This window comes from Rana temporaria, chromosome 3, assembly GCF_905171775.1.
Source record: "Rana temporaria chromosome 3, aRanTem1.1, whole genome shotgun sequence".
Lineage (NCBI taxonomy): Eukaryota > Metazoa > Chordata > Amphibia > Anura > Ranidae > Rana > Rana temporaria.
Window position 1 is genome coordinate 359,744,326 of NC_053491.1, and position 288,358 is coordinate 360,032,683.

The 288,358-nt window shown below is 44.9% G+C and overlaps 5 protein-coding genes and 1 pseudogene across 15 annotated transcripts in view; 4 read left to right on the forward strand and 2 right to left on the reverse strand.

Annotated features, from left to right (window-relative positions):
• CCDC77 (coiled-coil domain containing 77) overlaps positions 1–3,586 on the forward strand; it is a 34,305-nt gene extending 30,719 nt beyond the window's left edge. The window contains exons 11-12 of the mRNA XM_040345265.1: positions 1,497–1,649; positions 3,081–3,586. Coding sequence (XP_040201199.1) covers positions 1,497–1,649; positions 3,081–3,227 — 300 coding nt within the window. The 3' untranslated portion in view covers positions 3,228–3,586. The remainder of the gene's footprint in view (positions 1–1,496; positions 1,650–3,080) is intronic.
• Positions 3,587–20,926: 17,340 nt separating this feature from the next.
• Positions 20,927–21,112, forward strand: LOC120933899 (annotated as a pseudogene).
• An 8,201-nt stretch (positions 21,113–29,313) lies between these two features.
• Positions 29,314–30,767, reverse strand: LOC120932698 (extensin-like). The gene is made up of 2 exons (XM_040345267.1): positions 30,511–30,767; positions 29,314–30,433 (listed from the first exon to the last, which is right to left on the reverse strand). Exon 2 carries the CDS (start codon positions 30,304–30,306, stop codon positions 29,380–29,382), a length of 927 nt encoding a protein of 308 aa, XP_040201201.1. The 5' UTR covers positions 30,307–30,433; positions 30,511–30,767; the 3' UTR covers positions 29,314–29,379.
• Positions 30,768–33,647: 2,880 nt separating this feature from the next.
• Positions 33,648–132,082, forward strand: B4GALNT3 (beta-1,4-N-acetyl-galactosaminyltransferase 3). Its single transcript, XM_040345266.1, has 20 exons — positions 33,648–34,332; positions 57,359–57,462; positions 67,641–67,688; positions 83,891–83,986; positions 89,730–89,820; positions 97,579–97,679; positions 102,612–102,679; positions 104,255–104,333; positions 104,950–105,016; positions 106,188–106,316; positions 110,389–110,498; positions 113,844–113,944; positions 114,516–114,583; positions 114,827–116,576; positions 117,562–117,863; positions 120,778–120,931; positions 122,905–122,977; positions 128,138–128,291; positions 129,752–129,878; positions 130,595–132,082. Exons 1-20 carry the CDS (start codon positions 34,155–34,157, stop codon positions 130,710–130,712), a joined length of 3,918 nt encoding a protein of 1,305 aa, XP_040201200.1. The 5' UTR covers positions 33,648–34,154; the 3' UTR covers positions 130,713–132,082.
• An 11,761-nt stretch (positions 132,083–143,843) lies between these two features.
• On the reverse strand, positions 143,844–216,376 carry NINJ2 (ninjurin 2). The gene is made up of 4 exons (XM_040345269.1): positions 216,250–216,376; positions 159,606–159,843; positions 146,772–146,950; positions 143,844–143,960 (listed from the first exon to the last, which is right to left on the reverse strand). The coding sequence occupies exons 1-3, from the start codon at positions 216,355–216,357 to the stop codon at positions 146,784–146,786; spliced, it is 513 nt and encodes a 170-aa protein (XP_040201203.1). The 5' UTR covers positions 216,358–216,376; the 3' UTR covers positions 143,844–143,960; positions 146,772–146,783.
• A 66,288-nt stretch (positions 216,377–282,664) lies between these two features.
• Positions 282,665–288,358, forward strand: part of WNK1 (WNK lysine deficient protein kinase 1) — a 199,295-nt gene continuing 193,601 nt past the window's right edge. For 5 of the 11 annotated variants that reach the window (XM_040345275.1, XM_040345276.1, XM_040345278.1 and 2 more), the window contains exon 1: positions 282,666–283,375. In XM_040345275.1, coding sequence (XP_040201209.1) covers positions 282,875–283,375 — 501 coding nt within the window. In that variant the 5' untranslated portion in view covers positions 282,666–282,874. Of the gene's footprint in view, positions 283,376–288,358 lie in introns of all 11 variants that reach the window. The other 6 variants (XM_040345270.1, XM_040345272.1, XM_040345273.1 and 3 more) reach the window with 2 other exon arrangements.

Below are 288,358 nucleotides of genomic sequence, written 5' to 3' on the forward strand. Positions count from 1 at the left end.
TTAAGACCTACCCCGAAAATGAGCCCTACTGGGTCTTTTGTTGCCAAAATTAATATAAGACCCGGGCTTATTTTCGGGGAAACATGGTAGATATGTAAAACAAGCATGTAATCATATGATGCAGAGGTTCAGTGGTTCAGGCTGGCTGATGCAAGCACGCTGAGAGCCACAGAGTTTTTATGAGTTATGATGTCCTTTTTTACCTGTAAGTAGATTACCAATAAACCTTGTGTTTTTACCTTACGGGCTTCACTATTGTTTGCTTTCCTCTTCATATTGGTTTTATGCCCTGTTGATGACTGCACTAAAATCCATTTGTTTTATGTGAGTTTTGATGATCTTCCGATACCGGTGTTTTTGGATCAACCCAATCCTGCATATCAAGTTTTGAAGTGTTTGGCTTTTACCACTGGACCTCTGCATCATATAATTGCATGCTTGTTTTACATATTCATCTGGTAAGCAGATTGATTGCACTGGGTGTTGGTGTGATTTTGTCTTTGTACACCCTAAAGCTTGGTGGAAGTTTTCTCATCTTCACTTTCCATTGGAATCTGTTATCTGTTATGGACTTTTACGTATTTATCATCATTTTCAAGCGCTGCACTTTGGACTTTTAAAATTACAGTATTCAAAAGATTTGCTGTAAGGCTTCTTCAGGACGATCAAGGTTCAGAAAAGCAACAAGAAAGGAGAACGAGCCTCGCTGTCTGGAATGAGATATATTCAAATTTTTAATTTGATTTATAATTTGAATATATCTCATTACAGACGGTGAGACTCGCTCTCCTTTCTTGTTACTTTTCTGAACCTTTATTGTACTGAAGAAGCCTCACAGCAAAACGCGTAGACGCACAAGGGCTCACTGTACAAACCATAATTTTATATGATTTTTAATTTTTTAATACTGTCATTATACCATGTATGTTTTTCAATAAATAGAATTTTTTGCTATTTCACCATTGTTTACATGCCTTCAAAGTCCGACTTATGGTTACTGAAAGTAACCCTTTATGTTTTTAAGTGTCAACAAACCACACAGTACAGTAACCAATGGATATTGTCTTCTCCACTCAAAACATGGAGCTCAGCTGATCTTCTAATAAGTTGACCTTTGGTTAATAATTGCTTGTTCCTGGTTGACTTAAGTTGTATAGAAAGTTCTGGACTTATTGGTATAGTATTGCATTGAGATTTACCAGTTAACACTTCATAAACATGTAGTCAGTGAAGGATATTGAAGTGATCGGTCCAGCTCCGAACAAAGCTCTTAGAGAAGACTTCTGTACATTCCAGAAGTAAAAGACAAACATAACTTTCATACCTCACATTCCAGCTGTTCCCATCACAGCCCGCTTTTAGTTCTGTCTTAAAATAAATTGGCAGAATTATATTCTAGGCTTTGTATTTAAAGTGGAACTCCCAGGATTTTCATACTATTCAAAAGCCCTATGGTTTCTCATCCAGCCCATTGTTAATCTCCTTTTATATTTCAGGAACGTTCTGACAAGGTCGCCAAACGTCTTCAGCTTATGACCCAGCGCTATGAAGCTCTGGAGAAACGTCGCAACATGGAAGTGGAGGGATTCAAAACAGACATTAAACTTCTCCGCCAGCGGCTGCGAGATGTGGAAAAGCAGCTTTTCAAGGTGAGCGTGAGGGTAAAGAAAAGACATGTTTCCCCACAAGTGATGCAGATGGCAATGATGTGAGGGCTCACTCAGTGTCTGCTGCATTGCCTCTGTTCCTCTAATGGTAAACTGTTTCTACTCATGGCTTATTGCAGGGCTTGATCTCTCAGCTGCCCAGGTCACAGGCAGCAACGCATGAATTGACATCTCCAATTTGCTCAGCCTGGGAAAGAGCCTTGTCACACTCGCCTATCTAGGCTATGTAAAGCGAGGAGAAAAAAAGGTGGTCTGCAGATAAAGAATTATGAAAAAGTACCTTAAAACTTCAGCTTAAAGCTGAGCTCCAGGCTCCCACAGAAAAAAAAGTCAGCAGCTATAAATAGCTGAGGCTACAGAGAAAGGGACTGTGGAATCTGTCCTCGGTCCCTTTCCCTGTCTCAAAGGGGGGATGTCAAGGATCCCCTGATATTGCATCAAAGCCCCCCCCCCCCCCCTCAACAGGGCTAATTAGAAAAAAAAATTGTGATAAATATTTAAAGGTTAAATTGTAAAAATATGTTAAAATACATTTTAAAAAAAATAAGTAAACTACTGACACCATCCACTGTCCTACTGATGCAATCCACTGCCACCCCCCCTCCAAAAAAAGAATTGTCAAAAATATAAGATGACATTAAATTGTAAAAAGAATAAATAAATTTGTACCAAATATGTAAAAAAATGACAATGTTCAGCCATAACAGTCCGCAGTAGGGTGGGGCTGTATGGGACCCCATGATTTCTTTTAGCAGCCCTGCCTGTGAGCAGCAATCTCCAGGGTACAGATTACCAGGTGACTTCACTCACAGGATGCTGTACAGGTCCTGGGCTGTAATTTTCTGGATTATAAATCCCTGAGGACCCTGCAGGGTGCACCTGACATAATGGTTAAAGAATGTCTGCAAGTTGGACTAGTGAGTTCCTCTACTGGTGGGTCTACTTCCATAGGTATGAACCACTGGAAAATCCACACTTGGTGTTGGTTTCATTGTGGACTTTACTTTTACTTGTGTGACATTGTTTAAAAAAGTTTCTAGAACAGTAGGGTCCCATTTACAAACAAGTCCCTAATGGTAGCACCGATATCTAGACCAACATGCTCAGCTTAAATGAGCGCTGTATACAAAATAAAATCCTTACAAAACCATTAATGGCGTTCATAATCACATACATACCTGTGCTAAATGTTATATATTTGGCATTGTATAACTCCCATTAAGCCCTTTAGTCTGTTTACAGCTATGATAGGCTAAAATAAGTAATTCATAGTGTTATGCTGAGCCAAAGAAACAACATGATTCTTTTCATCCAGTTTGTGATTGGTAGAAATATCGGTTGGGAGTTGTAGACTTTTTGGGGTTTGTAGAACCGTAACACTTCTTCATCCTGCAATTTTCCAAATATCTGCAGGTCACTCTGAACATTGGACCTGACCAGGATCTGGCCATTCTTGGTGCAGTACGCCAGGGAAACAAGCGTACGCACAGACTCCAGGGAGAACTGCGCAACTTGAAGGCAAAGATCTATGGCCTGGAGAACGAGCTTCGGATTGGTTAAATAGAGTGGTCCGGCAAAACAAAGGATTTTCACAAAAACTGTTCAAATAAGCCACTGCTTTACAACATTCACTGTGGTTTGTTCAGAAGAGGTTTCTTTCATGAAGAGTTTGCAGTTATGAGTTGTTTGAGTTGCCTATCATTCTGAAAATGCAAAGGGCCACCTAATGGGCAAGATAACTTTTCAGCCCAGCATTTTGATATGCAGTGTGTCTTTGGGTTGTCGGCTGGTCCACCAAACAGTTTTGAAGAAGACCTAAACTCTATAAAACTGTGTTTAAATAGAAAAGAAAACCATTAAAGTGGTTGTAAGCCCAGAAAAAAATCCTTATAAAAGGATTATTAATTTGTCTAACAAGATGTGCCCTTTATTTTCTAGTGTTTTTTCATTATAGATATAATTTAATCATGCAAGTTACTTTCAGTTCTGGATTTAATCTGACAACCATCTGCAGGCTGATCAGTGTTGCTGCCTCAGTGCCTCAGTGTGTATGCTCCTATTCTTTGTTCCGTCTCTTTCAGCTTCTAGCTGCCCACATCACAGGCAGCAATGCCTGCAACAGGGCTGTTCAGTCTACATGATTGACAGCTTTTTCTCTACTCTGTTTTGCAAAGCCCAGGGAGAGGACCTGGGCCATTCAGAGCAGAGAAGAAGCATAGTAGGCATGTTGCCTGCACAGATGAAATAGACAGATGAAATACCTTTTTTCCTCTATTTTAGCGTCTGATGTATTATGTTGATGGTGTGCCCTACTAATGACCTGTACAGAGAATCTGAGTTTAAACAGGAAATTCTCTATATTGCATTGTTGAAGGATGGTAAAATCTTGTAGCTCTGCAGTTCGGGCCCAGAACCTTATGCAGCAGCAAAGGATGCTGAGAATTATGGACAAGGATAGCTGTGAAGTCCAAGTAAATCTGAACCTAAAGCTCCATGCACACTGGCATAAAAAAAATCGCTTCTACAGGAGTTTTGTGTTCTGCCTGTAGAAGCAGCTCAATGTTGTTCTATGTTGTCCATGCACATTAGGATGATTACAGGCATATTTTGAGCTCAACGTTTAGAGGCAGGGAAAAAAAACACCTGGTTTGCGTTTCTGATTGGAGCTTACTGGCAGAAATAAGTTAAAACTCTCCCAAACTTGCTTTTAGTCTCTGCCAGGAAAGCAGAGACAGATTGTCCACGCAGGAGCACTTGGTAGACAATTGGCACCCAATAACCGGAAGTACTTGAACAATAATCTCTGTGGCAGGATTACCAGGTAGTATTTTGAGTGCTGAAGATTTAACAAAATATTCATTACAACTTCTGCACTGTGAGGAGTGTATCTACTGGTGTCATGTAGGCTTTACGTGGTCGTGTGACACTTTAGTATCCTTCAGTTTGGAGTTCTAGCTTTAACCCGCAGCTCTAAATTCTCTAGTTTTGTATAGTTTTTAAAAAACACTTGCAGCTCTCCTATCCATTGTTGTCCTATTCATGCAGAATATATATATATATATATATATATATATAAATATACATTTTTTTTTTTTTTTGAGGGTTTAGATCTGCTTTTACCAATGGACAAAAAAATGTTTGCCGCCTCTTTAAATGTTTTTGTTTTTTTTATCAGATGTTTTTTTTTTTATCTTGGCATATTTATTAAGGTTTAATAAAGAAACTATCAAATCACAAATATAAGTTATTGCAAAAAAAAATTAATAAAAATCAGTTGTCTAGTTTGAGTCATGTTTTACTTACTGTTTCTCTTCAGTGGAATTTGTTATTCCACGTGACCTTCAACACCATATTGCCTGAACTCCAATTCCAGTGTGGATCCCTCAGCAGTAATTACAAATAATAATTACAGGACCCACCCCTCAGACATACATTTTTGCCAGTAGATGTTGCCAGTCTTCTAGGTTGCATGACAGCCAGTCTCATTCAAACTTCCTTCTGCTGAGTCTTCCTGGGCTCAGAATTGTACTGCTCTGAAGGGAACTGACATGTCGCTTTGTGTGTGATGTTCAATGCAGGAGTAAGGACCGCCCACCACTGCCAAATGAGGACTAGTTATGCCATATGATTGGTCACAAGTTCTTTGGAAAAAGGTATGAGGGATGTCTTTGGCCAGGGGCAGACTGACCATTTGGGACTCTCGGCACTGTCCCATGCCACTAGGGGGCCCCTTCAGGGTTGCCAGGCTCAATAAAACCAGGGACAGTATGTAAAAATCTGTGTTGTGTGTTTTTTTTTTTTGTTTTTTTACATTTGTCCCTGATATGTCCAAAACCGACATGCTTTTGATGTGAAAATCCTGAGATTTTAGCTGCACTGCCTCCTGGCGTGGTGGCCATCTGTAAGCCTGGGGGCCCCATAATCTTCTATTGCCCATGGGCCCCATAAGTTGTCAGTCCACCCCTGTCTTTGGCACACATTTTTATTGGGAAAGTAAGTACAATCATGTGAAAGTACATACACCCTATGGAGATTGACCCTTTTCCCCCCCAATGTATTTGAACAGGCAAGCGTTAGCGCTTGAATAAAATAGTTTCCACAGATAAAGATGATGATGATATACTTGAACAAATGACAAACAAAATGTACATAGAGTAGGGAAAATTAACAAAGTTGCACAGCTCTTCTAAAATTAGAAAATGGAGCAGAAGTTTCTCATTAACAATGGTCACAATCACTTCTCTATTCTGTGGTTGTAATAGGCTGACGGCTCACACCCCATATGACAGGGTCACATCAGTTTTCTATATGGGAAAACCGCTGCACTTCCTCCGGTAATAAGGTGTACACCTGCACTCGTTTTTAGTTCACTCTGAAAAAAGCAGGTCTATCTGCTTGGGGAATTAACACCCCGTGCCACATTACCAAAAGTGTATTTATTCTCATATTAAATAATAATGCAGATTTATCTTGTAGTGAAAATGTAAGCACACATCTACATTTACTGTCACTTCATATTCATGAAATTGGAATCGGGTTTTCCACATTCAAGGTCAATGATTAAAACCTCCTTTGGTATTATGCAAGTGGGAACTGTCCTAAACTTCAGATATCGAGGGTGGTGGAGGTGTGTGGTATCCTAATGCTAAGATTAATAGAGCGCCTTAAGCTGCTTAGACAACAAGGGAAGAGGCGCCTCTGGGTGTAGTAGTTTTAAAACACAATTTATTGTATGCATAGGTATATTGGTCACTCACATTTTAGAAGCGACAGGCATGTAACAAATTCCCAGGGAGGGAAGGATATCGTCCGGTCCGTCGCTCACTTCCTGGTCCTGCTGGAGCGCTGTGTTGTGAGGTAATCTTGGCAGCCCTGAGAGTGTGTACCCCCATGAAATTTTACCACCTTGCAGACTTTTAACCCCTCTTGTCAGATCTCGTAATTCATTGCTTGCTGACACTGTCCATCTCGTGTGTACCTATTGTGTGCTGATTGATGCCTGATGCATTGGTTTTACTGCGCATTTTGTACTTTTTTTTTTCTAAGCTTCTTGGAGTTTGTGGATGCCTGGCACAATATGTAAAACGACTGACAAATTATTTCAAATTAATCGTTTCACTGTAAGGCACATACAAAGTGGTAATGTCTATTGTTTCGGCTTGCTTCATATATAGCACCCTATGTAAATATTGGTTGATGTGTAGTGATGCTGGCAACGCACAGATCGCTGTCCCAGTACTCTTTTGAGTCTAAGTCTATGGTAACTGTAAGGGCAGGTTTGCCAAAGAGGGAAGGTGACAAGTGCACCCCGTTGGGGTCAGTGGTGCACCACAGGTTAGTGAACCCTATAGCCGACTGATGCTAGCAGAGAGGAAGCGTGAACCCAAGATCACCCAGGGTGCGGAGTCTAAGACCCAGCTTTGTGTTCACCAGAGCCTCTAGTGGTGAGGATGGCCTTGGCCGCAACTGGATCCAGGTCGCGACCCCCGGGATCCCCTAGGTCACACTTCGCAGGGAGCGAGGGAAAGCAGCCAGCAGGACAAACGGTGGTGATGGGTATGCCAAGGTCAGGAAAACAGGCAGTCAAGGGTAACCGTGGGACAGGCAAATGGTCAGGGGCACAGGATAAGTCAGGGACAAGCCAAAAACGGTACACAGGAAGATGGTCGTAGCACACAGCAGACAGGAACTTTACAAACTACACTGTTGAACAGCGCTGCAGACCTGTAGTGCAACAGTTTATAGACTTCCTGGGTGGGGCCATACAGGAAGAGGGAGTGATAAAAAAGGGAGCCAGAACAGGGTCAGGCCCCTAATGAAGAGATGGAAAAACAGGTAAGCTGCCAGACTATTGCATATCCATGACACCTCTGCAGTTTTTATTTTTTGCACTATAAACAAAAAAAAAATGACAATTTAAAAAATGATCTATATTTTTTACTTTCTGCTCTAAAACATATGCTTTAAAAAAAAAGAAAAAAATATTCATCGATTTAGGCCAATATCTATTCTGCTACATATTTTTGGTAAAAACAAATAAGCATATACCGATTGATTGGTTTGAGCAAAAGTTATAGCATCTACAAACTATGGGATATATTCTTTTTTATTTTTTTATTATATACTAGCAATGGCGTTGATCAGCAACTTGTAGTGGGACTGCGACATGGCCGTAGACAAATTGAACACTAGTGTACACTTTTTTTTTTTTTTTAAACATCAGGGGCAATCAAAAGGTTAACTGTGCCTAGCTGACCTTTTACTGTAGGAGGTGCTTTTAAAGAAAGGCATGCTTTGCAGAAACGCAGGATCCATGCCTTTACTGACAGAACGGTGATCTGCCTTATCTACATGGGCAGATCATTGTTCTGCCTGTATACTGAATGATCAGTGGGTGCTGGCTGACATTGGGTCCGTGGGACCCGCTAATTAGCTCCCACTGTGTTGAATTACAGCAAGAGTGAGCTGCTGGCGGTACGCACTTATGCCCGATACCCGGAAGTGAAAGATCACACACACGTGTGAGCCTGCGCAGCATGACCATCCTGTGGCAGCAAAACTGCTATAGGGCGGTTGGCAAGTAGATAGACATAACTACATTTTTAAAATGTTCTGTCGGGCAAAGATCGGGTCAGTATGTTATACACTATATTACCAAAAGTATTGGGACACCTGCCTTTACATGAACTTATTGGCATCCCAGTCTTAGTCTGTAGGGTTCAATATTGAGTTGGTCCACCCTTTGCAGCTACAACCGCTTCAACTCTTCTGGGAAGGCTGTGCACAAGGTTTAGGAGTGTGTCTATGGGAATGTTTGTCCATTCTTCCAGAAGCACATTTGTGAGGTCAGGCACTGATGTTGGATGAGAAGGCTTGGCTCGCAGTCTCCGCTCTAATTCATCTCAAAGGTGCTCTAGCGGGGGGCGTATCCAAGATGGTAACCGGTGCAGAGGCATAGTGTGAGTGCTCCGTTACTCTGCCTGGTATTTATCCTGTTTCCCTGCAGACTTGAAACTTTATGGACCCACATTTATAATAAATATCCACAAAAAATATATAAAAAAAAAAAAAAAATGTTCCTCAGTTTAGGCCGATAAGTATTCTACATATTTTTGTAAAAAAAATCGCGATTAGCGTTTATTGATTGGTTTGGGCAAAAGTTATAGCGTTCACAAAATAGGGGATAGTTTTATGGTATTTTAATTAATATTTTTTTTTTTTTTTTTTTTTTTTACTAGTAATGGTGGCGATCAGCGATTTTTTTTTTTTTTTTATCTTGACTGCAACATTATGGTGGACACATCAGACACTTTTGGTGCTATTTTGGGATCATTCACATTTTTACAGCGATCAGTGCTTTAAAAATGCACTGATTACTGTGTAAATGTGACTGGCAGTGCAGGGGTTAAGTGTGTCCTAGGGAGTGATTCTAACTGGGGAATGGGCTAGCAGTGACACAACACACATCGGGCGCGATCACGGAGCTTGCGGCAGGGGCGCACGCAGCGGCAAATTACCCGTACGCCCATATGCCTGTCCGTGCCACTCTGCCGACCTAAATGTTCGTGCAGCGGTCGGCAAGTGGTTAAAGCGCAAAAAATAAAAACGGCTGATCAAAGTGATCAAATGCCACCAAAATAAAGCTCTATTTATGGGGGGAAAAAAAGGACATACATTTTATGTACAACGTCGCATGACTGTGCAATTGTCAGTTAAAGCGACGCAGTGCCGTATCGCAAAAAATGGCTTGATCATTAAGGGGACAAATCCTTCCAGGGCTGAAATGGTTAACATGTACAAATGCAGCAATTTAGAAATTAGATGTACATCATAAAGGACACAACATACAGGGATATGGGAAAGCATTATAGGCACTGATACACATGCACCCACACAGGTTGTGCACTAGTAGAATTGCAACCGAAAATTTGTATAAACATTCTAAGGTACATTTGAATGTTGTTCAAAAGTAGTTTAAGATCTTATTTGCGTTTAGCAAACTCTGTTAGAAATTCGTACATGATGGTCGATTTGACAACATAACAAAAAATGTTGAACAAAATTCTACTAGGGTATAGCTGGTTTTAGAGAAGTGCTGTGGTCTCTGTATAATTGCTTGGAAAAAATGAAGTTTATGTATCATTATATCTATTGAAGAAAAATCCTGGTTAACGAGGCTGCTTTTACTTTTACAGCCCTGTGCTCTCAAGGAACGTGCTGATGGGAGGAAGGGGCAGAGAGATGAGCTCATCAGTCTGCTGCTTCTTATTCACTGTCCATTCACAGGCTAGGGCAGGTAAATGACCTGTAACTGCAGCAGAGAAAAATCAGGTCTCCTGCCCAGCCAGACAAGGTTATGCTGTGTGGAAAAGCTGTGTAAAGCTAATGACTGGATAGACAGAAATATAAAACTTTAGGAGTTAAAATGGTTCCTTCATCTGTGTATTTAGCTGTGCACCAGGAGTTCAACTTTCCCTTGTCATGCCAAGGCCTTATGCCCAGACAATGATGTGTTTCCGACCTGTCTTGTACTCTCGGTGCAGATTTGTAGGCAGGGGGCGCTATACATCAGCTGGTCTGTGTTATCTGATATTGGCAGGAATTGCCAACAGATGTCACAGGGTTGAATAGCAGGGACATGAGGTATTGTGTACAATTAAACACAAAGAACTGGATTAATGGTAGGAACAGCTGGTTAATATATGTGCTTTCATTTTGACATTTGCCCTGCACATAATAATCTCAGCTGCACCCACATTAATGTATAATAGAGATGGGGGACACCTAGTAAAGGGAAAAATAATATCATGCCTCGTACACACCATCAGTTTTCCAGACGGGAAAACTGTGAGGAGAGCCTTTGTCCGGAATTCCCGGCTGTGTGTATGTTCCTCAAAGTTTTTCCGACGAGAAAAACTGCCTGAAAACTGCCTTTTACCCAGCGTTTTTTGGCAGTTTTTCTGTCGGGAAAACCGGTCGTGTGTAGGGGAAAGACTGAATAGAGCAGGTTCTCGGCTTTCCCCTCGGGATTTCCGAAGGGAACTTTTCCCATCCGAAATACCGCACATGTGTACAGGGCATCAGTGTTTCCTGCAGGAGCTAAGGCAGCCCATAGATGGGTCAGTTTCTTATTCAACCAAACTAACCAGATTCCCTCATACACACATTCGAGATGGAGGGGGGAATTCCCACTGCTGTGTCATTGTATTGTGACAGTGGGGAGACTTTCTCTTACCACACCCCATAACCTCCCCCAGTGCCGATCCTGACCTCCCTGGGGCCCTAAGCAAAATGACATGTCACATTAAAGTTGAGAGTCGAGAAGCGGTGGAGGGGCTGCCGAAAAATGACATGTCACACTAAAGTAGAGAAGCAGGGGGGGGAAGGGGTGACATTAAAGAAAGATTAAAGTTGGGAAGCGGGGGGAGGGTGTGTTTTGCTGTCGGAAATTACATCTTACATTAAAGCGGGAGTTCACCGATAAATGCTGTTTTTTACTCTTTTACCCTTAGTCTGATGCTCATTTAGTCTAGGGGAAATCGGCTAGTTGTTTTAAAATCCGAGCAGTACTTACCGTTGTAGAGGGCGATCTTCTCCGCCACTTCCGGGTATGGGTCTTCGGGAGTGGGCGTTCCTTCTTGATTGACAGTCTTCCGAAAGGCTTCCGACAGTCGCATCCATCGCGTCACGAGTAGCCGAAAGAAGCCGAACGTTGGTGCGGCTCTATACTGCGCCTGTGCACCGACGTTCGGCTACTTTCGGAAAACCGTGACGCGATGGATGCGACCGTCGGAAGCCTGTCGGAAGACTGTCAATCAAGAAGGAACGCCCAGTCCTGAAGACCCATACCCGGAAGTGGCGGAGAAGATCGCCCTCTACAACGGTAAGTACTGCTCGGATTTTAAAACAACTAGCCGATTCCCCTAGACTAAATGAGCATCAGACTAAGGGTAAAAACAGGATTTTACCGGTGAACCTCCGCTTTAAAGTCAGAAGTGGGGGGTGCTGACTTCTTACCTCTTCTCCCATGCAGCCAGCGAGTTGAGAAGCGGGGTGAGGAGCCGAAAATAACTTCTCACCAGGCGGAGCCTCTAGTAATTTGGGGGGCCCTCTGCAGCTTTGTGGGGCCCTAAGCGGCTTGCATAGTGAGCCTATAGAGCGGATCGGCCCTGACCTCCCCTATCTGAATATATAGATCAGTGTTGCAGGCCATAGCCTGTAGCACTGACTGAGCAGGGAAAATCAGACAGGGCGGTTGTATGAAAGTCGACCAGTAGATTGACTTATGTACAATCACTGTGCCTATACATGGATCGAAATTCATCTAGTCCCTGCTGAACTGCCCAATGTATCCATGATCCATGTATGGGCCGGCTTAAGAATTGGATATAGAGGCAGGTACACACTAAGGATATGGATAATTCTTTTTATGTGGATTTTTAACCGATGGTTGTGCCTACTAACGATCGTTTTTTTCCCATCGGTTAGGAATCCACCGGTTAAATTTAAAGCAAGTTGGCTTTTTTTTAACCGATGGTTAAATAACCTATGCGGCCCACACACGATCGGTTTTGACCGATGAAAACGGTCCATCAGATTGTTTTCATCAGTCCAAACCGATCGTGTGTAGGCCCCATAGGTTATTTAATCTTGGGTTAAAAAAATGAGAACTTGCTTTAAAATTTAACCTATGGACTGATAACCGATAGGTCAAAACCGATCGTTAGTATGCAAAAGCATCGGTTAAAAACCCACGCATGCTCAGAATCAAGTCGACGCATGCTTGGAAGCATTGAACTTTATTTTTTTTTTCAGCACGTCGTTGTGTTTTACGTCGCCGCGTTCTGACACGATCGTTTTTTTAACTGATGGTGTGTACGCACGACGGACCATCAGTCAGCTTCATAGGTTAACCTAGGACAACGTTCCTTCAGACCGTTGTCCTCTGGTTAACCTATCGTGTGTACAAGGCCTTAGAATTACTATGGGGCATCAGTTGTCGGCTGCCTCCTCTGCACCCACCTCCACAGCGAAGCCGCGGCTGACAGCTCAGCGTGGGAATCGGATTCAGAAAAAGTATTTGTACTGATTTCTTCTTTACAGGGTTAGTGTTAGATCGCCTGTATAGGCAGGGATGTTGGTATTAGGTTGGACTTCTACTTTAAGGCAGAACTCTGACTAAGCAGCTAAACTCACACTTGCAATATATACATATAACAGTTTTAACTGAAAACATTTGTCATTCTTTTTTGCTAGTCTTGTGGTCCAGACATACCTGCCATGCTGTAGCATTGGAGCGTGACACATTTGCTACTGCTGCTTGTGTCACCAATAAGTTATTACCCTTATCACACTGCCGTGCCCCTCCCTGTGCTCACCTCTCCCTGTATGCTGCACTCTCTCTTCCCTTGGTGCTTGAAACATGTTATATTGGCAGCATTGTTTTGTTCTGAGATTGTGCTTAGCTCACAGTGCAGAACCTCTCATGCTCAGATAAGCTAGCAGTAGTTAGATATTTTAATTACATGTGTAACTATTTATATTTTTGGCCTAAATGTAGCTTTAAATTAACATAGTGGTGTGGCAGCAGGCAGGGCAGGACTTGGGGTGGAGGGGGCCCCTGGGCTTGAGTCACGTTTGAGCCCTACGTTCTATACATTACTTTAAATAGAACAAAATGATACATACACAAGCTATGTATTAGAGCTACACAATTCTGGATAAACTGAGAATAAAAATAGAGATCACGATTCTGAAGTAAACCCTGGACAATTTTTGCAGTTTTTTAATTATTAAGTTATAACAGCTCATAGCAATGCGATACATATACATATATATCCCCCAAAAACAAGGCCTGCAAATACCGTTTTTAGAATGGTTTTGTTCTCTGTATTTCCGGGTATCTCAAGTGCCATTCGTACTGCTGTTATATGATTAAAATTATGACGTTGCTTCTGCCCTTACTGTGTCCCTGTCGGCTGCTGTTTTCTTTCACTCCCCTTTTGTGACATATTCTTTAGTCACACAGGGGAGTATCAGGAAGAGTGGAAAGAGCTAAACACCGGAAGACTTCTCCTCTGTGCTGGACAGAGGGGAAGTTCTCAAAGACTGCATTCCGGCAAACTTTAAAGGCCAGTTTAGAGGGGCTAATGTGCGCAAGCGCGGTGACATCATGCAAATGATCAGCTGCCTGTGTTATGTGCTTTTTTTTTAAGACAATGTTGTGTCCAAGGGTTTAAATTACAACCACTTTAAATGACTGGCATATTATTGAAAAACTTAACGTAAACGTAAAAACTTAAGGGGCCCCCTATTGGGCGGGGCCCATGGGCTTGAGCCCAGTCAAGCCCAATGGTAAGAGCCCTGGCAGCAGGATATAATCATTGGACCATTGTCATACCCTCAACTACACCCAAGTGTTCTATACTTAAAAGAGAAGTATGGGGTTTGGGGTTTCTGCAGATTCATACTTACTTAGGTGGATGCAGCATCTGTCCCCTGCCTGCTCTAACGCTGAGAACCGAGTGATCTAACATCGCAGGTCGCTCGGTACTCACAGCTCCCCGAGCAGAGCGCTGGTGTCCATCAGTCACTGCTCTCTGCTCTTTCCCCTCCTCGCTCACTGGAGCGCTGGGCTGTGGAGGGGATGAGAGCACCCTGCTCAGGCTCTCAGCGGCTCACTGAGAGGCTGAGCCAGGGGCCGGTCAAGGCATGTGGGCGGATCCCGACTCCAGTTTAACGATCTTGCCTTCAGCCCGCTGTCTGCTGAAAATTGGTCACAGGAGTGCTAAATAAATTGCCCTCCTGTGATCCACAGGAGAAGTACAGCCAAATTGGCCACTCCACGTTGTCACTCCTGGGGTATCCAATGTGCATTGTTCGGAAATGATCAATGTCTCTTTTTCCAGCCCTTCTTTCAGGTCTGGCCAACATAAACAGACCAGGGACATGGGACAAAGCAAGTTCCTTAGATAAGCTATTGTTCATTGTTTTCTGCTAGTGACTTCTTAAAGCCTCGTACACACGGTCGGACATCAAACAAACTTTCCCTTGGATTTTTGTCCGAAGGAAGTTGTACTTTTTCGGCAACAAACACGAACGTAGTGACGTTTCAACGTACTGACGACAGTTTAAAAGAGGAAGTTCAATTCCCCCGGCGTCACCCTTTGGGCTCCTTCTGCTAATTGAGAGTTATTAGAGGTTTCGTCTGTGTGCATTCGCGATTTTCAGTTTTGTGTAATTTTGTTCGTTTCTGAACGTCCGTTCATCAAGCAGACATGTTGCGCAATGGGGTTGTGCTAACTTGACCCACAAAAAAATAAATACAAATATGTTTGATTCATATAACCAAAATACACTAATCCAAAGTAAAGACATTTGTTTTTACTCCGTCAGTATCACCAGCAAAGCAGCTTTTAGTATTATCACATTATAAAGAAGAAGAGAATGTGCGCTGCTTTTCTTGATTTCAGAACTTGCCGCGTCATGAATGTGCTCTTTCAAATACGAACGCTAGTTCTACCAGACAGAACGCTTCCGGCTGGTCTTTGCTTCTGAGCATCAGCGTTTGTACTTTGTACAAAAGTCTGATTGCTTGCTGTACACACGGTCGGACTAGGCACCATCGGACTTTTGTTGACGTAAAGTTTGTACGTTTGTCGACCAAACTTTTTGTCCAATGAAACCCGAAAAAGTTGGTCCGATACACACGATTGGACAAATTTAAAAACTTGCAGATTTTGAAGTTTGTTGGCAAAAAGTCCGACCGTGTATACGGGCCTTAAGACAGTAGAATCTGATCTGGGATGCAGTCATCTGTCTCATCCAACTAATGCCTGGTACACACTATTGCCCTGTACACACGATTGGTTCGTCTGATGAAAACGAACCGATGGATTTTTTGATCAGATATCCGATGAAGCTGAGTTTCATCAGTCTTGCCCACACACCATCGGTTAAAAATCCGATCGCGTCCAACGCGGTGATGTAAAACACAGCGACGTGCAGAGAAAAATTAAGTTCAATGCTTCCGAGCATGCGTCGACTTGATTCTAAGCATGCGTGGATTTTTGACCGATGGATTTCCCCACAGACGATCGTTTTTCTTCTATTCTTCTATCGTTTTTTTAACCATACGAAAAGTTTAAAACAGGTTCTATTTTTTTTTCACCGATGGGGAAAAAACTGATCGGAAAACGGTCCATGTGCTCTGACAGGGAGATGCCCCCCCCAGTACACTTCAGTCAACACTCTTGGCTATTGATTGAAAGCGCTGATCAGGAGCCAGTCAGCTGCTGGTTTTTCAGCATGCTTGTCTGACAGAAGCCGGCTGACATACATAGGGGTTGAATGTTGGACAGCTTTCATTGAATCGGCCAATGTCTCCCGACATTCCGTTCCGCCAGCCATACACTAAGCACATTTTTTTTTCCTGCAACCACAGGTTTGGTTTTTGCTACCAGACAGTGTTGATTCGGGAATCCCTCCTGCCAGGCCATTGTTTTCGCACGAGAATCTGCCAGGCTGGTTTTACCCAAGTTGATCAATGGATCAACTTGCTACATTCAGCCTGCCCATTAATGGTTTGAAACTTTGAATTTCAGCCGGTTCCTGCTGAACCGGCTGAGATTCGCACTGCGTATGACCAGCCTAAGTCTAAAGCTAAACATGCACAGTTTATTTTCTGATCCTAACACTTATTATATTGATGAATTTAGAAAGCAAATTTGAAATGTTACATTTATGTTGTTTAGAGGCTACCCATTCTCTGGTCCTGCTGTATGCTGACAGAACATGCTTTAAAAAAAAAAAAAAAACTTTCTAAAATAAAAGAAATCCTTTAATACTACTGATTTAAACATAAAGTTCAGTTGGCCATAAATATATTGCAGCTTACCAGACCTTAGATGTGGAGGTTCCTGATAAAGCTGGTCAGAGTTGATGGCAAGATGGGTGGAGCCAAATACAGTGAAACCTTGGATTGCGAGTAACCCGATTAACGAGCGTTTTCACAATACGAGCACTGTATTTTAAAAAATCCTGACTCGGTTTGCAAGTGTTGTCTCGCAAAACTAGCCGGATTCAAGCCAGAGCGGTGTGAAGTACCGTCTTTGCCCTGAGGTGGGGGGCACTGGAGCCATTCAGAAATGCCTGGAAAACCTCAGAAATACTCAGTTTCTGAGGTTTTCCGAGTTCAGCCGAGCTGTCCTCTGGCCTTTCCTGGTGTTTGAGGCTCTCCGGCACCCCCCACCTCTGGTCACATGCAGTATTGCATGCCATTGAAGACAATGCGTAACAAATTATTTTCGTTTCCATTGACTTCTATGGGGAAACTCGCTTTGATATGCGAGTACTTTTGGATTACAAGCATTCTCCTGGAATGGATTATGCTCGTAATCCGAGGTTCCACTGTACTGGGAAATCTTAGAAGAAAACCTGTTATGCCGCGTACACATGATCGGTTTGTCTGATGGAAACGGTCTGATGGACCGTTTTCATCAGACGAACCGATCGTGTGTGGGCCCCATCGGTTTTTTTATCCATCGGTGAAAAAACTAGGAGCTTGTTTTAAAATTATCTGATGGTTAAAAAACCGATAGAAAAAAAAACGATCGTCTGTGGGCACGTCCATCGGTTAAAAATCCATGCATGCTCAGAATCAAGTTGACACATGCTCGGAAGCATTGAACTTAATTTTTCTCAGCACAACGTTGTGTTTTACGTCACCGCGTTCTGACACGATCGGTTTTTTAAATGATGGTGTGTAGGCAAGACTGATGAAAGTCAGCTTCATTCGATATCTGATGAAAAAATCCATCAGACCGTTTTCATCGGATGAACCGATCGTGTGTACAGGGCATCAGAGTCTGCAAAAGACATGAGACTGGGGCGGAGGTTCACATTCCAGCGGGACAACGACCCTAAATATACAGCCAGAGTTACATTTGAATGGTTTTGATCAAATCATATTCATGTGTTAGAATGGCCCAGTCAAAGTCCAGACTTAAATCCAATTAAGAATCTGTGGCAAGACTTGAAAATTGCTGTTCAAAGACGCTCTCCATCCAATCTGACAGATGCTTGAGTTATTTTTTTTTTTATCAATAACAATTTTATTGGTCAATGGTTCAAATGTACATAACATACAGCCATACAGAGCCCTAGGCCCGCAGGGGGAACATAAAGAATAAACACCTTAACAGTAGCCTAGGGCGTGCATGTTATCTCTGCCTAGCAATTGCAAGTATGCCAGCTTGCATATTAAAACCAGTGACGCCAACATGGCGAAGTGCAAGCTGGCCATTGTCCTTCCGGACTAACCACATGTTATGGCTAAACTGAGCAGTAGACTTAACTTCTAAGTATCAAAGCAACCGGAGACACTAGGGGTCTCCAAAGAGAAAAAGGAAAGAAAAGAGGGTAAAAGAAAGGGAGAGTGATGGAGAGAGGGAGTGTCGTCATTTCGGCCCATGTACCTTCTCAGGGTGGATCCTCCCGGCGGTGCCACAGTTCCCAGACCTTGTCGTGAGCCTCCTGCCGATCCCGTAACCTGGCCGTCATCCCCTCCATGATCTCCACGTCTTTAATCCTGGCGTATAGGGCTTCAGGGGGAGGGGGAGACCGGCGCTTCCAGATGCTTGAGTTATTTTAAAGAAGAATGGGCAAAAAATGTCACTTTCTAGATGTGCAAAACTGGTGAAGACATCCCCAAAAAGACTTGCAGCTGTAATTGCAGCGAAAGGGGGTTCTACAAAGTATTGACTCAGGGGGCTGAATACAAATGCACGCCACACTTTTTAAATATTTATATCATTTATCATTTTCCTTCCACTTCACAATTATGTGCCACTTTGTGTTGGTCTATCTCATAAAATACATTTACGTTTTTGGTTGTAACATGACAAAATGTGGACAATTTCAATGGGTATGAATACTTTTTTAAGGCACTGTATACAAATGTATTAGGGCCCATTTACAATTTTACATTGCAGTAACAAATTACATGCTTTGCTTCGACGTGATGTCTAAATTCTAAATAGCATCCCATCATACCTTGCAGATGGATGTGTATTATGGTGCACCATTACACATTGCATCCACATAAAACGGCAAGTGGTATTGTATTAAGCAAATATTTAAAATTATGGTGATAAATGTTTTATAGGTGTTGCTAGTCTAATTGTGTAAGTGTATGATTGTTTTATGATCTCCTCTTTTGGCTTCGCACAACAGATTAATAACTGTTTATACAGCTACACATGGGTCCTGGGCGTGTCAGAGCAGTGCCTCCTGGGAGAGATGCAGATCAATAGGTGTGCAGGTGTTCAACGTCTAAAAACCAGTTTTTCCTCTATGTGTACAGAAAAAAATTGTCACACCTTGTATACACAGAGCTGGGAAAGACTGAACACCACATTACACAGAGGATAGGGGAGGTCATACACATGGGTGTAGGAACCCTTACAAATCTGGGGGGGACAGCATTTTTACTCGCCAGGTAAATTCTTATTCAGTAAACTCGGACTCCCACATGCCATGTGGGTTAATTTTTACTTATGCCATGTGGGTTGATTTTTACTAATGCCATGTGGGCCACAAGGCATTAGTAAAAATAAACCCACATGGCATAAGTAAAAATTAACCCACATGGCATAAGTAAAGATTAACCCACATGGCATAAGTAAAAATTAACCCACATGGCATAAGTAAAAGTTAACCCACATGGCATTAGTAAAAATCAACCCACATGGCATTAGTAAAAAACAACCCACATGGCATCAGTAAAAATCAACCCACATGGCATTAGTAAAAACCAACCCACATGGCATAAGTAAAAATTAATCCACACGGCATAAGTAAAAATGAACCCACACGGCATAAGCAAAAATTAACCCACATGGCATAAGTAAAAATTAACCCACATGGCATTAGTAAAAACCAACCCACATGGCATAAGTAAAAATTAACCCACATGGCATTAGCAAAAATTAACTGGTTAGCTGGTAGTGGCAGGTTAGGTGATTGACAATAGTTCCAGGTTAGGTAGTAGTGGCAGGCTAGGTGGCAGTGCCAGGTTAGGTGGCAGTGCCAGGTGAGGTGGCATACAGTAGTGCCAGGTTAGGTGGTAGTGCCAGGTTAGGTGGCATACAGTAGTACCTGGTTAGGTGGTAGTGTCAGGTTAGGTGGCAGTGCCAGGTTAGGTGGTATACAGTAGTGCCAGGTTAGGTGGTATACAGTAGTGCCTGGTTAGGTGGTAGTGGCAGGTTAGGTGGTAGTGGTAGGTTAGGTGGTATACAGTAGTGCCAGGTTAGGTGGTATACAGTAGTGCCTGGTTAGGTGGTAGTGCCAGGTTAGGTGGTATACAGTAGTGCCAGGTTAGGTGGTAGTGCCAGGTTAGGTGGTATAGGGTAGTGCCTGGTTAGGTGGTAGTGGCAGGGTAGGTGGTATACAGTAGTGCCTGGATAGGTGGTAGTGCCAGGTTAGGTAGTATTGCCAGGTTAGGTGGTATACAGCAGTGCCAGGTTAGGTGGTATACAGTAGTGTCTGGTTAGGTGGTAGTGGCAGGTTAGGTGGTATACAGTAGTGCCTGGATAGGTGGTAGTGGCAGGTTAGGTGGTAGTGCCAGGTTAGGTGGTATACAGTAGTGCCAGGTTAGGTGGTAGTGCCAGGTTAGAGTGGTAGTGCCAGAGTAAATACATGACATGAATAGATAAGAGTCCTGTTCCCCATTTCCATCAGCTGCACTAAAAGCATGAATCTATCCAGTGCCAGGTTAGTACCTGTATACCATACCCCACCCCCTCTCTGAATACTATACCTGCTCCTTTCTCCCATTCAGCAGAGCGGCCAGCACAGCTATGCATGTCTGTGTGCAATCAGCTGTGCGCCCCTCGGGAGGGGAGGGGTCGGGGCTGGATCGGCACTACATCAGCACTGAAGGGGGAGAAAAGCAGTGACCGCAGCTGGACTCGGCAGCCCCTGCCTGCGATCCGGGGACGATCTCCCTATCCTAACCTGGGGGGGATTTTACCATACTTGTCCCCCCCGCATTATTTCCTGGGGGGGATGCGTCCCCCCCGTCCCCCCCGGTTCCTACGCCCATGGTCATACAGCAGGTTTATAAGTGAGGATTAATCCACATCACCACCAAGTTCTGGAAGGAGTGGAAAGATAGGCTTAGATGTAAACCTAACCATTAAATCTCATAATAGCTTTAATATGTTATCGGCATTTTCAATATTTTTAAATCTACAACTACTATACTTACCTGGCAGGGGAGACACCATGATCATGAAGGTGGTTCTCTCAGGGCGAGGCTCGGCTGTTGCACACTCTAGGCCGTGCTGATCGTGGTTGTCTTCCCTGCCGCTTCTTGACCTTTTGGCTAAGATCAAGTGTAGTATCTGTTCTTATCAGTTGCCAATAGGTGGTGCTAAGCTGACTGTCCCCGGTACCCTGTGGCAGGGGGAAAGGGATGGCAGTCGGCGGACGCTAAGCCTGTTGGTGTGGAGGTGGAAGCAGGGGTGGACTGGGACAAAAATTTGGCCCTGGACTTCATCCAGACCGGCCCACTTAATTTTTGAAAACACACACACAAACACAGTAAACTATACGCAATTGTCGGCGGTAAAAATAGCGGCGTTTTACCGCCGAGGCTAGGGCGCGATCTCTGGAGCAGTCTCAATAGTGAGACTTCAGGGGTCCGTTTAGACCCCTGATATCTCACTAAAGAAACCAAAAGGGGGACGGAGTGTATGGAGGTGGGAGGTATGTACATGAGAGGGGTGCGGAGTGTATAAAGTGGGTGGTATGTACACGAGAGGGGGTGCGGAGTGTATGAAGTGGGTGGTATGTACATGAGAGGGGGTGCGGAGTGTATGGGGTGGGTGGTATGTACATGAGAGGGGGTGCGGAGTGTATGGGGTGGGTGGTATGTACATGAGAGGGGGTGCGGAGTGTATGGGGTAGGTGGCATGTACAGGAGAGGGGTGTGGAGTGCATGGGGTGGGTGGTATGTACAGGAGAGGGGTGCGGGGTGTATGGCGGTGGGTGGTATGTACAGGAGAGGGGTGCGGAGTGTATGGCGGTGGGTGGTATGTACAGGAGAGGGGTGCGGAGTGTATGGCAGTGGGTGGTATGTACAGGAGAGGGGTGCGGAGTGTATGGCAGTGGGTGGTATGTACAGGAGAGGGGTGCGGAGTGAATGGGGTGGGTGGTATGTACAGGAGAGGGGTGCGGAGTGAATGGGGTGGGTGGTATGTACAGGAGAGGGGTGCGGAGTGAATGGGGTGGGTGGTATGTACAGGAGAGGGGTGCGGAGTGAATGGGGTGGGTGGTATGTACAGGAGAGGGGTGCGGAGTGAATGGGGTGGGTGGTATGTACAGGAGAGGGGTGCGGAGTGAATGGGGTGGGTGGTATGTACAGGAGAGGGGTGCGGAGTGAATGGGGTGGGTGGTATGTACAGGAGAGGGGTGCGGAGTGTATGGGGTGGGCAGTATCAAATACACCACTGGTCACTGATGCATTGGTGACCAGTGGCAGTCAATTAACCCCTTTTTCCTGCATTAGTGACACCAGTGTCAGTGTTCATCAACCCTTTCATGCTGCACCATATAGGGGTTAATTAACACTGACACTGGTGTCAATAATGCAGCACAAAGGGGTTAATTAACTGCCACTGGTCACCAATGCATCAGTGACCAGTGGCAGTACATTAACCCCCTCCATGCTGCATATTAAAATTACCATTGTAAATTAACCCCCCCCCCCCCACAAACAGTTAATCAAAGTCACTGTGACAACAGTGAAAGGTCTGTAGCCTCTAAAAACGTACTAACCTCTAAAAAAAAGCGGTTTTGCATGAGGCTTCACTGGCTCCTCGGGCTTGCAGGTCTTTTGCAGCAGCACTCACCTCTGCTCTTTCATCTCGCCTCCCGGCCTGCCGCTCGGACACTTCTTCTCTCCTGCCATCGGCTCCATACAGCGTTCGTGGGGCCTCCTCCGCGGTACCTTCCTCTACCCCTCCACGGCATGCCAGATTCCTCCTCCTGGTGTGTGGGGACCGATTCGCTGAGCACTCCAGCGGTGGGGGCGAAGGCTGGGGGGGTCGCGATCTTCGGAGCAGCGGGAATTGTGCTTTGGCTGCTAGAATCTCCTCCCCTTCTTCTCCCCCGGACTGCACAGCGCTGGCCCCGCCTCCTCCTTAACACTCAGCCACGCTCCGACCCCTCTCTCCACTGCTTGGCCGCGGAGTTTACAGGCATGCTAACCCGCACAACACCGGAGCTTAACGCCGCGGCGACATTGTTGTCAGCAGAGGCGGCTCTTCAATTAGGCGATCGCCTTATTTGCCTAATTTGAGAGCCGCCTCTCCCCGACATCAGTGCGACGCCCCTGAGTGACAACTGGCCCACTGAGCCATCGGCCCACCGGGAAACTCCCGGTAGTCCCGATGGCCAGTCCAACCCTGGGTGGAAGCCTTCTGATGTGGACAGAGAGGCATGAGGTCGAAGCCAAGAGGCCGGGTCCCTGGCCGTTGGCCTGGATTTGGTGGTATCTGCCCCAGTCAGTTGTGGGAGAGATAGGGGTTGTGGGTAGAGTCTGCGTCAGTAGGCTCTCCCCAACCTCTTCTCCCACCTTCCTGGCTGGGAAGGGTGCTGCCGGTCCGGACCGGGGGCTAGGGACCGTTGAAAAGCCCGTGGAGATTGTGCCCCTGGAGTGGCAGTCCAGGGGTGCCATACATTGCATGAGTGTTTGAGGGGCACTCATCGTGTGGCACCTTCAGGTCACTGATCTCCACAACACACTTTTTACACCTGCCGCTTGGGCCGGGCCTTTTTGCTAGGACCAGTGGAATTTTTATCCTGGCCGGAGGGCCGGCCAATGTATTTCACATTGGTCACTTTCCTCACTTTCCCATCTTCCTTTTCCCCACTTTCTTTTATTATCTTCCCCGTGTTTGTCTGTTTTGTCACTTTTTTGTTTGGTGCACTGCACTTTATGTGTGATGAGTAGGGTGCTGGTCCTCGGACCCGCTCTGAAAGTCTTGGGAGTTGGTGGACCCGGCCTTCTGGCTAAGTTCGCCGGCTCTCATGGGGTCTCCCTTCGGGGGAGCCTCACCGAGGAGGGTTCTGTTTCGGCAGTCCCTCTGAGGATGTTGGGTCCTTGTGGCTTCGGCTGCTTGGACCAAGATGGGTCCATATGGCTTCGGCTGTATGGACCACAGTTTACTCTTTTCCCTGCCAGGAGCCTAATGCCCCGGGGGATCAGAGCTGGGTCCTTTACGGAGGACCACTTGACGATGCACCCGTCACAGTTTTTTGTTGCACCTCTTTATGTGTGTGCACATTTTTCCTGCACCGGGTGGAGTTTTTGGGTTGTGTTTTGCACGCCACAGGCTTTTCAACAGAAACATTTTTTTTTTTAAATCTACAACTTTATTTAACCACTTCAATACAGGTCATTTTCACCCCCTTCCTGCTCAGGCCAATTTTTCGTTTTCAGCGCTGTCGCACTTTGAATGACAATTGCGCAGTCATGCAACACTGTACCCAAATTAAATATTTTTTTTTTCCTCCACAAATAGATCTTTCTTTTGGTGGCATTTGATCACCACTATTTTCCCCTCAGTTTAGGCCGATATGTATTCTTCGACATATTTTTGGTAAAAAAAAAATTGCAATAAGTGTATATTGATTGGTTTGCGCAAAACTTATAGCGTCTACAAAATAGGGATAGATTTATGAATTTTTTTTTATTTTTTACTAGTAATGGCGGAGAGATGCGTTTTTTTTTTTTTTAATCGTGACTGTGACATTGTGAAGGACATATATGACACTTTTGATACATTTTTGGGACCATTTACATTTAAACAGTGATCAATGCTATAAAATGCACTGATTACTGTGTAAATGTGACTGGCAGGGAAGGGGTTAACACTAGATCGGCGATCAAGGGGTTAATTGTGTGTCCTAGGGAGTGATTCTAACTGTAGGGGGTGGGGACTCACAAGGGGAGGAGACCGATCAGTGTTCCTCTGTACTGGGAACACACCATCGGTCTCTTCTCACCTGACAGGATGTGGATCTGTGTGTTTACACACACAGATCCACGACCCTGCTGTGTTAACGAGCAATCGTGGGTGCCCCCGGCGGACATCGCGGGCGTAGGGAATGCGCACTAGCTCCCGAGCGGCGCGCACGCCTAGGACGTCATATGACGCTCCCGCCCAGAATGGGAGATCCCTCCTGCGGACGTCATATGACTATGGGTGAGATGGGAAGTGGTTAAAAATAATACCTGGTAATCCTGACATAAATGTCCTTGTTCAGGTGCATCCTGATAGGTGGTGACAATGCTCTGTTCCTATTGTGCTTTTGCATTGTCACACAGACTTTTGTTTGTTGCTGTTTAACACAGGCACAGGTCCACAGTTGTTACCATCAGGAAATCTGCCTCGAGAAATGCTCTGCAGTCGTCACTTGAGTGCTTTAGACAGGAAGTATCTAGGGGTGACCAGCAGCACAGAGATACAACAAAGGATGTAAAAAAGGTGAAAACAAGTATTTTATTTGAAGTGATTGTAAAGGCAAAAGTTTTTTTTTTATCTTAACCACTTGAGCCCCGGAAGAATTGGCTGCCCAATGACCGGGCCATTTTTTTGTGATACGACACTGCGCCGCTTTTACTGACAATTGCGCGGTCGTACACCCAAATAAAATTGTCCTTTTTTAATAGGGCTTTCTTTGGTGGTATTTGATCACCTTTGCGGTTTTTATTTTTTGCGCTATAAACAAAAAAAGAGCAACAATTTTGAAAAAAAAAGCAATATTTTTGCTATAATAAATATCCCCAAAAAATATATAAAACATATTTTTTTTCTTTAGGCCGATATGTATTCTTCTACATATTTTTGGTAAAGAAAATCGCAATAAGCATTTATTGATTGGTTTGCGTAAAAGTTATAGCGTCTACAAAATAGGGGATAGATTTATGGCATTTTTTTTATTAGTAATGATGGCGATCTGTGATTTTTATCGTGACTGCGACATTATGGCGGATACATCAGACACTTTTGACGCTATTTTTTGACCATTGTCATTTATACAGCGATCAGTGCTATAAAAATGCACTGATTACTATGTAAATGACACTGGCATGGAAGGGGTTAAAAACTAGGGGGCGATGAAGGGGTTAAGTGTGTGATAGGGAGTGATTCTAACTGTGTGGGGGCTGGGCTACAAGTGACAAGTCACTGATCGCTGCTCCCGATGACAGGGAGCAATAGATCACTGTCCTGTCACTAGGCAGAACAGGGAAATGCCTTGTTTACATAGGCATCACCCCGTTCTTCCGCTCCGTGAGATGATCGTGGGCACCCAACAGACATCGAGTCCACAGGCACGCTCACCAAGCACCCATGCCGTTTTTTTATTTAAAATTTGGCGTGGAGTTCCCCTGTGGGAGGGAGGTGTTTGCCTTAGAACAGGTTGACACTGGGACGACTTCCTGTAAAGTTGCCTCACTGTGAACAGGGATCCGACTTGGAGGCGACTACCATTGAAATCAATGGCCCGGATTCAGGTAGATTTGCCCCTTAGTTACGGAGGCGCAGGGCATCGTTTTTGCCCTGCGCCCCCACAAATTTCCTGCGCTACCCGCGATTCACGGAGCAGTAGTTCCGTAAATTGCGTGTGCGCTGTGTAAACTTGCCCTGCGTAAGGGCGCCTAATGTAAATGATCCCGTAGGGGGCGGGAATCATTTAAATTAGGCGCGCTCCCGCGCCGAGCGTAGAGCGCATGCTCCGTCTGGAAACTTTCCTGACGTGCATTGCGGCAAATGACGTCGCAAGGACGTCATTTGCTTCAAAGTGAACGTGAATGGCGTCCAGCGCCATTCATGAATCACTTACGCAAATTACGTAAAATTCGAACGTCGCAACGTGGGAACGACGGGTATACTTTAGCATTGGCTGCCCCTGCTATTAGAAGGGGCAGCCTTACGCTAAACACAACGTAAATTGCGTGCGCAGGGCTCGCCCAAGATTGTGAATCGGTGTTAGTATGCAATTTGCATACTATACACTGAGCACAATGGGAGCGCCCCCTAGCGGCCATCGCAAGAATGCAGCCTAAGATATGCGTGGCATAAGAGCCTTATGCCACGCATATTTTAGGCTGCAGTTGGCGTTACGATGTTCCTGAATCAGGAGCATACGTAACGCCGGGGCAAGTAAGCAATTGCGCTGTGTAACCTATGGTTACACAGGCACAATTGCTTCTTGAATCCGGGCCAATGGGTACAAATTGGATTAGTACAGGAACCTTTTTTCAAGTCGGAGCAACTGCAGTAGTGTGCATTAAGACGGCTCCATTCACTTACATTGATTTCTTTATGCAGCGCGACTTGAGGCGACTAGGGGCAACCTGAAGTCGGATCCAAAGTCGGACCTGTGTGAAAGGGCTCTTAGGCTGCATTCACATCTAGACGGACGAAATCGCGGCGTTTTGTCGCCGCAAATCGCGGTAAAAATAGCGGCGTTTTGTACCGCGATTTGCGGCGACAAAACGCCGGTATTGTCCGCCTAGATGTGCCCCAAGATGACCCTCTCTAGGGAGATGATTCCCATCTCCTAGCCGAACGCTCGAAGACGCCTGAAAAAAAGGTCCGGGACCTTTTTTCACGCGGCAGGCGACAGGCGTCCGGCGTTCGGCGTGGAGATGTGAACCATCTCCATAGAGGGACATCTGTTTTCAGCCCTCTGGCGGCAGCGGCGTAGCGCTACAGGCGTAAAAACGCCTAGGTGTGAATGCAGCCTTAGGGTTTAAGGTTAGGGGTTATATATTTATTATTGCATACTATTATTTTTTTGTATTTATCTAGGATTATTATTATTAATTTGTGTATTTATTTTACATGTATTGATTAATTAATTATTATTAGTAGTAGTAGTTTTAGGCTGCATTCACACCTAGGCGTTGGCGTTACCAGGCGTTTTTACGCGCGTTTTTTTCGCGCGTTTTGGTGCGCGTTTGCGCGCGTTTGTGCGCGTTTGCGCGCGTTTGAGCAGAGCGACGTCCAGCGTTTTTTTTTTTTTTTTTGACCAATAGTAAAATAGATCACCTCTGTCATCATTTGTTGCTATGTGAAAGGTTTTTTTTTCCTCTTCCTGGGTGATAATTCCTCTTCCGGGTCATCCTTGTGCTTCTGACTCAATTGTGAAAATGAGTGATGACGAGATGGCTTTGTTCATGGCAGCAGCCACTGCTAGCCAATATCTTGTAAACGAGAGGCAGAGAAAAAGGAAGAGGCAACGCAGATTTTGGATACACCCCGTCATTGCTGATCGGGAAGAAAGAGGGCAATTTTGGGTGATGTACCAAGACCTCCGTGACCATGAAGACAAATTTCTGGACTACACCAGAATGTCCATAAAAAGGTTAGTAAAAAATGATCTGGAATCATTTATTTTTTACATTGTACCATTTGGGTTGCCACCTTTTCTTCAAGTCAAACATGTACACTTCTGCGGTGCACAACTATTTTTTTTAATACTATGAACTATACATATATTTTGTTAGTATTTTACATTTCTAATCATATGAATATAATAAAAATAGTCCCCTTTCCATTGCAGTGCACAGAGTTCCCCCTTTACATTAGAGTCCACAGAGTTCCCCCTTTACATTAGAGTCCACAAAGTTCCCCCTTTACATTACAGTGCACAGAGTCCCCCTTTACATTACAGTGCACAGAGTCCCCCTTTACATTACAGTGCACAGAATCCCCCTTTACATTACAGTGCACAGAGTCCCCCTTTACATTACAGTGCACAGAATCCCCCTTTACATTACAGTGCACAGAGTCCCCCTTTACATCACAGTCACCCTTTTGCATCTCAACTCCCAGATTTCCCTTTCACTGTATGGGTTAACCAACATAATCTGATTGAAGCGAGACCTCAAGATACTCAGACATAAGGGATGCTCTGTGAACCATGATCTAAGTGGGAAACCGAGATCTCTGATGTACGGAGAGGACTCCAATGTGAGAACTCTGATTTTTCCTAGTGTACTCACCAAGAGGCAGGATAGAGAAAGGGGGTGGGTGCTTCTGTTAGACAGCGATGGAGGGTGAGCTCACTCACCCCTTGGCAGATAGCACATCTCATCCTGGTATATCTGTGGCTGCTGGGTTGTAAGTTTTCATCCCCTGCAGCCATTAACCCTGCCGGAAATCCATATTCTGGTCAGAAAAATTTGTCAGAGTGTCAGGCAGTCTGAAACCCGGACACATGATTCCAAACCCGAACTGTTCTGGTGAATCCCGGAAAGGTGGCAACCCTAGTACCAATCCATTGCCAATTTTAAATTTCATTTTCCTTTACAGCTTTGATGAGTTGCTGGAATTGTTGATCAACAGATTGCAGAGGATGGACACCTACTTCCGCAACTGTATCCCCCCTGTGGAGCGACTTATCATAACACTGAGGTAATTTTTATTTAGCGCTTTGAATGTAATACACTCTATTATATATATATATATATATATATATATGTGTAATAAAAACCAAACAAAAATTCTGTAGGAACAAAATTATTTTAATATTTTAATCAACCAAAACATTGGGTCTTTTTTTTTTTATTATGAAAATATACACAAAGTGCACAAATACACAAAATATACAAAAATGTTTTATACATAATCCTTATTTACAATTGCTGTAAATTTGGGGAGGAGTCCTCTTCCCCGTGCGGTGACATGGCGACCGACAGTGCGTGGGCAAAAGGGGGCCAAGTGGAGGTGGTGCTGTCTTCCCCTGACCAATTGGAAGGTGGTGTTGCTTGTGGTGGTGGTGGTGTTCGTGTTGGGGCATTCCTGAAAGTCGATTGTCTCGGTCGATGTGGGTAATGTGATGTAGGTGTAGTCGTTAACGCAGGGTAAGTAGAAGGTGGTGGGTGGTAAGAAGAAAGTGTTGTAGGAGGCAGAGTACTGTATGTGACAGGTGGTGTTGAGAGATGAGGAAAAGGAGAATGAGGGTGGTAAGAAGAAGGTTGTGTATAAGGAAAAGGATTCAGAGAAGTGTGAGTGGAAGGTGTTGGCACAGGAGGTAAATGAGATAGAGTGGTGGTGAAAGGATGGTGCGCAGAAGTCGGTGGTGGTGTTGGTCGAGGAGGTTGGTCGGAAAGCTGTGGTCCTGTCCAAAGGGTAACGGGTGGTGGGGAGAAATGGGTCGTGGGTGGTGTTGGGACATGCTCGGTCCGTTTATTGGCATATGGGCCATAGGGTGGTGGTGGTTCGGATAAATCGTCAGCTTCTGTCGGGGGTATAAATGTCGAGATGTATCTAGCCGTACAGGACAGCACCACCGCTTGCAGATTTGGGGGAACTTTGTCGATTAGTTCCCCCAGACATTTTGCTACATTTTGGCCATACGATCTGTTGCTCATCCGGTCAGACATGTTGGTCATAATGTCCAACATACGATCCAGGGCTGGATCCGGAGCAGGAGCCCTCCTACGCAGAGCACGCGGAGGTCCAATATGCGCAATGTTAACTGGGGGCTGCTCTGCAAGTGGTCTTGTTGCATTAGAAGTTGATGCCTCGGAGTGCTGCGGTTCCGGCTCCAGAGTAGCCATCGCTTGATCCCCCGATGCCACGCTCTCTCTGTCCCCTCTCTCTGCCACGCTCTCTCTGTCCCCTCTCTCTGCCACGCTCTCTCTGTCTACTACAGCTGTGGCAGCCTCGTCCCAGCAGCTTTCAGTACTGAAAAAAGAAATCATGTATTCAAAAATAATTTTAAAACATTTGGTTTACCGAGCAAAGTACAGATAATGGTTTACCTCCCCAAATCCAGCACCGGTCTCAGAAACTCCAATTCCTTTGCATGAACGTATTCTCTCACCGAACATGCTCCACTCCCACTTCGCCGCTGCTCCCGCTGTGCCTTCAGCTGGCGAGCGTAGGCGTCCCTTATACTCTTCCATCTGAGTTTTAGAATTTTCACTGTAAAAAATAAAATAAAATAATATATATTATTTTCTTTGTAGGTATCTATCAACTGGACAATCGATTGCAAGTCTGCATTACTCGTTTCGTATTGGAAGATCTACTGCCAGTTATATAATTCGGGACACCTGCAGTGCCATTTGGGAAGTCCTGAAACCCATTGTGTTTAAAAAACCGGCAGCAGAGGACTGGGAAAAAATTTCCCAAGTATTCTGGGAACGCTGTAACTTTCCGAATTGTCTAGGAGCGATCGATGGGAAACACATCAGAATTGTTAAGCCCATGGCTAGTGGGAGCCAGTATTTCAATTATAAGAAATACTTTTCATTCGTCTTAATGGCTGTGGCTGATGCCAATTATTGCTTTACCTATATTGACATTGGTTCCTATGGAAGTAGTGCAGACTCTGCGATTTTTGGGAACTCCTCTTTTGGGCAATTACTTCGAACAGATGGTCTGGACCTTCCACAAAATAGTCCACTCCCGGGCACAAACGGCCCTCCCCTACCAAGTGTCTTTGTGGGTGATGAGGCTTTTGCTCTGAACACACACCTACTTCGGCCTTATTCAGGACATAATCTGAACGAAGACAAACGCATATTCAACTACCGGCTTAGCAGAGCACGCCGCGTAGTTGAGTGTGCTTTTGGAATTTTGGCGAACAAGTGGAGGGTTCTCCACACACCGATTGTGCTCAACATGCAAAATGCCATTAGTGCTGTAGAAGCGGCGTGTGCCTTGCACAATTTTGTCAGGCAGCGCGATGGTCTAGATTACGAGGAGCCAGTCCATGAGACTCTGGAAAGAGCTCATTGGACTGGTGTACGTGGGAACACACAGGGGACACATGTCCGTGAACAGTATGCGGCATACTTTGTCTCTCCTGAAGGGCAGGTCCCTTGGCAGCTCAATTCCATTTAATTTATTGAACTTTTCAGCTTTTGACACGCTTATTTTGTGAAATATAATCTTTACTATGCTGTTTTGTGGAAAAAAAATAAAAAATGATTCATGTTTTAAGAAGTCTCATTCTAATTTTATTTTGATACAGTTTTATCATTGGGTTCAATAGCCCTATGATATTGTGTGCCATTTTATATTAGTGACATTCTATCTATTGTAAACTTAGTTTATGTATTTATTCTGTGGTCTAATAAAGGGCCTGTAAGTGACCGCCTAGACGTGGGTTGGGGGTCCGATCAGGACCCCCAGGGTACATCCGGGGGTTAAGTGGCTCTATATGTGTCCCCCTGCGTGTCACTTTCTCCTCCTGTGTAAACACAGGAAGAGGGAAGTGATGACACTGACACCAGTACACGTAGGCACAATCCCCTTTTGGATCTCCAATCCACTCCCCCATCCCCTTGTCACAGTATCAATGAATGCAGTGAACATATATTTACTGATCACTGCAGGCAGAGTGTAGGTCCTGTGTAGCCCCCGTCCCCACCTGACGCTGTAGTCGCTAGGTCGATTGAATTTTTTAATTTTTTTAGATTAAAGATGTGTAAAATAATATTTTTTTTGAAAAATGTCACTAAATTTTTGGATTATTAAAAATCACAGAGGGGATCAAATATCACCATTAATAAGCTCTATTTGTGGGAAGAAGAGAACGCAATTTATGTTTATAAGCCATGTCGCATGACCGCACAATAGTCATATTTGTAAAGACACATTTTTAAACTTAACAGCATATTGGTACGGTAATAAATGCCTACTGTAACGACAAACAATCATTCCATTATTTCATTAGTGGCATTTTGTATTTCTGTTATGTTTTTTGATAGAGTTTACCTTTGCTATCATGGGACTTATTTATCCGTGCCCAGTTCTCATAGATTTGGCTCCCAATAGAACACCAAGCGTCCCAACGGGTGGTCCTCATTTTGTAGCCCGGTGCCCTGCTGTCATAAAGACAGGGGTGCTCCTTCACCATCCTGATGAAATTTTCAGGCTCCAGCATCGAAAGGGTTCTATCAAATTCGGCCTCCATTGATAAAAATGTGACTTTTCTTTATTGTAAGTAAAGTAAAATGGTGATTTCACAAGTTCCTGTTAAAAAATATGTCATTTCCTGTTTTGTTTTGGAGCTGTATGGGCGTCAAAACGCGCGTAAAAACGCGCATAAAAACGCTTGCTGTCGCGCGATACGCTCAATTCGCGCGTTTCCCATTACTTTCTATGGTAAAAAAAAACGCGCGGAAACGCCTATGTCGCGCGCTTCGCGCGACAAAAAAAGGTCCGGGACTAGTTTGAGCTTCGCGCGACAGGCGTTCAGGCGTTCAGGTGTGAACAGGCACCATAGGAAACAATGTTAAATCTGCCCTCCCGCGTTCGTGAGCAGTGCGTTTCAGGCGTAAAAACGCCTAGGTGTGAATGGGGCCTTAGCAGAAAAAATCATAACAAAAATAAATTACCCTAAACCTTAATCCTAACCCTAATCTAACCTTAACTCTAACCTCTTATCATAACAAAAAATAATAATAATAACAAATGAATAATAATAAAAAAGAAAAATAAAAGCTGGTAGAAACGCTGAAAAACCTAGCAACAAATTAAACAACAGATGATAATTTTATCGGCTAATAAAAAAAAATGCCAATGCTCAAAAATGCTGTATAAAAACTCGCAAATTGCACATAAAAACGTGCCAAAGTCGCACATAACATAAAAGAAAAAAAAACACCGGAAAAACACTCAAAGACACTACGCTCAGGTGTGAATGCAGACTTATTCTCCTGTGGCTGATTGATAAAAATGTTTTTAGTGTTACTTTAATTGTTGAAAACTGAAACATTGCGATGACTTGTAGCAAGTGGCAGACCCGAACGGCCGACCCCAAGGCGCAGGTGACTCCTTGTGCTTATGTTTGACCTCCCCTCCAGGTATCTTAGCCGTCAGCCATCACCAGGTATGACTGTCTTACAAAGCCTGTTACAGCAGTGTCATTAAGCAGTAGCCTGACGGAAAGAGCCAGGGAGGGGCCACAACTATGAGAGAGTCACCCCTCCCTAGGAGCAAAGTGCCTGAGCCCCAGGGGGCTGAAAAGGCGAGAAGAGAATGGAAGTAGGAGGAGAAAAGGACAGGCGAGTGACAGCAAGACGAGAGTGACAGAGGACGGGTGCTATAAACAAGGGCTGAGTCTCACAGGTGGGGGCGTACAGGTGACACCAGGAAGAAACACTGCAGAAGAGCACAAAGCTGTCTGTCTCTTTTACCTTTCAACTTGCATTTAAAATTAACCAGTATTTCATAACCTCTCAGCCAAGCATCCTGAAAACCGACACTAACCGAACGCCCTCCGCCTTTACTGCAAGGTAACAGGACACCTGCCTGTGGGGACACGGCCACTTTCACCATAGTAGTACCTGTTGCACACATTCCAGAGAGGCTGGTTTGAGATCCACGCTGGTCATGGTGGGACACAGGCGATGACCTCTGCTTTGATGCAGTGGTGTGCCAGAAAAGGAGCACCATGCTGTACAGACGGGCGCAAGGCAAGCGGGCACCCAATGTATGGGTGCGCCCGCTCCCAGTAAGGATGCTACAGAAGCATTTTTGGCTGCTGCTGCTGCTTTCCATCCTCCTCCTGGGACTATGGACGGTTTACCTGCAGCTGGCAACCTACCCGGATGGGAACCCAGTAAATCGCAGTAAGTTTGCATTTTCTATCCCTGTGGCTTCTTCAGGCAGGTTACAACTTGATAGCAAAAGCAAGGATTTTTGTAACTTTTCTCTTTTTTTTATTTATTTCTCTTTTTTGATTTATTAGATCTAAATCTAATCATTAAAATACCCTATAAAATTTTAAACTTGTTAATGAAATTTCAAAATTTGTTTCAGTCTTTTTTAAATTTGCTGTCTTTATTAAATTAATACTCAGTAATCCTGACATGAAGGTCCTGGTTCAGGCATTTCCTTTTATAGTGTGACAACTGTCTACCAAATTCTCTTTTGTGTTGTCACCCTCTCACAAAGGAGACTACTGTGGGCCCTGACTACACACAAATTGCACTGACACAGCCCACTGTTGTCACTTTTAGTGATGTAAAGCCAGGGCAAGGATGAGCAGCTGATGCTAAAGTGAGTGCATGTAGACAGGAAGGTACAGAAAGAGACAGGAGGTGATCAGATGCTAGTTCAGCAGGGACTGGCCTAATTTCCATCCATGTATGGCCCCTGTGGTTGTACAGAAGTCAATCTACCTATCAACCACCCTATTGAATTTTTGTCGCTTGATCAGCGCTGCAGGATGTAGCCTGCAATTCTGATAGGTGTATTCTGTTAGCAGGGAAGTCTGTCAGAATACAATAGCTCAGCAGGGAGTATTCCTCCATATCAAAAAAGGACAACAAAATGTAGCACGGCCCCCTAGGTTCTTCTTGGATGTACCTACTCATCTGCATTGCCATGACCCTCTGAACCTTCCAACCCACCTGACACTCTGGGTTCAGACATTATTGCAATACCTTTGAGTAATAAGACAACACTCAATGTGTTTATATTCTATTAACATTTACTGGAATACTTCAGTTAAGGTGTGGTTATACAAAGAGGTAAGCCTTGTACACACGAACGGTTTTCCCGGCAGGAAAACTGCCAGGAGAGCATTTGGCCGAAAATCCCAGCCGTGTGTATGCTCCCTAGCAGTTTTCCCGACAGAGAACCTGCTCTCTATTTTCCCATCGGGATTCCCGGCAGAGTGTTTCCTGCCAAGAAAACAACCTGCCTGGTCGTCTGTATGCTTACCTGTTCCATTGGAAACCCGCGCATGCTCGATAAGAGTTTGACGCATGCGCGGTAGCATACAAGTTTAGTGTGGGGTGTAGCAAGATGGCGGCAACAGCATCGAATGTGACGAGCACTGGCTCGTCATAGTCGATGACATCACCGTGTTCTTGCCATTCAAAAGAATGGCCGTCTGTATGCACAGCAAGCTTGCCAGGAATCCCGTCAGGAAAACCAACGTTTTTTTCCTGACAGGATTCCTGGCCGTGTGTACAGGGCTTTAATGGTTCAACTGAGTTTGGAATAGCAGCTCAAACTCCGCCAAATGATTACTTAAAGGGGTTGTAAAGGTTTGTCTTTTATTTTCTAAATAGGTTCCTTTAAGCTAGTGGATTGTTGATTCACTTACCTTTTCCTTCCATTTCCCTTCTAAATGTTTTTTTTTCTTTGTTTGAATTTCTCACTTCCTGTTTGTCCTCAGTAAGCTTTCCACCATCATCCGAGCGGTGGAAAGTCATTTAGAACAGCTTACTGAGGAGGAACAGGAAGTGAGAAATTCAGACAAAGAAAAAAAAACATTTAGAAGGGAAATTAAAGGAAAAGGTGAACCAACAATGCACTAGCTTAAAGGAACCTATTTAGAAAATAAAAAACGAGCCTTTACAACCCCTTTAAGAAATGTCAGTTGAAACAGAAGGTAACAACAGAATATTATATACACCTATGTACAGAAGAATACCACTTGAACATAACTATTGACTTGAATAAACTGGAATAAATATTGACAGTACTTCTAGAAATTGAAACCCAGGCTGGCCTGTTTAACCTCTGATCCTAATAAGAGATGCAGCTAAACATGGATGGTGTAAGGGCCCTTTAAAGAGGAAGTAACCCCTGATGGGTTTTACTTCCTCCTTGTTCCCTGCAAAGGTAAAGCATAATGGGCTACTATGCATCGCCATAGACATCAGTGCCCGTCTCATTTGTAAAGAGATATTGGGAGATATTTCGAGCACCTACAGGTAAGCCTTTATCTAGGCTTACCTGTTGGTAAAAGTGGTTATAACAGGTTTACAAGTTACAACCACTTTAAGTAGCAATGACAAAATGTCCCTGTTGCAGATCTGATAGTCTTCCCCAGCAGTCAAAGCTCATTAATTGTATCCAATAGGGAGTAGTAACAGAGTGGTAGTATATCTTGTGATGAGAATTATGTACAGTGTTCAAATGAAGGTGCAGTGAAGTGTTCCCAAGGTAAAGCTGTCTCTGTCCCTATGAAACAAAGGAAAGGTTTGCAAAGATGGGCAATCGCCCTCTCACCAACGACCAGACCAATTCAACGCCTTCAGCTAGCGACTCCCAAATGGACGTTCTGGCTACAGATCCACTTGTAATGATCCCCAGTTACGGAGCATGAAGTGTGGGTAGCTGCACTGTAGAGATGGTGCTAATCAGAAATCCGATAAACAGCAGGCATCGCTGGATCCCTTCTCGGTCAGGTAGGAATGCTGTGGACCGCCTGTTAGGCCGCAACCTCACTCTCCATGCGTGGAGAGGTCCTTCACACACAAGGCCCTGGAGGAAGAGAGCGCAAGGTGGGTCTCTGGATTCTTTTATAGTTCTTTCTAGCAATCTCCCTGGTGGTAGCCAAGATCCCTGGGATATGAAGTTCGGATGCATAGTCATGCAGGGGAACAGCCGTCACTTGGAACTACCAATCCCTTAGTGGGCTAGCAAAAAAGTGGGTCTTCCTCTTGCCATGGAAAGTCAGTCTTAACATAGAAGTCCTGCGAATCGCGCTTCCCACATTTTCACACGGCCGGATTAGTTTTTCTCATCAGGGGACCTGTTCACTGATCCCCTACTGAGCTGAGCTGACAGGTCCGTGTCTGCTCCCCTTATGTAGAGCCGACACGGACACAGCCCACTCTACTCTATGGGCAGTCGGATGGAAACGGACTGGCTTTCCACTTACAACCAACTGCCCTCAGATTCCCTTCCATTTGTTTTTGCCAGATTAGGTCAGATTGGAGGTAGGCGAGTGTAAACGGACACAAGTCTGGCCCAGCTATCCCAGTGTGCTTATCTCAATTTATTCAGCTTATGTAAATAGGGCAGATTGCAGTTCTGACATGAGGCAAGGCATGGATCCTGTGTCTCTGCAAAGCAGGGACTAGGTTCCATGTCTTTCCCAGTAAAAACACCTCCCATACTAAGTAAAACGCTGGCTAGGCATAGTTAACCCTTTGATCGCCCCTGATGTCTAACCCCTTCCCAGCCAGATTAGTACAAGCATATTTTAAAAACTGCTTTCCAAAAAGTGTCAGTTAGTGCCCGATTTGTCCAGTGCAATATCACAGTCCTGCTATACAGTGGGGATCGGAAGTTTGGGCACCCCTGGTAAAAATTTGTATTAATGTGCATAACGAAGCCAAGGAAAGATGGAAAAATCTCCAAAAGGCATCAAATTACAGATTAGACATTCTTATAATATGTCAAAAAAAGTTAGATTTTATTTCCATCATTTACACTTTCAAAATTACAGAAAACAAAAAAATGGCGTTTGCAAAAGTTTGGGCACCCTGCAGAATTTATAGCATGCACTGCCCCTTTGCAAAGCTGAGACCTGCCAGTGTCATGAATTGTTCTCAATCATCGTCTGGGAAGACCAGGTGATGTCAATCTCAAAGGTTTTAAATGCCCAGGCTCATCTGACCTTGCCCCAACAATCAGCACCATGGGTTCTTCTAAGCAGTTGTCTAGAAAACAGAAACTGAATATAGTTGACGCTCACAAAGCTGGAGAAGGCTATAAGAAGATAGCAAAGCGTTTTCAGATGTCAATATCCTCTGTTCGGAATGTAATTAAGGAATGGCAGTCATCAGGAACAGTGGAAGTTAAAGCAAGATCTGGAAGACCAAGAAAAATATCAGAACAGCTCGCAGGATTGTGAGAAAAGCAATTCAAAACCCACGTTTGACTGCACGATCCCTCCAGAAAGATCTGTCAGACACTGGAGTTGTGGTACACTATTCCACTATAAAGAGATACTTGTACAAATATGGTCTTCATGGAAGAGTCATCAGAACCAACCACTTCTACGTCCTCACCACAAAAATCAGCGTTTGAACTTCGCAAATGAACATATAGACAAGCCTGATGCATTTTGGAAACAAGTTCTGTGGACCGATGAGGTTAAAATATAACTTTTTGGCCGGAATGAGCAAAGTTACGCTTGGAGAAGAAAGGGCACAGAATTTAATGAAAAGAACCTCTGTCCAACTGTTAAGCATGGGGGTGGATCAATCATGCTTTGGGGTTGTATTGCAGCCAGTGGCATAGGGAACATTTCACGAGAAGGAAAAATGGATTCAATAAAATTTCAGCAAATTTTGGATGGTAACTTGATGCCATCTGTGAAAAAGCTGAAGTTAAAGAGAGGATGGCTTCTACAAATGGTTAATGATCCTAAACACACCTCAAAATCCACGGGGGATTACATCAAGAGGCGTAAACTGAAGGTTTTGCCATGGCCTTCACAATCTCCTGGCCTCAACATAATTGGAAATTTATGGATATACCTTAAAGAGCAGTGCGTGACAGACAGCCCAGAAATCTCAAAGAACTGGAAGACTTTTGTAAGGAAGAATGGGCAAAGATACCTCACACAAGAATTGAAAGACTCTTGGCTGGCTACAAAAAAACGTTTACAAGCTGTGATACTTGCCAAAGGGGGCAGTACAAGATATTAACTCTGCAGGGTGCCCAAACTTTTGCAGACACCTGTAATTTGATGCCTTTTGGAGATTTCTCCATCTTTCCTTGGCTTCGTTATGCACATTAATACAATTTTTTACCTAGGGTGCCCAAACTCTCAATCCCCACTGTAAGTCGCTGATCACCGTCATTACTAGTAAAACATTAATAGATACAAATAAATGCAAATATCCCATCGTTTTTAGACACTATAACTTTTTCCCAAACCAATCAATATATGCTTACTGGGATTTTTTAACCAGAAATATGTAGCAGAATATTGGCCTAAATTGATGAAGAAATTTGATTTTTTCAATTTTTTTTTTTTAATATATAACATTTTTTTGTTTTTTTTGTTTAGAGTGCAAAAAATGAGAAAGAAAGCTTTATCAAAGTAATATAGTGCCATATCGCAAAAAAAGGCCTGGTCAGGAAGGGGGGTACATCTTCCAAAGATTAAGTGGATAATCAAGGAAAATCCTGACTCTTACTTTGACAAAAGTTCACATCAGCATACTGCTTTGCATGCAGATTGTGAAATAATCAAACAGACCTTTCCTTTAAAAAAGTTGTTTTTGTTTTTACTTACCTTTATTTTTTTGGCAACATCACCAACTTGTTCCTAAACTGAGAATTCTTGCAGTATAATCATACTAGCAAAACGGTGTCGAAGTGCATGAAGTCACAGGTGCTGGATACAACATTAAGTTCACGTGACCTTGCGGAAAAGTTTTTCTTTTCCCTTCAGCAGATCAATGTAATATCATACAGCAAATTCGTGAAATGGAACGCATGACGTCATGCACTTCATATAACACATGTGCAGCCAACCACCAATGATGTTATTTATTTAAATGGCAGCATGGGAGTAGGGTTGCCTCCTGTTCAGGATTCACCTGGACAGTCTGGGTTTTGAATCACGTGTTCGGGTTTCAGGCAGACTGAAACCCGGACACATTATTCAGACCGGCTGTGGCTCCCCAAGTAAGCAAGATAGTCACACACAAATCTGCTGTCCAGGAGCTGCGGAGAAGCGGGGCAGCAGTCTGGGGGGGCAATGATGTCAGCAAGAGCAATTTGGCAAAAAGGAAGAAACAGCTGCACTCCAAGATGATGAATATGAGTCCATTATTGATCCATCCAAGTGACACACTACAGGAAAAACGACAATCAAGACATCAATGCAGATATGTTTTATACAGTATCATGTGCTTAATCATTGCCATGGCATCTTGGAGTGCAGTCGTTTCTTCCTTTTTGCAGTTTGTACAGCAGGTGAGCCGTGGCTAGCACCCTTGAGAGGAGTCCTTCAATTCCCTTTACTCACCTATTTATCTGGTGTCCTTATTTTAAAAGTCAGCAGCTACAGTATTTGTAGCTGCTGACTTTAAAAAAAAAATTGTCGGAACTTTGCTTTAACCACTTCCCGACGGCCGTACGACTTTATACGGCCGCAGGGTGGTTCTAAATCTCTGAGCCGCCGTGTTTTTACGGCATTCGCTCCTCCTGGCCACTGGGGGGCGCGCGAGAGCGCCGGCGGCGCGTGCGCCCACCGCATCACTGGAATGCCGATGCGCCATGTCCGCCAGGCTCCCGCGATCGGCGGTTACATTGACAAGGACGTGGATCTGTGTGTGTAAACACACAGATCCACGTCCTGTCAGGGAGAGAGGAGACCGATCTGTGTCTCTATTACATAGGGACACAGATCGGTCACCTCCCCCAGTCACCCCCCTTCCCCCACAGTTAGTAACTCACTAAGGTACACATTTAACCCCTCCCTCACCCCCTAGTGTTAACCCCTTCAATGCCAGTCACATTTATACAGTAATTAGTGCATATTTATAGCACTGATCGCAGCATAAATGTGAATGGTGCCAAAAATGTGTCAAAAGTGTCCGATGTGTCCGCCATAATGTCGCAGTACCGATAAAAATCGCAGATCGCCGCCATTACTAGTAAAAAAATAATAATTCTGTCCCCTATTTTGTAGGCGCTAAAACTTTTGCGCAAACCAGTCGCTTATTGCGATTTTTTTTTTTTTTTTTACCAAAAATATGTAGAATACGTATCGGCCTAGACTGAGAAAAAAATTAGCTATTTATTACAGCAACAAGTAAAAAATATATATATTTTTTTTCAAAATTGTCGCTCTATTTTTGTTTATAGCGCAAAAAATCAAAACCGCAGAGGTGATCAAATACCACCAAAAGAAAGCTCTATTTGTGGGGAAAAAAGGACGCCAATTTTGTTTGGGAGCCACGTTGCATGACCGCGCAATTGTCAGTTAAATCGACGCAGTGCCGAATCGCAAAAAGTCCTCTGGTCAGGAAGGGGGTATATGTGCCCAGTAAGCAAGTGGTTAAAGGATCACTAAAGGAAAATATTTTTTTTAGCTAAATAGCTTTCTTTACCTTACTGCAGTCCTGGTTTCATGTCCTCATTGTTAGTTTTTGCTTTGAAGAAGCTGTGATTCTGCTCTGATCTCCACACTTCCTGCTTGTCTGGCTCCTTATGAAAAATCTCATGGCAGCTTTTCACTGTGGTCCAAGCTGTGTGTCTAAAACTCCTCAGAACCAATCAGATTCATTTTAAAAACAAAACACTGCCCTGGATTTGTTTGTTTTTGTTCTGTGTCTCTCTCTACTTCACAGAAACATGAAACCAGTTTAAAAGTGAAAGTGAAACTAGAGGCACATTATATGATTGAATTTAATCTATTTTAATCATTTTTAAAAGGAATCAGTTAACTTTTATGTCTCTATACCCTGTAAACAATTTAATTTCATTTCATCAAAAAAAATTTTTTCCTTTAGTGACCCTTTAAGTATGCCCATGAGAGCCCAGTAAGCACTAAATTGTTTTGTAAAAATACTAATTTTTTATTTAAAAATATACATTCACCACTTTCCATCCGCGCTATAGCCGAATGACGGCTACAGCCCGGACCTGAATTGCCGGGAGGCCTTCAATAGACATCCTCCCGTGCTCGAGCGGCCCGCGCGCCCCCTGTAGGGCGCGTGCCTCACTCTGTGATCAGCGAGTCTATGAGACTCGGGGGAGCACAGATCGGAGTAAGCTGATCATGTGATGTAAACAGAGCCGGTAATCGGCTATTTAGCGTGAGGGGGGAAAAAAAGCTGATCACCGGCAGAAGACAGCGGGACATCGGTCCCAATCAGGGAGAGCTGCAGACAGCTCATCTGTGTAAATGTGTGCCACCTGTCAGTGCCACCTACCAGTGCCCACCAGCGCCGCCTATCAGTACCCACAGTGCCACCTATCAATGCCCACAGTGCAACATCTAATCAGTGCCTCAAACAGTGCTGCCCATCATTGTCACCTACCAGTGCCTGTCATTGTCACCTACCAGTGCCCGTCAGTTCCCATCAGTGCAACCTATCTGTGCCCATCAGTGCCGCCTTATCTGTCCCCATCAGTACCGCCTTTTTTTCCTAAATAGCTTCCTTTACCTTAGTGCAGTCCTCCTTCACTTACCGCATTGTTAGATTTTGCTTTTAAATGTCCTTATGTCTTCTGAGAAATCCTCACTTCCTGTTCTTCTTTCTGTAACTCCACACAGTGATGCAAGGCTTTCTCCCTGGTGTTGAGTGTCATGCTCGCCCCCTCCCTTAGACTACTGGAGAGTCAGGACGCTCTCTACGTTGCAGATAGAGAAATGAGCTGTGTGTTAGTGGGCGTCCTGACTCTCCTGTAGTCCAAGGGAGCGGGCGAGCACGACACTCCACACCAGGGAGAAAGCCTTGCATTACTGTGTGGAGTTACAGACAGAAGAACAGGAAGTGAGGATTTCTCAGAAGAAATAAGGACATTTATAAGCAAAAGCGAAGGATGAGGTAAGTGAAGGATGACTGCACTAAGGTAAAGGAAGCTATTTAGGAGAAAAAAAATTGTACCTTTACAACCCCTTTAAACTTTAGTTTAGTGGCTCTTCATTCATGTCTCCGCACAGTAGTGCAGTGAACTGCGGTGCAATCCAGTGCGCTGTTGAAAGATAAAGCATGTCAGCTTTTTTTCAGCACTACAACGCACTGCACATGACACCAGCGTTGTGGTATGAACAGGGCACAGTGTGGAAAAATGCCAGTCATTACACATAGTGTAAACAGGCCCTAAAAAAAACAAAACAAAACGCTCTGTTGTGAAACATTCGGGTGGATGGTCGGTTTGGTGGTTGTTTATGGGTGAGGTTTGGTTTGCTGGCAGCAGCTGTGAAAGGTGTACACACTCATTACACATCCTGCCCTTTCCTCCTATGTACAACTGCTCGCGAAAATTGGTCCCTCCGGGGCCCCACGTGTTTTAACGCTTCCAAATCGTTGCATTATGGTTATAATACTGAGCCCCGGAGCAGTCAGTGACAATTCTGAAAAAACACCCACAATTAAGCAAACTGGAAAAGTGACAATCCGGAGCTACCAATCAGATAATATTTTCATGAAGACTTTCCATTGTGGTACAAAAGTGCACTTTGCACAGTGTTTGCTGAATAAAAGCCAGGGAATGACAGGTAAGGAGTTATGTACAAAGGGCAGTGTATATGTCCAGCTTGGGGATAGCCTAGAGTCAGGGAACATACTTGTCATTTATTTAGTAGACATATAGCTAGATTCAGAGACGTTTACGCCGGCGTATCAGTAGATATGCCGTCGTAACTCTGAATCTACGCCGTCGTAAATTTAAGCGTATTCTGGAAACCAGATACGCTTAAATTAGGCTAAGATACGAGCGGCGTAAGTCTCCTACGCGGTTGTATCTTAGGGTGCATATTTACGCTGGCCGCTAGGTGGCGCTTCCGTTGTTTTCCGCGTCGAATATGCAAATTAGCAAGATACGCCGATTCACGAACGTACGTGCGCCCGTCGCAATTAGATACGCCGCGTAAGTGCAAATATGCGCCGTCGTATCTGTGCGCCGAGGCCCACATACTAAGATACGCCTAAAAACAGGCTTCATCCCACCGACGTGACTTGCCTACGCTGGCGTAGAGTGGGCGCATATTTACGCTGGAAGCATTTGGCGCTCCCATTGATTTTTCATTCAAATATGCAAATGAGGGAGATACGGCGATTAACGTACGTGCGCCCGACGCAAGTGCGCGTGAGTTATACGTACATCGTAAAGTTATGCCCCATAAAGGAGATGTAACTCAGGTTACGTTCACGCCGTAGGCAGTGATCCGACGTATCTTAGGGAGTAGTTCCGACGTGATTCTGAGCATGCGCACTGGGATGCGTCCACGGGACAGCGCATGCACCGTTCGTTATACGTATCAGTCTGGCGCTCGGCCCATCATTTGCATGGGGTAACGTCTCGTTTGCATGGCTCACGCCCACTTCATCCTACGCCGGCTTACGCCTAGGAAACCCAGCCCAGTTTTGGGAGCACTGGCTTTGTGAATTCAGTGCTTGCCTCTCTGTGCTGCGTCGGCGTAGCGTACAGGAGATACGCTACGGTGGCATAAATGTGCGCCGCTGTCTGTGAATCTGGGCCTTAGTGTATTTTTCAATAGTTACAAAGGTTATAAATCTACTTTGTGTGCACCAAATACCTTTGCAAACCCCAAAATGACAGAAATCAACTTGTGTAAAAAACTACTTTGCCGTACATAGACGCTGCAGACAACAAAGGTGTGGGGGGGGGGGGGGCTTAGCAGGCTCCACCCACTACAGGCTGCCTGCAGAAAACTACAAGAGGGGGCGGAGACAAGACCAGCCACCCTGCACAAGGAGAGAGAGCAGCAGTGACCAGTCTTTATTACAGGAAGCTCCTACACAGAGGCAATGTTTCACAATGGATTACTGCACAGATCTGGAGGAAATACACAGAGCACGCCAAGTTTCAAATAAGAATACACATGACACTTGTAATTAGACAATATTTGGTTAAGCCAGCGTTTACTTTAAAGCTATTGAGTGTGTTGCCAGGAAATTGATTTATTTTTTGTTTACAGAACGGCTTTCCTCTTATTTGTGTTTAACAACAAAGCCTGCCTTATAACTTATGCCATGTATGAGTTTATACTGGCACTAGTTGCCCAGTGCTGGCTGTCAGTTACCTGTCTTTGTGTTGTCTGTCCCAACCTTATCCTGATACACGTAACTCAGCAAACACTAAGGCTCCATTCACATCTAGGCAGACAAATTTGCGGCGTTTTGTCCCACGAATTGCGGCGGCAAATAGCGGCGTTTTGTACCACGATTTACGGCGACAAAACGCCGCGATTGTCCGCCTAGATGTGCCCCTAGATGTGCCCCTCTATGGAGATGGTTCCCGAACGCCGAAAGCCGCCTGAAAAAAAGGTCCGGGACCTTTTTTCAGGCGGCAGGCAACAGGCGGCAGGCGTTCGGCGTGGAGATGTGAACCATCTCCATAGAGGGCAATGTCTTTTCATCCCTCTGGCGGCAGCGGCAGCGGCGTCGCACTACAGGCGACAAAACGCCTAGATGTGAATGGGCTCTAAGATCAAAACCACAAAGAAAACAAACATCCCATCAACCCCAGACAAGGGAGGCAAATTGACCAGGAATTAAAGTGTGTACTTTAAACCATAACTTTGTTTACATTTTAGGTTCTGTAAAGGCCCATACACACGGTCGGACTTTTTGCCAACAAACTTCAAAATCAGCAAGTTTTCAAATTTGTCCGATCGTGTGTACGCTCCAATCGGACAAACTTTTTCGGGTTTCATGGGACAAAAAGTTTGATCTGCAAACAGACAAACTTTACGTCAACAAAAGTCCGATGGTGCCTAGTCCGACCGTGTGTACAGCAAGCAATCAGACTTTTGTACAAAGTACAAACGCGCATGCTCAGAAGCAAAGACCAGCCGGAAGCGTTCTGTCTGGTAAAACTAGCGTTCGTATTTGAAAGTGCACATTCGTGACGCGGCAAGTTCTGAAATCAAGAAAAGCAGCGCACATTCTCTTCTTCTTTATAATGTGATAATACTAAAAGCGGCTTTGCTGGTGATACTGACGGAGTAAAAACAAATGTCTTTACTTTGGATTAGTGTATTTTGGTTATATGAATCAAACATATTTCTATATTTTTTGGTGGGTCAAGTTAGCACAACCCCATTGCGCAACATGTCTGCTTGACGAACGGATGCTCAGAAACGAAGAAAATTGCACGAAACTGAAAATCGCGAATGCACACAGACGAAACCTCTACTAAATCTCAATTAGCAGAAGGAGCCCAAAGGGTGACGCCGGGGGAATTGAACTTCCTCTTTTAAACTCTCATCAGTACGTTGAAACGTCACTACGTTCGTGTTTGCTGCCAAAAAAGTCTGAGTGTGTGTATGCTATGGGTGTGACCGGACAACTCCCTTCAGACAAAGATCCAAGGGAAAGTTTGTTTGATGTCCGATCGTGTGTACGAGGCTTTAGGATTAGAAGTCCTGTCAAGATTTTATTGCTAAAATAAATAGCCAGCACTCCTGTTAGGCCCCTTTCACACGGTCGGACCGTTCAGGTCCGCCTGTCAGTTTTGTCGGCGCACCAGAACGACCGCTCCATACATCTCTATGGAGCGTCGGATGTCAGCGGTGACATGTCCGCTGACATCTGACCCGATCCGCTAAAATCAGACGTATGGGAACACGTCGCCATCTGTCCATGGCGGATCGGCTCGGGTGAGATCTGATGAAAACGGACATGCTGTCTGTTTTCGTCTGATCTCTCCATTGGAGACAGCTGGTAGGCTGAACAAAAAAATAAAATAAACCTGATTTCCCCATCCACACAAGCGAGGTGGATGCAAGAATCCTCCCCGCTGTGCTATTGTATTCTGACAGCGAACGCCGATGCCAGAATACACTGATCAGCTTTGCAGCCGATTGGCTGCAGAGGCTGATCAAATAAAATGTTTCCAACGATCCCATTTGACTTCTATCAAACAGGGCGCCACACACAGATTTGAATTTCGATCCGTATGTAACCAAGCTGGTACTAATTTCAGCTCAGCAGGGGGGCCCTGTTGGTTGCCTCTCGCCCAACATCCCTCAATTAAAAAATCTAAAAAACCAGGAAGAAAATCGTCGACGAAACAGCGGCTACATTCAATCAGATGCAGCCACTGTTATATATTTGACATATAATTGTTATATATTTGTTATATATTTGACAGTCGGTTTTAGAATACAAAAGCAATATTGGGAGATTCATTCATCAGCGCTGTATAACATGGATGGAGGAATCGATTCATTATTTTTTTGTTCGGTCTGCAGGCTGGAAAAAAAAGAAACTATCAGTGTATGGCCAGCTTAACAAAGCACCCATCCTGGCGCACAAAGCAATAGATAGATTAAAGGCAGATATGGTAACTACTTCCTCCTCAAAGGTGCAGACACACACCAAAAGCACTAGCAGTGACTAACTTTTTAAAGCAAGTTACACTTACCAGCCAGTCAAACCGAAAGAAAAACTCTAGGACAACATGCACACCACCCACCATCCTTGGACAAACCATCACCCCAGGCACCAAAGTCAAAAGCCTCGGAGTCATCTTTGACTCAGACATGACTATGGACGCACAAATAGGATCAGTAGTCAGTGGATCTCACTACCTTCTCCGCCTGCTGCGTAGACTCATCCCCTTCATCCCGGAAGGAGACACAGCCGTAGTAGTTGGAACAATCATCAATTCCCAACTCGACTACGCAATATCCCTCTACCTCAGGCTTCCCAAATACCAAATTTTGCTTCTACAAGTCGTCCAGAACACAGCAGCCAGACTGGTAACGGGAAAAAAACCCTGGGAATCAATCACCGCGTCCCTGAGGACCCTCCATTGGCTAGCCATGAAGGATCGGGTTACATTCAAGACCCTCTGCCTCACTCACGAAGGCACACAAGGAAACGCTCCTCAATACCTATGCGAGAAAATACACCGCTATTCGTGCCCTCCGGTCAACTAACCAAAACCTTCTCCACATCCCCAAGACCCGCTACAAATCTAAAGGAGAATGAAGATTCACAGACCAAGGACCACGGCTATGGAACACGCATCCGTATGGAAGAAAACCATCGGGCCTTCAGGAAAAAACCTAAGACCCACGTCTTCTGAAGACACAGGACGACACTGGATGCAAAAAGCGATTTGAGGCGATTTAGTTCACATTTGTAGCGCTATACAAGTTACTCACTCAGTCAGCAAGCAAATTAAACATGGTTAGGTGGAGGTTTTTATTGCTTCCTGTGTCTCCGTTGAGTATATACACCCTCTCTGTCCTAAATACTACTGTTCTTGGTCGGAAATTGATGGCAAATCCAACATTTTGAGCTTGTTATCGGAATAGGAGGGAAATCTTCTAATGGGGAAATTCTAATGAATTTGCTAGTATGCAATTCATACTAGCACATTATGCTCTTGGAGATTTATAATTTATTTTCTGTGGTTTACCACTACGTTAATAAAGTTGGGATTTCTAGAAGTATTGAGTCCCATCATTGAAGTGAGATTGAAATATCATCAAAAAACGTTTTCTTTTTTTTTTTTACTTAAAGGGGTGGTTCCCCCTTAAAACACATTTCTAACAATACATTTGGAAGACTGCTTACACTGCGGGTAGGCTGGCTTTTTTTTTTGTACATACCTCGATATCGCCGTTTCATCCCTCGACTTCCGGGTATGAGTCTTGTGGCGGTGGGCGTTCCTAGTTGATTGACGTTCCTCCGACCGACGCATACTTGACGTCACGACTTTCCGAAAGAAGCCGAACGTCGCTGCGCTGGCGCCGTATAGAGCCGACTCTATACGGCGCCTGCGCAATGATGTTCGGCTTCTGTCGGAAAGTCGTGATGCGCAGTATGCGCCGGTCGGAGGAACGTCAATCAACTAGGTCCAGCAAGACTCATACCCGGAAGCCGAGGGATGAAACGGCGATATGCGATATGATCGAGGTATGTACGAAAAAAAAAAAAAAAAGCCAGCCTACCCGCAGTGTAAGCAGTCTTCCGAATGTATTGTTAGAAATTTGTTTTAGGGGGAACCACCCCTTTAATGAACAAATGTGCCATTTGTGACCATTTAAAGGGCTCCACGCTTAATGGTGAAACAGATCGGCCTTCATCTCTGAATCTACGTCTAATCATGCCAAGGTCATTCTATGAGCACAGAGTGCAGTTTTCATGTATGTTACATGAGTCTACTGATGGAGATCCCTATACTAAAAACAAGGGGAACCCAATACCCCCATCTACTTAGCAGAATGTATTTGTGTATCTGCTTTACAGACTGCCATTGTCAGGCCGCCATGTCCCTGGGGAGCTACGCGGAATTTCTCTGTGATTCTGTACATCAGATAGAGACAAAGGCCTCAATTTACCTCGGGACTTCAAAAAAAGCGAACTTCTCATTGAGACTTCAGTGTGTCTGATGGCAAACACAGCACTTTGCCGCTGTTCAGGTTCAAAAGTAACTAAATACAAAACTATTCATGTGTAAATGATGGCGAGAAATTCACAGGTGACAAAATTCATTGAGTGCATCAGAAACGAAACCCCCTTCTTGTAAACTCAATTGCATATGAACTTTGACATGTGCATTTAAAAGGTTATTTTTCAATCTTTTTAAATTTGCAGCTTTAATTAAGGGCCACACATGCGTTCTTTTCGAAGTGCATTAAAGCCAGGGCTGGACTGGGACAAAAATTTGGCCCTGGACTTCATCCAGACTGGCCCACTTTGACAGGTCTCTCCCATGGCGGCCAGACAAGTCCCGCACCCCCCCCCCCCCTCCCCGGGCCACCCAAGCCCCCTCTCCCCCTTCACTAGCCACTAGCCGTTCTACTTCATTAGAGTAGAACGGCTGTTACTGGTATTCTTATAGGCAGTACCAGTGGGGAAGCTAGACATTATTTCACCCGGGGCAAGGAATCAGTTCGGTGCTCTCCCTTTATGGGACAAGATTAGGCAGAAGTGAGAAACTCCCAGGCCATAGCTGTTGAGTCAGCTGTCTATCCCCTCCCCCATGCTCCTCTGTCGTCAACCCTGCTCCTCTGGTCCTCCCCCTGCTTCTCTGTTCCCCCCAGGTGAGCGCTGCGGGGAGGGAGAGGAGGTGAGCGCTGCGGGAAGGGAGAGACAGAGGAGTGGAGGGGGCAGCGGCTGCTGTCACTGAAGCCGGCCCACTGAGCCATCGGCCCACCGGGAAACTCCCTGTAGTCCCAATGGCCAGTCCATCCCTGATTAAAGCACATGCCTATTGTGGTTCCTTGTTAACATGCATTGCGTTAGGCAGCCTTTCTTTATAAATGGGCTGTCAACTAGGGTTCCCACCTTTTCTTCAAGCCAAACCCAAACACTTTAGCAGCCTGGGACACCTTTGGGTGCCCCAAGGAGAATAGTAATGCGGTGCGCATAGCGTGCCGCAGCGAACAGCAATTGTGGCCTATTTGCTATTGACATCATCACCTTGCTCCCCAGTGATGCCGAACCTTCCCCCAAACAGCCGCCCACAGCTGCCGGATTTGTGTGAAACTCGTTACTTGAGGAACCACAGCCCGGTCTAAATAACGTGTCTGGGTTTCAGTCCGCCTGAAACCCAGACACATGATTCAAAACTCGGACTGTCCAGGTGAATCATGGACAGGTGGCAACCCTGCTGTCAACACACCTCAATGAATGAAAAAACATGCATGACACTTTTATAGCAGTGCAGCGCATACCATGCGATAGAGCATGTAGCAACGTGTCAACACAGGAGTTTCCATAATGCGCTAGAATGAATTGCCCCATAAATAATCCTTAGTGATCTTGTCATGCCGGTCTTTGTTCAGGCATTGCGTGCCGAAGAGTGCCAACTGTCACGCAGTTGTGCTTCTGCATGGTCCACTGTTGTGAATATTCAGGAAGCCAGGCCAGGGCAATAATGTTCATCTGCCACTGGCACGAGTATGTGTAAACAGGAAGGGGCTAAAAGAGAAAGGAGGCAGCACTGGGATGGGAAGAGGGATGAAAAACTGTCATAACAGGATTTTCTTAAAACAAAACTTGGCAATTGATTATGATACACTTTAACATTAGATTGATGCTCATTTTGTCAAGGGGAATCGGGTAGTTTTTTTAAAATCTAAGCAGTACTTACTGTTTTAGAGAGCGATCTTCTCCGCCGCTTCCGGGTATGGTCTTCGGGACTAGGCGTTCTTATTTGATTGACAGGCTTCCGACGGTCGCATACATCCGCGTCACGAGTAGCCGAAAGAGGCCGAACGTCGGTGCGGCTCTATACGGCGCCTGCGCACCGACGTTCGGCTACTTTCGGAAAATCGTGACGCGATGTATGCGACCGTCGGAAGCCTGTCAATCAAATAGGAACGCCCAGTCCCGCAGCCCATACCCGGAAGCGGCGGAGAAGATCTCTCTCTAAAACGGTAAGTACTGCTTCGATTTAAAAAAAAATACCCGATTCCCCTTGACAAAATGAGCATCAATCTAATGTTAAAAATTAAGTTTTCGGGTGAACCTCCACTTTAAGTAAGACCCCATACACACTATTCAGATTTACCAAAGCCTGACTGCATACAAATTAAAACTCCTAAGGTTTGACCTCATATTATATGGTTTTGGTAAATCTGAAGACAAAATTTGCAAAAAATCTAATAGTGTGTATGGGGTCTGATTTATTTCTGTCTATTGTTTTGATTTGGCATGCATCTCCAGAAATACTGCTTGTTGCTGGAAAAGCCACCCCTGTCTATATGAACACTGCGCAGAACCACTTCTCGTTTCCTGTAAATTGGGTGTAATTCCCCATGTCTGTTCCTAAGCTGTCCATAGATTGATCAAACCTCAACCGGTTCAGCAGACACAACTGAATTTTGATCCATCTATGGCTGCTCCTGTTCATGAGAAGTCAACGATGATCGACTTCTCACGAACAGGCTTGTTGGAAAATGTATGTTTGATCATCACTGCACCCAGTCGCCTGCAGCATTGTTTAGTGCATTCTGACAGCAGAGGAGTCCGTGTTGTCAGAATACAATGTTCACCTCAATTGTGTGGCTGATTGAAAAAAAAAACAGATCCATTTTTGACCAGCTTTAAAAAAGTGGATGTAAACCCGAAATGTATTTTTTTTTTTTTGATGTTGTAAGGTAGAGTAAAAGATTTCCTATCATCTGTGCCCAGTCTTGCCACACAGAGTTAATCCAGCTCTGAGCAATCCTCTTTTATTGTTCAGTGAAATAAAACGGATTTACAGAGAAAAACCTTAGTCCGTTCCGCCCCCTTGCTGTGAGTGACAGGTTATTTACATATCTAAAATACGAAGGGAACTTGGACAGCCGCACTCCTTTTATTGAAATAGATCACAAAATAAACATGCCACAGCAAAAATTGGAACAAAACGCGTTTCGCACTGTAGCTTCAGTGCTTAGTCATAGCTAGCTTATTTACATATCTCATGCACTAGCCTGGAGACAGGCATTATTTTTAATTCCCACCCCCATTCTTATTCTGAAGTCATGTGGTTACTTATTTGGATTTTAACTGGATGTTAGTGATCATAGCAGAATTTAGTGTAAGGAATACATAGGAAAAAATGCATGCTGATAAGGGGAGTGTCGAGGAGGGCGGGGAGTCTACTGACATCATGACTCCACCCACCGAGCTCCAGACAATAGACCCACCCACAGAATCTGCAGTTTTTCAGTTCTTATAACAGACAGAGGGGAAACATTTGACAGGTAAGGATACATGCAGGAGGCATCTATATCCTTATAGATCAGCACTATGGCAGTAGTTTAGAAAGGATGAGAGTGTGTTTACATCCAGTAAGCCTAGTACACACTGGGGGCCAGATCCACGAAGCGTGGCGCTTCTTTACGGCCGGCGTAGTGTATCTCAGATACACTACGCCGCCGTAACTTACAGCGTATTTCCCGTATTCTCAAAGAATTTGCACCGTAAGTTACGGCGGCGTAGTGTAACTGTGTCGGCGTAAGGATGCGCAATTCAAATGGATGAGATGGGGGCGTGTTTTATGGTAATACGTCTTAACCCAACGCCGTCCGTGGGGGTATCCCAGTGCGCATGCTCGAAATAAACCTGCAACAAGCCAATTCTTACGACGTGAACGTCATTCTACTCAAAGCGAACGACTTACGCAAACGACGTAAAATGTTCAAAATTCGACGCGGGAACGACGTCCATACTTAACATAGGATACGCAGCGGTAACTATACGCCGAAAAAAGCCTTACGGAAACGACGTAAAAAAATGCGCCGGCCGGACGTACGTTCGTGGATCGCCGTGTATAGTTAATTTGCATACTCGACGCGGAAATTGACGGAAACGCCACCTATCGGCCAGCGTAAATATGCACCTTAGATCCGACGGCGTACTAAGACGTACGCCAGTCGGATGTAGCCCAGCTTCAGGCGTATCTTGTTTTGTGGATACAAAACAAAGATACGCCGGAGCAAACTAGAAGTTCCGCGGCGTATCAATAGATACGCCAGCGTAACTTCTTTGTGGATCTGGACCTAGAAGTTTTTTTTTGTTCAACCCAGCGGGCTGACAGAAAAAGGACTGAAACGCTCGGGAGGAGCCGCAGTACTAACTATCCGATGTTTGTACAAAAATCTCCCCCACTGAGCTATTGCTTTCTGGCATGGTGAAAATCTTTTAAAGCGCTCCTTGGCTAAGAGCGCTGATCGGGCGCTGATTGGCAGACCTTTTCCGGTCATGCCTCTTTGACAAAAGACGGTTTCTGTCAAATCTGATGCTGTACACACAGTCCGAATGTCGGCCGGTTTCTATTGAACCGGCCCATGCTGTCCGATATTCGGCCCTATACTCTGAGGCCCCGTACACACGACCAGTTTCCTCGGCAGAATTCAGCTTCCGACCGAGTTTCTGGCTGAATTCTGCCGAGAAACCCGGCCGTGTGTACACTTTCGGCCGAGGAAGCCGACGAGGAGCTCGGCGAGGAAATAGAGAACATGTTCTCTATTTCCTCGTTGTTCTATGGGAGCTCTCGCCCCGCCGAGTTTTTTTTTTTTCTTTGTTTTATAATCTCTTATCGTTTTTTTGTTGTTGTCCCCATTGGGGTATTAACCCTCAGTTCCTATCATGGTGACACCCAGTTTGTTAAGTTGTGATAGCATATCAATGGGAACTGAGGCAGGGACACAAACAGCATTGAAATCTCACAGAAGTTCTAATCCTTCTGGGGCAGATCCTCAAAGAAATTACGCCGGCGTATCTCTTGATACGCCGCGTAATTTCAAATTTTGTGCGTCATATCTTTGTTTTGGTATCCACAAAACAAGATACGACAGCATCTCGGCTAGATCCGACAGGCGTACGTCTTCGTAAACCGTCGGATCTAAGCTGCAATTTTTCGGCGGCCGCTAGGTGGCGTTCCCGTCGAATTCTGCGTTGAGTATGCAAATGAGCTAGTTACGGCGATCCACGAACGTACGTCCAGCCGGCGCATTTTTTTATGTTGTTTGCGTTCGGCTTTTTCCGGCGTACAGTGAAAGCTGTTATTATGAGGCGTACTCAATGTTAAGTATGGCCGTCGTTCCCGCGTACAATTTTGAATTTTTTACGTCTTTTGCGTAAGTCGTTCACGAATAGGAATTTGCGTAGAATGACGTCACCGTCGTAAGCATTGGCTGGTTCCGGTTTAATTTCGAGCATGCGCACTGGGATACTCCCAGGGACGGCGCATGCGCAGTTAAAAAAAACGCAGTTTACGTCGGGTCACAATGTATTTACATAAAACACGCCCCCATGACATCCATTTGAATTCCGCGCCCTTACGCTGCGAGAGATACACTACGCCGCCGTAACTTACGGCGCGGATTCTTTCAGGATTCGAAAAAAAAAAAGATAAGTTACGGCGGCGTAGTGTATCTTAGATACGCTGCGCCCGGCTGAAACGGAACGTGGATCTGCCCCTCTCTATCCTGTCCTGACTCCTGGGCTAAAAATGTTTTGGTTTGAGTTGGGCTTTACTTTATCATCCCAATGCTACAAGTGTATGTACATCCTAACATAATACATTTGTGCGTGTATTTTTATTTTGCCTTGACATACGCTTGAAGCACCTGTATTACAAAGGAAGGGGGCTCTAATTGTTAGTGGACGCACCCTCTGTGTTGCGCTATCGGGGATAAGCTGTCACTGCAGGATAAGGTCAGAAGATGAAGGAGAGAGAAAGAAAAAGAGAGATCCTGGATTCTTACATGAAAGTTCCTACCTGTGGAGCTCCACGAGGGAGCTGCCATCTGTCCCTTTAACTCCTCCTGTTTGTAGCTCATGGAAAACGCCATCAAAGCCATCAGATGATCGGGAAAAAAAAAACGATTTTCAAGGGGCCCTTCACACTAAACTGTCCCGTTGCGGTATGTTAATGCACACTTTAACATGCATTGATGTAAGGCAGCCCCAATTATGAATGGGCTGTCAGTGCACAACAGATAAAAAAAAAAACATGTATGTCCTTTAAAAAAAAAAAAAAAGAAACACAACACACAACACGTGGTATATGTGTTGTGATGTGTTTCAGTGTGTTGTGCTCAACTGTGCAACACCACAATGCACCGTACATAAAGCAGGTGCATTGCCATGCAATGTAGATACACGTGTTAACGTGCGTTTTAGCCGACACCGCTAGCAAGCGTAAATGAGCCCCTACTATTTTCACACTGTAATTCACTCCAAGTAGCTATTGTAGTTTAGGACAACTAGCTGTCTGTTTATCTAACAGTTTTTAGGGTACAGTTCAGTCCAAGGCTGGACTGGGACAAAAATTTGGCCCTGGACTTCATCCAGACTGGCCCACTTTGACAGGTCTCTCCCACGGTGGCCAGACAGCTCCCACATGCCCCAGCCACCCAAGCCCCCTCTCCCCCTTCACTAGCCAGTAGCCACTACTTTATTAGAGTAGAACGGCTGGTACTGGTACTCTTATAGGCAGTACCAGTGGGGAAGCTAGACATTATTTCACCCGGGGGCAAAGAATCAGTTCCGTGCCCCCCCTTATGGGACAAGATTAGGCAGAAGTGAGAAACTCAAAGGCCACAGCTGTTGAGTCAGCTGTCTGTCCCCTCCCCCCATGCTTCTCTGTCGTCCCTCCTGCTCCTCTGGTCCCCCCCCTGCTTCTTTGTTCCCCCCAGGTGAGCGCTACGGGGAGGGAGAGGAGGTGAGCGCTGCAGGAAGGGAGAGACAGAGGAGCGGAGGGGGGCGGCGGTCCACTGTCACTGAAGCCGGCCCACTGAGCCATCGGCCCACCGGGAAACTCCCTGTAGTCCCAATGGCCAGTCCATCCCTGGTTCAGTCTAGAATTTAAAAACTAGAAAATTTAAGAACAAGAAATAAATTTATTTATAAACGTAGAGAGCTTAACCACTTAAGACCCGGACCATTTTGCTGGCCAAAGACCAGGTCACTTTTTGCGATTCGCCACTGCGTCGCTTTAACTGACAATTGCACGGTCGTGCGACGTGGCTCCCAAACAAAATTGACATTCTTTTTTTCCCCACAAATAGAGCTTTTGTTTGGTCGTATCCTCTACGGTTTTTATTTTTTGCGCTATAAACAAAAATAGAGCGGCAATTTTGAAAAAAAAAAAAAAGATTTTAAACTTTTTGCTATAATAAATATCCCCAAAAAATATCAGTGCTATAAAAATGCACTGATTACTGTGAAAATGACACTGGCAGTGAAGGGGTTAACCACTAGGTTGCACTGAAGGGGTTAGGTGTGCCCTAGGGAGTGCTTCTAACTGTAGGGGGGCTGAGCCATGTGTGACACAACAGTGATCTCCGCTTCCGATTACAGGAAGCGGTGGTCACTGTCCTGTCACTAGGAAGACTGGAGAATTGCTTGTTTACATAAGCATTTCCCCCTTCATACGCTACACAACAGAGAGCTAAGTGTAATCTGAGACCTGAGTGTATGGAGAGGACACACCCTCCCTCTATACAGTCTCGTAAAGAAACATGCAGAGCCAATCAACTGCTGCGTGCTGCAGGGGGATTGCGTTGGGCCATCTCCTGATGTGTTCAATTAAACTACCAGAAGCGACTCATGCAGATTTAATTTTAGGAAACACAACTTTGTGAATGGAGCCCACTATTTCTTATGATATGAAAAACTTTAAAAACCGTATTCTCCTGGTACAAACCATAACGCTCATCCTTTTCTCTTCTCTGCTGATCAGGATACAACAGTTGGAGCGAATTGGGCAAAGCATTGGCACACAATAATATCCCACCGGTGGATCCAAATTTGGAGTTCTACAAACCTGAACAGCGGCAGCGCTCGGTGAGTATGCATTTCATTGCCCCAGGATGTTAGGAAGTTCCTAAATGTGAAGTTCTCCTTCAGACCAAAAATAATAAATTTGCTGTAAACCCTGTAAACAGTCCCCTGAAAAGGTAAGTCCACCTAAAAGTCATTTTTCTTTTTTAGATCTCTGACATGCAATGGTGCTAATATTTCTGACTTTGAGTTCCCAGCTCAGCCTATCTGCGGTAGACACATGGGCATTACTGTCCCTGCTGGATGTATCAGGTTTATTTACAGTACATTATGGAGGATGCAGCTGGAAGAGTGAGACTCCTTGACCTGGTTTTCTAATGGATGTAGTGTGAAGGCATTTCTATAAGGAAACATTGCTATTGCAGTATCTCTGAGATAAAAATCAGTTTTTAACCACTTGCTTACTGGGCACATATACCCCCCTCCTGCCCAGGTGAAATTTCAGCTTTCGGCACTGCGTCGCTTTAACTAACAATTGCGCGGTCGTGCGACGTGGCTCCCAAACAAAATTGACGTCCTTTTTTCCCCACAAGTAGAGCTTTCTTTTGGTGGTATCGCCTGTGCCGTGCGGTTTTAATTTTTTGCGCTATAAACAAAAAAGAGCGTCAATTTTGAAAAAAATACAATATTTTTGACTTGTTGCTATAATAAATATCCCAATTAAAAAAAAAATAAAACACATTTTTTTCCTCAGTTTAGGCCGATACTTATTCTTCTACATATTTTTGGTAAAAAAAAAAAAAATCGCAATAAGCGATTGGTTTGCGCAAAAGTTATAGCGCCTACAAAATAGGGGACGGAATTATTATTATTATTTTTTTTTTTTTTTTTTTACTAGAAATGGCGCAGATCTGCGATTTTTATTGGGACTGCGACGTTATGGCGGACACATCGGACACTTTTGACACATTTTTGGCGCCATTCACATTTATACTGCGATCAGTGCTATAAATATGCACTAATTACAGTATAAATGTGACTGGCATTGAAGGGGTTAACACTAGGGGGTGAGGAAGGGGTTAAATGTGTGTCCTATATAGTGTTCTAACTGTAGGTGGAGGGGGGGTGACTGGGGGGGGTGACCGATCTGTGTCCCTATGTACAAAGGACACAGATCGGTCTCCTCTCCAGAGACAGCACCGCTGTCTCTGTGTAAAACGGCAATGAGAGATGATCCCATATGTTTACATATGAGATCATCTCTCATTGGCCGCACAGATCGCCTAGCAAACGGCCACTCTGATTGGCCGTTCGCGGCGATCTGTAATTGGCTGTGTCCAAGGGACACGGCCAGCACAGAAGTTCCCCGCTGCGCGCTCAGGAGCGCGCGCGGAGAACGCGCAAAGGGGCGGACGTCAATTGACGTCCACTTGGCTTTTCAGGTCCGCGCTGTAGCCGTCATTCGACTATAGCGCGGACCCCTAGTGGTTAAGGTACTAGTCCAATGTTGGCAGCCCCACCCAGTTCTCACCTGCTGAACTACAGAACACCTCTCCTCTCTTCGTCTACATAAGAGGGGTGTGTTCTGTTGTCCACCAGGGGAGAACTGGGCAGGACTGACAACACTTGGCATTTAAGTGCGGTAGAGGCAGAATTGGCATCTCACAACAAGCCTTTTCTGAAGCATTTTAAAGGGATAAAACAATTTTTTGTCCAAATACTTTAGGAAGCTACAGATTAGTCCTCTGTGTCAGAAGGCCCATGTTAAAAATGAATACAGCGTGGACAAACCTTTAATAATATTCTCTCTGCAACAGGTTCAAGGAGAGAAAAATATGTTTGCCTTCAATGAAACCGATGCTTGTGCTGCAGGTGTCAGAAAACCGGATGTCTTACCTTTCACATAATCCAGTCATGTCATGTCACCATGTTCTCAGTTCCAAGGTTACCTCTACACCCACTATTTCCTAATCCGCTCATATTCCACATTACTTGCCAGATATAAAGACCACTTCTCCCAAAATGGACATTTCAGTTTCTGGTGGATGCTGGCTAAAATTGTAAATCATTTATTAGTTCCTTAGATCTCCTAGGTCACCTCCCTACATAGGGGTAGATTCAGATAGAAGATACGACGGCGTATCTCCTGATACGCCGTCGTATCTATGCGCCTGATTCATAGAATCAGATATGCCTAGATTTGACTAAGATCCGACCGACGTAAGTCTCTTACGCCGTCGGATCTTAACTGCATATTTCTGCTGGCCTCTAGGGACGTGTACGCTGATTTACGCTTAGAATATGTAAATCAGCTACATACGCAAATTCACGAACGTACGCCCGGCCGACGCAGTACATTTACGCCGTTTCCGTTAGGCTTTTCCCGGCGTATAGTTACCCCTGCTATATGAGGCGTATCCTATGTTAAGTATGGCCGTCGTTCCCGCGTCGAATTTTGAAAATGTTACGTCGTTTGCGTAAGTAGTCCGTGAATGGGGCTGGACGTCATTTACGTTCACGTCGAATCCAATGACGTCCTTGCGGCGTACTTTGGAGCAATGCACACTGGGAAATTCCACGGACGGCGCATGCGCCGTTCGGGAAAAACGTCAATCACGTCAGGTCAAGCCTGATTAACATAACACACGCCCACCTCTTCAGAATTTGAATTAGGCAGGTTTACGCCGGGCTATTTACGCTACGCCGCCGCAACTTTCTTTTAAGAATACGGCACTTGCCTGTAAAAGTTGCGGAGGCGTAACGTAAATAGGATACGTTACGCCCGCACAAAGAAGCGCCATTCTACCTGAATCTACCCCATTGTCTTTTTTTTTTGTAGCTTCCAGGGAGGAGTGGAGAGTAATACTACAGAGGCAACATTTGAGAGGTGGCAATCTACCTGAACATGGGTGATCAAAGGTCCCTGGGATGTGGGCACCCATTATTTAAAAAATAAATTAACTAGCATGGCGCCAATAAAGAATTAGTGCCGGTTCACACTACAGCGACTTGGGATCCGTCCTGTGTCGGCCCAAGTCGCGCGACATGAGAAATTCCATTGAAGTGAATGAGAGCCGTCTTAATGTACACTACTGAAGTCACTCCGACTTCAGAAAAGGTTCCTGTACTACTTCAAGGCAACTTGTAGGCAACTTGTAGGCAACTTGTACCGATTGATTTGAATTGAAGTCGCCTCCAAAGTCGGATCCCTGTCTTAACCACTTAACCCCCGGACCATATTGCTGCCCAAAGACCAGAGTACTTTTTGTGATTCTGGACTGCGTCGCTTTAACTGACAATTGCGCGGTCGTGCGACGTGGCTCCCAAACAAAATTGGCGTCCTTTTTTTCCCACAAATAGAGCTTTCTTTTGGTGGTATTTGATCACCTCTGCGGTTTTTATTTTTTGCGCTATAAACAAAAATAGAGCGACAATTTTGAAAAAAATATATATTTTTTACTTTTTGCTGTAATAAATATCCCCCAAAAATATATAAAAAAACATTTTTTTTCCTCAGTTTAGGCCGATACGTATTCTTCTACCTATTTTTCGTAAAAAAAAATCGCAATAAGCGTTTATTGATTGGTTTGCGCAAAAGTTATAGCGTTTACAAAATAGGGGGTATTTTTATGTAATTTTTCTTAATATATTTTTTTTACTAGTAATGGCGGCGATCAGCGATTTTTTTTCGGTACTGCGACATTATGGCGGACACTTCGGACACTTTTGACACATGTTTGGGGCCATTGGCATTTTTATAGCGATCAGTGCTATAAAAATGCATTGGATTACTATAAAAATGCCACTGGCAGGGAAGGGGTTAACACTAGGGGGCGGGGAAGGGGTTAAGAATGTTCCCTCTGTGTGTTCTTACTGTGGGGGGGGGGGTGGCCTCACTAGGGGGAACACTGATCTTCTGTTCATACATTGTATGAACGGAAGATCAGCATTTCCCCTGCTGACAGGACCGGGAGCTGTGTGTTTACACACACAGCTCCCGTTCCCTGCTCTGTACCGAGCGATCGCGTGTGCCCGGCGGCGATCGCGCCCGCCGGGCACACGCACGGGAGTCGGGGGCGAGCGGGGGGCGCGCGCGCCTCCGGCGGCGCGCACGCGCCCCCTAGTGGCGGCTAAAAGAGAGGACGTATAGCTACGGGCTCTCGCCTATGAGAGCCGACCTGCCGCCGTATAATGACGGTGGCTGGTCGGCTAGTAGTTAACTGAAGCAACTTTACAGGAAGTGAAAATAGTTTTCTCAGGCAAACCCCTCCCTCCCACAGAGCTATTGTTTGATTGGCCACAGCCAAAGTCGCCTGTCCTGGAGGCAACTTGAAGTCGCGTAGTAAGTCGCTCCAAGTTGCGCTGAAGTCGTCTCGCAAAGTCGCACTGGAAGTCGTTTTGCCCCTGTGTGAACCGGCACTAAGGATAGCATGGAGAAAACTTCGAAAATTCTAATAAAACAAATGTCACTGTAAAAATATAAACATAGGCAGGCCATGCATGATTCTTTTTTTTTTTTCATTAAGACAGTGGGTTGAATAAAAAAAAATGAATTTGGGTTGGGGAATCACTTCCACTGAGCTTTTCTATTCTGCAGGCGTGGAGCCTTCCTTGCCAGCAGAATACAATGAGCAGTGTTGCCAGCTATAGCTGATGGCACTGATTGTTCAGGAAAAACCTGACAAGCTAGTTGTACACAGGTCAATCGATAGATCGACTTGTGTCCAATCAGCTAGCCCATACATTGAAATTGGTCTGGTTCCTACTGAACCTGCCGAATTTCGCTTCATGTATTGGTGAATTTGGCCTATCTTAAAAGTTAGCTTCAGTGAGAAACTTCACTTTCGTTCATAATTTGTTTCATGCAAAGGAGTAATTGGTCACCTCAAGTCTGATACAGCAGTCCATCATGAAGGCAAGACAACTGGTACTGCAGGCTGACTTGCTTGGCTTATTTCAGGCCTGGCTGGACTCAGTTCTGGCCTGGCTTTCTGATCAGAGTTCTGGCCTGACTGGTTGATTCAAGTTCTGGCCAGAGTAAGACGCCTTTCACACTAAGGAGCTTTTCAGGTGCTTTTGCAGGGCGGTGAAAAACTAATGCAAGCGGCATCTTTTGAGCATGTTTGGAGCGCTGAAAAAAAGCACCTCAAAAGCGGCCCTCTCCATTGAAATAAATGGGAAACGCCTCAAAAGCACCTTAAAAGCCCACGAAAAGCGCTTTAAAAGCGCCACAAATGGTTCTTTTGAATCACGTGACCTTCGAAAAAGCGCACCGCTAATGCCTCAAAAGCACCCAGTGTTTTATGGCCAGTTTTCAAGCGCCTCAGTCTGAAAGGCTCCAAGTAATATGTAGCACAGTGTACAGAGGTGAGTAGTAAATAGGGCAGTGTACAGAGGTCAGAAGGATGTATGGCAGTTTACAGATGTTGGTAGTATGCAGAGGAGTGTACAGAGGTCAGTAGTATGTAGGGCAGTGTACAGAGAGCAATAGTTTGTTGGGGAGTGTACAGAGGTAAGTAGTATGTATGACAGTTTATGGAGCTCAATAGTATGTAGGGCAGTGTTCAGAGGTCATTAGCATATAGGGCAATTTACAGAGGTCAGTAGTATGTAGGGGAATGTGCAGAGGTCATTAGTATGTAGGACAGTGTACAGACGTCGTTATTATGTAGGGCAGTGTACAGGGGTCAGCAGGGCAGAGGTTAGCAGAGCAGTGCAAAGGGGTCATCAGGGCAGTGTACAAGGGTCAGCAGGGTGGAGGTTGGTAGGGCAGTTTACAAGAGTCAACAGGGTGGAGGTCGGTAGGGCAGTGTACAGGGGTCAGAAGGGTGGAGGTTAGTAAGGCAGTGTACAGGGGTCAGCAGGGCAGTCTACAGGGGTCAACAGGGCGGACGTCAGCAGGGAGCAGTGCACAGGGGTCAACAGGGTGGGAAACAGCAGGGCAATGTAAAGGGTTCAGCAAAGCAGATGTCAAGTGGGTCAGCATGGTGGAGGTCAGGTAGTTTAGCAGGACAGAGGACAGTAGGGCAGTAATTTCACAGAGCAAGGATGCACTGCTTTAAAATACTTGAACCAGAAGCTTCACCGCAGTGATTGTTTAGTGAAGATTAGATTTATTGCTATTTTGATAAGCACTGTGCAAACTGTTGATGCTGTACAAGTCATGTATCCTGAATAATAATAATAATAACAGCAATAACAAGAGGACATATGGGGCCAGATCCACATAGAAATGGATCGGCGCAGCTTATCAGAGATACGCTACGCCGCTGTATCTTACCTGGCTTTAAGTCGAATCCAGGAAGATTTTGCGCCGTAAGTTATGGCGGCAAAGTGTATTTCTGGCGGCGGAATTCAAATCGGCGATTAGGGGGCGTGATTCATTTAAATGAAGCGCGTCCCCGCGCCGATTGAACTGCGCATGCTCCGTTTCTAAATTTCCCGCCGTGCTTTGCGCGAAATGACGTCGCAACGACGTCATTTTTTTAACTTAGACGTGACTTACGTCCATCCCTATTCACGGACGACTTACGCAAAAAATAAAAAAAATGTAAATTTCGACGCGGGAACGACGGCCATACTTAACATGGCAAGTCTATCTATACGCCGCAAAATAGCAGCTTTAACTATACGCCGGAAAAAGCCGACTAGAGACGACGTAAGAGAATGCGACGGCCACGCGTACGTTCGTGGATCGTCGGAAAAAGCTCATTTGCATACCCGACGCGGAAAACGACGCAAACTCCACCCAGTGGACGCCGAAGTATTGCATCTACGATCTGAAGGCGTACGAAGCTTCATACGCCTGTCGGATCGAACATATGCTTGCTATTTAACTTGCACTTCTGATTTTATGCATGTTACCATAATGCACAGGTTCCATCCTTAGAAGTTAAAGCAGCATTTTTACATGCTGAAGTTATCCGTGGATTAAATTTGCAAAGCTTTGACCCTACAGTAGGGGTCTTTATACTCTACCATGTGACTGAACTTTTTAAACCTCATCGGACTCAGCAGTTGAATAGAACTTTTCTTGAATAGTGACCCTTATCTTTTTTTATTAGCTTTGTAAATATACCTTATATTCTTTAATTGCACATTTTGTAGGAAAGGCGGCTGATTAAATACGATTTGTTACAAACAGAGATTTAGAACACAATTCTATAGCGCTCTAGTATGCAGTAGTGGCATCAATCTATAGTATAAGACAACAAGGCAGCTGTACTTCCTACCTCAAACTGTATGATACGTACATTTTTAGTACACAGAACATAAAAATTTAATAGTTTTAGTAAACTTTTCATTCTCTCCTGATTCTCCTATGGGGCTGCAGGACCCCTGATCCTCTGTCTTGACAGTTCTGTGTCACACTGTTCTGATCACATTCACTTTCCCAAGAAAATAAAAAAACTCCTTAGCAATACACACCAAACTGAGCATGTGCAGCTTTCCCCCAAGGCTCTGTCAGCAGATAGATTGGGGACAGTGTAAGAAGGGGAGGGTAAGAGAAAACAGGATCAAACAGTCTTTTTACACAATACAGAGGATTCCAGCCTGTGTGAAAGAGGCCTTGTAAAAAACTTCCTCCCGGCGCATAAGGCACGTCACCATTTTTCCAAAAGTAGCCGGCTCTATACGGCGCCTGCGCAGTCAGCTCTACACGGCAGGCGCCGTATATAGCCGACTAGCAGTTCGGCTACTTTCGGAAAATTGGGGACTCGCCTTTTTCGCCGGGAGGAAGTTTTTCATAAGGCGTCAATCATCTAGCCTCTGCATAGGAACGCCTACTCCCGCAGGAGTGAGAACCCGGAAGCCGGGTGGAAAATAACAATAAGACGGTATGTACAGCAAAAAAACAAAAAAAGGGCATAGTGTAAATGTTGGAATTATGCTGAATGGAATGTTAAATACATGTTTTTAGGGTGAAACTCCGCTTTAAATGCTGAAACACTACATCACAATCAACATATAACAGATTCTGCAAGAGTAATGGGCAGATATGACTGTCCCTTGAGCTTTCAGTTTAGGTCAGTTAAACATATTTCAGTTACATTAAAACAAAATATGTGCAAAGTCTTTACAGTTCATCTGATTTAGAAAGTAGCTACAACCTGAGTAGAAAAGCCTGCCCTCTGCCACTGTGCCAAAGAGAAGAACCCTTGCTCTCTGTGTGGGTGCAGTGGTGTCTGTGCATAGGTCGACACGCACCTTGCCCTCCAGCTATGAAAATACCCAAACGGTGCTTACATCTGATTTCGTGTTGACCTCTGTGCACGCACCTTGCTAATGCACTACACTATATGAAAAATCGGCCAAAACACGATCATTTAGGCTCTCTACACACGATCGGTCCATCCGATGAGAACGGTCTGATGGACTGTTTTCATCGGTTAACCGATGAAGCTGACTGATGGTCAGTTGTGCCTACACACCATCGGTTAAAAAGCCGATCGTGTCAGAACGCGGTGACGTAAAACACAATGACGTGCTGAGAAAAACTAAGTTCAATGCTTCCAAGCATGCGTCGACTTGATTCTGAGCATGCATAGATTTTTAACCGATGGACGGGCCTACAAACGATCGTTTTTTTTTCTATTGGTTAGGTATCCATCGGTTAAATTTGAAACAAGTTTGCTTTTTTTAAACTTATTGATAATTACCGATGGGGCACACACGATCGGTTTGGTCCAATGAAAACGGTCCATCAGACCGTTCTCATCGGTTTGACCGATCGTGTGTACGCGGCATTAGACGGTTTGTTTGTTTTTAGGACAGTTATCGGGCACAAGTCGGTAATCGGTTGTGATGTTTTTGAGCCCAAAAAAAAAAGACAAGTTTGGAAATTTTCTGAACGATAAATTGAAACGTTAATATGTTTCCCGTCCAAACTTTTTAGGTTTATGTGAACAACAAACAAAAAATGTATAAATTTATGTCCATTGAACGTTTTATCTGTCGTTACATTATGGCACCATCGTTTGCTGTCACGGCCGAATGTTCGTTTTTTGAAAATGGCTTTGAATGATTTTTCGTATAGTGAATGGCCAGCATAAGTCAGGTAAAGTTCTCCAATCAGAAGGGAGCATGAAATTAGCTGATTAGACAATTTTGGCTCTGACTCAGCAGGGGGGGCCTCTGCAGAGGGACAACTGCCTTCACGTACAGAGCACAGGTCCTGCTCTGCAGCACAGAGGCAGGGGACAGACTTTCCTACTCAGGCTGTGGCTTTAATCACTTTAAACTGTTTGTAAAAAAATGAATAACAATATGCAAGATGCAGTTAGCATATCAGTCATCAGCAATCATTGATCATTGTTTTGATTCCTCTGCACTGATAAAGGTGAAAGCTGATCAGTATGTTATGTTACTGTTATTTTATAGTGCGTTAAACACAATGGGCCAGATTCAGGTAGATTCGCGCAATATTTGCGTGGGCAAAGGGCAACGATTTTTGCTCTGCGCCCACGCAAATATTTTGATATGCCCGCGATTCACGGAGCAGTAGCTCCGTAAATTGCGCGGGCGCTATGCTAAATAGCCCGGCGTAAGGGCGCCTAATGTAAATGATCCCGCCGGGGGCGGGAATCATTTAAATTAGGCGCGCTCCCGCACCGAGCGAACAGCGCATGCTCCGTCGGGGAACTTTCCAGACGTGCATTGCGGCAAATGACGTCGCAAGGACGTCATTTGCTTCTAAGTGAACGTGAATGGCGTCCAGCGCCATTCATGAATCACTTACGTAAACGACGTGAAATTTAAATTTCACGAGCGGGAAGGGCGGCTATACTTTAGCATTGGCTGCCCCTGCTATAGCAGGAGCAACCTTGCGCTAAAGTCGCCGTACGGAAACTCCGTACTTTCCGTGCGCAGGGCCCGCGCAACTTTTGTGAATCGGTGGTAGTATGCAATTTGCATACTATACGCCGATCACAATGGCCGCGCCCCCTAGCGGACAACGCAAGAATGCAGCCTGAGATATGAAGGCATAAGGAGGCTTATGCCTGTCATATCCTAGGCTGCAGTCCGCGTAGCGATGTTCCTGAATCAGGGGCATTTGCTACGCGGGAGCAAAACAGCTATTGCGCCGCGCAACCTATGGTTGCGCGGGCGCAATAGCTTCTTGAATCTGGCCCAATGTTTGCTTTTGTATTTTGGCATGAAAGGGATGAAGAAGTGTAAAAAATATTTTCAAATTGCTGATTAGTACAGAAGATTGTAATGTTTCCTCCTTATCCCCACAGATGCGTGAAAAGGCTTCCTGGAACCTGTCTGTTCCCTGGAGATCAGAGGTACTGGCAAATCTGTCCGTTTCACTGTACAATTAAACATTGAAAGACTATAATACGTGGTGTGATATTATGTGCTATAACATGATGAAAGATGGATAAACTGTAATGTATTACCGTTGCTGTATTGAGTAACAAAGGCATTATACCTTATACCAAATATTGCTAAATGGTGTTGATTGTTTGTATTTGGACACCCGTTGAGAGTTCACGAGTTTCCATTGAAGGGTTCTGTTAATTCTTCAGCATACAAAGACATTTTACACAATGGTGTGCTTTCAGCTTTGTCGTAACAGTTCGGGGAAGGCCCTTTTCTGTGACTACGCTTCCGTGTGCAAATTTGGCTCGCTATAGACATGACTTGACCAGTATGCTGTGGAGGAACTCAAGGCGCCTGCACAGAGCCCTGATCCTAACCCTACTGAACATCTCTGGGATGAACTGTCTGGAACACCAATTGTGAGCCAGGTCTTCTCATCCAACATCAATCACCAAAGCCCCACCTCCAAAATCTTGTAGAAAGACTTCCAAGAAGATTGGAGGAGTCTCCCTTAGAGCAGTGCTAGTCCCATTTTACTTACTCTAGGTCCCTTTTCCCAATTTTATGCCCATGGGGTTTTCTAACCCATATATCATTTTAACCACTTAAAGCGGGGGTTCACCCAAAACATTTTTTTTAACATTACATTCAGGCGAGTTGACATAATGACATTAGGCTGTTTTTTTTTTAAATCCTTGCCGTACATACCGTATTACCTATATTTTCACGGCGGCTTCCGGGTATGTAATCTGCGGGACTGGGCGTTCCTAATTGATTGACATGCTTCCGACCGTCGCATACAGCGCGTCACGAGTTGCCGAAAGAAGCCGAACGTCGGAGCGCAGGCGCCGTATAGAGCCGACTCGCAGTCCGGCTTCTTTCGGCAACTCGTGACGCGCTGTATGCGACGGTCGGAAGCATGTCAATCAATTAGGAACGCCCAGTCCCGCAGATTACATACCCAGAAGCCGCCGTGAAAATATAGGTAATACGGTATGTACGGCAAGGATTTAAAAAAAAACAGCCTAATGTCATTATGTCAACTCGCCTGAATGTAATGTTAAATATTTTTTTTTGGGTGAACCCCCGCTTTAAGCCCCGGACCATTTTTGCTGGTCAAAGACCTGGCCACTTTTTGTGATTCGGCACTGCGTCGCTTTAACTGACAATTGCGCAGTAGTGCGACGTGGCTCCCAAAATTGAACAAAAATAGAGTGACAATTTTGAAAAATGTTTTTTACTTTTTGCTATAATAAATATCACCAAAAAATATATTAAAAAAACATTTTTTTACCTCAGTTTAAGCCGATATGTATGCTTCTACATAATTTTGGTAAAATAGATAGAATTATGAAATTTTATTTTTTTTACTAGTAATGGCGGCGATGTGCGATCCGTGCTATACAAATGCACTGATTACTGTGAAAATGACACTGGCAGTAAAGGGGTTAACCACTAGGTGGTGCTGAAGGGGTTAAGTGTGCCCTAGGGAGTGCTTCTAACTGTAGGGGGAATGGGCTGTGTGTGACAGGACAGTGATCACAGCTTCTGATTACAGGAAGCTGTGTACACTGTCCTGTCACTAGGAAGACAGGGCAAATGCTTGTTTACATCATCATTTCCCCCTTCTTCCTCAACGTGACACGATCGCGGGTATGCCTGCGGACATCGAGTCCACGGGACCCGGTCAGAGTCACGGAGCTTGCGGCGGGCACGTGCCATCCACAATGCCACGAGGTTGCAGGAAAAAAATTTGCACGATTCCCCCATCAACACAGACAGTGCTGACAGGGGACTCAGCAATCCTCTTCATGCGGTGGGGGCGGGCAGGAAAAGCCGTCTCCAACGGGAGAAGACAATGACTGCTATAGCTGCTAGTGATAATCTTAAGAAAATTCGGCAGGCTGGTTCCACCCAAGTCGATCAATCAGCCTGCCCATTAATGGTTTGTAGCATTACCCCCATTGGAGCTGCTGGATTTTTGGGCGGCGTGTTACCTCATGGCTCCTCCGAATTCTCTAGGGGTGAGTGATGCGTATGTGCATAAACAGAAGTGGAGGAATGTCCACGACAGGTGCTCTTTTGCTGTACTCTTTTCTACCCAGCCGGGTAAAAACAATAAAACTTGTGGTAAGGAAAGTAAAGTTGAAAGGAGGAAGAATAGCAGATTCAGGCGTAATGATAGGAAACAGTCCTGCTCCCAAACGTAACACTTCTCTTCGCCACTCCTGCCGGAGTGGGTTCAGTGTACCCGGACAGGCCTCTCTCACTGACCTGGCAGCCAGAGTATCACTCGAACATTTATAGGAATACATAAGTCTCTGCCACAGACCCTCCTTGGTGAACTTGGGAGAAAGTCTCTGCCACAGACCCCTCTCAAAAAGCCTCAGAAGATACCTCTGCCACAGGTCCCCTCTTGGTTGAGTTACGTCTGGATCTCCTTCAACTTGTCACCCAGGTACTGACTGACAGGTGATCAGTCCCGCAGTGTCCGGCTACCTGTGATCCCTGGTGGTTTTGTACAAGCCCTATTGGCCTGCCAGCCTCTCAATGGCGCTCCTTAGACCGACTCCCCACCGAACAGCACCCAGCTTGGGATCTTCAAAAAGAGGGAACCCAGTCGCTCACTGGATCCCCATCGCTGGTTCAGATGCTCCGGGCCAACATGGTCCCAGAACCAGAAACACTGCGTGGCACGCACTCCCCGGCCAGGTAGGCCATAGCACCGTGGTGCCGTGATGTGGCCACCCTAAAGGTGGGTGCCACACTCAACTAAGAAGAACCCAGAACCAATGACGTCCGTCCCACAAATACCCCTCCCCAGCATGCACAGCGAGGACAAACCCTCGTGATTGGCTGCTGGGAAGAGCACCCAAACCTCGACTCCACTGCTGCCACCTGCATTACCGGGGTTGGAAGAACACCCCGATACAGCAGAATGACCCACAGCACAGCCAAGCTGAGACAGAGGCCCTATTCTCACACCTAACAATCAGGATCAGAGTCTAACTATACTCTGATTGTCCGGTTCTTGCTGAGCTGGCTGATGCCGCGTACACACGGTCGTTTTTTGTGATGAAAAAAAACATAATTTTTTGGCATGAAAAAAAACGACGTTTTTCAAACTTCATTTTAAAAAACGACGTTGCATACACACCATCGTTTTTTTAAAAAGCTCTAGCAAAGCGCGGTTACGTTCAGCACGTACGGCGGCACTCTGTTCCATTCAAGCTCGCGTCCTAACTTGCTTCTGAGCATGCGTGGGTTTAAAAACGTTGTTTTAAACGTCGTTTTAGCTACACACGGTCATTTTTTATGACACAAAAAACGACGTTTTGAAAAACTACATAAAAAATTAAAGCATGCTCAAAATTTTTTTTTTTTCGTTTTTCAGAAGACATAAAACAACGTTTTCCCCACACACGGTCATTTTAATTGACGTTTTTAAAAATGTCGGTTTTTTTTCATCACAAAAAACGACCATGTGTACGCGGCATTATATTCAAACCATGTATGGCCAACCTTAGTCAATTATGACCAGATCATGTTACCCTGTTATCTGCTTTCTTGACTTTTCCTGCACTGCTGGGAATCTCATCTGTTATGGTTCTTCCTTTATGTTACGTGAATGAGGACTGCTTTATCTTGCTCTGGTGGAACTCTTAAAGCGGGGGTTCACCCTTACATAACACTTTTTACCCTTAGCTTCATGCTCATTTTGTCTAGGGGAATCGGCTAGTTGTTTTAAAATATGAGCTGTACTTACCGTTTACGAGATGCATCTTCTCCGTCGCTTCCGGGTATGGGCTGCGGGACTGGGCGTTCCTATTTTGATTGACAGTCTTCCGAGAGGCTTCCGTCGGTCGCATCCATCGCATCACGATTTTCCGAAAGAAGCCGAACGTCGGTGCGCAGGCGCAGTATAGAGCTGCACCGACGTTCGGCTACTAGTGACGCGATGGATGCGACCGTCGGAAGCCTCTCGGAAGACTGTCAATCAAGAAGGAACGCCCAGTCCCGCAGCCCATACCCGGAAGCGGCGGAGAAGATGCATCTCGTAAACGGTAAGTACAGCTCATATTTTAAAACAACTAGCCGATTCCCCTAGACAAAATGAGCATCCATCTAAGGGGATTGTTTGAAAAAATTGTTTTATGGGTGAACTCCCGCTTTAAAGTGGAACAACACTGCATCTGACCACCACAAACTAAAAACACAATCAAATTAAGCTTTAATATTCAAAACAAACTTTCCCATCCACCCATATTGCCTTGCTTTATTTTGCCAAGAAATCACTTTGAAAAACACCCCCTAGCATTTCTGGTTGTGGCCATCTTTAGTAAGAGCAGATGATTCATGTAGGAATTCATCTGCCCTTCGCTTGGGCATCCAGGTGTTTCGTCAGAATCCGTGACCTGTCAGATTAGTTAACAGAAGTGACGTTTCGTCGGCTGCGCATGCGTTCCACCGCTACCAGGTTTACTAATCTGAAAGAACACCTGCAGACAGAAGAAGGCAGCGGACATTTTACTACACCCAGAAATGTCTTGAATGTCACAGTAATTTTAGCAATAAAGTGAGCGTATATAAATAAATATAGTATATTGACATCTGTGATTCTGGTTGGATGTTTAATTTTGAAAGCCTAATGCCGGCATCCTCTTCTCTGCTCAGTCTGGCTGTTGATTGGCTAGAGTGGATGGATTGATAGCAGCACAGCCATTGGCTCGCGCTGCTGTCAATCACATTCAATGACGCGGCGCGCTGGAGCCAATTGATACAATGAGCGGCTATGGCCACCAGCTGTATCACGGTAGCACGCCCGCAAGAACTTAACCCCATGGGAGAGAGCTCCCATGAAGGGGGTTAGTTCTTGCGGAGAGGAGCCAAGACAGCTGCTGAGGGACCCCAGAAAACCAGGTTCGGAGGCCACTCTGTGCAAAACGAGCTGCACAGTGGAGGTAAGTGTAGCGCCTATGTACTTTATAGTGCTGGTGCTAGTTAAATTTAAGGGTAGATCAGAGTTAAACTCTGATCCAGATTGTTAGTTGCAAAATGCGGTCTCTGTCTCAGCTTGTACTGGGGTGTTCTTCCAGCCCCGGTGCTGCAGGTGGCAGCAGTGGAGTCAAGGTTTGGGTGCTCTTTCCCAGCAGCCAATCACGAGAGTTTGTCCTTGCGGTGCATGCTGGGAAGGGGTATTTATGGGGGAGACGCCATTGGTTCTGGGTCTTCTTCGTCCAGTGTGGCACCCACCTTTAAGGTGGCCACATTGCCGCGCCCTGGCGTTATGGCCTACCTGGCCAGGGCGTGCGTGCCACGCGGTGTTCCTGGTTCCGGTGTCTTGTCGAGCTGGTTCCTCTATCGATATGGTTCCTGCCTTGACTGCGCAGGCGCAGAGGGAGGCCACGGAAATATCCAAGGCTCAACAGCTGATTGTCAGCTTAGATGCGCTCGCTCCCGATGCCTGCTTATACACAGCGCTTTATAGTACACGCCGCTCTACACAGCAAGGGGCGGACGTAATATTGAGCAGTGCTTTTTTCATTTGTTATCCGCGGCGTGGATAACCAATCAAAAAAACACTGGTCAATATCACATCCGCCCCTTGCTGGCCCTTGCTGTGTACTATAGAGCAGTGGTCTCCAAACTACGGCCCGAGGGCCGAATGCGGCCCTTTGCGTGCCTTTATTCGGCCCTTGGGGCACTATCCCTCCCACTGATACAGGACACTATTCTACCCTCTGACACCGACATTGGAGCCCCATTTCTCCCACTGACACAACTAATAGAGCACTATTCCTCCCTATGATACCAGTAATGGGGCACTATTCCTCCCCCTAATACCAGATGTTTACTAACAATGATGCCAGGTAAATTTCCAATCCTGCTGGCCAAAGTCCGGCCCTCCAAGAGCTCTGAAGGACAATATACCGGCCCTTTGTTTAGAATGTTTGGAGACCCCTGCTATAGAGTGTATATTCAGCCATCGGGAGCGAGCGCGTCTACAGCTGACGAACAGCTGTTCCCGCTCTGAGTTTTCCGTCTGCTCGGAACCATATCGATGGTAGGAACCAGCTTGTTAGAACACCGGGACCATGCTGGCCCGGAGCATCTGAACAGCGACGGGGACCCAGTGAGTAACTGGATTCCCACCTTTTAGGATCCCAAGCTGTACTGCTGTTCGGTGGGGAGTCAGTCTGAGGAGCGCTATTGAGAGGCTGGCGGTCCAAAAGGGCCTGGACAAACTACCGGGGATCGAGGTAACCGGACACCGAGGGATTGATCACCTGTCAGTCGGTACCAGGGCGACAAGTTGAAGGAGATCCAGACGTAACTTATCTAAGGAGGCATATCTCCAAGAATTCAATCCAGAGGGGACCTGTGGCAGACGTATCTTTCTGAGGCTCTTTGAGAGGGGTCTGTGGCAGAGACTTTCTCCCAAGTTCAAGTTCACCAAGGAGGGTCTGTGACAGACACTTTATCCTACAATTGTCCGAGTGATACTCTGGCTGCCAGGTCAGTGAGAGAGGCCTGTCCGGGTACACTAAGCCCACTTTGGCGGGAGTGGTGCAAAGAAGTGTTACGTTTGGGAGCAGGACTGTTTCCTATCATTACGCTTGAATCTGCTATTCTCCATTCTTCTTCAACTTTACCTTCCTCACCACAAGTTTACTGTTTTTACCCGGCTGGGTAATAAAGAGCACTGCAAAGAGCACCTGTCGTGGACATTCCTATACTTCTACTATATGCAATACGCATCATTCACCCCTAGGAATTTCGGAGGAGCCACAAGGTAACACGCCTCCCAAAAATCCAGCAGCTCCACTGGGGGTAATGCTACATAAGTATAACATGTTTGTTATTTAAAAAATAAATAAAAAAAATCATAATAATGCCAATGTCCAACAAGCTCATATAGGTGTGATGTTCAGTTATCCACAGACTTTTGGCCCTATGGTTTATAATATGTATAATATATTCAAATATAAAGTACATGTAATGCCTATATAATTTATGTTTTTTTTTTTTTTAAATGAAAGCTGCAAAACAAAAAAACAGTTGATAACCGCCTTTGAAATGACATGAACATGTTAAAGCTTCTCGATGATAAAATGTATTTGCCGTCCATAATGTCAGGTCACCCTCCGTGCAGTAAGGGTGCCAAAACCCTGGCAGGGGCTTGTTCTATACCCTGAACTGCCAGTAAATCCAGGAAGAAAATGCAGATGGCACTCATTAGGTGTAACTTCACTCTTATGGACAAGCGAACACAGGGCCAGATTCAGGTAGATCTGCGGCGGCGTAACGTATCGCATTTACGTTACACCGCCGCAAGTTTTACGGGCAAGTACTTGATTCACAAAGCACTTGCCTGTAAAGTTGTGGCGGCGTAGCGTAAATCCCTCCGGCACAAGCCCGCCTAATTCAAATGTATGAATAGAACATCTATTATGGTTTGGTCTCAAATAGTTGCCGACACCCCTGATGAACAGAAAAAAATGGAGGATCCCCCAGGGTGGGGCTTTTTAGGCAACAGTAGTACAAGTAGTCATGGTAGATACAAAATATATAATAGTTTAATAATAACAGGACGGTATCAAACAATGTTCAGTAAACGTATATAGTACAAAGGTTTAAAAACAACACATTAATGGGGTGTATTGGAAAAAAGGTGAAGAGTCCACAATATAAATACTGGGCCCAACGCGTTTCGGGTTTCCTTCTTCAGGGACCGAAGTATGTGTGGAGTCAGAAAGTGTAACAGACAACTTTTCTAGAAAACAAATAAATGACAATGTGTTGAAAATAATAACATACAGATGAAAAACATTAAACTGGTACAGATAAAAAAAAAAAAATAATTCAAATGATCCGGGTAGGGGGCGTGGATCATTTAAATTAGGCGCGTTCCCGCGCCGAACGTACTGCGCATGCTCCGTTTTGAAATTTCCCGCCGTGCTTTGCGCGAAATGACGTCGCACCGACGTCATGTTTTGAACTTCGACGTTACGTCTGTTCCTATTCACGGACAACTTACGCAAAAAAAAAAAAATTAAAATTCGACGCGGGAACGACGGCCATACTTTACATTGCAAGTCTATCTATACGCCACATAATAGCAGCTTTAACTATACGCCGGGAAAAGCCGACTAGCGACGACGTAAGAGAATGCGACGGCCACGCATACCTTCGTGGATCGCCGGAAAAAGCTAATTTGCATACCCGACGCGGAAAACGACGCAAACTCCAGCCAGCGGGCGCCGAACTATTGCACCTACGATCCGAAGGCGTACGAAGCCGTACGCCTGTCGGATCGAAGCCAGAAGCCGTCGTATCTTGGTTTGAGGATTCAAACTAAAGATACGACGCGGCAAATTTGAAAGTATCAGTAGATACGCCGGCGTACTTCTTCTGTGAATCTGGCCCACAACCTGGGACCTCCTGCACTGATGCATTTCACCAATAAAACTGGGTTTAATCATAGGGAGCTTGTATGGAACAATAAAGTTACATTTGCATTGAACTGTCACCTTTTTTTCCCCTGGAATCTGGATTAAATGTTAAAGTGTATTTTGGATTTTAATAAATAGCTTTAGATCTGGGCTGTAGGCAGACCTTCTCTCATCACTTGTGTCAGGCCCTTCCTCTGCCATCTATGCAATGTATTGTCACATTGAGTTGTCCTAGGAGTGGGGTGGGGAGGGGGCAGAGGAGAAGGTATTATTTGCAGTCTATCAGGTGGATATAGATAGGAGGGGAAGCATTATCTCTTCTACACAATACTTTCTCTATGAGGCCGTATTAATCCCCTTTATGGGAACAGATCTCAGGATTGGCTACTACGGGGCCCCAATTTAGTCTCCAATTACAGCCCTTTCCCAGCATGCCATTTTTTCCTATCGCCACAAAATCTCCACCTATCCTTTTAAGGGAAATGCATTTACACTACACAATACAAAGTGGCCCATGTTACCTCTTTGTCATGTATATTTTTCTCATCAAATTGAGTTGTAAGGTTCCTTTCACAAGCATGCTCCACTCCGTTCTGCATGGGATCCGTGAACAGATCACCTGCTGATTCGAGGCAGAATGAGATGGATGTCACTTTTGTGACATCCATGCCAGTTCCATTTTTGACAGCGGACATTTGCGGTCCTAAGGTCCATTTACATCAGACTACAGCCGATCCATCACATTTAGCTCCGGAAAAACGAAACTAAAAAAGGATTCTGATGTCGGCAGATGTAAGCGTACATACATCTGTTTACATCTACCTGCCCATAGACTTGAATGGAGCTTTTGATCAGGTGTTAAAAAACTGACAATGGCATTTTTATTTTTTTACTAGTAAGATCAGTGATTTATATCGTGACTGCGATATTGTGGCGGACACATTGAACACTTTTGACACTATTTTGGGACCATTGTCATTTATACAGCGATCAGTGCTATAAAAATGCACTGATTACTGTGTAAATGACACTGGAAGGGAAGGGGGGCGAGGAAGGAGTTAAGTGTATCCTAGGGAGTGATTCTAATGCCGCGTACAGACGATCGAAATTTCCGACAACAAATGTTCAATGGTAGATTTTGGTCGGAAATTCCAACAACAAAATACGTTCTCGTAAATTCTGAGCGTGTGTAGACAATTCCGACGCACAAAATTCCATGCATGCTCTGAATCAAGTACGAGATGGAAGGGCTTGGTCTGGTAAAACTAGTTTTCTTAATGGAGATAGCACATTTGTCACGCTGTAACGGACTAAAAAGCATGAGGCTGAAAAGCGTGAATCGTCTCTGACCAAACTTCTACTAACACGACTGGTATTGAACTTCCCTTTTCTAGTGCCGTCGTATGTGTTGTACGTGACCGCGTTCTTGGCGATTGGAATTTCCAACAACATTTGTGCGACCGTGTGTGTGCAAGACAAGATTGAGCCAACATCCGTCGGAAAAAAAAATCTGCGGTTTTGTTGTCGAAATGTCCGATCGTCTATACGCGGCATCTTTTTCTCCCGATGACAGGGAGCAGTAGATCACTGTCCTGTCACTAGGCAGAACAGGGAAATGCCTTGTGCCGCTCCGTGACATGATCGCGGGACACCGGCGGACATCGAGTCCCGAGTCCCGCGAGCACGGTCACAGAGCTTCTATTAGGGCGCACGCGTGCCCGCTGGGCGGCAGATTCAAAGGAATGTACACGTTACTTTGCCTGCCCGTGCCATTCTGCCAACGTAAATCTTACGTTAGGCAGTCGGCAAGTGGTTAATGCTGTCTGTATTTCTGCACTCAGTGTGCGTCCATCAACAATCACTACAGCTAATTGCTGGCTGTGCAGAGAGCCGTAAATATCTATAGATGCCAGCAACCGGTCAATATAGTGAATAAGGCTGACGGCTGCAGCTTGCCACTCTCATCTGAAGCTATACACAAAGGATTTCTGCTGCTACAGTTCCAGCCAGCCTGATGTATGCCAGCCGGTCAGATGAGCTTGCTGGAAAACAAGCAACTGACCAAATGGCTGAGAGTTCTGATCGGAGTGTTTTGATGGGGGTGGGGGCCATCGCATGCCTGATTTCAACATTTCGGAGTCACACAGTTTCCGAAATGTTGAACTCTCTTGCTGGTGATGTGATTGTGCTAAAATAAAAACAGTTTGGACTGAAGATTAATGGTGTGCTGGAAAATATATTCATTCTGGTGGGGAGGGGGGGGGGGGGGGGCGTCCCCCTGTCAGAACACAACAGCTCAGCGGGGGAGATCACTGTACTAACTTCATATTGTTAGTACAGCAGTTCTATTTGGAGCCGCTGGGTTGAATGGAAGAAAAATAATAGTGTGCACCAGGCTTTAATCGCCAGTGTGAATGTAGCCTAAGGTTTTACAACCACAAAAAAAAATTATCAGTGCATGGCCAGCTTTATTCAGAGACACGCAATTCGTATCTCCGAAAGGAGGTCACCAATGACAGCCCACAAATTTCAATTATAATAATTTTTTTTTTTATATGTATCTCTTCAATATGTTATTTAATAATTGGTAGTTTTTTTTTATATATTCCATTCACATACCTGCATAGGTCTGCAGTTATTATTTCTTTTAATACAAAAGCTGTAGAAGTTTATTACTATTATTCCGTTTTTTAAATATACCATTACAAGCATTTTATATCTGTTCCGTAATTGCAAAAAACATTGGGGCAGATCCACCGAGATCTGCACCCGCACAGCGTATCAGAGATACGCTACGCCGCCGTACCTTACCTGGCTTTAGTTCGAATCCAGGAAGATTTTGCGCCGTAAGTTACGGCGGTGTAGTCTATCTCTGGCGGCGGAATTCAAATCGGCGATTAGGGGGCGTGTTTCATTTAAATTAAGCGCGTTCCCGCGCCGAATGAACTGCGCATGCGTCGTCCCGAAATTTTCCGCCGTGCATTGCGCTAAATGACGTCGCTAGGACGTCATTTTTTTTAACATAGACGTGAGTTACGTCCATCCCGATTCACGGACGACTTACACAAAAAAATAAAATAAATTCAAATGAAACGTGGGAACGACGGCCATACTTAACATGGCAAGTCTAACTATACGCCGCAAAACACCAGCTTTAACTATACGCGTAAGAGAATGCGACGGCCGCGCGTACGTTCGTGGATCGTCGGAAATAGCTAATTTGCATACCCGACACGGAAAACGACGCAAACTCCACCCAGCGGACGCCGAAGTATTGCATCTAAGATCCGAAGGCGTACGAAGCCGTACGCCTGTCGGATCTAACCCAGATGCCGTCGTATCTTGGTTTGAGGATTCAAACTAAAGATACAACGCGGGAAATTTGAAAGTACGCCGGCGTATCAGTAGATACGCCGGCGTACTCTCTCTGTGGATCTGCCCCATTAACGGTTGATCCTACCAGAAATCTAGTGCTGTTCTGTCTTCTGTGCAGTGTTTTTAGCCTTGCCCATCTTAAAGTGTATGTATAGCTCAAACTTTTTTATTTTTATTTGTTTTTGATAGAGTAGGGAAGGGTTTAATTAAAGCGGATATTCAGTGATTTTTTTTTTCAACTTTCCATCTATTAAATCTTCTGCCCTTGTTGTTTTAACTTTGGATAGTAAAACTTTTTTTTATTTTTTTGCCAGTAAATACTGTACCTAATACAGCCCACTTCCTGTTTCTTATCTGGGAAAAAAGCCTAGGCTTATGACATCAGGCACAGCTCTCTCTATCGCTCTTGTGAGAATTTTCCAGGTAGGGAAGGGGGTGAGTCATAAGAGGGCCAATGAGAGCTGCAGAGCTGGAGGTGTGCCTATGCGTGTCCAGGAAGTGAACAGACAGTTTCAGCTGCCCACAGTTAAAATGGTTGCAGCCAGACTCAGTGGAGGGAGATTTCTGCAGCATATTTGGCAAGTGCAGAATCACAGTATATATAAAATAATATGCAAAGTAGTTGGAGGGAAGCTTCAGAATGGCAAAGATGTTTTTTTTATAAATTATGTGAGCAGACTGCAGTTCCTCTTTAATCCTTTGGCAGGAATTTATTTTGTACTGTTGGGGAAATTTTCCTCCACTTCCTGTCCCAGAAATGCAACAAGAAGTTATAGACAATCTCCAAACATAAGGACAATTCCCCTTTTAGATAAGTATCCCCAGAAGAGGTGCCAACTCTAATGCCGCGTACACACAATCATTTTTCGGCATGAAAAAAAATGTCCGCCCAGATTCTCAAAGGACTTACGAAGGCATAGCGCCATGTACGCCGTCGTAAGTCCGATTGAGAGCCGTCGTATCTATGCGGCTGATTCTTAGAATCAGTTACACATAAATTCGGCTAAGATACGAGCGGCGTAAGTCTCTTACACCGTTGTATCTTAGTTGCATATTTACGCTGGCCGCTAGGTGGGGTTTCCGTAGATTTCCGTGTCAAATATGCTAATGAGCTAGATACGCCGATTCACAAACGTACGTGCGCCCGGCGTAGCAAGATACGTTGTTTACGTAAGACATACGCCGGTGTAAAGTTACCCCTCATAAAGCAGGGGTAAGTCATGTTAGCTATAGACGTCGGAAACGTATGAACAGCGTAGTGTTTTACATCGTTTGCATAAGTCGCCCGTGAATGGGGCTGGACGTAAGTTACGTTCACGTCGACTAGGCATTGAGCGGGCGTAATTTAATTTGAAGATTCGACGTGATACTGAGCATGCGCCGTTTGAAAAAAGCGTCATTTACGTGGGGTCATAATTATTTTACATAAAACACGCCCCCCTGTTCCTCATTTGATTTAGGCGCGCTTACGCCGGCACATATACGCTACGTCGCCGTAACTTTAGACTCAAGTGCTTTGTGAATACAGCACTTGCCTCTCTAAGTTGCGGCGGCGTAGCGTAACTACAATATGCTACGCCCGCCTACATTTACGCCGCCCTACGAGAATCTGGGCCGTCGTTTTTAAAAACATCATTTAAAATGATCGTGTGTGGGCTGCACATCGTTTTTCAGTTTCTGAAAAACGACAAAAAAAAATTCAAACATGCTGCATTTTTTAACGTCGTTTTAAAAAATGTAGTTTTTCGGGTAGTAAAAAATGATCGTGTGTGGGCTAAAACGACGTTTTAAACCCGCGCATGCTCAGAAGCAAGTTATGAAACGGGAGCGCTCGTTCTGGTAAAACTACCATTCATAATGGAGTAAGCACATTCATCACGCTGTAACAGACTGAAAAGCGTGAATCGTCTTTTACTAACAAGGAATCAGCTAAAGCAGCCCAAAGGCGAATAGAACTTCCCTTTTAGAGTGCCGTCGTACGTGTTGTACGTCACCGCACTTTGTTCATCATTTTTTTTAAACGATGGTGTGTGGGCAACAACGTTTTTAATGATGAAGTTGGAAAAACGTAGTTTTTTGGACATGCTGAAAAACAACCTTTTCTTTCATGCCGAAAAATGATTGTGTGTACGCGGCATTTCACATTTAGTATTTCTGTTTTCTAATTTTATTGTTGATAAAACACAAGACAAGGGGAAAGAGACCCTACAAAATAAAAAGTGGGTACTGAATGCGACCTCAAGATTTATGTATAGTAGAAAAAAAATCTTTATTGGGGACTACAAAACATTCAAACATCATTAGCGAAAAAACTAAATTGACACCTCCACCCACCACTTAAAAATGACATCATTGTCAGTTAGAAATATGTAAAAGGAGTCTGGACTCAGGCAATATAAAAGTCTCTCACTTCTAATCTAATCTCCTGTAGCAAGGAGCGTAGTAAAGCGGAGGTCCGCCCCACCCAGCAAAAGATTAAAAGTCAGCAGCTACACATACTGTAGCTGCTGACTTTTAATATTAGAACATCTACCTGTCCTTCACAGCCAGTTCCCTATTCCGCTTTAAATGGAGCAAACTGAAATACAGTGGAACCTTGGATTACAAGCATAATCCGTTCCAGAAGAATGCTTGTGTTTCAAAGCACTTGCATATCAAAGAAAGTTTCCCCATATAAGTCAATGGAAACTAAGATAATTTGTTCCGCATTGACTTCTGCAATACCGCATGTGGCCAGAGATGAGGGGGGACACCGGAGAGTCTCGGAAATACTGAGGGACAGCTCAACTGATTTTAGAAACCCTCGGAAGGTTTCGGAAACGCTTGGGAATGGGGAAGTATTTCCGAGTATTTCTGAACGGCTCCAAACCATTCCGAGTGTCACCGGCGCCCCTGCACCTCTTAGCTTGAATTCTGCTTGTTTTGCGAGACAACACTTGCAAACAAAGTCAGAATAAAAAAAAAAGAAAAGTTGCTAGTTATTCAAAACGCTTGTTGACCGCGTTACTCGTAAACCAAGGTTCCACTGTAGTTGCCAATAAGTGTCTTGTTAGGTGAGAAGGCTTTGAGTGACTGCATCCACTGGCTTAATACTCCAAAATGCACAAAATATGCCATCAAAATATCTAATCAGTGATGATATATAGTGGAAGAGCAAGGGTGCTTGGGCCGCTGGATGGGGAATTAAATAGCTATAAAGTCCGCCTCACTTGAGAATATAGATGGGCTGATAATGAATCCACATCAATAGGAAAAACGATCCTTCATCTCAAAAAGCAAGTGAAAGTCACCTTTGTTCCATTGCAGTATTAGTAGACAGTCGGCTAAACACTCTGTTGCAACAATGTTAATAGTGAAGACACACTTTCCCCTTGCCTCGTGTTTTGCAGCACTTTGGGGTACATTGACCCACACCCAGATGGTGTTTATATATTATGATTTTTTCTACATTTTCCCTTTATAGTGTCTCCTGTATATTGACACACAATATAGCCTTTCTTGTTGATAATGGTCACCAGAACAACTAAAGGGAGTAATCTCCCCAAAACAGACAACAATAAAAACTTCACAGAGGGTCTAACCTTTCCCTTTCCCATTATCTCCTATTGCCCGGGGGCCCCATGAGTTGTCAGTCCGCCCCTGCCTGCACTACGTTCCCAGGTCTGCACACCTGTTGTGCCCTTTATAAAGGGGTTCTCACCATCCCTGCGCTATGTTCCCAGGTCTGCAAACTGTTGTGCCCTTTATGAGGGGTTCTCAACACCCCTGCGCTACGTTCCCAGGTCTGCACACCTGTTGTGCCCTTCATGAGAGGTTCTCACCATCCCTGTGTTGAGTTCCTAGGTTTATAATCTGCTGCGTCTAATTTAAAGGGCTCCTGCCATCCCAAAGCCGAGTTCCCAGTTCTGCAAACCTGCTGTGCCCATTATCAGGGGATCCCACCATCCCTGCTGGATTTGTATTTATGTTGTACCTTTAATTTAATTTCTTATTGTTATATGTTTTGGTTACATGTTTCAGAAATGTTCATCTTTTGTATTTTAAATGTGAGATGTCCCACTTTTTGTTGGGTCTCAAGACAAAAAATGAATGGAAATCTCACTGAAACAAAAAAAAAACACTTGACGCGTTTTTAGCCATTTTCCACCCTATTCTAAAAGAAAAAAAAAGTAGGTTATTTGTACACTCAGAAGACAAGTAGTAAACAAAATAATGTAAAAACACAGGGGCGATATTGGCAGAGTGTTCTCCGACACTGCCCCCTGCAGGATGAATTGGAGTGCACATGCAGTTCCACCTATGTAGATTATAATCACTAACGCATGATTGTTCTGCAGTTTTCTGGTCAGGTGAATCTCCATGTGTTCGAGGATTGGTGTGGAAGCAGCGTCAATCAACTACGCCGCAACGTACACTTCCCCCTGTACCCCCACGTGAGTACCATTGCACTGAAGATACGCACTTAAGACATAAGACAGAGCTCACCGGACTTAAAAAAATATTTTAAAAAACTGTTTTTGAAAAAGTAACAATTTTGTTTGCCAAAAAGAATAAAAAGCATACAAGTGCACTGCAAGTTCACTTGGAAGTATAGTCGCTGTAGATCTGAGGGGGGACATGCAAGGAAAATACAAAACAGCATTTTAGTTTGCACATGATTGGATGATAAAGTCAGCAGAGCTTCCCCCTATCTACAGCGACTGCATTTACAAGTGCACTGCAAGTGTGCAGTGTAGTGCAGAGTGGATTTGCCCTTAGTAAATCAACCCCTCTGTCTAATATGCCAACCTAGATAATAATTTTATATTGCTTTTTTTTTTTTTACTGTATAAGGCTTTAATTTGGTACACTGTTTTAATAAATACCATGTTTAGCTTTTGTGTCATAAACTGAAATAGAAAAAAAAAATGTAATACATTTTTTAATTAATTTTTTATTTAATTTGGGTTAACCTATTTGCCTTAAATCAGTTGAAGCCTGCCAGCCTCAGCTGTCACAGTGCCTTTCTGTGCCATGTAAAGTGATACAGAAAATGGTAAGCAATAAGGGAAAAAAGGGGGCGCATGAGTTTGATATATGAGGATTTCTGCTTTGCGTAGGGATTATTTTTTTTCCTCCAGTCTCTCTCGCTGTGCAGCACGAGACTTGGGGTTTGTTTGTAAACAAACTCACAAGATCATCATGTCATATATGTTGTGGAGATCACATGGTCGGGCACCACACTGATTGCTAGAAGAGATCCGGTGTTCTGTCGAGAAGTGCCCCCCCATCGAATAGTGCCCGGGACAAACGGCGCATGCGCCATACGTCATAGCACAACAGCTGATTTGCCGATCAGCTGGGCTGACGTAACCATGGCTCATGGCTCGAAGGGAGATACCATTTCAATGGCACATTTTAAACCTGTACAAACAGTGGGGGGGAGACCGTAGTTCTCAGATTGTGTAACTATGCTGTGGGTGGGCGGCTAGTGGTTGTGTTTAAGGGCTGGATTTGTCTGTGTTGCAACCCACCCTTTCACACAGGCAAGACCGGCCATTCAACACAGCAAACCCGCCCTGCAACACAGACAAAACCGGACCATCAGCATCAGGGGTCAAGTCCTGGGGAAAAAAGTGTGGGAACTCCCGCCCAAGATCCACTCCCCCACCAAAAAAAAACTAAATTAAAGCTCATATGCATAATTACTAAACCGCATTTTTTTTTTTCTATCCACTGTAGCTTAGTAATCCTTTATGTTACTGGCCGCTTCCTGTATATGGATTCATCAGGTAGTGTGTGGGTATTCCGTCACTTCCTCGATGCCGCAATGTCTCCTGGGAGCTTTTGTCATTGTTCCCAGGAGACATTGCGGAGGTCTGCCGCGAGTTATCACGGGATTTAGAAAGAAGCACGTTTTTTCTAAATCCCGCGATAACTCGTGGCAGACCTCCGCAATGTCTCCTGGGAACAATGACAAAAGCTCCCAGGAGACATTGCGGCATCGAGGAAGTGACGGAATACCCGCACACTACCCGATGAATCCATATACAGGAAGCGGCCAGTAACATAAAGGATTACTAAGGTTCCCCTGACAGTGACTCGAGCTGGGCATCGCCGCTTAGTGAAGGATTGGCTGGGGCGGCTCGGCTGCTCTAGTCCTGCAAAGGGAACTGCGTTCCTGCTGTGAAAAAAGTGCAGGAACTCCATTCCCACGCGTTCCCGCAGGACTTGAGCCCTGATCAACATACTGTACAGCGAGGCACAATGTGAGAGCTATGGTCTCCCCCCGCTGTTTGTATAGGTTTCAATTGCCTGTAAAATGGTATCTCCCATCGAGAAATACCTCCTACGATGTGCGCTAGCACCCTGGCACGTCACTCCAGCTGATCGGCAACTCAGCTGGAGTGCGGCTCTGTCCTGCGCGGGCACTATTCGATGGGGGGTACTTCTTGACAGGACACCGGAGCTGTCAATTGAGAGAATAAGGCTTGGATCACATCTATGCATTTTTTCCTGTACTGCAAGCGCACCACCCCAGTGTGAAAGCACTCAGGCTTTCACACTGGGGTGGATTGAGAGGTGCTTTTTAAGCGCTTTACAGGTGCTATTTTTAGCGCAAAAACGCCTGAAAAGCACCCCAGTGTGAGAGGGGTCTTACTGAACTACGCATGCGCAGCTCAGTTTACGTTTCCTATATAGTGCCAGTGGCATTATCCCATGCCGGACAATCAAAGAAGCTGAAAACCAGCACCCGAAAGAAGCCAGGGAGAAGATGCAAGGCCTCGGGCCATTTGAGCAGAGGTGAGTAATCCTGACTTTAGTTGTTCTTTAACCTTCTTTTCCAAATGCAAAAAAAATTAATTTTGCTGCAACAGCCTAAAAAAGTGTTAGGCTGGGTTCACATATATGGAATTGCGTTTTTAACCACATCCAATTTGCATAACACGTGAATATGACCAGTTTTCAAGGAAGCCGATTTACGCATGTGTGAGCAATTTAAAAAAAGAGTCCTGTGTGTTTTGGGGTCTAGTTCAGGTGCTATTTTAGGTAAAAATGTACACCTAAACTGGTAAACAGAGACGCACTGGACTGCCGCACTGAAACCGCAGCCGCATTTGTGTGACCCCAGCCTTAGCTGGAGCTGGACTTTAATTTGTCTCCCACTAAAAGGTCCATTTAAAGCTACATGTCCATCCAAGACTAGCCTGTCTACAGGTTGACAACGCTACTGTGCAATTTAACTGGAGAACAAACGGTGTTGTCATCTGTAACGGTCACCACCATTTACGATTTCCCTTCCATCAGTCACGACAGCTTATCTGACACTCCACAATCTAGCAGACATCATCCATATCAATTCCCCAGAAATAACGAGACAAGCTCCATTCTCTGAGTAAAAATGTATGAACACTTTTAATGGTAACTCTCAGTCTTATATACAGTACAACATATTACAGTAATCAAAGGAACAAATAACTCTCCACCCACACATCACTTCAATACACACTCTCTTAGGCCCTGTACACACGACCGAACATGTCCGCTGAAACTGGTCCGCGGACCAGTTTCAGCAGACATGTTCGGTCGTGTGTACGGCCGACCGGACAGGCTTCCAGCGGACATTTGTCTAGCCGACCGTTTTCCAGCGGACAAAAATTTCTTAGCATGCTAAGAAACATGTCCGCTGGAAGCCTGTCCGTCGGACATGTTCGGTCGTCTGTACAGACTCACCGTACATGTCCGCTCGGCCGAAAGCCCTCGCATGCGTCGAAGTGATTCGACGCATGCGTGGAAGCATTGACCTTCCAGGGCCGCGCACGTTGCCGCGTAATCGTCGCAGCGACGGCGCAGCCACGTCACCACGTATCGTGTCCGCCCGGATCTCTGTCTGATGGTGTGTACAACCATCAGACAGAAATCTCGAGCGGACATGTCCGCTGAAGACATTCTGTCTCCGACAATAAGTGATTCACCTGCAGAATTCACATTTCTATGACAGACGTTTTGGGCACCGATTTAACATGACTTAATTACTACAGCTGAGAAGTCACATTCCACACATGAAACAGTATTAGCATACCTAATGAAAGCTCTTTGAGGAGCCAGGCTGTCTGCCAAGCTCAAATCCACCTCACCCCAGTACAGACTCAATTACCATCTCAACAGCCTGTGCTACACAGAGGAATAAGTCATTATTGACCGTTAGGGTTAGCATATTAGTTCTTTGCAGACATTAAGGAATGTATTGTGGATTACTGTCCATGCTAAAACAATCCAACATATGTCCCTTATTTCCTGGCTCAATACATGAATTAACAGTAATGTCCAAGCTCATGTAATTTCTAATTAATATTTCTCAGTCACCCTATGCCCAATAGGGACACAGGGTGACCTAGACCCAAGAGTTATTAGTGACGCTGGCACAGGAGTACCCCTCATCTTTCAAAGGTTTCTGGGTGTCACAGGTCATTCCGTTACATCATCCTATTGCAAGTGTAAAAAAAATAAAAACTACTGGTAGGATCACCAGATAATAAAACTATGATACAAAAAGTCTTATGTTAAAAACAGTGACAGACTGCATCCTATTTATGATTTCAAATTTTTCATATACTTTTAATTCACCAGTGTCCAGTTAAGCATCTGCTGCAGTTGTTATCATTTGACAGGTTACACAGTGGTGGTAAACTTTTCCTGTCTTTGGATTAACTGCAGATCTTTGTTGAGCGCAGGGTGTAACTTTCCACAGCCAGGTGGATCATCACAGCATGCGCTTGGTCATCGTTGTTCCGCCCAGTGCTGTGTGCTGCCATTCTAGAACAAAGAGAATGTACACTTGTTTATCAGCAATAAATCCATCTTCACTATTAATGATTAACACTTTATTATTTTTAAACCAACCTAAAATGTGAGCTGTGGTACTGTTCAAACAAATCAAAGATAAGAAGTATGGTATTACTATCTCTATTGGTATATTTCTGCCTTTGTTGGAAGATGTGCACCTGCACAGAATTTGGGGGATTTTATTACAATGGCAGCTGAGTGTTAGCTCTTGACAAGCTGAGGAAAGGCCAGCTGTTGACATGTCATCAGTCTGCTACAGGCAGAAGGCAGCATTTTCTCAGTCTCCATCTCCTAGTGATCAGACTACAATATTTTAACTTTGTAGTATAAGAGGCTGTAGCAGGGGTTGATCTGTGTCAGAAATTTGAGAACACCAAAATCCACACAATGGGCCATATTCTTAGATATCTCCGGCGGCGTAACGTATGTCCTTTATGTTACTCCGCCGCAAGTTTAACTGGCAAGTGCCTGATTCCCAAACCACTTACCTGTAAACTTGCGGCGGCGTAGCGTAAAGTCCACCCGCGCAAGCACTCCTAATTCAAATGATCCTGGTAGGGGGCGTGGATCATTTAAATTAGGCGCGCTCCCGCGCCGATCGTAATGCACATGCTCCGTCGGGTAAATTACCCGACGTGCATTACGCTAAATGACGTCTCACGGACGTCATTTGTTTTGACGGTAACGTAAATGGCGTCCAATTCACGTCCATTCACGGACGACTTACGCAAACAACGTTAAATTTTCAAATTTCGACGCGGGAACGACGGCCATACTTAACATTGAGTACGCCACCTAGAGGGCATCTTTATCTTTACGCCGCGTATCTCTTACGGAAACGACGTAAAATCACTACGACGGGCAAGCGTACGTTAGAGAATCGGCGTGACTAGTCATTTGCATATTCTACGCTGACCGCAAAGGAAACGCCACCTAGCGGTCAGCGTATATATTGCAGCCTAAGATACAACGGTGCAGGCCGTCGTATCTTAGGCATGTTTAAGTGTATCTCAGTTTGAGAATATAAACATAGGACGGCCTTAGAATCGGACTTACGTCGGCGTATCTGCTGATACGCCGGCGTAAATTCTTTAAGAATATGGCCCAGGATCAGGATTTTACATGATACTGGTGTTTTAGTCCAGGAAAAATATGCTAACCCCGGATAAAGACTGAACAAAGATGGCACTGTATCTCTGGAGGGAAAAACAGATTAAACCATTGTTAGGGAGAGTTTTGTGTTTTTTTCTAAAGGTAATTAACAGTACCAATCATACTGCACATGTAAAATATATCCGATAACAGGTCCACTTTAAAAAAATTAATAAGCTTTTGTTTTTGCTGCGTCAGATTCGTACTACAATCAACAAGCTTGCTGTCACTCCGCAATGGACCAACTACGGGCTGCGCATGTTTGGATACCTGCACCCTGCTATAGCCGGTAAGGACAATAAACCGCCAACAATGGCAATCTGTAGCTTTATCTGGTGTTTTAACATTACACCCAGGGTACCCTAAAGGGTTGAATGAAAAAAACTAGTAGTGTGTATAAGGCTTAAAGTGAATGTAAAACCAGCAAAAAAAAATAATAATTAAGGCTTGCATCTTGTACAATATAGGATTTCATGTCATCTGTGCCAAATCTTGCCACGAAGAGTTAATCCAGCTCTGAGCAATCCTCTTATCTTTTTATCCGTAAGATAAAAACTGACACACAGAGAAATGGGAGTCTGTTTCTCCCCCTTTCTGTGAGGCCCCATACACACCATAGAATCTATCCGCAGATAAATCCCATCAAATGGGTTTCTGCGGATAGATCCTATGGTGTGTACACGCCAACGGATATTTATCCGCAAATAAATCTCCCCTGGAATGGATTTCCAGCAGATAAATATTTGTCGACATGCACAGAATATCTATCTGCTGGAATCCATTCCAACGGATGGATCCGCTCGTCTGTACAGACTTACCGGATCCATCCGTCCAAAGGGATTCCCCGCACGCGCCGTAATGAATAGACGCATGCGTGGAATTCCTTATATGACAGCGTCGCGCCCGTCGCCGCGTCATAATAGCGGCGACGGCGCGACACGTCATCGGCAGAGGATTTCAGCGCGGATTTCAATGCGATGGTGTGTACACGCCATCGCATTGAAATCCTCTGAAATCTTAGAGAGGATTTATCCGCGGATACGGTCCGCTGAACCGTATCTGCGGATAAATTCTATCATGTGTATGGGGCCTAGGTGACAGATGATTTACATATCTCATGCACCAGCCTGAGAGAGGCATTCTGTGTACTTCAGATCCCCTCTTTTTTTCTTCTCCAGCTTTCCCAGGGGAGTGTAGAGCTGGGCGGGGAGTCTACTGACATCACAATTCCACCCACCGAGCTCCGGACAACAGACCAGAGTCTAGTCTCGGGAGGGGCACTGCCAGAAAAGTTTTCGGGCAATTTGTCGGGGCAATGGCTGGTGTAGGCGCTTCAATCATCACGGCGTCATGGTTGTTATGGTGTCAGGATGATTGAAGCTCATTATTTGTATTATTACATTGTAATATAAAATTTAATAGTTCAACTCATCATAATGCAGAATCATTGGGAGCACTGAGCGTGTGACTTGCTACTGTTGCCTGCCACGAGATGCAGATTGTCACTTGCCATGTCACTTGCCACATCCCCTGCCACCAGATGTGAATTGTCACTTGCCAGTGGCTGTGTCCCAGAGTGAGGGCAGGAGGTGAGAGATAATGTCAGGAAGCTGCTACACATCAGAATATGCAACCAAAGTGATGTTGCATTGTGGCCATCTTGGTACACCCGCATGCAGTTATAACAGCTCTGGTGAACGGAGTGAACCACAACTGCGGTTAGCAAGGATTTTAATGCACTTCTCTATGTGAGAACTCTGTATTGGACCCCAGGCGTCACTCCAGACAGACAGGAGTTTGGGGTTCTCTACATCATCTCTCTCTCACATAAAAGAATGCGTTGAGCTTCTAGGGGTGGACTTATTACAACATGCGACCAACCCCTATCATTTAAAAGTACGATTCACTAGGAGATTCCAATGCACAACTGTATGCAAGAGATTATCAGTTAAACATACAGTAGTGTATTAGGCCACTAAGGGTTCAAGTATGAAAATAGCTTCAACCCTTAGCATAGAAAAGTTTAGAGCAAACATGTTCAGTAACTTAGGGCATGGGCCCTTTAACAAGTAAGAACTTATGTCAGGCACGTAGTAATTAAGCAAGGTGTAGGCAACTGGTAGCTGCGTAAGAGAGGCAAATATAGTACAGGTAATTTGAGAGTGTATGTCCCTTTAAGATACTCCACAGCCAGTAAACGAGAATACAACAGACAATCTTAAGGTGTATGGTAGTACATAGTAAGCCAGAGTTGATTACAACAATTTGATTAGAATCAATACATGTAGCAGATTATTGTGAAGTACTACAAGTGAAACAATGGCTACTTATCTGTTTGCAGGGCTTGAGTGTAGTCCAGAGTATTGCAGCAATGGTTTTCTTTGATGCAGGGTCTCCTGGTGGGGGATAGCTTTGGGTCTCCGCAACAACTCCTGCAAGGTTGGCAGCGCAACTCCAGGTGTGGGATAAGTCCCAAGATAGGGATGGATAGTGCCTGTGGGTCCTTGCAGCCAGGGCGGCTACGGCCGACAATAATAGAACAACGTTTCTTTGTAAAGTCAATGCCTTTATAGGCAAGAAACAGGTGTATGGTAGCTGTGCCAAATCCAGCGCTGAGTGCGCTCGGCACTTCCGCGTTCCACGATGACGTCATCGTGCGGTCGCCGCAATGCGTTCCAGCGTGGAACGCATTACAGGTGACGGCGCGAGGAGCGCCTGTTACAGCAGTAAACCTAGAGTTAGAAGTCGGTAAGCGGACATCTTTATACACCCACCCGGAGTCTTGCTTTTCAGTTATTTTTAACAGTAAACTCAGCTTATATAGGGAAATATAAGTTGGGTTTACTGTTAAAACTATCTGTGAAAAGCAAGACTCTGGTGGGTGTATAAAGATGTCCGCTTGCCGACTTCTAACTCTAGGCTTACTGCGTGCGGGTGTACCAAAATGGCCACGATGCAACGTCACTGCATATTTAGTTGCATATTTAGATGGGGGAGCGGCTTTCTGACATAATAACTGCCCGCTCAACAGGCCTGACTGGCTGCCGGCACAGCGGCATGATTGCTTACTCGCCGGCCTGCCCGTACGCTCGCTCGCTCACTCAACCGCCGGCCTGCTCAGTCACCTGCCGGTTCACCCACTCCTTATTTTGTCGGGGGGGAGCAATTGCCCCGTTGCCCCCCCTGGAGACGCAGCTGCAACAGACCCACCCACAGAATCTGCAGTTTTTCGGGTCTCATAACAGACAGAGGGGAGACATTTGACAGGTAAGAATATATGCAGGAGGCATGTATATCCTTATAGATAACCACTATTGGCAGTAGTTTAGAAAGGATGAGAGTGGGTTTACATCCACTTTAAGCCAATCTGGCATTGCATAGTGTTGTCAGCTCACTTGTTAGGAGGAGAGAGGATTGACCTCATCAGTGAAAAGCTGCTCCTTTATTATTCAGTCACAAGGTGGGGTGACACATCTGTATAGCATTAGCTTTGGAGGAGAAAAGTAAAGTTAAAGCGGAGGTTCACCCTAAAACAATTATATACCATTACATCCAGCATACTAACGACAGCTACAGTATGCTGGTATTTTTTTTTTCCCCCGTACATACCGTTTTATAGTTCTTTTGACACTCCTGCGGGGAATAGGCGTTCCTATGAAGAGGCGTAGATGATTGACGTGCGAATAAGACCTGTCACGCGTTCCAAAAATAGCCGGACTAGGACTCCGCTCTATATGGCGCTATACGGCACCCGCAGACTAGGAGCCGTGGAGCGCTGACTGCGCAGGCGCCGTATATAGCCGAGTCCCAGTTCGGCTATTTTCGGAACGCGTGACGCGCCTTATCCGCACGTCAATCATCTACGCCTCTTCATAGGAACGCCTATTCCCCGCGGGAGTGTGAAAAGAAAAAGAACTATAAATTGGTATGTACGGGGGAAAAAAAAAAAATTCCAGCATACTGTAGCTGTCGTTAGTATGCTGGATGTAATGGTATATAATTGTTTTAGGGTGAACCTCCGCTTTAAAGTGGTTGTAAAGGATTTTTTTTTTTTTCATAATAAGCATCCTTTACCTGCAGACATTCCTCTTTTCGCTTCCTCATTGTTCGTTTTTGCTCAGAAGTTGCTCTATTTCTTCTCTGTTCTGTTCACTTCCTGCTTGTCTGATTGTTACTCACCACAGTGAAGGGAGGCTTTACTGCAGTGGTCAGTGACGTGCTCGCCCCCTCCTGGGAACTACATCTGTGCGGCAGCACGCTCTCTACGTGTTAGAGACTTCAAGGAGGTGTGAATTACTGGGCGTGCCACAATGCATACTGGGAAACGTAGTTCTTACATGAACGAGCGCCGCAAACCAGGAAGTGAATGAGAGAACAGAACCTAGAATGCCGGAGGTGATATAGATAAAGGAATTCATTAGGTATTTACTCGTTTTTTAACAGAATCATTACACTATTCTGTCTGTCTACCTTGCAGTTGCAGACATTAATTTTAGCCCAATTTTTTTTTTCCTTTACAACTTCTTTAAGGACCTGGGTATGCGCATGCTGTCTTGAAATAATTTCAAGACTGGCTGATAGATATTTTGAAAGGTAGAACTATCCACATTTGTATTACTACTATGTATGGGTTTATAACTCATCGGTGTGATGTAGTATTTAAAGTGTATAGAAATCCAATCACTAAAAACCTTATAAAATCTTTAACAAGGTAATGCCATTTCAAATGTAATTTTCAATATTTTAAAATATGCCAGGTTCATTAAAATAATTGCAATGCTACCATCAGGGTCCTTGTTCAGGCGCTTCCTCTTATAGGGTGACAACACTCTGTCCCTATCTACCAGCTATACCTCTGTGTTGCCACCCTGTCACATGGGCTTCTGATGGAAGCAGCTACCAGTGACTGTTTCAATAAACATTATGGGCCCGGATTCACATACATCGGCCCATATTTATGCCGGCGTATCGTATGTAATATACGCTACGCCGATGCAGTGCAGAGAGGCAAGCACTGGATTCACAAAGCACTTGCTCCCACTCGCTCTTAAAGATACGCTGGGTTTCCTCGGCGCAAGCCGGCGTAGGTGGAAGTGGGCGTGAGCCATGCTAATGAGGCGTGACCCCATGCAAATGATGGCCCAAGCGTCATAGAAGTACTTAAAACGAACGGCGCATGCGCCGTCCCGTGGATGCATCCCAGTGCGCATGCTCAGAATCACGTCGGAACTACTCCCTAAGATACGACGGATCACTACCTACGACGTGAACGTAACCTACGCCCAGCCCTATTCAAGTACTACGTAAACGACGCAAAATACGACAGCTGTGCTCCCTGGTCCATACCTTAGCATGAGTTGCGCCACATATATGGGGAATAACTTTACGCCGGACGTACGACTTACGCAAACCGCGTATATTATGCGCCGGGGCGCAAGTACGGTCGTGAATCGAGTATCTCCCTCATTTGCATATGTGCATAGAAAATCAATGGGAGCGGCAAATGCGCCCAGCTTAAATATGCGCCCACGATACGACGGCGTAGGCAAGTTACGTCGGTCGTAGGAAGCCTATTTTTAGGCGTATCTCAGATTGTGGGCATGGCGCACAGATACGACGGCGCATAGTGCTTTGAGATACGTCGGCGTAAGTGCTTTGTGAATCCGGGCCTATGTAGGCATGGTCCACTGTTCTCACCATCAGGGAACCTGTTCTGAGAAAAGCTGAGCGGTCATCGCTGGATTGCATATACACAGGAAGCGGTAGCGCTGAGATCCAACAAGGATGAGCAAAATATAAAAATAAATATTTACTGAAAAACAAAATGGTAAGTGTTTATGAAATGCTGCACTTAGAATGTGTGATTTATTTAGGGTTTACATCTACTAAAAAATTATTTTTAGCCCCACAGTTTTTTTGACCTAACTTACTTGTAATGAAGTACATCTCACGTTGTGCAGACAGCTGGATCCTGTAGAAATCTTCACTGCACAGATGCTCTGTCCTCTTCCTGCCTCTGAAATTCTGGCATACAAGGGGTTTATAGCCTCAGGTCTCCTGGCTAGGGGAAGGAATACTGAGACTTATCAGACTCTATCCCATTCGCAGATCGTACTATAGGTATTAAAAAGCAACAAAAAAAATTACCATAATGGGGTAGAAGAGAGCGCGGGTTCCCATCGGGAACTGGAGTGAAGATTTCTACAAGATCCAGCTGCCTGCTCAACTTGGGACTTCCTTTTATTAAAAATATGTTAGGACAAAAATGCCTTGTGGGTAAAAATAGTTTTTAGTTAAACGTCAGCTTTAACCACTTAAGGACCGGAAGAATTTCCCCCTTAATCACCAGGCCATTTTTTGCGATACGGAAATGCGTTGCTTTAACTGAAAATTGCGCGGTTGTATGACGCTGTGCTCAAACAAAATTGACTTACTTTTTTTCCCACAAATAGAACTTTCTTTTGGTGGCATTTGATCACCTCTTCGGTTTTTATTTTTTGCGCTATAAATAAAAAAAGAGTGTTTTAAAAAAAAAAAAACTATATTTTATACTTTTTGCTATAATATATATCCCCAAAAAAATGTAATCAGTTTAGACCAATATATATTCTTCTACATATCGCAATAAGCATATATTAATTGGTTTGCGCAAAAGTTATAGCGTCTACAAAATAGGGAATATATTTATGGAATTTTTTTTACCAGTAATGGCGGCTATCTGTGATTTTTAGTGAAACTGCGACATGGTGACGGACAGATCGGACACTTTTGACACATTTTTGGAACCATTGACATTTATTCAACAATCAGTGCTGTAAAAATGCACTGATTACTGTGTAAATGTCACTGGTAAGGAAGGGGTTAACACTAGGGGGCGAACAAGGGGTTAAATGTGTTCCCTCATGTGTGTTTCTAACTCAATGGGGGTGGGACTGACTAGAGGAGGAGACATATTGCTGTTCTGAATAGTAGCAACAGACAATCTGTTTCTCCTCTCCTGATAGAATGGGATTTGTGTGTTTACACACACACCCCCGTTCTGGCTCTCGTGCCTGCGAACGCCCATGGCCGCCGGCCACGCGCATTGGGTCCCCCGCCGTGCAGCGGGCTCGCCTGCTAGAGCTGTTTAAAGGGCCGACATACAGCTAGGACGATTCGCTGGAACAAGTCGACCTGCTGCAGTATAATGACCGAGGCTGGTTGGCAAGTGACATGAAATATGAGCAAAGCATATCCCTCTATGATGTGTATAGTTTTCTCAATCCAAAGCACTGAAGTGTCATTTCTGTTTGCTGCCCCGTTCCTCTGCTATCTGCATTAGTCACTTCTGATAAGTTTCCCTGAAAATAATTCAGCCAATCACAAAAGCAGGAAACCTTTCTGGGGAAGTTCCATACACCGTCTATGTACAGAACACCACCAGGTTGCCATATTGCATTACATTTTCCAGAAAATTAGAGGCTGCAGTGTGTAAAGGAAATGTATTTTTTATCAACATTAAATTACAATATGGTTTGTGTAGAAAATGCTAATGATTTTTTTTTTTTATTATTATTTGCTGGTTTGTTTCCCACAAAAGTGGAGTTACCCTTTAAAAAATATGGTTTACTCAAGGATCTCCAAACGATGGCCCTCCATCTGTTGCGGAACTACATGTCCCATGAGGCATTATGAAACCCTGACATTCACACACATAACGATGCATGATGGGAATTGTAGTTTCTGAACAACTGAAGGGCCGTAGTTTGGAGACCCCTAGCTTGAACACATAGGACTAAATAAATCATTAAAAAAAAAATTGTGATTCAAAGGATATTGTCTGTATGTTTGTATAAATTATTCTGTTTAACTATTAATAATCTGTGTTTTTTTGAATAATTGAGTGATGTGAAAAAAAAAGTGAAACCCTTAACAAACATGAAAAAGGGAAAACAAATTTCTATAAGATTTGTAATTTTATGTAACTCTGCAAGCTCAGAGCTGCTGTTTGCCCCATCACTTTTATATTTTCCTCAGAGTGATGCTCGTTTCCTGTTCCTTGTTGCAGGAAATTTCCAATTTGCCGTGTCTTCAGATGACAACTCAGAGTTCTGGCTGAGTGAGGACCATTCGGTGGGAAACCTGCAGCTGCTGTGTAGAGTGGGCCCGGTATGATGGTAGCTCCACCAAGAACAGTACATTTAGTTCAATGCTTCCACGCATGCATCGAATCAATTTGACGCATGCGCGGGATTTCGGGACGCTGGTTATACGTCATAACCAGCGGACATGTCCCATGAGTCATACTGACCATCGGACATGTCCGACGGACATGGTTCCAGCGGACAAGTCTCTTAGCATGCTAAGAAACTTTTATTTGCTTGAAACCTGTCCGCTAGACATGTCCGATGAAAGTGAAAGTGACGGGTGACGTATACGACACTGACGTTCTCTGACGCGGAAGTTCAATGCTTCCACGCATGCATCGAATCAATTTGACGCATGCGCGGGATTTCGGGCTGCTGGTTATACGTCATAACCCTTTTTGAAGACATTGCTGATAGCCACAGGGCTAAATGTATGAAATACACGAAAAGCACTGGGTGGCGTTGTCACTTCAAGAGATGGTACAGGATGAGTTTGGATAAAAGTGGGGATCAGCTCAACATGTTTCGCGACGTTGTCGCTTCTTCGGGAGCTTCTAATTAATTAAAAGACAAAACAATATTGCCATTAGAAATATGTATATATCTGAGTACAATACAATATAGTTTCACATTAAGGCATATTATACATAAATGCAGAAAGCCTCTAAGCATATTGAGAGAAGTGTTTAACTATGGTCATAATACTCACCGAAAAATCGGTGTTTAATAACTTTGATGAATGCTCAGCAGCGTCCAAACCTGGATATATGATCAGACCATCTACCTTAGACAGATGAAATAAATTACCATGGGTCGGAACCACATTGACCATGCACCGCCGGGCAGATAAGAACCAGTTTTGTCTTTTAATTAATTAGAAGCTCCCGAAGAAGCGACAACGTCGCGAAACATGTTGAGCTGATCCCCACTTTTATCCAAACTCATCCTGTACCATCTCTTGAAGTGACAACGCCACCCAGTGCTTTTCGTGTATTTCATACATTTAGCCCTGTGGCTATCAGCAATGTCTTCAAAAAGGGATAGGAATTGAGTTATTTGTGTATCTCATTGTATTGTTTTGTTTTCTTTCTTAATTATCAAATTGAGCAATTGTTCAGTGTTTTTTGTGCTAGTGTATTGTTTAAATTAAAATTATTTATATTTTTTCAAAAATCTGGTGCCTACAAAGTCCACTTTCTTCTAGTCTCAGACTTCACAGTCTTTTTCTATTTTCTCTACATAATCCAGGATGTGGCACCTTATACTAAGGGGTGTTTGATTACCACCCCAGGGCAATCGTAATTCTAAACATAACTATACGTCATAACCAGCGGACATGTCCCATGAGTCATACTGACCATCGGACATGTCCGACGGACATGGTTCCAGTGGACAAGTCTCTTAGCATGCTAAGAAACTTTTATTTGCTTGAAACCTGTCCGCTAGCCCAAGAATCCGGTCCGGTAGGCCCTACACACGGTCGGACATGTCCGTGGAAACTGGTCCGCGAACCAGTTTCAGCAGACATGTTCGGTCGTGTGTACGAGGCCTAAAGGGGAAGTTCAAATCCAATGGCACCACCCTTGGGGCTGCTTTAGCTGATTTTGTGTAAGTAAAAGACGATTCGCGCTTTTCTGTCTGTTACAGCGTGATGAATGTGCTATCTCCATAACGAACGCTAGTTTTACCAGAACGAGCGTTCCCGTCCCCTAATTTAGTCTGAGCATGCATGGATTTTTAACCGATAGACGTGCCTACAGACGATCGTTTTTTTCCTATCGGTTAGTTAACCATCAGATAATTTTAAAACAAGTTCCTAGTTTTTTAACCGATGGATAAAAAACCGATGGGGCCCACACACGATCGGTTAGTCTGATGAAAAAGGTCCATCAGACCGTTTTCATCAGACAAACCGATCGTGTGTACGCGGCATATAAACATCACGTTTATAATATACAGGTTGTTAAAGTGTTACTAAACCCAGGACCCTGCATTCACTATATCTGGTCTCCCACAGTACACAAAACATGGAAATGCAATTCATTTGGTAATCATAAACTGCTAAATACCTTTCTCATCAGCAGTATATAGCAGTCTTGTGACTTCTCTCAGTGTCTGGTTAAAGCTTGTAGGAGGAGTTTTCATTCTACTCTGACTGTCCTATGAGGCTGCAGGACCCTCTGTCTGGACAGTGCTGATTGGCCCTGTGCCGATCACATGCACCCTCCCAGGAAGAAAAAAAAGTCTCTAGGAATACACACCAAACTGAGCATGTGCAGAGTGCCCCCAAGGCTCTGTTCTATCAGCAGATGGATTGTGGACAGTAAAAGAAGGGGAGGATCAGAGAAGACAGGTTCAAACAGCCTTTTTGCACAATGTGCAGGATTAACCGCTTAGGTTCTACAGTGAGTAAAACAAGCATGCTTTACTGCATATAAAGACTGGATTATTGCTGTGGGTTTCGTAAAACACTTTAACCACTTGCCGACCAGCTGCCGTCATTATACTGCAGCAGGTTGGCTCTATCGCGAATATCGCCGTAGGTATATGTCGCTTTGCGCAATAGATACAGTGAGTGTGCGCACGGCGCCGGAGCCAATGCACGTGGCTGGCGGCCGCGGTGTCTGCCAGCCACCTGCGACGGCTCCACAAAGAGCCAGAACGGGGATCTGTCAATGTAAACAAACAGATCCCAGTTCTGTCAGGGGAGTATGGTGATAAGGAACAGCGATCTCTCTGTACTCCCAGACAGTACACTCCCTCCACAGTTAGAAACACCTCCCTAGGGAACACATTTAACCCCTTCCCTGCCAGTAACCAGTACATTTTTATAGCACTGATAACTGTATACATTTCAATGGTCCCAAAAGAGTGTCCTAAAAATCGCTGATCACCTCCATAAAATAATAATAAAAATGCCATAAATCTATTCCCTATTTTGTAGACGCTATAACTTTTGCGCAAACCAATCAATATACATTTTATTTTTATTTTTTACCAAAAATATGTATAAGAATACATATTGGCCTAAACTAATGAAGAATTTTTTTTTTTTTTTTTGGGAGGATATTTATTATGGCAATAAGTAAAAAATATATATTTTTTTTCAAAATTTTTGGTCTTTGTTTTATAGCGGAAAAAATAAAAATCGCAGAGTTGATCAAATACCACCAAAGGAAATCTCTATTTGTGGGATAAAAAGGACATATATTTTGTTTGGGTACAATGTCGCAATTGTCAGTTAAAGCGACAGTGCCGTATAGCAAAAAGTGGCCTGGTCATTAAGGGGGGCAATAAGCATTAAGGGGGTCCTTAAAGAGGTTGTAAAGGTAAATGTTTTTGGTGAAAAACATCCGAGGATTAGAGGCCCCCCTAACCTCCCGTTACTTACCTGACCCCTCGAAAGTCCCGTGCCGTGAACGCGCAGGCTTTTAGGCTGTCTTCCTGGCTCATTCATTGGTTGATTGAAAGCAGCACCCGCAAGCACTCAACACCATGCAAGCTCGCGGGGGGGGGGGGAGCCGAGACAGTCGCCGAGGGACCCCAGAAGACCAAGTTAGGGACCACTCTGCGCAAAATGATCTGCACAGTGGAGGTACTGTAAGTATAACATGTTTGTTATTTAAAAAAAAAAAAACTTTAGTGATCCTTTAACCACTTGCTTACTGGGCACATATACCCCCCTCCTGCCCAGGTGAAATTTCAGCTTTCGGCACTGCATCGCTTTAACTAACAATTGCGCGGTCGTGCGACGTGGCTCCCAAACAAAATTGACGTCCTTTTTTCCCCACAAGTAGAGCTTTCTTTTGGTGGTATTTGATCGCCTGTGCGGTTTTTATTTTTTGCGCTATAAACAAAGAAGTGAGACAATTTTGAAAAAAATACAATATTTTTTACTTCTTGCTATAATAAATATCCCAATTTAAAAAAAAAAAAACATTTTTTTTTCTCAGTTTAGGCCGATACGTATTCTTCTACATATTTTTGGTAAAAAAAAAAAAAAAATCGCAATAAGCGACTGGTTTGCGCAAAAGTTATAGCGCTTACAAAATAGGGGACAGAATTATTATTTTTTAATTATTTTTTTTTACTAGAAATGGCGGCGATCTGCGATTTTTAATGGGACTGCGACGTTATGGCGGACACATCGGACACATTTTTGGCGCCATTCACATTTATACTGCGATCAGTGCTATAAATATGCACTAATTACAGTATAAATGTGACTGGCATTGAAGGGGTTAACACTAGGGGGTGAGGAAGGGGTTAAATGTATCCCTGCTTAGTGTTCTAACTGTAGGTGGAGGGGGGGGTGACTGGGGGGGTGACCGATCTATGTCTCTATGTACAAGAGACACAGATCGGTCTCCTCTCCAGAGACAGCACCGCTGTCTCTGTGTAAAACGGCAATGAGAGATGATCTCATATGTTTACATATGAGATCCTCTCTCATTGGCCGCACAGATCGCCTCGCGAACGGCCACTCTGATTGGCCGTTCGCGGCGATCTGTAATTGGCTGTGTCCGAGGGACACGGCCAACACAGATTTTCCCCGCAGCGCGCTCTGGAGCGCGCGCGGGGAACGCCCAAAGGGGCGGCCGTCAATTGACGGCAGTTTGGAAATTGGGATCCGCACTGTAGCCGTCAATTGACGGCAGGCGGATCCCAAGTGGTTAAGTGGTAAATAAAATAAACTATGGTGACTTTTCTGTACAGACCAGGGGGCTATTTGTATTGTTGTCTGCAGGCTTAGAACTGTGCCTGGCTACATTGTCCCACGCTGCTCACATTGTATTATTTGTACAGCAGTATGAAATATATAAAAGCTTCATAAGTTACCTTGATTTTCACTGTTAGATCAGAAACCAACATTTCTAAGTTTTTGTTTGATCAGCAGTTGTAAAATCTGATTTCCCTTGTTTTATGAGTGACTCTGAAAGTGCTCTTTCTCTAGTCAGGAAAAGAGTGGACAGCTCCGGGAGAGTTTGGAAAATATCAGGATCAGGTCTCCAAGCCTGTCAGGTGAGAATTAGACAGGTCCTCTTCATGCTTTGCTAGCATTTGTATAGTTGAAGGGACATTGTCAGTAGTGAATGCAAAATATGAATGTAGGGCAGAGCTAGGACTGGTCTGGCTGTTTGGTCCCAGGTTCCATATTCCTGATAGGCACACAGCAGCCAGGCACACCGGGCCAGATTCACAGACGAGATACGCCGGAGTATCTACTGATACTCCGGCGTATTTTCAAATTTGCCGCGTCGTATCTTAATTTGTGATTCACAAACAAGATACGACGGCTTTTGGCTAAGATCCGACAGGCTTACGGCTTCGTACGCCTTCGGATCTTAGGCTGCAATACTTCGGCCACCGATGGGTGGAGTTTGCGTCGTTTTCCTGCGTCGGGTATGCAAATGAGCATTTACAGCCATCCACGAAGGTTTTCGCATTCGTTACGTCGTCGCTAGTAATTTTTTCCCGTCGCAAAGTTACGGCTGCTTTAACATTGCTTAAATTTAGACGAGCCATGTTAAAGTATGGCCGTCGTTCCCGCGTCGAATTTAAATTTTTTTTTTTTTTGCGTAAGACGTCCGGGAATACGAAAGTACGTTACGCACGTCGCCTTTCAAAAAAATTACGTCACTTCAAGCAAAGCACGGCGGGAACTTCAAAACGGAGCATGCGCAGTACGTCCGGCACGGGAGCGCGCCTAATTTAAATGGTACACGCCCCATTTGACGCCTTTACGTTACACCACCGTAAGTTTACAGGCAAGTGCTTTGAGAATCAGGCACTTACGCTGAAAACTTGCGGCGGTGTAACGTAAACGGGATACGTTACGCCGCGGTGCAGGTACCTGAATCTGGCCTACCGTATTTACCAATCACTTGAGTCAGAGAACAGGCTGTGCATGTCTTTTTTTTTTTAGGGCTGTTACTGATTAAAATTTTCGTGTTCGATTAATCGATTTTTTTTCAGAGGGATGGGAGTCCACCTGACTCCCAGGAACAGACTTCCTGTCTGTTTGGTGGGGCCCTGAGCCATAGTCAGGTCAGAACTAAATAGCCAAAACACACAGCTGTGCAATCAACGTGTCTTTCTCTCCAAAATCTGGCGTAAACCAGCAATCTTCAAGGTCGCACAGAGTCCCACTACCACAGCTGTTAAACGCAACTGCCTAAAAACGTCAATAAACGAGACTGTGTACATGGTCACATAGGATAACATTAAATTAGTTCAGGGGCAGTTGAAAAAAGCGTCCAACCGCCTTTGAACGTACGTTTAGCAGCGTCCCGTGTACATGGGGCCTAAATCCTGTTCTTTGGATCAGGAAATTGGCAAATATACTAATGTGAATTGCAGTTACCTCTTGCTCTTTGTCTAAAGATCTACTGTAAAGTCTAGATGTTAGTACATGTGTACGTTCTGCGTTCTGTTCTTTAGATGCCAAGGGGACCATTTGCGCCTGGAGACTAAACTTTAAGAAGGAATATTTCAGGGTGGAGGATAAATGCTAATTCATATAAGTACATTTAGCTATCTTAAATCCGGTGCCTTTGAAGAGCCCACATTAATTTAAATATTGTGCCTCCTTTACAGGCTGTCATCTTCTAGGCGGTATTACTTTGAACTTTTACACAAGCAAGATGACTCTGGCACAGACCACGTGGAACTAGCGGTAAGAGGTGTATGTGGATCCTTTGTGATATTCTGCTTGGTGAAGTCCAGTACATGACAAAAGGCAATAGGTTTAAGGACCAAAAACAGCACTTACCAAATTTTCAGATAATGTCCAGGGTTATATCTGTGCGTTCAGTTCCCGGCTCTGCCCCCATGCTGTGCCCAATATGAGGGATTCTCACCACCCGTGGTCTACCCTCATGCTATGTCTATTATATAAAGGTTCCCAACATTCTTGCACTGAGTTCTTGGGTCTGCACACTGGTTGTTTCGATTATGAGGGATTCTCACCATCCCTGCACTGGGTTCCTGGGTCCTTATACCTGCTGTGCACATTATGAGGGAGCTGCACCATTCCTGCACTGAGTTCCTAGGTCTGCACACCTGCTGTGCCCATTATGAGAGTCTCCTACCATCTTTTCACTGTGTTTTGGGGTCTGCACATCTGCAGTGTCCTTTTTAAGGGGTTCTTGACAGCTTTTAGGGCTCAATGATCCTACTAGGATATGAAATAGGACTTAGAAATCAATCTGTGCAGCTGGAAGAATTATTTTACATTATATCCTTAAGAAGTAGTATATTTTTTTCTTATTCCTCTTCTTCATCTCACACAGTGGCGTCAAGCAGTTCCTGGATCCCACTTTACACTAATAGAATCAAAATTCCTGTCCCTTTTCTCAAGTAAGTGCCATGTGTCATGTGTATGGTATGTATTTCAGGAGAGGAGAGTTAGGCCTCGTACACACGACCGAGTTTCTCGGCAAAAACCAGCAAGAAACATTTTCGTCGAGGAAACTGTCGAGAAATTCGACGAGCCAAAAAGTAAGCAAGTTCTCTATTTCCTCGACGGGAATGGAGAAACTTGCCTTGTCGAGTTCCTCGACAGCCTGACAAGGAACTCGATGAGGAAAACGATGTGTTTCGCCCGTCGAGTTCCTCGGTTGTGTGTACGAGGCTTCAGAGGAAGAAACAATCATCCAGCATGGTCAGTTGAGGAGATAAGGTGTTTCCTCTCCTGTTGGCTGCTGCGGGGGATGTGCCAGCATGGAGAGCAGGCAAGGGGCTGGTAAATATGTAATTTACTGGCCCCTTCCTTTTGCGAATGCCCCGAGTCAGTGATCGGTTGTGATCACTAACACTGTTCTTTTATAAGTGAAGCATATGCTTCCGTTTGTAAATCAACAGGATGGTTTGTACAGAGCAGCAGAGATGGAGATTAAGCTGTGTGTCCTCAATCTTCTTTCTCTGTCTCAGAAGTTTATTTAGATCCCTGATATTTCACCAAAGACCCCCTATGGGCTCCTTTACAAAATATAATGTAAGGCCCCAAGACGTCAGTAAAGGAGACAGCTGCAAAACATGTGAAAGGGTCCCACGATCAGTTGAAAGGGCCCCCGTAGATTGGATACATATATATTGTATGTAAATTTAATATTTTTAGCAGATTAGCATTAGGTCGGCCCAAGAAAGCTAGATGTTTCCCCCACCAAAACAGCAGGTGGGAGACATGCCAACAGTGGTAAAGCTGAAGTTTCGTCACAAAAACTTTAATTTAAATATGTTCCTCAACAGCCACAAAGGACATGATTCCACTTTGTATACCCCAAATGCTTTTACAATTCCAGATATTATCTATAATCATACAGCCTGTCCAAAAACTTAAAAAAGAAGGGGGGCATGTGTCAATTACTCACTATCTCCCCTTTCAACCCTGTATTGACCTAATCCTTCTATTCATGGCCAGCTTTGTAAAACTAGCTCATCTATCTTTTATATAATGAAATCTTTCTCAATCTTGTTTCTCACCATCTTGGATGCAAAGTTATTCCTCCCTCTGACCTTTTGTCCACAGATGAATCTAACCTTCCCTTGGGGGACACATCCCAGACCCCAGTGAGCATAGCGAGTCACCACAGCCAGAGCTCTGACCAACACCCAGCGGATGTACTGAAACCCGACCCAAGAGACACATTCTACAAAGGTGACTATGTTAGGACTTTCTCCAAAGGCTCCGGTTCTACCGTAGAGGAATGAGTTTTTTAGTATTTATTGGGCTAGATTCAGAAAGAATTTACGCCGTATCTTCTTGTGGAGCTGCCTGTTTTATTTTAGGGAGCCCTGGCCAATCCTCAACCTGGATTGGCAGGGTGCAGGCCTTCTTAAATACCTGAGGTCAGCCCAGCTGGGGAGGAGTTGTCGGGTGGAAGAGCTGGAGTGAGAAAGTGTGGAGGCTGTCGGGAACCACTGGGAGCTCCCCAGTCTTGGGGGGTGTCCCTGGGCTGGGGCTCAGGTTTGGGTGCATCAAGGAGGAGTGAAGAGATCCTGGAAATAGAGGCACATGAGAGAGTGAGGAGAGGACAGCGGGGAGAACACTTCTAAGAGTCTCCAGGGAGGAAAACTGGTCACGGCCTGGAGGGCTGGTGAGTGAGCATGCCGGGAGTACTGGGGAGGCATGCGTGAGAGAACTGGGAGATTGCAGTTTGAGATGGGTGCAAAACCAGAAGAGAGGACTGTGGCAAGGGCAGTGGAAAGAGGTCTTTGTAGCCATGCTGGTTGGCAGAGCCTGAGGAGAGCTATCTGGGAGTGGTAGCTGAATAGAGGACAGCTAGCACCCAAACGTCTTCTACACCACAAGGACCTGAGGTCCTTGTCTGCAAAAGGCAATTCATTGAGGCCTGGCTGAAGTAGTGTCAGGCCTACCCATGCTAGATATTCTGGAGGAGTAACAGTCTGCAGCAAGGGAAGTGCTGGAGGAGAAATCATGTGCAGCAAGTATTTGTGCTGGAGAGAAGTCTGGAGTGTATATACTGGAGTGTATATAGAAGTCCCAAGCAAGTTTGCACTGAATATTCATGGGCATTCCTAAATTACCCTTTTCCCATCCAAGTTCAATACCCTCAATAAAAAAACAAAAAAAACAAAGCTATAGACTGTTCTATGTCTCTGAGTGACTGACAGATTGATGTCTGGCTGGGCAGGGTGACACATGAACCACTATATTCAGCAACCCCTACAGAGGCATGGCTACAATAACTTAGAGTGATATTAACCCTTCATATTTTTTAACTAAAATAACAAACATGTCATACTTACAGTACCAATGGCTTTGTACAGAGCAGCCCCTATCCCCCTTTTTGGGTTCCCCCGCCGGCACTCCAAGCTCCTGCTCTTCAGTGAATGCCCGTGCATGCTCGTTCCAGAGCCACCCAGTCTATGTCTATTAACCACTTGCCGACTGCCTCACGTACCTGTGTATATATACATCGGCAGAATGGCACGGGCAGACAAAGCAATGTACCTGTAAGTTGCTTTGAATCTGCCACCTATGACTGCCATTTTATTCTCTAGGGTGTCACAAAAAATATATATACAATGTTTGGGGGTTTTAAGTAATTTTCTAGCAAAAAAATATATTTTAATCTTGTAAACACCAAATCTGAAAAACAGTCAAGGTCCTTAGGTGGTTAAATATGTTTTGGGGATATTTATTATAGCAAAAAGTTAAAAATATTGATTTTTTTTTTCAAAATTGTGGCTCTTTTTTTGTTTATAGCGCAAAAAATAAAACAAGCAGAGGTGATCAAATACCACCAAAAAAAAAAACACCAATTTTGTTTAGGTGCAATGTCGCAGACCGCGCAATTGTCAGTTAAAGCGACGCAGTGTCGAATTGCAAAAACTGGCCCGGTCATTGGGCAGCCAATTTTTCCGGGGGTGAAGTGGTTAACACAGACCGGCAACTCGACCCCGCATCCCACTCCCTCATCACAGCATTTGAAACAGTGAAATATTATTGCTAAACAGTGTTGCTATAACCATCAATACATGCAAAATTATGATATACTGTGTATATATATATCTATATTTACTTAAATAAACAAATGAGATTTAATTCCCCTTCTAAAAATTATAAGTGAACTTATATTGCCAATTCCCCATTCAAATACTCTGTCTAAATCACTTGTTCAATAAAAGAAATGTCTACACATACATTTGAAAGAAAATGTATTGAATTGTAAAGAAAAGTGTGTGCTTTGACACCAAAGCCGACCCTCTTAGTGCTATTCCACATCATGCTCATATGCTATCATCCGCACTCACCAGATACCGATGACCCCTTTGCTATACAACAAGAAGAGTCAAGTGCTTTTAAGGTCACATTGGGACGTATCCAGATCTCCCAATCGACATCAACTATAGATATTATTCCCTTCTTGATGTTGCTCTGGTAATTATCCTGTTCGTTTGGTTGGCAGAAATAAGAAAGGAGACTCTTGTAAGTGTGAAACCGCTTTATGTTTATTAAAATCGTTGGTAAAAAAAATACTGGTACAAAACCGCTTAATATTACAACATCGATCCAATGTTCAAAAACAATGTGGAAGCCGCCTAGTTCTCGGCGTGTGTTCCACCTGGACAGGAAATGATGCACCAGAAGTTCCGCTTGACTCGTTTCATCATCAATACGTGATGTCAGCAGAAGCAGGAAGTCACGGTGTGCACATCCGACTTAAACAAAGGCTTTACTCAAGTACCACCCCTTACCCACCTGATTAATACTTAACACAGAAAAATTAGAAAATACAATCAAGGAGTACCGTATTTATCGGGGTATTGCGCGCTCCGGCTTATAGCGCGCACCCCTAAAGTGGACCTGCATTCCTGTAGAAAAACATTTTAGTACTTACAGTTTTGGTGTCTTGCGCGGCGTCCATCGGCGGCCTCGTCGGGTCCGTCTACGGCTTCGGTGGTGTCCTCCTCGTCGGGTCCGGCGTCCTTCTGTGGTGTCCTCCCCGCCCGATCCCCGCTTTCCGCGCTGAGTTTGAACCACTGTGCCGGCATATACCGAGCGCAGTACACTCAGGTATAGTCGGGCAGGCTCGGCTCCTCTCGCGGTCACGTCCTGTGCGTCCTGTACGTCCAGGACGTGACCGCGAGAGGAGCCGAGCCTGCCCAACTATACCCGAGTGTACTGCACTCGGTATATGCCGGCACAGTGGTTCAAACTCGGCGCGGGAAGCGGGTATCGGCGTATATCGCGCACCCACGATTTTGCCCTGATTTTTATGGTAAAAAAGTGCGCGTATACGCCGATAAATACGGTAATTGCTTTGGAATGTAAAAGTCAGACAGAGAGACTATAGAAAGTAATCATCCTAAATGGTGCTTCCCATGCAATAGGTCCACCTTGTGGGCACATATGTTATTGACATTCCTACTACAAACCATAACTAAGTGAATAGAAAAGGACAAATTAATTTCTTTATCAAATCATCTGTATCATTTTATGTGTATATATAATATATTATATATGGGGCAGGATAATGTATCACCTGTATCCCCCTGTTTACCTAAAAATACTTATTATATATCCAATAAGGAGGGAGACAGCAGGGAAAGACGCCGCTCTCGTGCACATCGCTGGATCGGATCGGGCTCAGGTAAGAATAAGGAGGGGGGGGCTCCTGCAGCACAGAAGTCTTTTTTACCTTACTGCATAGAATGAGCCTTTTTGAACCACTTTAAAGCAAAGCCTTTCTTTTTAGTTTTGAATAGAATGGAGAGGGATTAGAATACTTGTCAGTTTTTTTTTTTTTTTGCTGTCTCTGTCCCCATTAGTGAGATTCAATCTCTCCATTTGTCCTGTTTACCATTATCACCAAGAGTAAAAAAAAAAAGAAAATCTGAAATAGAGAGGACATCTTCCAATGGGAACACTAGTTCTGGTGACCCTGATGACAACCAGGAATTCCCTCACTTTGTAGGGTTTTTTTCTCACTCACCTGTTTTGGCAATGGAATAGGAAGTGAAGGGAAATCTACCCAATGGGGAAAAAGACATCTATTCGTCCCATACTCTAGCCAAAATTAAAAAAAAAAAGTTTTGCCTTTAGTTCTTCTTTACTTTTTAATATACTGTAATATACATTATACAAACATTTTTGTGATAACTTTTAGCAAAGAAAATCAAGTTGATGATGGTGTTTTAAAAAAAAATCGTATAATTGTCAGTTATATTGCCTCTATACAATGTTGTCTCTTTGTATTTTCCAGTCCCACTTCTGCCTCTGCAACAGCTGCACAGTGTTCTGCCCAGCTGTGTGTATAGACCCAGCTACCTGGTAGAAGGTTACCCCCTGCAACGATACCAGGGTCTGCAATTTGTAAGTAGCTGCAAAAAGAGGAGAAAGGGAAGGGGAAAGTGTCAGTACTGTCATATCTGCCAGCTAGACCTGATTGTCCCACCTATGAGTGAGTTAACACACTTTTTTTGTTCCTTCATATTTCAACAGTTAGTAAAAAGGATAAAGCCTCGTACACACGGGCCAGAATCTCGTCAGGAAAAAAACATTGTCTTTCCTGACGAGATTCTTGGCAAAAATCTCTTGCCGCCGAGTGTACAGACGCTCCTTTCAAAAGAAGCGCGGTTCTCTTGAAAGGCAAGAACTCAGTGACGTCAACGCGTACAACGAGAATGCGCTCGTCACATTCTATGCCGTCGCCGCCATCTTGCTGCACCCTACCTATGACTAGGAAGCTACCGCGCATGCATTGAAGTCATTTCGAACATGCGTGGGTTTCCACAGCAACAGGTAAGTATACAAAAACTCTGGTTTCTTGTCAGGAAACAGGCCGACAAAAATCTCGACGAGAAAATAGAGAGCAGGATCTCGTACACACGCACAGTTTACTAGGCAAGAAAGCTCTGCCAGCAGTTTTCTTGCTGGTTCTTGCCGAGAAAACCGATCGTGTGTATGAGGCTTGAGGTATCTGCACTGAACTACTGAGAGCTCCCTTTAGTGGCCAATCTCCAGATCTATATATTTAATACAATAACGAAAATATGGAATTAACAGCTTAGTAAAAATGAGAAAGTTGTATCAGAAAGATTATAAGAGTGCAATATGAAGTCAAAATATGTTACCATTAAAAATGTCCTACCCTTTCCGCTTATTATTATTATACAGGATTTATATAGTACAAATTTAATGAGTTCCCAAGTGCCTCCCAGAGTCTCCCAAAAAGCTGAACAGACCACCAACGTCCACTGGTGTAGTCACTTCAAAAATTCAAGAGAATGTCCAGCACTTCAAGAACCATTATACTAACTATTATATTATAACTGTACTATTATAATAACTGTTCCTGAAGTGCTGGACATTCTCTTGCATTTAAGATTTACTGTATATCGCCTCACTCACCTATTCATTCTCCACAGATCATACCTAACCCCACACCGCCTTTCCAAGTTCCGACGAGACCACAACCCTAACTGCCCCAGCTGCGGTCACCCCGACACGTCCTTCTTCCATCTGCTCTGGACCTGTCCGCCCGTACAGGGATACTGGACCCAGGTGGTCCGGTTCCTCCACGACCGCATGGGCTCCCCCGTATCGCTCTGCCCACGTCAATGTGTGCTGGGGCTCCTCTCGCTCCCCGAAAGCCGAAAATACCTTAATACATTTTTGCAGGAAACATTCCTCGCCAGGATGCAGATCGCTAGGAGATGGATGAGAGGGGCACCACCCACCCTGCAACAGTGGATTAGGGCTGTCAACACTACCCTCCCCTACAAAAAAGTAATGTACTCCCGTAGGGGATGCCCAAAGAAGTATAACAAAATTTGGGACAAGTGGCTGGAAGAACCCTCCACTTGGTCCTCTGGGAACTAGACGCTACCCCCACTCACTATCTGTCCTCTCCCCCCCTCTCCTCCCAAACCCCCTAGTCCTCTTGATCCCCTACAAAATGCAGTGACTTCCCTTTGTCTGTGCGCCTGGCGCTACCGCGCTCTGGCCGTGTTGTGTCTCCTCCTCCTGTTTGAAACCACCTACTTCCCATATCCCCCTATCTCAATGTGTATCAACTATGCATGTCCTTATGAATGTCGAATGTATAATATCTGCACCTGTAGTGCATGTTGCACTTCTGACCCGATTGTTTACCTACTTTTATTTTATGCTCAATAAAAGTCGTTTTGATTAAAAAAAAAAAAAAGATTTACTGTATATACTCGAGTATAAGCCACGTTTTTTAGAAACATTTTTGTGCTGAAAATGCCCCCCTCGGCTTATACTCAAGTCACCTTTTTGCGCCAGACTTTGGGGACGCGGTTTCGGCCGGCCGTAGGTCCCCTGGACCCCAACCTTGGCACGCATGTAGCCCCACTCTTTTATAAGTGTGCAAAGTTTGTTGTCCGGGGGACCTACGACCGGGGAGCACCGATTTTTCAAAGCCAGGCACCCCTTCCATAGACTCCAATGTTAAACGGTCATTTCTCCGGTGACTTTGGGGACCTGGTACCGGCCGGTTGTAGGTCTCCTGAACCCGAAACTTGGCACACATTTAGCCCCATTTCTCCTCTACGGCTGGGGAGCACCGATTTTTCAAACCCGGGAACCCCTTCCATAGACTCCCATGTTAAACGTCAGTCTAGTCATGGACACAGTGAGGCATGGGCACAGTGAGGCATGGACACAGTGAGGCATGGACACAGTGAGGCATGCACATGGACACAGTGATGCAAAGTGAGGCACAGTGAGGCATGCAGATGGACACCCTAGGCTTATACTTGAGTTAATAAGTTTTCCCATTTTTGTGGTAAAATTAGGTACCTTGGCTTATATTCGGGTCGGCTTATACTCGAGTATATATTGTCTATAGTGCCAACAGGTTGTGCAGCGCTTTACAAAATGGAAGGAGACAGTACAGTTAAAATGCAATTCAATAGAAAAGGGATCAAAGGGCCCTGCTCATGACAGCTTACAATTTAAAAGGGAGAAATGGTATTGGAAGCTGTGGGAAGCTATCAGCTGACCCAGGGAAGAGGGGTAGACAGAGATTAGAAGAGGTATGAGGATGGAACAGTAGGGGACCCCTACAGAAAGAGGAGGAGATATAGTTGTAAGTGAATTGGAAGGTATGGTGAGATAGGTAAGAAAATAACCAACAAAAAGCAGAGTTTTGGAGGCCAAGGGAGTGGCGTTTCATGAAGAGGAGTAGGTGGTCAACTGTACCAAAAGCAGCAGTCTAAGAGTAAGAGTACAGACCATTGGTTTTAGCAGTTAGCAGAGCAGTTTCTATGGAGTGTTCCTGGCAAAATCCTGACTAAGATGTCAAGAAGGTTGTTATGAGGTGATAGCTCATGTAGTTGTAGACTATACATTCAAGGATTTTAACCCATCTGAGATTGTTAAGATTGACGGGGCCCAGCAAGTGCTTTTCAAGACCCATGCTTGTTTTACAGGGTTGGGGTAGATGCCAGTAGAGAGAGAGATTGAAGATGTGAGTTAAAGAGTGTAGGAAAGAGCAAGAGGGTGACTAGTAGTTGTGAGGGAATGGGGTCCAGTGATAAGGTGATTAGGCGGGCGTTAGAAAAAAGTTTATAAACTCCTCTATGGTAAAAGGTTTGAATGGGGAAGTATCTGTCTTTAACATGCATATCTAAAATACATTAAAAAGGGCTAAAGTTCCCCTTTAAAACTGTCATCATCCCTACATTTATTCAGGTTCGTCTAAGTTATGTTTTCCCCAATGACTACACCCGGTTAAGTCACATGGAAAAGGAAAATGAGTGCATGTACCAGGAGAACACGAGATATTCCAGCAGGTAGGATAAGCTACTTCTACACTCTATATCAGCTTGTATTTGAAGAAACGTACAGTATATATAAAATAGAATAATAGTCCAAAAAGGATACTGATTTAAAAAAAAAGTTTGGGTTTACTAAATGCAACAGATGGAATGTAAAACCACTAATGTGTTCTGACACTCACAAATTGGTGTCTTTGTCCACCATCATCCACTACACATACTGATTGGCAAGTCAAGTGAAGGAGTGAATTGGAAAGGCCTCTGTATTATTGGAAATGGGCTTATTCTATTGATGAAATCTACACCAGCCCATGACTTGTTGAGGTGGAAGAGAAGAAGTGTAAATTTTTACAACCAGGATTCAGGTCCCTGCATACTGTATGTACAGTAGATTGTGATTAGAGCTATAGGATACAATACAAGTAATTTATTTCTCACAGAAAGGGTTGTAGTGTTCCTAAAATGATTAACGGGTACGGATAACATGCAAAGCCAATGTGTCAGTCTTCTTTACTATTAACACTGTAATACTCTTTAGGAATATTAATTAATTTCTAGAATGGTAATCCTTGTCTTTATCCTTCAGATTGAAATATAACAAATATATGAAGGTCGAACATCCAAAATCCAGATCATCAATCGAAAATCATCCTGGTATGTACCATGTACTATTTTAGCAACCAATTAAAATTTGTATGGGTGTTTTTGACTTGTTTTTGTTGCGGCATTAACCAAAAAAAAGGGGGGGGGGGATTTGGCCTAAAACATTTTTTTTTCCAAACCAGCAGTTTCTTTCCTCGTTGTGTTCTTCTTTCCTTCCTTCCTATTAGGCAAGATTAAAGAATATTTTTGTAATACAGCAAATTATACAATTACTTTCTTTATCCTGTTGAATAGGTTGGTCAGATGATTATAACCCATCTGATTTCCAGTATGTGGACACAGATTATCAGATGGTGGACAAAGGCAATCAGGAAGACAGGCAGGAGCCGAACGAAGATGAAATAATTAAACAGAGGAAGCTTTTCCTTGTTGCAGAGACTGAGGGAGAAGGACGGCTAAAGCCCCTGATATCTGAAAATCTACAAGACAAAGCACTTTCTTTCTCCAACAACTTAAACACAGCTAAACAAAATAATTCAGGCTTGGTTTTCTCAAATCATGATTCTAGTCAGCTACCCAAACTAGAGAGGCAGAGCCAAAAGATCCTGACTCCTTATGATGCAAAACCCCGTAGGCTTAAACGCAGAGATCTTGCCAAAGTAAAACATGACTACAACCGGCGTGAAAACATTTCAGATGTACAGGAGAGAAACTGGAAAAAGTGGAACAAAAAAACACAGAAAGAAGCAATAGAGTCATTAAATAATGGCCTGAAAATCATACCACACCCTCTAAGACAAAGGATGACATCTATCTTGGATGCTCCCCTATTAAACAAAATAACCTTGGCTAACAAGGAGGGTTACCAAATGGTTCCACAAAACAGTAGCAAGGGAAACCTTAAGAAGGAAGAATCTCAAAGAAAAAACAGTAGGCAGTATACAAATGTTGATGACCAAGAACCTAAAGTGGGTATGGCAAACAAACAAGGTTCTAGGCAGGAAGATAATTTAATTCAAGAGACAAGACAAATAGAAATTTTTAACAGGCGGAAGGAGCAAGTCAAAGCTAAACTTACTGGGAACCAGAGCACTGAACCCAAGCTTATTGTAAACGTTGATGATGATAATAAGATTCCAGAGTCTGAGATCTATCAGGGGAAGCTGCATGACTCTGGAAAGGATGTGAGTAGAAAGCAAAGACCTGAATTTGATCAGGAGAAATTGGAATGGCATAGAAGACCCGAGACGGCTCATTCTAATGGGCAACTAAAGCAAGAATCTCAAAATGAACATTTTAATAGAAATAAAACACAAGAGTTTCAAGATATTAAAAGTAGAAGGCAAGACCTCCTAGTAGTCAAGAGAAGACATCATGTTTTAACCACAGTTAGCAAGCAGGGAATTGAAAGTCACAGAAAGCGACAAGGAGCTCCTTTGGTAGCTAATGCTAAGGAGCTGGGCCTTGAACATAGAAACGTAAAAAGCCAAAACAATGAAGCAGTTGTGGATAAGAACCAAGGGGGAGAACAAGATGGGGAGCTCGGTGAGCCAGTTCTTGGTGGCTTTAATAAAGAAAAGTACAAAAAGCCAAAAGAACACAGAATAGCTGCAGATTTTGGTGACAGAAAACAAAGTTCAGAATTGAATAATGGTGGCCAAAAACAAAATGACGGTGAAAAGCAAGATCCCTTATGGAAAACAAATAATAGACTGCTACTTCCTGTTCCAAATCTGGGGAGACCCACTGAAGGAAATCAGGACCCCAACAATCAAAACCCACAGGAGGAAGAAGGAGAAGCCGAATACCAGGAAAATAATGAAGAAGATGAAGACGATGACCAAGAGCTTGAGTACCCCTTTGTGTTTGAACAGCCTGTTTTCTGGAACCAGACTTTCCATGTGGGTCAAACAGACTTTCAGGTGGTGAGGTCAGAATACATTGACCTTCAGTGCAACACTTCAGGAAACCTACAGCTGAAAGAGAACGAAGCTCTAAGCATAGTTGGGGCTTTCATGAAACGGCTGAACCAGTGGCATCGAGGGTGAGTACTTGGGGCATGTACCAGATCAGCTTCATGAAAAAAATGTACAACAGGGATGAAAGGATTGCAAAGCATAAGAGTCTATAGCAGGGATATGCAATTAGCGGACCTCCAGCTGTTGCAGAACTATAAGTCCCATCCATGAGGCATAGCAAGACTCTTGACAGCCACAAGCATGACACCCAGAGGCAGACACATGATGGGACTTGTAGTTTTGCAACAACTGGAGGTCCACTAATTGCATATCCCTGGTCTATAGGAAATTGATAAATGTAAATAAAGCAAATATACAATTGTAGAACTAAGCCAGCTACAAAAAAGTGACAACGCTGTTTCATAAAATTAGAGTTCTGGTGACCATTGTAAAAATGTTACAGTTGTTATCAGAACAAGAGGTGAGGGGAAATGTTCCAGTGGGCACACCTGTTCCAATGTGAACTGGCTAAGCAGGAATTTCCATTCATTTTAAATTTATTTTGTGTTTATAAAAGAGAAAATGGGGGAACAAATCTCCCCAACGGGATGAAGACAGGAAATAATAAAAAAAGACATGGCAGGATTTTAGTGGTTGTAATGCTTTTTAATGCCTGATGGTATGTAAGGGCACAGTCAAAGGCCAACTCCTAGAAACCCTACTTAAAGTGTAAGTAAACCCACCTATCATTTCCAGGCAAGGAAGCTGCCATCTTGGCCTATGTTTATTCTTCAACTGCCATGATGCTGCACATGTGATCAGTTATGACACCAGCCATTGGATGGTTTGACAGTTTGGTTGAGAGTACAACCAATGTGACAGTTAGCAATCCCGGCATGCCGGAAATGTAACTGCTTTTTGAAACTGTTGGATCGATGGGTTTACTTCCGCTTTAATTTTAAAAAGAGTGTTGTCCATCCGGATCACTTAAATATCCACAGTAGGAAAATAGTAAGGCTTGAGGTTTGTTGTCATGTTAGTTGTAAATACATTTTTATTTTTTCTTGGCAGAATGTACAAACTACAGCGAATTATCAACATTGAAAAACGTTTAGACTACGTTAAAGGGAGCCGCTATTTCCTAGAACTTGAACTCTCTGATAGATCTAACCGTGTCCTAAGATTTTCTCAGTATGTGTTCGCTCCAAATTGGACTGGGCTGACCCAAGAAGAGCGGGAACAAGAAAGAAAAATGAGGAATATGATGTGGGGGCCACGTCGGAGACTGATGGCAAGCGAGAAGCTGCCAGAACTGTGCTGGCCGACAGGCCTGGCCTGGAACCCCCGAGCTATGGTGTACGTTATAGTACCAGGTGAGGTGGTTAACATAAATGCATTTTTTGACTTAAATGTCAGACAACATTTTTTTTGTTGTCAGGGGACAATAAGGTTAGAACCTCTGTCAAATTTTATTACTGAGCATTAATAATGGCTAAAAAAAATAATAATATTTGTGGTATGCTCTGATCAGTTGACATGTATGCCTTGGGAAAGGTCACATCATGTTCTTTGTCTATGTGCTGCATTAAGGGAGTTGCTAGTCTGCTACAGTTTGTTTTCTTTTAAGGCCATTGTGGGACTCTTTGACTCTCCATCTTAACGACATCTCCACAAAAAAAAATGGGTTAGCTGTGCAGAATTTTCCAGACAAAATCAAGCTCTACTGAGGACACAATTTAGTTCTGCTTGAGGTTAAAGCTAAAGTCAAAACATGTTCTTTAGTTTTGTATAGAATGGGGAAAGGTTAGACCCTCTTTAAATTTTTATTGCTGCTTGTGTCACACCTCTATGTGTACTGGTAACCATTCTGACCAAGAATAAAAGTAAGGGGAAATCAAAAATGTTATGCCGTGCAAACACGACCGTTTTTCATGACGTTAAAAATGCAATTTTTTAAAATGGTCATTAAAAATTATTGTGTGTAGGCTCCAGAGCATTTTTCTCGACATGAAAAATGGGCATTAAAAATTTAGAACATGCAACGTTTTTCACGTTGTTGTTTTTCACGCCGTGAAAAACGGTCGTGTGTAGGCTTTAACGACGTGAAAAAAAATGCGCATGCTCAGAAGCAAGTTATGACAATGAGCACTCGTTCTGGTAAAATTAGCATTTGTAACATTCGTCACGCTATAACAGACTGATGTCGTTTTTTCTAGGACATTAAAAATGGTCGTGTGTACGCGGCTTTATGCCGCGTACACACGACCGTTTTTCGGGTTGTAAAAAATAAAGTGCCTGATCCACAAAAAGCCGGCGTAACTTAATTTTTCCCGTTTAAGTTACACCGCCGCAAAATCTCTACCTAAGTGCCCGATCCACAAAGCACTTACCTAGAAATTTTGAGCGGTGTAACTTAAATCCGTCCGGCGCAAGGCGTTCCTAATCTAATGGGGCGAGTCCCATTTAAATTAGGCGCGCTCCCGCGCCGGACGTACTGCGCATGCTCCCGACGTTATTTTCCCGACGTGCATTGCATGAAATTACGTTACGCCGAGTTTTGTGAATCGCGCTGGGTCAAAAAAGTTGCGTCGGGAAAAAAAAGAGATGTGGCGGGAAAAAAAAAATGTAAAAAAAAATTTGACAGCGTCGCGGGAAAGAAGGGTCTACTTTTACATGGTGTACTAACTTTACACTTTGTAAAAGCAGCCCTAATTTTGAGACGGTAAACTAATACTTACAGAGAAAAAACGAAGCGTAAAAGCTTCGTGGATCTCCGTAAGTGCTAATTTGCATACCCGACGCTGGATTTCGACGAGAAATGCCCCCAGCGGCGGCTGCGGTACTGCATCCTAAGATCCGACAGTGTAAGTCCCGTAAGTCCCTTACACATGTCGGATCTTCTGCCTATCTATGAGAAACTGATTCTGTGGATCAGTTCCATAGATAGAAACAGGGATACGACGGCGTATCAGTAGATACGCCGGCGTATCCCTTTTGTGGATCAGGCCCAAAATTTTTAATGGTCTAGAAAAAACAAAGTTTTTTTTCAACCCAATCGTTAAAACGGCCTTGCCTACACATGATCATGAAAAAAATGCTCTAGCAAAGCGCGGTGACATACAACGTGTACAATGGCACTATAAAGGGGAAGTTCCATTCGGATGACGCCATCCTTTGGGCTGCTTTTGCTGATTTTGTGTTAGTAAAAGACGATTCGCGCTTTTCAGTCTGTTACAGCGTGATGAATGTGCTTACTCCATTACGAACGCTAGTTTTACCAGAACGAGCGCTCCCGTCTCTTAACTTGGTTCTGATCATGCGCGGTTTTTTTTCACGTCGTTAAAGCCCACACATGACCATTTTTTATGACGTTAAAAACTACGTGAAAAATTACAGCATGTTTGAAAATCTTAATGCCCATTTTTTACATCATGAAAAATGCTCTGGAGCCCACACACGATCGTTTTTAATGACATAAAAACAAACTTCATTTTTTATAACCCGAAAAACGGTCGTGTGTATGCGGCATAAGAGTTGTATTTTAGTACAAGAGGTTTGGCAAAATCTTTCAATGGGAACATCAGTTGCAGTGACAACTGTCCAAAATGTGAATTTCCTCATATTGGGAGATTTCTTTGAACTTCCAATTGCATCTTTGGGACAGGAAGCGAGAGGGAATTTCCCCAATGGTAGAACGAGAGCAATGACAGGAGGTTTAAACCTTTCTGTGTTGTATCCTAAACTAAAAAGAATGTTTTGGCTATACATACACTTTCAATATTTATATTTATTATGCAAACTGTTTAGTTGTGTAAGTGTATAGTTCCACTTTTAGGCCCGGTTTACACTAGTGCGCTGTGCGATATCGCATGTGATTCGCACCGCACTGCAGTACAAACCACATGTGATGTCTGTGCAATGCGATTTCAGCCATACAGATAGTATGGCTGATATTGCACCGCATTCGGACCAACCATGCACAGGACTCTTTTTTTGGTCCGCACCAGAATCGGATCGCATGGGTGTTCACCTATGCGATCCAATTCATGTCCGAACTGTCAGTTGGCAGTGCGATATGCCAGCTATTATGGGGGTGTCGTTAATGATGTATGACAGTCCCCAGCAGTTTGCATATGGCAGTGTGAACCGCCTTGCGAGACGGGTGCGATGCCAGAAACCGCAGTGGATTCGCAGGGTTCCCGCATCACATCAGTGTGATTCCGGCCTAAATGCTGCTGTAGGTACTCGATGGAAGGGTTGGTTGTACATTTGTTCTGTTTCTTCTAGTAAAGAATCAGGCTCGATGGGTCCAGAAGTTTATAGATGACATGGAAGCCATACATCGCACCACAATGGATCCTTACTTCAACGTTATTATTGTGGACTTCAGCAGCACTGACTTGGATGTAGAGGCAGCTCTAAAACAGTCCCATCTTCCCAGGTGAGATGACCAGCAAGATTACTGAAAATGTGACAAAAGGGGACTCTGGGTTAACTACAATATGCAGACTCAATCAGGGCCACCATCATCAGGAATTATGGGGCCCCTTACACAGATTTGGGCACGTCCTCTGGAGAGAAGCGGAAGCAGGGGGGGGTCTGCCGCCTGAAATTGAGAAGCGGGGGGGCTGCCGCTAATTGAGAAAAAAAGAAATAAGGAAAAATATTTAAAAAATATATATATAGAAAAGGGGGGGGGGCCTGGGGACCTATGGGCCCTTTAATAAAAAAAATAATATATATTTATATATTTAAAAAAAGGGGGGTTGCCATCCGGGGCCCTGGGGATCTCCGGGCCCCTGGGGACCTCTGGGCCCTTTAATATAAAAAAAAAAAAAAACATATATTAAAAAAATAAACATTTATAAAAAAAAAATTAAAAAGGGGGGGGGGGTTGCCACAAGGGGCCCTGGGGACCTCTGAGCCCTTTAATAAAAAAAATCATATATATATGTAGCGCTACCCCCGAAGGAGCCGCTGGTTGATTTGGGATCGGCCTATTAAGTTACCCTGGCGTTGTCTAGGGGTGCAATTGTAGAGACAAACAGTGAGCGAAGGTCCAGACAGTGAATAAAGGTTTTTTCCAATGCTTTATTTTCCAGGCCAACACCGCCAACATCAACATCAATTGGGAAGGGCAAAGTTGATGAATAGAGAGAGAGGAAGAACCTTGCAGTATCAGGCCTGGATATTAAATAGAGCAGTCAGTACTGCTCTGCATAGTACCAATTTGTAACTCGTCGCCACTCCAACTGAGTGGGTAAAGTGCCCCCGGACAGACCCTTTTTTACAGGCCTGGCAGCCGAGACGTCACTTAGGATTTCTGGGAGGAACGGGCCTCTCTCACAGACCCGGCTCGGGCCTCTGCCACAGGCCAATTACAATAACTGAGCTAGATAGATAGATGGAGCGAATCCTCCCAGTAGATTTCTGCATTGGTCACCAGATGACAGCAAACATACCTGTCAGTACTCTGGTCACCGGATCCCCAATTGGTTTGTTCAGGCTCTGTTGGACGGCCTGCCTCCGGGTCCTCCTCAAACTGACTCCCCAATCGAACGGCATCCAGCCTGGGATCCTTTCAATAGAATCGGGAACCCAGCCAAAATTGACTGGGGTCCCCTTGTACCTCCGGGTGAGGTTCCCAGTGGTCTGCAACTATGGCCAGGTGGGCCATAGTTGCATTCCATGGATTCGCGCACCCTGAAGGTGGATGCCGCACCTGGAACGGGGACCCCGCAAAGATTTTAGAACACATGACACCTGTCACAGATATACGCCTCTCCAGCACACCCCCTGAGGGAAAAACTCCTCTGATTGGCTGCTGGAGAAACTTACTCTGCGAGAACCCCTCTGGCGCCAACTGCTGGCCAGGGATGACATCCCTGGACCACAGACTGACCCAGTGGACATTTCTGGAATGACAGAAGTCCCACAATTTGAACAAATAGTGAATGGGAGCAAGGTAACTCTCCCATTCCCCACTAACTTTAGTGTAGTGCCCATACTAAAAGTAAGGGGGCAATACATATATATATATATATATAAAGTAAAAAATTAAAATAAAATAAATAAATAAAGGTTTTTTTTTTATTAAAAAAAGGGGGGGTTGTCATCCGGGGACCTGGGGACCTCCGGGCTCCTGGGGATCTCTGGGCCCTTTAATAAAAAATAAAAAAATATATATTAAATATTTATTTATTGTTTTATAAAAAATAAATAAAAAAAAAGGGGGGTTGCCATCCGGGCCCCTTACAGATGTACTGCCTGTTCCCCCCTGATGGCGGCCCTGGACTTAATGGAGAGTATACAGTATAAGGAAAAAAGGATTACATACAGTTTTGCATGATACAATCTTTATACTTACAGCATGGTATCTTATCATCTCTAAGCTCTGTGCTCTCCTCTCTGCAGTTACCAGTACGTGAGATTGGAAGGGAATTTTGAGCGTTCCTTGGGGCTTCAAGCTGGAGCTGATTTGGTAAAAGTGAGTGACAAAATGAAGTAATCCTTTAAAGATTCTTTCAACAGAAAATGTAACTGTATCATAACTTCTAAGGTTCATTTAGGTTTTTGAGATGTTGACTTAAAAAATGTCAGCCAGAATCAGCAGAGGTGCCCATAGTAGAAGAAATAAGGCCTCAAGGTCTTTTCATTAAAGTGTCATATTATTTATTTGGCATATAAAAATGTAACAAGTCCCTCAATGTGTTTCCTAACTATAAGATATGGCCACTTCACCTGTTTGAAACACTTTTTTATACCAGGTTACATTTTAAACAGCAGATTGGTAGCTCATCATTTACAGAGTGCCATTTGTAAATACCACTGGATCAATAGTGCCATGCATTCCATCTGCTAACTGAGACACTGTACCGAGCCCATCTTAAAGGCTTGATATCTTGTGACAGCTGTAATTGGTCATCGCAGCGATCACATGCTATCACTTAAATGGTTGACCATTCCCCTTCCTCTTACAACAAAGAAGGATCATAGTAATTTCTGAACTGGGAAAGAATCTATTTGTTTAGTTTCACTGACTGTGAGATTGTTTTGTACTCCTTTCACTCCTTTCACTGTCCCACTTATTTGATGAGCCTTCAGGGCATCCCAAACCACCGTAGATCTAGCTGTGTCCCGATTGAAGTGCATGAATTCTGTGACAGCTTTGGGAAAGGGGTCAGATTCTGGAAAAATTGTGAACCAAAGGGGGTTGACCTTCCACAGTCTATGCTGATTGCTAGGACAAACAGCTACATGGACACGTAGGAGAGAGTGGTCTGAGATGTTGCATTGAGTGTACGTCACGGAGTCAGTCAGCTGATGTGCCAAATTGTTGACCAGACATATATCTATGCGAGAGAGGCATTTGTAGGTTGTGAAAAAGCAAGAAAAGCAGTGCACATTACGAATTCTGGTCACACATCTCCCAGGCCTATTTCTGCAAGGAATCAAGCAAAGGGGGTAGGTCCCCCGGCTGAGGATTGCCACTAGCTCTGGGTGAAAATGTATCCATCTGCTTATCCATAACATTGTTATAATCTCCGATCGCCCAAATAGGGATGTTGGAGTAGGAGATTATAAATTGTGCTAGACATTTTAGGCTGTCTAATGAGAAGGGTGGAGGGACATAGATATTTGCAATAATAAATGGCAGCCCTGCTAGTTTGCATAATAAAAAAATGTGCCATCCTTGATCATCAACCAGGGAGTGTAGTAACTGAAGGGAGACAGCATGCAGAATGAGTATGCTGACACCCCTTGAGTAAACTGTATGAGTGGAGTGGAACTGGGCAGAATAACTGCGATGCTTAAGTGTAGATATATAGTTAGCTTGTAAGTGTGTTTCCTGTAAGCACACCACAGCAGGTTTGTGGGCCTTTACCATAGAGAAAAATGCCGCCCGCTTCACTCCATCACCCAGCCCCCTACACACATTAGACATAGGACAACAAAAAACACAGACGGATCCTGGACATGGGCTTCAAATGTCGTATTCCTCGTTTCAAGCCACTCCTGAACAACAAACAACGTCTTACCTCGGCTAAAGAAAAACAGACCTGGTCTGTTGCTCAGTGGTCCAAAGTCCTCTTTTCTGATGAGAGCAAATTTTGCATCTCAATTGGAAACCAAGGAGCCAGAGTATGGAGGAAGAATAGAGAGGCACACACTGCAAGATGCATAAAGCCCAGTGTGAAGTTTCCACAGTCTGTGATGATTTGGGGAGCCATGTCATCTGCTGATGTTGGTCCACTGTGCTTCATTAAGTCCAGGGTCAACGCAGCCGTCTACCAGGAGATTTTAGAGCACTTCATGCTTTCTCCCGCAGACGAGCTCTATGGGGATGCTGACTTCATTTTCCAGGAGGACTTGGCACCTGCCCACACTACCAAAAGCACCAAAACCTGGTTCAATGACAGTGGGATTATTGTGCTTGATTGGCCAACCAACTCACCTGACCTGAACTCCATAGAGAATCTATGGGGCATTGCCAAGAGAAAGATAAGACATTAAACCGAACAATGCAGAAGAGCTGAAGGCTGCAATTGAAGCATCCTGGTCTTCCATAACACCTCAGCAGTGCCACAGGCTGATAGCTTCCATGTTACGCCGTATTGAGGTAGTAATTGCTGCAAAAGGGGCCCAAACCAAGTACTGAGTACATATGCATGCTTATACTTTTCAGAGGTCTGATATTGTTCTATGTACAATCCTTGTTTTATTGATTGCATGTAATATTCTAATTTTCTGAGATTGTGGATTTGGGGTTTTCATAAGCTGTAAGCCATAATCATCACAATTATGACAAATCAAGGCTTGAACTATCTTGCTTTGCATGTAATGAGTCTATCTCATATATTAGGTTCACCTTTTAAGTTGCATTAGTGAAATAAATGAACTTTTGCACGATATTCAAATTTTTCGAGTCTCACCCTATGTGAAATTCTATTTGCGGAGATGCTTCTTTACTTCAGTAAACTTGGCCCTGTGTCGCTGTAGGTCAGCAGAGAAATCGGGGTAGAATGATATGCGAACATTATCTATCTTCATAAGGGCTCCTCTGGTTCTGGCCTGATATAGTATGGCATCCTGATCCTTGAAATTAAGCAATTTAAATAGGAATGGCCTAGGAGACTCTCCAGGTTTAGGCGACCTGGGTGGGACTCTATGAGCCCTTTCCACAGCAAACATTGGGAGAAAAAGAGTCTTTGCCAAATGTGTTAAGGAGACAGTTTTCCATAAATTCCACAGGATTTCCCCCCTCTGCCTTCTCCAGTATGCCCACCGCACGGACACTTTTGCGTCTCTATATGTTCTCCATGTCTTCCAAACGGGCTGAGTGGCCTGTGATAATCGATTGCATATGGTAAACTTCTCTCTACAATGGCACAATGGCACGACATCAATGTCTCTAAGGCCTTGTACATACGACCGTTTTCCTCGACAAAATCCATCAAGAAACTTGGTGGCAGATCTTTTTTCCTGAGGAAAACGGTCGTGTGTATGTTTTTCGTTGAGAAAACTGTCGTGGACCTCGATGAGAAAAAAAGAGAACAAGTTCTCTTTTTTCTCGTCAGGAGTCTCAATTTCCTCGCCGTGTTTCTCGTCGGGCTGGTTTACGACGAGAAACACGTTCGTGTGTATGCTTAGAAACCCGCGCATGCTCAGAATAAAGTATGAGACGGGAGCGCACCTTCGGTAAAAGTAGCGGTCTTAATGGAGATAGCACATTCGTCAAGCTGTAACAGACTGAAAAGCGCAAATCGTCTCTCACCAAACTTTTACTTAACACGCAGTAACATGAGATTAGCAAAAGCAGCCCCAAGGGTGGCGCCAGTGGAATAGAACTCCCCCTTTATAGTGCTGTCGTACGTGTTGTACATCACTGCGTTTGAGAACGACGAGATTTTGTCTTGACAGTGTGTACGCAAAGAAAGCTTGACAAGATTCTCGACAAGCCTGACAAGGAACTCGTCGAGGAAAACAATGTTTCTTTTACAACGAGATTCTCGGTCGTGTGTACGAGGCCTAAGAGTCGGTTCAGGGGCATGCAGCTCCTGGCCTGCTAAAGCCATGGCAGTATTATCAGGGGCTGGTGTAATCACTGTGTCCCATGAGGCAGTCTCTGAGTCCTCTGGCCATGCAGCCTTTGGATCCTCTGGCAAGGGGTCCCTGGTCAGTAAATTCCAGAGAATCGCCAAACATCCTCATGGCCGCCTCCTTAGCTGAGCGCTGGGTCCGGGCGCCATCTTTCCCGCATGCTCTGCTGCAGGCAGAGAGTCTTTTACCCCCTTGCGGGACATGTCTGCTGCCAGATCGTAGAGTGAGGAAGGAATCTCTCCAGAGCAGGTTAGGAGTAAATCGGATGTATAAGGATAGCAGGAACAAGAGAAAAGCTTAGATTCTCGGTGGAGCTAGCACTCAATCAGCCGCAAGCCACGCCCCCCCCTCCATTTTTAACGTGCACAGTAATGTATTCAGTGCACCATTGCCAGGCTCCATGTTTTAATACCCTCAATACAGTGCCGTGGAGTTTGTCTACTTTCCAAAAAGGGGTAATTTGGGGGGGTTGTGCTGTCCTGGTATTTTTATTTGTTATATTTTATTACAGAAACAAAGCAAAACTTATCCTGATGACATGGCTATTTTTTTTAACAAATTCTTTATTTAGCAAGAAATCAGTTTTTAGTATATCCATACATTAAAAAATGAACAAGATACAGCCGTAGATAGAAAATATAACTATAAACTTCTGACACCACCATTTTTGTCAAAAACTCGTTACGCACCGGCATCCTACTACTGTCAAAAAAACAATCATCTGGAACACCCTGTTGGACATCTGGAGCAGCCAGCCACCATACCTTCATGGAGATGTTCACAAATGCTATATCAGGTTGATTGATTCCTGTGTGGACTTCTTGCAATCCTACGGATTTAAAGCGGAGTTCCACCTAAAAATGAAACTTCCGCCTAACCCACTCCTCGCCCCCTTACATGCCACATTTGGCATGTAATTTTTTTGGGGGGGGGGGAGTGGGGGCTTCAGGAGAAGGGGACTTCCTGTCCCACTTCCTCCTTCCGCTGAGGGGCTGGAAAGGCGATTAGCTTAATCGCCTTTTCACAGCCCCTCCCTGTAGGCGTGCGCCTGTCCAACTGGACAGCGCCGCTCGCGCATGCGCAGTGGGTGCCCGGCCGTGAAGCCGAAAGCTGTCACTGCCGGGTGCCCACACTAGGAATAAAGAGGGGGGGCGAGGAGCGGAGCCCCGGCTGGCGCGTCGCTGGAGCCGTGGAGCAGGTAAGTGTCTGTTTATTAAAAGCCAGCAGCTACACTTTTTGTAGCTGCTGACTTTTAATAAACTTAAAAAATGGCTGGAAAACCCCTTTAAGTATATGCATTCATGATTATATTTTTCCTTTTCTAGAACCTTCAATTTTTTGATTGAACTACCGTACTATACTTTTCCAGATCTCCTCTGTAGCATTCTTTCTTTTTTTTATTTCTTCTTTTTTTATTCTCTTTTTCCCTGTCTCACGATTATTTGGAGAAGTCTTACAAGGTCATAGACTTGCTTCTAAATTTAGTAAATCCAAACAATGTCATTTTATAAAGCAGGATTTTATGGAAGACTGTCCTCTCTTTCAGAATCCACACAGCATCCTCTTCCTGTGTGACCTTCACATGCATTTTCCTCCATCCATCATCCACTTAATACGCACACACACCATCGAAAGCAAAATGGTGTACGCTCCCATGATCATGAGACTGAACTGTGGTGCAACTCCAACCTGGCCTGAAGGTGAGGGTGAAATGTGAGATATCAGGGAATGTGTTGTGTCTGAATATCTCCCACTGTTAAATGTCAATTGATATCCCTAATGATCTCAGAAAACATAAGGTGGATCATTTGTCCAGTTGGACAAGTTGTAAATTCTAAGTTATTCCGAGTAATAGTTTGAAATATGCTATATAATTTGAAAAAAAAATCAGTCTCTGCACCAGAAAAGCTTGCCCTCCAAATGTCCCCATCTTAGTTACCTACTATTATTATTATACATTTTTATAGCTCTTGCATATTCCACAGTGCTATTCAGAGAACATGGAGCTAGTCACGTAAATCTCTGCACCAGTGGAACTTATACTTTAAAATGGAGCTCCACCCAAAAGGGGAAGCTCCACCCAAAAGGGGAAGCTCCACTGATTTTGACAACAGGTACCCGCTCCCACTTCTGGCTCAGATCGCCGCTGCGATCTCAGATGGAAATTCGGCCCCCTCCTTCTCCTGCCGTTTTCTGAGACACGTCACGGGTCCCATAAGTCTATGGGACCATTCACTAGGCGCAGTGTGACTCGCGAATGCGCAGTAGGAAATAGTCTGTGAAGCCACAAGGCTTCACTTCCTGTTTCCCTTACTTAAGATTCCAGTGCCTGTACCCAAAGCTGATTGAAGAATCGGCTAGGGTGAGGACATCGCTGTATCCCTGGACAGGTACTGTAAGTGTTCTTATACCAAAAGTCAGCAGCTACAGTATTTGTAGCTGCTGATTTATTTATTTTTTCTTGGGGAGGAGCGTGAAACTCCTCTTTAATGTCTCCACTGCAGTCACACACTATTATTGTTTTATGTTTATATACAGTAGCTCTGACAAACTCCACAGCAGTGTACAGAGAACACTGTGCCATTCACATTAGTCTCTTCACCAGAAGCGCTTACACTGCAATCTCTCCACCACAGTCACACACTATTTATTATTATTTTGCATTTATATACTGTAGTTCTAATATATTCCACAAAGCTGTGAATTTATGCAGCAGTGGTTCTTACATTTTAGGCCCCGTACAGACGACCGTTTTCAGCGGACATGTCCGCTTGGAGATTTCGGTCTGATGCTTGTACACAGCGGACCAGTTTCAGCAGACATGTTCGGTCGTGTGTACGCGGCCTTAATGTCTCTACCGCAGTCACACAATATTATTATTTTACACTTATACAGTTCTGACAGTCATTGACATTAGTGTCTGCACCAGAGGAGATTACAATCTAATGTTCCCACTGCAGTCACAAAGTATTATTATACATTTATATAGCACTGATCTATTCCACAGTGTTGTACAGAGAACACAGAGTCAGCCATATCAGTCTCTGTACTCTGGAGATTAGGTGATCATTTCCTAACAAGGATTTTGGGGGATTTTGGATATTTAGATACAGTTTATAGACAGTTCTCAAGAAATTATATCTTTACATTTTCTTTGCAGGTTTTTGGGAGGTAAATGGTTTTGGACTGCTGGGAATATACAAGTCGGACCTAGAACGTATTGGAGGGATGAACACAGAAGAATTTCGGGAGCGATGGGGAGGAGAAGACTGGGAGCTCCTGGACCGGTAATGGGGCCTTAAATTCTGATCTAGTGATATGGGTGGATAATACAAGCGAGGCTCTGAAATTTGTAACACTAGCATGTCGACTTCCACAAAGGGCAGGTCTACATCATGGCGATTTGTTGCTGCACGTGTTTCTGTAATTTTTTTATGACATGCTTTCAGCTAAATCATAAAAAAAGAATTGTATCCATGGGTATTTCCTTTCCTAGGCTGACAACACGTGTTCAGTTCAGCTGCAGCATTGTCTTCTTTTTTTTGTGCACACATTTAAGAAATATTTTGAATATTTCACATTTTTTAAGGCTTATAGAGGTAGTAAAAGCAATAGAGCATTTTATATGCCAGAGCAGGAAACAGGAAATAATGGAGAAAGTCTGGTCTTGCATGTTGATGAATAAACACAACTGAGCCAGCAGAAAAGTGACATTCAGCTGGATGTAATTCGTTATGCTGGAAATATTTCACCATTTCACTCATCGAAGTGACACCTTTGTCTATTAGAAGACCTGCTTGGATACGGGGTGAAATGTCTTCAACGTTACAGAATGTGTCTAGTTGAATGTGACTACTGCTAGCTATACCATGACCTGTATAAATGAAAACAATAATAGATGGTTCCTTAGATACATTTCTGAAAATCAAAATAATTGTTCTTTTACATAAACCGAGTTATTATTTCCCTTAATCTGACCCCATGGTCTCTTTTTCTCTCTCAGGATACTACAAGCCGGGTTGGAAGTGGAACGTTTGGCAATTCGAAACTTTTACCACCATTTCCATTCCAAGCGCGGCATGTGGAACAGTCGACAGTCCAGATATGTTCGACGTTTCTAAAAATATTGCACTGAGAGCAATTGGCTCTAGGGGTAATTCTCAGAAGAATCTCCTGTATAGGAGAACTTTCTTACAGCATCAGGAAGCCGCTCCATGTCCGTGGTGGAGTGTGGTGATTGGAATTGTCCCATTAGCATGGGACAATGTCAAGACTCATTTACCAAAATGTCTATTTATTTGCACTAGCGGTTCCCCCATCCTGTCTTAGGGGAGGCCACAAAAATGTGGATTTCGATATAGTTTTTTTAATCAGGGCTCTTCAGCATGATTGAAGAAATCTGTTGTAAACTGGAGGCTGCCATCACTGTGTTATCCTTTGAAAATTGATAGTTGCTTTGCTGTCATGCCGGCCCTCTGTGTTCTGCCTCTGTCGCTTCTCAAGGAACAATCCCTGTGAAGTAAAAGGTATATACTTGCCTGTGGGGAGGTGCACACAGAGTCCGGTTTCAGAAACAGAACTGTATTAAAGCGAAAGCACAACAAAGCACAACTACCTGGTGGGCGGACAATCCTAAACGGGCGCACTTACAGAATGCTGCAGCAAAAAATGTATCAGTAGGTCTCAGGTGCACCAACAGCGTCTGTCCCGAGGTTTGGAATGCGGTCTGGCCAATCTGGACCCAAACAGAGCGTGTCCCTGCTCTTTCCCTACTTGTCTGGAACCTCTCCCTACTACTAATGCTGTCCGGGACAGATGGGTGACCTGTCCCTACACTACACTCTCACGAAATGTATGCCAAGCATGGGAGCCAGGGTCCTAAATAAACTCTACTTGACCTAGAGTCACATGGGGCGGCAGCATCCAATGGGATAGCTGACCCCGTGACCCAGGAAACCATTGAGGAACCATGTTCCTCTTGACTTGCTCTCCCTCTGCAATGCCACTGGGGTTGAGCACCCCCTTCAGTGGAGAAAGTAGACAGCACCAGCCTACATGCCTCTGTTGCTGCCCACACTGCCTAATACTTATCTGATGAGTAAGAATTAACTTCCAAAGTTTGTTCAGAAACCAACACTTCCAAGAGTGTCAGTTATCTGATCCCTGCACTCTGCTAGTGATTCCTTCCACCAACCCTAGACCTGACACAGTAGCTGCATGGGCAGGGGCAGGCTGGGGCAGGGGGCAGAGTGGAGATTTCCCCCCAGGCCACTTTAATTCTCTGTAAAAGGGCCGCCGTGCGGCCCGCTCAGAACTGCGCATGTGCAGTTCACGAAACTGGCTGAGTGCTACTGATCGAGCGGCTCCCACAAGGGGGTTTAACAGGGCTGGATTTGCGGCTGAATTGCAGTGAAAGAATGCAGTGATCCCTCCATCCCACGCTGCAGCTGTGATCCAGCGATGTGTCCTGTGACAGGGATGTTAGCTGCACCTGTCACAGGGCTGAGAGTGTTCTGTTCTGTTCCTCTTCACCAATGGGAAACGATCAGTTCAGCCTTCTCCCGCCCCTGTCTCTCTGTGCCCGTCCACACTCGATGCAGCCCGTGTGTGTGAAGGGAATGTGCGGGCAGTCGCAAATCACAATGTCACAACATGAAGATGCGGACAGCCAGTGAGCCTCCTGCTGGGAGTGGAACTGTGCAAGTAAGTGAGCTGTGATCAGACTCTCCCCTTCTCCCTCACCCTCAACCTATCATTTAACCTCTTGCCTGCCAGGCACTGTCACAATTTCCAGCTTTCAGTGCTCTCATACTGAGCCCTGGTTCACATTGGAGTGATTTAGCATGTGATTTGACATGTCAAATCGCATGCCAAATCGGCAGCACATGCCAGCAATGGCACCATCCAAATCAGTGCGACGCTGCATTTGTGGCGTCACATTGATTACCAAAAGTAGTTTCTGTACTACTTTTGGTGATTTCAGGGTGTGATTTCTATTGACATCTGTGCAGAAACCCGCACAGATGTCTCTGAAATCACCCCACAAAGTCGGGACTGACATGCGGGAATTAAATTGTGCGATTTCCCACAGTCAGTGTGAACCTAGGCTCTGAATGACAATTGCACGATCATGCAACACTGTACCCATATTACATTTCTGTCCATTTTTTCACACAAATGGAGTCTTCCTTTTGGGGACCGATAGGTGGCACTATTGGGCTGCATTATTGAGCACCATTGATAGGCGGCACTGATGGCCTCTGATAGGTGGCACTGATGGCCTCTGGTAGGCGGCACTGATGGCCTCTGGTAGGCGGCACTGATGGCCTCTGGTAGGCGGCACTGATGGCCTCTGGTAGGCGGCACTGATGGCCTCTGATAGGCAGCACTGATGGGCACTGATAGGTGGCACTATTGGGCAGCAATGATAGGTGGTACTATTGGGCAGCAGTGGTGGCCTCCGATAGGCAGCACTGATGGCCTTCAATAGGCAGCACATATGAGTGGCACTATTGGGCAGCACTGATGGGCACTGATATGCTGCACTAATAGGGAGCACTGATTGGCCCTGATAGGCAGCACTGATAGGTGGTGGAACAGATGAGTGACAAAGATGGGCACTGATGGGTGGCAATGATGAGCATTATTGGGTGGCATTGATACCTGTAGGGGACACTGATGGGTGGCATTGATGGACAGCACTGAAAGGCAGTACTGACTGGTATCATTAATGGGCACAGACTGGCATCACTTGCTGGGCACTGCTAGGCCTGAACTGTAAAGTGCCCTAATTATCTATACAGTCTCCCCTGTGAGGGGATGCCGCTGATCGGCTCTCCTCACAGGCTGTGATTTACATGTGATTTGTTGTTATTGGACACAGCCGATTACATTGGTAAAGAGCCACGTCATCGGCTCTTTACCAAGACTGGGATCATGCTGTGTCATATTTCTCTTGCATCATAACATCAATATGCATTATAAAACCAGGTGGGTATGGATGGTGAGCTGATTCGGTAGTACAATGGGCAACTCAACTGGACTTGCCCCCCAGGCTTAAGGCTGCCAGCCCTCCCCTTTGCATGGGGGTCAGCTGGAGGAACCGCTGAGCGCAGCATTGGACCAAGAGGTCAACAGTCCCAGAAGGCAGATGGTATTAAAGCCAGGACATCATTTTAAAAGTAGGTCTGCATAACAGGCAAGCAACTAGCAATTTTTGAAGGAGTTTGCATCCATTTTTCTCTCTATCAACAGGTTTTTCTTTATGTCTGACAAGGGCAACAAGCAACAACAACCCTAAAAGGCTTAGATATAGCTTCCCATAATCACAGATGTGTGTAACTTTTTACAGCGAAGGAGGTCAAATTTGGGAAGTTTGGATGCATATAGGTGGAGTTATGGGGTTACAGTTCATTTAGCCCCAGAATCATCCCTGGGAATGTTGGCAGATAAAATTAGTATTTATTGACTGGGCAAAGTGCCTTAATAGGGATTAGGACTTGTATTTATTACATTTGTGTTTTTTATTTTAAAGTAACAGGCATCTTTAGCAATGATATGCTGTGTGTATGTATGTATGTGTGTGTATGTGTGTATATATATATATATATATATATATATATATATATATATATATATACACACACTGTAAATATATATATGAATGTAAATAGAAAGAAGCTATATATGCATTTTATAGTAGTGTTGGAGTATGGTATCCTTTGGACTGCTCCGGATCTACAAAATCCCAGCAGGATGGTATGCCAGGGATTTGTAGTACCTGGGCAGCTGGATGTGTGTAGATTGCCCTGGCATGGTTGGTAGCGCAAGTGGTGGCAGACTATATATGAGCCAAGATATAGATAGTTCTGTATTGTTCTGTAATGTACAGCAATATACATTGTAAAGATTGCCTCTTGTAGCATTTTTACAATTTGAATGCTATGCACTTATTTTGACATTCGGAACAGTATATACAGTATTCAGGAACGTGTACAGCATCCAGGTGTGAATGCAGGGTCACAATTACAAGCAAATGGAATGATTTCAGGAAAACTGATGTAAAATTACAGATTTTGCCTTAACTGAAATTTGGTCTCACCTTTTTGTCAGGTTAGGAAAATATACCTTTCATCCCTGGTTCACACTAGGGCGGATTTGAAATTGCACTACTTCAGTGCGATTTCAGAGCCGCAGATCAGTTCACTTTGGATAAGATTGGTGATTTTATTGCGGCTTGCGACTTTGTTTAATAGAAGTCATTGCAAGACTCAATGAAGTTGCAGAAAAGTAATGCAGGAACCTTTTTCATATTACTGCGACTTGATAATTTGAATGGTTTCATTGCCATAAATAGCATGACAAATCGCATTGGTGTGAACCAGGGCTAAAGTGTTTGTCCAGCCAAAACTTTTTTTTTCATAGTTTGGACAGAGTGAGAAAGAACCAGAACCCTTGTCAGATTTTAACTATGATCCGAGGCTCCAGATTTTACCACCATACTTAAAGTGGTTGTAAAGTCAGGATAATAAATAACTGCTATCCCCTCTGTTTAATCAAGATCTAAAGTAATGTGTGTCCGTTTTTTTTTTTTCATTTCTAATCCTAAATACCTTCTCTCACAGCACTGATGTGCAGTCACGTGACATTCCTTTACTCTCCTTCCCCGATCTGGCTAGCAGAGAAAGGTCACGTGACTGCACATCGGTGCTGTGAGAAAAGATATTTAGGATTAGAAGTTAAAAAAAAAGGACGCACAGTACTTTAGATCTTGATAAAACCGAGGGGGATGCTAGTTATTTATAAATGGTATTTTCAAGCCACAGGGAATAAAAGCAGGAGGAGGGGGCAGGGAGGAAATATCTCTCACTCACAGGCTTCGGAACTGACAGGCAGGGAGGGAGAGCGGGGGAGAGGGAGGGACTCGGAGCAGAGAGCAGACAGGGGGATGGCAGAGCTACGTAAACTGACCACGGTATCATGGGGAAGCAGCCATGTTTACCATGGTCAGCACACACAGAGAGACACGGGAACAGGCAGGATCAACCAGGTATTTTACACATACCATGGTACAAATTACAAAGCACAAGCACTGTGCTGTTTAAAGTGGAATTCCACCCAAAAGTGGAAGCTCCGCTGATCTGCTTCCTCCCCCCTCTCCGGTGCCACATCTGGCACCTTTCAGGGGGAGGGGGGGAAACGGGTACTTTTTTTTGACAGGTACATTTCCTTACTTCCAGGAGACTGTGATGCGTTGCTGTCCCTTGGAAGTTCAGCCCCCCTCCTCCTTCCTCCTCCACCATCCAGTTAGCAGCACGCACTTCATGCATGCGCAGTAGGGAAGGCTTCATAGCTGGTTTCCCTTACCATGAATGGCGGCGGCAACACCCGAGAGCCGATCCAAAACTCGGCTGGGGTGCCAACATCGCAGGCTCCCTGGACAGGTAAGTGTCCTTATATTGTATTTTTTTATTACATTTTTTTAGGTTACACTTTAAGTTGGTCATGCTTCGATCGAAAATCCCAGCTGAACTGTCCAAATTTCGTTCCATGTGTGGTCACTGTGGTTGTACAGAAGTCAAACTAGCAATCGACTTCTGTACAACCATCCTGTTGGAAAAAAGCTACATGATTAGCGTCGCAGGCTATAGACTGCAACACTGATCTGTGTATTCTGACATGGAGAAGTCTCCTCGCTGTCAGAACACAAAAACAAAGCAGGGCTTATTCCCCCATCCACCTTGGCCAGTCTAAAGGCCCATACACACGATCAGACTTTTTGACAACAACAGTCAGATGGACGTGTTTGATCGGACAATCCGACCGTGTGTATTCTCCATCGGACAATTGTTTTCGCTTTTTCATCGGACAAATGTTCGGTGTGAATGCTCTCAAACTTTTCGGCAACAAATGTCCAATGGAGGCTAATTCGATCATGTGGACACAAGTCCATCGGACTAAAGTCCAAAGTACAAACACGCATGCTCAGAACCAATGCTAAATATCAGACAACAATAGCAGAAGTTGCCCAAAGGGTGGCGGTAAAGAGCTGAAAAACCATGTGATTTGGTGAAAGTTGGCTGAAAAAGTTCACGGCCAACGCCCATTCGGAGCAAAATCCATGGAAAAGTCAGATGGAAGTCCGATCGTGTGTACGAGGCTTAAGTGTGACGTTTTCACTAGGCAAGAAGTGAGGAAACATTTTAAACAGGGAACATGGACAGCAATTAAAATCTTAATGGGGGTTAGAGCCTTTCCTTACTTTACTAAAGAAGAAGAAAGACTTCGGTCTGTGATGCTGTTGGAGATTTTCCCTAATTTCCTGTATCTTTATAATGAAGCTCCACATAGCAGTAAAAACCCAACAGGGGTTCTAATTATTCCCCACTCCAACCAAAAATGTAATAAATGTTTTGGCTTGGCATCCACTTCACTTCCTACTTTGCTTTGCAGAGTGCGTGTGTGTTTTGTATTTTTGTTAAGTTAAATGAAAAAAAAAAGGAAAAGTACACAAGGGGGTAGATTCAGGTAGCAATTGCGTCTGCGTAACCATAGTTACGCAGCGCAATTGCCTTCTTGCCCCGGCGTAACGAGTTCTCCTGATTCAGAGAGCTTGTTACGCCGACTACAGCCTAAGATATGCGTGGCATAAGGCTCTTATGCCCTCATATCTTAGGCTGCATTCTTACGTTGGCCGCTAGGTGGCGTTCACGTTGTGGTCAGCGTATAGTATGCAAATTGCATACTAACGCCGATTCACAACGTTACGCGAGCCCTGCGTACGCAGTTTACGTCGTTTGCGTACGTCGGGTTTCGCGTAAGGCTGCACATGCTAAAAGCAGGGGCAGCCAATGCTAAGGATACCCGTCGTTCCCGCGTCGTAAGGTTTGAAATTTACGTAGTTTGCGTAAGTGAATCGTGAATGGCGCTGGACGCCATTCACGTTCACTTTGAAGCAAATGACGTCCTTGCGACGTCATTTACCGCAATGCACGTCGGGAAAGTTTCCCGACGGAGCATGCGCTCTACGCTTGGGGCGGGAACGCGCCTAATTTAAATGATTCCCGCCCCCTACGGGATCATTTAAATTGCACGCGCTTACGCCGGGCATTTTGCCGGAGCGCACACGCAATTTACGGAGCTACTGCTCTGTGAATCGCCGGTAGCGCAGAAAATTTGCGGGGGCACAGGGCAAAAACGGTGCCCTGCGCCTACGTAAAAAAAGCGCAAGGCTACCTGAATCTGGGCCATGAACAGCAAAATAAAAATGGTGAAAAAAAAAAAATTGATCTCAAGAACCAAAAAAATTGATCTCAAGAAAAAAAAAAATCTAACTTAATTTTGCCTTCCCCTTGACCTGATGCATTATTAGGCAAAGTCCCATATTTTTACAAAATGTTGTAAAAAAAAGAAAAAAATAATGGTTTCCTTCATCCCTAGTCACAAGCTGTGGATACATTTATTTTTTAAATTACAGTCAGTTTTTTTCTAATTAAATTTCCATTATGCCCTGCACACTGGCTGGTTTTCATAACAGAATGACAATGGAAGCGCCTGTTCTCGGTGCTGAAATGAGGACAGAGAGAAGGTGGGAGTGTTTTCTTCAGTCTCCACCCATCTGCTGGGGAACATAGTACATGTTTTAGCTGATTTTTATTTGCCTTTTTTATTCAAAGTTTACAATTTGATGTTTAACATCATTATTTATACACAAACATCATTTGCAAATACACATTTAGAGCAGAAGACATACTTAGGCCGCGTACACACGGTCAGACCAAACCGATGAGACTGGCCCGTCGGACCGTTTTCATCGGTTCACCTCTGAAGTGGCCGTACGGCCTGATATGTGTACACACTATCAGTCCAAAATTAGATCGGGTCAGAACGCGGTGACGTCAAACACACGACGTGCTGAATAAAACGAAGTTCAATGCTTCCAAGCATGCGTCGACTTGATTCTGAGCATGCGTGGGTTTTGAACCGATGCTTTTCTGTACTAATCATCGGTTTGGTCCGATGGGGCAGCGGTCCATCGGTTCGGTTTTGAAACATGTTTAGAAATTTTGGACCGAAGGAAACCAGACAGAGAGCCTATACACGCGGTCGGTTTGGTCCGATGAAAACGAACTTCGGTTCATTCTCATCGGACCAAACCGACCGTGTGTACGGTGCCTTAGAAAGCCTACTGGGCTTACCAGAAAGAAAGCCCAGCATTGCCTGGATTCCTGGAAAGACTGTATAATATAGAATAGAAGGGAGAATTGACAAGGGAATGTACCTCTTGTGTACCTTATGCTGCATACACACGGTCGGATTTTCCAACAACAAATGTTCGATGTGAGCTTTTGGTCGGATATTCCGACCGTGTGTTTGCTCCATGGGACATTTGCTGTCAGAACAACTGTTTGAGAGCTGGTTTTTAATTTTTCCGACAACAAAAGTTCTTGTCTGAAATTACGATCGTCTGTATGCAATTCCGCCGCACAAAAATCCTACGCGTGCTCGAAATCAATTCGCCGCATGCTCGGAATCACTGAACTTAATTTTTCTCGGCTCATCGTAGTGTTGTACGTCACCGCGTTCTTGTCGTTCGGAATTTACGACAACATTTGTGTGACCGTGTGTATGCAAGACAAGTTTGAGCCAACATTCCGTCGGGAAAAAAATCCACGGTTTTGTTGTCGGAAAGTCCGATCATGTGTACGCGGCATAAGTCTGCAGTGTGTGTAATCTGATCTCCCAGCTCTTAAAGTTTATTTACAGAAGATGCTGTTGTGTGAACTTACAGACATAGATGATTTATATGTGAAAGTTCATAGTTTATTTAAATAAATTGGAATACATACGTTTTTCAAAGATGTGTTTCAGTGCTAAATATAAAAGAAGTGTGTGTCCGTAAATTTTGTGCCACTGCCTTGTCTCTTGCCTCCTCATTGGCCTGCTAGTTTCATCCTCCCAGATCTCTCTTCATCCCATCAGCCCAACCAAGTCCCTCCCCCTCCTGTATATATTTTAAAATCTGACAAGGGTTTCCCGTTCTTTCTCACTCTGTCCAAACTATGTAGAAGTACTAGATGTAGAAAAGATTTTTTATATTGTATAAACTATTTAAAAAAAAGTTTTGGCTGGACATGCACTTTAGCACTGGTTAAAGCGGAAGTTCACCCTCAAAATTAACTTTTTACCTAACCTATCTCCAGCCTTAATAAAGGCTTGTAGCGTTGTAATTTTTTTTGAAATGTGTAAACTTACCTGTCTTCAGCCTCACTTCCGGGTCTTCTTCCTTGCGGGGAGTGGGCGTGTCGCTCCTTTTCCCCGACGGGGAGCTCTGCGCAATGTCTCCTGGGAGTGAGTGTTGATCCTCCCAGGAGACGATTGATGTGCGGGTAAAGCGCGTCATTGCCTTTCGAAAATATCCGACGGGGAATTGGCTCTTTACGGCGCTATACGGCGCCTGCGCCTGCCTAGTAGAGCTGACTGCGCAGGCGCCGTAAAGTGCCGAGTTCCCCTCGGATATTTTCAGAAGGCGATGGCGCTCTTTACCCAACGTCAATCATCTATGCCTCGTCCTAGGAACGCCTACTCCCCGGGGGAGCGAGAACCCGGAAGCCGGGTGAATAGAACGCCAAAAAACGTAAGTACAGCTGAAAAAAAAAAAAAAAAACCAGCATACTGTTGATGTCAGCAGTATGCTGGATGTAACTGTACATAGATGTTTTAGGGTGAACCCCCGCTTTAACACCAATGAGATTTGTCATGCTATTTATGGCAATGGAACCATTCAAATTGTTGCAACTCAACAACTTGGACAGGTATCTGCACCCCCATCGCCCCTGAAAGGTGCCAAATGTGACACCGGGGGGGGGGGGGGGTTTCGAAAAATGGAAGTTCCATTTTTGGGTCGAACTCCGCTTTAAGTTAAATGAAAAGATGAAGGGCCAGATTCACATAGACTAGCGGCGGCGTAACGTATCGTAGATACGTTACACCGCCGCAAGTTTTCATCGCAAGTGCCTGATTCACCAAGCACTTGCGTGAAAACTTACGCTGGCGGCCTCCGGCGTAAGCCCGCGTAATTCAAAGGGACGTGTGCCATTTAAATTAGGCGCGCTCCCGCGCCGGACCTACTGCGCATGCTCCGTTTTGAAATTCCCGCCGTGCTTTGCGCGAAGTGACGTCATTTTTTCGAACGGCGACGACGTGCGTAGCGTACTTTCGTATTCCCGGACGTTTTACGCAAGACCAAAACATTTTTACATTTCGATGAGGGAACGACGGCCATACTTTAAACAGCACATACCTTTGCTGACTAAAGTTAGGGCAGGTCAAACGACGACTAAAATTGCGACGGGAAACTATACTAGCGACGACGTACCGAACGTGAAAATCCATCGTGGATCGCCGTAACTGCTAATTTTCATACCCGACGCTGGAATACGACGTGAACTCCACCCAGCGGCGGCCGCGGTATTGCATCCTAAGATCCGACAGTGTAAAACAATTACACCTGTCGGATCTTAGGGATATCTATGCGTAACTGATTCTATGAATCAGTCTCATAGATACTCTGAGAGATACGACGGAATATCTGAGATACTCCGTCGTATCACTGCTGTGAATCTGGCCCAAAGTAAGTAAAGTACACAAGAACAGCAACAAAAAAAAAATGGTGAAAAGAAACAAAGAACCTTTAAACAAAAACTACCTTAATTTTGCCTTCACCTTGAGCTGACGCATTATGCTGCAATGTCCCATATTTTTGGGAAATATTGTAAAAACACAAAAACAAACAAAGTTTCCTTCATCCCTAGTCACAAGCTGTGCCTTAAACCATGGATACGTTTATTTTTGAATAGTAATTGTAACAGTCAGTTTTTTTTATTAAATTTCCATTATGCCCTGCACACTGGCTGGTTTTCATAACAGGCACAATGGAAGCGCCAGTTCTTGGTGCTGAAATGAGGACAGAGAGAAGGTGGGAGTGTTTTCTTCAGTCTCCACCCATCTGCTGGGGAACATATTACATGTTTTAGCTGATTTTTATTTGCCTTTTTTATTCAAAGTTTACAATTTGATGTTTAATATCATTATTTATACACAAACATCATTTGCAAATACACATTTAGAGCAGAAGGGATACTTAGAAAGCCTACTGGGCTTTCCAGAAAGAAAGCCCAGCATTGCCTGTATTCCTGGAAAGTCTGTATAATATAGAATAGAAGGGAGAATTGGCCAGGGAATATCCTTCTTGTGCACCCAAGTCTGCAGTGTGTGTAATCTGATCTCCCAGCTCTTAAAGTCTATTTTACAGCAGATGATGTTGTGTGAGCCTACAGACATAGATGATTTATATGTGAAAGTTCATAGTTTTATTTAAATAAAATGGAATACATAATTTTTTTCAAAGATGTGTTTCAGTACGTATATTCAATCTATAAGAAGTGTGTGTAATCTTTCTGCCGCTGCCCTGTCTCCTGCCTGCTCATTGGCCTGCTAGTGTCATCCTCCCGGAGCTTTCTTCATCCCATCAGCCCAACCAAGTCCCTCCCTCTCCTGTATATAAGCTTAAAGCGGGAGTTCACCCAATTCCTTTTTTTTTCTATTTTCCCCTTAGATTCCTGCTCGTTCGGTCTAGGGGAATCGGCTATTTGTTTTAAAATATGATCCGTACTTACCCGTTTTCGAGATGCATCTTCTCCGTCGCTTCCGGGTATGGGTCTTCGGGAGCAGGCATTCCTTCTTGATTGACAGTCTTCCGAGAGGCTTCCGACGGTCGCATCCATCGCGTCACTCGTAGCCGAAAGAAGCCGAACGTCGGTGCGGCTCTATACTGCGCCTGCGCACCGACGTTCGGCTTCTTTCGGAAAATCGTGACGCGATGGATGCGACCGTCGGAATGTGTAGGTGCTGCAAATTAATTAGCCTGAATAAAGCTCAAACGTATTGGAAAAGAAAGGTCAATTGCTCCACCCGACGCGTTTCCCCCGTATAAGGATTCTACTGGGAACGGAGGCCCAATATCGAGCCCAATATTATCATCTGTCTGATAAGCGGACAATTTTTTTTATCAGCATATCGGATGTGATTGTATGAAGTTAACCAACTTAATTTTCATGGTTTCTTGCATTTTTGTGTTTTTATACCATATGGACTAGAAGAATTCACAGTTTTTTTATAGTTTTTATGGACCCATTATTGTGTTAATTATCACAATGTTTTTTTTTTTGGTCATTATGACTTGCAATGCATTTATCACTCAATTCCGTTGTATCACTTTTTTATCTAGAAACTATTGGCCAGATTCAGGTAGGGCAGCGTAACTTTGTGCGGGCGTAGCGTATGGTATTTACGCTACGCCGCCGCAAGTTAGAGAGGCAAGTGCTGTATTCACAAAGCACTTGCGTCCTAAGTTACGGCGGCGTAGCGTAAATGTGCCGGCGTAAGCGCGCCTAATTCAAATGAGGAAGAGGTGGGCGTGTTTTAGGGAAATTAAGCATGACCCCAGGTATATGACGTTTTGAACGAACGGCGCATGCGCCGTCCGTGGACGTATCCCAGTGCGCATGCGTCGGATAGAATGCCTAAGATACGTCGAACACTGCCTACGACGTGAACGTAACTTACGCACAGCCCTATTCGCGTACGACTTACGCAAACAACGTAAAAAGATACGCTTGTTCCGACGTCCATACCTTGCATGGGTTGCGCCACCTAGGGAGCAGCTTTATCTTTACGCCAGCGAATGTCTTTTGTAAACAGCGTAACTAATTGCGACAGGCGCACGTACATTGGTGAATCAGCGTATCTTGCTCATTTGCATATTCGACGTGGAAAACAACGGAAGCGCCACCTAGTGGCCAGCGTAAATATGCACCCTAAGATACGACAGCGTAGGAGACTTGCGCCGCTCGTATCTTAGCCTAATTTAAGCGTCTGGTTTCCAGAATACGCTTAAATTTACGACGGCGTAGATTCAGAGTTACGATGGCATAGATTCAGAGTTACGACGACGTATCTACTGATACGCCGGCGTAACTGTCTCTGAATCTAGCTATATATTCATTGGATACACTTTTTAGGTTGCGCAATTGATCTTTCTTTTCCAAGACAGATTAGTATGAAGACAGATTTAAGGTATTGGCTGAAATAAAATAATGCTTTGGGTCCATTGTAGGAATACAATTTTATTTTTTATAATTGTTTTTTATTGCAGCCTGGATTGCAACAAATGCTATAAAATCACAGTAAAGTAAGAAGAAGACTATTTATTAATTTTCATACAAATAACAGGAATTGTGAACATTTGTGGTTGAAGATTGTTAGAAGATCAGCATCAGGAGAAAGGAAAGGAACATCGGATAGTAAATCTAAAACAGAGAGAAGATACAATTACTGTATATAGCTGTGCACTCCAGCATTTTGTACATTAAGTGTTACTAAACCCAGGACCCTGCATTCACTATATCTGGTCTCCCACAGTACACAGAACATGGAAATGCAATCATTTTAGTAAATATAAACAGCTAAAGACTTTTTCTCATCAGCAGTATATAGCCCCCTTTTGACTTCTATCAGGGTCCGGCCAAGCACTGGTTAAAGATTGTAGGAAGTTTTCATTCTCCTCTGACTGTCCTATGAGGCTGCAGGACCCCTCACCCTCTGTCTGGAAAGTGCTGATTGGACCTGTGCTGATTACATGCACCCCCCCTTTAAAAAAAAAAAAGAAAATCCTCTAGCAATACACACCAAACTAAGCATGTGAATTGCCCCCAAGGCTCTGTACTATCAAGAGATTGATTGAGGACAATGGAAGAAGGGGAGGATCAGAGGAGGCGGGATCAAACAGCCTTTTTAGATAATGCACAGAATTAACCCCTTAGGTTCTACAGTGAGTATAACAAGCATGCTTTACAGCATATACAGACTGATTTTACTGTTTAGTAACACTTTCAAATGTATCTAAAGCTAGAATTTTTTTTGTTTTGTTTTGTAGGAAGTAGCGAACAGTAATATCCTGAGTTTTTTTTTTTTTTTCTATTGCTACTGTATGTTTCGTTGGCAAAATTCCCCCTCCGGGATTATACAACAGGAAAAGAGAGAAGGCATCTATAAAAATTAAAAGAAATCCTCCTTTTGATCTCAATTACAAGGGTGGTAGAAACAGGCAATTAAGACACAGTTAATAGCACCTTGACTGCAGAACCGCAAGTTGACAAGGCCAGCAGCCATGATAGTACACATCGCTACACTGGCAATGTGAAAAAAATTATAATACCCGTCAAATTTGGCAGATGGAACTGCTACCAAATGTGACCCATTCAAAGCAGTGATGCAGGTGGATGTGGTGTGGTATCTTATTTGAAGTTTCAGCTATAAAAAGAGGCCTCTTTTTATTGCTGAAACTTCAAATAAAATACAAATGAATTACCTTTGATCACAGAGCACTCCTTTATCCTCTTTCTTCTACATTACATGCAGAGTCGACTGTAAGGGCGCTACAGAGGAAGCAGCCTAAGCCCATAACAGGGCTCAACACCACCTTTTTCCTAACTGGACACGGACTACTGGAAACAAATTCTTTCCCTCTACCCACACTCTACCAATCTACAACACTGACTGATAGAGTCAGTCCAGCGCTATCTACACCCATTCTTCTCAACAATTGGGAGTGGCTTCCTGTGGTGGCACACCAGAAAGAGGAGGAACCAGAAACGCTGGCAGGGGACCCAAGAAGAGGAGGATCGGGGCTGCTCTGTGCTATTCCATTGCACAGAGTAGGTAAGGATAAACCTGTTTGTTATTAAAAAAAATTGAATGTACAAAGACTTTAACCACTTAAATGACGGCAGGCCGAATGCTCTATTGTTCCGACAGGACGTCATATGATGTCCTGTCTTTTAAAGCCTCTAGGGCGCGCACCCGTCTTGTCACTGGGAACACAGTGCACGTGCCCGGCGGCCGCGATGGCTGCCGGGCACCCGCGATTGCCCAGTAACTGTGCAGGGACGTGGAGCTCCATGTGTAAACACAGAGCTCCACGTCCTGTCAGGCAGAGAGGAGACCGATCTGTGTCTCTTGTACATAGGGACACAGATCGGTCACCTCCCCCAGTCACCCCCCTCCCCCCACAGTTAGAACACACCCAGGATACACATTTAACCCCTTCCCCGCCCCCTAGTGGTTAACCCCTTCCCTGCCACTCACATTTATACAGTAATCAATGCATATTTATTGCACTGTTCACTGTATAAATGTGAATGGTCCCAAAAATGTGTCAAAAGTGTCCGATGTGTCCGCCATAATGTCGCAGTCCCAAAAAAAAAACGCAGATCCCCGCCATTACTAGTAAAAAAAAAATAAAAAAAAATCATTATGTCCCCTATTTTGTAGGCAATATAACTTTTGTGCAAACCAGGTTATTGCGATGTATGTGTATGAAGAATATGTATCGGCCTAAACTGAGAAAAAAGATTTTTAGTTTTTTTTTTAAATGGGATATTTATTATAGCAAAAAGTAAAAAATATTGTGTTTTTTTTTTCGAAATTGACGCTCTTTTTTTGTTTATAGCCCAAAAAATAAAAACCGCACAGGCGATCAAATACCACCAAAAGAAAGCTCTATTTGTGGGAAAAAAAAGAACATCAATTTTGTTTGGGAGCCACGTCGCATGACCGCGCAATTGTCAGTTAAAGCGACGCAGTGCCGGAAGCTAAAATCTCGTCTGGGGAGGAAGGGGGTGTATGTGCACAGTAGGCAAGTGGTTAAGGCGTCTTGTACACTTGTATGACCTAAAAGCATCACAACTTTGCCACAACTTGAAGCAATGCCTGTGTAATCTTGAGGTCTAAGGACCTCAAGTGGCATCAAAGTTGGACCAAAATAGGGACGATTTTGAAGTCGCACAGATATGAAAGGTATTCACTGGAAATAATGGGGTACGACCTTCCATGCGACTTTGCAGTCCCAAGTCGCAGGACAAGTTGCACAAGTTTAAAAGGGAAGGATAGAGTTCAGCTTTAAAGCTGCAGGGGGGTTACTAAACTGAAGGGTATACAAACCCTCGCCCAAAACTCCTACAACTGACACCACAAAACCTAACCTGTGTTATATAAGGTGGGGCCCTTCCTTAGCTGGTGGCTTCAACCTCTGTGACATTACTTGTCTCCTTGCTGCATACCTGTGTGGTTCCTCATTGCACTTCACGCGGCCCCCTGGAGTGGTACAAGCCCGTCTTTTGCACCCCGAATGCTGTGATAAAAATGTTGAAGAGAACGGTGATAAACACAAGTACGGTCGCGACATTGTTCAGCATATCCAGACCCAGATGCTTGGAAACGTCATTCAGGTTCTTCCGAGCTGGAGAGGGGAACAGACACAATGGAAATAGGCAAATAAAGCTTGTAAGACTACATCTAAGTACATCTAAATCTTAATTGAATGACAGTTATGTGTATCATGAACAATTAGCCAATTTTTTTCTCAACAAAACACTGTTTTATTTCACTTTTTTATTCTTCATTACATCCTAGTGTTGCTAATCTCCTGCAGCTTCTTTGCAGCCACTTTATGTCTACCTGCTTACCAGTGATAGCTACATTGGCCCGGATTCACATACATCGGCGCATATTTATGCGGGCGTAGCGTATCTAATATACGCTACGCCGACGCAGCGCACAGATGCAAGCACTTGATTCACAAAACACTCGCCCCCAAATCTACGCTGGGTTTCCTTGGCGTAAGCCAGCGTAGGTGGAAGTGGGCGTGAGCCATGCTAATGAGGCGTGACCCCATGTAAATGATGGACTGAGCGTAATAAAGATACGAATAACGTACGGCGCATGCGCCGTCCCGTGGACGCAACCCAGTGCGCATGCGCAGAATCAAGTCGGAACTACTCCCTAAGATACGACGGATCACTGCCTACGTCGTGAACGTAACGTACGCCCAGCCCTATTCACGTACTAATACATAAACAACGTAAAATACGATGGCTGTTCTTTGCTTGAGTTACGTCTCATAGATGGGGAATAAATATACGCCAGACGTAAGCCTGAGGCCCCGTACACACGAGAGGATCCATCCGCTGAAAAATCTCAGCGGATCGGTTTCAGCGGATAGATTCTATGGTGTGTACAATCCAGCGGATCTGTTTCCGCGGATTTTTATCCCCTGGGATGGATTTCAAGCGGATATAAATTTGAAGACATGCTTTCAAATCTATCCGCTTGAATCCATCCCAACGGATTGATCCGCTGGTCTGTACAGACTCACCGGATCAATCCGTCCGAAGGGATCCTCCGCATGCGTCGTAATGATTTGACGCATGCGTGGAATTCCTTGTATGACAGCGTCGCGCTCGTTGCCGCGTCATCATCGCGGCGACGGCGCGACACGTCATCGCGAGGGGATTTCGGCGCGGATTTCGATCCTATGGTGAGTACACTCCATCGGATCCAAATCCGCTGAAATCCTCGAGAGGATTTATCCGCGGAAATGGTCCGCTGGACCGTATCCGCGGATAAATCCTCTCGTGTGTACTAGGCCTTACGCAAACCGCGTATATTATGCGCCAGGCGCAACTACGTTTGTGAATCGACATATCTCCCTCATTTGCATATTTGCAATGAGGCGGCCAGCGTAAATATGCGCCCACTATACGCCGGCGTAGGAAAGTTACGTCGGTCGGATGAAGCCTATTTTCAGGCGTATCTAGTTCTGTGGGCACGGCGCACAGATACGACGGCGCATAGTTACACTTACGCAGCGTATATCAAGATACGTCAGCGTAAGTGCTTTGTGAACCCGGGCCATTGTATTTCTCAGCCGAGTTTCCTGATGATTATAACAGTGAACCATGCCTACATATTGTGGTATCAAAAGCCTGGGTGACAGGGCAACAATGCAGAAGCCCAGGGACAGATCGTTGTCACCCTATTACAGGAAGTGCCTGGACAAGGACCATTATTACATATCCATTGGCAGTGCTTTTTTATTTTTTTTACCCCAGGCAATGGGACACGGATGGGAAGACACATGGGAAACGCACAATTAAAAGATATAGTGACACAAGGAAAAATAAGGACAAGATCAGAATTAATCACAATGCACGGGAGGCATCGGTAAATGATTGGGAGTAAATACAACTCAAACACTTAGTAAGCACAATCTCTCAACCAATCAGAGATGAGAAAACACTGAACCTAATCGAAAAACTTTGCAATATCAAAACGCCTATGAAACATGGAATCTCTCAAATGTATAATATTTAACAGAATTAGAAGAAAGTGGTGCCCTACCCTTCATAGGAAAATGGGAACAAGACCTAGCAATAAAGCTGGATGAAAGACAAATGATAGGAGCAGTATATAATTATGCAACAGATATCACTACGATAGAAGCTAACTACAAGTGCTTGGTAAGATGGCACCTGACCCCGGATAGAATTAATCAATTTCAGCCTAATAGGTCTCCTCAGTGTTGGAGGGAGTGTAATCAAAGGGGAACAACAATACACATTTGGTGAGAGTGCCCAAAAATAAAAGAGTATTGGCATAGTATCCTAGACTACACCAAGGAGATAACCGGGGAAAGGATTCCTCAAAACCCCTGGAACGTGTTTTTCCATGGGACAAATAAAACCAAAAAACAATACAAAGAAACCTTGGTCCCTCCCTTGCTCAATGCTGCAAAGGCGCCGATTCCAAAAAAATGGCTTCAAGTAGAGAAGCCATCTATAAAAGAATGGATACAGAGAGTGGACCATGAGTGTGAGATGGAATACCTTTGCAGCAGGGAGCAGGGAATAGAGAAAAGATATAGACTAACCTGAAAGAAATGGGGTGAGTTTAAGCGAACAGAGAAGTACGCAGCAGCTATGATAGAAACGGATGGGCCCGAAATAAGTTAAGATGGCGAAAATATCAGATCCTAGGTGGGAGGGGGAGGGGAGGGGAAGGTTAAATAAACTTAGGATGTTTGTAAGATTTTAAAATATGTATTATTTTGTATTGTATGCAGAAATATTCCTAAATAAAATAAAGATTAAATATCCATTGGCAGTCCCCATATGTGTAATACTACTATGAATATATGCACTTGACTGGAGTTTTAATGCAATGTTATTTCTACAAATATATTGCTTTACAAAGAATACTGAACCACTCATATCAATCCTTGTACCCAAAGGAGCTAACAATTTAATGTCCTTTGTGACAGGAAGTCAGGTAAATCTGTGGGTGTTGTCACTAATGGGACATACATTTCTACCTTGTTTAGACGATACACAGATGGTTATCAGGCGTCGGCTACAAACGTAGCCAGAGAAAGGCTAAAGGCCGTTGAAAAACTTCAGCTGTTCAGAATGAGGCAATTAAGGCATCTATAAGTAGTCCAAAGGATTACCACTAATTGGCTGCATCATCCTGAGTCTGTGTGAGTAAGGAGAGCAGTGCCAGAAGGTCTTCGGTGGAGGTGAGGAGAGGATTGATTTTTCTGTGTGATAAAAATCAAAAGACTATTGTTTTGTGCTGTATGACCAGCACTGTCTACCCAGCAGTAGGCTGTGTTAGACTTCATAGATAGGTTCCTGTGTGGAAGGTAGATGCCCAAAGTGGCTAGGAGTTATTTTATGTTTGATTTTGTTTATGCTGTTTGGATGCTTGCAATTGTTTTCCAGCAAGATGGCATGGAAGAAGAAGGCATGGAAAAAAACAAGGACCACATTTTGAGGAGCAGTTGCAGTGGAAGGTCACAGAAGACTGCCACGTTATTATGATATGCAAGGTTAAAAATACAAAAACAGAGACCACGCTCAAGTGGTCTGTGGACAAGAAACCACTATCTAACAGGCAATTTGCTAATCAAACTGGGTCAGGGACACTTGTAATGAAAAATTTTACAAATGAAGATAAAGGACTTTACAAAGCTGTGGTAAAAGATTGCAGGGCAGATGACACGACTGAAATGGATCTTACCAAAGAAGGTATTGAAGATATAATGCAGGAAATTTGTAGAATAAGTGCAATGTCTGCCTCCCCACTGAAAGGTAAAGGCACAGCTGACGGAATTAAGATTTACAGCGATGTGAAATATTTCACGGAGAGCATGAATCCTGTAGTAAGCAGTACAGATTGACTTAAATCAGGAAGCACAATGGAACAGGTTTGGCTGCACATTACAAATCCTACAGAGTCAGATCGGGGCTTGTACATGCTGGAACTGTCTGATGGCAAGGAGGAGTTGGGAAAGAACATAAATGCAGATGAAGCAGCAGCTATGGGGGCTGTATATCAAGCAGCTGCTCTTATCAAGGCATTCAAAGTTAAGCCATTTGTAGTTCGTGATGCAGCGATCTATCCAATACAGGTGGAGTTTACTAGAGAGGTGGAAGAGGAAGAAGAAGACAATGAAGATGACAAGCATGATATCAGTGATACCTTTTCAGAGCCAGGTTATGAAAATGATTCTGTTGAAGATTTGAAAAGAAATAACTGCCGTGTCATTGAGGAAAAGAGGAAAGCGAAGGTATTTCTGGGAATATAGCGAGCAATTAATGCCTTCTCAACATGAAGGGATGCCGAGACCGTCTGAATGGGACAGAGACACGCTTCCCAGTAATATGTACCAGAAGAATGGTCTGCATCACGGCAAGTACACTGTGAAGAAATCTCGCAGGACAGATGTGGAAGACCTGACTCCAAATCCAAGAAAACTTCTGCAGATTGGTGGTGAACTGCGTCAGAGATTCCTGTCACTGCCAGGCCGCGATCTCGTAAGGAGAAAAACAAGCTGGCTTCCAGAGCTTGCCGTCAAAAAAAGAAAGCCCAGTATGAAGCCAATAAAGTGAAGCTGTGGGGCCTGAATACTGAATATGATAATTTGCTGTTTGTGATCAATTTAATAAAACAAGAGATAATGACACGAATACAAATCCCCTGGGTGAAATGGGCTTTGGATTCTCTCCGGTACTACCTCGTGGGTAGACAGTTTGAACTGGTGACAGATCATGCCCCATTGAAGTGGAGGGCACAGACCAAAGATTTAAAGGCACGGATTGAAGATTTAAATGAGCTACAACTAAAGCTTAAAGAGGCCCTAAAAACTAGCAAGGGTAGAGAGAATAACCTCACAGAAGACCTTGAAAACCTAAACCAAGAGTTGCGAACAAAGCAGAGAACCCTTAATAAGCAACAGAAGGAAAAAGATGAAGTAAACAAGGAAAATGAGGAACTGGAAAAAAGGGTGAAACGTTTGATGAGCAGCGTACAGAGCAAGTCCGATCTGGACAGTAAACAGAGCATGATAGATGAGCTTCAGAAGAAAATTAAAAAGCTTGAACTGGTAACGCATCGCCCCGGTGCTAAAGTGGGGAATGCAGATGGGTTGCCCCGAGTATATTCCTGCCTGGCAACCTGTGTCCCAACCCTAGGGTTGAAACAAGAGGGGGGGGATGTGACAGGAAGTCAGGTAAATCTGTGGGTGTTGTCACTGATGGGACATACATTTCTGCCTTGTTTAGACGATACACAGATGGTTATCGGGCGTCGGCTACAAACGTAGCCAGAGAAAGGCTAAAGGCCGTTGAAAAACTTCAGCTGTTAAGAATGAGGCAATTAAGGCCTCTATAAGTAGTTCAAAGGATTACCACTAATTGGCTGCATCATCCTGAGTCTGTGTGAGTAAGGAGAGCAGTGCCAGAAGGTCTTCGGTGGAGGTGAGGAGAGGATTGATTTTTCTGTGTGATAAAAATCAAAAGTCTATTGTTTTGTGCTGTCATCAGCACTGTCTACCCAGCAGTAGGCTGTGTTAGACTCTATAGATAGGTTCCTGTGTGGAAGGTAGACGCCCAAAGTGGCTAGGAGTTATTTTATGTTTGATTTTGTTTATGCTGTTTGGATGCTTGCAATTGTTTTCCAGCAAGATGGAAAAATAAACCAAAAACTTTGTTTTCAACCGTCTTCGACTACCAGTCTGTATAAATTCAGTGTGTGGTGAACCCATCCAAGGGGTCACACACCCCGCTACCAAGCTAACCCCTCACACCTTACAACAATAAAGCACATTTTGGCAGGATGACACTGAACCCGGGACCTGGAGGAAACTCACACACAGGGAAAACATAAAAATTCCATACATTTAGTCTCTCTTGTGGCAAGCAGACCCAGGACCCCAACGCTGCATGTCAAGTGTGCTTACCACTTACAGCCCAAAAACCTATTTTTTTTTGTCATTTGGCATCTGTGCTTCTCTAGGCAATGCAGGCAGATCAGAGCTGGTGAGAGGGGCACCCTGCCTAGATATTCCTTTCAATAGCTCTCAGACCTAATCAGTGCAGAGGGGGCGCAGGGGTCCTGCCCCCCTAATCCATGCGCCCGGACCCTAATCTACATGCAGGGTGTTGGATGCATGGATTTCAACAGGGTTTTTTTTAAGCACGTGATTAGAGTCTGAGGTTTTAATTGGCTTAAAAAAAAGGGTGGGCTCAGGGCCCACCCGGTTGTGTGACAATGGCAAATTAATATTCGCTATTGCCTGCCTGTTTCTTCACCCGGCCAATCAGGAAGCGGTTCTTAAGACACCATTGACCAAGAGGAGAAGCGACTGTACTAGCCGGGAGCAGGGGGGGGGGGGGAAGGGGAGGAGACGCAGGGGGAAGTCGGCCAAGCTGCCTGCGACCTGGATGGGGTAAGTGCAGGCTGATGGGCGGACGGCAAGCGATGGGGGGGAGATGTTCGTCATTCGACAGACTGATGGGGGGGGGTGTGGGATTTGATTGACTGAGCAACGAGGGGGGGTTTGACAGACTGAAAACTAATGGGGGGTGGTTGAAATGAGATAAGTGCACCGACCGACCTGGGGGGGGGGGTGGTGGGTTCATCGTTTGCCGCTCCCTCCCAATTTCCTGTCCCTGCGACAGTCCTGTGACACAAGCTAAGAAATTAGGAATTGGGGGTCACTGGCACAGGAAAGCAACATAGCAATGAAAATCTTACAGCAGTCCTACAGTGCATCCGGAAAATATTCACAGCACTTCACTTTTTTCTACATTTTGTTATGTTACAGTCAGGGCCGTTTGAAGGAATTTGGGGGCCCCAAGCAAAATGGACATAGAGGCCCCCCGACCCCCCCCTCCACAAAACCTACAGGAACCACAACATAGCGATACAGTTTAAGTTCACTCACACTCAAAGACTGGTGCCCCCATCACAGACTGGTGCCCCCATCACAGACTGGTGCCCCCATCACAGACTGGTGCCCCCCATCACAGACTGACCCCCCCCCCATCACAGACTGACCCCCCCTATCACAGACTGACCCCCCCTATCACAGACTGACTGACCCCCCATCACAGACTGACCCCCCATCACAGACTGACCCCCCCATCACAGACTGACCCCCCCCATCACACTGGTGCCCCCATCATAGACTGACCCCACATCACAGACTGACCCCACATCACAGACTGACCCCCCACTCACAGACTGACCCCTCATCACAGACCCCCCTCGATAGTATACTCCTGTCCCCATAACAGCACAGCACTCCCCCTCCTCACAGAGCATTACCTTATTCACACACAAATCGATGAGAAGCACAGCAGCCCTGGACAACGGGCGGGACTTTTCATGTTAAAAGTGAGTGATTGATTGCTGGGACCGCCCCGCTGCATAGCAGCCAATCACTCACTTCTTAACTTAAACAGTCCGGTGCTTTGTCCAGAGCGGCCGAGGCTCTCATCTTGGGTGAATAAGCAGGGCCGCTGTTAGAAATCGTGGGGCCCGTACAGCCTATCTGACAGGGCCCCCTTCAACCATGCCCTTGCCCCCACCCCCACTCCTGACCCTGACTTGAAGAAAAATGCAGGTTTGTTGCTGTTTACATATGTGTGTGGCGCCAGAAGTGATCAAATCTTTGTCACTTCTGGTTTCTGACGTCACCCGGTGGGAGGAACGACATCCATTCCTCTCACTGTGTCCCAGTAACTGGACGCTACTGGTCACATCTTAAAAGCAGTAAAGTCTGCGGTGGAATGCCCTTCCACTGCCTGTAAAAGTAATCCAGGGGCTTCTTGAGAAGAATTGCTGGGGCTAAAAAATGATATCTCGATCATTGCTGTAGTGATGACCGAGATATCACCCCTCCAAGTCAGTGATGATGGGAAGCAGTTAAAGGGGATTGGTTTGGGGGCAGTAAAAATTCAGCTCCGCTGCACGTTTACTGCACCCCTAAACTATGTTTAAAGTAGCATGTTTCTTATTATCATTATCAGGTTACAATTATCACACAGGCAGCACAGTAAGCAGGGGCTCTATCATAGCTCTATCATAGCTTTATCATGGCTCTATGCCACATGGCTGTTGAGTGCTGGCTTAGTTAACTTATGGCTGTATTGTATATAACAGACTGTAACAATACAACCATAACAAAGTCAGCACCCAAAAGCAATGTGACACAGAGCCATGACAGAGACCCTGCTGTGCGATGATTGTAACCTGCTGTGAGATAAATAATAGGACACAGTGAGTATTCTTTCATCTATTCCCACTCACTGTGTCCAGTGCAGCCACGATCTCCTCCTGCTCCCCCGATCTCCAGCCGCTCAACTTCTTCACATCTCTTCAGAGAAGCAGTCAGGACACGAACGGAGCACAGCTGTATCACTCCGCCAGCCGGGACTCATAGAATAGTGGGGCGGCATGATGTACATGTGCCCGAAAATGAAGAAATAGTCCCTCTGCTGTGCTCCCCTCCTCGGCCTCTGTGTTGACCAGGTGAGGCACCGTACAATAATAGACCCACTCTTTAAGCAAGTGCAAGTGGGGAAAAGTTTAGAAAACAGGCAGACAGACAAGCCAGCTTGGGGGCCCCTTTCTAGCTCGGGGCCCCAAGCAATTGCTTGGTTTGCCTGTCCTGTTGCAACGGGCCTGGTTACAGTCTAATTCCAAAATGGATTTAATTCATTATTTTCCTCAAAATTCTACAAACAATACCCCATAATGACAACATAAAAGAAGTTTGTTTGAAATCCTTGCAAATTTATAAAAAAAATCCCATTTACATAAGTATTTACAGCCTTTGCCATGACACTCAAAATTTAGCTCATGTGCATCATGTTTCCACTGATCATCCTTGAGATATTTCTACAACTTGATTGGAGTTCACCTGTGGTAAATTTAGTTGATTGGACATGATTTGGAAAGGCACCCACCTGTCCAGTGGGGTATCCAAAGTATGGCACATATGGAAAGTGCCATGGGCGCCACATATGAAGGGGAGCTTGTGAGTGGCTGGGCAGCAGAAATGTACTGGCCATTGGGACTACAGTTTCCAGATGGGCCGCTGGCTCAGTGGGCTGGTTTCTGTATCAGCCAGCCAGCCTGTGTAAAAGTAATGGCTGTGTGAGCCGCACAGCCATCACTTTGAGCACTGCACCACTGTACTGTCTATAAGCAGGGCTGGGCCGGTACAAGGAAGAGGCAGATGCCCTGGGCGGTACAATTTGCTGGAGGGAGGGGGCGCAGGTCAAGTGCTGGCAGTGCTTCACACCGTACACACAAGCCGCCGCTACCTGTACTGTAGTGGTCTGAGTCTCTCTACCTTACTGTAACAATGTGCCCAATGCGCTTCAGCGCCCGTCACAAGGATCAGCCATCCCTGTCAGTGCTGCCACTTCACTCCCCCTAGTAGTCCCATTCCAGTGGCATAACATCACTCACGGGCAGATTTGGGATGGGAGGAGCTTGGAGAGCTGCTGACAGTGCCTAAGTTGCAACCAAGAGGAGCCACGGAGGAGGATCCATCAAGTTCAGCAAAAAGTGTGTATAAGCTAAGCTGAGTGCTATAATGAATGATTCATTGCCAAATGCCATGCGGGATGCGGCCATCTTACTGACTTAATAATGAACTGTCTAGATCCGATTGGGGGAGGGTAGGTGGCGGAGGGGGCAGGGCTGGTGCAAGGATCTTTGACACCCTAGGCGAAACCTAATTTTGACGCCCCCCCCCCACGCGCGCTGCGCCCCTGACTTCACTTTACTCTGCCCTTGCAACACATGTAACCTATCTGACCCCTACACTGACCCCCCTTACCTGACACATACACTGACCCCCCTTACCTGACACATACACTGACCCCCCCTTACCTGACCCATACACTGACCCCCCTTACCTGACCCATACACTGACCCCACTTACCTGACCCATACACTGACCCCTCTTACCTGACCCATACACTGACCCCCCTTACCTGACACATACACTGACCCCCCTTACCTGACACATACACTGACCCCCCCTTACCTGACACATACACTGACCCCCCTTACCTGACACATACACTGACCCCCCTTACCTGACCCCTACACTGACCCCCCCTTACCTGACACATACACTGACCTCCCTTACCTGACCCCTACACTGACCCCCCTTACCTGACACATACACTGACCCCCTTACCTGACCAATACACTGACCCCCTTACCTGACCAATACACTGACCCCCCTACCTGACCCCTACACTGACCCCCCTTACCTGACCCCTACACTGACCCCTCTTACCTGACACATACACTGACCCCCCTTACTGAAGATAACAAAGGCACTACTCACACACACCCCTAATTACAAATGTCTGATACAGATCAGTCTCTGTTGCTGCCATTTGCCTTCTGACTTGTATAAAAGTGCAATATGGGGAGAGTAATTTGTTTTATGTATGAAGTCCAGTCCCCACCCCCTCCTCCATCCATCCATATGGTCTGACTACACGCAGTATTTAATTTATCAATCAGTGGCAGCTGCAAAAACAGCGACTTCTCCTCTTCCTCCCCAGAGACTCCTCTGCCCCGCACCTACCTCCCGACCACACCGATCACTGGGGTTGCTCCTTCCCATCACCCTCACCAGGTAACCAGCAGAGCCTGAGAGCCGGAGGAGAGCGGCCACATCCCCCTGTCACATGGCACACGGGACACGGAGGAAGCGCAGGAGCTGTGATGGGTTCAGGGCTGATCGCAGGGGGGATGTCCGATGCTGTACGATGTGTGCTCATCGTGGAGGAGGGAGGAGACTGTCCCTGACAAGCCGCGCTCCGTGGTGCTGGCGGCACTGCTTGACATGTTAGGGCGGAGGGCGCTGGTGGATTGTGTGCAACAGTGCAAGCTCTGTGGAGGACAGTGCGGCACTGGGCTGGAGTGCACTAACCAGCGGCCGGGCGCCCTAGGCAACAGTGCGCTCCTAAGCGGTCGCCTAATCCGCTTAGTGGTAGCGCCGGCCCTGGGAGGGGGACATTACCAATGCTAGTATGCTACCTATAATTTTTGTAATATGCACCATGGCGGGTGGGGGGATTAATGTACTGCAACTGGTCAGCCATTAATGCCTCAGTGTTAAGGTTATCTGAAAGATTGGATATAAGGTCCCACAGATAACAGTGCATGTTAAAGCACAAACTAAGCCATGAAGTCCAAGGAATTGTCTATAGACCTCCTGGACAGGATTGTACCAAGGCACAGATCTGGGGAAGGGTACAGAACAATGTATGCAGCTTTGAAGGTCACAGTGGCCTCCATAATCCCTAAATGGAAGAAGTATGGAACCACCAGGACTCTTCTTAGAGCGGGGCCGCCTGGCCAAACTGAGCGATCGGGGGAGAAGGGCCTTAGTCAGGGAAGTGATCAAGAACCCGATGGTCACTCTAACAGAGCTCCAGTGTTTCTCTGTGGAGAAAGGGAGAACCTTCCTGAAGAACCACCATTTCTGCAGCACTTCACCAATCAGGCCTGTATGTGTGGCCTGAGTGGCCAGACAGAAGGCACATGACAGCCCACCTGAAGTTTGACAAAAGGCACCTGAAGGACTCTCAGACCATGAGAAACAAAATTCTTTGGTTTAATAAAACAAAGGTTAAACTCTTAGGTCTGAGTGGCAAGCTTTATGTTCAGAGGAAACCAGGCACCGCTCATCACCTGGCCAATACCATCCATACAGTGAAGCATGGTGGTGGCAACATCATGCTGTGGGGATGTATTTCAGTGGCTGGAATTCGGAGCTTAGTCAGTATCGAGGGAAAGATAAATGCAGCAATGTACAGAGACATCCTTGATGTAAACCTGTTCCAGAGCACTCTGGACCTCAGACTGGGGCGACTGTGGCTACCGGGACAACTCTGTAAATGTCCTTGAGTGACCCAGCCAGAGCCCAGACTTGAACCCAATTGAATATCTCTGGAGAGATCTAAATATGGCTGTGCACCGACGCTCCCCATCCAACCGGATGGAGCTTAAGAGGTTGTGCAAAGAAGAATGGGAGAAACTGCCCAAAAATAGGTGTGCCAAACTTGTAGCATCATACTCAAAAAGACTAGAGGCTGCAATTGGTGCCAAAGGTGCTTCAACAAATTATTGAGCAAAGGCTGTGAATACTTATGTACATGTCATTATGGAGTATTGTTTGTAGAATTTTAAGGAATAAAATGAATTTAATCAATTTTGGAATAAGGCTGTAACATAACAAAATGTGGAAAAAGTAAAGCACTGTGAATACTTTCAGGATGCACTGTATCCTTTTCCCACTGTACTAGGGAATGTTTTTGTTGTCTTTGTCTCCACTGGATAGAGTTTCCATCACTTCCTGTAAAGCTGACCCCCTGTAACCTGGACAGGAAGTATTTATTTCAGAATTTTATATTGTGCCAATAGTTTACACAGTGCTTTACATACTGTACATTTACATTAGTACTTATCCTCAAGAAGCTTACAATCTAAAGTAAATTTAGATGGCAGACAATTAACCTACCAGCATGTCTTTAGAGTATGTGAGGGAACCGGAGTACCTGGAGGAATATCACGCAAGCATTCATGCAAGATCCATGCGGAGTGGATGTGTGGGGGAATCTTCTAAATGATGACTCAGCAATAAAAACCTGGAAGAGGCATTGACCCTCCCCTGTGCTAAAAATAAAAAATCTGTCTTTAACTACCATGCTCCCCAAGTAACCCCTCCAATCTCTTACCGATAATAATGAGAAGGATTCCAATGACCAGCTGTAAAGCCAGGGACAGACTGATGAGGGTAATGAGAGTGACATAGTAGGTGAAGCTTGGCCCCTGCTCGAGAACGGCCTTCAGTTGAGTTGCATTTGCCATAAAGAGCGCCACGTCCAGCATGCTTTCAGCAACACTCTTCTTGGTGGCATAATGATTAAGATTGATGGGTGATCCACTCTGCCGCTCTGCTGAATTACCACCTGCCTGCAAAACAAGTCACTGTGTCAATAACTACTGAATCTATTCAATAAATACTGCAGTTGTGCTTAAAGGGGTATTAAAGGTTCGACAGCCTAACACTCCATCTCCAGCTTCCACCCAAACCCCACTGACCCTGAATATTTGAGGGGACCGGCCCCCCTGCCAATCCATCTGTTGGGAGATCAGGACAAATGCAAAGGGTGCAGTGGGGATACAGACAACAACAAAAAACTGAAAGGTATGTTAAAGGGGTTGTAAAGACAAAAATATTTTCCTCTTAACCACTTCCAGACCTTAGGTGTTTTTCAGATTTGGTGTTTGCAAGACTAAAACTGTTTTTTCTGCTAGAAAATTACTTAAAACCCCCAAACATTATATATTTTTTTTTCTAACACCCTAGAAAATAAAATAGTGGTCATTCGAATACTTTTTGTCACACCGTAATTGCGCAGCGGTCTTACAAGCGCACTTTTTTTGGAAAAAATTCACTTTTTTGAATTAAAAAATAAGACAACAATAAATTTGGCCCAATTTTTTTATATATTGTGAAAGATAATGTTACGCCGAGTAAAATGATGCCCAACATGTCACGCTTAAAAATTGTGCCCGCTCGTGGCATGGCGTCAAACTTTTACCCTTAAAAATCTCGATAGGCGATGTTTAAAAAATTCTAGAGATTGCATTTTTTGAGCTACAGAGTAGCTCTAGGGCTATAATTATTGCTCTGGCTCCAACGATCGCGGCGATACCTCACTTGTGTGATTTGAACACCGTTTTCATATGCAGGCGCTACTCGCGTATGCGTTCGCTTCTGCGCGCGAGCTCGTCGGGACGGGGCGCTTTAAAAAAAAATTTTTTTTGTTTTCTTATTTATTTTTATTTATTTTATTATTTTTTACACTGAAAAAAATAAAATAATAATTTGATCACTTTTATTCCTATTACAAGGAATGTAAACATCCCTTGTAATAGAAAAAAGCATGACAGGTCCTCTTAAATATGAGATCTGGGGTCAAAAAGACCTCAGATCTCATATTTGGGCTTAAATGCAAAAAAAATAAAAAAAAATAAAAAATGTAATTTTTTCAAATGACCAAAAAAAAAATTTGTCTCTTTAAGAGGCTGGGCGGGACTGACGTTTTGACGTCACTTCTGCCCAGCCGAGCTATGGGGACGGGCGAAGGAGATTTTTCCTTCAGTCTCGTCGCCGCTCACCAGCCGACAGCACCCGATCGCCTCCGCCGCTACCGACGGCTACGGTAAGCGGCGGAGGGCGCGGGAGAGCGGCGGGAGGGGCCCTCTCCCGCCACCGATAACGGCGATCTCGCGGCGAATCCGCCGCGGAGACCGCCATTATCGGATACCGAGATATCAATCTTTAAAAACAGGACGTATATCGTCGTGCGCAGGTCTGGAAAGTCTGACAGTAGCTGATAAAGTAAAAAGTAATGTTTTGCATTATAACTAGTTTGATACCTGTTGAAATCGAGCCGTTTTATTCACCTCCAGCACTCCTGAATCGTTATTCTCACTGACTTCCTGGTTTGCGGTGCGCATTCATTCTTGCTACATCACTGCCTAATGGGAACTACAGTTCCCATTAGGCTTAGCCTCCATGCCTGTGAGGGATAAGAGAGCATCTTCACGCAGGGCTGTAGTCATAGGGAGGGGGTGAGAACATTCTGCTTTCCACCATGCAAAACGGCTCAGATGCTGGTGGAAAGCAAGAAGAGGAGTGACATGAAATGGTATTTTCAAACCTGGATTACTGTATTTTGGAGGTCAAAAGGAAAAACGAGGTAAGTGATATTAAAAAAGGGTGTTGCTTACAGCAATCAATTGATCTAATAAAAAACAAACCTTTAGTGTTCCTTTAACTCTTCCACACTCATCCAAAACTAAAATAAACTTTTTTGAGAATAACACAAATATAAATGTTCACAACGTCTGCTGCCTCAGTTTTTATGATGGCAATTTGCATATACGCCAGGATGTTATGAAGAGTGATCAGATGAATTGCAGATAATTGCAAAGTCCCTCTTTGTGGTGAAAATTAACTTAATCTCCCCCAAAAAAATTCCACTGCATCTCAGTCCAGGCACAAAAGAACCAGCTGACATCATGTCAGTGATTCTCTTGTTAACACAGGTGTCAGTGTTGACGAGGACAAGGCTGGAAATCACTCTGTTATGCTAATTGAGTTAGAATAATAGACTGGAAGCTTTAAAAGGAGGGTGGTGCTTGAAATTATCGTTCCTCCTCTGTTAACCATGGTTACATGCAAGGGAACATGTGCAGTCATCATTGCTGTGCAGAAAAAGAGATTCACATACAAGGATATTGCTGCGACTAAGATTGCACCTAAATCAACCATTTATCGGATAATCAAGAACTTCAATGAGAGAGGTTCAATTGTTGTGAAGAAGGCTTCAGGCATAGCTCCCAACTGTCCCTGATTTCGAAGGGACTGTCCCTGATTTGGAACAATGTCCCTCTGTCCCTCATTCTTCCTCATTTGTCCCTCATTTTGGTCTGATCTATATAGATGTATATAAAATGCACTTTTTACCTATCAAAAAGTGTTTCCTAGTGCTAAACCTTTCATCTGTTGTCTAAATTGCTGCATTTTTAAATTCCAAATGCCAATATAAAGGAATAGACAGTAGTAGTAAAAACAGCACTTGTGGGTTTAACCAATCTTATTATTTTGCACAATTCTCATTTAAGGGGGTGTGACAAGGGGTGTGTCCTATGCCTGCATACTTTTGGTGATAGGTGTCCCTAATTCCCATCTCGGAAAGTTGGGAGGTATGCTTCAGGGCACCCAAGAAAGTCCAGCAAGTGTCAGGGCCATCTCCTATAGTTGATTCAGCTGAGGGATCGGGGCACCATCAGTGCAGAGCTTGCTCAGGAATGGCAGCAGGCAGGTGTGAGCGCATCTGCACGCACGTGAGGTGAAGAATTTTGTAGGATGGCCTGGTGTCAAGAAGGGCAGCAAAGAAGCTACTTATCTACAGGAAAAACATCAGACAGACTGATATTCTGCAAAAGTTAAAGAGATTGGACTGCTGAGCAATGGAGTAAAGTCATTCTCTCGTTTTTGCGATTCTTTGGGGCATCTGGAAAAAGCCTTGCCCGTAGAAGAAAAGGTGAGCACTACCATTAGTTCTGTGTCATGCCAACAGTAAAGGATTCAGAGACCATTCATGTGTGGGTTTGTTTCTCAGCCATAGGCGTGCGCACAAGGTGTGCCAGGTCTGCCCAGGCACACCCTAATCACCCTTTACAGCACAGATTCCCCCTACTTCCTTGGATCCCTCCTTCCCCCTGCAGTGCTACCAGCTTCCCTCCTCTCCTGCCAGCTGTTGCTGCAAGGATGTTTTAGGATGAGTGTAGGAAGGGGCTGGTAAATATGTAATTGACCATCCCCTTCCCTTTCTGAATGAACATTGTGGGTGATCAGTAGTGTTTGTTTGAGTTTGGGGTGCACACCCTAATTCAATAGACTGCACACACCTATGTTCTCAGCCAAAAATGGTGCAAAAACATCCTCCGAGAGCAACTTCTCCCAACCATCCAAGAACAGTTTGGTGAGGAACAATGCCTTTTCCAGCATGGTGGAGCACCTTGCCATAAGGCAAAAGTAATAACTAAGTGGCTTGGTGAACAAAACATTGACATTTTGGGTCCATGGCCAGGAAACTCCCCAAACCTTAATCCCATTGAGAACTTGTGGTCAATCTTCAAGGCGTGTGACCAAAAAACCCCCACAAATTCTGACAAATTCCAAGCATTGATTATGCAATAATGGGCTGCAAATCAGTCAGGATGTGTCCCAGAAGTTGATTGACAGCATGCCAGGGAAAATTGCAGAGGTGTTAAAAAAGAAGGGTCAACACTGCAAATATTGACTCTTTGCATAAACATAATGGCCGGGATTCAGAGAGATCGGTGCATCTTTAGTTTGGCGTAGCGCATCTCATATGCGCTACGCCGACGTAACTTGGAGAGGCAAGTACTGTATTCAGAAAGCACTTGCTCCCATATGTGCGCCGGCGTAACGTAAATGGGCCGGCGTAAGACCGCGTAATTCAAAGTAGGCTGGTAGTGGGCGTGTTGTATTGAAATGAATCGTGACCCCATGTAAATGAAGCGCCGTACGAACGGTGCATGCGCGCGCATGCTCAGAATCATGTCGAATTTATGCCCTAAGATACGCTGGCTCAATGCCTGTGACGTGAACGTAACCTACGCCCAGCCCCATTCACGTACGACTTACGTAAACGACGTAAAAATATACGCTTGTTCCGACGTCCATACTTTGCATTACCTGCGCCTCATATAGCAGGGGTAACTTTACGCTCGTAAATCGGCGTATCTAGGTCATTTACATATTCGACACGTTAATCTACGAAGCGCCCCTATCGGCCAGCGTAAATATGCACCCAAGATATGACGGCGTAAGAGACTTACATCGGTCGTTTCTTGCAAAAATTCAGGCGTATCTGCTTTTACGAATAAACGTATAGATACAACAGCGCACATTTGGACTTACGACGGCGTATCTGGAGATACGCCATCGTAAGCCCTTTCTGAATCTGTCCCAATGTAATTATCAGCTGGTTCACACCTATGCATTCTTTAGTGTGTTTTCAGTTTTGCAGAAACACACTACAGTCCATTTAACATGGTTTCCTATTAGGGGTGTAACGGATCGTCACCGATCCGTGATCCGAACGGGCCACCCCGTTCGGATCGGCACACCCCGCGATCCGCGGAGCGCTCCGGAGCCTAGGCCTAGGAAAGTCCCCGGCTTCGGCCTAGCTCCGGAGCGGCGGCCAGTCTGCTTGCCAGAGCCCAGCGTGACACGCCTCCCCGCCTCCCCGGGGAGGCGTGTCACGCTGTGCACTGGGCTCTAGCAAGCTGAATGGGAATGTTAGCAGTGAAGCACTGGTGTGAGAGGAGGGGGGGGGAAAGGGGGAAAAAAGAGCACAATAGCAATTCACAGGGGTGGATTAAAGAGGAAGCAGGTGAGGCTGTTTGGGACTTAAAGTACAATCTTGATGTTTTTACAGCAAAAAAAAAAAAAAAAAAAAAAATTTTTTTTTTTTGGACCAATGAAAAAACGGACCCTTTTTTTTTTTTTTTGCTGATCCGAAAATGATCCGATCCGTGACTCCTGATCCGAGGATCGATCCGATCCGTGAGTTTTTTGATCCGTTGCACCCCTATTTCCTATGGATGTAGTTCACATCTGTGCATTTTAGGCTGGATTCACACCTATGCATTTTTAGTGCTTTTTGCAGATTTGCACTACAGCCCATTTAACATGGTTTCCTATGGAACTCGTTCTGTAGTGCAAATCTGCAAAATGCAAAAAGCACTAAAATTGCATAGGTGTGAATCCAGCCTTATTGACCGGCCAGGGACAGGGACTTTTTTCTGTTTCACATCTGTGCATTTTATGGACCGGGCGATGGACTTTTTTCTGCTTTTTGGTTCCAAAGACTTCAATGGATCAAAAATGTGTATTGAAAAATGAAAAATGCAGCTGGGAAATGCAGCCTGGACCCTGCATAGGTGTGAACCAGGCCTTTTGTGTTTTTAGATATTTTTGTCAGATGTTACTATGGAATACTGAAGTATAACTACAAGCATTTCACAAATGTCAAAGGCTTTTAGGCCTGGTTCACACCTATGCAGGTTGCAGTTTGCATATTCCAGGTGCATTTTGCATTTTTCAATACATTTTATTGATCCATTGAAGTCTATGGAACCAAAAAACAGAAAAAAGTCCCTAGCCCGGTTCATAAATGGAAAAAATAGGAAACCATAAAAAGGGACTGTAGTGTGTTTCTGCAAAACTGAAAACGCACAAAAAAATGCATAGGTGTGAACCAGGCCTAAAGCAGCAATATTTGCGCCATTCTCAAAACTTTTGGCCAGGGCTGTAAATAAAACCAAAATTTCAGCCTTAGCTTCAAATATGTAAAAAAAAAAAAAAGTCATACTTGCCTCCACTGTGCAGCTCGTTTTGAACAGAGTAACCCCAATCCTCGTCTTCTGTCTCAGCTTCTCCTCGCTTCTGATAACCCCCTCTAGGGAGCGCTCTCCCAAGGGGGTTACCTTGCGGGCGCGCTCCTGAGTCCTGTAGTCGGCGTCCATAGCCGCCGACTACAGGACTCTGCCCCGCCCCCTGCGTCATTGAAGTTGATTGACAGCAGTGCGAGCTGTGTGCTTTGTGAATTAACCACCTGCCTCAAAAACTTGCGGCAGCGGATCTTAAATCACATAGGTTACGTGGATCTAAAGATCCGCTAACCTATGTGAATCTGGCCCATTGACTCTATTACTGTAGGTTGGACGTACTATAAGTGTTTATTCTTTTCTTCACATCTCTAGTTGGATTACAAATACTCATGTGCACCAACAAAGCTAGCAGAAGATTACTTTAAACTTGAAGGAACAATCATCAGTTCAGTTAGTTGTTTAAGTTGACACAAGGGGACACGTGTCAGCTGAATTGCCCACTAGAGGGAGCCAAAGAGCTCACAAACTCATAGGTGTGATATAGCTGTTTGTATTCACTTGTATTGTCGTTCTGCTATTTCAGTGAGCTGAGTGGGGCTTGGTGGAGAGGTATCCCATTGCTGGCATCATTGCATTGGGGGAATCCCTCCACCGTGTACTTACTCAGGTCTGATCTCAGGTTGATTAGGTCCTTTTGTACAGTCAAATACTGTACCTGTTATATAACAGCATACAATTGACTCTTACAGTGCATTGTTTGAAGTCAAATGTTGCTTGTGTAAATTCTGTTTTATTTTCTTCACCAAGTAAACATCTCTCCCTTGGTTAAACTACATCTTATGTGGGACTCTGTCTGTTGCAGTTGCGGGGCAGGTGACCAGCACCAAGGTAACAGTATTCAGTTACACACTCACACACATATATATATATATATATATAATATATATGTATATATATATATATAAAGGGCTGTGCGTTAAACGCGATATTAACGGCGTTAACGCAAACCCATGTTAACGCCGTCAATATTTTTATCGCGCGATTAATGCGGGAGCGCTCGGGGTGGACGTGCAGAGTGTGCAGCGGCGCAGCGCGGCTTACCTTCTCGCTGGATTCACAGGCAAGTTACTCACCTTGTCCCTGGATCCAGCGATGCCACCCCGCTGTGTGATCGAGCGGGTCCTCCTCGCTTGGCGGGTCCTCCTCGCTCGGCAGGTCCTCCTCGCTCGATTCACAGTGTCTGTTTGCCGCCGATCTCCGTTCCCTGCGACGTTACGACGCACGGGAGCGGAGAACGGCGCCAAATTCAAAAAAGTAAACAAACACAATACACACAGTATACTGTCATCTTATAGATTACAGTATACTGTATGTAAAAAATACACACCCCCCTTGTCCCTAGTGGTCTGCCCAGTGTCCTACATGTACTTTTATAAAATAAAAACTATTCTTTCTGCCTGAAAACTGTAGATTGTCCAAAAGTGTCCCTTTACGTCAAAAATGGTTTTAGATCAGCTAGAAAACAGCGATCATAAATTATAATCACTTGCAGAATTGTGCGATATTTGTGGGGAAATTCGTCATAAATTAGATAGATTAATCGTGAGTTAACTATGACATTAATGCGATTAATCGCGATTAAAAATTTTAATCGTTTGACAGCACTAATATATATATATATATAGTACTGTATGGTATCATTGTGGTTCCCTACTGCTAGTGGGTTCCACAATTACATTATTGTCCAGTTGCCAAGGGAGGGTTCGAGCCAAACTTCTGGGATTGATAGGCAGAGCGTAGACCCAAAACTAAACCAGCAGCTCCTACGGGGGTAGTGCTACAGATAGGATGCATTAAGGTGAAAAAACATGAACCTTTACAACCCCTTACAAACAACCCTTTTAAGGTAGTAACTAGTGATTCCATTACACTGCAGTTATGCATCTTACCACTAGAGGCCAGTAGTGGCACATAATCCACCAATTAGTATTATGAAAACCAATCACAATAATTATTTATGTATAATTTAAAAGGAAAATATATTTGATGGGGAAAAATAACTTAAGGTGTACACATCAGATATACATACAGTAGTTCAAATACAAATATATATAGAATCTGCAGTAGCAGCATTGCATCATGGTCAAGAGGACAACTCTAATTTTCTGAATGGATCATGAACTGTCAGATGTACAGTAAAAAGTAAACTTCCAAGTTGCCTGGTTATAAGGCTGCCCTTCACAATTCAAGTCAAAGTGCCATTGTTCAGAGGAAGACAGAGGCAAATATAAAGACAAAATTACATACTTCCACTAGCTGCATTTAAAAATGTATTTTAGTTCCATCATGTTAGCTTGCGTTCCATCGAAATGTTAATTTTTTGGCAATTTGTTTTCAGAAATATTTTTTTTTTAAATGAAAGCGCAAACCTGAGTTCTCCCTATTCAGCCTAATGGAAATATTTATATTTTATCCCAGGTTCCCATTGCAGCGATTTGGCATGTGATTTGACAGTCTGAATCGGTGCAACGCCGCACTGTTTTCCAAAAGTAGTTTCTGTACTACTTTTGGCGACATCGGGGTGCGATTTGTATAGACATCTGTACAGCAACGCGCACAGATGTCTCTGAAATTTCATTCCTATTGTCAGTGTGAACCTGGGCTTAAAGCTTCAGTTACATTTAAATACCACAATTTTGTCCATTTATGCATTCCCAAAAAAGTAACTAAAGATTGTTATACATAAAACTAGTGGGAATACCTGGCCTCTATCACTAACTTGGGCAAAAAAAATGTTTAGGGATAGAGTGGAGATGGATTAGAACACCTGTCAGTTTTTATTGCTGTGTTTGCCCCCCATTAGGGAGATTTACCCTCTCTTTTTGTCCTGTTTACCATTATCATTGAAGGTTAAAGTAAAAGAAAATCCCACATTTTTGGGTTGTCCCCAGAAAAGTAACTGAGGGGAAATCTTTCAATGGGGACACTAGTTCTTGTGACCTTTACGACCCCCCCCCCCCCCCCAAGAGATTCCCTTAATATGAAGGGATTTTCTCTCACTTCTTGTTTGGCTATGGGGCAGGAAGTGAAATATCCCCAATGGGTCAAAGATGGCAAAAATAAAACTTCCCGGGGTTATAACCCTACTCTTTTCTATCCAAATTGAAAAAAAAAATGTTTTGTCTATAGTTCTATTTAACTTCATGGGTATCAGCACTCAAACAAAGAGGGGGCAACAACGTGGGACAAACAGGCTCTATAGCAGTGGGCAGTACTGTCATTCTAACTCTTTTGCCGCGTACACACAATCGGACATTCCGATAACAAAACCGTGGATTTTTTTCTGACGGAATGTTGGCTGAAACTTGTCTTGCATACACACGGTCACACAAATGTTGTCGGAAATTCCAATCGCCAAGAACGCGGTCACGTATAACACTACGACGAGCCGAGAAAAATTAAGTTCAATGATTTCGAGCATGTGACGAATTGATTCCGAGCATGCGTAGGATTTTTGTGCGTCGGAATTGCATACAGACGATCGGAATTTCCGACAAGAACTTTTGTTGTCAGAAAAAATTGAGAACCAGCTCTCAAACATTTGTTGTCGGAAATTCCGTCAGCAAATGTCCAATGGAGCAGACGCGCGGTCGGATTTTCCGACAACAAGCTCACATCGAACATTTGTTGTCGGAAATTCCGACCGTGTATTCGCGGCAATAGACTACTGAAAGGTAAAAAGCGAGCAGATGGAGAAGAGCAATGACTTTCTTCTTCAGCAGGCTGGGGGTGGGTCGGTGACCAAACTGTATTGCTTAGCTGCAATAAAGAAAAGTGAGGTCAGGGACCTGGCTGTGCTGTCCAAGCTTAACAAATCTTTTGTTAAGAAGGCAACTATATATGTATTTTACAAGTCATGATCTATACAAGATATATTTATTATACCATTTGACAGCAACTGTTATAACACAGGGAAAGAAAGAATTTGATTCTTTCATAAACTCATTTTTGCTGGATGATATAAGTTGGTGTTTCTGCCTCTCACCATGTGACCACATGCTGTCATACCGGATAACAGCAAATACTTTTCAGGGTCAAAAGGTTGCTTCAGACCAGAACGTCCCTTCTGACTGCCTAAAATATTGGCAATAAATGCCAAATTAACTGAGTGCCACAGGCAACCTCCCTCCCACACCCTACTACCCAGACATTGTGTCATGGCTGAGTCACAGTAACTGATGGCAGGCTAAAATCATGCAGATCCAACCTGCCTGTCATACATGCAAAGACCGAACTGCAAGCTGCAAAATTCACTTGCACAATATTGATACTCAAGTGTCACAGTGTCTCAGACACTGTGCTGGGTTTAATTGTCAACTCACCCATAAGTGACATTCCAGTGTCTGATAGATGCTGGAGAGTTAAACCACCTGACCTTTTTTTCTGTCTCTCAGGGATTCTAATAGTGAGATATCTGCAGTAAGTTCCTGGGTCTGCAAACCTGCTGTGTCCATTATAAGGGGTTCCCATTATCCTTGCACTGAGTTCCTGGTCTGCAAACCTGCTGTGCCATTATAAGGGGCTCCCAACATCGTTGCACTGAGTTTCCGACTCTGAGCACTCGCTGTGCCCAATATAAGGAATTCCCATTATCCTTGCACTGAGTTCATGGGTCTGCACACCTGCTGTGCCATTATGAGGGGTTCCCACCAGGGCTCAAGTCCTGCATGAACGTGTGGGGGAGTGGATCTTGGGTGGGAGTTCCCACACTTTTTTCCCCAGGACTTGACCCCTGGTTCCCACCATTCTTGCACTGATTTCCCAAGTCTGCAGATCTGTTGCGCTCATTATGAGGGGCTCACACTATCCCTGCTCTGACTTTTTCACTTTGCACACCTGCTGTGCCCATTATGAGGGGTTCCCACCATCCTTCACTGAGTGAAGGAGCAGTGACACATCTGCTATGCCCACTATGTTGGGTTACCACTATTCCTGCCCATTATGTGCCCATTATGAGGGGTTCCACAATCTCTGTACCAACTTTCAAGGTCCAGCCATGTTAATTATGAGAGGTTCCCACCATCCTTTTGAGTTCCTGGGCCTGCACACCTGCTGTGCCAATTGGGTACAATTTCCAAAATGTTTCCTTCCAGCTGCTGTGTCCATTATGAGGGGCTCCCACCATCCCATTGCTGATTCCTGGGTCTGCACATCTGCAATGCCTATTATGAGGATTTCATACCTCCCAACTTTTTGAGATGGGAATGAAGGGCACCTATCAGCAAAAGTATGCAGGCATAGGACACACCTCTTGCCACGCACCTTAACCACTTGCCTACTGTGCACATACACCCCCTTCCTGCCCAGACGAGATTTTAGCTTCCAGGACTGTGTCGCTTTGACTGACAATTGCGCGGTCATGCGACGTGCCTCCCAAACAAAATCTTTTTTTCCCCACAAATAGAGCTTTCTTTTGGTGGTATTTGGTCGCCTGTGCGTTTTTTATTTTTTGGGCTATAAACAAAAAAAGAGCGTCAATTTTGGAAAAAAAACACAATATTTTTTACTTTTTGCTATAATAAATATCCAATTTTTAAAAAAAATATATATTTTTTTCTCAGTTTAGGCCGATACGTATTCTTCTACATATTTTAGGTAAAAAAAAAAAATGCAATAACCTGGTTTGCGCAAAAGTTATATTGCCTACAAAATAGGGGACATAATGATTTTTTTTTTACTAGTAATGGCGGGGATCTGCGTTTTTTTTCGGGACTGCGACATTATAGCGGACACATCGGACATTTTTGACACATTTTTGGGACCATTCACATTTATACAGTGAACAGTGCTTTAATATGCATTGATTACTGTATAAATGTGAGTGGCAGGGAAGGGGTTAACCACTAGGGCGGGGAAGGGGTTAAATGTGTATCCTGGGTGTGTTCTAACTGTGGGGGGAGGGGGGTGACTGGGGGAGGTGACCGATCTGTGTCCCTATGTACAAGAGACACAGATTGGTCTCCTCTCTCCCTGACAGGACGTGGAGCTCTGTGTTTACACAAGGAGCTCCACGTCCCTGCACAGTTACTGGGAAATCGTGGGTGCCCGGCGGCCATCGCGGCCACCGGGCACGCGCACTGTGTTCCCAGTGACGCGACGGTGGTTTGCCTGGACTGAACTGATGTCATCAGTCTGCCTCCCCTAGTTATCAGACTGCAACATTGTAACTTTGCAGCAAAATTCAGTACAAGTAAGGATGAGCTCGGATTTGGCAATTACTTAGGTTTGCACTGAACAAGGAAGGAAGCTGACACGCCTGCCCACTGCGGCTCAATCAACTGCAGCCAGGGGCATTCCGTGTCAGCATCTCAGTCCAGGAAGTAGACAATGAGCTTAAATTTTGTCTCAACAAAGATGGTGTTATCCATCTTTAGAGAAAAGCAAATGAATGCACTGTTATGGTGAGTACTGTGAACTCTGTGAGTGGTCATAAATACATGGAAGTGTTAAATATACGCATTACTTAGCGTGGTGCACAAAATATTAAACAAATATATCTGGTTCTAGGTTGACATTAATTCAAACAGCTTACCGCTGAAGATGTTGAGTTCACAAAGACTTAAGGAAAAATCTTAAAATGGCAGCCAATTTACCTTCCACTTTGACTTCCACTTTTGCACTAGAGAGCTGTTTGCCCCACAATGAACATGGGTACCCTGCCCAGAATCACTGGAACCTACAACCAGCAATAAACGTCAGCTAGAGGTCTGAGGGCAATAATGATATCGTGTTCTGGAAGAAGGATCTTGAACAATTTTTAAAGGCCGGCAGCTGGGCCCTGTCATCCTTCTTGAGTACCATCAAGTTTTCAACCATGGCGTCTGCTGGATATTTTGTCCTAGCATGTTGCAGGACTGGTCCAAGGGGTAGACAGAAGAGAAACACAAAATAGACGTGGCTCTCTCCATTTTTTCTTTGGCGGGTCACACAGACTAGTGCTCGGAGAGGTTGCCCCAGGAGATCCCATTATGTTGTCACCTTTCAGAGGTTATAGTTTGGGTTTTTCTGGGTAAGAAGAAGAGTCAGGTCCTTTGGGTGCTTCAGCAGAATAGGGTGCCAAAAGGCCAGGACCTGCAACATGCACTGCTGAAGAAACCAATGCTGATTTATGAAATATAATAGAGAGCTGTATGCTGCAAATATCCTTGAAGTATCTTCTTTTGGGTGGAGAGAAGAGATGGCAGTTTTGGTCTCCTCAGCAGAAGAGGGTGCAAAATGGGCAAGGTCTCCAACCTATATTGTTGAAGTACTTCACAATTTATAAAGTGGGGGACATACTTTGGCTTTTTTGTCTTGGGTGCTAAAGGACCATATCCAGAGACAGGCAGATTGAAAGAGGTGTCAGGAGAAATCCAGGAACAAATTATAATCTTTTGCTGACCCAGGGTTATTTATATATCTGTGAATAATGATTTGCCCGGAATGCCAGCCCTGGCATTTTATTGCAGCCAACTAATAATTGTTTTGCACTTGTGAATCATGTTGTCAACCTTCCAGCATATGAGGTACAGCGCCAGCCTGCCCCACCCCCTCTGTGTGTGAGCAGGGCACAGGGACACACCTTCACATTGGGGAAATCCACAAACCGCCAAACACACCGTGCAAATAATACACAGCTGTATGCTGCACTGATAGAATATTCTTTCTTGTGGCACTCTTCCACACAGCTGGGGGTATGTTTCATCTCATCAGTCATCACACCACAGACCACCCGATGTTCGATTATCTAATCATACTGTATGTATGTAAAAGGGTAACTGTGAAGTTACAAGGCTTAAAAGTAGCAAAAACGGATTTAGGTTGAAGAAACAACAATAAAGGCTCATTCATATGGGTTTATAATAAGCTGCATTTAGAGCCATATTGTACACAGCAGTATTTTATGCTATAGGCCCATTCAAACAACCCCATTTTGATCCCTAATGCTTAGCTGTACAAACCAAAACATGTTGTACTGCATTTTATGCTGTACACGTGTAAACTATTGTGCAAATGTTTACAAGTGTACAGCGTAAATGAACATGGCCATATCCTTAGATTGTAAACTCTAATGAGCAGGTCCTACTGCTGTCTGGTGAGTTCAGGGTCAGAGGGGAGAGGTAAACATAAACAATGTGTAGGCAGCAACAGTGGCACCAAATGATTTCAACCTTTAGGCCTGGTTCACACCTATGCAAGGGCGTACCTAGATCATTTGGCACTTGGGGCGGATCCTATATCTGGCAAGCCCCCCCCCACCGTAAAATTTAAAAACACCCCACTGTGCCCCCTGCATACCTCTGCATCCTTCAATATCTCTTTGTCACTACTGTGTACCCCTTCTCCACAACTGCACCTCTGAGCCCCTTTACATTACACTAGGGTGACCAGACATCCCCAGTTTCCGGGGACAGATCCCCGATTGAGGACACTGTCCCCAGACCAAGTCTGTCCCCGGTTTTGTTCCCGGATTGGATTTGAACAGGGGCTAGGGAAATTTCAAAGACAGTCGGTGCAGAATAAAAAAAAAATTCTGAATTACACCCCCCGCTCCTCCGCTCCTACTAGCTTAGGGGGGTGTATTGTTTCCCATTATCTGTGCCCCTTTCTGATGATCAGGGCAGAGGGCATATTTCTTCAGTTTCGGGTGCATGCCCATTCTGCTTATCTCCTTGCCTTCCTTGGCGGAGTGATCTTCCTCCGCTCCCCGCCCAGTAGTAGCTGGGGCCCGGAGAGTAAGACTTGATAGGCTGTTAGGCAGGCGGGGTCGGTGGCAGCAATGGGCAAAGAGTCGCTGTTTGGTGCCATTACTAGTAAAAAAAAAATGTCCCTGGATTTAATTTAAAAAATCTGGTCACATTACATTACACAGCACCCTGCACCTCTGGACCCCTTTACATTACACAGCACCCTGCACCTCTGGACCCCTTTACATTACACAGCACCCTGCACCACTGTACCCCTTTACATTACACAGCACCCTGCACCTCTGGACCCCTGCATGTTACACAGACCCCCCTAGAGTGCAGACCCCCTCCCTACAGTACAGACCCCTACAGTGTAGACCCCCCAACAGTACAGACCCCCCAACAGTACAGACCCCCTACAGTTTAGATTCCCCTACAGTGCCAACCCCCCTACAGTACAGACCCCTTCTACAGTGCAGACCCCTTTAGACCCATAATGTACCTCAGCACGACATGATCAGCACGACACTGGTCGGGTCCCCTCCCCCTGTGTAGACATAAAGGAGAAAGGGGAGGCGACTTCACTGATTAGAACCGCGGTGGTGGACACAAGAGAAGGGGATCATTGCCGTTCCTGGGTGAAACCCCCCTAGTGTGTGGCACCCGGAGCGGCCCGCCTCCCACTTAGTATGCCACTGCACCCTTGCATTTTTTGTACTTTTTTGTTAAAAAGTATTCTGTTCTCTTTGTATTTCTTCCCTTTCTGCTTTCCTATTTCAAACTGACCATGCTAGGCATAAAGGCTCCTCCATCCCAGCATGGTCAGTCTTCTGCCAGCCCTTTATGCTGAGAACAGAGATCTTGTGATATGTGTGTGGTATTTGTAATATGTGTGTGTGTGTGTGTGTGTGTATATATATATATATATATATATATATATATATATATATATATACACAGTATCTCACAAAAGTGAGTACACCCCCACATTTTTGTAAATATTTTAATATATCGCTTCATGTGACAACACTGAAGAAATTATACTTTGCTACAATGTAAACTAGTGAGTGTAAATCACAGAGCTGGTAGATGTAAGGCCCCCGTACAGACTAGCGGACAGTCCGATGAAAACGGTCCGCCGGACCGTTTTCATCGGACATATCCGCTCGGAGATTTCGGTCTGATGGCTGTACACACCATCAAACCGAAATCCCCGCGGATAGACAGCGCGGTGACGTGGCGGTGACGTTGACGCCGCCACGTCACCAAACCAGGAAGTAAAATACTTCCACGCATTCGTCGAATCCATTCGACGCATGCAGGAGATATCTGTCCGCTGGTTAGGTGTACTTATCAGCGGACATGTCCGCCGGACAGCTTTCCAGCGGACATGTTTCTTAGCATGCTAAGAAACATTTGTCCGCTGGAAATCTGTCTGCTAGCCTGTACACACGATCGGATCTGTCCGCTGACACTGGTCCGCGGACCAGTTTCAGCGGACATGTCCGGTCGTGTGTACGAGGCCTTAGAGAACTTGCGCTCCTCAACCTTTCATTTGAGGATTCCCCACAGATGCTCAATAGGGTTTAGGTCTGGAGACATGCTTGGCCAGTCCACCACCTTTACTCTCCGCTTCTTTAGCAATGCAGTGGTTGTCTTGGATGTGCGTTTGGGGTCGTTATCATGTTGGAATACTGCCCTGCGGCCCAGTCTCTGAAGGGAGGGGATCATGTTCTGCTTCAGTATGGCACAGTACATGTTGGCATTCATGGATCCCTCAATGAACTGCAGCTCCCGGCAGCACTCATGCAGCCCCAGACCATGACACTCCCACCAAAAAGTTTTTCCCTTAGTTATACTTTAAAACTCATCCAAACCCAAAAACAAAAAATAAATAAAAAAGGAGATGTAGATCTCAACACGATGACTATGACAAATGATATCATTTATCCCAGCCTGGCACACAGTACATTTTCCATCTGCCAAGTCTTTTTGTGCTTAACTGCCACAACAGGTGAACCTTAACACCTTGTTCCATATCCAAGGCTTTTGTTCCGTTTCTCAGGACTGAGAGTCAGAGAAAAGCCTGAGTGATTGATCATAGGGCAGATGACAGAAGGGATAGAGAAGTGACTGGGCTCTGTTCCCGTATAGTCAAAAGTGGCGACTCTCCCATGGCAGAAACCTGATCTGCCTTAGTATGATCTCACTAGCTGGGTACAAGCCAAGAGGGCAGAGAGGGGTGTGCTGAATAATAAATATTAATCACTTGATAAATACTAATAACGCTAACGTCAATCCAGAAGCACATCATCCCATACATAGGTGAGAACACTACTGAATGGCAAAGGATTGTGGGAAATGTTCTGCCTTCCCAAAACTAAGCATTGCAAGTGTGATCCTTATAACTGATCCAGTTGTGGCACGATAGCTGTAGCTTACAGCTGGCAGACAGAAACTCGATCCAAATGACATCTTACAGATCTTAGACTGATTTGATCCAAACTTTTAAAAATCATAACAGATGAACACCCTTTTTTACATCAATGACAGATAATGTCTACTCCCCTCAGTGTCCTTCCACTCACTTCCTACCCCAACCCCCCTTTTTTTCTTCTTTCTCTCTTCCCTTCTTAAAGTGGTTACAACCCTTAATTAAAAAAATAATAATAATAAACATGTTGGGCCAGATTCACAGGAGAAGTACGCCGGAGTATCTACTGATACTCCGGCGTACTTTCAAATTTGCCGCGTCGTATCTTTAGTTTGAATCCTCAAACCAAGATACCACGGCTTTTGGCTTCGATCCGACAGGCGTACGGCTTCGTACGCCTTCGGATCGTAGGTGTAATACTTCGGCGCCCGCTGGGTGGAGTTTGCGTCGTTTTCCGCGTCGGGTATGCTAATTCGCTTTTTACGGCGATTCACGAAGGTACACGCGGCCGTCGCATTCTCTTACGTCGTCGCTAGTCGGCTTTTCCCGGCGTATAGTTAAAGCTGCGGTTTGGTGGCCTAAAGTTAGACTTGCCATGTTAAAGTATGGCCGTCGTTCCCGCGTCGAATTAAAAAAAATTTTTTTTGCGTAAGTCGTCCGTGAATAGGAAAGGACGTAACTCACGCCGACGTTCAAAAAATTACGTCGATGCGACGTCATTTCGCGCAAAGCACGGCGGGAAATTTTAAAATGGAGCATGCGCAGTACGTTCGGCGCGGGAACGCGCCTAATTTTAATGATCCACGCCCCATTTGAATTAGGCAGGCTTGCGCCGGAGGGATTTATGCTACGCCGCCGCAACTTTACAGTTAAGTGCTTTGTGAATCAAGCACTTGCCCGTAAAACTTGCGGCGGTGTAACGTAAATGCGATATGTTACGCCGCCGCAGATGTCTCTGAATCTGACCCGTTATACTTACCTGCTCTGTGCAATGATATTGTACAGTTCGGACCCTTACCTCTTCTTCTGGGGTCCCCCGCCCTCACTCTCTGCTCCCCCTCTCCTGCGTGTGCCCCCATAGCAAGCTGTATGCTATGGGGGTATATGTGTAGGCGCGCTACCGAACAAAGCTGTGTGTGTTCATAGACACACACAGCACAGCTCACCACTCCTCCCCTCGCCCCCTAATATTTGATTGGCAGTATCAGGAACCAATGGCAGTATAGCTTGTGAGAGCAGAGCGAGGGGAGAGAAGAATTGCAGCCAGCACAAGGCTGGATCAAGAGAGGACGCAGGTGAGTGTTTAGGGAGGGGTGGAAGATTTTTTTACCTAAGGCTGCATTCACACCTTGGCGTATTTACGCCCGACGCTCGTGCCGCTGGAGGGGCGATTTTACATTGTTGTCTATGAGATGGTTCACATCTCACGCCGAACGCCGAAACGCCGTACGCCTGCCACCTGAAAACAAGTCCCGGACCCTTTTTTTCAGGCGGCTTTCGGCGTTCGGCATAGACAACAATGTGTTGTAAAAAAAAAAGGTTAAAACGACCCGTTTTGTCGCGGCAAATCGCGGTACAATACGCCGCAATTTTTCGTGCCATAATACGCCGTGTTATAGTGTGAATGCAGCCTTAAAAACAAAGAATGCGTTAAGGTATAAAACATTTGGTTCTGTTGTTGGTAATCTGGCTTTATTGTAACTGGCATGGTGTATCTCTTGTATTTCTTGTTACAATGAAAATAATAATAAAAAACATCTTTAAAAAAAAAGGTAAAAAATGAAAAATTACGTTCACAACCACTTTAACCCTTAGTACACTTTCTTCTTCATTTCCACTGTTTCCTAGACTGTTATTTAATGCTACTGTACCCCCTCTTCATCCCATCTTTTTTATTTACTTTTTTAAATGTGAAAAACACATCTATGAACTTACCTTGATAGATCCCCCCAAGTTATTACCCTTATATCCCAATCCAACTCCCTCCTTGCTGCTTTAAAGTATTGAACGTGCTCTGTTTTAAAGTTATTTAAAAAAAAAAACAGGTCCAATGAGTGTGTAGTAACAAATATATCTATGTTTTTCTATGATCCAACAGCGTTGGATATACTGTATTTAGATTGTATGATCTGCCATCTCCTGTGATGAGAACATTGACTACATAGACATAATTTGTAGACAGACTTGATAGATTGGACCGAACATGATTTTTGCAAATCTATTGTAACATTTACATTCCAATCTCTACCACTGTATTTGTGACCTTGTTGTTTTAAAAAAATAAAGAATTTGAAAAAAAAAAAAGGCAAACAATACATGTGTTTACATAAATGTATGATTTCAAATATTACTCAAATGAGAATTAAGGGCCATATCCACAAAAGAGATAGTCCGGCGTAAGCCGTCGTATCTCTGGGCCATATCCACAAAAGAGATACTCCGGCGTAAGCCGTCGTATCTCTGGTTCTAACTTTGGAACTGATCCTCAGAAGCAGTTTTCCTAAGTTAGGCAGAAGATCCGACATCTGTAAGGGACTTACACTGCCGGATCTTAGGATGCAGTACCGCATCCGCCACTGGGGGCATTTCGAGTCGAAATGCCTCTTCTAGTATGCAAATTAGCACTTAGGGCAATCCTCAAAGCTTTTGTGCTTAGTTTTTTCGCCGTAAGTGTTAGTTTGCCTGGTGTAAAACTAGGGCTGCTTTTACAAAGTGTTAAGTTAGTCACACCTTGTAAAGGCCCATTCAAGCGACGGCATTTGGTATGCATTCCCGAGGGAGAACTCCACGGCAATTTGTAAAATCCAAACCGGCATGGGTTCCCCCCCAGGAGCATACCAGGCCCGTAGGTCTGTAATGGGTTGTAAGGAGACCCCCCCTCCGCCGAAAAATCGACGTAGGGGGTCCCCCTACAATCCATACCAGACCCGTATCCAAAGCACGCTACCCGGCCGGTCAGGAAGGGAGTGGGGACGAGCGAGCGCCCCCCCCCTCCTGAGCCGTGCCAGGCCGCATGCCCTCAACATGGGGGGTTGGGTGCTCTGGGGCAGGGGGGCGCACTGCGGGCCCCCCCACCCCAGAGCACCCTGTCCCCATGTTGATGAGGACAGGACCTCTTCCCGACAACCCTTGCCGTTGGTTGTCGGGGTATGCGGGCGGGGGCTTATCGGAATCTGGGAGTCCCCTTTAATAAGGGGGCCCCCAGATACCGGCCCCCCACCCTAAGTGAATGGATATGGGGTACATCGTACCCCTATCCATTCACCTGTAGGCAAAAAGTAAAAGTTATTAAACACACAACACAAGGCTTTTTAAAATAATTTATTATTCTGCTCCGGATGCCCCCCCCTGTCTTCGTTATTAGCTGAATTACTAGGGGGGGCTTCTTCTTCCACTCTCCGGGGGTCTTCTTCCACTCTCCGGGGGTCTTCTCCGCTCTCCAGGGGGGGGGCTTCTCCGGACTCCGGGGGGCTTCTTCCATCTTCCGCTGTTGACTCGGCGAACCCCGGTTCTTCTGCAGATGTCCGGTGCCTTCTTCTTCAGCGCTGGCTGCCTGCTATCTGTGTGTTAGCTCAATTAGTAACAGGCAGCCGGCGCGGTCTTCTGTGACGTCAGGGTCTTCTGTTCTTCTCCCCTCTTCCGATGTTGCCTCGTCGCCTGTTGTCGCTGTAATGATGGAAGCGCGCCTTGCATCCCATTTATATAGGCATCACCGTCCCATCATGCTCCGGCAGGTACCCACGTGGTGGGTGCCTACCCACGTGCACCCACCACGTGGGTACCTACCGGAGCATGATGGGACGGTGATGCCTATATAAATGGGATGCAAGGCGCGCTTCCATCATTACAGCGACAACAGGCGACGAGTCAACATCGGAAGAGGGGAGAAGAACAGAAGACCCTGACGTCACAGAAGACCGCGCCGGCTGCCTGTTACTAATTGAGCTAACACACAGATAGCAGGCAGCCAGCGCTGAAGAAGAAGGCACCGGACATCTGCAGAAGAACCGGGGTTCGCCGAGTCAACAGCGGAAGAGGGGAGAAGATGGAAGAAGCCCCCCGGAGTCCGGAGAAGCCCCCCCCCGGAGAGCGGAAGAAGAAACCCCCCCCCGGAGAGTGGAAGAAGACCCCCGGAGAGTGGAAGAAGACCCCCGGAGAGTGGAAGAAGAAGCCCCCCCTGGTAATTGAGCTAATAACGAAGAGAGGGGGGGCATCCGGAGCAGAATAATAAATTATTTTAAAAAGCCTTGTGTTGTGTGTTTAATAACTTTTACTTTTTGCCTACAGGTGAATGGATAGGGGTACGATGTACCCCATATCCATTCACTTAGGGTGGGGGGCCGGTATCTGGGGGCCCCCTTATTAAAGGGGACTCCCAGATTCCGATAAGCCCCCGCCCGCATACCCCGACAACCAACGGCAAGGGTTGTCGGGAAGAGGTCCTGTCCTCATCAACATGGGGACAGGGTGCTCTGGGGTGGGGGGGCCCGCAGTGCGCCCCCCTGCCCCAGAGCACCCAACCCCCCCATGTTGAGGGCATGCGGCCTGGCACGGCTCAGGAGGGGGGGGGGGGCGCTCGCTCGTCCCCACTCCCTTCCTGACCGGCTGGGTAGCGTGCTTTGGATACGGGTCTGGTATGGATTGTAGGGGGACCCCCTACGTTGATTTGTCGGCGGAGGGGGGGTCTCCTTACAACCCATAACAGACCTAAGGGCCTGGTATGCTCCTGGGGGGGGGAACCCATGCCGGTTTTTTCTTTGAAAATTGGCATGGAGTTCTACCTCTCAGGAATGCATGCTGAGCGACGCTGTCATTTTTTTTTTAAATTATTTGTTTTCCCGGCGCGTCTTTTTTTTCACCCGTCGCAACTTTAGTGTCCCGTCGCAATCCACAAAGCCGCCCGGCGTCAATTACGTTCGCGCGATGCACGTCGGGAAAATGACGTCACACGCATGCGCAGTACGGCCGGCGCGGGAGCGCGCCTCATTTAAATTGTAAACGCCCCCCGGAGAGGAGGAACGCCTTACGACGGCGGCACTTAACTTACACGGCTTGAAATTTTTACGTAAGTGCTTTGTGGATCAGGCACTTAGGTAAAAACTTTAAGTCAGTGTAACTTAACTGCTGAAAGTTAAGTTACGCCGCCTGGCTGAGGATTTGGCCCTAAGTCCAAACTTTACAAGTGAAGACTCTATTTCAGGGGAGAACAAGAAAAATAATGCAAACATTAACCATACCTCTCAACCATCCCAGGTTTTGCGGGACTGTCCCGGGATTTCAAGTAGATCCTGGTGTACCGCAGATCAGGCCTGGAGTCCTGGAGCCAGTGCAGGAAAAAGTTTGGCACTGGGCTCCACTAAGTAGTGTATACTCAATTGGTGAAATGTGTTCTTCTCTCAGACACCCAGTGAGGATTATTGTTGGGTGTCCTGCCTCTAGATCCTCCCCAATCATCTCCCTGCTGCAGTCATTGTTTTCTAGAACCGACGGCATCCCAGCCACTAATGATGGACTTTGAAGATCTGCCCCCTCTCCTGTCTGCATCACTACTCTGCCCCTAACTCTGACTCCTGGGGGGGGGGGACTGTATTTGCTTGCCTGCTGCTGTACCATGGTCAGATCTAGGGGGTGCTGGGGTGGACTGTGCCTCCCCAAATTTTCAGTTGCTCACCCCCACGCCCCCCCAAATCTTCCCACTCACAACCCCCCTCTACAACTGCCACTGTGCCCGGCTGTCTCTCTTCCATGCACTGTGCATTCACAACCTGAGCACAGACAGCAATATCTCCTCCTCTGCTTTTCCCCACATAGCACAGATCTGAAATCCAATTCTCTCTCACACAGCTACATGCACTGCATGTAGCTAGTGATTACCCTGTGCTCCCTCTTTCCAGTGATGACCCCTGTCTTCTATCTTTCCAGTGGTGACTCCTACCCTCTTTCCTTCCAGCGGTGACTCCTGCCCTCTTTCCTTCCAGCGGTGACTCTTGCCCTCTTTCCTTCCAGCGGTGACTCCTGCCCTCTTTCCTTCCAGCGGTGACTCCTGTCCTTGCTTCTTCCAGCGGTGACTCCTGTCCTCTATGCTGCCAGCCGTGACCATGTCCTCTATCCTGCCAGTGGTGAACCCTGTCTTCTGCCCTGCCAAAGGTGATCCCTGTCCTTTTTTTTTCATTTCAGCGGTCACCCCTGTCCTCTCTCTTGCCAGTGGTGACCTGTTTCCTCTCTCCTGCCAGCAGTGACCCCTGTCCTCTTTCCTGCCAGTGGTGACTCCTGTCTTCTATACTTCCAGCGGTGACCTCTGTGCTCTACCCTGCCAGCAGTGACCCCTGTCTTCTATCCTGCCTGTGATGACTCCTGCTACACTCCGCACTCCTCCCACAGTAATGATACACAGAGAAGGGGGCAAGTAAACATCTTGTTACACCCACTTCTGTATGCAATAGAAGTTCACGGCCAACGCCCTTTGGACAAAAGTCCTACGCTTTGTCCGCAGAAAATCCGATCGTGTGTACCAGGCTTTACACTGCACATCACCCTGAACACACCACCGTGAAACATGTTGATGGCAACATCATGTTGTGGGGATGCTTTTAAAGAGGACCGGTCATGGCACTATATACGTGTATATATAAGTATAAAGAGGACCTGTCATGGCTCTATACATGTGTATAGGAGTGTAAAGAGGACCTGTCCTGACTCTATACATGCATGTAGGAGTATAAAAGGACCCGTCAGGGCTCTATACATGTGTATATAGGAGTATAAAAGGACGTGTCATGGCTCAATACATGTTTGTAGAAATATAAAGAGGACCTGTCATGGCTCTATAAAAAAGATGTGTTATGGCTCTATTCATGTATAGGAGAATAAAGAGAACTGGTCATGGCACTATATGTGAATATATATGTATAAAGAGGGCCTGTCATGGCTCTTTACATGTATATAGGAGTATAAAACGGACCTGTCATGGCTCAATACATGTATGTAGAAGTATAAAGAGGACCTGTTATGGCTCTATACATGTATATAGGAGTATAAAAGTACACGTCATGGCACAATACATGTGTGTAGGAATATAAAGAGGACCTGTCATGGCTCTACAAGTGTATATAGGAGTATAAAAGGACCCACGATTGCTCCACAGAGAGCCAGAACGGGGATCTGTCAATGTAAACAGACAGATCCCCATTCTGACAGGGGAGGAGAGACAGATCTGCTGCAGCCAGCGAAGGTGATGTCTGCCTTTACTCCAGGAGAGTGGCGCTGCTGCCTGCCTGTCCTCCCACAACAGATCCTTAGTTACATGCAGGGCTTTCATATTCTCCACAACAGCCGGTTCCACTGATCATACAGTACTTCCGGCCAGCTGCTCCTCGTCCCGGCTCTCTCCCCTCATCTTCTCACTGCCGCCCCCTAGCCTGGCGGCTGGCGCCATAAGGCATGAATTTAAAAAATGCCGGGACCTTTCTCGTCAGAACACTGTCCCTGCTCGCAACGGGGGATAATAAGCGGAACGGGCTAGCTGACTGGCGGGCGACAATTTGCCGCCCCCTTGAAAGTGCCGCCTGGGACCGAGGTACCATCGGGTCCCATTGTAGGGCCGGCCCTGGGTCTACTACATAAAATCCCAATAAAATACATTTCCGTTTTTGGTTGTAACATAACAAAATGTGGAAAATTTCAAGGGGGTATGAATATTTTTCAAGGCAGTGTGTGTGTGTGTGTATATATATATATATATATATATATATATATATATATATCTTCTGTCTGTTATTCTCAGAGTGAATTAGATATTTAGTTACCTAACCGTATAGTTGGTTATTTATATTTAATACTGCATACATTTTTTTAGGTTTTTATCCGATTAACCTTTTGCCGACCGCGCCATAGCAGAAATACTGCTACAGCGCGGTCGAGTTATTGTGACAGGACGTCCCTGGGACGTCCTCGTGCACTTCCGCGTTTGCGCGTCCCCTGGGGCGCGCTCGCGGAAGTGTCCGTGCTCGCCGGGTCTAGAAGACCCGGCGCATCACGGATCACAGTAAATTGCCGCGAATCGCGGCTGTTTACCACGTGATCGCTCCGTCAAATGACGGAGCGATCACTTGTAAACAAACCGGCGTCATTTGATGACGCCGGTTCCTCCCTCTCCTCTCTGTACCGTTCGGTACAGTGCGAGAGGAGGAGGGGGGGGGAGCGCGGGGTGTCAGCAGTGCTGTGGCTGGATCTGTGACAACTGCAGTCACAGATCCAGCCATCCCTCCCAGCTCAGCAATACTCTGCAATACCCCCCCATACTCTGCCATACCCCCCCATACTCTGCCATACCCCCCCATACTCTGCCATACCCCCCCATACTCTGCCATACCCCCCCATACTCTGCCATACCCCCGCCATACCCCGCCATACCCCCCCATACTCTGCCATACCCCCGCCATACCCCGCCATACTCTGCATACCCCCGCCATACCCCGCCATACCCCCCCATACTCTGCATACCCCCGCCATACCCCGCCATACCCCCCCATACTCTGCATACCCCCGCCATACCCCGCCATACCCCCCCATACTCTGCATACCCCCGCCATACCCCGCCATACCCCCCCATACTCTGCATACCCCCGCCATACCCCCCCATACTCTGCATACCCCCCCATACTCTGCATACCCCCCCATACTCTGCATACCCCCCCCCCATACCCCCATACCCCGCCATACCCCCATACCCCGCCATACCCCCATACCCCGCCATACCCCCATACCCCGCCATACCCCCATACCCCGCCATACCCCCATACCCCGCCATACCCCCATACCCCGCCATACCCCGCCATACCCCCATACTCCGCCATACCCCCATACTCCGCCATACCCCCATACTCTGCAAAACCCCCATACTCTGCAAAACCCCCATACTCTGCAATACCCTGCGCGATACTCTGCAATACCCAAATACTCTGCAATACTCCGCAATACCCCAATACTCTGCAATACCCCCAATACCCCAATACTCTGCAATACCCAAATACTCCGCAATACCCCAATACTCCGCATATATAATGTTTTGGGGTTCTATGTAGTTTTCTAGCAAATAAATTGTGATTTTTCCATGTAGGAGAGAAATGTCAGAATTGGCCTGGGTGCTCCAGAACGCCTGATGGCGCTCCCTGCATGTTGGGCCTCTCTATGTGGCCACGCCGTGTAAAAGTTGCACACATGGGGTATCGCCATACTCGGGAGGAATAGCAGAATGTGTTTTGGGGTGTCATTCGTGGTATGCATATGCTGTGTGTGAGAAATAACCTGCGAATATGACAGAAACAAGTTTGTTTGTTTTTTTTTTACAGAATTTTCGGTCGTTTTTCTTTTATAGCGCAAAAAATAAAAAACCCAGAGGTGATCTAATACCACCAAAAGAAAGCTCTATTTGTGTGAAAAAAAGGACAAAAATTTCAAATGGGTACAATGTTGTATGACGGAGTAATTGTCATTCAAATTGTGAGAGCACCGAAAGCTGAAAATTGGTCTGGTCAGGAAGGGGGTTTAAGTGCCCAGTGGTCAAGAGGTTAATCAAAACAATAATCGACCAACTATTTGCTTATGAAGATAATCGTTTGTTACAGCCCTAAACTATAGCTGGGTCACTGGAAAGAATGCACTGTCATCTCCCAGCGCCACTCATAGATATATGATAGATATACATATGCAATGTTGGAAAACAGATGAAATAAACAAACACATGAGACAAGCATAACAGCCTGCAGGCATAATGAATAAAAGATTAAATGAGACAAATCAAATAAATAGAGTCTCATGGTGTAATCCATATTGACAATCTCATGCAGTATTTAACCACTTTTTAAAAAAAAAAAAAAATCACAATAAGCGACTGGTTTGCGCAAAAGTTATAGCGCCTACATAATGGGGAACAGAATTATGATTTTTTTTTATTATTTTTTTTTTTTACTAGTAATGGCGGCGATCTGCGATTTTTATTTGGACTGCGATATTGCGGCGGACATATCGGACACTTTTGACACAAATTTGGGACCATTCACATTTATACAGCGATCAGTGCTATAAAAATGCACTAATTACTGTATAAATGTGACTGGCAGGGAAGTGGTTAACACTAGGGGGTGAGGAAGGGGTTAAATGTGTATCCTGGGTGTGTTCTAACTGTGTGGGGGGAGGGGGGTGACTGGGGGAGGTGACCGATGCTGTGTCCCTATGTACAAGGGACACAGATCGGTCTCCTCTCCTCTGACAGCACGTGGAGCGCTCCACGTCCCTGCTGTGTTACCGATGATCGCGTGGAGCGCATCGCTCCGTCGCCGCACTTGAAGTGACGTAGAACACGGAGCTAGCCAATGGGAATGACGCGTTTCACAGCCTCCGCTTTTTCTTCAGATCCATAATGTCCATAGAGAAAGGACGTACTATATGGGCGAATTAGTGCTTTTTGCCTTGGCTAATAGAGGTCCTGGGAGGTTGGACAGTCAGTGCTGCAGCTTTAACTTTAAAAGAGGCTATAATAAGCCTATAAAGATATCCACTCCTGCTGGAAGAGACGATGTGCTGTAACCTCTAGCAACCAATCAGTGAGCAGTATTACTGTACAGTAATCTCTAACAACCAATCAGCAAGAAGAATTCATGTGCTGTAACCTCTAGCAACTAATCAGTGAGCCGTAATGTGTGCTGTAACCTCTAGCAACCAGTCAGTAAGTGGTAATGATATGCTGTAACCTCTGGCAAACAATCGCAATCACTGCCTGATCTTATACAGTAAACTGATTTTAAGTCTAGCTGATATTTATTTTATGTCTCAGAGAAGGTGGAGAGCAAAATTGCATGGGCAGGCCCAAGATTTTTTTTGCCCAGGGTCCAATCAACGTTAAAGACGGCCCTGACACTAACCTATATACACCATCAGCAATGTCTCCTATTGCAGTGTCCCCCTCTGTGAATGATTTATAAATATAAATGCTGTAAATACCTAATTTTAGAGCCGAGATTGTGATCACATGACCATCCACTCTCTCCTCCTCATCTCCTCCCCTCCAGACTGACGTTAGCAGAGGAATCTCAGCCCCGCCTACTGTTTCTCTCAGAGCAGGAAAGCTGGCCAGTCATGTGATCGCAATATTGGCATTGAAATTAGGTATTTGCAGAATTTATTTTAATAAATCACACACATGGGGAATTCTACAATAGGAGGCAGTGCTGATGGTGTATACAGGTTATGCTGGCCATACACTATACGAAAATTCGGCGGAAAATCGGTCGTAAAGAAAGATCTTTCGTTTTTCGGCCAGTTAATGGGCACAAAATCGAAAATCGTTTGGACGTTTTTGAGCCGAAAAAACGAAGGACAAGTTTGGAAATTTTCTGCCGAACGAACGATAAATCGGAAGGTTAATGTGTTTCCCGTCTGAACTTTCTGCACTAGGTATATGTAAAAAAAACGAACCATTTTTTTTTTTTTTTATGTCCACTGAACGATTTATCGCCCATTACATGATGGCACTATCGTTTGCACTCACGAAAGAACTTTCGTTTTTCGAAAGTTCTTTCAGACGATTTTTCGTGGAGTCTATGGCCAGCATTATGCCGCGTACACACCATCGTTTTCTGCGATGGAAAAAAGCGACGCTTTATGTGCTTTAAAAAAACGTCATTTTTCAAACTTCAATTTGAACAACGACGTAGCATACACACCATCGCTTTTTCACAACGCTCTAGCACAGCGCAGTTCCGTCAATCACGCACTACGTCACTATAAAGGGTCGTTTCCATGCGGAAGACGGCCTCTTTTGCTGATATCGTGTTGCTGCGTGTTAGTAAAAGTTTGGTGAGATACGATTCGTGATTTTCAGTGACTGTGCTTTAAATTTCGTTTTCTGTCGTACAGTTTGTCTATTTGTTGTCGGATCTGTGATACAGTGCTTGTACTAAGGACGTATTTGTTTAGGCATTACGTTTGGTGTGCACGGTGCTGTTTAGCAGGTCGTTCTTCAAAGGCCATTCTTTACTTCAGGGCGTAATTTTTAGTCTGATCTGATTTGACGACCGTTTTCTAGCCATGTTGCGGGTACGAACTCGTCGCCGAGATCGTGCTGTGCTTGTTGTTAGGATGTGTGCTGCATCCCAGCGACGGTCCATGAACAGGGTGAGGAGGAGGTTGTGGACCAAGAACTGGTTGCTACGCAGGGACCAGTTCTCTCATATGCCTCTGCTGCGGGAGATCCGAGAAAATAACCCTGATGATTTCAGGAATTTTCTTAGGATGTCTGACCCCGTATTTCAGCAGCTTTTGGCTTTGGTGTCGCCATATATCACCAGGCAGGACACCGTTATGCGGGAAGCCATCACTGCTGAGCAGAGGCTAGTTGCTACGTTGCGCTACCTTGCAACAGGGAGAAGTCTGCAGGACTTGAAGTTCTCGACGGGCATCTCCCCCCAGGCTCTGGGCCTCATAATCCCTGAGACCTGTTCGGCCATCATTCAGGTTCTTCAGGAGGACTATGTTAAGGTAAGTGGTGTTCTTTCAATGGTCAAACTAATTCCCAAAAAAAAAAAAAAAAAAGTAATAATTTTCTAATATGCTCAGAATGCTCACTTTGTCTCTATGTATGCTGTTCTACACAATTAGTAAAGCCCTACATGTTTATTTAATTTAGCCAACCTGTCCATCATTCTATGTTGTGGGCAAACCCACCTAGCATAGTCCCTATCTTCCCGTTTATTTGTGGCCTCCATTGTAGTGCTGCATTTTGTGTGTCCCTATCTTCCCGTTTATTTGTGGTATTCTGACTCCGATTGTTGTGATAGCGATATATCCCTTGCTGAGACCTCTATGCCTGGCCTGTATAAGCAGATATACTCACTGTGGACAATCCTTGTCAGACAGCTGAACTCGTCAATACCGATTCATTCAAAAGAGGTGTTTATTCTTTAACTTCAGGGGTTACAGCAGATAACAGGAACAGCAGATGAATGGTGATAGTATTGTACGGTCAAAAGATGATGCCTTTCCTACCCTGGGCAGAGTACATGAGTGTCCTTCTACATGTGGCTTGCTGGCTGAAGAGATGACACAGGAAGTACACCACACAGGAAGCAGGGAGGGGCATACATACAGTGAAAATATGTGGTAACTCAAAGAATCACATAAACATGTGCATGCAACAAAGGCCACTAGATGGCAGCATAGGATAACACATATATTTAGCTATGAGAAAATAGTAGGCAAACCACACTATATAAACTCTAATCTATATAACAATGCTAATATTAACTGAGGCTATGCATCTCATATTCTATGCCCCTATTGGGGCAGCACACTCCCCGTCTGGCATGATAATGCCACTATTTACATAATACAACGGTAGTTATGCAAATAAACAACAGCGCAATTTGCTTGATGTCTTGAAAACCTGAAAGACATAATGGAGAACATGCATATAATACAACAACTGTAATATAAGGCTTCAAGTTGTGACAACTAAAGTTCCAGATACTTCCTTCTCGAAGTCACAGGTAGGATCCAACAGCATACCCAAGTAAGTTCAGTCTCCAAACGGCAAGAGCAAAATGAGTTCCGTGATAGGTCTGATGAAAGTCTTTACAGTCCCTATAATCCAAAGGCCTGCAACTCTTATGGCTCCCTCTGTGAAGTGTCTACCTTGGTGTTTCACCCTTTCATGGTAGTGCCGTATGAGCAAAGTGGTGATGTGATGGCGAGCAGGTATAATGAGAGGATTCTGTTCTTGCTCACTGAACTTAGCCTTGTTTAGGCGTCCACCAACCCTTAACGTGCCATCATTGTCAATGAATGGGTTCAGGTTAGCAATTGGACTGTTTTTTGGAATGTCCCCCTTGTCACGGATACGTCTGATTTCTGAGCCAAAGACATCCTGTTGTACACTGCGTATTACGATCAGTTCAGCAATGTCTTTTGCAGAAAGAAGCTTTTGGCACATGTGCCAACCTTGACAGTGAGCATCTGTGAGCTTTGTGTGAAAGCAGTGTGCAATATGAACTAACCTTGCGGTGGTGCGTACCAGCCTTGTCCACTTGGAGAAACGTTCAAAGCGTTGACAGCCCAAGGCACATCTTTGTTCAGTTCTGGTGACAAGGGTTTTAACTTCAGGACGAACCTCTGGATCTTTGTCGGGTTCTAGAAGACTGAAGACGTCAGCCGTGGTTTCTTCTGGATCAGCCAACAAGAATTCAGGACCTGTTAACCAAGAAGAATTTACGAAGGCACTCGCAGACACTGGCCTGGTGCCATGATCTGCAGGATTAATTTCAGAAGGAACATAATGCCATTGTTCAGGTTTAGATGATTTTCTTATTCTTTCTACACGGTTGCTGGCATAGACATAGAAACGTTTAGTCTGGTTGTATATGTAGCCCAGAACAACCTTGCTGTCTGTGTAGAATTTGATGTCATCTATCTGAATGTCTAGCTCACGCAGTATGAAATCTGCAATCTCTACAGCTAGCACAGTCCCACAAAGTTCAAACCTAGGAATTGTGTGTTCAGGCTTGGGTGCTAACTTAGCCTTCCCAAACAGAAACCCTACATGGGTTAGATTAGCTGAATCCCTTACCTTGAGGTAGGCAACAGCCGCTATGGCCTCAGTAGATGCATCTGAGAAGATGTGCAGCTCTTTCCTCCGACTGGTAGCAAGGGAGGTCGGAGTGTAGCAGCGTGGTATACGGATTCCATCTAAGGCATGTAACGACTGTTTCCAGGACTCCCACCTTGAAAGTTTGTCTATTGGTAGTGGGGCATCCCAATCTTTGATAGTCTCTGAGAGCTGTCTAAGTATGGATTTACCTTGTATGGTGATGGGAGCCACAAATCCCATTGGATCGTATAGGCTGTTCACCACTGACAGAACTCCACGCCTGGTAAATGGTTTGTCTGCAGAGCTGACTTGAAAGCCGAAGCTGTCCTTTAATAAGTCCCACCGTAGGCCCAGACTTCTCTGCACAGGTGGCATGTCCATCCCCAGATTTAAGTCTTTAAACCCTGTGGCATGATCGCCAGGTTGAAAGGCTTTCATAACAGCAACACTGTTTGAGGAAATCTTGTGTAGTCTGAGGTTAGCCTCAGAAAGCATAACTTGTGTCCTTTGGAGCAGGTCTATGGCTTCTTCCGCTGTAGGTAAAGATTTAAGTCCATCGTCCACATAGAAATCTCTCTCGACGAAATGTCGAGCATCTGCGCCATACTCCTGTTCTCCATCAAGAGCAGTCCTTCGTAAACCGTATGTTGCGACGGCAGGTGAGGGGCTATTTCCGAAAACATGAACCTTCATGCGGTATTCAATCATCTCATTGTTCATGTTGTTGTCACGGTGCCACAGAAACCTTAGGAAGTTCCTATGGTCTTCTCGTACAATAAAGCAATGAAACATTTGTTCAATGTCCGCAGTTATGGCAACTGGCTCTCTTCTGAACCTCATGAGTACACCTACAAGGTTGTTGGTAAGGTTAGGACCAGTGAGAAGAATATCGTTCAGGGATACGCCCTGATGCTTGGCACTGGAGTCGAACACTACCCTAATTTGTTTTGGCTTACGTGGATGGTACACTCCGAAGAAGGGTAGGTACCAGCACTCATCGTGTATTTGAAGAGGTGGAGCTGGCTCAGCATGCTCATTGTCAAAGATCCTCTTCATAAAGGTAATGAAATGGTCCTTCATTTCAGGCCTGTTCTTTAATGTTCGTTGAAGTGAGTTGAATCTGGATAAAGCCTGTTCCCGATTGTTTGGCAGTTTGACCCTTGCAGCACGAAGAGGCAATGGTGCAACCCAGCTGTTAGACTCATCCTTGAAGAATTCTTTGTCCATTATTTTGATGAACTCTCTGTCTTCAACTGACAAGGCTATTTTGTTGTCGTCACTTGTGGTACAAAACACTGTGGTACCTAGGTTGTCATCACACAGGATAGGAGTGGCATCAGGTACTTGGATGATGTCAAGAGGCTTCTCCTTTATTTCATAATGGTGAGGGCACTCTTTGAAGTGGGATGCGCGTCCATTTCCTAACATGTAAGTTTTGAAGGAGTGGATCTCAGATGATGTACACATTCTATCCAAGCATACATCGCCCACTATTACCCAGCCTAGATCAAGTCTTTGTGCATAAGGGGCATCCTCAGGTCCATCACACTGCTCACGTACCTTATGTACTCTAAGAATGTCTCTTCCTAGCAAGACTAAGATTTCAGCATTCATGTCCATTGCGGGAATCTCATCAGCAAGGTGCCTTAAGTGAGGATGGTGATATGCAACCTCTGGAGTAGGAATCTCTTCTCTTTCGTCTGGTATCTGGTCACACTCGACTAATGTTGGTAGGAGTATGCCCTCTTTCCCTTCGATATGAGACACCATGAACCCATCGACCCTTCTGCCGAAAGTCTCTACGCGACCAGAACAGGTTCTGAGAGTATACGGTGTGGCATGACCCTCAATGCCAAAGATCTCAAAGAATTTAGGCTTGACCAGGGATCTGTTGCTCTGTTCATCTATTATGGCATACATCCTGGCAGCTTTTTCAGGTTGACCCTCTGGGTATACCTTAACAAGGCATATCTTGGCACAGCACTTGTGATCTAAACCTTCTCCACAGACTTCTGTGCATGAAGAAGAAACATTCTCCTGGGCTAGAGCGTGGCTTCGTTGCTCCCCGCCATGATTTGAGAGAGGGGTGGAGGTAGGTAGCTGCTGTGGGCTGTCTGTAAGTGGAGTAGGATGCATAGCTGTCACATGTCTTTCGCTGCTGCATTCTGTGCACTTGATGACAACTTTACAGTCCTTGGCAAAATGACTATAAGAAGCACAGCACCTGTAACATACTCCAAGTTTCTGGAGAATCTCCCTGCGCTCTTGTAAAGTCTTTGCTCTCAGCTCTCGGCATTTCTTAAGAGGGTGAGGCTTCTTGTGAATAGGGCACTGACGATTAGGATCTTTGTCACCCGAATTACTCTGGTATGCATGAGAGGATACGGGTGGTGAGATGTCTGTCCTTTTAACAGATATTGCTCTATGAAAGTCTCTGTGTTTAGCTGCTGTGTTGTCATACCTTGGAGATGGTGATGAAGCAGGCAAGTTGGGTTCACTGAAGCTGAAGCTGGGATCATTTCTCATCCAGGCTTGTTCACTGATGAACCTGCAAAAATATGAGAATGGAGGAAAGGATACGTTATAGTCTCTTTTGTACCTTGAGCCCTGCTGCGCCCATCTCTCCTGCAGGCCATATGGCAGTTTAGACACCACTGGATTGACACCATGAGCAGTGTCCAGGAAGCTTAGACCAGGTAGACGTGGGTCTGTCTTTGCCAACTCTAACTCCATGAGGAGGTCACTTAGATCTTGGAGCTTGCGATAGTCTTTGTTCCCTATTTTTGGGAAGTTTTGCAGTCTCTTGAATAGAGCGCTTTCTATGGCTTCTGAGCTACCATAGGCTTGCTCAAGTCTTGCCCATGTGGCAACAAGACCTGCATCTGGGTGGTCAACATGTACTGTCCTCAGTCTTTTAACACGATTTGCAGATTCTGGCCCCAGCCACCTTATGAGCAAATCAAGTTCGTCCTTGCTATTAAGGTTGAAATTAGCAATAGCAGCCTTGAAGGTTGATCTCCAGGCCCTGTAGCTCTCTGGACAGTCATCAAACCTTGAGAGGCTGGTGATAATGAGCTCACGGCGTGCCATATAGCTGGCTAAGTCATTCAAGTCTGATCTCTCACTCTTTGGTGCCAAAGTAATCTGTGGAACCCCTTGGGTGTGAAAGTTCTCTGGTGAAGAAAGGTGAGGTTTACCAGGATGAAATGATGTTGCATGAGCGCTTAACTTTGGTGTAGTCTTTAAGGCTTCTGCTGGCTGTGGCTGGAGCTGCGGCTTGTCGCTGGAAGTCACCTTGTTGATGGCAGGAGTTGATGTGGTTTGCTGCGTAGATGCTCTGGCGTTGTGGACTTGAGGAGACTCAGGCATTTGGAGCTGGGAGGTCCCTGAGTTGAGAGTCAGAACAGTGTTAGTAGGAGGTACAGGAGATGACTCTGTATCTTTGTAAACATTATGCTTTAGCACATAATCACTGGTGCGATCAATTGGATCTTCCAGTTCTGCTGGGATAAGACAGTCTGAATTAGTACTTTGACCCATTGCTTGTTCAAGGACTTTCAGCCTTGCTAGCGCACCTGCTTCTTCTTTCTCTATTTGCAGAATCTTTATTTGGGCTTCCATCTCTGCTTGGCGAGTTTTGCTCTGGGCTTCAAGAGCTTTGCTTTGGGCCTTCATCTCTGCTTCTTTCTTAGCAAGGGAGCTTTGCGCTTTTTTGGATTCAGCATCAGCGCGGGCCTCTATTAGCTTGTCGCTTAATGTTGAACTTCTGGAGCGAGAGGATCTAGAAGAACGTGCAGTGTGCTTGGTTGATGTTGATCTGTGAGATCTGGTCTCTTGCAGTTGAGCAATGCGGAGTTCTGCCTTACACTGAGCATTTTTCACTAAGAGATCCCTTTGTTGGTTCAATGCATCAGTCTTGGTCAGTTCTGCTGAAGAGTCCTCTATATTACAGTCTTGCAAGAAAGCAGTGTATTTTGCAGACAGCCGTTGGTAATGTTCATACGCAGCAGATAGGCGAACTATAGAATCTCCTAGTTCAGCCGGCCGATCATTAAAGCGTGGCAAAACTGACATGCAGTGTGCAGTTCTGTCCCAGAAGTCTGATAGCTTGCTGGAGAACTTATCTCTAGTGTATTCGTAGTTTTCTCTGAGTTTCTGTATTGGTTTTATTGTACGCTTGGGTCTTACACTCTGTTCAGCAATATCTGCAGAGACTGCTCCCTGTACGTCTGCGGGTTCAGAGGCATGATGAATCTGCGTTGGTTCAGCCATAAAAGAGTGTTCAGAGCCTTGTCTAGACATTTCTCACGGTTTTGTAAAAAATGGTACTGTCTCTTTAAGAAGACGAACAGCAGCTTAGACAGGTGGGGTAACACAGTTCAATTAGAGAAACCGCTTTCAACATTCACATGAAGCGCATTAAGCTTGTGCGACCATGTGCTTTTCACAAGATGGCGGCTGGCACTGAGCTTGATTGCAGATTAGGCACACACATATACCCAGCATGCTGTAAGAATTCTATGCATCTTTTGACTATTCTGACTCCGATTGTTGTGATAGCGATATATCCCTTGCTGAGACCTCTATGCCTGGCCTGTATAAGCAGATATACTCACTGTGGACAATCCTTGTCAGACAGCTGAACTCGTCAATACCGATTCATTCAAAAGAGGTGTTTATTCTTTAACTTCAGGGGTTACAGCAGATAACAGGAACAGCAGATGAATGGTGATAGTATTGTACGGTCAAAAGATGATGCCTTTCCTACCCTGGGCAGAGTACATGAGTGTCCTTCTACATGTGGCTTGCTGGCTGAAGAGATGACACAGGAAGTACACCACACAGGAAGCAGGGAGGGGCATACATACAGTGAAAATATGTGGTAACTCAAAGAATCACATAAACATGTGCATGCAACAAAGGCCACTAGATGGCAGCATAGGATAACACATATATTTAGCTATGAGAAAATAGTAGGCAAACCACACTATATAAACTCTAATCTATATAACAATGCTAATATTAACTGAGGCTATGCATCTCATATTCTATGCCCCTATTGGGGCAGCACATGTGGCCTCCATTGTAGTGCTGCATTTTGTGTGTCCCTATATCCCCGTTTATTTGTGGCCTCCATTGTAGTGCTGCATTTTGTGTGTCCCTATATCCCCGTTTATTTGTGGCCTCCATTGTAGTGCTGCATTTTGTGTGTCCCTATATCCCCGTTTATTTGTGGCCTCCATTGTCCAAACCCCCCCCCCTAGATTTTTGAAATACATACTAATAATTATTTTTCTTATTTAGATTTTTTTTGGGGGGTTGTTTCTCATCTCATCTTGAGCCCCACTCCCCCTAAATATATTTTTTAAACATCAGAGGGGGGTGATTAATATGCTTAATTGTTCACATTTTTTTTTTTAATACTAACCTTTTTTGTTGAATTGTTGGTGGGATCCCTTGTAATTTTAGCTATATTCTGTTTAAAATCTTTGTTCTAATGTTTTTTATTTTTTCTTTCTATCCAGTTCCCCACCACGCCACAGGAATGGCAGACTGTGGCAGCGGACTTCTCCCAGCGTTGGAACTTTCCGAACTGTGGAGGAGCCATTGATGGCAAGCACATCCGCATTGTGCCCCCACCCCATAGTGGATCCCATTTCTTCAATTATAAGGGATTCCACAGTGTTGTTTTGATGGCGGTGGTCTCAGCAAATTACGAGTTTTTGTACGTGGATGTTGGGAAAAATGGCCGGATGTCGGACGGCGGTGTCTTTGCGGAGACGGAGTTCGCACAACGGCTTCGGTTGGAGGACCTAGGATTGCCACCTGCGGAGGAGAACGAAGAGGGTCTGCCCTTCGTGTTTGTAGCAGATGAGGCTTTTGGTTTGGGTCCCCACCTCATGAGGCCATTTCCCGTACGCACCCTCACCCATGAGAGGAGGGTTTTTAATTATCGGCTGGCCAGGGCAAGACGTGTGGTAGAGAATGCCTTTGGAATCATGGCCAGCCGATTCAGATTGTTTTTAACAGCAATAAACATGGCGGAATACAAGTGGAATTATATTATACTATCTTGTTGCATTTTGCACAATTTTTTGAAAAGAAATTCTCAAACGTACCTGACGGTATTGCCTGATGAGGCTGATCTTGTGGCTCCGGAGCCGGGACATCAGGCTAGCCATAGAGGCTTGGCCCCCCAAACCGCACGTGCAGTGCGTCAATCCTATGTGGACTATTTTATGGGGAGGGGGGCCATTGCAATGCCTGATCTTGTTTAAAAAAATAAATTTACTTTTTGTTTGATGAAACAGTGTTTATTTGTTTGATTTTAGTTATTTGTAAGTTTTGGGGGGTAATGTTTCTTTTTCGTAGGTTCTCATCCAGCCATGTGTTTGGGATGTAATAAATTCCCATGAGTGTTAAATCTTAATAACTCTACAAATATGCCTGATTAATTTAATGAGTCTGCATTGATACCAATAACTACACACAAATTGTTTGGAGTCCAAAATGTTATTTATTTGTTACTTTTTTAGTTTTGATTAGTACAACAAATCATTTTTTTTTTTTTTTTCGTCTTTTTTGATTATTTCAAAATATAAAATATTTTTTTTTTTTTTTGGTCTTTTTTGATGATTTAAAAATATAATATATTTTCTTAATTTTTTTGGTCTTTTTTGATTATTACAAAATATAATTTTTTTTTTTTTTTTTTTGGTCTTTTTTGATTATTTCAAAATATAATATATTTTCTTTATTTTTTTGGTCTTTTTTGATTATTACAAAATATAATATTTTTTTTATTTTTGTTGGTCTTTTTTGATTATTAGAAAATATAATTTTTTTTTTTTTTTTTTTTTTTTTTAAATTCAAGGAAAAAAGAAAATACACCAAAAATTAAACCCTCCCCAAAACATTAATAAAATTTTTTAGCTGCCGTTCCAGCGTCTTGGCTTTGTGGCGTATTTCACGGCAGGCCAGACGTATGTCCTCAACTTGGGCCCTGCAGGTGAGAACCTCGCCGATGAGGAGCTGGGCACTATACGTGTCCAGTCCCTGACCAGCCCGATTTCCTCCTGAAATGTGGAACCAAAACATGTGTTAAAAGATTGTATGCCTATATCTATATTCACAGAAAATGTGGTAGATGTTACTTTACCGGATGTTGAGGCAGGTTCCTCTTCCTCTACATCCCTCGGGGGTGTGGCTTGATTGGCTTGTGCCTCCTGCCTTTGTGCTTCATTGTGCCCTACAAGATTGAAGAAAGGGAAAACATGAGGTTCAACCATTAAGAGCGGCCTGAAATGACACCCAAAAATTAAAAAATGATAAACAAAAGGTCACTATTGTTGATTTTTAAACAATTATCAATAAAATAGACCAATATTTAATCCATTCACAAAGTAATCTCAAATCAGTTAACACAATTTTTACGTTTAGATATGTAAGCTAAACAAGTCTCCCCTGGATCTGCTCACCCCTGTGTGTGACCCAACATAGGTTGTGATTGTGACAAACAATTGTGCTACTGAGTACACATGTTCAATAAAAAAAGGAGTAGCAAACGCTCCTTTTTGTGAATCTCAAGGTATTTACGTTTCTTCTAAAATAAGCTGAAACACATTTCCATCTAGTCCAGAATTGAATACACCTTTTTTTTAAGCCCCAAAAATGTCACAACTTTCATATTTGTGTCGACTAATTGGTCATAGGAGTCGTCGTTCATTCGCCCACAATTCCTCAATTTACGATTTTTGATCAGATACAGTGCTTCAACTCCCCTTTGCACATGCCAACTAGGCATGATGCCATTTCTCGTTAATATGGTCTTGGATTATTGAAAGTCACCGAATGAACGACGACTACGACGACTGCATCATGCGTCCACATTCATAATATTCATTTTATGGTCAACCTGGCACAAAAAAAAAAGGGCACAAAGAACACACAAAAATAATTAAATACACATGGAAAAAACTTACTTCTTCTTCGAATCACCTTATTAATTCGGTAAAGTTGGTGGGGTTCCCTTTTTTTCAAATCCGACCACCTTTTGCGCAGGTGCTCTCTGCTCCTGGTTTTACCAAACTTCCGCTGGAGCCTACGGATGACCTTCTCCATAATTTGTGCTTTTACTTTATTGGGATGCATGTAGGGGCCATGCTTGGCATCATAGTCCTCCCTCCTCAATATGGTGACCATCTCCACCATTTCATTAAATGACATGTTGGAGGCTCTGCAGCGGAATCTGCGGCGTGGTTGGGCCTGGCCTGCCTCCTGGCTTGAGCTGGAATACACCTCCATGTTGTCCATCTTTTCTCCCTCACCAAACGACAGAGAAGGGGCGTGGAAAGGACGATACCGAACGTCAGGGGCGGGGTGTCGTGCGGAGCGTCACGCGTGCGTAGTGTAAAAGGGATGGGACGTGTTTGGAAACGGCCTGCATAGTCTGTGGAAGAAGTCGTAATTCCCGATCTTTCCTAATAACGACGAGACGTAAGTTTTTAATTCCGACTTTATTATAGTGAATAGGGAATGAGTTTGTGGGCTAGTTAGGGGAAGTAAGCTAGTGCCTTTAATTACATTATGTTTTGGCTTCTGTTTCATGTGCAGAAAGAATGGATGCCTTCAAGGATGCGGACTTCCTGACAGACTTCATCCAAAAATGGAAGGAACATCCAGTTCTGTGGCAAACCAAAAGCACACTAAATAAAAACAAAGATGCCAGGGAGAAAGCTAGACAGAGCATGCTTGTTTTTGTGAAAACAAGGGTCCCCAACGCCACAACAGCCACTGTGAAAAATAAAATCAATTCCATCAGGGGCACCTACAGGGCCCAACGGGTCCAAGTCCTGGCCTCAATGAGGTCTGGGGCTGCAGCTGACTCCATCTACAAACCAACCCTGTGGTACTACAGTCAGCTGCAGTTCCTGGACGACCACATAGAGACCAGGCCATCCCTGTCTACCCTTCCCCCAAGAGGTAGCTCCCAGCTTCCCAGCAGCCAATCCTCCAGTCTTCCCTGCAGACAAGAGCAGACAAGCTCGGAGGAAGAGGAAGAGTTCCTGGAGGACCCCAATTGTGAGCCGTGGAGAATGGTATGTGTTTTTTGTTTGAATTTAGTTAGTATATGACAAGTATAGTAATAATGGTAAATGTATGTTACTATTGTTCTAAATTCTATGTGAATCTTGTAAAGTTTAGGGATAGGATCAATAGTCAGTAGTGGGAAAACATGATGGGGTCAAAATGGGCAAATTAATAATGTTGATGAAGGAGTGGGTGGCATTTTCAGATAGGCCAGTAGGGGGGGAGTAACGCAATACACCTGCAAGGGGTCCCAGATGGAAGACACCCTTTTTGAGTACTATCTAGTTGACACTAAATTGATTAACCTAATTTTTGGGTAAAAGGCCACTTATTTACTAAATTAGGCATGCAACAACCCACATAATTCCAGGGGGACCATGTCTGAAGGTGTTTAAGGGGCCACATAATTAAGGATGGCGACCCTGTGTGTAATATATATTGACATTCAATTTGCATCACTCATGATTGTAAAAATGTGTGTGATTAATGACAAACACAAATAACATATGTTCCTTTTTTTCATACACAGGCAGACCCAAGCCAGGAACAGCCAGGGCACACAGGGAGCCAGGAACAGCCAGGGCCCACAGTGAGCCAGGAAGAGACAGGGCCCACAGGGAGCCAGGAGGAGCCAGGGCCAACTGCAAGGCAGGAGGTGGCAGAGCCCACTGGGAGCCAGGAGGTGGCAGGCCCCAGTGGGACCCAGGAGGCACGCCGGCGGGATACCATCTCCCGGATCCCTCCATTCCGCAATCCCAATAAACGGCTCAGGAGTATGCGACAGATGGAGGAGGAGACCCAGGGCCTGCTTCGCCAAGCTACTGCAGCCATCCGAGAGCCACCCAGTGAAGTTGAGGGGTTCGCAGCGCTCATTGCAGCCAAGCTGTACAATCTGGAGCAGAGCCAGCGTGTGCGCTGCGAACTCCTCATGTTCGAAGCCATAACCATGGCATCCCTGGGGCAGCTCGATGACGACACCCACATTGTGCGGATTGCTCCTCCTGTCCTTGCTGCTCCTCCTGCTCCTGCTCCTGCTCCTGCTCCTGCTCCTGCTCCTGCTCCTGCACCTGCTCCTGCTCCTGCTTCTCCACCTCATGAGGCTGCTATGGCTCCTGCCACCTCATCTCCTCCAGGAACCCAGCCCCCAAGGACTCGGGCTTCCGGGAAGGCTGCAGGGAAGACTGCAGGGAAGGCTGCTGGGAAGAAAAGGGCGAAGAAATAATACGGTGCCCCTGATGGAATTTTTATGTGGACTCACAGGCTGTATTTGTGGCTTCGGGGACCCTTGTTTTCAGAAAAAAACAAGCATGCTCTAAAGTGCTGCCTACCCTGGCATCTTTGTTTTTATTATGTTGTGTTTTTGGTTTGCCACTTTTTTTTTTTCTAAATTTTTATGAAGACTAAAATAAAAATTTAATTTTCAGCCAAATTTAAACATGTTTCTTTATTGTAGATTTGAGAGATCAGTATTGAGTGGGCAGACCCATGACAAAAAAAATAATGAAAACATTAACAAGGTAAAAAAACATGCTTGTGGGTGAGTAAACTAAAAAATTAGGTTGTTGCATACACTTCACACACTCCTAAATAAAAAAATAATAGAGATTACTAATCAAATTGGTGAGAAAAATTTTTAAAAAAAATAAAAGGTGGACCAATATATATATTTAAAATGTTTAAGATGGAAGATACAACTAAATAACAGAACACAAACATAAACATTATCAAACAAGAAAGAAACTAATTAAAAGCTTGTCATAACTATGCAACAAGATCAGCCGCAACAAACGTCCATTTCTGGGTAGCAGTTAAAAGCAGGGGTTAAAGATGCGGTTTATTTTCTTGTCTATAAGCTGAAAAACACCTTAACGAATGTGCTGATTCCATTCTGAACAGTCGTTTTACATGAATGAGCGCTGCCGTCTCCTAACTTGCTTCTGAGCATGCGCGGGCTTAAATCGACGTTTTTACGTACACACGGTCAATGTTTAGAACACAGAAAACGACGTCGGCCAAAAACGACACATAAAATTGAAGCATGCTTCAATTTTTTTCTGTCGTTTTTTAGAAGACATAAAACGACGTTTTTGCCCACACACGGTCAATTAAATTGACGTTTTTGAAAATGACGTTTTTTTCCATCGCAGAAAACGATGGTGTGTACGCGGCATTAGAGTGGCTTAAAGGGGTTGTAAAGGTTTGTTTATTATTTTCTAAATAGGTTCCTTTGAGCTAGTGCATTGTTGGTTCACCTATCTTTTCCTTCCATTTCCCTTCTAAATGTTTTTTTTTTCCTTTGTTTTCTTTGTCTGAATTTCTCACTTCCTGTTTCTCCTCAGAAGGGTGTTCAGTAAGCTGTTCTAAATGACTTTCCACCACTCGGATGATGGTGGAAAGCTTACTGAGCACAAACAGGAAGTGAGAAATTCAAACAAAGAAAAAAAACATTTAGAAGGGAAATGGAAGTAAAAGGTAAGTGAACCAACAATGCACTAGCTTAAAGGAACCTATTTAGAAAATAAAAGACGAACCTTTACAACCCCTTTAACAACCACTTTAAAGCCGCGTATACACGATCAGTCCATCCGATGAGAACGGTCTGATGGACCGTTGTCATTGGTTAACCGATGAAGCTGACTGATAGTCCGTCGCGCCCACACACCATCGGTTAAATAACCGATTGTGTCAGAACGCGGTCATGTAAACCACGTACGACGGCACTATAAAGGGGAAGGTCATATCCAATGGCGCCACCCTTGGGGCTGCTCTTGCTGATTCCGTATTACTGTGTGTTAGTAAAAGTTTGGTTCGAGCTGATTCGCGCTTTTCAGTCTCCGTACTTTGCAGATCGTTTTCTTGGGTTCAGTTAGTGCTTGTGGGTTTGTATCTGTTTTTCAGTGCTTGCAGTCAGGTCGTATCTGTTTTGCAGTGCGTTCCTGTCCGCTCGATTTCTGTTTTTCAGTTCGTTCTTTTCAGGCCTTGCTGTACTTGTTTGCTTTCTGCTTTAAGTGTTCTTCCATCATACAAGTGATACAGAAGGTCTATATTAAGGTAAATTGTCTCCTTTCACATCACAATCTATATATGTCTTAAACGTATGCTAATGTCTTGTATTTCTTGCATCATTTCCTAATTACCATGATTGTAATATGATGTGAATGTCCCCTTTGTCCCCATGCATGTTATAAGTTTTGAATGCTCCTTTTTTGGCCTACATGCATATTTCCGTTCACTAACCTGTCCAGCATGCTATCCTAGTTCCAAACACACCTAGCCTAGTCTGTTTCCTACTTTTTTTTAGTCTGCTCCATTGTAGTTCTGTCCCCCCCCCCCCCCCTTAAATTGTGTCCCAATGTTTTTTTTTCTTCTTCCATTTTGGCAGAGTTCTAGAGGGTTTATTTTTTTGGACCCAAACTCAGCTAGAAACACCCCCTACCGTAAAATGTTTAATGGCCCTTCAGAGGAGTCTGATAATTGGGCCTATTTTAGTTCTGGCATGAAATTAGCACTCCACTAATAAATGTTATACTGATGTTGGACAAGGATGTCTTTTGTATTGTGATTGCATTGTTTTTGCGCCAAAGTAATCATTTTTATTTTTGTTTGACTCCACAGTTTCCTTCCACGCCACAGGAATGGCAGACTGTGGCTTCCCAATTGGCCCAGCGGTAGGATTTCTCTAACTGTGGAGAGGCAATAGATGGGAAACACGTCCGCATAGTGCCGCCACCCCATTCGGGGTCATACTATTTCAGCTGCAACGGTTTTCATAGGGTTGTCGAGAATGCCTTCTGTATAATGGCCAGACTATTCCGCCTGTTCCAGACAGCCATCCACATGGCGGACTATAAACTGAACACTGTAATTTTTCCTGCTGCATTTTTTATAATTATTTGCGCAGGCATTCAGAGACCTACCTTTCAAACATTTGGCCTAAGGCCAGAAAATCATCGGAGAACCTGACTGGCCTGGACACTGGCCATACTGGATTGGCCCACTGCTCGGGATGCCCGTGAACTATACGTGAAGTACTTCACTGGTAGGGGGGCCATTGCTATGCCAGACCATATTTCTTTGTAAACAAACCAAAACAAAAGACAGAGGCGCATGTCCCAGCTGGAGGAAGAGTGTCTGCAGGTCAATAGGGAGGCAGCTTCCATCATGAGGGCCCCCTTAACCCTGTTGAGGGCTACAGAACCTACCTTGCTCACCAGCTGCAAAAAATAGATGAGCGGCAACGGGTCCTGGCAGAGGATTTTTTACCCCGAGAATATGATGCGATTCATCGACAAATATTGAACTTTTAAAAACCTGTGGGAAATCAGAAATCCATCCTATTCTAACAAGAATGTTCAAAGGGCAACAATTGACCAATTGGTCACTTATATGCAGACCTGGATACCAGAGCTAACTTCCACCATGATAAGCAATAAAATCAATAACATGAGGAATGCTTACAAGAAGCGTGTGATACAGGTCCGTGCTTCTCGGAGGTCAGGAGCAGCAGCAGATGAAGTACAGGAGCCCAAGCTGTGGTACTATAAACACCTCAGTTTTCTGGACGATCAGATCGAGGCCAGATAATCACCTTCCAGTCTTCCTTCCATTCTTCCCTCCACCGCTCCCTCCAGCGTTCCTTCCACTGTTCCCCCCACCCCTGCAGAGGGTGTCGCGGAGCTGGCAGAGATTGAGTAGCCAGATCTGAACATCTTCAGTCAGGTATAGTAGTTTACAACATATTCCTTGGCCTCAATTTTTTTTTCGGTTAACGAGATGTTTTTTTAACCAAAATGAAAGCTTGAAAACCCAAACAAAAGTCGTGGGCAGAAAATATAGTGACAGGGATGCCAACTGCAGGGGTCAGAATGAGAGTCTGTTCAATTTACCAAAAAAACAAACAAAAAAATGCAACAGTCATAAGCTTTGAAATGTGTGTGCTTGATGAAGCCCAAAAAAAAAACATGTCCCTTTTTTAGACACAGGAAGAGATCAGCCAAGAGGAGGAGGAGGCTCTGGAATGTGTCAGCCAGGAGGAGGAAGGGGTGAGTGGCAGCCAGGAGGAGGCTGGGCCGAGTGGCAGTCAGCAGGTGCCCAGGCCCAGTGGCAGCACTGTATCACAGGTGCCTCCCCTCCAGATGCGCCCACCAAAAAAAAACAAGGCGCATGACCCAGCTGGAGGAGGAGTCACTGCGGGTCATTAAGGAGGCAGCAGAAATCATGAGGGCCCCCCTTAACCCTGTTGAGAGCTTCGGCTCATACATTTCACACGAACTGCAAGAAATGGAGCAGGAACAACGGGGCCCGGCCCAGTCTCCTCCTCCTGCTGCCACATTTTCACCACCTGCAAGGGGCTGTGGAGGGAGCCGTGGAAGGAAGGCTGTAAGGAAGACCAGAAAGTGATTCCCTGGCTTGAAGCTGATTTGGCATACAACTGAGGTTGTTGTAGTACCACAGCTTGGGGTCATGCTGCTGCTTCTGATTTCTGGGATTTAGGGAGCACATTGTGCCCCAAATTAGAGGGACTCCTGATGTTATTGATTTTGTTGTTGATCATGGTGGAATGTGCCTTTGGTGTCCAAAGTCTGCATATATTTGGCTGATTGTGCAATTGTTGCCCTTCGTGTTGCTTTTTTTTTATCCAGAATAAATGGAGATTTAATTTAAGTTAAATACTTGTCTATTGTGTTTTTCTGGTGAATAGCCATCAAACATTTCCGAAATACAATGTGTAATTAACAAAGGACACAACCTCCTTGTGGGGGGGGGGGGGGAAACATTGTTGTGATAACTTGAGAGAAAAAAAAAAAGAAATTTCTCCAAAAAAAAAAAAATTATGTGGAGTACAAAAAATGATTTTGGAGATCTGGCTTTCTAAAAAACAAAAACAAAAAACATGCGATCACAAGCAAAAAATAAAAGAAGTCAGTATGGGAGAACTCTGTCTAAATAGCATCAGCAAAACAACGTGTTTATTCTAGCAATAGAACGAAGAAAAAAATGCGCTGCAATAAACGAGGCACTAATTTTAAAAATGTAGAATGTGCCATCTCGAAAACGAACGCTAGTTTTACAAGAATGAGCGCTCCCGTCCCCTAATTTAGTCTGAGCATGCGTGGATTTTTAACCGATGGTTGTGCCTACTAACGATCGGTTTTGACCTATCGGTTAGGAATCCATTGGTTAAAATTTAAAGCAAGTTGGCTTTTTTTTAACCGATGGTTAAATAAGCTATGGGGCCCACACACGATCAGTTTTGACCGATGAAAACGGTCCATCAGACCGTTGTCCTCTGGTTAACCTATCGTGTGTACGAGACCTCATGATCACGTGAGATAAATACCTATTTTCTGTGATCACCAGCTCCATCTAGCGATCATAATGTAGTATTTTCCATTTTGCTAGTATTTCCAATGTAAATGTACATGCAGTTTTGCAGGGCAAATATATAATAATTTGATATAATTAGTTTCCTAATTGTGTACCTGAAAGACATCAAAGGGTTAGCAGTTGGCTCATATCCCTCTCTGAAAACTGTAATGAACTATTCGAAGTGTTTAGTTGTGTCAGTGACGCAATTGAAGTAGTCTTGTATGCGCTCTGTAGGGGGGCCATATGCTGCTGCATATAAATAGTACATGTGAAATAACAGCTATTGTTTCCTTGGAGTCCAGACCTGGCCTGAGAATGTACGCTCTGAACTCAAACTAAACACTGTTCTAGATTAGTGGGAAGAAGGCAAACTCCAGCCCTTGAAATCTGAACTCCAGGCAAACAGCTAAATATACAGATGAAATACATAGAGATTATGGGCCTGATTCAGATACATTGGAGTATCTTTAGGCGGGGCGTAACGTATATGTTACACCGCCGTAAATTAGGGTGCAAGTTCCGTATTCAGAAAGAACTTGCGCCCTTAGTTACGGCGGCGTAACGTATGCTGTCTGGCGTAAGCCCGCCTAATTCAAATGTGGATGATGTGGGGCGTGTTTTATATAAATTCACTGTGACCCCACGTATTTGACCTTTTTTATGAACGGCGCATGCGCCGTTCGTGAAAGAATCCCAGTGCGCATGCTCAAAACTACGCCGCAAATCGCCATTGCTTTAGACGTGAATGTAAATTACGTCCAGCCCTATTCGCGAACGACTTACGCAAATGACGTAAAATTTTCAAAATTCGAGGCGGGAACGACATCCATACTTAACATAGGATACGCCTCATATAGCAGGGGTAACTTTACGCCGGAAAAAGCCTAACGTAAATGACGTAAAAAAATGCGTCGGGCGGACGTACGTTTCTGAATCGGCGTAACTACCTAATTTGCATATTCCTCCCGGAAATATACGGAAGCGCCACCTAGCGGCCAGCGTAAATATGCAGCCTAAGATACGACGGCGTAAGAGACTTACGCCGGTCGGATCTTAGGGAAATCTATGCATAACTGATTCTATGAATCAGTCGCATAGATACGACCCCGCAACTCAAAGTTACGACGGCGTATCCGGATATACGCCGTCGTAACTCCATTGTGAATCTAGCCCTATCTGTTTTACCTGCCAACGGATTTGTATTTCTGTCTGTCTACTCCTGAGATTTACATAAATCTGTCACACGGCACAACCCCATCTGGCAGGGGAAGGGACCTGACCTTTCTCTGCTGCAGTTTCACTTACAGGTCTAGTCCCTCCCTCAATCTGTGCCCAGACAGTGAAGAAGAAGCAGCAGACTGATGTGGTAATCTCTCTGTCACCCTGCTCTCTCTTTCTATCAGTGTGCTCCTTGCACTGCATCACAGCAGATTATCTTTTAGCAGTCGGCTCATAACCTCTCTTCCTCTCTATCCGAGGTTAGGCTTTAGAGTAGATGTAAAACCTAACTTGATGATATCAAGTTTGCTAAACCATTTCGTATCATTGGCAATTGTCAAGTTTTCACTATTTTGCATCCTTTCTTACATGTCAGTGCTGCTATCTCCTGCAGTCCCTTTACAGACAGTTCATAGGACTCAAGAAGCAGCTTGATCTTGTTGCTCAGGTTGGGTTTCCAGATGGTAACAACAGAGGACATGTTGCCCATACAGTGAGCATCAGCATCAGCATCACTGAGACAGGGACAGTGTTGTCAAAATACAACAGGGCGTGCCTAAAGAAGGCATTACTTTCATTGTTATTATTTTTAATGAAAGATGCAGATAAAAAAAAAATGCATATATAAAAAATAAAAAGATACAGATTTAAACAATGACTTGAAATTACATTATCTTGTTAAAGATTTAGATTTGAGTGTCAGGGTTCAAATATACTTTAATCAACTGTCACCCAGTCCCAAAAGGTTTGAACAAGGCACTATGTGTAAAAACTAGGCATAATGCACATGAACAATAAAAAATGCATTTTAAAGCTTTTTGTTTTTACATATCTGAATGCTGATATAATGGGCCAGATTCACATAGAATTACGTTACGCTGCGGCGGCGTAACGTATCCCATTTACGTTACACCGCCGCAGGTTTACAGCGTAAGTGCCTGATTCACAAAGCACTTACCTGTAAACTTGCGGCGGCGTAGCGTAAATCCGCTCGGCGCAAGCCCGCCTAATTCAAATGGGGCGGGCACCATTTAAATTAGGCGCGTTCCCGCGCCGAGCGTACTGCGCATGCTCCGTCCGTAAAATTACCCGACGTGCATTGCGCTAAATGACGTCGCAAGGACGTCATTGGTTTCGACGTTAACGTAAATGGCGTCCAGTGCCATTCACGGACGACTTACGCAAATGACGTGAAATTAAAAATTTCGACGCGGGAACGACGGCCATACTTAACATGGGTTACACCACCTAGAGGGCATGCTTAGTTTTACGCGACGCATCTCTACGGAAACAACGTAAATTTAGATCGACGGGCAAAGCGGACGTTCGTGAATCGGCGTAACTAGTCATTTGCATATTCTACGCCGACCGCAATGGAATCGCCACCTAGCGGCCGGCCTAGAATTGCAGCCTAATGCCCCGTACACACCATCACTTTATGTGATGAAAAAAAACGAAATTTTCTGTGAAGTAAAAGTTGACGTTTTGAAAAACGACACATAAAATTGAAGCATGCCCCACACGCGGTCAATTAAAGTGACGTTTTTAAAAACGTCATTTTTTTTCATCACATAAAGTGATGGTGTGTACGCGGCATAAGATCCGACGGTGTAACACAGTTACACCTGTCGGATCTTAGGGCTATATATGCGTAACTGATTCTATGAATCAGTCGCATAGATACGACAATTGTATCTCAGAGATACGACGGCGTATCAGGAGATACGCCGTCGTATCTCTTTTGTGAATCTGGACCATTGTTTTCAGTGGGTCTATGTCGCTGTGTTTAGATCTATTAGTTATAATTTGAAAAATCTGAGGGCAAGCATTTTACTCACAGGTATAAATGTGTATAAACCCTTGTATACAGTATGGGCTAGATTCATAAAGGAGTTACGTCGGCGTATCTCCAGATATGCCGTCGTAACTCCGAATGCGGGCCGTCGCATCTCGGCGCCTGATTCATAGAATCAGATACGCCTCAATGTTGCCTAGATACGAGCGGCGTAAGTCTCCTACGCCGTCGTATCTTAGGGTGCATATTTACGCTGACCGCTAGGGGCGCTTCCGTAGATTTCCGCGTAGAGTATGCAAATGAGATAGATACGCCGATTCAGACATGTACGTCCGCCCGGCGCATTGATTTACGTCGTTTACGTACGTTTTTTTCCAGCGTTAAGTTACCCCTGCTATATGAGGCGTAGCCAATGTTAAGTATGGACGTCGGGCCAGCGTCAAATTTTGTGTCGTTTACGTAAGTCGTACGCGAATAGGGCTGTGCGTAAGTTACGTTCACGTCTAAAGCAATGACTATTTGCGGCGTAATTTGGAGCATGCGCACTGGGATACTTTCGTGGACGGCGCATGCGCCGTTCGTTAGTAACATCAATTACGTGGGGTCACGATTATTTAGCATACAACACGCCCCCTACCAGCCTATTTTGAATTAGGCGGGCTTACGCCGGCCCATATACGCTGCGCCGCCGTAACTTCGGGTGCAAGTTCTTTCTGAATACGGGACTTGCCTCTCAAAGTTACGGCGGCATAGCGTATATGAGATCCGCTACGCCCGCCTAAAGATAGGCATTTGTTTCTGAATCTAGCTCTATGTGTATACATAGATGCAAAGAGTGCATTTTGGTATTGGAAAAAAAGCAGGATAATATGAATAACACTTCAAGGCAGCCCATAAATAAATCATTTTGTTTCTTTCCTTCAACCAGCTCGTTGAATGAAAAGACTGACTTGATTCACTGAGCTATTGTATTCTGACAGTGGGAGACTTTCCCACCGTGTGACTACACTAATTAATGGTGCAGGCTTTACCCGAGTGGCAAAAACCTGTTGATCGATTCTGTACAATCACCCTTCCCATATACAGATTGAAATTCGGCCGGCCCCTGAGGAACTGGTCGAATTTTGATTCATGTATGAGAAGCTTTGCACATTTAGGCTGCTTTCACACTGAGGCATCAGCGGTAAAGCGCCGTTATTTTTAGTGCGCTTTACAGACGTTTTTGAAGAATTTTTTAGCCGCTAGTGGGGCACTTTTAACCCCCGGGGTTAAAACCGCCGGCAATGTTCCGCTGCAGTGGCGCTTTGCTGGTGGTTTGGCAGCGCTGCCCATTGATTTCAATGGCAAAGGGCACTTTAGGAGCGGTGTATACACCACTCTTACAGCGCTGCAAAGATGCGGCTAGCAGGACTTTTTTTACAATCCTGCCAGCGCACCGCTCCAGTGTAAAAGCCCTCGGAGTGAAAGGAGAGGCACTTTGAAGGCGCTTTGCAGGCACTATTTTTTGCGTTCTAGCACCTGCAAGGCGCCTCAGTGTGAAAGCAGCTTTAAAGAAAGTATCTAAAGGCAAGCATTTTACTGATCATTTACCATACCTCCCAACATTTTGAAATGAGAATGAGGGACACCTACTAGCAAATGTATGTAGGCATAGGACATGCCCCCTGTCACACCCCCTTAAAGGAGAGTTCACCCCAGCAGGACATGGGAAAATATAGCTAGCACTGAATAGCAGTTTGGCTCTGTACTTCTTCATTCATCATTGGGAGTTTCTTCCTGGATGACTTTACCTTGCTGTGTCCACTACTAAGCACCTTGCTAGACCTTAGTAATGAGGGTCCAACTTCAATGTGAGCTTTTACCGTTAAGCCTCATACACACGATCGGATTTCCATTGGAAACAACGCTGTGGAATTATGTCCGAAGGGCGTTGGCCATCAACTTGTTCTGCATACAGACGGCAAAACGTTGTCAGCCAACAAATATGTGTTTTTTCTGCTCTTTAGCGCCACCCTTTGGGCAACTTCTGCTAATGTTGTGCTGTGGTTAGTATTGCTTCTGAGCATGCGTGTTTGTACTTTGGATTTTTTTTCGACGGACTTGTGTACACACGATCAGATAATCCGACATAACACATTTGTTGTCGAAAAATTTTAAAGCATGCTATCCCACATTTGTTGTCGGAAATTTAGATTATTCGGTCCGATTATGCGACAAAACCCTGCCATCACACAATTCCCGTCGGAAAATCTGATCGTGTGTACGAGGCATTAAGGTGATGGCGGTGGTCATTCACTTAGGAGTGCACTTTTATTTTGGATACCTTGGACTTTTTTTTTGTACAAGACTGATTTGATTTCTCACTATTTAGATATTACAGTGTACCATTTATTTCATGTTTGGTTTATGATAGTAATATATTTTGTGTTTGCTAAAATATTCACATATTCCTCTATGAAAATTGATTTACTAATATATTTTATATGCAGCACTAACTCCCGAAGGAGCTGCTAAATATTTCGGGCGGCATGTTACCTCTATGTCTTTGCCGTCCAGGGTAGTAGAATAGAGTTGAAAAAGTTCAAGGTCCACACTTTACACTTCTTTTTCTAACATTTATTTGCAGAACTTGGTAAGGAAAGAAGAAATGGTTGATGGGGTGGAAGGGTAAACAAGTAGATAGGTTCAGGTGCATAATCTCAGTTCGGAAACATTCCTGCTTCCAGCAAACAGTTCTCGTCGCCACTCTAGCCAGAGTGGGTATTGCTACCCCGGATAGGTCCCCCTCACTGGCCTAGCAGCCGGAATAGCGCACAGAGTAAAGTTCAGTCTCTGCCACAGACCTTCCTTTACGATGGGACACTTTCGGTCCTGAATCCCCTTAAGGGCCCTTTCACATGTACGGACAAACGGTCCGTTTATTACAAGTCTGTTTACGGACTTGTAATGGTTCCCTATGGGATTGCAGACGTTAGCGGATGATGCATCTGCTAACGTCCGCAACCGTCCGCGTCCGCAAAGATCCGCTTTTGCGGACGGAAGAAAACCCTATTTTTCTTCCGTCCGGCGGAACCGATCAGATGAATACGGACACACGGTCCGCATTCATCCGATTCCCCATAGGGGAGAGCGGAGGAGAGACAGGGCGGTCTCTGCACTGTGTGCGGGGACCGCCCTGTCCGCCGACAGCTCAGCGGGGATTTACGGAGGAATCCCTGCTGAGCCAAACGGGCTAACGGAGCGGATCAATACGGATCCGCTCCGTGTGAAAGAGCCCTAACACAGGATTCAGCACCCGGATCTCTCCAGATTCACTTCTGTAGAACTCAGATCTGACAGGTGATCACTATCAAGCCTCTCAGTGTATGGTGCATCCTTCGATGAAGTTTCCAGGCCTCCTCCCGAGATACCAGCCTCTTGCATGGTCCTCTCCAGAATATGTCCTCCCCTGGCTTCCTTCATCAAACGGCTTCTTCCCTCCAGGACAGACCGCACAGGATCACCTTGAAAGCGCAGTCCCCAGTCTGACTACTGGGCGTACTAAGATCACAACCCCGGACCAACTTGGTCCCGGAGCCAGGATTTCAGGGACACCCCCCCCCCCCCCGGCCAGGTGGGCCACGAGGTGGTGGGACGACAGACCAACGACGCCGGTCCAGTGGCGTCTGTTCCTTAAGTACCCCTCCCCAGCATGCACAGCGTGACGATCACCCCCACTGATTGGCTGCCGAGGGGGATACCCAGTACACCCTGACTTTTCTGCTGCCACCCTTGGTCTGGAGTGGTAATAACACCCCCAGGCGAACATTGGTGGTTACTCCCAGCACAGCCATGGCTGAAACAGAGGCTAAATTTTGTCAAAATTACAACTGTCCGAGTCAACTAACATTCAGACCCCCTCTAAATTTAAAGCAGCGAGCAGTCTGCTACATATATATTTAGTGTTATTATATTTCACTACAAGTAAGTTCATTAAACATTGTGAGCGCAACACTGATAAATACACAAATTAGGGTGAGTTTGTCTCCTCTAATGCCTCTAATCTCATTGCGGAAACCAATGCAGACCCTACCCACCAATGTAAACGATTCCCCCAATTTAGCTTATTATTACATAAAAATGTCTAACAATAACAGTAAATCAGAAACGGAACTTCATAGTAAAGCATAAACAGTCACGTTGTGCATTGGGCAAACAATTAATCTCTCCTGCTGCAATTTGTGCTTGACTTCAGGAAGAAGAGGTCACATTTTACAAGGAATTTACCTTCTGCACTCAGAGAAGTCAGCCAAGGCAGCGCATATTTTATGAAAGTATATTCCTGTATAGATGAATATGAATGATTTGTGCCCACCAACATCTGGGGCAAGTTAGGAGTTTTCCCTGTTCTGACATGCAAGACGGAAATTCCAGTGAATGGAATACAGGGGAAAGGGAGGAGAGAACAAGAGAAGAAATAATTTACAAGCGTTATATAGATAAAAAGATAGATAAAAATACTGTATATAGAAAGAGTGAGGGAGAGAGAGACAGACAGAGTCATAATTGATATAGATAGAGAAAGAGTTAAAGGGTTAGTAAAGGAAAAAAAATCCTTCCTTTAAAATAACAAACATGTTATACTTAGAGCCGGTTCACACTGCGGCGGCATGACTTCGGGGGCGACTCTGCAAGTCATCCTGAAGACGACTTCAGAGGCGATTAGCAAAATGACTTCTGTATAGAATCCCCCGAAGTCATGCAAGAACCTTTTTCTAAGTCGGAGCGACTTGCGTCGCTCCTATTAGAATGGTTCTATTGCATAGAATGGGACGCGACTCATCAGGCGGGTGAGCCGCCTGATGAGTCGTACCAGTGTGAACCAGCTCTTACCTCCACTGTGCAGTTCGTTTTGCACAGAGTGGCCCCGATCCATGTCTTCTGGGGTCCCTCGGCGGCTGTCTCTGGTCCTCCCCGCAAGAACTCACCACATTCATGCGAGAGAGCTTGCATGGTGGTGAGTAATTGCGGGCGCGCTCCCGTGATACAGCGGGCGCCGCGTCACTGGATGTGATTGACAGCAGCGCCAGCCAATGGCTGCGCTGCTCTCAATACAATCCATACAATCCAATCCATCCGCTCTAGCCAATCAGCAGCCAGGCTGAGCGGCAAAGAAGATCTCGGGACCGCATGCGGGACTTTCGAGGGGTTTTAGATGTTTTTTATCAGATGTTTTTTCACCTTAATGCATAGATTGCATTAAGGTGAAACATTTTTTTACTTTACAACACCTTTAAGCCGGCCATAAATGTTTAATATCTGCTCGACCGGCTCAGATTTGAATCCATGCATGGGCAGGCTGATTGTACCCAAGTCGATCCATCAATCGACTTGGGTACAGGCTGAAACTAGATCCATTGACCGACTTGGGTACAAGCTGATTGCACCCAACTAGATCGATCGACTTGGGTACAACCAGCATGTTGCTGGTGGCTAGAGCAGCTAGCAATAATTACTGTGTTCTCCTGCCAAGAATGCTCCCTGCGACCGACCCCAACCACACAGGGAGAACACAATAACTCCACAGGATGGATTCCCCCATCAACACTGACTGTGTTGATGGGGGGGAATCAGTCGATTTTCTTTCCTTCAACCCACGGTTACAGGAAAGAAAAACCGCATCATCTATGGCCTGCCTTAAAGTCCAAAGGCCCTCTACCTGCATCACTCAACATGAGCCCCTGCTAAAGTCATAAAAGTTACACTTGCAGCTATACAGATCTACTGCTAGCATGTGAGAGATAACATCAGAGTTAGCAAGGTGCTTCTGCTCCACCAAAATGCAGGCAAAACACAACCCAAACCTTTAAGGGGTTAGTAATAGTATTACATAAAGCTATGTTCTTCAGGATAATAATCCTTTATCATTACCTATCAAGAGAGGAAACTTCACACAGAAAGCCTGTTAAAAGCTGATTTGCCTGTTTGACATGCAGCAGTTAATGACACAAGCTGACGTGGAATCTAAAATAGTTCTGAAACAAAGCATTCTACGCAAACTTCCTAAATGCCCTGGGGTTAGTGATAAAAAAGGCAACCCCCACCCTTCTCCATGAAGTGTACTGACCTCCACACTGATCCTTTCTCTCGGAGTACCCATCTCTCTGTGCTGATGTGGGTTAGCTCTGATGCTGCTGTTGTTGTGGCTGCGCACAGAGCAGAGGGAGGGGGCCATGTCTGTACACACATGTTCCATTCATCCAGATGAAGTGGGACTCGGTCCATGGAGCGGGGAGTGAAGACTCGACACAGATTCTTCATTGTGTGCCTGTGGAAAAGCTTAAATGTTTAACACTATGAGTGCGAAAATAAAATAAGTGAATGTTATCTCATGGCAGTACAGTCAAAAAGTTATTGATTAAATTGCTCACAAGGAAACTAAGAGCTTGTGCAGATGCAGTTGGCTCCCTGCTGCCCTACACATCTCCCCTTTCTCATCTACAGTTTACATTTTTCTCACCTGCAGTGTACATCTTTCTCTTCTGCATTTGACCCCCTTCTCACCTGCAGATGACCTCCTCTTCTCCAGTTAACCACTTAAGCCCCGGACCTTTAGGCAGCTAAATGCCCAGGCCAGGTTTTGCGATTCGGCACTGCGTCGCTTTAACAGACAATTGCGCGGTCGTGCGACGTGGCTCCCAAACAAAATTGGCGTCCTTTTTTCCCCACAAATAGAGCTTTCTTTTGGTGGTATTTGATCACCTCTGCGGTTTTTATTTTTTGCGCTATAAACAAAAATAGAGTGTCAATTTTGAAAAAAATTCAATATTTTTTACTTTTTGCTATAATAAATATCCTCCAAAAACATATATAAAAAAATGTTTTCCTCAGTTTAGGGCGATACGTATTCTTCTACCTATTTTTGGTAAAATAAATTGCAATAAGCGTTTATCGATTGGTTTCCGCAAAATTTATAGCGTTTACAAAATAGGGGATAGTTTTATTGCATTTTTATATAAAAAAAATTTTTTACTACTAATGGCGGCGATCAGCGATTTTTTTCGTGACTGCGACATTATGGCGGACACTTCGGACAATTTTGACACATTTTTGGGACCATTGTCATTTTCACAGCAAAAAATGCATTTAAATTGCATTGTTTATTGTGAAAATGACAGTTGCAGTTTGGGAGTTAACCACAGGTGGCGCTATAGGAGTTAGTGTTCACCTAGTGTGTGTTTACAACTGTAGGGGGGTGTGGCTGTAGGACTGACGTCATAGATCGAGTCTCCCTATAAAAGGGATGACACGATCGATGCAGCCGCCACAGTGAAGCACGGGGAAGCCGTATTTATATACGGCTCTCCCCGTTCTTCAGCTACGGGGAGCGATCGCGACGGAGCGGCTATAAACGAATAGCCGCGCCGTCGTCCCGGATCGCTCCCTGCGGGAATCCGACCGCCGCATGTAGTGGGGGGGGTCCCGATCGGACCCCCCACCCGCTAGAAGGCAAGGACGTACCTGTACGCCCATTTGCCTGTACGTGCCATTCTGTGGACGTACATATACATGCGGCGGTCGGGAAGTGGTTAACCTCCTTTTCATCTGCAGTTGACACTTTCTCAGCTGAGGTTGACCTCCTTCTCACCTGCACTTAATCTCCTTCTCACCTGCACTTAATCTCCTTCTCACCTGCACTTAAAGGGGCAATTTTTTTTTTTTTTTAATAACAAACATGTTATACTTACCTCCACTATGCAGCTCGTTTTGCACAGAGTGTCCCCTAACCCTGTCTTCTGGGGTCCCTCGGCGGCTGTCTCGGCTCCTCCTCGCAAAAGCTTTCTACCTTCATGCGAGCGAGCATGCATGGTAGAAAGCTTTTGCGAGCGCGCTCCCGTGATACAGCGCCGGGCATAGCCGCTGACTGTATCACTCGGCCCCGCCCCCCCGGTGCGCCGCCTAATCCGCTGTGATTGACAGCCTAGCCTAGCCAATCAACGACCAGGCTGGGAACCGAAGAGGATCACGTGGACGTCAGGGCCAGATTAAGAACATTATGGGCCTGGTGCTGAGGATTTTGGTGGGCCTTTTTTAAATAATAAATATACAAAATTAAATTGTTATAACAAATTAAATTAACCACTTAACGCCCGCCGCATGACTTATTACGTCCGCAAAATGGCACGGACAGGCAGATGGGCGTATATATACGTCCCCGCCTTTCCGCGGGTCGGGGGTCCGATCGGGACCCCCTCCGCTGCGTGCGGCGGGCAGCTTACCTCGGGGAGCGATCCGGGACGATGCTATTCGTTTAGAGCCGCTCCGTCGCGATCGCTCCCCGGAGCTGAAGAACGGGGAGAGCCGCATGTAAACACGGCTTCCCCGTGCTTCACTGTGGCGGCTGCATCGATCGAGTGATCCCTTTTATAGGGAGACTCGATCGATGACGTCAGTCCTACAGCCACACCCCCCTACAGTTGTAAACACACACTAGGTGAACCCTAACTCCTACAGCGCCCCCTGTGGTTAACTCCCAAACTGCAACTGTCATTTTCACAATAAACAATGCAATTTAAAAGCATTTTTTGCTGTGAAAAAAGACAATGGTCCCAAAAATGTGTCAAAATTGTCCGAAGTGTCCGCCATAATGTCGCAGTCACGAAAAAAATCGCTGATCGCCGCCAATAGTAGTAAAAAAATAATAATTAATAAAAATGCAATAAAACTATCCCCTATTTTGTAAACGCTATAAATTTTGCGCAAACCAATCGATAAACACTTATTGCGATTTTTTTTTTACCAAAAATAGGTAGAAGAATACGTATCGGCCTAAACTGAGGAATTTTTTTTTTTATATATGTTTTTGGGGGATATTTATTACAGCAAAAAAAATATTGCATTTTTTTCAAAATTGTCACTCTATTTTTGTTTATAGCGCAAAAAATAAAAACCGCAGAGGTGATCAAATACCACCAAAAGAAAGCTCTATTTGTGGGGGAAAAAGGACGCCAATTTTGTTTGGGAGCCACGTCGCACGACCACGCAATTGTCTGTTACGCGACGCAGTGCCGAATCACAAAACCTGGCCTGGGCATTTAGCAACAAAATGGTCCGGGGCTTAAGTGGTTAAAGAGAGAGAGGGAGGATGAGAAAGCGAGAGAGAGAGGATGAGAGAGGGGCAGGGCTTTTTTTCAGTAGGAACGTGGGGGAACGCAGTTCCGGCACCTCCAGCAATGAATGTATGTAATGGCAAGGAGTGCTGGAGGGTCTATTGATGCTTGCTGCTGGGGGACCTATTGTCACTGGTGGGGATCTATTTTTGCGTGGAGGTCTTCTGTTGCTGGGTAGATCTATTGTTGCTAGTGGGGGTCTTATGTTTCTAGGGAGGTGCATACTTGTACATTATGGCATAACCTACCTCAGGTCCTCTAAAAAGTAGTAATGTTAGCAAAGTTTACTACCGCTTTATTATCACAGGATCCCAGGAGCCTCTCATGGGGCACCCTACTGACCCAGTGGCCCTTGGGCAATGCCTAAGTGCATAGTTCCCAACATTTCAAAAATATATTTATGAGCCCCTTTTTTTACAAGTGCTATATTTAGAGTAGCTGAGATCCCCTATGTTCCTCTATACATCACAGTAGTAATCAAAAAATTAAATAAGTACTAATAATGGGGCAGAACAAATATGAGGACTGAGAAGATTTCCTTTAGTTGAACTAACAAAAGTGTACCCATTCTAGAGCTAGTAACATTAAGGATATTCAGGATAATTTTAAAGAACTTGTTTTTGTGGGTAAGGGGCGTAGGAGAGGAGTATGCAGGGCTGTCTTTACCACAGGGCAAATGGGGCAGCTGCCCAGGGCCCTGTCACTGTAGGGGGCCCAAAGCAACCCCCTTTAAAAAAAAAAAAAACATTTTTTTTTTTTTTTTTAGGGGTCTGGAGGTCCCCAGGGGCCCGGATGCCCCCAGGGCCCCAGATGGCAACCCCCCTTTTTTTTATTTATTTTTAAATAAAAAAAATATATTTTTTTAATATATTTTTATTTTATTTTTTATTAAAGGGACAATTTTTTATTTAGAGTTTTTTTTATTAAAGGGACAATTTTTTTAGAGGTCTGGGGTCCCCAGGGGCCTGTAGTTCCCCAGGGCCCCCGGATGACAACACCCCTTTTTTTATAAAAAAATATTTTTTTTATAAATGTTTATTTTTTTATTTTTTGTTTATATATTTTTTTTTTTTTTTTTTTTTCCCCACTTCAGACTCTACCTCATAGAGTGTGCATTGTATGCTCATGTTCTGCGTGCCAGCCCATTGCATCTCTATTTTGGTTTCGCATCATTAGTGTTGCTTCTTATGTGAATTTTTTTTTTTTATTTTTTTTTTTTTATTATATTTATTATTGTTGTTTCAATCCTTTTGCTCCCCTTCCCTTAAAAAGGAGGCAAAGAGAGAAAAAGACAAAAAATATATACCGTTACAATTTCCTCCCCTTATTCTCCCTCTTCCCTCCCCCCCCACCCCCCCTATCTCACCTTAAACAATCTCTTATAACTCTAATTCTCTCCAACTTTTTCTAGGTTAACTTTTAAATGTCTTCCCTTAACTTTTCTGCGTAACTCCATGATTTCTTAAAGATTCTCCAGTTGTCCCATTTCGTGTTTTGTGACATGTTATTGCCCTCTATTCCCTCTTTCAGTTCTTCCATTTTATAGGTTTCTTCAACCGCATCGATCCATTCCCAGATTGGTGGGCATTCCATCTCCTGCCACCTCCTTGGAATTAATCTTTTTGCGGCATTCAATAGGTGTGGTACAAGGGTGTTCCTATAATTTTTTATACCTTCTTGCCCTCCGTGGAATAAGACAACCCATGGGTCCATCTTGATCTTTTTCTTTGTGATCTCTTCTACACTGGACAATATTTTTTCCCAGTACCTCTTTACCTTAGGGCATCCCCACCAAAGGTGGGCCATATTTCCTAATGATCCACAGCCCCTCCAACAATCTCCTGTTTGTCCCCCTTTAAATTTTCTTAGTTTATCTGGTGTCATGTACCATCCGGTTATACATTTATAGCACATCTCCGCAGTACGGCTGTCTACCGCAGAGGAGTGTGTCAGAGCCAACATTTTTTCTATTGTAGCCTTATCCTGCTGTGTCCCAAGTTCCCTTTCCCATTTTTTAATGAATGGAGGTATACTCTGCTCCTCTATCTTTAGTAGAATCCCGTATAGCATTGAGGTGGTTCCTTTAGAACTTTCCTTGGTACATATTTTTTCCAGTTCTGATAACTGATCTCCTGACCTCAATGGGTGTGGGAGTTCTTGGATAAAATGGTTTAGCTGCCGGTACCTCCATTCATTAATTTCCATTAAATTTTTTTGGAGTCTTAACTCCTGTAGTGTTAAAATGTGACCTTCATTCATTATGTCCCTTAATTGTGCAGTGTCCTTTTTAATCCAGTTTCCCCCTACTTGTGTTTTACCTGGTGCAAAGTAATCATTATTTTTCAGTGCTATAAGTGGTGAGTTATATACCTTCTCGGTTTTCCTATAAACAGTGTCCCATATTTTAAGTGCATTCTTTGTTATCTCATGTAAGTTTTTATCTAGTGTCCTAAATTGGGGGGGGTTCCAAATTATCTTATCCAACCTCACCTGTGATAATTCATTTTCTAATCTTACCCACCTTTTTTCTTTGTTGCCTCTGGCCCACTCCACCACTCTTGTTAATACAACTGCGTCATAGTATCCCTTAATGTCCGGAACCGCAAGTCCCCCCTTTTTTTTTGGTTGTTTTAACGTCTGGAGTGATATCCTGTGTTTCTTATTTCTCCATATGTAATTCATAATTACTTTTCTAAGGGCAGAGAACAGTGTTCTCGGAAGGGCTATGGGGATCATCTGAAATTTGTATAAAATTTTTGGTAAAATTACCATTTTGCAATAATTAATTCGTCCTATCCATGATATTACTCTATTTTCCACCCTTTTTATTTCTGTCTTAATTTCGTTTAATAAGGGAATGAAGTTTCTCACATAGGTTTTCCTGGTTGATTTGGTTAAGAATATCCCTAAGTATTTTAGTTCCTTAACCCAAGCAAACTGGTACTTCGCTTTCAGGAGTTGCTCATCTGTCTTACTTATGTTTATACCCATGATCTCCGTTTTAGTGATGTTTAATTTAAAATTTGAAATTTCTCCATAATCGCTGCATAAGTTTAATAGGTTTGGAATTGATGTTTTAGGTTCCTCTAAATAGAAGAGGACGTCGTCTGCAAAGGCAGCGAGTTTGTGTTCCTCCTCTCCTATTTTGACCCCCTTTATTTTTTGACAATTACGAATTCTGGCCAGCAGAGGTTCCAATGATAGAACAAACAGGAGTGGCGACAGAGGGCACCCCTGCCTTGTTCCGTTTTTCATTAGAAAGGTTTGAGAGAGGCTGCCATTTATTTTTATTTTGGCCGTAGGTGACCTATAGAGGGTGGCAATCCAATCCATCATCCTCTGTCCAAACCCCATTCCCTTCAGAGTGGACAGCATAAGTCCCCAGTCTACCCTGTCGAACACTTTTTCTGCGTCTATCGACAGGAGTAGTCCTGGGGACCCCATTTCCTTCATTCTCCGCAGAATCAGGAGTGTTCTTACTCCGTTGTCTTTCCCCTCTCTTCCTTGGATAAACCCTGTCTGATCCGGGTATACCAGTTTTGTCATTTCTTGTCTAACTCTCCCAGCCAGTACCTTTGCAAACAGTTTTAAATCTGTATTTAGCAGAGATATCGGCCGGTAGCCTGAACAACTTCCCGTGTCCTTGCCCTCCTTTGGAATAATAGTGATAGTTGCCTCTGATGCCTCTTTACTTAGATTATACTCCTTTCCAAGACCATTAAAATACTGGCATAGTCTCGGTAGGAGTATCTCCTTGCATTTTTTGTAGTACATTACTGTGAAGCCATCTGGGCCCGGGCTTTTACCTGAGGCTGAGCTTGTTAGTGCTAATTTAATTTCATTTTCCGTAATTGGCCTATCCATCCCTTCTGCGTCTATTTGGCTGATTTTTGATAATCCTGATTCTTCTAAGAATGCTATGATCTTTTTTTCTTTCTCACCTTTTTGCCAATTCTTTTGTTCTACCGAGTATAGTTTTTCGTAGTATAGTCGAAATGTTTCTGCAATATCTTTTGTTGTGTATAAGACCTCTCCTTTCCCGTTTTTGATTTTATCTATATGGTTCCTTGATTTCTTTTTTTGTACCATCCGAGCCAGATGTTTGCTTGTTTTATTTCCCCATCTATATCTTTCCCTTGCTATTGAATTAAATTCCCTTCTTGTGTCCTGATCCATTAGTTCTTTGAGTTTGTTCCGCTTGTCAACTAGATTCAAATATAAATCTCGTTGCTTCCCCATTTTCTTATGTTGTTGTTCTAGGTTAAAAATCTCCTCTATTAGTTTTTCCCTTTTACTATTCTCTTCTTTTTTCCTTCTTGTTCCTTCAGATATCAGGACCCCCCTTATCACCGCCTTATGAGCATCCCATAATGTTGCTGCCGAAATTTCGTCTGTCTCGTTTGTCTTAAAATACTCTTCTAATTCTTTTTGTACCCTTAACAAACTTTTCTCATCAATCAATAATTCCTCATTTAGTCTCCAATTTTGATAGGGTCTTTGATTACCTGAAATATTTATAGATATACTAATAGGTGCATGGTCGGATATCGTCATGGTCTCTATTCTCGTCTCGACCACCATTTCCAACATTCTATGTTCAACGAGAATGTGGTCGATCCGAGAGTAGCTCCCATGAACATGGGAATAAAATGTAAAATCTCGTTGGCTTGGGTTAAAGATCCTCCATGTGTCTACTAGTTGGCTTCTATGTAGGCTATCTTTTACTTTTCTTAATTGTTTATCTTGGGTTTCAGATGTCTGGTGTGTCTTATCGACTTTTGGGTCCATACAGAAGTTTAAATCCCCTCCCAGTATTATCTTTCCCCTCCTAAAATCTTCTAATTTCCCTAATATTCCCTGCAGGTATTTCATCGGGGAGGTATTTGGCGCGTATATATTTACGAGAGTATATTCCGCCTCTTCCAGTTTTCCTCTTAAGAAGAGGAATCTCCCTTCTGGGTCTGTCAGTCTGTCTGTTAAGACAAACCGAGTCCCCTTCGCTATTCCAATTGCTACCCCTCTGGCCCTATTGGAGATAGTATCTCCATAGTACCATACGGGAAAGTCGGGGGAATATAGCCTTATATTTGATCCTAGTGTAAGATGGGTTTCTTGTAGGAAAGCGATGTCTGTCCTATACCTCTTCAGCTCCTTTAACACCTTATGTCTCTTAGATGGACTGTTGAGGCCTTTTACGTTATATGATAGACATTTAATTACTGGCATCTTTGATGTACTTTTGTCCTTTTCTTCTTTGCCTTCTTCCCTAAGTCTAGGTCTAACATTTTTCTTTTCTTCAGATTACGCTTTCTTTTGATTGTTTTGGTGAGACAGGGTATTTTCCCCCCCCCACCCCCCCCCCTTCTCCCCCCCCCCCCCCCCCCCCCCTCCCCCCCCCCCCTCTCCCCTCCCCTCCCTCCCGCCCTCCCAATTTGGCCTATTTAAGACCTCTGAACCATTTTCCATGTCTTGGTTCAGATTGCTCCGGGTGGGGTCTGGGATCTCCCCCCCCATCCCGGTTTCTCCACCCGGGGCAGGGGGGGGGGCACAGGGCCCAGCCAAGGAACAGAAGGAAGGCCAAAAAACAAAAAGAGGTCAGAAGGAAAAAGAAACAAAAAAAACAAGCATAAAAAGAAACCGGGGGCCTCAAAAAGGGCCCACAAGGGGGCGGCTAGAAAAAAATTGAGAGAGAGAGGGGGAAGAAACAAGGGGGGGGCGGAGCTTCCATTCTCCACTCCCCCCCTCCCCCGCCCCCTACTCCCAACCCGGTATGTCAGGGACCCGAATCTCCAGTTTCCTACAGAATTCATTCAAGTCCTCAGGAAATCTCAATGTCGCAGATCTCCCATCTTTTGTTCCAATTAGGCAGGCAGGGAAACCCCAATTATACTTGATATTCGAGTCCATCATCTGTTTTAGGAGCGGTTTTAACAACCATCTCCTTGCCAAAGTTTCTGGGGCCACGTCGGTGAATATCTGCAGGTCCATCCCTTCAAACACTATCGGGGGTTGTCCCCTCAACTTCTTCCAGATTGCTTCTTTTTCTTCATAGAATCGGAACCTTATTATGACATCTCTTGATCGCTCAGAGGTCGCTCTTTTCGGATTTCCTACTCGATGGACCCTTTCAATCCTGACTGGGTTCTCTACAGTTCTTTCCAATATTGGATTAAATATCATCTGCGTTATTATCCTGAGGTCCTCACCCCTTTTCTCTGGTATGGACCTTATCCTTAAATTTTGTCTCCGATTTCTGTTTTCCTGATCCTCTAATTTATAGAGAATATGTCTTTGTTGTAGTTGGATCTGGTCCATCTGAGCTCTACATGTATTTGCCTCCTGTGCCTGTTTCTCTATTTGTTCCTCTGCTGTTTCTATTCTGGAAAGCATATGGCCAAAATCCGTCCGCAGATTCTGTATTTCGCCTTTTATCGCGTTTTCCAGTTTTAACAGCATCTCTGCCATTTCTCCCTTGGAGGGGGATTGAGTGTCTGCGCTTCGATCATCCATCCTGCTGCTTTCCAGTCCACTCCCTGTACTCCCTGTAGGTCCTTCCTCTATAGATGTTTCCCTGGAAGTATTACTCTGGGGTTTCTTATTTTCGGTCTTTTTTACTTTATTCACTTGTTGTTGCTTTGTTAATCCCTGGGAACCGGAGGCACGCGGGCTTTCCCCTCTGGTCACAAATGGCCTTATTGAGCTTGTTGCTGTTATGTTACTTGGGGTAGTTGGAGGGCCCCCTTTTGTTGATCTACTCGTCATTCTGCTCATATTAGTCTCCCTCCTTCTGATTCTCTTCCCCAGCTTGACCTCTTATTTCCAACAATTTAATACAAGACTCCGTATAGGGGTATGGGCCAGTATGGTGTACCGGACGGGGTGGGACAGGAGATTTTAAAGGTTTTTTTTTTTTTTTTTTTTTTCTTTTTCTCTTTCCTTTTCCTTCTTCCTTCCTCCTATATATTTTCCAGTTTTTAACAAAGGGTCCCTTTTATTTAATGTTTCTACACAAGATATCCAAGGGATTTATTTCTCCCCCGTCTTCTTTATTTAAAGGGAGATCGTTGTTCCCCCCCCTTTCTTCCCTTCCCCTTCTTTTATCTATTGGACCTCTCCCCCTTTTATGTGCTTATCCACGGTTTTAAGATGTTGACCGATCGGATACAGGCATATAATATCTGTATCTGCAAGGAGTTTGACCAAACGGGGTTCACCTGCTTACTGTTCAATATTTGGTCATTAAAGAGGGGGGGACAGGTTAGCTTCAGGTTTCCTTCCCTTTTTAGTCCTTTTCCTATTGTTGCATGTCCTGGGAAAAGGGGGGAAGGTCCCTGGGGAAAAAAAAAAAAAAAGAAAAAAAAGAAGGAAAACCAGGGCCGGGGAATGTCTAAGGGTTCCCCAAGGGAGAATTGACATACAGTTAATACTGCGGTCAGCAGCCTAAAAAATACCGGGGGATGGACCCGCCCCTGGAGTAGTACACGGAGGCGAAAAAAGGAGAAGCACACATATATGTACATACATACACACATGTATACCCATACCAATCTTGTCTTGTTCTAACTTTTTCAGTTACGGTTTATATAGTCCCATTCGGTCAGTTTAATATGTCCTTGTCCTTGTCCACCCCTTTTATTGAGGGTCATTTAAAAGAAACCGCTAATTGTCTCTAGGTTCCCAATTTCCTCCACTGCTAGCCCTCCTTTCACGTGTGATTAATTGTTCTGTGTTATACCAAGCATTGCAGAGCTCTTTACCTTTATGCAACTTATGTAACCTATATCAACATTCCTGGCACTTGATAGAAGCAGCATATCATATTCAAAATGTTAAATATATCTCCCTTCACAATGAGTTCACAATGTGTTTCACATAAGATGCTGTTTACAGACCTTCTTGGTCTTCTTCAACAGTATTCAAATAATAATACAGAGTGTACCTCTCGTTCTTGACCCACTGGAAGGAGGGGTGTAGGAGAAATCCAACCGAGCTCAGCGTGTCCACTGGCTCGGCATACTCACGTCTGTGTTGATTTATGACCTGACAGGAGCCGCTGCGACCGACAGGTGCCGTCCTCCCGCTACTTGCTCTGCCTCCCCCGTCCTCTCCAGTTTACTTGTATGGGCATGGGCAGCAGGCTGCGGAGCGGGACAATTCCTCACTATCTGCAGCCCTTAGCACGGCGGGATACAGATGGTTCCAGCGGCTCCATGAAGAGCCGGTGAGCGTATCGCGCAACGTGCTGTACGAGGGCTGCTGTCTCTCTCCCTCATTCGTCGCGGTCCGTCCTTCCTCCTATCGATCCCATAGATCTTCACTCCCCCCGCCCAAGAGCGCGGCGCGTCCTCCTCACGTGCACGCACACGCCATCTGAGAGAGTGTTTATATATTTTTTAAATTTATTTTTTATTAAAGGGCCCATAGGTCCACAGGGCCTTGGATGGCAACCCCCCCTTTTTTTTATAAATGTTTATTTTTTATATATATATATTTTTTTTATTAAAGGGCCCAGAGGTCCTGGATGGCAACCCCCTTTTTTTTGTAATTTATTTTTTATAAAAAAAAATTATTAAAGGGCCCAGAGGTCCCCAGGGCCCCAGATGGCAACCCCCTTTTTAAAAAATATATATATATATATATATTTTTTATATATATATTCTATTTCTTTTTTTCTTTTTATTAAAGGGCCCAGAGGTCCCCAGGGCCCCGGATGGCTACACCCCTTTTTTATATATATTTTTCTTTATTTCTTTTTTTGTAAAGGCTTCTAAATTTGCAGCAGCCCCCCCCCCTGCTTCTCAATTTTAGGTGGCAGCAACCCCCCCCCCCCCGGTTCTCTGCTCCAGGGGGCCCATGCCTGAAGCTGTGCAAGTGGCCCCATAATTCCTGATCCCTGCTGCCGTTAAGCCCCTGTGCTGCCCACAAATCAGGCTGAAAATCATCAGTGGCACACAGCCAGTGACAGTACTGCTTCCCTTCCCAGTGTTTTAAAATGTACAGCACCCCTGGCTTCCCTTTAGACGTGCACTTCTCCCTTCCTGCCACTGGGTGCTGCTTGTATATAAAAGTGAATTAGAATGTGATTTTATAACATCCCCAGTTTGCTCTTCCCGAGGCTGACTTCTTCATGTCCTGCTCCTCAAGGTATGTCACTGTTTGCTAATCTATATTGTAAATAGAAGTTTTCTGTAGAGTGTGCCCAAAGTCTTTATAATATTTGATGATTCACTGCAGGTCTGGTCAGTGTTTTAAAAAGTTCCTCTATTTTACACATGGCATGGCATGGGGGTCACAGCACCGTCTGTCCATTCTGCTTTAGTACCATGGGACCCCATGCCATGCCATGTGTAAAATAGAGGAACTCTTTAAATCACAGACCAGACCTGCAGTCCAGGCTGAGTAAGGCCTCAGAGCACATGGCATTACTGTCTGTATTTAACTGCTTGATGGGCTTATTTTGGGCCTGGCTGGTTGACATGTATGTGTTTTTGAATGGGCCGCCATGCCTGCGTTTCCTGCAAAGAAAAGCGCATGCCTCATGTAATAGGCTGCGCACATGGCACACCTATGCCCATCAAGCACTGAAATACAGCACTGTCTGTCCATTCTGCTGTCTGCTGTGACTTATCTGCAGTTCCCGCACTGTCAAACTTGCTGCATTTTTAGACGTTTAGGTCACGCTTTTAAAAACACAGTGCGTTTGTGTGTGCAGGAACTGCAGGTAAGTAGCATGGTGCAAAAGCAGAATGGATTTCAAGGCAACTGTATTTTTAAAATGCTGAATGCACCTTTTTTCTGCAGGAAACAAAGGCATGGCAGCCCATTCAAATCAATGGGCTGCTGTACCTGCACAAATGAGGACCGCCAAAACACATACATGTGAACCAGCCAGGCCCAAAATAAGCTGGAGGGGGGGGCCCAAAAAAAATGTTTGCCCAGGGCCCAAACCATATTAAAGACGGCCCTGGGAGTATGGACGGTATCAAACTGGGAAGTATGTGCAGGTGATGGAGAGGAATGTGGAGGGTCTAACAGTGGGCACTATGTACAGGAGAGGAGTGTGGAGGGTATGACAGTGGGCAGTATGTACAGGAGAGGAGTGTGGAGGGTATGACAGTGGAAATTATGTACAGGAGAGGAGTGTGGAGGGTATGACAGTGGGCAGTATGCACAGGTTGATGGTATGGTGGAGGCAGTATCTACAGGAGAGGAGTGTGGAGGGTATGATAGTGGGCAGTATGCACAGGATAGGAGTGTGGAGGGTATGAGAGCGAGCAGTATGTACAGGAGAGGAGTGTAGACGGTATGATACTGAGCAGTATGTACATTAAATGAGTGTGGAGGGTAAGACCGTGAGCAGTAGGTACAGGAGAAGAGTGTGGAGGGTATGACAGTGGGCAGTATTTTCAGGAGAGGGGTGTGGAGGGTATGACAATAGGCAGTATGTACAGGAGTGGAATGTGGAGGGTATGAGAGCGAGCAGTATGCACAGGAGAGGAGTGTGGATGGTATGATACTGAGCAGTATGTACATTAAATGAGTGTGGAGGGTAAGACAGTGAGCAGTATGTACAGGAGAGGAGTGTGGAGAGTGCGATAGGGGTCACTATGTATAGGAGAGGAGTGTGGAGAGTGGAGAGTGTGGAGAGTGGTTTTACACAAGTCAATCTATTATCTGACTTGAGTACAACCAGCCTGTCAGGTTTTTCCCAAAACAATCAGTGCTGCCAGCTATAGTTAGCAACACTGATCATTGTACTCACAGGCAGAACACAATAATACTGGAGAAGTGATTCCCCTATCCACAGGTCAGCAGGTGAGATGGCAAACCCGCGATCGTGTCACGGTGAGGAAGAAGGGGGAAATGCTGATGTAAACAAGCATTTCCCCTGTATTCCAAGTGACAGGACAGTATACACAGCTTCCTGTATTCGGAAGCTGTTATCACTGTAGTGTCACACACAGCCCATCACCCCTACAGTTAGAACACGTCCCTAGGCACACTTAACCCCTTCAGCAGCACCTAGTGGTTAACCCCTTCACTGCCAGTGTAATTTTCACAGTAATCAGTGCATTTTTATAGCACTGATTGCTGTAAAAATGACAATGGTCCCATAAATGTGTCAAAAGTGTCCGATGTGTCTGCCTTAAAGTCGCAGTCACGATAAAAATCGCAGATTGCCGCCATTACTAGTAAAAAAAATGTCATAATTCTATCCCCTATTTTGTAGACGCTATACATTTTGCGCAAACCAATCAATATATGCTTATTTCGATTTTTATCGGCCTAAACTGAGGGGAAAAAAAATTATATATTTTTTGGGGGATATTTATTTTAGCAAAAAGTTAAAAATATTGCTTTTTTTTCAAAATTGTTGCGCTATTTTTGTTTATAAGCAAAAAATAAAAACCGCAGAGGTGATCAAATACCACCAAAAGAAAGCTCTATTTGTGGGAAAAAAAGGACGTCAATTTTGTTTGGGAGCCACGTCGCATGACCGCGCAATTGTCAGTTAAATCAACGCAGTGCCGAATCGCAAAAAGTGCTCTGGTCTTTGGCCAGTGAAATGGTCCGGGGCTTAAACAGTGTGTTTAGTATCACTTTAGGAACTTGTGTAGATGACAAAATGCAGCATGCTTTTGGCTTGTGACACCATTTGAGATAATCCATAGTTACTGTAATTGACAGGTGCGTCTGACCTGTATCTGACTTCCTTCTAATCCAGACCTGGGCAAACTACGGCCCGGCGGACCTTTTAATCCGGCCCCCGGGCAGTGTTGCCAATAGGGTTGTCCCGATACCGAGTATTAGCGGGAGTACTCGTACTCCCGCTAATACCCCCGATACTAAAATAGAATACCTCCAACCCCCCGCCGCCGAAACCGCCGCCGCTGCCACGTTAATCACCGCGGCGGGGAACATTACAGACAGCGTTCGTTTGAACAGCTGTTTTCCCCGCCGCGCATAGACACTCCGCCTTGGACGGATCTGTCCAATCGCGAGCAAGGGGGAGTCACATAGACACTCCCCCTTGCTGCTGTACGGGGGACAATGGCTGCTGTACGGGGGACATGGCTGATGTACTGGGGACATGGCTGCTGTACTGGGGACATGGCTGCTATACTGGTGACATGGCTGCTGTACTGGGGACATGGCTGCTGTACTGGGGACATGGCTGCTGTACGGGGGACATGGCTGCTATACTGGGGACATGGCTGCTATACTGGGGACATGGCTGATGTACTGGGGACATGGCTGCTGTACGGGGGACATGGCTGCTGTACAGGGGACATGGCTGCTATACGGGGGACATGGCTGCTATATGGGGGACATGGCTGCTATATGGGGGACATGGCTGCTATACGGGGGACATGGCTGCTATACGGGGGACATGGCTGTTATACGGGGGACATGGCTGTTATACGGGGGAAATGGCTGCATTTGGGGACACATTTAAAAAAAAGTATCGGTATTCGGTATCGGCGAGTACATAAAAAAAAGTATCGGTACTTGTACTCAGTCCTAAAAAAGTGGTATCGGGACAACCCTAGTTGCCAACCGTCCGTAGAATTACGGACAGTACGTAAATAAAAGGCACTTTTTCCCTGTTCGTAAAAGTCCGTAATAAGGGAAATGTGCCCGTAAAAAGATCCGAATGTGAGCCGCAGCGCAGGCAGCGTCTAGTCCTCCTACATTATGCATAGCCTCGCCCTCTCTGACCGCCCAGCCCACCACCACCCGCCGCGCAGCCAATTATCAAAGCGCATTTTCGCGCTAACAACACTGCTGCCAGCCTATTCAAAAGAGCAGCGCGGGGAAACTGAGGAACATCGTAGAATGTGTGGACTCTGTGGAGAGCGGCACCGGCGGGATAGCACACAGCAGCAGATGTAGTGGACACACTGCAGACGCACCCCCACTGTGACGGAGTGGACTGAGTGAAGGCAGACGGAGACCGACCAGTGCGCCTGCCTGCCTGCTCTGCCCGCCCGACTGTCGGCCAGCCGCCATGCTGGTGCCCGGACCTGGAGTGGACCCTGGTCTCCACTCTTTTCGTTGGAGTAGGACTCCTCGCGACGCCTGCTGCCTGCCCTCAGTGTCACTGCCCTGGCCTTGTCTGGTGAGTCCTCCTCAGTCCAGCAGCAGAGTGTGAAGTGCTATCCTACCTAGACATCATCAGTATGCTGTGTCCTCCTCCTGTGCCCCTTTCACCTCTCCACAGGTCAGATCTGTGGAGAGGTGAAAGGGGCACAGGAGGAAGACACAGCATACTGATGATGTGAAGAAGTGATATGATAATATATTTGCAGCCTCTGTGCCATGTCCCCAGCCTCTGTCCCCCTCCTGTGTCATGTCCCCAGCGTCTGTCCCCCTCCTATGTCATGTCCCCAGCGTCTGTCCCCCTCCTGTGTCATGTCCCCAGCGTCTGTCCCCCTCCTGTGTCATGTCCCCAGCGTCTGTCCCCCTCCTGTGTCATGTCCCCAGCGTCTGTCCCCCTCCTGTGTCATGTCCCCAGCGTCTGTCCCCCTCCTGTGTCATGTCCCCAGCGTCTGTCCCCCTCCTGTGTCATGTCCCCAGCGTCTGTCCCTCTCCTGTGTCATGTCCCCAGCGTCTGTCCCCCTCCTGTGTCATGTCCCCAGCATCTGTCCCCCTCCTGTGTCATGTCCCCAGCGTCTGTCCCTCTCCTGTGTCATGTCCCCAGTCTCTGTCCCCCTCCTGTGTCATGTCCCCAGCCTCTGTCCCCCTCCTGTGTCATGTCCCCAGCCTCTGTCCCCCTCCTGTGCCATGTCCCCAGCCTCTGTCCCCCTCCTGTGTCATGTCCCCAGCCTCTGTCCCCCTCCTGTGCCATGTCCCCAGCCTCTGTCCCCCTCCTGTGTCATGTCCCCAGCCTCTGTCCCCCTCCTGTGTCATGTCCCCAGCCTCTGTCCCCCCTCCTGTGTCATGTCCCCAGCCTCTGTCCCCCTCCTGTGTCATGTCCCCAGCCTCTGTCCCCCTCCTGTGTCATGTCCCCAGCCTCTGTCCCCCTCCTGTGTCATGTCCCCAGCCTCTGTCCCCCTCCTGTGTCATGTCCCCAGCCTCTGTCCCCCTCCTGTGTCATGTCCCCAGCCTCTGTCCCCCTCCTGTGTCATGTCCCCAGCCTCTGTCCCCCTCCTGTGCCATGTCCCCAGCCTCTGTCCCCCTCCTGTGCCATGTCCCCAGCCTCTGTCCCCCTCCTGTGCCATGTCCCCAGCCTCTGTCCCCCTCCTGTGCCATGTCTATAACAAGTACTCGTACCAGTTGTCCAACAATGATATTTACTGCTTTTTATAAAGAAATACAATTGATTTTATGCAGTATTGAGTTTAGCCTTTTGGCCCGGCCCTCCAAAATATTTTTAGTTTCTCATGTGGCCCCATCGAAAAAATAATTGCCCACCCCTGTTCTAATCTGTAATTGACCTCCTAAATTGCATTAGGCTGCTTCAAGCTACTTTTATATTCCCATTAACTTGTATAGGGAGAAAAGCCCCTTTAACATGAACAAAAGCACTAAAGCTAATAGATCCAACTCAGCTAATGGGTAAATGCAGCCTGCATTCAATAGCACACAAACATGTTCACGTTAAAACGCAAATGCTTGCCCAGCCTCTCTGATTGTCTCTAGTGGTCCTCGATGTGATGACATCAGCTTTGCACTCAGTATAACTGCACTGTAATGTATGGGCCTTGGCACCCTTCATTCATAGAGAATATGAGAGGAAAAAGGGTACCTGCGGGACCCGGGGACTATTGATCGGTGCTAGTAGGAAATCAAAAACAAAGAAGGATAGAAAAATAGAAAAATATTTTATTTTTAACAAATAAATATATATGGAATAACATCAATCAAGATGAATAAATACGATCTCCAATAGGCTGGACACAGAAGATCGATTGAAGCATTGGCTTGTATGTTTGCTCGACATGTTTCGCTCAATGTGGAGCTTCCTCAGGAGCGTTATAAGCAATGCTGGGCATCAAAGAAAACACAAATAAATATTAATTAACTGCAGTGAATACACAGAGTATCAAAATAGATGCAAAGATTTAGGCCAGATTCACAAAAGAGATACGACGGCGTATCTCTGTTTCTATATATGCGACTGATTCATAGAATCAGTTACGCATAGATATCCATAAGATCCGACAGGTGTAATTGTTTTACACTGCCGGATCTTAGGATGCAGTACCGCGGCCACCGCTGGGGGGAGTTCGCGTCGTAAACCAGCGTCGGGTATGCAAATTAGGAGTTACAGCGATCCACGACGGATTTTCGCGTTCGCTACGTCGCCGCTAGTCTAGTTTCCCGTCGCAAAGTTAGTCGTCGTTTTAGGTGCCCTAACTTTACACAGCAATCGTATTGCTATATAAAGTATGGCCGTCGTTCCCGCGTCGAAATTTAAAAATGAACGTCGTTTGCGTAAGCCGTCCGGGAATACGCACGTCGCCGTTCGAAAAAATGACGTCACTGCGCGCAAAGCACGACGGGAATTATGAAACGGAGGATGCGCAGTAGGTCCGGCGCGGGAGCGCGCCTAATTTAAATGGCACACGCCCATTTGAATTGGCCTGCCTTGCGCCGGACGTCTTTACGATACACCGCTGCAAGTTTCCAGGTAAGTGCTTTGTGGATCGGGCACTAAAACTGGAAACTTGCGGCGGTGTATCGTAAACGGGTTACGTTACACCGGCGCTCTTGTACGTGAATCTGGCCCTAAGTGCATAAAATGCTAATAAACAAGGGAGAATTTTTTTTTTTTACAAAATTCAAGTTAAAGCGGGAGTTCACCCATTTATTAAATTTTTTTTTTCTCCCCTTAGATTCCTGCTCGTTCTGTCTAGGGGAATCGGCTATTTGTATTAAAATATGAGCAGTACTTACCCGTTTTCGAGCTGCATCTTCTTCCGTCGCTTCCGGGTATGGGTCTTCGGGAGCGGGCGTTCCTTCTTGATTGACAGTCTTCCGAGAGGCTTCCGACGGTCGCATCCATCGCGTCACTCGTAGCCGAAAGAAGCCGAACGTCGGTGCGGCTCTATACTGCGCCTGCGCACCGACGTTCGGCTTCTTTCGGAAAATCGTGACGCGATGGATGCGACCGTCGGAAGCCTCTCGGAAGACTGTCAATCAAGAAGGAACGCCCATTCCCGCAGCCCATACCCGGAAGCGACGGAGAGGATGCATCTCGTAAACGGGTAAGTACTGCACATATTTTAAAACAAATAGCCGATTCCCCTAGAGAAAACGAGCAGGAATCTAAGGGGAAAAAGTGCCCTCTAAGGGTGAACCCCCGCTTTAATTCAGAAGGTGTATGTTCAATTATTTAATGCAAAAAAATCGGCACAGGCTACATATACCAAAAAGACAGGAATAAAAGAATTAGAAGATTATGTATGTTTAGATAAACCAGCACATCCGGACAGCCACCTCACAGCGGAAAACCAAAACCTCAAGAAGCACCAGAGACTATAGCAGGGCCATAACATATAGAACAGTCTACAGGAAATATATAGGAAATATATGTAATTTATCTTTTATGTATATATATATATATATATATAGGATCGGTATATAGGTAAAAAATGAACAAATTCGTAAATACCTGACTGTTCCAAATAAATCAGTAGAACCAATCTAGTTGACCCATATGGAGGAATCAGTGAACGAGGGAGGATAAGGCAAAAATTGCCTGAAGTCAAGCAAAAAGACATATAGCCCAGCAAAAAGCTGGGATCTGCAGGAGAATAGAAAATAAATAAATGCTTGGATCAGGGTCCACGCGCTTATTCTTTCGGTCACAATGGTGAATATCATTAAAGACGCCTCAGTCGCCCTCCTAAACAAACCAGTGGATAATATTCCCAGACACGCCCAGACTTTGATATTTTTTATTTTTTTTAGCTGCTAAGATAGCTATTGCGACAGCTTGGAAAAGCCCCATTGTAGACTTAACATTGCTAAAACGGAAATTAAACTGGATCATGTTAAATGAGAAAATAGTGAGCGTTTTAAATGACAAACAACCCCTTTTTGAAAAGACGTGGTCTCCCTGGCTCACTTACTTACAGGCCCCTGCGACATAGAGATGCCTCTTCAGTCGATCGATCAAAGATTCCCGGATGGACACACCCTTCTCTCTTCTTTCTTCTCCTGTTTCTTCTTTCTTCTATCTCTAGTGCCTTGCCCTTGTGGATTCTCTGAATTACCCCCCCCCCCCCCCCCCCCCCCTTTTTTTTTTTTTTTTAAACCTAGACCTTTTCTGTAGTGTTGGGGACTAAGGGCTCCCCTACCGGGGTCATTAAGGTTTAATATATGCTGAAGGTATCTTACTTGTTATGATTTTGAGCTGCCCAGATCCTCTAGTTGTGAGTTTACTCGAACCTGAATCCTACGAAGTGACTCAGCTATCTTAACTATCTGTAAAATGTGTTGTCTGATGGAGAATTTGGGCTCCGAGGGACTTCAATATCTAAATATTAGTCATTGATTGGCCTTCAGTATTAGTTATGTTATGTAGAGGGGCCGCATTTCAGGATCCATCCCTCAATTTGGGTCAATAATGGTTCTATATTTAGTATAGCAAGCATTTGTTGTACTGTGATATTGTCTATATGCTTGGATACCTGCTCATATGTTACCCAGTATCATTTTCCCTCTTACTTTTGTTTGTTATGATTGAAATTATTTTTATTTATTTTTTTTTTATTTTTTTTTTATTTTTTCTCTCTGTTTGTTTTCCCCCTTTTTTTGTTTTACTTTCCTTTCCCCCTTTTTTTTTTATTACGACTTACTATGTGCAGAGCATGCGAGGATTGTTCGCTGCTCTCTGTGTTGACGCATATAATCTTTACTTGAAAAACAAATAAAAATCATTGAAACAGAAAATAAATAAATGCATATATCTTTCCAAATGAAAAGAATCAAAATGAACCATGGGATAAGTTAGTAAGGTAATTACCTGAACACGTCCGTGCCAAAGCTGAACAACTGGGCAGGCAGGGGAACCTGCCTGTGCCGTGGGTTTGTCCGGTATGACGTAAACACCCAGTATGCGGCTTGTAAAGCCGCGCTATTTATATGTCATCTATTTATATGTCGATGTTTTAGCATTAATTAATTGAACATACACCTTCTGAATTAACTTGAATTTTGTAAAAAAAAAATTCCCCCTTGTTTATTATAATTTTATGCACTAAATCTTTGCATCTATTTTGATACTCTGTGTATTCACTGCAGTTAATTAATATTTATTTGTGTTTTCTTTGATGCCCAGCATTGCTTATAACGCTCCTGAGGAAGCTCCACGTTGAGCGAAACATGTCGAGCAAACATACAAGCCCATGCTTCAATCGATCTTCTGTGTCCAGCCTATTGGAGATCGTATTTATTCATCTTGATTGATGTTATTCCATATATATTTATTTGTTAAAAATAAAATATTTTTCTATTTTTCTATACTTCTTTGTTTTTGATTTCCTACTAGCACCGATCAATAGTCCCCGGGTCCCGCAGGTACCCTTTTTCCTCTCATATTCTCTATTGATTAATTGACTGGGACGAGGTGCTTAGAAATATTGATATTTATCCACTAATTACACTTTTTCACTCTTCATTCATAGTATATCCCCAGGCGTATGGGCTGAAGTCTGAGGACATCTTTAAAAAAAAGTACTGCTTGGGTCAGCTCCAGATTGAAAGTATGTACTGCAACCTGAGCTTTTTGGCTGCTTGGGAGGATTTTTGTAGATTACAGAATTAGCCTGAAGTGGACTATGATGCTATGCCACACTCCCTTGCTGTCTCCTAAAGTCACATGCTTTGTACTTTCAGGTGGGGGGCGGAGTGGGGAGAGAGTCCCCCAGACCTGTGTAGGCTCTGAGCTAACTTAAAGTACATGTTGGAAGTTATATGCAATTGTTACTTTTTCCAACAGAGGGCTACCTTGTCCTCACCCCTCTCACCTCCTGAGCTTTCCTGTTGATCAGTCAAGTTTCCTATTACTGTACTGTACATTTCAAAAACTAAAGGGGGTGGAAGGGATGATGGAACCAAGCTAGATTTTATCAGGAAAATATAAACACACAAAAAAATATAGTAGGACCTTAATGGTGCTATAAAACTCATGAAAAGAATCACAACTTCAGACTTTTAATAAAAACTTCAATTTTATTGTATATATAATATTAAAAACATCTTAAAAAAAAACTCAATGAAAGATGTATCCAAAATTATCCTAAATAGGGAACGGGTCCCACCATGTGTATTTCCCCTTGATCAGACCAGAACCAAATATCTTTTTTTTTTTTTTTTTTTATCAAAGTAAGAAAACATGACATACAGTACACTATGTTCCAACGTAATGACAATGCAACAACAATCCTTACGTACATAAGCCAATAAGTACCACTAGCAGTATGCTCTTGACCCCTACTTGCATATAAGACTTAATCTGTATCCCGGTAGCCCAACCCCACTCCACCCCCCAGAAGCCTCCCGACTGTTCGGGCGTTTATACAAATGGCCAACCAGACCTCCCCTCACCACTATGTCTAGTCCTATACACCCCTCAGCAGCCTCATCCGTACAAGTTCCAGGGGGCTTAAAGTGGAGGTTCACCCTAAAAACGAATTTTTAACATTAGAGCCAGCATAGTAAGGGCATATACTTTCGGCAGGTTTTTTTTTTTTCTCAATACTTACCTTTATATTCTGATTTGGTCCAGGGCTTCCGCGTTCCGATGACTCCGGGACTGGGCGTTCCTATCCCTGCCACAGGGTTCTGATGACTGCGGGACTGGGCGTTCCTATCCTTCGGTTCGATGATTGACGCTTTGTGAAACAGGTGACCTGTCGCACAACGCGCGTCACCAGATTTCTGTAAATAGCCGAGCTGCGAGTCGGCACTATACGGCGCCTGCGCCCGCCGTGTAGGGCGGACTGCACAGGCGCCGTATAGTGCCGACTCGCAGCTCGGCTATTTCCCGACATCTGATGACGCTCGTTGTGCGACAGGTCACCTGTTTCACAAGCCGTCAATCATCGAACAGAAGGATAGGAACGCCCAGTCCCGCAGTCATCGGAACCCGGAAGCCCTGGACAAAAACAGAATATAAAGGTATGTACGCAGAAAAGAAAAAAAAAAACGCCGAAAGTAAATGCCCTTACTATGTTGGCTCTGTTAGATGTAATATTAAAAACAACATTTTTGGGTGAACCCCCGCTTTAAGCCAGGTGTGGCAAGCCATGAATCCCAAAGCCTATCAAACTTGTCAGCATTTCCCCTGTGCTGGTAAATGTATTTCTCCATTATAAGCGTTTTACCCATATGTAGTATCCAAGTTTTGACCGTGGGCGGTGCATCTGATTTCCTGTTCAAAAGGATGGTTTTCCTAGCCTGAAACAGCGATCTGGCAAATGCCATTCCAGTCAGCTCCTCCGGTATCACCCCCTCCAGAACTCAAAGCAGGCAGCATAATGGGTCAAGAGGTACGTTGGTCTGGAACACCGAATTGAGTGTAGCCAGAACCCCCGTCCAAAATCTGTGGAGTTTGGGGTAACGCCAGAGCAGGTGAATCGAATCTCCAGACATAGCTCTGCATCTGTTACACAATGGGTCGGGTACCCTGCCCATTTTGAAGATTTTCACCGGGGTATAATGTACTCTCAGTAGAATGTACAATTGAGACACCTTTTGTGCCACATTGAGCAAACATGCATTGACTGCCTGTAATGCCTCCTCCCACACTTCCCCTGCTATGGGTCCGACATTGGCCTCCCACTTACTCGCTACTTTCATGGGGTGCCCCTCCAAAAACGAAGCTAACAGCATGTTATGGCACTGGGAGATGATGCCCTTAGTCTCAGATGCATCCTGTAATATGTGGAAAACTGGAGTGGGGCACTGAACCCACTCCACCGCACCCCCCTGGGCTCTGACAGCGTGCTGCAATTGTAAATAGTAAAACAACATAGTGGATGGGAGTGCATATCTAGACTAAAGAGCACTAAATGGAAGCAGGGCACCGTTATGGAAGACTTGCCTGAGGTGTGTTATACCCATGGGGCGCCATCTAGAACCCTGCTTAATCTTGACTAGCTCTGCATATGTATTGTTCCCCCAAAGTTGTTTTGCTTTATTCCATACCTTCTGGAGGAGCGAGTATGTGGGCATTCGTTTATTGAACCAAATATCTTTAGATTATATTGATATATTGATACAATAATAAAACATTTTTTTTTTAAATATATGGAGTATATCAGTCTTCAGTAGAACTTTTTCTTGGACCTACAACCCTTACCTACTGAAAACTGATATACTCCCTATATAGATATATATTTTTTTAAATTATATCATTGTGATCTATAGATTTTTGGTTGTGGAAAAAAAAAGTGGAAATACACATGATGAGATCCTTGCCCTATTTAGGATAATTTTGGATACATCTTAGATTGAGGTTTTTAAAGATGTTTTTAGTATTATATATACAATAAAAAATAAGTTTGTATTTAAAGTGATATTAAAGGCAAAAAAATAAAATAATAAAGATGTCATACTTACCTGCTCTGTGCAGTAGTTTTGCACAGAGCACCCCTTATCCTCCTCTTCTCGGTGCTCCTGGCTTCTCTTTCAAGTTGGCCGTCCCCAGAGCAATCAGCTTGCAATGGAGGCACACAAGCAGGCGTGCCCCCGAGCCGGTGCTCTCCATTCAGACATGGCTCGACCCCACCCCCTCTCTCTCTTCATTGGCTGTCTGGCTTTGATTGGCAATTGACTGCCAATGACCACTGCTGTCTCAGCTAAAAAAGGGTGGGCTTGGGGAGCAGAGCACTGCATTCCGAGCCCACCCAGTTGTGTGACAATAGCAAATTAATATTTGCTATTGTCTTCCTGATTCTCCTCTCCGCCAATCAGGAAGCGGGTCCTGACACCTGTCACCGGATTGGCCAAGAAGAGAAGAGATCCTATTGGCCACCGAGGAGGAGGGAGGAGATGCAGGGTAAAACCGCCCTCTGCCGCCCGAAGGAGGGTGCCTGTGACCTGACCGTCTGGGGGAAGGATTGTTTGCCGCCCCCCCAAAACAAATACCACCAGCCGCCACTGCAGGGACTTCTTTCCTGCATGTCATAGGGCACGGGGCAGCCCATTCAGATGAATGGGCTCTCATGCCCACGCAAACCGTGGCCCGCATGGGTGTGAACCTAGCCTGAATTCTTATTTTCACCTGCACACCTCTTGTTAATGCATTGAACTCACTCACTTTTCGAAAAGGGTCAGTGACTTATTTTGCATATTTCTTTTTTTTGTGCATAGGGCAGCCCTTTGAAATTAATTAACGACCAGGAATGCTCGCACCCACATGGTGTGAACACCAAAGGACTGAAGGCTACAATATTTTGCAATTTTTTGTTCTTGGGTTCAGTTATTCTTTATCTTCTGCTCGTACATCTTTTCATTATATGCCCTGTTTGCATTACCCATTTTTGTGACAGGTTCACTTTAACTCTCCAGTTTCTGTCAAACCCCTATTATAAAGTATCGATGTGTGAGGACTCGGCCTTTAACTGTAAGTAATCCTTTAAAGCCATCAGTCGGAATTACAGGAAATGCAGAAAGACTATGGAGGGATTTGGGCAACTGTTTTGTAGCACTTTGATGCTCCTATCGCTGGCCTGTGTTAAATATGAGACGTGCTCTGCAAATGTTATTTATAGAATTCCAAATCTCAGCAAGAATTTAACGCCTGCATGAGACTGGCTGAAGCATTGTGCAACCTGGAGAATGCCGATAGATCAAGTTGAGGATGCGCCATACCTTGAAGACTTATGTGTAACACCATAACGTTATTGATCCAATGTGCGAAATGAACTTTACTAAGCATGTGGGTCTTATTTGAAGCAACACTCCACTTAGGGCCCATTCACATTATTTTGAGTTAATATGTGTTGTGTTAAGGTACCCCTTTTATTTAAATGAACGGCCTAACACACCAAAAAATGTGTGTGGCAGTTTTGGCAGTGCCTTGCAATGAACCTTAGTGTGATGCTGCTTCATGTGCTACATATGTAACATGTGTTGCCACACGTTGCAATAAATCATGCATTACTGCATCAGAATGATGTGAATGGGCATCTAAAGTAACGGTAGTTCTAGTTAATTAAAACCTTATACAAGGGAATTGGGGTGTGGTAAGGACTTTTGGATGAAGTTTCTTTTGGAAGGGGAGCTCTTTGCTGGGCGGGGGGGGGGGATGGGGGGTAGCTTTTGCAGAGAGGGTGTTTTCTTGTGATGACATTTATTAGGAGGATTGGTTAAAGTGGAACTATAGGCAAAACTTTTTTTTCCCCATTTTGGATAAAGTAAGGGAGGATTTTTTTTTTTTGCCATCTGTATCCCATTGCAGAGATGTCCCTTCACTTCCTGTCCCATAGCCAAATAGGACGTGTGGCGAAATCCCCGGAAATGAGGGGATTTGGTCACTTTTTTTTACATTTCCGGTGACAGCAATAAAACCTGACAGGTGTTCTAATTTCTCTTTGCCTTTAAGTACACTTTAAGAGAAGGGAGGTTTTCATGAGCGAAGGAAGGTATGTTTCAGGGGTAGGAATCTTTGCTCGGTTTGGGGGATGTTGCTGTCGGGGGTTGCTTTATAGGTGGGGGGGGTTTGATCTTGGGGCATATTTGTTTCAAGTAGGTGTAGCTTTTTTTTGCAGTGGGGGTAGTTGCTGGGGAATTGCTTGAGGGAGAGGTGTGGGGGGGGGGGGGGGGGGAGTGAGATATTTGCTGTAATGTATTGTCTTTTTGCATTGGGACGGTACAGCCCAATGCAAAGGCTGTGAACAGGCCCTGAAAATTGTAGTTTATTTTTCAAACATTGCTGGGAGAAAGTTTATAATTAGTGTACACCATTCAGGAGCAGAAGTGTATGGAAGGGCCTGGAAGACCCCGGTCCTCAGCTTCGAAGCAGTTAAAAACTGCATTAATGATATTATGGTTAATGAGAAACTTACTGCTGTGTTAGCGGATACCCACGATAAATTCCTCCGGGTATGGCAACCCTGGGAGGCTTACAACCACCCTTCACGATTTGACCCAGCGCTACTTTCTCTTTGATGAGCCTCTGTTCCCCCCGCCCCGTGGACCCCTTTCTTTCTTTCTTTCTTTCTTTCTTTCTTTCTTTCTTTCTTTCTTTCTTTCTTTCTTTCTGTCTTCTATTTTATTTTCTTCTTGCTGTTCTTTTCTATTTCTTTCTCTCTTTCTCTTCAATGCTACTTGTTCATGCTACTTTTCTAGCTGGCTCTCTTTCTCTTCATCCTCCCTTTCTTTGTTCTTTGTGGCTTGGGCCCACAGGCTTGGTCCTGTTGGTCTTGGACACATGATGCATTGTTTATTTTACATTTTGGAATACTGATATCCTCTGCTATGTGCCTGTTTGATTATTTTTTTTTTTCTTTGTAATGTTGTGTATCGTATATGAGCTGTGCTTTTAAGTTCTACATTTACTCCGGTGTGTTAACCGGTATGTTACCTAAGCCAGCATTAGGTCAATTTAGTAGGCTACTTGAGTTGAGGACATTCTATTGCCGGCCTTCTGGATTCGCCTTTGGATTCCTAGGTACTGGATCGATCTCAGGTCTATGGACTAACTTTTCTGATACCTCCAGTTCTTTATATGATAGCTCATGGTGTGTCCACCACTGCTTTTTTCTTTTGTATTCTTTTTTTTTTTTTATGTGCTTTTTCAATAAAACTCTTTGTACAGGAGCAGAAGTGTAGTAATGTGAAACCCGAAAGTAGTGTCAAAGGCTCAAAATTGAGCTCAGGCTCATCCTGTTTCCATTAATCATCCTTGAGCTGTTTCTACAACTTGATTGGAGTCCACCCGTGGTAAATTCAGTTGAATGGACATGATTTGGAAAGGCACACACCTGTCTATATAAGGTCCCACAGTTAACAGTGCATGTCAAAGCACAAACCATGAAGCCCAAGGAATTGTCTATAGAACTCCGAGACAGGATTGCATCGAGGCACAGATCTGGGGAAGAGTACAGAAAAAGTGGCCTCCATTATTCATAAATGGAAAAGGTTTGGGACCACCAGGTCTCTTCCTAGAGTGGGCCAAACTGAGCGATCGGGGGAGAAGGGCCTTAGTCAGGGAGGTGACCAAGAACCCGGTGGTCACTCTGACAGAGCTCCGGAGTTTCTCTGTTGACAGAGAAGAACCTTCCAGAAGAACAACCATCTCTGCAGTACTCCACAAATCAGGCCTGTATGGTAAAGTGCCAAGATGGAAGTCACTCCTCAGTAAAACATACATGACAGCCCACCTGGAGTTTGCCATTTTCTCTGGTCTAATGAAACAAAGATTGAACACTTTTGCCTGAATGGCAAGCTTCATGTCTGGAGGAAACCAGACACCGCTCATCACCTGGCCAATACCATCTCTACTGTGAAGCATGGTGGTGGCAGCATCATGCTGTGAGGATGTTTTTCAGGGGCAGGCACTGGGCGACTAGTCAGGATCAAGGAAAAGATGAATGCAGCAATGTACAGAGACATCCTTGATGAAAACCTGCTCAGATCGCTCTGGACCTCAGACTGTAGTGAACTTTTGTCTTCCAAAAGGACAACGCCCCTAAACACACAGCCACGCTAACAAAGGTGTGGCTACGTGACAACTTTGTGTATGTCCTTAAGTGGCCTAGCCAGAGCCCAGTCTTGAACCCATTTGAACATCTCTGGGGAGATTTAAAAATGGCTGTGCACCAATGCTCTCCATCCAACCTGATGGAGTTTGAGAGGTCCTGCAAAGAAGAATGGGAGAAACTGACCAAAAACAGGTGTGCCAAGCTTGTAGCATCATACAAGCTGGGAAAACTTATGTATATAAAATTATTATCGTTTTTTATTTTTAATAAATTTGAAAAGATTTTAAACAAACTTATTTTATGTTGTTATTCTAGGGTATTCTTTGTAGAATTTTGAGGACAATAATGAATTGAATCCATTTTGGAATAAGGCTGTAACATACGGTAACAAAATGTGGAAAAAGTAAAGTGCTAAGTCCACTTTAAAGCGGTTGTATACCCGCAATTTTTTTTTTTTTTTTACACCTGTAAGGCAAAAGCCATAATGAGCTAGTATGCACCGCATACTAGCTCATTATGAAATACTTACCTTAAAACGAGGTGTAGAGAACTTACCTGGTCCACGCCGAGCGAGATGTCATCTTGCCTCGGCATGTCTTCCGGGTATCGCCGCTCCAGCGCTGTGATTGGCTGAAGCGGCAATGTCGTCACTCGATGTCGCATGCGCGTGGAAGATTTCATTCCGGCAAGGTCCGATGGCTGCCGGCCCTTTAGCCGAGGATCCCCGCTGCGCATGCACCACTACAATCAGCGGCACATTGTGAAGGGAATATCTCCTAAACCGTACAGGTTTAGGAGATATTCTTTATACCTACAGGTAAGACTTATTATAGGCTTACCTGTAGGTAAAAGTGGTAGTAAAGGCTTTACTACCACTTTAATGACACTGTTGGGGGAAAGGTTGCTGGCAAATCCTGACCTAATATTGTGTCCATCTGCTTGCCACCATGGATATGTCATTGTTGCCTGATTTAGTAAAAAATGGCAATATAAAATTTAAAATGTTTTCTTGCCTGCTGATTTTCTTTCTTTGGTATAGAGTGTCCAAATGCACAGGACGTGGTTCTGCTTTAGATGATCTGTTTTTCATCAGGTCACATGACAAAAGTGGGGTATTTGACACACTAATGAAATGTTTGGATATACCACTTAGTGAGTCACACACTCTCTCAAATTGTGCAGGCCTGGTGTCACTGGACAGCTAATTCATTGATTTACCACAAGAAAGTAGAAGTTCTTTTAAAGAATTACGGTCAAGACACAAATAAGCCACTTCTTATAAAGCAGAGATATTTTAGGAGATGACAGATATACAGTTTAACAGTTGATTTCCCCAAGAAAAGATCACAGAATATAAATGTCACATTCAAGGGAAGTAAACATGTTTTCTAGCTGATGTAAACTAGGGCTGCGCATCTTCACCGGTCTCACGATTCGATGCGATTATCAAGTCCACGATTCGATTCGATTCCGCGATGCATCACGATGCATCACGATTGCAGCGCAAGCGTGCATGGCTCTCCCCCCAAAATACTAAAGGAGATGATCAGAGACTGCAGACGTGGGACAGGAGATGATCAGAGACTGTGGGCATAGTACAGGAGATGATCAGAGACTGTGGGCATAGTACAGGAGATGATCAGAGACTGTGGGCATAGTACAGGAGATGATCAGAGACTGTGGGCATAGTACAAGAGATGATCAGAGACTGTGGGCATAGTACAGGAGATGATCAGAGACTGTGGGCATAGTACAGGAGATGATCAGAGACTGTGGGCATAGTACAGGAGATGATCAGAGACTGTGAGCATAGTACAGGAGATGATCAGAGACTGTGGGCATAGTACAGGAGTGGATTTGATCATCGCTGTAGCGATGATCAAGATATCACCCTTACAATCCAGCAATGTACCAGTACGTTGCTGGACAGGAAGTGGTTAAAGGGAAGTGGTTGGGGGGCACATGTTTACTGCCCCCCCAAATGCGAGTGTAAAGCAACATCTCACTGCATCTTCACCAGCAATATGAAAATCACACAGGCAGCACAGACAGCATGTGTTCGTCATGGATCTGATGCCCCCCCAGTATGTGTGATTGGTGGAGGAGACCCATGTGTAGGACAGGTAAGATGTGGTGAAGGGTCAGTAGATGATGATGCCCCCCAGTATGTATGATTGGTGAAGGAGATCCATGTGTTGGACAGGTCAGTAGATGATGATGCCCCCCCAGTATGTGATTAATGGGTGGGATCCATGTATAGGACAGGTCAGTAGATATAAGCCTTGTGTACAGTATGCTGTCCTCCACAGATCAGTACTTCCCTAGTGTCACACTTCCTGCTCCCAGCCGCCCAGTGTGAGGAGCCCTGACCCCCTCATACACATACAAAGCTGCCCCCTTCAGCACCGTGTCCGGCTACCCTGGAGTGCCCCGAGCCTTCCATGGCACCGCCGGACTACTTTTAGTCAGTTTCAGAAACCCCCCCACATTACAGGACCAGCCCTGACTTTACCTGAACCGGGGCGAGTCTTTCAGACACTCCTCCAAGCCCACCGTCACCTTCATGTCCCTGGTACTGTGAGAACTATGAGAGGACGGAGCGGGCACACGGGCCGTGTTCACTATACACACACAGCCGGACTGGAAAAAGCTAACCGAGGCCGCTATGTGGCGCTGTACATGTTCAAGCTCCCCTCTCCCTAAACCCTGACAAAGCCAGCTTCCCAGTCACCAACCATGCCAAACCCCGCCCCAACACGCCCATCCGCCAGGGCAAGCCACTGAGAGACAGCTGTGACAGCCAAGAGGGCGGGGCTGACGCCAGGAGGGACGTGAGACGTAAAATGAGAGAGGCGGGCTGGGCAGTTACATGAGCGCGCCTTATACACACACAAGGCAACGTCTGAACGATGGACCGCTCTCCGGGGATGGGGCGGGGCCAAACATCGATTAATACGGCCGCATGCATCGTAATCGCATCGGGGACAACGGAATCGCGATGCAGCGATTAAATTTGACAGCCCTAATGTAAACCCTAACTGCATGACATTTAACCTGTTCTGTACACACTGGGGGTTATTTACAAAAGGCAAATCCACTTTGCACTACAAGTGCACTGAAAGTGCAGTCGCTGTAGATCTGAGGGGAAGATCTGAAATGAGGGGAAGCTCTAATGATTTTATCATCCAATCATGTTCAAGCTAAAATGCTGTTTTTTTTTATTTTCCTTGCATGTCCCCCTCAGATCTACAGTGACTGTACTTGAAAATGCACGCTCACCACAAACTGTAAATACTGGGCCAGATTCAGCAATAGATACGACGGCGGATCTCCTGATCCGCCGTCGTATCTGTGAGACCCGACGGTCGGATCTGTGAGATCCGACGGTCGGAGCTATGCGACTGATTCATAAGAATCAGTTCCGCATAGATCTCCCTTAGTTCCGACTGGTGTAAGTGACTTACACCCAGGGCCGGATTAACAATGGGGCTGATGGAGCTGCAGCTCCAGGCCCCTTTCTCAAGATAGGCCCATTTGCCCAAAAAAAAAAAAAAAAAAAAAAAAAAATTTATTTTTTTTAAGATTTTTTTTTTTAAGATCGAATTTGGGGGGTAGTAGCTCGATGACCAGAGGTCACAGAAACCCCACATTTGGGGGTAGGCATGTGAAGAGCTACCCCACAACTGATCAAAATATGGGACGGCTATCATTTATGGTTCCGGAGATACAGGGCTGCTTGCACAGCCTATCAGAAGCTACATTCAGAGCGGCCAATATAAATACAAGCTGACACACTGCAGCAGACCTATAGGATCACAGTGCTTATAATAATTATTTGTATATTACTCATGGTAATTAAACCCCTTGCCACCCAGGGCAATTCTGACACTTCTCTACTACATGTAAAAATCATCATTTGTTTTTTGCTAGAAAATGACTCTATGGTGGTCTTTGCACTTTTTATGTTGCACGGTACAGAGCTGCACAATTCTGGCTAAAATGAGAATTGCAATTTTTTTGCTTAGAAGATAATGACGATTCTCTCACGATTGTTGCGGCGTAACATCATCTTTCACATTAAAAAAAAAAAAAAAAAAAAATGGGCTAACTTCACTGTTTTGTTTTTATGGTTTTTATTATTCATTGAAGTGGGAAAATGCAGTGTGACATAAAATATTGCAGCAATAGCCATTGTATTCCCTAGAGTCTCTGCTAAAATATATATAATGTTTGGCAGTTCCAAGTAATTTTCTAGCAAATAATATTGCTTTCTAACTTAAGAAACAAGTGTTGGACTTTAAGTGGTTAAATTTAGTTACAATGTTAGTTAGTTACAATGTTTCATTTTGTTTACAAACTTCGCAGACTGCCCAGATTTGTTCTTTACACACAGAAGTGTATCCCTTTGATCCAAGAAGGAAGTGTCAGTTACAACGTTTCCTGTTAAAAACTTGGCAGACTGCCCAGATATTTTCTTTTGACAGCTGAAAGTCTCTCCACTTGTTATATGAAAGAATCAGCAAACTCTGCATTGAAGATCGTCAGGGGGGTTGAATCGAGATCACGATTTTTTTTAACGATTAATTGTGCAGCTCTAGCACGGTATTTGTGCATCAATTTTTCAAACATGTTTTTTTGGAAAAAAATGTTTCATTCATTAAAAAAACAGTTAGTTAGTTAAGTTAGCACAATTTTGTTTGGTATCCTAAGCATTTTTTTAGGTTACATGTTTAGAGTTACAGAGGAGGTCTAGTACTAGAATTATTGTTCTCGCTCTAAGGATCGTGGCGTATGTAACCTGTGTGTATCTGGCTCTGATACTACCAGTGCCTACCCAGCCACTGACTAGTATCTCTCCCCAGCCTGTCCCCACACACCCTCTCACCTGCTGACCTGTGGATGGGGGAATCACTCCTGCAGTGTTATTGTGTTCTGCCAGTGCGTACAATGATCAGTGTTGCTAACTTTAGCTGGCAGCACTGATTGTTTTAAGAAAAAAAAAACATGCTGGTTGTACTCAAGTTGATTAATAGATTGACTTGTGTAAAACCAGCTAGCCCATACATAGATTGACTATGGCTGGTCTCTGCATAATTGGCGTAATTTCAATCCATGTATGACCCGCTTAACCACTACTCAGTCCCTAAATATCCTTCCACTCCTGTACATAGTGCTCACTGTCATACTCTCCACACTCCTCTCCTGTACATAGTGCCCACTGTCATACTCTCCACACTTCTCTCCTATACATAGTACCCACTGTCATACCCTACACACTCCTCTCCTGTACATAGTGCCCACTGTCATACCCTCCAAACTCCTCTCCTATACATAGCGCCCACTGTCATACCCTTCACACTCCTCTCCTGTACATAGTGCCTGCTGTCATACACTTCTCTCCTGTACTTAGTGCCCACTGTCGCACCCTCCACACTCCTCTCCTGTACATACTGCTCACTGTCATACCCTCCACACTCCTCTCCTATACATAGTGCCCACTGTCATACCCTCCACACGCCTCTCCTATACATAGTGTTCACTGTCATACCCCCCACACTCCTCTCCTGTACATACTGCCCACTGTCATACCCTCCACACTCCTCTCCTGTACATACTGCCCCATCATACCCTCCACACTTCTCTCTGGTACGTACTACCCTCTGTCATACCCCCTCACTCTTCCTGTACATACTGCCCATTGTCATACCCTTCACACTCCTCTCCTGTACATAGTGCTTTTTTCCGTACCCTTTGTACTCCTCTCCTGTACATAGTGCCCACTGTTAGACCCTCCACATTCCTCTCCCTCACCTGCACATACTTCCCACTTATATACCGTCCATACTCCTCCCCTATGTCACTTAACCACAAAAACAGTTCTTTAAAATTATACTGAATATCCTCAATGTTACCAGCTCTAGAATGGACACACTTTTGTTAGTAAAGGAAATATCAGTTTTCATATTTGTTCTGCCCCATTATTAGTACTCATTTAATTTTGTGATTACTACTATGATGTATAGAGGAACATCGGGGATCTCAGCTACTCTAAATATAGCACTTATATAAAAAAGTGGCCCTGAAAATATTTTTTAAATGTTGGCAACTGTGCACTTAGGCACTGCCCAAGGGCCACCGTCCACCGGGTCAGTAGGGGGCCCCATGAGAGGCTCCTGGGATCCTGTGATAATAAAGCGGTAGTAAACTTTCCTGACATTACTACTTTTTAGAGGCCCTGGGGTAGGTTATGCCACAACGTACAAGTATGCACAGCATATTAGCACATTAGTGTACACTTACATTTTCAGACTGAGCCCTCCAGTGCTGCGATGAATCAGGCGGGGCCTGGACACTTCCATCTTCACCCGGTCTTCCTTCTGGGTTCTGTGCCTTTGGTCACTTGCCTTGGCTGGGCTGCGTTCATGTCATTCCCACGCATTTATTTATTATTTATTACACCCCATTCACGCCTGACGCCGGCCGCTCGTGCCGCTGGAGGGGAGAATTCCCATTGCTGTCTATGAGATGGTTCACATCTCATAGACGCCGTACACCTGCGGCATGAACAAAAGTCCCGGACCCTTTTTTTCAGGCAGCATTGGCGTTCGGCCATACAAAGCAATAGGAAGGATTTGTAAAAAAAAAGTTACACTATTCGCGGCAAAATACGCCGCGTACGCGGAGGTGTGAATGCAGCCTAAAAGGCCCCACCAAAATCCTCAGCACCAGGCCCATGATGTTCTTAATCTGGCCCTGCTTACACCAGTCGAATCTTAGGCTGTAAACTCCCGCCGGCCGCTAGGTGTCGTCGCTATTTTTTACCCGTCGCATATGCAAATGAGGAAAACCGCCGATTCACGTTCGTAACGCCCGCCCGTCGCTCGTTTTCTACGTCGTTTGCGTTCGGGTTTTTCCGGCGGATAGCTACTCCTGCTATATGAGGGGTAGCTAATGTTAAGTATGGCCGACGTTCCCGCGCCGAGTTTTACATTTTTTACGTCGTTTGCGTAACGCGATCAGGAATCCCGATGGCCGCAATCGACGTACCCGCCGCAAACAATGACGTCCTAGCGACGTCATTTGGAGCATGCGCACTGGACTTTTTCGCGGCGGCGCATGCGCAGTTAAATCGGCGCGGGAACGCGCCTGATTTAAATTGTACACTCCCCCTAGCCGCGGAATTTGCATTCCGCCGGGGGGAGTTACGATCCAACGGTGCAGTTTGCGAGGTAAGTGCTTGCTGAATCATGCACTAGCCTCGCTAAATTGCACCGGCGGAACGTAAAAAACTTAGATCCAGCGGATCTAAAGATCCGCTGATCTACCTGAATCTGCCCCACTGTTTCCATAGGAGACAGCATTCCTGCATGTGAAGATGTGGCTTCTTGCTGGAGGCCTTTCCCTGCATGGCTGTCCTCCTAGTGAAGTCTCAGAGTCTGTCAATTGAACTTGCAGCTACCCAAGGGTGTCCTGGCATACTAGCCCTAACCCTCTTTCCCCCCAAAAGTTTGTAAGAGAAATAAATATCTCTTTTGCATTTAAGCAGTGTCTGGAGCCCAATAACTTTATCCACCTTACACCCACTATGCCTCACAACCCACCACATACAGAAGGATGTCAGCTATCTCTGGTCCTGGAGGTCCTCATTAGATTGAAGGAGGCCAGAGACCTTGCTACAGTGCGGGTTTAACCCCCACTAGCGCACGATAAAGGGTTAATACAGCTCGCAATGCAGTTTCCTATTGTTTTAAATGGGAAGGAGCGGTAAAGAATATACATACCGCTCCTCTCACTGCTCCAAAGATGCTGCTTGCAGGAGATTTTTTTCTCTCTTTTCAGGAGGTATAGCAGCGCTATTTTTAGCGCTATACCGCCTGAAAAACTCCTCAGTGTGAAAGGGGTCTTAGGCAGACTTTAAAAATTACAACTTTAGGTGAAACTTAAATCGAGAGAGCATGTATGCAGCCATTATTAAACTCCCCTTCTAAAAATACCAGATCCCTGGCTTTTATGCTGGCCCAGTGGTCTCAGTCATTGTCTGTTTTTACTTCTTTTGATCTGCAAAGTTCTGGATCTGTGTCTTAAGCCGGCCATAGAGGAAAGAAATTTGCTCTGTCTATGGGGGCTTTAGAAAGTATTGAAGTGAGGGCAGGCAGGCAAACTGCATTTTCAGAAGGTGGTGTAGCGCCCCCTTGCTTTCAGCATGGGCACTACGCTAAAGTTAGTGAGAATGGAAGAGTTACTTTGCTCCCATTCGTGATTTGTTTAAATTTGGGACTTCTGTCATCCCAGAAATGTCCACTGGGTCAGTCTGTGGTCAATGGGTGCAATACCACCCCTTGCCGGCAGTTGGCGCCAGAGGGGTTCTGGCAGAGCAAGTTTTCCCCAGCAGCCAATTGGAGGAGTTTTCCCTCGCGGGGCATGCTGGGGGAGAGTATATCTGTGACAGGGGTCATGTGTTGAAAAATCTTCGTGGGGTCCCCGTTCCAAGTGCGGTATCCACCTTCAGGGTACGCGCATCCATGGACCCCGCCAGCGTGGCCCACCTGGCCAAAGCAGAGGGCTGCATCAAACCTCATCCTGAGGAGAAAAGGGACCCCAGTGTTTCACTGGGTTCCATGGCCTGTTGAGAGAATCCCAGTATGGGATCGGGCGTCCGGACCACTGACAGGTATGCTTGCTGTCATCCGGGGGCCTATATAGGAAAAGTCAACTGGGAGGATTCGCTCTCTTTATTCACCTAAGTCCTTTATTGAAATTGGCCTGTGGCAGAGGCCCTAGAGCCGGGTCTGTGAGAGAGACCTGTTCCTCCCAGCTAGTTCAGAGTGACGCTTCGGCTGCCAGGCCTGTTATAGGGGTCTGTCCGGGGGCACTTCACCCACTTCAAGTAGAGTGGCGACGAGTTACAAAAATTGGTACTATACAGAGCAGTATTGACTGCTCCATTTAATATCCAGGCCTGATACCGCAATGTTCTCTTCTTTTTCCTTCATCAACCTTGACCTTCCCAATACATGTTGATGTTGGCCGTGTTTGGCCTGGACAATAAAGCAGTGAAAACCTTTTAAATTTGTTTATTTATAAACAGGGACAAGGCCGCACGGGCCGACATGGTACAATAGTACAAACAGTACATGTGATAGGATAAGTAGATCACAACAATACACGGGATCAATATAACGTTACACACTGCATGATGGATCATGGTAGGCGCCTACTGTGTGGCGCAAGCGTTGAGTGGCGTGTGTGCCCTAGGAGAGCTCCTGGGCTCCGTCACCTGATAAAACCAGTGGTGACTCCAAGAGGGTGTCTCCTTCTCAGAGAGGGAGGCATGTTTGTCGAGTCGTAGCCCCTTCTTTTTCTTTTTGTGTCAAGAAAGAGAAAGGGAAGAGGGAAAGAGCCCCAGTGTGGGGTAGTAGAAAATTCCAGAGAAAGGAAACAGGTCTGAAAGAGGGAAGAAAGAGAGAGGGTGGGCAGGGGTAGAGGGGGGGTGGGGGGAGTCGGTCGCCTTACAGATAGGCTCACCATAGGGGTAGTCCCTGTACTTTGTGGGCTCACTCCCTGTTATGTAAACGGACTGGGGCAGGGGGGGATCGCACTGGTATGGTAACGTTCACCCAACAGCCGCGGGCTCTCTCAGTGCCTGGCCCTCAGCTGAATAGATGAAAATATTCCATAGCTGCCAGGTATCGGTAAATGTTTCCTGCCTGTTGTGTGCTGTGAGGATGAGATCCTCCATGTGCTTTATCTCCTCCACCTTCGTGATCCATTGGGATACTGTCGGCGGGAGCGTGGCCTTCCAATGTAGAGGGATGCAGGCCTTTGCTGCATCCAACAGGTGCCTGATCACAGATTTTTTGTATGTCTTCTCCGGGACGGTAGATACGTGCAGGAGGAAGAACGCTGGGTCGTCCGGTATAGCGTGGGCCGTGAATTTCTGGGCCACCTCACGGATCACCCGCCAAAAGCGACTAAGGCCAGGGCAAGACCAAAAGATGTGCAGTAGCATCCCCTTGTCTGCCCGACAGCGCCAGCAAAGGTCAGGCGTCGCCGGGAAGAACTTGTGGAGCAGTACTGGTGTCCTGTACCATCGTGACAGGAGCTTGTAGCTAGTTTCCTGCGTCTTGGCGCAGATTGAGGATTTGTGCGTGAATCTCAGAATGCGTTGTCGTTCGGCCGCAGTAAACTGACGGTTCAGCTCCTTTTCCCACTTAAGCATACCCGGGGGCACGAAGTCTGCGCATGGAGCATTTATAAGACTATAGGCTACGGAGAGTGTATGTGACGTGGTACCTGAGGAATCGCAGAGTTCCTCTAGTGGTGTGAGGGGCTGGGCATTGGTGGCTGGCGGTGTAGTGAAAACCTTTTGATGGCTGTCTGGACCTTCTCTCACTACCGCAGTTCTCACAAATACACCCCTAGACAATGCCAGGGTAACTTAGAAGGCCGATCCCAAAATCAACCAGCGGCTCCTTCGGGGGTGAGCGCTACAGTGGTCATGAAGGTAGCTTCTGTATTGCTCTCCATAGAGGTTTCCTTTAACACTCTTGGGAGAAAATTAAGACATGGGCAACCTGTGGTGGGTAAACCAATACTCTCCAGGACTAGGGTGACAATCCAGGGCAGTGGAATTTCTCTGGTGACTGGGACAGCTGTAATTTCATTGGTGTCTGGATAGCCTGCAATTATCTGTCTGTGACTTAAAATATAATAATTTTAGAACAATCTGAGTTCACCTTCTTCACCGCTACTGCCTTTAAGGGAAAAAGAGAAAGAAAGAGAATTGCACAACTTTAAACATTACAAAGGTGTGAATCATAATTGACTCATCGTTGCCTGTGAACTCTTTGTTACACCTCACAGCCTTCCCAGAGGCTCCGCTATGGCTTTTATTCCTGAAAAGAGCAGGGTTGGTGACTTGCAACAGACCTAGAAAACCAAGAAGTGCCTGAGGCGTGAAAGAGAACTGCTCAGTTTTGATCACTGCAGGAATTTTGCTAAATTCAGAAATTATAAGGGCCATTTCACACCAGCGAGTTTTGTAGGAGAGATCTGAAATAGGAGTAGGGGCGATCAAAGGGTTAACTGTGTGCCAAGCTCTGTTTAACCACTTTACCTCTGTAAGATTTACCTCCCTTCCTGACCAGGCCATTTTTTTGCGATACAGCAATGCATGAGTTCAACTGACAATTTATGTATTTTTCCCCACAAATCAAGCTTTCTTTTGGAGGTATTTGATCACCTCTGCATTTTCATTTTTTTTTTTTTTTTTTGCGCTATAAATTCAGAACGACCAATAATTTTGAAAAAGAAACAACATTTTTTTACTTTCTGTTCTAAAACACAACCAATAAAATGTAAAAAAAAAACTGATTTCGTCATTAATTGAGGCCAAAATTTATTCTGCTACATATGTTTTGTTAAGAAAACAAAACGAAAAAAAAAAACAATAAGAATCGGTTCACACTGGGGCAGCACGACTTGCCGAACGCCTCGGCAAGGCGATCTGCCCACGACTTCAGAGGTGACTTGCAAAATGACTTCTGTATTGAAGTCAATGCAAGTCGCCCTGAAGTCGTCCCAAAGTAGGTAGTACAAGAACCTTGAGTCACTCCTATTAGAACGGTTCCATAGTACAGAGCGGAGAGCGACTTGTCAGGCGACCAAGTCACCTGACGAGTCGCCCCTGTGTGAACCGGCTCTCAGTGTATATGGATTGGTTTGCACAAAAGTTATAGCGTCTACAAACTATGAGATTATTATTTTTTTTACTAGTCATGGTGGTGATCAACTACTTATAATTGGGACTAGCTAATCAAAAACCTAACTGACACTTTTTTGGGGAACCAGTGACATTATTACCGTGATCGGTGCTAAAAATATGCACTGACATTGTAGTAATGACACTGGTAGGGAAGGTGTTAACATCAGCGAGCTGTCCGAGCGAAGCGAGGAAGTGAGGCCGACTGGACGACCAATAGCTCACATCGGACTTTTCTTGTCGGAAATTCCGATCGTGTGTACGCGGCATAAGAATAACATCTGATGTAAGCACCCTCGCCAGTTTGATGTGCTCTATCCCCTGTAACTGTCATATCTGCTGAACAGCTTGGCCAGCATGTAAATATAGAGAAAAATATTGTGAGAGTGAGAGCCCCTGTCTCTATGAAAATGAGTATAAAATCAACACAGGACTCTCAAAGAGGCAGTTTGGGAAGTTCAAGCAAAAGATTGGTGAGCAGAGAAAACTATGCTTTAAGTTTTCTCTGAATTTTGTAAGACTGGATTGGGTGTGGAAACATGAAGAGCTAGATTCACAAACCCTTTACGTCGGCGTATCTATTGATACGCCGCGTAAGTTGAAAGATGCGCCGTCGTATCTATGCGCGCTATTCAGGGAACTATATACGCCTGAATTCCTGCTTCATCCGACCGTCGTAAGTCTTAGTACGTCGTCATATCTAGGGTGCATATTTACGCTGGCCGCTAGGGGCGCTTCCGTAGACTTACGCGTAGAATATGTAAATGAGCTAGATACGCCGATTCACAAACGTACTTGCGCCCGCTACGCAGTTTACGTAAGGCTTGCGTCCGGCGTACAGTTATCCCTGCTATATGAGGCGCAGCCAATGTTAAGGTATGGACGTCGGAACAGCCGTTGAATTTTACGTCGTTTACGTAAGTGGTACGTGAATGGGGGTGTGCGTAGATTACGTTCACGTCGAAAAGTATTGAGCCAACATTTCTTAGGGAGTATTTGCGACGTGATTCTGCGCATGCGCGTGCATGCGCCGTACGAACGGCCACTCATTTACATGAGGTCACGGCTAATTTACATGGAGCACGCCCCCTACCTGCCTATTTTGAATTAGGCGGGCTTACGTCGGCCTATTTACACTACGCCGGCGCAACGTACGGCGCCAGATCTTTGAGAATACTGGTCTGGGCTCCCTGTTTTACGTCGACGTAGCGCATATGAGATGCGCTACGCCGGCCAAAAGAAGCGCCAAGCTACCTGAATCTAGCTTGAAGACTTTAAAATGCATTGGGAGGGATGGAGTCTTCAGTCTTCTGCCCGGGCTTTCCAGAAGTTCTGCAGGTTGTGTGTGTGTCCAGGTGCACACACCCATTATAAGGCAGAGCTGAGCATAGCTCGGAGAAGGTGGGAAAGGAGTTGGCGTTGGAGCAGTTGCTGCAGACATGAGGGAGGTGTGCTACTGTTTAAGAACCCAAGCAATAACCTTGAGACGGTGCTCCATGTGGGAGAGGTTCCAAGTAGGTGAACTGAGAGAGTTAGGCCATCTGAGAGAGTCGGGGAGACCATAGCTGAGACAACTGGAAGAGAGAGTCCTGGGATCTGAGGCGACCGCAAGCCTTGGAGGAGTGTGAAAGCCTGTAGTGTCAGGAGAGCCCCTTCCTAGAGGGCAGGAGAGGACCTGCACAGCTTTGTACTGCGACCAAGGCTGAGTGAGCCTTGAGAACCAGGTGGCTTGGCATTTTTGTTTTTGTTGTAATTTTTGGGAGAAGAACCCCTGTGTGGGCAACCCATGTATGTATGAACGTTCATGTTTGTAACTTTCAATAAAAGTGGGCTACCGCACCCTTAAAGCGGAGCTCCACCCTATTTAAATACATTAGCTTAATCAAAAAGCAGACAAGAATGCATTGCAAGAATGCAAGGAACAGAAGTTTTTTTTTTTTTTTCTGTGACAGTACCTTTGTTTTCAGCAGCTGTCACTCGCCCCATATCTCTGGAACTATAGGTGGCAGGAGCCCCAAATTGAGGCTCTGCCTTACCTGACTGCACGTCTCTGCTGTGAGTGCATTCCCTATACTTTTTAATTATTTCCTGGGTTTCACTTACTACACTATGCCGTTCTTGTGCAGTGTCTATTTCTCTCCTATTTTAGCATTAGATAGAGCTCCCTCTCCAGGTTACCAGGCAGCATTCCATGCATAGTTAGATTCGTTTTTTCCAATCCAGTGTTGGGTTACCCACATAGGGCAAGATCTTTCTGTGCTAAGTTTTAATTCATGATTTTAGTTATTATTTGCAACATTCATTGTTAAAATATTTTATAGTTTATTTTATGGCATGGTTAGGCAGCTTTCACAGACGTTATGAGCGTTGTTGATCCCAAGGAGTTTATCACAGGATCTAACTTTCCTTAGTGTACACATACCACCCGCCAAGCACGACCCATTTAAGGCTACTTTCACACTGAAAGTGCCCAGCGTTGGTGGTAAAGTGCCACTAGTTTTTCCATCGTTTTTCGCTAGCGGGGGTTAAAAGGGCCCCGCTAATGGACGAAGACAGGCTTAAAAGTGACTGTGTTGTGGCGCAGGGAATTTCCGGAGCGGTGTATAGACCGCTCCCAAATGCTGCTTGCAGGACTTTATTTCACATCCCGCAAGTACACCTCCCCAGTGTAAAAGCACTCAGGCTTTCATACTGGGGAGGCATGAGAAAATGCCTGAAAAGCGCCTCAATGTGAAAGGGGTCTAAGTGAAGAGGGCCTCGCTGCAACCTTCCCACAACCAAACACAATGGTTGTGATATGGTTGTCCAGTATTTAGTGGGTTAAAACAGGCGGTGAGGTGGAGATACAACGCCTCCTCACCACCTGTCTTTAGAGCAGGGGTTGACAAATTTGCTTGGAATCTAGGAGCCAGCTAAAAAAGTAAGGAGCCAGAAAACGCGCCCCGTCCCGACGAGCTTGCGCGCAGAAGCGAACACATACGTGAGCAGCGACCGCATATGTAAACGGTGTTCAAACCACACATGTGAGGTATCGCCGCGATTGGTAGAGCGAGAGCAATAATTCTAGCCCTAGACCTCCTCTATAACTCAAAACATGCAACCTGTAGAATTTTTTAAACGTCGCCTATGGAGATTTTAAAGGGTAAAAGTTTGTCGCCATTCCACGAGCGGACGTAATTTTGAAGCATGACATGTTGGGTATCAATTTACTCGGCGTAACATTATCTTTCATGATATTAAAAAAATGGGGATAACTTAAGTGTTGTCTTATTTTTTAATTAAAAAAAGTGTAATTTTTTCCCCAAAAAGTGCGCTTGTAAGACCGCTGCGCAAATACGGCGTGACAGAAAGTATTGCAATGATTGCCATTTTATTCTCTAGGGTGTTAGGATAAACAATATATATAATGTTTGGGGGTTCTAATTAGAGGGAAGAAGATGGCAGGGAAAATAGTGAAAAATTACATTAGAATTGCTGTTTAACTTGTAATGCTTAACTTGTAATACCAACGGCCACCACCAGATGGCGCCAGCTTACACATCTGGTGGTAATAACTTGTAATACCAACGGCTCACCACCAGATGGCGCCAGCTCACAAAAAAAAATTTATTTTGCCCCCCCCCTTCCAAGCCAAGTCGCCAGGGCCCTATTTCTAGTCGCCATGGCGACCGGGATTTGTCGAGCCCTGCTTTAGAGAGCATTCAAATCGCTCAGAGAGTAGTAGATGTGTATTGATTATTATTGGAGAATAATGGCCCATACACACGATCAGAAAATCGAATGAAAAATACTGCTTTAGAAAATAATTGAACGATAATCTGATCATTAGTACACAGTTTTCAAGAGCTGATTACGACATTTCCTCCGATATTATCCGATGGGACAAGCACAAAAATGTTGCTGGTATAATACCAGATTGTACGATTTTCCTTTAATCAGTACAGTTGTCATTCTAAAGTACAATACAAATACACTGCAACACATTGGGCCTGATTTACTAAGCTATGTGCGCTGCGCTGGTTCATGCATTAATTAGTACTCCGGGTGGAGGCTTAATTCGGCGCATGAACCAGCGTAGCAGCCGGCGCATTGAAACTAATATGTAAAGCCGCGCCGAACTCCCTATAGAAGTCTATGGGAGAAATCAAAAGTGTTCATTTTAAAGGCTAATCTGCAAGTTTTGTCCTAAAAAGTGTTTGGGGACCTCAGTCCTGCCCCAGGGAACATGTATCAATGCTTTTTTTATTTTTTAAAACGGCCGTTTTTTTCGGGAGCAGTGAAATTAATAATTCTTAAAGTGAAACAATAAAAGTGAAATATTCCTTTAAATTTCGTACCTAGGGGGGGGTGTAATGTCAGCATGTGAAATAGCGCATTTTTCCCGCACTTAGAACTCCCCCTGCACAAAGTGACATTCAGAAGGAAAAAAGTCATTTAAAATTTCACACGCGGCTATAATGAATTGTCGGCTCTGACAATTCTAAAGGGATTCATTCATAAAACAAACAAAAAAATGTGTAGGGGTTCCCCCAAATTAAATTACCAGGCCCTTCAGGTCTGGAATGGATATTAAGGGGAACCCCGCCGTAAAAACCAAAAAAAAAAAAGACGTGCGGTTCCCGGCAAATATCCATTCCAGACCCTTCAGGTCTGGTGTGGATTTTAAGGGGAACTCCACCCCAAATTGAAAAAAAAAATGGCGTGGAGTCCCCCTAAAAATCCACACCAGACCCTTATCCGAGCACGTTGACCTGGCCGGCCGCAGAAAAGAGGGGGGGACAGAGTGCGGCCCCCCCCCCCTCTCCTGAACCGCACCAGGCCACATGCCCTCAACATGGGGAGGATGTCCCCATGTTGATGGGGACAAGGGTCTCATCCCCACAACCCTTGCCCGGTGGTTGTGGGGGTATGCGGGCGGGAGGTTTATCAGAATCTGGAAGACCCCTTTAACAAAGGGGACCCCCAGATCCTGACCCCCCCCCTGTGTGAAATGGTAATGGGGTACATTGTACCTCTACCATTTCACCCCAAAAAAATGTCAAAGTGTTAAAAATGACAGTAGCCGGTTTTTGACAAATCTTTTAATAAAATCTTCTTTTCTTCTTTCCTTCGAGTTTCTTCCGCTGCTTCTTTCTTCTCGTCAACATCTTGCCCGACGTGTTCTTCTATCTTCTCCGTCCGTCCTTCCGCCTTCTGGTCCCGCATCTTGCCCGTTGTCCTCTCCGTCCGCCTCCTCGTCCGCATCTTGGGTCTTCTGCGGTCTTCTTCTCGGTCCGCCGCCTTCTCGTCCCCTGCGTTTGAATTTGATTTGGCCGCCGTTTTCCCGCTCCTGGGACCCGCCCCCCTCTGACGCCACAAGTAAACTCCTTAGAAGGTCATGTGCGTCAGAGGGGGGCGGGGTCACATGAGTGTGACACGGCGGGAACTTCTTCTCCGGGCGGCGCGATTGAAATTGAATTCCCCCGCTGTGTGACGCTCTGCGACCCCGCCCCCCTCTGACGCACATGACCTTCTAAGGAGTTTACTTGTGGCGTCAGAGGGGGGCGGGTCCCAGGAGCGGGAAAACGGCGGCCAAATCAAATTCAAACGCAGGGGACGAGAAGGCGGCGGACCGAGAAGAAGACCGCAGAAGACCCAAGATGCGGACGAGGAGGCGGACGGAGAAGACAACGGGCAAGATGCGGGACCAGAAGGCGGAAGGACGGACGGAGAAGATAGAAGAACACATCGGGCAAGATGTTGACGAGAAGAAAGAAGCAGCGGAAGAAACTCGAAGGAAAGAAGAAAAGAAGATTTTATTAAAAGATTTGTCAAAAACCGGCTACTGTCATTTTTAACACTTTGACATTTTTTTGGGGTGAAATGGTAGAGGTACAATGTACCCCATTACCATTTCACACAGGGGGGGGGTCAGGATCTGGGGGTCCCCTTTGTTAAAGGGGTCTTCCAGATTCTGATAAACCTCCCGCCCGCATACCCCCACAACCACCGGGCAAGGGTTGTGGGGATGAGACCCTTGTCCCCATCAACATGGGGACATCCTCCCCATGTTGAGGGCATGTGGCCTGGTGCGGTTCAGGAGAGGGGGGGGGCCGCACTCTGTCCCCCCCTCTTTTCTGCGGCCGGCCAGGTCAACGTGCTCGGATAAGGGTCTGGTGTGGATTTTTAGGGGGACTCCACGCCATTTTTTTTTCAATTTGGGGTGGAGTTCCCCTTAAAATCCACACCAGACCTGAAGGGTCTGGTATGGATATTTGGGGGGACCCCACGCCATTTTTTGGGGGGGGTTTTACGGCGGGGTTCCCCTTAATATCCATTCCAGACCTGAAGGGCCTGGTAATTTAATTTGGAGGGACCCCCTTTTTTTTTTTTTTTTTTTAATGAGCAATGACTCTATTCTTTATAGCCATGAGTACTTTAACCACTTGCCCACCGGGTTAATTCTGGCACTTCTCTCCTTCATGTGAAAATCACAATTTTTTGGCTAGAAAATTAATCAGAACCCCCAAACATTATATATTTTTTTTTAACAGACATCCTAGGGAATAAAATGGCAGTCATTGCAATACTTTTTGTCACACCGTACTTGCGCAGCGGTCTTACAAGCGCACTTTTTTTGGATAAAAATCACTTTTTTGAATTAAAAAATAAGACAACAATACATTTTGCCCAATTTTTTTCTATATTGTGAAAGATAATGTTACGCCGAGTAAAATGATACCCAACATGTCACGCTTAAAAATTGCGCCCGCTCGTGGCATGGCGTCAAACTTTTACCCTTTAAAAAACTCGATAGGCGACGTTTAAAAAATTCTACAGGTTGCATTTTTTGAGTTGCAGAGTAGGTCTAGGGCTAGAATTATTGCTCTCACTCTAACGATCGCGGCGATACCTCACTTGTGTGGTTTGAATATTGTTTTCATATGCGGGCGCTACTCGCGTATGCGTTTGCTTCTGTGCGCGAGCTCGTCGCGACGGGGCGCTTTAAAATTTTTTTTTGGGGTTTTCTTATTTATTTTTATTTAGTTTTATAATGTTTTACACTGAAATAAAAAAATAAAAAAAAAATGATCAGTTTTCTTCCTATTACAAGGAATGTAAACATCCCTTGTAATAGGACTAGTGTGTGACAGGTCCTCTTTATGGAGAGAGGCGGGGTCAATAAGGCTGGAAAGCATGGTATTGAAAAAAAAAAAAAAAAGATCTCATGCTTTCAGCTGCAATCATGTTCGTTCACCACAGTGGTGTAGTGTATAGCACTTTGACCTAGCAGCAAAAGAGTCGTTGGTTCGAATCCCGCCCGTGACAGCATCTGCATGGAGTTTGCATGTTCTCCCTGTGCCTGCGTGGGTTTCCTCCCACAATATAAAAACACGCTGTAAATCGGTTCCGGTCTAAATAAGCCCTAATATGCAGTAGTATATTTAGGTTTGGTTCTGCCCTAGGCCTGACTACATATCTGCACCTCCTAATAGAAAAATGACCCACCCCTTCCTGTCAAGGTCACACCCTGTTTTTGTATAACCCCGCCCAGTAATTTTCAGGGGACCCACACACTAGTTCTGGGGGGGCACTGGATTCCCTTAACCACTTCCATACCAGGCACTTACGCACCTTCCCGCCCAAGCCAATTTTCAGCTTTCAACACTGTCGCACTTTGAATGGCAATTGCGCGGTCATACAACACTGTACCCAAACAAAATTGGCGTCCTTTTTTCCCCACAAATAGAGCTTTCTTTTGTTGTTATTTGATCACCTCTGCGTTTTTTTTTTTTGCGCAACAACTAAAAAAAGACTGCAAATTTTGAAACAAAAAAACCTTTTTCTTTTTTTAGGTTAATTTTTTTGTAAATAAGTTTTTCTCTTTCAATTACGGGCACTGATATGGCGGCACTGATGGGCACCGATGAGATGGCACTGATGGACATCGATGAGGTAGTACTGACGGCACAGATGAGGTGGCATTGATTGGCGGCGCTGCTATGCGGCACTGATGGGCACTCATAGGCGGCACTGATGGGCACTCATGGGCGGCACAGATGGGCGGCACTTATGGGTGGCACTGATGGATACTTATGGGCGGCACTTATGGGTGGCAATGATGGATACTTATGGGTGGCACAGGTGGGCACTGATAGGTGGGCACTGTGCATGGATGGGCACTGTGGGGTGGCACTGCTTTTCCCAGTCAGTGCCCATTTGTGGGCACTGATTGGCATCTTTTTTCTTATTTTTTAATGCTTTTTGTTTTTTTGTTCTATATTTTTTTTGTTTTTGCACACCCTGGTGGTCCAGGGTGGGCATCCCTGGTGGTCCAGTGTGGTGATCCGAGGGGGGGCTGCGCTGATAAACAATCAGCGCGAACGCCCCCTGTCAGGAGAGCCGCCGATCGGCTCTCCTATACTCGCGTCTGTAAGACGCGAGTGAGGAAGAGCCATCGATGGCTCTTCCTGTTTACATCGTGATCAGCCGTGATTGGACACGGCTGATCACGTGGTAAAGAGTCTCCGTCTCCGTGAGAGACTCTTTACCGAGATCGGAGATGCAGGGTGTCAGACTGACACCCCGCATCACCGATCTCCGCGCTGCGTGCCCCCACAGGCGCGTGCGGCATGAAATCCTGCAGGACGTCCTGTCAGGATTGTGTAACCACTTCCCGGACGTAAATCGGCCATAGGCTGGGCGGGAAGTGGTTAATTTGCATAGTTTTTCTCTCACTTCCTGTTTGGCTATGGGGCAGGAAGTGAAGGCAAATCTCCCCAATTGGACACAGATAATACAAAATAAACTGACAGGGCCTATAACCCTCCCTCACTCTATCCAAAATGAAAGAAAATAAAACTTGTTGATTATAGTTCTTGTCAGGGGCGGACTGACCATTGAGTCACTCGGGCACTGCCCGAGGGCCCCATGCCACTAGGGGGCCCCATCCGGGTTGCCAGGATCAGTAAAACCAGGGACAGTATGTAAAAATCTGTGTTTTTTTTAGATCTGTCCCCGATATGTCCGAAAATGACATGCTTTTAATGTGAATATCCCAAGATTTTAGCTGCCCGCCTCTGCACTACCTCCTGGCGTGGTGGTCATCTGTAAGCCAGAGGGGCCCCATAATCTTCTATTGCCCAGGGGCCCCATGAGTTGTCAGTCCGCCCCTGGTTCTAGTTTAAGCACAAATTTCATAGAGTTTTATTGAGAGCCCTAAGAAAATATAACCATGCCAATAGGCCAGGATAGAGCGTTGCTAATATGTAGGAATGTGTGTGTTAGAGCACCCCACCCAATGTTAACTAAAAAATTATTAATTTGCAAATAAGTATTATCTGCTCATTTTTTTGGGGATGTCTGCACCCCTGATAGTGACAACATTTGTGAGGTGTCTTCACCCTTTCTAATTCATTCACTTCCTGTCACATAGCCAAACAGGAAGTGAGGGTAAAACCTTACTAATATATTTTCTTGTGGACACAGAGATCAATCTAAATAGTTTCCCATTATGTAAATTGCACTCTAGCATTTTGCTGTGTACACCCCAAATTATTAGGGATCTTGGACTTTGGGGTCCATTTACTAAAGGCAAATCCACTCCTACAAGTGCAAAGCAAGGAAGAAAACAAAACAACTTTGCTTCTACAGGATTGGATGTTAAAACCATCAGTCCTTCCTCTCTGATTTTCAGCAACTATGCTTGTACTGCAGAGTGGCTTTGCCTTTACTAAACCCCAAACTAAATAATCATTTGGGGCAGGGATCCTCAAACTACGGCCCTCCAGCTGTTGTAGAACTACACATCCCATGAGGCCTTGTAATGCACTGACATTCACAGACATGACTAGGCATGATGGGAATTGTAGTTCCTGAACAACTGGAGGGCCGTAGTTTGAAGACCCATGATTTGGGGTGTACACAGCAGTGCTGGAGTGCAATTTGCTTAATGGGGACACTAGTTAGATTGACCGGTGTCCCCAAGAAATGACACTGGTAGGGTTTTAACCTCACTTCCTGTTCAGCTGTGTGACAGGAAGTGAAGCCAATTTTAAGAAAAGGGACACAAAGCTCAACACAAAAATAAAAAAACACAAAGCAGGGGTTCTAACACTCACTTGGCTTCCCTCAAACACCCACAATTTGAATAGGATTGCCTTGCGCTAGATTTAAGCACAGTGCTGTAAATCAGCACGTCAAGCCTGTCCACCAATAGCAAAACCCCCCCCCCCCCCCCCCACAGGCCATGTTTGCAGGTTTTCCTTCATCTTGCACATGTGCTTTAAAAAATAGTCTGGACAGCAATTCTTGATAAGAGAAATCCCCAAAACATGTCCTGTCGGGGGTACTTGAGGGCTGAGGACCACTGCAGAATAAATAAAATACTTACCAGTTTTTGTCTTTAAAGTCATGGGGAATAAACATGGCAAACATTTCACGATTACACACCAGGAAAGAAGCTTAGACAAAAATCACACATAATTTGTTAGGCCCAAACCTAGTTCAGCTGCAGCTGTCAACATATGTAGCATGAAAAAGTAACAAAAGACAAACTTAACAATTTTAAAGTAATTTTTATTGGTCAACAAAACAAGGAAAGCAAAAAAAGACAAACAAACACAAACAAAAATACATTTCAAAATTCTAATTAACCATAGCTTTACACATTTTTCATAAAATAAGGCCACATAGACAAATACATCAAAGTGAACATCATTTAAAAATAAACCAAAACCATTGGCAAAATAAAACAAAACCCATGCAACAAACCACATTTGTGTTTAGCAACAGCATTTCTGCCAGCCTGCCCCTTCTGAGGGCAGCTGAGGACTGATCGATCCAAGCTTTTTATAACAGTGCTAGTAATGAAGCAATTGAAATCACATGAACAAATTGCAGTCTCTAGTTTGGGTGAGCTTGTAATTGGGCACACCTGCAATTAATCCAAACCACGCTCTATGAGCATCCAATGAGTGTTTTTCACCTTTTAAAAAGAAAGGATAATTTTTTTCTAAGTGTTTGAGCATGCTCAGTTCATCACACATGTAGGAACCAAGCTGCAATGGAATGAGAGCTTTTTTTTTTTTGTTTCCCCTGATCTGATGCTTTCCAGCCTGAAGGGGAGGTGTTAAAGACAGAAGTAAACACGCACATTTAATAATCTATTTGTGTGAAAAAAAAGGTTGCCAATTTTGTTTGGGAGCCACGTCGCACGACTGCGCAATTGTCAGTTAAAGCGACGCCGTGCCGAATCACAAAAACTTGCCCGGTCATTGACCAGAAATATGGTCCGGGCTCAAGTGGTTAAAAATTAACAAAACACAAAAGTGAGCCCAATTTTTGGGGATAATGTGAAAGATGATGTTACACTGAGTAAATAGATACCTTACATGTCACGCTTTACTATTGGAAACACTCCTGCAATGGGGCCAAAATGAATTCCGTGAATATCCCCATAGGCGACCTTTTTCTTTTTTTTTCAGGTTACCAGTTTATAGTTACAAAGAAGGTCTAGTGGTAAAAGTATTGCTCTCGCTCTAACGCACGCGTCAATACCTCACATGTGTGGTTTGAACGATGTTTATATATGTGGGCGGGACTTGCGTAAGTCCCGCCCACATATGTAAAAATTATTTTTACTTTTTGCTATAATAAATATCCCCAAAAATATATATTGAAAAAACTAAAAAACCCCTCAGTTTAGGCCGATACGTATTCTACATCTTTTTGGTTCCAAAAAATCGCAAATAGCGTTTAGTGTTTGGTTTTTGCAAAAGTTATAGCGTCTACAAATTTTTTTTTTTTGTTGTTTTAACTAGTTATTGGGGCGATCAGCGATTTTTATCGGTACTGCGACATTATGGCGGACACATCGAACACTTTTTTGGAACCATTGGCATTTTTCTAGCGATCAGTGCTGTAAAAAATGCATTGCTTACTCAAAAAATGCCACTGGCAGGGAAGGGGTTAACACTAGGTGCGAGGGAGGGGTTAAATATGTTCCCTGGGTGTGTTCTAACTGTAGGGGGGGGGGGACTGACATGTGTAAATGACAGATCGCTGTTCATGAAGGGGAACTCCAGACCCCCGAAAAAAAAATAAGGTGGGTTCCCTCCAGGTGCATACCAGGCTCTTAGGCTTGGTCTGGAACATAAGGGGTTAAACCCGCGCAAAAAAAATAGCGTGGGGTCCCCCCCAAGATCCAAACCAAGCCATTATCCCAGGCACGCAGTCTGGTCAGACAGGAATGGGGGTGGGGACGAGCGAGCGCCCCCCTCCCTCCTGAGCCATACCAGACCACATGCCCTCAACATGGGGGAGTGTGTGCTGTGGGGGAGGGGGGCACTGCCCCCCCAACCCAAAGCACTCTTGTCCCCATGTCGATAGGGACAAGAGCCTCTTCCCGACAACCCTGGCCGTTGGTTGTCGGGGTATGCGGGCGGAGGGCTTATCAGAATCTGAGAGACCCCTTTAATAAAGGGGTCCCCAGATTCCGGCCCCCCACCCTATGTGAATGAGTATGGGGGTACATTGTACCCCTACCCATTCACCTGGGGAAAAAAATGGAAAAAAATAATACACCACACATGAATAAATTAATTTATTAGTCAGCCGGGGGTCTTCTGCCGGGGCCCCCCACCACCACCCCATTAGGCCCGGGCTTCGCCATCTTCTGCCGGAACCCCCTTCACCAGTGAGGCTCCTGCCTTTGGGGGAGGGTCCCGGGCTACTACGACGGTTTCTGCGGGGGGGGTGCACTGGCACCCCACCCCCGTCTTCAGCGACGTAATTCACCGGGACCCCCTTCACCAGGGAGGCTCCTGCCTTTGGGGGAGGGTCCCGGGCTTCCACGACGGTTTCTGCGGGGGGGGGTGCACTGGCACCCCACCCCCGTCTTATATCACTTCAAAATTTCTATTCTGTCGTACGAGAATTTTCGTAACTTTAGTAAACTCTTCATTTTCGATATAAGATAAAAAAAAATGGACGATCATTCGCCTGAAAATCTCACCTTGTGTACCAGGCATAAGTATATTGTTTAGTGTCACTTTTTTCGTTTTCGTCGAGGTCTAGTTGAAAAAGTATAAAGAACGATTTAAAGGCACACAATAAATTGGACTGTTTTAATTTCAGACTGAGGTGTTGTGTTTAGGGGTGTTGGAAAAAGTTCCTGTCTATACTCAAGAGAACATTTTATTTGGCATTTTATGAAATACACTTTCGGGCATAAGCTTCAAAAGTCACATGACAGGTTCACTTTAACACTTTAGCCTTGGCTATGCAACAGAACACTGAATCAAAGAAGTCATTAAAAAACGTAAAAGCCTTTTTCTAATCTTTTAGGAGATGGAAGTTTGAGAAACGGAGGGATCCCATAATACACTGGCAGCTATCTGTGATGTGTTTGTGCGTACATAGAGGCTGGGCTGTCATCACATCATACAGAGGTCTTCTGTCTGGGTTCTGGGTCTGGCTCTGCCAGTCTCTACTTGGGTGATGGTGTGGAAGATGACGGCGTTGAAGCCAGGCACTCCTGTGATCCTGCCAGCTGCTCAAGGAAGAAAAGAGAGCCTGTTAAAAGATCAACAACATTTATCTTACACCTCCCCCACTTTGTCAAGCAGGGAGAGAACTCTAGGCCTTCTCAGAGGTCATGACTGATAAAAGATGACATATTTGTCAAGGCAAGACAAGATAGACCGCCAACGAGTAACCTCATAGAATCTAGGAAGGACATATCATGTCTTGCCACATAATACTCCCATTGAGTATGTTCAGTGTGTGCTCATTCTAGGGTAGTATTTATTGTAAAATTTACAGATTTTGCTTTCTGTTTCGTGTTCTAGGATTTTTCTAGAGTTTTGAAGGTTTTCTTCTGTATTTGTGTCTGTATCTTAGGCCTCGTACACACGACCGGACATGTCCGCTGAAACTGGTCCGCGGACCAGTGTCAGCAGACAGATCCGATCGTGTGTACAGGCTAGCAGACAGATTTCCAGCGGACAAATGTTTCTTAGCATGCTAAGAAACATGTCCGCTGGAAAGCTGTCCGGCGGACATGTCCGCTGGTTAGTACACCTAACCAGCGGACAGATATCTCCCGCATGGAAGTATTTTACTTCCTGGATTGGTGACGTGGCGGCGTCAACATCACCGCCACTTCACTGCGCTGTCTGTCCGCGCGGATTTTGGTTTGATGGTGTGTACAGCCATCAGACCGAAATCTCCGAGCAAAAATGTCTGATGAAAACGGTCCGGCGGACCGTTTTCATCGGACTGTCCGCTCGTCTGTACGGGGCCTAAGTGTAGTCGTCATTAACCCACTCAAAAACCACCATACAATCAGTCATAAAAAAGGTGGGACATTTTTTTTATTAACAAGTTTGGGAGAAAAAGTATGCACTTGTTGCTTCTGTCCTTAGAATGAGTAGCTAATAAATAGGAGAAAGCTCAACACTACAGATGGGCAGATTTCTCAAAGACATCTTTTCATATACAGCCACCTTATGTGGCCATAGTGGTGTCTGAAAAAAAAAAATGGATTCCTCCATCCACACAAACAAGGTGAACCCTTCCCGGATATCATATTCTGACAGCGGTCCCTGCTGAAATGGACAAATTTTGATCAGTGTATGATCCCTCAGAGCAAGAGTGTTTTTTGACCTGCTGCAAGCCTCCAAATTTTAAAGATCGAACAATCAAGCCTACTAAAAGGATGGTTTTCAAACATAATTCAATCTTTGTTGACAACAACAGGCACCGGAGTCTGTCAAAGGCAATTGGTATCACTGTCTGGGAAAGACAGATCAGAAGAGTTGAGAGCCATTATCAAACCATTTCTAGACACTCTAATGCCGCGTACACATGATCGCACCAAGCAATAAAGCCAAAAGTCTCGGAGTCACCTTTGACTCTGACATGACGTTGGATGCACAAATAGGATCAGTTGTCTGTGGTTCTCATCATCTGCTCCGAATGCTACGTAGACTCATCCCCTTCATCCCAGAAGAGGACACGGCAGTAGTGGTGGGAACGATCATCAACTCACGACTCGACTACGCAAATTCCCTCTATTTAGGACTACCAAAATACCAGATTTCACGTCTACAAGTTGTCCAGAACACGGCAGCCAGACTGGTAACAGGTAAAAAGCCGTGGGAATCAGTCTTCCCGGCATTGAGATCCCTCCACTGGCTGCCCGTACAGGATCAGGTGACATTCAAGACACTCTGCCTCACGAACAAATGTATACAGGGGAACGCTCCCCAATACTTAAGCGAGAAAATAAAACCCTATGTCACCAAGCGCGTTCTCCGGTCAACCGACCAAAACCTTCTCCAAATTCCTAAATCCCGCTACAAATCGAAGGGAGAACGTAGATTTTCGGTCCAAGGACCACGGCTCTGGAATGCTCTACCCTCTACAATCCGCTTGGAGGAAAACCATCAGGCCTTTAGGAAAAAACTAAAGACCCACCTCTTCTGAAGTACCGGCACGACTCTGGACAGGAAGCGCCTTGAGGCGATTTAGTTCGCATTTGTTGCGCTATAAAAGTTACTCACTCACTCACTCACATTCCGACAACAAAACCGTGGATTTTTTTCCGACTGATGTTGGCTCAAACTTGTCTTGCATACATACACGGTCACAAAAATGTTGTCGGAAATTGCGAAAGTCAAGAACGAAGTGACGTACAACACGTACGACGAGCTGAGAAAAATGAACTTCAATAGCCAGTGCCGCTCTTCTGCTTGGTTCCCGAGAATGCGTGGAATTTTGTGCATCGGAATTGTGTACACGCTAGGAATTTTCGATTCAAGTTTTGTTGTCGGAAAATTTGAGAACCAGCTCTCAAATTTTTGTTGTCGGAAATTCCAACAGCAAATGTCCGATGGAGCCTACACACGGTCGGAATTTCTGACAACAAGCTCCCAATCGAACATTTGTTGTCGGAAATTTCGACCGTGTGTACGTGGCATTAGCCGCTGAAACACAATATAGCTTCCAGTCAGTCCAAGGCTACTTTTTATGGACAGGTTTGTATATGTTCTCCCTAATGTCTATACACTATGAGGTCAAAAGCTTGTGAACACCTAGCCATCACACCAATAAATATGTTTGTTGGACATCCGATTCCTAAACCATGGACATTAATATTAAGTTTCCTAATTCCCCCATTTCCTTTGTGGCTTTAACTGAAGGTTTTAAACAAGATTTTGAAACGTGTTCTTGGGAATTTGTGCTCATTAGGCTAAAAGAACATTTGTGAGGTCAGGTACTGATTTTGGGTGAGAAAATCTGGCTTGCAGTTGGCATTTCTATTTGTGTTCAGTAGGGTTGAGGGCAGGACTCTGTGTAGGCCACTTGAGTTCCTCCACACTAGGGATTAGCCGAACACCCTCCCATTCGGTTCGCACCAGAACCTTCGAACGGACCGAACGTTTCGCGCAAACATTTAGAATCCCATTGACGTCTTTGAGAATCCGGGTCTTGCCCCAGGAAACTTGTATTAATGGAAAAAAGTTTTAAAAATGGTCGTTTTTTTAGCACTCCTGAAAAAACGAAAGTTTTTAAAACTTTTTTTCCATTGATACATGTTCCCTGGGACAAGACCCGGGTTCTCAAAGACATTTTCACAGGCATACTATAGACACCCAGCAGGTACAATATTTAAAGGAATTTTTCATATTTTTTTATTTAAGCATCATTAAAATCACTGCTTCTGAATCTTTAGGTGCAAACTACAGAGCACACAGCCAGTACACACCAAGTAGCTTTAGGTGCAAACTACAGAGGACACAGGCAATAAACCACGTAAGAATACTGCAGCTAGCACAATCACCTGCCTGCCAGTAAATTAGGAATAACTGATCTAGCTAAACTATATAGTGTATAAATATATGTACAACACCTGGGATGTATATATATCCTCTACACACTGTAACTTTAACTGACTAGCCTGCCTGCCTGCTCTATCTACCTGCAAAAAATTACACTCTCTCTGTCCTCTCTTAACTACCGCAACACACTACACAAGGCCGACCTGCAGGCGGCCTTTTATAGTGTGGGATGTGTACTAAACCCCCTGAGCCATAAATGGCCAAAGCCACCCTGGCTTTGGCCAATTATGGCTCTCTGTTTTTTGCAAGCTGTGATTGGCCAAGCATGCGGGTCATAGTGCATGCTTGGCCAATCATCAGCCAGCAATGCCACAGTGAATTAGGGTCTGTGAAACGTAACTCAAATTTGGCGCGAGCGACCGATCGTTAGTCGAAATACGAACAAAACGGACCATACGATGTTCGAGACGAACATGAGTTCGACTCGAATACGAAGCTCATCCCTACTCCACACCAAACTGGTCAACCCCTATCTTTTAGGAGCTGACTTTCTTTACAATGCGACAGTCATGCTAGACTGTGTATGGCAAAACAGATACAATGGGCTGAATTAGATATAGGTCCACTTCAAGTAGTCCAGAATAAGCTATTACATAGGTACAGACTGTCCAGTTGTGAAAAGCAATCAAGGAAGATTGAGTGCTCACCATCATATATGATTATATGCTGGCATTAAAGGGGAGTTAACGGGTTATGGCATCTGCCAATTGCTGGGTATCCCCTTACACCACTTGCTGTGATCACCCTTTCACATACATCCTTCTGTACATCTGCCAAGAAACATAGATCAAGGGGAGAACTGCAAGAGGATCCCTCACGCTAACAACTGGTCGGCAGAGGGTGGCTGACTCACATCTCAATCAGATCCTGCTACATTGTATGCTATGAAAACAATCACACATAAAAAGCATTTATTTTCTCACCTGGGTGCTTTATGTTATTAAACAAGATGCATCTTCTGCTTTTTCCCTTAAACTTGCTTTTTCTTTCTGCTATTTTCAAAGTTTGTATTGATGTACAACAGCTCTGATGCATTTTTATTCACAAAATTTGAACAATCTTTAATACTTTAGGGCCCATTTGCAAACTCTTCCCATAGAGCACATTTAGGTCCCATTTACACCTGAATGTTTTGAAGCTTGCCGAACCAAAATGTTTAACATACAAAATCCCATGTTTTTTTAATTGTACCTGTTCACACCCAAGCGTAGTATCGGTTGAAGCTCAAAAAAGTAAACAAGCTTCTTTTAAACTGCAAGCTTCAAGCGGTTTTGGCCCCAAATGACTTCAGTGGGAGTACCTGAAAAAAATGCGAACATGTGCAAAAAAAAAAAAAAAAACACAACATGCATGAAACTGCGCGTTTTTATTTCCCAGTAACTAGCTAAAAATTAAAGCTGCACGATTCTGGCCAAAATGAGAATCACGATTTTTTTTGCTCAGAATAAAGATCACGATTCTCACAGCGTAAAATCTTTTACATTTATACAACAAAAAAAAAACAAAAAAATGGGCTAACTTTACTGGCTAGTTTTTTTTTTTAATTCATTAAAGTAATTTTTTTCCCAAAAAAAATTGCATTTAAAAAGACTGCTGCGCAAATACAGTGCTACTAAAAAATGATATAATGTTTGGGGGTTCTAAGTAATTTTCTAGCAAAAAAAAATGATGATTTTAACTTGAAAAGAGCTGCCAGAAAAAGGTTTAGTGTTTAAGTAGTTAAACGTTCCTAATTTACATACAGAAGTTTATTCCTTTGATGTGATACAATGTTTAGACTTAACTTTCCACTGATAAAGAATGTTTTCAAAACTTGGCAGGCTGCCCAGACTTGGCAGATTGCCCAGACTTTGACTTTTGGCTGAGAGCAGAGAGGAAATTCTTTGCATACCAAAGTGCAGAGAGAAAATAATTTTCATGTCAAAGATTGTGAAACCCTGTGTCAAGAATCGCAATGGGAAAAAGATCGCGATAACGATTCTTGACGATTAATCGTGCAGCTCTACTAAAAATAATAATAAAAAAAGCCTCAGATGCTCATAAAACAAGGAAAAACACCCGTACAAAAGCTAAAAAAAAAATAAGGCAAGTTTAAGTGTGAATGCAACCTTACGCAGATGTGCTTAAAGTGGAGGTTCACCCAAAAACCTTTTTTTTTAACATTAGATTTTGGCTCGTTTTGTCAAGGGGAATCGGGTGTTTTTTTTACAATCGAAGCAGTACTTACCGTTTTAGAGATGCATCTTCTCCGCCGCTTCCGGGTATGGGCTGCGGGACTGGGCATTCCTACTTGATTGACAGGCTTCCGACAGGCTTCCAACGGTCGCATACATCGCGCCACGATTTTCCGAAAGTAGCCGAATGTCGGTGCGCAGGCGCCGTATAGAGCCGCACCGACGTTCGGCTTCTTTCGGCTACTCGTGACGCGGATGTATGCGACCGTCGGAAGCCTGTCAATCAAATAGGAACGCCCAGTCCCGAAGACCATACCCGGAAGCGGCGGAGAAGATCGCTCTCTAAAACGGTAAGTACTGCTTCGATTTAAAAAAAACTACCCGATTCCCCTTGACAAAATGAGCATCAATCTACTGTTAAAAAATGTTTTCCGGGTGAACTCCCGCTTTAACCACTACGTTCATCCAAAGAGTGAAGAGCTAATCACAAGCTAATCACAAGTTAATGGCCTGTGCCCTTTGTTCAGCAAATTCACAATTTTTAAGTGATCTGGCAGCTGTATAGCCAACAATCACTGTCACAGTGCAGACGGTACAGTGCCCCACTCCCTCCCTCCCAGTGGTTCCCGGACTTTCCCGGGATCACATCCAGCCACTCCATAATGGAAAGCGGGGATAGACCGAAGCACTTCCATGTCTTAATTTTCCCTGTAAACAAATAAACTGGGAGCAATGATCATTTTGTCACTACTGGCTTCACATCCACCATTTCCTGGCTGGTACAACCAGGGGACACATCTAACCAGACGGATTTGTGCTCTGTTACATGCAATAAGAAGCAGGGGAGAGATTGGGATTTATTAGAGTACCTATCTCCTGCCCAATGCTATCACGTCAGGTTCTATTAACCCCTTGTGATAGCAAGAAAGTAAAAAAAAAAAAAAAAAAAACAATTGGTATTATATTGTGTGTGCTTGCACTAAAATTATTTTTATTATATTTTTAACTGAAATTTTTTATTTGATAAACAGTTGCGTTGAAAGGGAGAGGAGAATGGAGTCAAGCTCTCTTGGCATTGTTTAAAAAAAGCGCAGACTGGCCTTCACAGTGTTTGGGTCAAAGCATCTGGTGAGTGTCAGCCTGCGAAGGGGGAAGGTGTGGAATAACAGGAGGGCACGGTTTTGAAGAGCACCAACTTTTGCATGATTAAAGCTGGATACACACTATACAATTTTCTGTAGATTTTTTTTCCTTCAGATTTACCAAAACCATATAATATGAGGTCAAATCCTCTGGCAGATTTGGATCTGATGGCTGTACACACCATCAGATCGAAATCCGCGCGGAAAACATCCGCGGTGACGTGTCGCGCTGTCGCCGCGACGATGACGCGGCGACGTGCGCGATGCTGGAAGGTAAATACTTCCACGCATGCGTCGAATCATTACAACGCATGCGAGAGAGGGGAGCGGACGGACTGATCCGGTGAGTCTGTACAGACGACCGGATCAGTCCGCTGGACTGGATTCCAGCGGATAGATTTCTTAGCATGCTAAGAAATTTTTATCCGCTGGGAATCCGTCGGCTGGATTTTTATCTGCCGGGAAATGTCCGCTCGGACGTACACACGACCGGATCTATATGCTGGAACTGATCCGCGGATCAATCCCAGCGGATAGATCCGGTCGTCTGTACAAGGCCAAAGGGTCACTAAAGGAAATTTTTTTTTTTTTGCTGAAATTACTGTTTACAGGGTATAGAGACATAATAGTTAACCGTTTCCTTTTAAAAATTATTAAACATAGATGAAAACCAATCATATAATGTACCTGCAGTTTAGTTTAGTTTTTCCTGTTGTTTCCTGGTTCTCTGATGTACAGAGCCAGAGAGCAAATAGAGGGCAGTGATGCTTTGTAAAACGAAACTGGATTGGTGCTGACTGACACACAGTAATCACACCTCCTTGATTAGTCACCACAGTGAGAAATCTCCCAGTACTGTGGTGATCAGGAAACAGACAACCAGGAAGTGTCCAGAACAGAGAGGAATTACAGCAACATCAGAGCAAAAACGAACAATGAGGACATGAAACCAGGACTGCAGTAAGGTAAAGGAAGCTATTTAGCTAAAAAAATAAAAAATGTATTTTAGTGACCCTTTAAAATTTGTATGCAATCAGGCAGGCCCTTGCACTACATGGTTTTGGTAAATCTAAAGGAAATCAGACAACAAAAGTTGTATAGTATGTATGGGGTCTAAATTTAGCCTTGTACACATGATCAGATTTTCGGACGGCTGTTCGTCCGTTTTTTGTTGTACGCTAGTCTCATGTCGAAAGTGAAGAGGATACTCACCATACAAAAATTCTCGTATGACAGAATAACTTCAGAAGTGATGTAATGTGTTGAATAGTTTTGTATATATTCTTTCGTTTCTGAGCATGCGTAGTCTTGCTCTTACGAAAAACCGTACTAATTAAATCGGACCTTGTGTTCACATCCGACAAAAATGTTATAGTCTGCACATCCAACTTTTGTCGTACGAAAAATCGGAATTGGCTGTCGAAAGCATCATACGAACAATCTGAAAATCAGAAGATCGTTCGTCGGACAAAATTTTACTTTCGATTTTCGTATCATGTGTTAGGAGTGGAGCACAGTTTGAATTGTATACACCGCTCCTTTAGCGCCTCAAAGATGCTGCTTGCAGGACTTTTTTGAGCATCCTGCCAGCGCACCGCTCCAGTTTGAAAGCACTGGAGTGAGAGGAGAGGCGCTTTACAGACACTATTATTAGTGCTATAGCCCCTGTAAAGCACCTTGGTGTCAGATTGCCAGCTGTACTATCGCAGTCCCACTATAAGTCATTGGTCACCGACATTAGTAATATAACAAAAATAAAAAAATGCCAGTATAGATACCATAATTTGTAGACGCTATCATTTTCAGGCAAACCAATCAATATACACTTGCTGGGTTTTTTATTTTTATTTTTTTAAATGTAGCAGAATACATTTTGGGCAAAATTTCTGAAGACATTTTTATTTTTATTTTATTGGACAGGTTTTACAGCAGAAAGTTACAAATATTGTTGTTTTTTTTCAGTCTTTTTTCGTTTATATCGCAAAAAATAAAAAACCCAGTGGTGATCGAATACCACCACAAAAGGCTCTATTTGTGTAAAAAAAAATATATCAATTTCATTTGGGTATAGCGTTGCATAAGTGTGCAACTGCCAGTTAAGCCTTGTACACACGGTTCGATTGTTGTACAACCGAGCGTCTGAATTTTGGCAAAAGCATGTGTGCAGCATTAAGTCTAGCATACTAAGGGCCAGATCCATGAAGAAGTTACGACGGCGTATCTATTGATACGCCGCGTAACTTCTAGTTTGTATCCACAAAACAAGATACGCCTGAAGCTGAGCTAGATCCGACTGGCGTACGTCTTAGTAGGGCGTCGGATCTAAGGTGCATATTTACGCTGGCCACTAGATGGCGCTTCCGTCGATTTCCGCGTTGAGTATGCAAATTAGCTGGATACGCCAATCCACAAACGTACGTCCGACCGGCACATTTTTTTACGTCGTTTCCATAAGGCATTTTCCGGCGTAAAGTTACCCCTGCTATATGAGGCGTATCCTATGTTAAGTATGGACGTCGTTCCCGCGTCGAATTTTGAAAATTTTACGTCGTTTGCGTAAGTCGTTCGCGAATAGGGCGTAGAATTACGTTCACGTCAAAAGCATTGGCTTGTTGCGGGTAAATTTGGAGCATGTGCACTGGGATACCCCCACGGACGGCGCATGCGCCGTTCAGAAAAAACGTAATTTACGCCGGGTCAAGTAAAATTAACATACAACACGTCTACATCTTTAACATTTGAATTCTGCGCCCATACACCGGCAGATTTACGCTACGCCGCCGTAACTTTAGAGGCAAGTGCTTTGTGAATACAGTACTTGCCTCTCAACGTTGCGGTGGCGTAGCGTTAATACGTTACGCCTGCCGAAAATGACGATCCGCTACGTGGATCTGGCCCACTATTATTAGTGCTATAGCCCCTGTAAAGCACCTTAGTGTCAGATTGCCAGCTGTACTATCGCAGTCCCACTATAAGTCATTGGTCACCGACATTAGTAATATAACAAAAATAAAAAAATGCCAGTATAGATACCATAATTTGTAGACGCTATCATTTTCATGCAAACCAATCAATATACACTTGCTGGGTTTTTTATCTTTTTAAATGTAGCAAAATACATCTTGGGCAAAATTTCTGAAGACATTTTTATTTTTATTTTATTGGACAGGTTTTATAGCAGAAAGTTAAAAATATTTTTTTTTTTTTTCAGTCTTTTTTTGTTTATATCGCAAAAAAATACGGTACCACCCCCCCCCACCCAAACCCCCGTTTTAATTACCTGACCACTCGAAAGTCCCGCGCGCGTCCACGTGATCCTCTTCGGTTCCCAGCCTGGCCGTTGATTGGCTAGGCTGGACGGATTGATAGCAGCGCAGCCATTGGCTGGCGCTGCTGTCAATCACAGCGGATGATGCGGCGCGCCGGGGGGGCGAGGCCAAGTAATACAGTCGGCGGCTATGCCCGCTGCTGTATCATGGGAGCGCGCTCGCAAAAGCTTTTCACCATGCGAGCTCGCTCGCATAAAGGTGGAAAGCTTTTGCGAGGAGGAGCCGAGACAGCCGCTGAGGGACCCCAGAAGCAGTGGCGGCTGGTGCTCAAAATTTTTTGGGGGGCGCAAACGGAAACAAAAATTGCAGCCTCACTGTGCCCATCAAATGCAGCCACTGTGCCATCAATTGTCACCACTGTGCCATGCCATCAAACGCAGCCACTGTGCCATTAATTGTCACCACTGTGCCATGCCATCAAACGCAGCCACTGTGCCATGCTATCAAACGCAGCCACTGTGCCATCAATTGTCACCACTGTGCCATGCCATCAAACGCAGCCACTGTGCCATCAATTCGCACCACTGTGCCATGCCATTAAACACAGCCACTGTGCCATTAATTGTCACCACTGTGCCATTCCATCAAACGCAGCCACTGTGCCATTAATTGTCACCACTGTGCCATGCCATCAAACGAAGCCACTGTGCCATGCCATCAAACGCACTCACTGTGCCATCAATTGTGACCACTGTGCCATGCCATCAAACGCAGCCACTGTGCCATGCCATCAAACACAGCCACTGTGCCATCAATTGTCACCACTGAGCCCTTTAATTGTCACCACTGTGCCTATTGTCGCCACTGTGCCCATTGATGTCACTGACTGTGCCCTGTAAAGTGCCCCTTTCCCCCCCGGCCCGACACTTACCTTTACTGGAGTCAGCCATCCACGTCCCTCGATGTCTTCTACTGCCCTCGATGACTGACAGGCGTCTCAGCCAATCAGGTTACCGGTAGCCAGATACGGCCAACCTGATTGGCTGAGACGCCTGTCAGTCTTATACAAGGAGCACATCCCTAGTGCGTTCCTTGTATAAGCTTCTGGGACCCGAGGGCTGTACGTTGGCTCTGATAGGCACTTCCGTACAGCCAACCAGCTGCCGTTATTCAGATGGCCGGACATGAGCGCCGACCATCTGAATAGAACAGCGGCAGCGGCGATAAAAACATAGATTCGTGCAATGCATGAATCTATGTTATTAGACTCAGTGGCGGTGAGAGCCAGAGGGGGCGGCGCTCCAGCGCCCTCTATGGACGAACCGCCACTGCCCAGAAGACAGGGTTCGGGGACACTCTGTGCAAAACGAGCTGCACAGTTGAGGTAAGTATAACATGTTTGTTATTTAAAAAAAATAAAAGTTTGCCTTTAGTGTTCCTTTAAGAGTACAACCAGATCGCAATATGTACGACCACAATAATCAATAGAAGTTGGACTGTGGCCGGATCTGACGTCTCACACACACTGGTCCCCATCTCTTGCTGCAGCCACTGACATCACCTCCTCCTCAGGGCAGGGAGCGGTATGAAGCCTGTGAACATCATTGAATTTGGGGCGGTACTATTAATCTCCTCCCACTGGGTGTGTCAAACCAAGCCCAAACCAAACAATGGGCGTGGACAGTCCTTTGTCACATGCGGCGTGGGGGGCGGAGACTGGTCAGTGTTAGTAGGCGTGTCCCGGCTGCGCTGCGCCCGTCGGAGGTGTACTGGACGGTGTGTGGAGCGGTAACAGGCGGGAGTCCTTGGAGCTTGATCGCCTCACTTCGTGCTGGGGCGCGGAACGTGTCACAAGCTGGTTGAGGGCGGGGTTTCTCGAGTAGGCGCGTCTTAAGACTTAAAAAAACGGAGGGCGGGTGTTCAGATGCCTAAGTGGGCGTGACTGATAATTGAGAAGACTCCAGTCTATCACAAACGTGGGGGGCGGTGATTTTTTAAATGGGTGTGGCTAGGTTTGGAGAATTCCAGTAATCGAGAGGGTGTGAATCTTGAGACATTGTCATAGGTGGGAGGGATCGGGCTTTATGGATGTATAGAGAAAATGCGGAGGAGGCAGGGATTGCTGTTTCGTGGGCGTGGTTAGCTTTCGAGCGACCTGTCGCGGAAGAAAGGGGGTGGGGCTGCTCGGCAGCGGAGAGGGTGGGTACATACATTTAGTGGGGCTGTTGGGTTAGACGAGGCATCTTGTGACAGGCAATAGGGGCGGGGCCAGTCAAAGTATTCACGGTTAGATCTGTCACAAGCGAAGAGGGCGGGTATTATCAGTTTAGTGGGCGCGGCCCGGTCTGCAAAGTATCCTATCGCAGATTTGGGAAGAGGGGATAGGGTAATAGTGGGCGGGAGAAGAACAACGATAGGTGAATAGGGTTGTTGGTGGGCGTGCCTCGGCGCGCGCAGTGTGTGTGTCAGAGCCCCGTCGCGCGCTGTGCGCGCTATTCGGCCAGTAAGGAAAGTGAGGGGGAGGAGGGTGCGCGCCGATTCCTGTCAGGAGACCAAGAAGCCGCCGTCGCGTCTCATGTTCCGCTCCCAGCATGGCCAGTGAGGTCCGGTCGTGGGAGCCGACTGACAGCCCGCTGCCCGCCCAGGGCCCCGACCCCCGCTAAGAGAACTCTCTTCCTTCTTTACGGATACAATGTCTCTCGTCCCACCGCGGCCTTCGAATGGCTCGAGCTCGGACAGCTCGCTGGCCCCTAGGGAAGAGGCCCAGAGCCGGCCTGACGATTTCCGGCGCCGCCGCCACACCATGGACAAGGACAAGGCCGAGCACCGCTTCTTCCGCCGCAGCGTCATCTGCGACTCCAATGCCACCGCTTTGGAACTTCCTTCCTCCAACCAGCACTGCATCGCCGGCTCCCCGCCCGACTCCGGCCCGGCCTCGCCTCCCACCGCGCCCCCCGAGGAGGAGACCCCTGAGCCCGTCGCCTTGGCCCCAGTCATTCACGTCACCCGGCCGGCCGTACAAGAGGAGAAGCCAACGGACGATAATGAGGAGCTGGAAACCAAGGCGGTGGGCTTCTCCCCGGACGGACGCTTCCTCAAGTTTGATATCGAGATTGGCCGGGGCTCCTTCAAGACTGTCTACAAGGGGCTGGACACGGAGACCACCGTGGAAGTGGCCTGGTGTGAGCTGCAGGTGAGGGGAGGGGCGACAGCAATGACGTGTACTGTGTGCGCCACCGCTCCTCCATGGCAGAGGGGTGATAGGGGGCTATGGAGGCTTGATGGGTGAAATATGACAGGAGGGTATAGAGGCCTGATGGCTGACATCATGGGGGCCTGATAGCTGACACAATAGGGGTGAAGGATGACAGGAGGGTATGGAGGCCTGATGGGTGACAACATTGTGGGTGGGTTGAAGAATGTCAGGCGGGTATTGAGGTCTGATTGGTGTAATATGGGGGTGAAGGATGACAGGAGAGTATGAAGGCCTGAGGGTGAAAGCTGAGAGCCTCAGTTGTGTTAAGAGTCATGAGAAATATCAGAGATGATGGTGTTGGCGGTTGCTGTAGTCCTGGGGGATGACTGCAGTGAAGTGTATATTGAAATGGTGGATGACAGCAGTGGGGTCTGTAATGTTTAAAGGCCTAAGATGACAGCAGTGGGTGTTGTATAAAGATGTTTGAGGCATGAAAGCAGTGGGGTCTGTGGCTTCCTGAGGCATGAAGGATGGTGGGTGGGGTTGGTATTTTCAGTCTTTAGGGGTCGATGGTTCTGTGTTTGTATAGTGAGGTGAAAGCAGTAGGGTCTATAGCTTTAAAGGCAGTGGAGGTCTGTATTGTGCAGAGATTACAACAGTGGAGGTTTGTGGTGTGTAGGGACCTGAGAGTTGACAGCAGTGGATGTTTGTGGAGGCCTGAGAGTTGACGGCAGTAGAGGTCTGTATTGTAGAGGCCTAAGAGTTGACCACAGTAGAGGTCTGTATTGTAGAGGCCAGAAAGTTGACGGCAGTGGAGGTCTGTAGTGTGTAGAGGCCTGATTAGGAGACATGCTCCCTGCATGCAGCCACTAACGTTGGTGGCCTCTGAAGGTCTGCGGCACATGCCGGAAATTCTGAGCTTCTTGCCGGAACGGAGGCTCCGGCCAACCACAGTGCCAGAGCTGCGAACCCGGACGAAACGCAGAAGGCTCCCTCAGCGGTGACTGAGAAGCGGTGTGGACGCTTCATTTTAAAGTAGGTTGTAAACCCTTTTTGACTACTTCTACCTATAGGTAAGACTAGAATAAGGCTTACCTATAGGTAGTTAAAATATCTCCTAAACGTGTGCCGTTTAGGAGATATTTCACTTGTAGTCCGCCAAAAATGTTAACGGCGCATGCCCAGCCTGTGCCGTAAATGGCGGCTCTTGTGCGCATGCGCAGGAGTGAAGTCACGTGGCTCTGGCAGAGTCCGCAGCCCGGAAGGAAGAGGGGACAGAAGATTGACGCTGCCTACACAGGGGACATCGCTGGATTCTTTTGCAGGTAAGTGGCACATAATGGGCTAGTATGCGATGCATACTAGCCCATTATGCTTTTCCTTTGCAGGTGGCTAAAGAGGACGTAAAGCCCATCAGGGTTTACTTCCTCTTTAACTGCTTGCTGACCAGCCGCCGCAGTTATACGGCGGCAGGTCGGCTCCCCTGCGCGAGAGCCCGTAGCTATACGTCGGCTCTCGTGCAGGCCACTAGGGGCGCTTGCCCCCCGCTCGCTCCCGTGCGCGTGCCTGGCGGGCGCATTCGCCGCCGGTCACACGTGATCGCTCCTTAGAGAGGTCTCCCGGGCCTGTCAGGGAGAGAAATGCTGATCTTCTGTTCATACAATGTATGAACAGAAGATCAGTCATTTCCCCTAGTCAGTCCACCCCCCCCCTTCAGTTAGAACATACTTAACCCCTTCCCTGCCCCCTAGTGTTAACCCCTTCACTGCCAGTGGCATTTTTATAGTAATCCAATGTATTTTTATAGCACTGATCGCTAGAAAAATGCCAATGGTCCCAAAAATGTGTCAGAAGTGTCCGCCATAATGTCGCAGTACCAGAAAAAAATTGCTGATCGCCGCCATTACTAGTAAAAAAGAAAAATGCCGATGGTCCCAAAAATGTGTGAGAAGTGTCCGCCATAATGTCGCAGTACCGAAAAAAAATTGCTGATCGCCACCATTACTAGTAAAAAAAAAAAATATTAATAAAAATGCCATAAAAATACCCCCTATTTTGTAAACGCTATGACTTTTGCGCAAACCAATCAAATGCTTATTGCGATTTTTTTTTTTACGAAAAATATGTAGAAGAATACGTATCGGCCTAAACTGAGGAAAAAATTTTTTTTTTTATATATTTTTGGGGGATATTTATTATAGCAAAAAGTAAAAAATGTTAATTTTTTTTTTCAAAATTGTCGCTCTATTTTTGTTTATAGCGTAAAAACTAAAACTGCAGAGGCGATCAAATACCACCAAAAGAAAGCTCTATTTGTGGGGAAAAAAGGACGCCAATTTTGTTTGGGAGCTACGTCGCACGTCCGCGCAATTGTCAGTTAAAGCGACGCAGTGCCGAATCCCAAAAAGTGCTCTGGTCTTTGACCAGCAATATGGTCCGGGGGTTAAGTGGTTAAGGTAAGTATTTCATAATGAGCTAGTATGTGATGCATATTAGCTCATTATGCCTTCCCCTCCCCCTTTTTTTGTTTATTTTTTAAGGCATACAACTGCTTTAAAAAAAGTGAACTTTGGCTTGGTGGTCTCCAACATGAGTGTGTGGTCCGTGGCCTGCTGACCTTTACAGGGGCTACAGTTGGATATGTCATGTTTGTGCTATGCGTACAATGGGTTATTATGGAGTTTGGGTTGTGTCCGTAGTGTGATCATTGTTGTAGGCAGTATCAAATGTGAAGATTGTTGAGAAAGTACGGATGTGAGTAATTCCTAATGAGTAGTCTATGAGAGAAGTGATAATTGTGCAAGCAATCAGTGACAGGAATGTGGTTGTGTGGGGAATGTGGTGTGTGGACATGAATAGTCTAATGTAGATTGAAGCGGGGTCTGTGATGTAAGCAATAACCTGAGTGGAACCTTGTGTGTGCATGCGAGGTGTGATACAGCCGCCGTGGGAATGGGGGTTTGGGTGCACAGTGAAGCGAGTAGTACTACGGAGGGGAAATTATTCAAAACTAGAGCATCCAGAGCAGGGTGGAGTTGATTTAAATCACGGATTAAATCGCTAGTAAAAAGGCTTGATTAAAATCGATTTGATTTTAAATCATAACTTTTAAAAAGCAACTGTCATCTGTCCCACAGCAGCTCCTCCTCTGACCCCACAGTCCCATTCACTTTAATGGGATGGCTGGTTATGCGGCAGTGACACAACAAGGTGAGGGACATGGCAGCAGCAGGTGAGTGGTTGCCCACTAACGGGCGCTGCCATGATGGATCTGAAATGACAGGTGCTCTTTAAATGTAAGGACTTATTCTTGCTGGCAGTTATAATCTTTATTAAACATGCTGATTTTTGCGCCTATTACATGTTTGTAATAAAACCTGACTTTTTTTTTTTCTACTCGAATGCCCTGGAGTGACACTTTGATTGATATATACCGTATTTTTCGCTCTATAAGATGCACCTGACCGAGGAAAACAAGAAAAAAAATATTCTGAACCAAATGGTCCACTAAACTATTTACCAGTGCCCATGAAATGCATCCTGACCTGTGCCAAAGAAAATCCTCACTCAGAAAAAAGTCCTCCCCATCTCAAACTTGTGCCGTCTTCTCTCCCCTCCCTGTACAAACCCCCCTCCTCCAGCTGCTTCTCCTGTTCAGTAAAAGCAGCCTGCTCTGCTGGGACTTGTAGTGCCTCTGTGGGGGGTTGAGTTATGGCAACCTGCTCTGCTGGGACTTATCTCAGTGCCATATCTCAGCCCCCCACAGAGGCACTACAAGTCCCAGCAGAGCAGGTTGTCATATCTCAGCCCCCCACAGAGGCACTACAAGTCCCAGCAGAGCGGGCTGTCACCTGTCCTCCAAACACAGCACAGCCTTCCATCCACTCACTCCTTGGCTGCCATAAATTCCTCCCACTCTCCTCTTACAATAGTGTCCTACCTGAGTCATGCATGACGAGCTGCATAGTGGGGTTCTGTATTACTGATCAGGCTTTGTCACTGACCAGGCACCTCTGTGGCTGCAGCGGAGCAATAAGCTGGGCATTGGTGGATGCGCTGTGCGGGAGGAGGCCGCGGGAACCGGGACTTTGAAGTTCAGGTCAGGGGGGGGGGGGTTATCGTGCGGGGGGGGGCTTTTTTTTTTTGGCTGGGGGGGGGGGGGGCGGTGCCAGATGTTCATTTGGACTGTTAGACGCAGAGACATTTTCCTCTATATTTTTGAGGGAAAAAAGTGCGTCTAATGGTCCGAAAAATATGGTGTGTGTATATATATATATAAAAAAAAATTTCATTTTTTTTTAAGACTGAAATATTTGTTCTCCCAGGTGACAGTGGTTTATCAAAACTTTGTACTTTTTTTGGCTTCAGCCAATATTTGGTCTGTCCCCCTGGTTTTCTTCTACAGGTGTATAGTGGAGGCCTGTAATATCAATGGACACTAGATGTACTTGCGTAACTAACCAGTGACTTGAGTTGTGTCGATAAGCATGGAATTTTTACTTCCAGATAATGTAGGTGAATCCTCAACCCTATCCTGAAAATGCAGTGGTCTTATGAATTGCTTGAGATACTCCATCTCTGAGTCATGATTGTAATGACTAACTTGGCCTGGATATGTGCATGTCACATGCAGGTGGATTTGATTTAAATCATCATTTTGAAAGCAACTGTCAACTCTGTCCCGCAACAGCTCCTCCTTTGACCTGCTGCTGAATTGCCAACAGTCCCATTCACTTTAATGGGACGGCTAGTGATACGGCGGTGACGCAGCAGGTGAGGAACATGGCAGCAGGTGAGTGGACGCCCGCTAACAGACGTTGCCATGATGGATCTGAAATGACAGGTGCTCTTTAAATGTAAGGACTTCTTGCTGGTAGTTGGGAAACCTTCATTTTGTTTGCAAATATTAAAGATTCTATTTAGGATAATCAGCTGGTTATGGTTGGTTTTGGTTATGGCAGTGAACTGAAGTGTCTGAAC

Bases quoted from the DNA above. Each gene is read 5' to 3' on its own strand.
- LOC120932698 (XM_040345267.1), bottom strand. From the start codon at position 30,306: ATGGCTACTCTGGAGCCGGAACCGCAGCACTCCGAGGCATCAACTTCT.
- B4GALNT3 (XM_040345266.1), top strand. From the start codon at position 34,155: ATGCTGTACAGACGGGCGCAAGGCAAGCGGGCACCCAATGTATGGGTG. The intron at 104,334-104,949 runs GTAAGAGGTGTA...CATCTCACACAG, and splicing joins CAGACCACGTGGAACTAGCG to TGGCGTCAAGCAGTTCCTGG. The intron at 105,017-106,187 runs GTAAGTGCCATG...TTTTGTCCACAG, and splicing joins ATTCCTGTCCCTTTTCTCAA to ATGAATCTAACCTTCCCTTG.
- NINJ2 (XM_040345269.1), bottom strand. From the start codon at position 216,357: ATGGCCCCCTCCCTCTGCTCTGTGCGCAGCCACAACAACAGCAGCATC. The intron at 159,844-216,249 runs GTCAGTACACTT...CTTGTTTTGCAG, and splicing joins GAGAAAGGATCAGTGTGGAG to GCAGGTGGTAATTCAGCAGA. The intron at 146,951-159,605 runs GTAAGAGATTGG...TCCCCTCTCCAG, and splicing joins AATCCTTCTCATTATTATCG to CTCGGAAGAACCTGAATGAC.